This window comes from Pelmatolapia mariae, linkage group LG12 (assembly GCF_036321145.2).
Source record: "Pelmatolapia mariae isolate MD_Pm_ZW linkage group LG12, Pm_UMD_F_2, whole genome shotgun sequence".
Taxonomy (NCBI): domain Eukaryota; kingdom Metazoa; phylum Chordata; class Actinopteri; order Cichliformes; family Cichlidae; genus Pelmatolapia; species Pelmatolapia mariae.
This window is the reverse complement of record NC_086237.1, coordinates 19,998,823-20,287,180: the sequence shown is the minus strand read 5'-3', so window position 1 is coordinate 20,287,180 and position 288,358 is coordinate 19,998,823. Positions and strand designations below refer to the sequence as shown.

At 39.5% G+C, this 288,358-nt stretch overlaps 13 protein-coding genes and 2 long non-coding RNA genes across 18 annotated transcripts in view; 4 read left to right on the top strand and 11 right to left on the bottom strand.

Annotated features, from left to right (window-relative positions):
- Positions 1–58,252: 58,252 nt before the first annotated feature.
- On the bottom strand, positions 58,253–92,988 carry si:dkey-40c11.2 (drebrin-like protein A). Its single transcript, XM_063489839.1, has 16 exons — positions 92,601–92,988; positions 75,520–75,575; positions 75,239–75,351; positions 74,076–74,150; positions 68,205–68,348; positions 67,806–67,883; positions 67,515–67,666; positions 67,278–67,332; positions 65,799–65,873; positions 65,508–65,616; positions 64,824–65,327; positions 64,001–64,444; positions 63,779–63,877; positions 63,544–63,677; positions 62,886–62,937; positions 58,253–62,770 (listed from the first exon to the last, which is right to left on the bottom strand). The coding sequence occupies exons 1-16, from the start codon at positions 92,690–92,692 to the stop codon at positions 62,634–62,636; spliced, it is 2,319 nt and encodes a 772-aa protein (XP_063345909.1). The 5' UTR covers positions 92,693–92,988; the 3' UTR covers positions 58,253–62,633.
- On the top strand, positions 91,677–99,841 carry LOC134638897 (uncharacterized). The gene is made up of 3 exons (XR_010095295.1): positions 91,677–92,249; positions 98,696–98,761; positions 99,737–99,841. It is a non-coding gene; the product is annotated as an uncharacterized LOC134638897 (long non-coding RNA).
- Positions 99,842–99,882: 41 nt separating this feature from the next.
- rhobtb4 (Rho related BTB domain containing 4) lies at positions 99,883–142,438 on the bottom strand. 4 transcript variants are annotated; one of them, XM_063490778.1, is made up of 13 exons: positions 141,587–142,438; positions 138,894–139,062; positions 138,070–138,214; positions 117,611–117,812; positions 117,223–117,326; positions 113,432–113,617; positions 112,238–113,057; positions 111,840–112,059; positions 110,751–110,869; positions 106,526–106,676; positions 106,156–106,244; positions 105,900–106,005; positions 99,883–105,384 (listed from the first exon to the last, which is right to left on the bottom strand). In XM_063490778.1, the coding sequence occupies exons 4-13, from the start codon at positions 117,800–117,802 to the stop codon at positions 105,206–105,208; spliced, it is 2,166 nt and encodes a 721-aa protein (XP_063346848.1). In that variant the 5' UTR covers positions 117,803–117,812; positions 138,070–138,214; positions 138,894–139,062; positions 141,587–142,438; the 3' UTR covers positions 99,883–105,205. The 4 variants fall into 4 exon arrangements, with proteins under 4 accessions (XP_063346848.1, XP_063346846.1, XP_063346847.1 ...); XM_063490776.1 differs by having other exon boundaries at positions 138,920–139,062; XM_063490777.1 differs by lacking the exons at positions 138,894–139,062; positions 141,587–142,438 and adding an exon at positions 138,284–138,593.
- Positions 142,439–152,115: 9,677 nt separating this feature from the next.
- On the bottom strand, positions 152,116–159,721 carry wdr54 (WD repeat domain 54). The gene is made up of 10 exons (XM_063490472.1): positions 159,663–159,721; positions 159,062–159,345; positions 158,085–158,147; positions 156,092–156,158; positions 155,586–155,642; positions 155,366–155,493; positions 155,099–155,199; positions 154,145–154,307; positions 153,869–153,943; positions 152,116–153,694 (listed from the first exon to the last, which is right to left on the bottom strand). The coding sequence occupies exons 2-10, from the start codon at positions 159,284–159,286 to the stop codon at positions 153,563–153,565; spliced, it is 1,011 nt and encodes a 336-aa protein (XP_063346542.1). The 5' UTR covers positions 159,287–159,345; positions 159,663–159,721; the 3' UTR covers positions 152,116–153,562.
- A 1,070-nt stretch (positions 159,722–160,791) lies between these two features.
- Positions 160,792–162,713, top strand: LOC134639530 (uncharacterized protein C2orf81 homolog). Its single transcript, XM_063490779.1, has 3 exons — positions 160,792–161,038; positions 161,208–161,408; positions 162,609–162,713. The coding sequence occupies exons 1-3, from the start codon at positions 160,799–160,801 to the stop codon at positions 162,669–162,671; spliced, it is 504 nt and encodes a 167-aa protein (XP_063346849.1). The 5' UTR covers positions 160,792–160,798; the 3' UTR covers positions 162,672–162,713.
- A 1,729-nt stretch (positions 162,714–164,442) lies between these two features.
- On the top strand, positions 164,443–180,739 carry nol6 (nucleolar protein 6 (RNA-associated)). Its single transcript, XM_063489438.1, has 26 exons — positions 164,443–164,574; positions 164,789–165,004; positions 165,141–165,257; positions 165,346–165,525; positions 165,618–165,786; positions 165,935–166,069; positions 166,468–166,631; positions 167,343–167,463; positions 167,572–167,630; positions 167,743–167,844; positions 167,934–168,049; positions 168,238–168,415; positions 168,609–168,731; positions 170,099–170,247; positions 173,389–173,464; positions 174,045–174,185; positions 174,366–174,483; positions 174,694–174,848; positions 175,536–175,699; positions 175,813–175,965; positions 176,077–176,174; positions 176,331–176,455; positions 179,248–179,337; positions 179,429–179,629; positions 180,134–180,235; positions 180,427–180,739. The coding sequence occupies exons 1-26, from the start codon at positions 164,536–164,538 to the stop codon at positions 180,574–180,576; spliced, it is 3,441 nt and encodes a 1,146-aa protein (XP_063345508.1). The 5' UTR covers positions 164,443–164,535; the 3' UTR covers positions 180,577–180,739.
- Positions 170,291–173,501, bottom strand: LOC134638658 (E3 SUMO-protein ligase ZBED1-like). Its single transcript, XM_063489439.1, has 2 exons — positions 171,666–173,501; positions 170,291–171,561 (listed from the first exon to the last, which is right to left on the bottom strand). The coding sequence occupies exons 1-2, from the start codon at positions 173,160–173,162 to the stop codon at positions 171,010–171,012; spliced, it is 2,049 nt and encodes a 682-aa protein (XP_063345509.1). The 5' UTR covers positions 173,163–173,501; the 3' UTR covers positions 170,291–171,009.
- Positions 180,740–184,746: 4,007 nt separating the features above from the next.
- On the top strand, positions 184,747–189,968 carry LOC134638515 (aquaporin-3-like). The gene is made up of 6 exons (XM_063489198.1): positions 184,747–184,929; positions 187,919–188,045; positions 188,184–188,321; positions 188,578–188,693; positions 188,786–189,003; positions 189,096–189,968. Exons 1-6 carry the CDS (start codon positions 184,822–184,824, stop codon positions 189,304–189,306), a joined length of 918 nt encoding a protein of 305 aa, XP_063345268.1. The 5' UTR covers positions 184,747–184,821; the 3' UTR covers positions 189,307–189,968.
- Positions 189,969–208,061: 18,093 nt separating this feature from the next.
- On the bottom strand, positions 208,062–213,245 carry LOC134638246 (arrestin domain-containing protein 3-like). The gene is made up of 7 exons (XM_063488767.1): positions 212,990–213,245; positions 212,431–212,488; positions 212,199–212,346; positions 211,786–211,882; positions 211,448–211,704; positions 211,107–211,288; positions 208,062–208,188 (listed from the first exon to the last, which is right to left on the bottom strand). Exons 1-7 carry the CDS (start codon positions 213,243–213,245, stop codon positions 208,062–208,064), a joined length of 1,125 nt encoding a protein of 374 aa, XP_063344837.1.
- A 5,672-nt stretch (positions 213,246–218,917) lies between these two features.
- On the bottom strand, positions 218,918–220,740 carry LOC134638245 (arrestin domain-containing protein 3-like). Its single transcript, XM_063488766.1, has 6 exons — positions 220,485–220,740; positions 220,246–220,303; positions 220,018–220,165; positions 219,799–219,895; positions 219,464–219,720; positions 218,918–219,292 (listed from the first exon to the last, which is right to left on the bottom strand). Exons 1-6 carry the CDS (start codon positions 220,738–220,740, stop codon positions 218,918–218,920), a joined length of 1,191 nt encoding a protein of 396 aa, XP_063344836.1.
- Positions 220,741–225,836: 5,096 nt separating this feature from the next.
- Positions 225,837–231,391, bottom strand: LOC134638244 (arrestin domain-containing protein 3-like). Its single transcript, XM_063488765.2, has 7 exons — positions 231,388–231,391; positions 227,642–227,699; positions 227,408–227,555; positions 227,176–227,272; positions 226,839–227,095; positions 226,571–226,658; positions 225,837–225,886 (listed from the first exon to the last, which is right to left on the bottom strand). The coding sequence occupies exons 1-7, from the start codon at positions 231,389–231,391 to the stop codon at positions 225,837–225,839; spliced, it is 702 nt and encodes a 233-aa protein (XP_063344835.2).
- Positions 231,392–231,509: 118 nt separating this feature from the next.
- Positions 231,510–235,238, bottom strand: LOC134638243 (arrestin domain-containing protein 3-like). Its single transcript, XM_063488764.1, has 6 exons — positions 234,983–235,238; positions 232,732–232,789; positions 232,503–232,650; positions 232,260–232,356; positions 231,925–232,181; positions 231,510–231,752 (listed from the first exon to the last, which is right to left on the bottom strand). Exons 1-6 carry the CDS (start codon positions 235,236–235,238, stop codon positions 231,510–231,512), a joined length of 1,059 nt encoding a protein of 352 aa, XP_063344834.1.
- A 12,620-nt stretch (positions 235,239–247,858) lies between these two features.
- LOC134638242 (arrestin domain-containing protein 3-like) lies at positions 247,859–250,177 on the bottom strand. The gene is made up of 6 exons (XM_063488763.1): positions 249,934–250,177; positions 249,397–249,454; positions 249,126–249,273; positions 248,740–248,836; positions 248,402–248,658; positions 247,859–248,221 (listed from the first exon to the last, which is right to left on the bottom strand). The coding sequence occupies exons 1-6, from the start codon at positions 250,175–250,177 to the stop codon at positions 247,859–247,861; spliced, it is 1,167 nt and encodes a 388-aa protein (XP_063344833.1).
- A 12,767-nt stretch (positions 250,178–262,944) lies between these two features.
- Positions 262,945–266,061, bottom strand: LOC134638526 (aquaporin-3-like). Its single transcript, XM_063489230.1, has 6 exons — positions 265,954–266,061; positions 264,091–264,217; positions 263,789–263,926; positions 263,580–263,695; positions 263,256–263,473; positions 262,945–263,149 (listed from the first exon to the last, which is right to left on the bottom strand). The coding sequence occupies exons 1-6, from the start codon at positions 266,059–266,061 to the stop codon at positions 262,945–262,947; spliced, it is 912 nt and encodes a 303-aa protein (XP_063345300.1).
- Positions 266,062–287,937: 21,876 nt separating this feature from the next.
- The window catches only part of LOC134638543 (uncharacterized), a 549-nt gene continuing 128 nt past the window's right edge, over positions 287,938–288,358 (bottom strand). The window contains exons 1-3 of the long non-coding RNA XR_010095265.1: positions 288,336–288,358; positions 288,091–288,238; positions 287,938–287,980 (exon numbers count right to left, since the gene is read on the bottom strand). The exon at positions 288,336–288,358 is cut by the window's right edge and continues 128 nt beyond it. This is a non-coding gene — a long non-coding RNA (uncharacterized LOC134638543). The remainder of the gene's footprint in view (positions 287,981–288,090; positions 288,239–288,335) is intronic.

Here is a 288,358-nt window from a genome sequence, read left to right as displayed (position 1 = left end):
TTGGTTAAATCTCAGACCATGTTGCCTCAGTGTCAAGGCACAAGCTTTGTCAGCAACATCAGCTGTGTTCTATTTTATACAGAACCACCTCAGAACCATGTGTAACTGCACTGGTCCTGTATATAGATTTAACATACGTGTAGCATATCCAGTTTAAGTCTGCTGTGTCCTGACTTTGTGTAAAAAGGCTAGCTTCTTCCCTACGAAAATACATATAGATCTCATATAAAGATGTGACATAGATCAAAAAGTAATATAGCTCTAATTGCATTTTTAAATGTAAAAATGTAATAATAAAGCATTTAATGACACAATAATGTGGTATATCATAATCTAATGTATGTGCTCCTTCCTGTATTGAAAAAAGACTTGCCAGCCAACATAATAGAAATGGCATTTACATTTGCAGGCATGAATAAAACCTTGGACAGCCTTATTTCTTACACAGTAAGTTAGCTTTCTGTAGCTTATGTCTCCTTCAGATTTGTTCATAACAAGAAAAACCTGTTATGCACACAGACATTTTTACCTAAACTTCTGTATCTCTGATTTACAAACCTTTGTTTTATCTCCATCTATTTTCTCCTGCGTACCCAATATAGGGACAGGTCAGCTGTCTGTCATGTTTGTTTCATTTAATTAACCAGTAAAACAAGTAGAAATAATTCTATATGTAGGAAATTAGGCTATTAGACATATTAAGTATATTGAGAATTTTGCCTTGATAACACGAACAAAGCCTTAGGCATATTCACTGAGCTTTTTTTGTCATTCCAGTTGAATGCTTAATTACCTAAATAAACTCATTATGTATTTCACTGAACTATTTTGACCAAAGCTTGTAGGCCTCAGAGACGTGGATCAATGTTGAGTGCCAGAGAAAAGAAAGAAGTATGTGGAAATGGAAAAGAAAAAAGATGATGATGTAAAGACTTTTTTACAGGTTATATCTGCCGTTGCTGATCATGGCTGCAGTATGTGGTGTGCTTTGATGAATACAGGTAATTAGGTCTAAACTACACAGTGTGAAACAAAGAGCAACAGTATGAAATGACAGCAGTCTTCCTACAGTGTAGCCCATCGCCTGTAGGATGACTACATCAACTCAATCATTATGCCACAATATGCTGAAAGTGATGATTTTAGCCATAGTTTGAAACAGCTGATGTTGCCAAAAACTTTTTTGTAGGTTATTCTTCTCACCAATCCATCATCCAGCATTATGTCAGCAGATCACAAAAACACAGAAAAGCCTGCTGAACACTGATGGGAAAAAAGCGGGGAAAAAAACCTCTCAGTTTGGCTCGAAAACTAACAGTAACACTATGTAACACTAAAATGCAGCCCAAGTAAACTGTTTGGTTGGACATAATTGAATAAAGGGTGTATTAGTTATGGACTCTAAAATTCAGAAATAAATATAGTACAGTAAGGTTTTACGTTGATCAATGTTGTGTGGATATTTCATGATCTAAAAACATACCAAATGTTTGACATGAGCAGGAACTAAACCTCTGAACTAATTTCATGAATCACTAAAAAATGTCAGTTAACATGCCAAGATGTTAGTTTCTATTTTAAAACCTTAGCTTTGCACACTGTTAATTACTTTAGTGGGGGAAGGCGACCTATAGCAAAGCTACTTAGGGAAGAAAATCTAGTGTGGTTAGTACTTTACTAGGTAAAGTACTTGGTAAAGTACTTTACCAAGTAAATTGTTATTAAGCTGACAACATATTTTTCATGTTAAATGTCCATCAATTCATACCTGCTTTCAAGAATCAAAGAGTCCATGTTATCCTAAATAACATGGAAAAAAAACCTCTAAGACATTTCCAAATACTTGGATTTTAATAAAAAAAAATAAAAAATGACAACATGGCCCTTGTTTGTTTGTTTTTTCTATGTTTTTGGCTTGCATTCTGCATAATAGACAACAACACTGTTGGGTTTTGTTTGTGGCTGCATTACAAAAGAGTATAAATCATGAATGAGAGTTATTTTGCATTTTGTCATGTGGCTTTGGGCGGGATGAGTGTGATGGATAAGTCTACAGTGTAGCGGACAAAGGAGTGAAAAAAAATATGAGCAGAGTCAAAGGTCCTACTATTGTCCCACAACAAAAATAATAAATTTTAAGATAGTACTAGTAAGCAGACTACTGCTTAAAAGCTTCACAGTTAATATATGTGGTTTTGTTTGCTTTGTTATTATATACCTATGCTCATATTCATGTTTTTCAAGCTTCTCCTCCCATCTCTTATCTGGCTCTGCTCAAGTCCTGTTCTTAGGGACCATGGGGAAGGACAAGTCCTGGCTGTCCTGGCTCTTGACAGAGGAGATAAATCACTCAGCACACCGGAGGATAGCCTTCTAGTCGGCAAGCTGGGAACTTCATTATCCCGCCCCTGCCACACATTACCATGCAGATCGTCACTGATTGGACTGGCGCTGTGGCGTATGCAGCCTACTTCTGTCACTGCCAGAGGAGTCTCAGATGTGTCTGTGAGAGGAGAAGAGAGGAGAGGAGAGGAGAATAAAAAAAAATCACAAAAAGAGAAATATGGAAGTTAGGAGTAATATATTAAAATAGGGAGATTTTAAAATGAAGAGAAAATTTTCACTCTTAGCATCTCAGTACAAGGATATTTAGCATAAAAACACAGCAAGTTTCTGTCGATATCTGCAAGACTATGTCAGTTCAGTCAAATATTTTTTGGTTTAAATTCCATGTTGGTGTTTTCCTCACATAAAGGGAATCCCAACTTTGTTGTTCAGTTGATGCATTTTAATTATATTCATCTGACTTGACGTCTTGTATGCTTCAAACAGAGAAATCTTCTTTACACACAGTGCATGAGGACATTTCAATTAATTAATATAGATCAAAGTTGCAATTAAAATATAAGAGAGCTAAATATCAAATTAAAATAGCTTTTCTTGTAATTCTATGTAATGAAGTGACATTAAATATCAATATATAGTTGGTTTTATTAATAAGTGCTAATAGTGTGTGTGTGTGTGTGTGTGTGTGTGTGTGTGTGCGTGTGTGTGTGTGTGTGTGTTTGTGTGTGTGGCTGGAGGGGTCCTGAGGCATAGAATAATATGATGTATGTGTGGGATCAGTACTCTCCCATCTCAGTGTGAACACACACACACAAACACACACCACACTGTACTAGAGATTCCTGGCATAAAATCAGCCGTAGAGCAACACAATTTTTGAGTGTCAACTTTAATCCATTCAAATGAATTCCTGTGTATGCGTGTGTGGGGGCATGTGTGTGTGTGTGTGTGTTTGCAGAAGCGAAGACACTCGTAGTCCAGTATGCGGTTGTACATGTGTATGTGTGTGTGTGTGTGTGCATGTTTGCCTTGTGTGTTGCTATGCAGGCAACAGTGTGAAGAGTGGCAAAGTGAGTGTGACAGTGAGAAAAAGGAGGTATATGAAAGTGTAGACTTCTTCATGATGCGTTTTTTTAGTAGAGACAATATGAGAATTTTACTCTCATGTAACCTGCAGCAATCAAAGCAGCAAAAGTGGTCATTTCTGGCATTACACATAGAATGAATAAAGCAATACGTTCACTCACTTCAAAGGAAAAAAACACGCCGTTAAATCGGATGACTTTTCTTTGCTTATTTACATACAGGTGTTTATTTCTATTTTGAGAAGCAACACTAGACATAACTTGTGCACATTGTTAGTTCTTTTTCTTTTCCCACTCTGGATCCTCCTCATCCTCTGGGCATCAAGTTGGATCCATGCATTTGCAAGCGGTAACTTTATCACATTGATTGCCTTCAGTGAGAAAACAATGGAAAGGAAGAGAAGAGCAAAAACAATGTCACAGGCCAGTTGAACATTTTGTATAAGAAAACAAACTTATAGGGTGAAAAAATGTAGAGCTAGGATAGCTAAATGAAGAGCAGTTTAAGACATTCAAAGTCATTAATTGTGTGACAGCATTAAGTTACCACCGAAACACCTCCACCTCAACAAGATGGACTGTCAGGATGCAACGCTAAGGAATCGTGTTATCACTGGGAGTGGGAGGAGGAAGTAATACAGGGGGCAGGGGTTCCAGGTGTTTCTAAGAAGAATAAAAGCGACATCTGAATTAACAAACATTTCTTTCCACACATCTGAACTGTGGCGGGAGTGCAAATGAAACTGGGAGGTGAGTGTGACTTTTCCACCTCTCAGCCTCTAGTTCTCACCACTGTCAGCAGATGTCAGTTAACTTCTGCCAGCCCTGCTGTCATGCTCTCTTTCCGTGTCTCTCTACTTTCTCTCTGACACTGATTCATGAAAACATTTTAATCGGATATCAGCAGAAGAGGACTTTGAAAGAAAATGACAAGGACCCATCCTTTCCACCACCACCCCCCTCCCCCCCTTTTTTTCTTCTTCTCTTCCTCAACTTTTATATGCCCTCCTCATTTTCCCCCTTTCTAACCCTCCCCTTCCCACCCTAGCCCAGGTCTTATGTGTCAGAGGATCCCCAGGGTGTGTGTGGGCTAATTAGGGTGAAGCAGATCGGAGGGAAACACAGGTGTTAGCCAGACCGTACTCGCTGTACAGAGTAATGACTGTACAGAAGCCCCTCATCCCACCACCACCCCCTAGGGTAATTTGTCCCTACTCTGTATAACCATGCATCTCTCTGCTCCACTTCTGTTTGCTTTTCATTAATTCTTTTTATGTGGTTATTTGTTAGCATTATTTATGGCCCACACAAATATTAGCACCATTAGCTGGTGATACAACAATGACTTTGCCACCATGGTCCTTACCGAAGCCGCTAGGGCTAGAAGTATTGATGTGTCTTTATCAGGTCAAGGTGGTCCGTTAATGTGTGTGTGCATGCTTGCTTCAGTGCATGCGCCCATGTTAGTATAAGCTTTGCAGACTTACACCGCTCATGCAGTCTTACAGTACTTATTTTCTCAGTTTGCCATGGGTTTATTGATTCTCACAGATGCGTATGTATCACATTTCGAACTTGATATAGTCTTTTTCAGATTTATTAATGAGATTGGACATGACATACATGACTGTGCAAATCTAAAAAAAAAAAAATAAGAATGACTTTAGTCCGCTTCTTTCTTCTGATTATTAAATTATGACTAGGGAGATGGGTAAAGAATTTATGAGCACAAATTGACAAAGAGTTGGCGTAACAGACAGTAAAAGGAGAACGCAGAATGGATGAGTGAAGGAAAGAGTGTGAGATGCAAAAAGAAATTGTTGAGACAACTAAAAGAAAGACGGGAAAGGATGAAGAGTGGAAAAGAAAGAGCACACTACTGTTAAGTGCATAAGCGGCAATATGCGCCCAGTGAGGTGGAACTGGACCTGGTGAATATTGTCCTAGGTCAAGCTGAGTCAGAATCACTTGGATGACTGTTGCTCACTAGAGCAGAATGCAGACGAGGTGGAGAAAGCGGCTACAAACCTGAGTCAGCGCCAAAGCCTATATTACAGAATATATGCTCTTTGCTACCATCAGTAAATCTCCACCAAAAATAATTATGTTGGGATAATTACATTTTTTTCACCTTGAGACTCCAACAGTAAGTACTATGAAACATCTGACGTGCAAAAAGGTTTAAAAAAAATGTTCTGCTTTGCAACCCAGACCCTTACTATTTGCACTGATCTGCTCAAACTTATTTTGTTAAGTAGATTTAAATCAGTTTCATCCAATATTAAAGAAAAAATGTTAAAGGATTACAGTTTTGATGATTGAAAAGTAATTGGCCAGAATGACATAATTTTGTGTCAGAAAGTTAAATAAGTCATTAAATAAGCACATAGTCAAGTTGCATCCAAGCTTTAAAGACTACAAAAAAGAGATAGCTGACATCAATATATGAGAATCTTATTTTATTAGGTGATAGGCTAGACTGATAATTTTGTGCATATTTCCATAGCACAGCTATTCCTCTTCCAGTAGTCCATTGTAAATATAGGTAATGTAGTATTTTACAAATTTAAGCCATCAAGTTATTATATCAAGGTGACAGAGATGAGATCTGAGGACTGAATTTATATGAGATCATGTGCTCATCATCAGCCGAAGCATTTTAAATGGTTGCCACTGTTGATGTGTCTTATGTGAGAAAATATTCAGATACCACTTGCTTAGATCCTCGGAGACATGACAATTTGTACATTTTCACAGGATGTATCATTATCAGGGGTATTTCTATTCCATTTATAAGCCTAGTGTGCAAGTCCTCTGTCTCTCTAGTTATGTTACTAACCCAACACAGCAGTAAAATATAAAGTCTAAAGTGCATTAAAGGAATTAAACGTACATTTTTAAACTTAACTGAGATGGACCTGACATTTTTTGACCCGGTGAAGGTGAGTGATTGGGCACAGCAGAGGGTGTTGTTTCTTCCCTACCTTATATTTGGCATAACTGCATGCACTGAATGTAATGTTTAACTAAAGCTAAGTTGAGCTAAGTGATTATGTGTGATGTACCTCTGAAACCTTTACCTTTTACTCAACCAAAAAAACTGCAGTGTGCTCAAAGCTGATCAAGTCAAGAAGTATAACTGTAAGCAGTGCTGAAAACTAAACATGAAAATGTTCAAGCGCCTAAATGTGATTTATTTTTAAATGAGTGAGTAACAATCAAAATTTGTTAAAGGCAGCTGAATTGTAGACCTGGATTAATCACTTTATTAAGTGTAGTATATGTGATATTTTGAAACTCAATATAATGTGACCTGCACTTTGCATAACTTTCTCAAAAGTTTATTTTATACTTTGGTTTTTTCCCAGCTTACACCTGTTTAATTTGAGCTCAGCTTACAGCCTACTGTTGTTGTAGTAGCCCATACGATCCACCAGCAGTTACTATAGAAACCTTATAATTTTAACTTAATTCTCTCCCAGGAAGTAAAAAGCTTACAACGCCTCTCTCCCAGCCTACTTTATTTCCTCCTTCATATTTTCATTGTTGATTAAATAGAGCTGGTACTGTATACTGCAACTTTTTCTGTCTAGTTGCTGGTACACTTTTCTCAGCTCCAATCCATTACTTTGGGAGAAATAAAATACTTTTTAAGACACAAATAATCATTTTATCCTGTTAAATTAACACTATCTATTATAATGTTACAGATAAGTGGGGCTGATAACATTTGCTGCAACATTAATTTTTATCATTTTATGATTAGCCATATTTGTTAGCTGCTATCTAATGTTGGAAACTGCTAATAATTAAATGGTGCTAATGTTAGCGTGTGGCAACCTGGTTAACATTTATGATGACCGTTTAGTACTTATATATTGTTCGAACAGGAGCTTTACTGACTTCACAAAATTCTTCATGAAGACTCAGTCTTGAACATGGTTCATCAGGTTTGTTGTGCTGCTGCTGCTATGGCTCAGCAGACAAACTGTGTGCCTTTTGCAGCCCAGTTTTGTGTAGTTGCTTGTCAGCATTAGAAGGCACTACTGGTGTCAGTACTAGTATAAATGAGGACCTAATCTGACAGTTTTTAACCTATGGTACTGGAAAAAAAACAAAACAAAACAAAACAAAGGAAAAACGTAGATATCGATTTGTACAGTAAGTATCAGTTTTGGTGGCTTGCCTATCTAGCAGTTTCATGTAGTGGGTTCAAGGTAGCTTGGAGGTGGGTATGTGAACTATAGTACTGCAAAGTTGGCTTGGTGACATTGGAGGTTTAAAGGGGTGTTTATTGGTTTTTGCAAAAATAAAAAAAAAGAATAATACAAAAATGAGATAAAACTGACACAGATTAAAAGTAGAATAACATGCCTTTACTAGTTACTAACATTTTACTAAAGCTAATATGCATCATTAGCAAACTAAAACTCAGCACCAGATGCCAAACTTTGCGGTCCTCGTGACTAATTTTCCTTAGAGGTGGGAGAGTTTAGCTCTGGCCAGAGTAGAGGCGTGCTTGCAATGGCTGGTCACATTTTTTAAGGTAGTGGGGGTTTTTGGTGGCTGGTCTTCCCAATTTGTTATCGCAGCTAGTGCATAAGTTGTCATAGCATAGGATTATGGATGATGGGAGAATTATTTAGTTAGTAATTTCTTTGTTTTTTCACTCTCAACTTTAGCATTGCCTATAACTGGAAGAAAAGAATTCTAACTTTGAAATATATTGAAATAACAACAATAAAGAAACTGTACGGCTCCTTCACCTTGGCCACTGTAATTGGCTTAACTGATGTGTTTTATTAACTGTCAAAAGCACCAGCAGGGCTTACACTATACACCTGTCACATAGGGAGCCTAGGCAGAAAATGGATAATAGAGCACTCGCTGTCTGACATTTTGAAAAGGCTTTTGCTGCTGACACAGGTGAGTGTATAACAGGGAAGTTATATTACACAGACGATTGGATAGTGAACTAACTGATCACTCGTTCATTTGCACTCTTTCACCCTGGGGTCGGAAGTGTGACACGAGGCGTTTGTTCATTTTTCCACTGCTGATGTCAGTTGTTTTTTAATCAGCACCACCAGTCAGTAAGTAGTGCAGGTGTGGCACAAAGAAGCAGTAATGCTGAGGATGTGTGAAATTACACTCATTACGGAGTAAGATGAGCAGCACCAAAGAACATTGTAAAAGTTTGCATTAACAAGTAATTGTCAGATTTTTCACAAACTTAAATTGTTTGCAGGTTTTGAATTCAGCTCTTTCATCTGAGTTCACCTTCGAAGTTAGAGTCAGTACACAGTTCAGTCAGACTGAAAGGCTGTTTATTTGGCATTAGTAATTACTGCTGATTACCAAAGAATATTGATTCCCGGATTTGTTCAGAATAACAAAATGGCTATATGTCGAAAAAAGAAACTACAAGCGCAAGGTGGTCACGATCCATTAAGCATCCATAGCCATTCATTCAACAGACCCACAGTCATTTGGATGACCTCGTCATGAGATGAAAGAGGTCATCCAAACACTGTGTTAAGTTTCACTATATTCAAACAGCAACAACGATGATGAATTACATTGACGAGTAATATGAACAGATTCCTGTACTTAGCAGTTTGTTATTCAGGCTCCAGAAACATCTGCTTCTAGTATATGTTAATATGAGCTTTTAATCTTTAAAACTTAAGGAATGGAATGGAAATAAAGTTTGGTGCCTAATATTAGTAATCATTTCTTCTTCTTTTTTTTTTTTTTTGCCTGTCCCGTTTGGATCTTTAGCCATCAGAATTGTTGTCTGAAGGCCAAGAAAGATGCCAAGCAGATTTACTTTACCAAGTGGATCATCATGGCCTTGCCATATTGGTCCATTTGATTGACCTTTATTATAATTATGTATTGATTTTATTTGATTTTCGGTTGTTACAGACGGGACAGACATGACTGGGGGATAGGACAGGGAGAAAGAATGAAAGAAAGAGAGGGAGAGAAAGAAAAATAGAGGGGAGAAGAGATGGTGAGAAAGGGAGAAAGAAAAAACAGAAAAACAAACAAAACACCTTGATCACCTGTATGGAGATAAAAAAAAAAAACAGAGGAGAAAACAAACAAAAAAGAGCAACATAATAAATACAACACCATCACAATAAACTAGCTAACAGTAGATAACAGTAGATACTAAATATTAAATGTTATTGTGCAGCACGCAAGATGACAGTGCACAATGTGCTTTGAGGTAGCAGCCAAGAAAGGTGTAGTTTGTGTCTGTGAACACCCGTGTGTACACCTGTGTGCACATCTGTGTGGATCAGCACGCTTGTATTCAAAAGGTTTCTCCATGTAACAATCTGCTAGGGAGTGTGGGGAGCCAAAGCCTCGTCCCCCAGGGCATGAAGCGGGTATGGAGGAGATCCAGCCCCAGACATCCAGAGGGCCCAGAGTACAAGGACCCAAAGAGGACCACCAAAGGGGCAACCGTGCCACCCTCCTGGGAAGAGCTGAGGAGAACCCCAAACGAGAGGTCACCCAGCAGCCATGGAGCAGAGGCCAGAGGGGGTTGCAGTGACGTGCCCACGGACTCTACCGGCAGCCAGCTGTGCCAGAGAGGACCGAGCCTCAGGCCCAGAGGCCAGAGGCCTGAGGGCACCCCACCCCCCAGAAGGGGCCCAGTCGGGCCACAGGTGCCAGGCCCTGCCAATCGGTCACCAGGAGTGCCATGAGCGCCCAGCCCCAGACACCAAGAACCACCAACACACCAACATCTGAGGGCATCAGCCACCGGCAGGGAGTGTGGTGAGGGGAGATAGGCCTCCATACCTTGGAGAGCCTGAGATGTTCCCAGAGAGGTGGAGTCTAAGACCCAACATGACATACAGACACAGACGAACAGGCGCACGCAGACACAAACGTGCATTCCCACCCCCATATACACAAACAAATACTCGGCACTCACCCGATGTGGAGACAGACACAAATAGACACTGTACACACATTCACACTCCCCAAACATACTCTATATCCCAGGTCCAGGTACCCCTGCCCCCAGAGGGGCAAACCATACCCGGACCCAGGAGATGTAACCCTTCTCTCTGGGGTGGAGGCAAGCAGACCGCCTCCTTATCTGCAGTAGCAGGGAGGCCCTGCATCCCAGCCCCCAATCTGACGGCCAGCACCTCCTCCCAGCCCCCCAGCCCCGACGGTTAACAGAACGGGGGTGAGTGAAGACCCCAAACCTCCCTCCGCCTGCTCATATGTAGTGTTGCTGCGTGCTGTTCTAAAGTGCATTTATTAGTAATCATTTCTAAGAAATACTGTTTTAGGTACTCCTTAATTTTATCTGAAACTCCTTCCTAGTTTAGCAGATGTTAATAACTTAAAACACCTTAAAATAAGAGTCGTACTATTTTTTTAGTAAATTAAGTAGTATTCAAATTACAATTTTGAAAATAAGCTTCAGATAAACTACAAAAGGCTTAACACAAATTTACACCTGACTTAGTGTTAAGTTAAAGTTCAAGATGCTCCATTTATGCACCTTTACACTATCCAGGTTACTCTTAAAATTAGTATCTCCAAATTCTACCTTGAAAAAAAAGTATACTCACACACTGCACAATGCAACCAACATTAAAGTCCTTTAAGATAAATAAAAGTTTATGCTGCAACAGGTCAGTTTTGAATCAGTTATGTGATCTAAAACTTTGTGAGCCTTTGAGAAAGCAATCGAGAAAACAGCAAGGATCACTGAAACTAGGCTCTGTGGACTAAGAAAAAGTCCTGGACCTGATCTTTGTATCCAGGTCTGTCATGGTCCATATTGTTATATAAAAGACTTTTAACAAGCTTCACAAAATTAGTTTCAGCTTTGAAGTACATAGAATATTAGCAAACGTGAACACAGTAACTTACACAGCCATACTATTGAACACGTGCTAACACTGCTAATATGCTGAACGTGATTAGCCACTACATTTTTAACACACTAAATCTCATCGAAACAGTTCAGCACAAATTGGTATTTAAAGTATTTACCTCCTGTAAGCCTTCAAATGTCCGTTAAGAATTGGCAAACTCTGAATTCACCATGGTAATAAGCAATTATTCTCCAGTAACTTTGACAATGTTTACCCTGCATGTCTGTGGTGTCTCTCTCTCTCTCACTACATCTGGCGGCTGTGCTCTAGAGGTCAACTTCACATCCCACCCCCAGAAATATCTCTCTCTTTGTCTGAAAGCTTTCTGATGAACAATACAAAGAAAAACTAATAATTAAACATTTATTTAAAATGTACTTGTGTCACAATTCACTTATTTATGATGGTCTGCTAATGAAATTATAAATAGAATAAAAAAAAATACATGCACTGTGTCATGAGGCCTTGCCTTTTAAATGGATCTGACACACATTGCTTACGTTTGTCACTTATATGTCCATGCTCAATCAAAAAGGCTAAAGAGCAGAAATACATAGTTAAGACTATATTTAAAGTTTTGTGGAAAGTCTACACAATGTTTAAGTCATAGATTCTATGTTATATACATTTATCTTCTATTGATTGCATCGATTTCAGTACAATTACCAATGCCAAAGGAGCCCTAGTTTGAGTTTATGATAGTTTGCTCTCTCCCAGTGGTCTGACTAAAGGTGATAATTGAAGCTATAACAAGAACATGTAATTACATTCACCTATGACAAAACATCAGTGTTGTTCTTGAACAGCAGTGTAGTACAAAGCAAATGTTTGGACCAAATTGTCAGTTACTAATTTCACTAATTTAACTATTTTCTAAATCACGGGAAATGACATGAATAACATGACATTGAAAATAATGAAAATATAAGTATGGCCTATGACAGCTGCGACTGGTTCATGTTCATCTGCAGTTGCTCGCTTTATCTAAAGTCATTATTTTTCCCCTGTTCAACTTAACTAAGAAAGAGAAACAGTGGTCCTGCAGTTAGTGTTGGCTATTTATTTTATTTATTTTCAAATCTCAAGTCACACTTACCACAAGTTTCTGCAGAGATATATCATCATATCTGGTTTGGATCTTACTGGAGCTGTCATTTGTTTGTTAACAGGGCTAATTTGTCAGATAACCTGGCCTGTGCACTTACCACCCAAAGCAGATGGCTTGGTCAAACAGTTACACTGACGGAATAACTAAGGGCATTTGATGAACTCCTTCAAGACTGTTAGAGGTGACTACATCATTAAGGTGTTTGACAGAATACTTTGAAGAATAAAGTTTTTTTTTTATTGTACTTTGTGTTTACGTAATAATTCTATATGCAGAACTTCACTTAATTACTGTTAAACAATGAAAAAAGGTCTAATAAAAATCCCTTTAACAAGTGTGTGCCGCCAAACTTTTGGCTGGTACTGTATCTCTATTCCAAACACAGACCGGTGCCTATGTCCAAATATGGCAATTTCAGTAAGTGACACTTGTATCCTAATGACAGATAATGATAATGATATCTGCTCTGCTAGGCCATTACAATGGTGGTCAGTGTGAAGTAGCCTTTCTACACAGGCCCTTAGGCCACTCGACCACCCAGTGACCTTGCTTTATACCCCACAGAGAGCCCCAGTTATCCCCTTATCAGAAAGTAGTGACCTACACTCTTCCTTTTAGGAATTTGATGAGAGTAAAAGCTTTAGAAATTTCTATGACCTACTATCTTAACAGTGGGTTTTACTCTTTGACAAAGATGATGGTTTAACCTTTAGGTGTAATTTTAGAAAAGTAATGATGTTCCTGCAGGCTTTCTTCTCTGAAATAGAGAAGAATTCACTTTAAGTTTTTCCATTTCATAATCCACAGTTCAATGTAAAGAGGCCCCAGTTCAAAGCCTTTTAGGGCCTCATTCATTTTTATGAGTGTTTTTTTCTTGTCAGGTCCAATTCTTGTCTCTCCAGCTCCTCGAAAACTATCAAAAACTCTTTTATTTTCCTTTTTAAATAAGAATCAAAGACCCTCTAGGTGAGGCCTCAAAGACACCTTACAAAATATTCCTTTGGCGGGTTATGCCTAATGTTTACTTGGCATGGGCCTGTGCCCAGAGGCGGCTGCTCTTGTTCCTTCTCTGACACCAGTGTTGTCTTGTGCTACCAGTGGAACCCTTTACGCCCACAATTAATTTCCGCCAGAGCCAGAATATTTCTCTGCCGTCTGCGTGAGACTGGCAGTGACAGGTAGGTCCATGGTCTTGAGCTTGCTCTTCAAAAGACATCTATTCTAGACTCTCTTCTTGCCCACCTAACAGTTTTTTTCTTTTCTTTTATGGCCATTTGCCCACGTATGCTGATAGAAATTCTCTTTCAGTGGAATGTAAAAGAGTGTTTGCTTAACATTAAACCAGATTTGAATTTCAGTCTGATGTTTGATCCTGTCGAATGATTCAAATCTTTACAACCTTCACTGATAGGGTGAACATCTTTGTGGTGATCATACCAAAACTTTAATGTCACCAAATAAATTCAATAAAACTATTGTTCTAGAAAAATAAATACAAATAATCCCATGACATGTGATTTGAGTCACTCTAATACAGATAGCAACCTTGGGTGTGGCACACATAACAGTATAACATTTACACAATAAAGTTTAAAAAGTACTAGACCAGTTTTATATCTCATATTAGTCCTTCATTTCTAATAATATCCAAACCCACAGACATCCATTTTTTTTATTGTAGTGGTCCCATTTCATCTTAGTTTCCAGGTAAGCAGGTAAGAGTAATACAACATTGTAATACCACTGCTATAACAATAGCTGATCACATATTGGTAAGTTTGTTGATATTAATTTCACTAGAATGAGATTACACAAACCATACATCTCTAAATGGAAGATCAATAAAACTAATACAGTACCTCGTTAGTGAATGTTGTGTCTGCGTCAGTTACTCCATTAGTATTTTCATCAGCAGTGCCGGTGAAGACGAGAACAACCATGATGGGATGCCATTTGCAGCAGTATTGACCAGGAAAGCAGTGCTTTCTTACATGGAAGTGTGTCACATCATCACATCTACCAATCCCCTTTCCTAATAAGGACTGTGCCGAGGTGTATAGCATCGTGTTATCCTTTTATCTTTGATTTGCTAATGACCTTTAGATGCTAGCAATGTAAGGAATGTGAGAATGTTAACCGTTGCTCATTTGAATCTTCTGTGTGCTCTGGACAGCAGGCAATGTGTCATCGATTTCAAGCACCCTCTGAAGTGAGGAAGTTAGGTGTGAATTCAAAAATACCAAGAAATAACAAATGAGAGGCTAACATCACCTTATCTAATGTGTTGGGATCAATCTAAATACAGCGCTAACCTCAGCAAGGATCACACTAATTTTACAGTACAGATTCCTTTGTTATGGACAATGCATCAGTTGTTCCAGAATCGGGAAATGCATTCAAAGATTAGTGTGAACATGTGAAGCCCTGCTGATCATCTATAATCCCAGTATTTTAGGAGAAATTAGACTAGATCAAAATTAGACTCCAGATTAAACATTTTAATAGTTAAAAGAGTAGTAGGAAAACTCTGTATACATGATGTTTTTCTAAGCCCATAGATTCGTTAACAGTGCTGGGTAATGTAAAGCACACTGCTTGTTTAGGCCTACAGACAACTTGTCTGTAGCTACATACAAATCCAACAGACCAATATGTGAGACAGTCTGGCTGCCCCTAACTCAACAAACATTGTCACAGCAAACAAATCTGCTCCCAATTTTAATGTGATCAAATAAATTACAGAACCACTTTTTTTTCCCTTCACAGGCTATACACTTTAACTGAGACATCCAGCTGGCTGGTGCCAGAAAGGAAAGCATACAGCCAAGATATTTCTCCTTCAGGAAAAGCTCTGTGAAGTCATCCTTTCTATCTCTGTGACAGCAAGGGACTGAGAAGTTTTGCTGTCTCTAGAAGCTCCCCAAACAGCATTTTGATACAGTTAGAGCAAAGGCAACGTGATTATTTGTGCTGTTTCCTTCACAGTAAATGTGCTCTGCTGCAGGGAATGGGAGTAAAACCATGACATGCTTGTAAAATCCATGATGTGCTTGGGATTCTTTGCCCTTATCACCATGTGGGTCTTTTTTCCAGCTGGTTTTTGAGGCATAATGCCCACCCCTCTCGTCCTAATCATGCCCTCTGCATGAGACAGCCTGGCAGACCTCACATTCAGCAAAACCTGTTGATAAGTGGCTAGTATTGTGGCAGGGATGAAGCCAAGAGTTGAGTCTTGGGCAGATGCCAGGAATCAGCCATAGCTGGAGAAGAAAGCAAATAAAAACAAGTATGAGATTTAATTGTGTGTGTGTGCGTGTGTGTGTGTGTGTGTGTGTGTGTGTGTGTGAATTGATTTAGAATGTTTTGATCTTTGTTTGAATAAAAATTTATGTCACAATAATGGCAGTGTGAAATTCATACATCCAAAACACTACTCAACACTACTCATACTCAAATATTTTTTTTTCTCAAGGTTGGGTTGGTGGTTATCCAGTGTATGGTCCAGTCAGTGGTGATACACTCCCCTGTCCTCAGTATTGCCTCCCACCGTGCCCCTTAAAGAGCAAGGGTTCATGGGAATGACCAATGGGAAGCATTGCTCAGCTACTTCCCACAGCCAAGAGACAGCTGTAATCCTTTAACCCCTTCCCCCATATGAGTTTTCAAAAACACACACAAATACTTTCTTCATCACAATGGAATTTGTAGGTACTAACATTTGTGCACGTATACAGAGAACACATTCCACACTACACTTCCTCCCAGTTGTGCTGTGATACTGAATTGATGGTGTTTCTGCTGCAGTGTCCTAGATTGCCTATGAACATTCATCACTGGACCCTCCATTGCAAGCTGTGGCCACTGGCCTTCGCTCAAACCCCTTCCCATAGTGCCAGTTGGGCACTAATAAAACAAACACATTGCTGCATACACCGCGACCCTCTGAGTATGCATATTATAACTTGCTCTCTCCCTCTACCTCTTTGAATTATGTTCTTCCTCATTCACTCTCCCTCTATCCTTACTTCAGCCTGTATAGACCTCAATCCTATTTCTTCTAAGACTTCACCTCCCTCGCTGAGATGACCGGCCTCCTCCTCCTCTCTACACTTTTGTTTATTTGTTTCTTTGTGCTGCGTGATAAAAAGGATTTGTGCAACAAGAGTAGCTGAAAGGAGTTGAGGAGGCTGGAGAGAGGAAAAGAAAGAAAGGGACTGAGTAAGAAAAGGATGGCAGGAAAGTGACTATGAAAGGGTTGGAGGATATGAGCTGGAGCACTGAAGGGTAAAGAGAAGAAATGCTATTTCCCCCACATTTCAGAAATTCTTTATTTAAACATATTGTGAAATAATTTGCCAAATATACATCATGTTTCTCAAGGAAATGCTGTGCTTTATTACTGCACTTATCACTTATACTGCATATTAGGATATCTTATTTTCATCCACTTCTCCAATTCAGGGCTGCAGGGAGACAGGCAAGCACACCCTGGACAGGCTGCCAGTCTATTGCAGGGCTAACACAGAGAGGCAGACAATTGTTCACACTTGCATTCACACCTATGGCCAATTTAGAATTACCACTTAACCTAAACCCATGCATGTGTTTGGACAGTGGGCAGACTTGAAGTCTTCTATAATATACAGAGAAGTTTATGGTTAGACTCAGGTTAAGGATGTTAGTGCTATTCTGCATAAGTTAACTCATATTCCATGCAGAGTTAAGAGATTTATGTTTTATGTTGTGCTCTCACTCTCATATCTACAGCTATGTACAAATACGTACATAACAAGCATTGGAAGAACTTTTGATACTAACACCAAATTTTCCAAATTTTAGTTCCTAAATGATTAAACTACCTTTTTTTTTGGGGGGGGGGGGGGGGGTAGCTAAACTAAATAAATGTGGATGTAGAGGGTCAACAGGAGTATCAGCAGTTAGGCTAATTATGTATTAGCAGCAAATTAGTTTCACACAGGTAGTAATATAACCTGGTTAGACGAAGTCTGATCGGAATGAAAATGAAATTACCAACAAACATTTGTCAACTAGAGATGTTCCAACGTTTAATGAGCACATCATTTTAAAGAATGTAGTCTTCAGAGAAGCAAACTGAAAGCAGCTTTCTTCTGACAAAGTGGGTTTAAGATGGATTTCTTTTGTTCCAGTACCATCATCACTCAGGCTTCCCGTCTCTTTTTTACGCCAGCCACGTGCAACATTAAAACCACTGACAGATAAAGTAAATAGCTTTTTAATGCAATGTTCAACTGGGAAAAGCTCGGGTTTAAACATTTATATGGATGTAATATTGACAAGCCAAACTACATAAATATTGTTACATTCATCAGTCAGGCATTTCGAACTGCATCGTTCTGGTGAATTTTTATGTGTTAAACTTTTTGTTGTTTGTTGCCATTGCTTGTACTGGAGTGGAGATAAAGGCATTGAGAAGTGTCACATTACCTGTACTGTACTTTACCTGTGTGTCAGTAGTGTCTGTAGTGTATTAAGTGCATATTAGCAGAGGAATAAGGCATGATTATACAACTGTAAATTTGAAAAGTAATTATTGTAGACCACTGAAATTTTAAAAAAGTGATGAAGGATGTTATATCAATCAATCAATCAATCAATCAATCAATCAATCAATCAATCAATCAATACTTTATTTATATAGCACATTTAAAGACCAGAGGTACACCAAAGTGCTTCTCAATAGTAAAATATGAAATAACATTAATTACATATGGGTACGATAGTAGAGTACAAATACATTTCCAGACAAAACAAAACATAGCCCCTCAAAACATTGAATACAAAGTAGGGAGATGTGAGTCTTAGTAAAAAACAAAAGGAGAAGACTATGAACTAACCACGCATACTAATGTTAGCAAAACTAAACTACTAGAGCCAAAACTGAAAACAAGACAGCCGGTAACTTCTAACTTAATTCAGAATAACAAATCTGCAAAAGCAACTGAGGAATAACAGTGGATGTGGAAGTAGAGGTGAGTGAGAGAGAGAGACATCAGGCCAACCCCCATGCTCTATCTTCTCTGACTTTAAATGTGTGACCGTGAGTCTCCTGCAGCCAATCAGAGAAGTAGTAGCAAGTTAATGAGAGTGATAAACATCAGGATGATAGATGTCCTGGCACACTGAGGCAAATGTGAAAGGGTGCTGAAATTGTAGTGTGAACTGGTGTTTTCATTTCTTTCATCTATGTTTGCTGCTAAAAATATTTGTAACTCTGCCATATAAATAAATAAATAAATATAAATAAAATCTTTACCTCTGTTTTTATTCTGTCTGGTGTGTAGAGTGGAGTCATGTTAACAATCCATTAAAATTTGGCTTACGTCCACCGAGGAAATCGTGGTCAACTTAATGATTTATTGGTCGAAAATTGACAGAAAGTCTCTGACAAACTAGGACTCTTACAATTGCAGTGTGTACTTGCAACATGAAGAAAATACTGTATAAAGATTTAAAATATCATGTCACATTTGATCTCTGACCACTCTTTCAAGATTAATATATTGAACTGAAGGTCAAAATTGTAGTAATTCTATATAGAGCAATTAAACTATGTTTATCACTGCCGTTGTTTGTACTGACAGCATATAGATAGAAAAAGAAATAATAAGTGGAGACTCTAAATATCGCATTGCTTTGGACATTTGACATCTTCTTCAAGGTCAAGTGTTCAATAAATAAGTTTTATAAAATGTCTTCTATCTTTGAAACTATGCTTAAAATTCTACTTTTAACATTTAGGAAATGATCCTATATATGATGTCTTTGGAGTTTAAATATCACATTACAGTTTGCATCCAAATATCATGTCACGTTTGACCTTTGATCTCACTACAGAAAGTATTCTCAAGAGAAAGAGAATTAAGAGCTACATTGGTAGTTAGAAACATACTGTAGTTATAATATTATCTAACAAGCTTAACAAGCTTACAAATAACTAACTAACTAATAAACATTTAAACTAAATTTACTAAATAGTGAAATGGATGGTACACATGTACTATATCCACATAAATAACACAAAAAAATTACACTCAGAATTATGTCAAGTATGTTAAAAAGCACTGTGCACTCTCGGACACCTTCTTGTTATTTATATGAAATAAAACAAAAGATAACAACTATTTTTTCCTCACAGAAATGTCCAGGTTATGAATATGCCGAATTCTCTCCATGTGTCTGTTGTTTAGAAAGAAACAGAAAAATCCAGAGCGATTCATATGTTTTAATCTGCTTGATCAGTTTACCCACTGTGTGCAAACAGTCAAAGTTTCCAAACATATCTGATTGTGAGCCTGAATCAGGCAGCAGCCATATCTGCATGGCTTTAAGAGTTAAAAGCTAATATTAATTATGGCATCAGTATGAATTACACTTTACCTGCTACTCTTTTTGACACGGTAGAAAAGTACAAAAGAAGGAGTTAAAGTGAATTTCCGGGAGAAAACTCACTTATTTCCACTTAAACTATGGTGTTGGTAACGGCCTCCAGTTAGGATGGGAGAGAAAGAGTTTCTATACTAAGTGCATTTTTGCGTCTGCCTGGTTGAGCATGGAGGCGTTAATGTCTCACTAATCACATTAACACACCGCACTCACCCAGTCATGGGGATGGAACAACATGTATTCTCTTTGTGGCTTAGGAATCCATCCGCTTTTTGCTCAGACAGAAGCATTATAGCGCTAGCAGTTAAAAACAAAGGTTCCTTGATGGGATCAGGGGAGCTATTGAGAAGTACTGGTCTCACAGTTAGCTGAAAAGATTTACCATCTGTTTAGTGCTGGAGGAAATTGGACATACAATACAAGGAGATATAATATGAAAAGATCAAGAGACTGCGTTTGCTGACAGTCAAGGCCCGACTTAAAGTAAGATAGAATCAATTTTGAGAACTGAGAGGCTCAGTGTGTAGAGGAGCTTAGTGGTGGATGGCTCTTCAGAGCTGTGGCTGTTATAGCCAAAGGAGAAAGGAGTTGGTGCATTCAGAAGCAGTGGATTTTTTTTCCTGAGTTAAATAAGCAGGCAGAAAAGGGATGGAGAGGGAATGTACTGGTGTATCCATTCAGCATTCTGTCATAAGCTCCTGAAATATACAGCAGCAAAGCATGGAGGTACTTTATCCCCACAAAAAAAAAAAAAAAGAAAGAAAACATCCTGTTTTGGTTTAAATCACCTCTTCCCGGTGTTATCCGCAATGAGAAGGTGGATTAATCATCATTTAAATAATAAACATTCCCAAATCACCCTCCCGGAGGCTCTGGAATTACTGTACAGTAAAATCGCTCAAATATGCAAAGAGACTGAGTCTCAATAGCATTAGTGTTCACCGCCACCATCATTACCGCTTAACTGTCACTTCTGTCATTTCCACACAGTCCTGTTCCTCATGTTTAACTGCCCTTGCATTTTTTGCCGTCTTCTTTGCCATCTAAGAAGCAGGACCTGACGCTTCATCCTGCCCACCTCCTAATGTTATTTGGCAGAACAAAAGCTTCAGAGCTCATGGCAACGATCCCGCCGAAGGAAGTTCTGGAGCATATGAGTCGAGTTGTGCTGAAGGTAATATTGCGGCTCTCAACAGTGGCTGCCTGTGTGTCAGGCTATGGACGTAGAGAAGAGGATGTTTGTCATGTTTCCTTTGTTTGCGGTGCATTCTCTTCTCTATATGCACGCTCCTCTAGTGTCTGGCCTGTCTGTCCTGCTCCTTCTTGGCTTTTTTATTTCACTTTCTGTCTATGGATCCTCACCTCCCCCTCATATTCTCATTCTTTGTTTGACATCTCGTTTTGAGTTGTTTCTCTCTCTCTCCCTTTCCCTCCCTTTCTCTCTCTCTCTCTCTCTCTTTCGTTCTGTCTCTCTATTTCTTCTTGCATCTCTTTGATGCCCTCATAGTTGGTTGAATGACTGAAGCCATAAGACTGTTCCACCCACACATGTACACTGAGCAGAGCTGTCCTGTGCTGTGCTGTTGATTCTCCTGCTCAGCCCATGTTAAAGAGAAAGCAGAGTGTGACTCAGATGCTAAGGTGGGTGGTATGGGCCCAGGTGGGTGGTTAAATAGGCTAACTGTAGCTTCAGCTCACTCACTCTTACACGGGAGATATTCTGATAAGTAGCTAAAACAGGGAAAATTGGAGAGGCGAACAGCTTTGAAATGTGATTTACAGTTCAAAGATTGTCGCTGTTATATCTCTAGGTTGTTCTGGAGACAAACCAAAGCTCTTGATTTGATTTGCAGGGATGACTGTTACTTGCTATGATAGCTTTTCTCAGCCTCAGAGTCAAAATGACATTAGCAGATCAGCATTATCATAATCATCCAAACCATGCAGCTTTTGGAGTTATTTTCATATTTGCCGCATCACAAGAAAGTGTTTTGGAATCCATACGTATAAATGAAATGTTTGATTTTATTAGAGGTTTTGAATCAGTGTGAAAGCTATAAAGTGATTGAATAAAACATGTTGAGACTATCAAAAATGAAATCGGTGAGACACGATGGAGCGGCACCAGTAGATACCTTTTTCTGCGTGTGTTTGGCTCATGTCGAGATTAACATCTAGATTTTTTGTTTGTTTGTTTTTTTGTTTTTTAAAGACAAAGGTGATTTATGAGCTAAGGAAATTCAAGTTTATTAAACTAAATTCATGAATATGATAACCGTTTGCTGGAGGCCCACGAGTCAAATGCTGAGAGACAGCACAGCTCTTCCCCTTTAGTGGAGAGGGTTTAAATTTTGCCCTAAGTTATAGATTTGGATTTTTACTTCTACCATGGGTAATTCTCCCTGACAGCCTAAAGTGACTAAGTAACATTGCATGCACTGAGGGAAACGGCAGCTGGCTTATCTTTGAACGTGATTATCTTTATATAATTTTGGCTGTCTGTAAAGCAGTGTGTGAGTCACTGTCTAAGGGCTATGTTTCATCGCTTTTCTAAACTACACAAAACACAAAGAAAGCGGTTAGACTCTTTCACCGTGCACTGAAGATTTGCTGTACACTTTTCATACACACTCACGGGCCACTCCATTAGTTACACAACACTAGTACCCAGATGGATCCCGTTTTCCCTCCAGAACTACCTTAATTCTTCGTGGCATAGATTTAACAAGGTGTTGGAAACATTTCTCAGAGATTGCGGTCCATGTTGACATGATAGCATCACACAGTTGCTGCAGATTTGTGAATATCTCATTCCACCACATCCCAAATGTGCTCTATTGGATTGAGATCTGGTGACTGTGGAGGCCATTTGAAACTTACTGGCAAGAAACCAGTTTGAGATTATTTAAATACTTAGCTCAAGGCAGCCATTCTCCTCTAGCTTTTTCACCCAGAGAACTGTCACTCTCTCTTTTTGACCATCCTTTGCGAACCTTGGAGATGGTTGTGTAGAAAATACTAGTAGATCAGTGGTTTCTTAAAAACTCAGACCAGCTCATCTTTCTCATCTTTCTTCCCCGTTCTGATGCTCAGTTTGAACTACAGCAGGTTGTTTTGAACATGTCTACATGCCTAAATGCAGATATTTGACCAGATATTTGTGTTTTTCAGGAGGCAAAGCAATATATCTACTAGCTAGATAGTTGGCGGATCAGTCACTGGTTGCTCCAATCCACATGCCAGATACTGAATACTGGGATATTGGGGAAAATACTGAACCCTGGGTTGCTCTCCAATGGATTCATCGGAGTCTAAATGTTTGATAGAAAATATTTAGACATAGGAAAAAAAGTGCTTTGGTGAATGAGACATGCTGTTTAAGGTCCCATATAAGGTTTTTGCATTAATGAGCAGTTGAATAGGGTACCTAATAAATATGAAAGTGAGTTTAGTTTTAAATGGGAAGCAACTTTTTTACACTGCAACCAGGAAAAATGAAGGTATGTCAAAAATTGTTACGTTACCACAGCTCACGGGTTAAATAAAAGATGGTCGGGTATCCAAGTGAAAAATGACAATTCATTATTTGTCATAATAAAATATGTCATTTTCCTGAACCCTTGTCATCATCTCTTTTCTGTCTCCTTGTTCACAAACCCATTATTGTGAAAGCATTATTTTATCAAGTTCAAGCCATCATTAACTGTGAGGCTGTGATATATCACACTGTTTATGATTTCATGCTTTAGATTTGTCATTGTTAGTCCTTCGTTCCTCGCGAATACAAAGGAGACTCATAAAGAGAATAACGATCAGCAAAGAGAACTTTGTGAATGTAAATATTTTAATACTCACCCTCGGAAAGACTTTTTTCTCTCAGCCAATTTCCTTACTTGTTATGTTATCCAGCATGCATACATAAGAAACACATAAACAATGTAAAAATAACAAAATAACATTCTAAAAGAATAGATCTAGAGGGAGAGACTTAATGTGGAAATAAAATGAGACCGCATCGGGTAAACTCCACATCTGATGAAGTGTGGAGGCGGCGGATTCTCACACAGGTCAAGCACATGATATGCTAGACAGGCTGCACAGATAATTGTTTTGAAGACCACTTTCTTACAACTGCTTTTGAATGATGAGATAATAAAATAAAGGATAAAAGTGAAAGATTCCCGCTGTTCGACTAAGTGACAGCATTTTTATCAGCTTGTTTCGGCGACAATATGTTCCTCTTTTACAAAACAGCACCTAGTCTGACGAAGATATCACCAGCCCTGTCTATCTGACACCCGCAACCATCTGTTGGGAGCCTGTGGTGGAGCCTTGATGGCTGTGCATTTGAGTGGTAATTGAGCTTGAAATGTGCTTAATAACGATTGTCCTGCCTAATATGCCACATCAGGAGCTCAGAGCACCGTGACAACCCAGAGCAGCGGAGACAGGCAGGCAGGCAGATAGGAGAGATGGGCAGAAACCACAGTTCTTCTCCTCATTAGCCTCCAATAACTGGGAACAGCCCACATAAATGCATCATTGGAAATGAGCTAAAAGAAAGTTACTAGATTAATAGTTCCCCTGAAAGGCCATGATACATGCCAGTCCCGATGTGTTGCAGCGATTGTGAAATTTATTCAGATGCTCCTGTTTGATTCGACTGAATGCTTACAAAAAATTACACGCATATATTGATTTTCTGTCATATGTCTTACTAGTGACTCGAGCTAAAAATTAACATATAACTGCACATTTAAATCAAAATGCCTGGGCTCAAATCTTCTTTTTTTCCCCCATTTCTTTTCATTTCAGCCAAAAAACCAAGCTTTTAATTCAGCAAAACCAGCTGAAATATGCCCCGGCCGGATAATGATCTTCCTTTTGAATTTATTTGTCATTTTCAAATTGATCTTGGCTGCCCCGACAACGAACGCGTCCTCTGGGAACAGATTTCTTGAGTTATTAATGGGTGTAAAACGAGTTGTATGTAATAATACAGTGTATTCTGGGATGGGGACTCTGCTCACCATGACAGCTGTCCCCAGGAGACCATATGGCAGTAAGGTACTTGTCAACAGCAGGTTATAGACAAAAGGCAGGCATCTTCCCAGTCCGCAGGGGACAGTGTTCAGGATCAGAGGGCGTGATATCCTGTCCAGTGCCCCTGCTGAGGATCCAGAAAGCCCTAACTTCCTGCACCTGTCAGGCACCGCGGGGAGGTTGGTTTGACGGTCTCACACTAACACAAGTAAACGCCTTTCTCCTGAGGTGTTCCTGTACAGTAATCATCGTGGTTTCGGTTTCAGATCTATAATCAGTCGTTCAAACTGACAGAAGCACTGTGTTTATGCCTGTATGTTGTGCTGTGTTGAAGCTGAAGAGATTGGTGTGCTTTGGGTTTGGAAGTGTAATTGCCTCACAAAGTGAACTGAGTCATGAGGAAATGAGCATCCTCAGAGAAAAATCTGTCTTACAAAGTAACTCATATACACAACAACTAGATTCTGCTGGTGAGGCATTACTTATTCCCTCTCAACTTCCCCTGCTATTCATTTTCCAGTCTGTTCAACTTATAGTGTGTGGGTGCCGCTAACTCACCCAGCCCGCATGTGTAACCTGCTCAGCAGTAGCTAAATGTTACTCTGGGGATATAGCTTCATAAGAGCAATGCCATGCATCACAGAGACCACATTTAAATACCAAATATTGCCCATTCATTTTTCCCTCTCCAATCGTGGAGAAGTGCATGGCACTGTGTTTAGCACAGGCCAGGGGGATTTGAGCAGGCAAACAGATGGGAGCTGTGAAAAGGTATGGATAAGGTACAAATGCAGGAATGGGAATCCCCTTGAGAGCATCCTCCTCATTCTGGCACCCACTTTCATGGTGTGTTTAGTGCCCTACTCCATATGAATAATGAACAGACCCACAGACTGATTGTGTAAAGCTTTGAATACAAAGTGTGTTATGTGCTATTTGTTAGCATAGCGATAGCATTCTCTGTTGGCGTGTTTTACTAAAGAAAGCCGGCCTGTAATGCTGTTGTTTTAAATTAAATATTACTTAAACTGCATATATTTTTCTCACTCAAACTTATTTAGATTTCCTTGATGCAAAAAAAAAAATGAACCTAATTCAAAAACAAAAGAAAATATCCCCTCGTATCTCCTGAGAAATATACACTATGTGTATGTCTGTGCAGCAATCATGGCAATCAGCACTCTTATTTCAGGATTTGTCCAGACTGTACAGCACTGACAAAACACATGTAGGAGCAGAGCCGACAAATCTGGATACAAGATGGGCACTCTGACCTTCCCTTGGCACGCCGCCCACAGCCTGCAAACCCACTCAACATGACGGTTATCTGTGCGTCTCTGCTGAAATCATGGCAGGCATAATTGCGCCTCCTGTCCAAGTGCGAGAAAGATATTCTTAAGGACCTTTTCTCTGTTCATCTCTGTAAGACACGACAGAACAAGAGTACTCATCCTCATCTGTGGATCAGACCCCAAAGGTCCCTTGCTTTAGTCGGAAATGTAATGAGACATTGTTAACTCAATTTTCACAATTTTCAGAGGAAATGAAAAAAGGCTTTTCTGTGGGACTGCGGAACATCACTACCCTTTAATTCCCTTGTGTGGAGCTTGATGTGGGTGAACAAATGTGGCTTTGACACTTAAAATGTCACATTCATAACTAGATGTGGTAATGGCCTTGTAGCAAAGTAGCATTCTTCCTCTAATATTATAATGCGCACTATTATACATAACTGTGTTTATGTTTATACTTGAACCCTTGACCCCTACAGTGAGGGGATCCGGTGGCTCGTTTATGCTCAATACAATGTTGCGCTCAGTGATTTATGTTGTGGCATACATTTCTGTGCTGATGAGATTGATCGCTTTTGGAATGACATTACCTTGGCCATAGGATGAATTACGTGAAAAATTTATGTGACTCATACTATGGTCTTCCCTGTCACCAGCTCTCAACTCGATAGTGCACTTTTGGAAGATTTTGACAAATCATTTCTCGCTGCTACTCTCATCAAAGCACCACAGAGGGAATATCTTTCAGGTGAAAGCGTTTCAAGAGTTCTAGTGTAACCGGTGCACGTGTGTGTTTCTCTGTGTCGTGTGTTAGAGATGAAATGATGGAACAAGAAGCGATCTTGGCTCAACACTCTTTACTGGCACCTGTTTGGTATGCACAAGCCATAATAATTGTGAGCTTCACAGGTGTGGTCTACGGACCCTGCTGCATACCTGGAAAAGGCTCTGCCCTGTGAACACGTACGTGCTGCACACAGCCACTTGCATGTATTAATCAATATACACGGAGAAATGTGAAAATAAAATAATTAAAACTCGTTACAACAGCAGCTTGGAAAGTAAGTGTCAAGGTGCACTGAAGCTCTTCTGGCAGCACACGACGGCTCAATACAAATGTGTGTGTACTTGTTATTCAAATACTTGTTCTGTGTGTGTGTGTGCGTGTGTGTGTGTGTGTGTGTGTGTGTGTGTGTGTGTGTGTGTGTGTGTGCGTGTAGGTCAGTAAGACAGATAATTAACCCTACACCCTGGTTATCGCTGTCTTCTGGAAGGTAAAGGCATGCTTACCACAAACACTGGTCATTCTACACATGCCCTGAAATCTAAACAGCTTTCTGTGAACGCAGACAAATTCATTACCAATTAAAGAGAAATACAGTGTTAATGTGTGTCACGCTGTCCTCTGAAAAGATTGGGCACCCTTCAAAAGCACCCCCTCTAAAAAGGACAGTTCTTTGTACCGACACGTGTTGTCAAGGCTGAGGTCATGGTGAACTGTGTCACTGTAAGCCCAGGAAACAAATGAGGTAGGCCTATTATGCCAAATCCTGGTTACATGGATACGTTTAGGGAGACACTGGGGCTGTCTGCTTGAAATGAATTGTACACCCTGGATGGCTGGCAGAAAACGTGAGAGAGCAATGGTCTGAGTTGTACCCCTCTGTCATCCTTTTATCCCACTTCCAACTGAACGCACGTCCATCGGCTAACACAACTTCTCCATTTGGCGCTAATGAGTGTCTCACTCACTAGTGCACACAAGGGGTAAGTGTGACCCTTTGCAGCGGACAGCAACACCCACTAGCTATAATGTGGCCCTCTCATCCACTACAGCTTGCTTCTTTAAAACACACATACGGAGTAAAATAACTACCAAAGGAAGAAAGCATGGAGAAGACAGAAGAGAGGATTCGCTGCATGTACACAATGTAAACCTTTCATCTTTCTCTACAAGTGTGCTGTAGATTATACGAGGGGCACATCACATGCTGTATGCATGTGAATTGCTCGAGGAGGCAACTGCTGGTTTGAAGATGCTCGCCTGTCAATCTCTTTCACACATGAATCCTTCCAGTGTGATGTTAAGCTGCCGGCCTGGGGGCCACAAGAGAAACACACCATTGTTTTTCCTGTTATTACTTTCACTACTGCTTCTATGTTTAAAATCTCAAGATTTATACATGTGCATGTTGCTCCTTTATTTACAGAATGCATCAGCCCACGCAGACAAAGTGTGTGTATGCCCAATGGGACAACTGTAAGAGCGTGGCATGGGGTGCAAGGGAATGTGTTTTCTTCCTCCAAACCAGACTCGCTGCCACTGCTGAGAAGAGGGATTTAAAAATCACCGCGTCCTTGGTAACAACATACTTTCCGAAAAGGCCAATATCAGCTATTTGATCACTCCAATCAGTGAAATTATCAACACAATTACATCATCAGTGCAAAAACATCAATACGCAGTTCAGCATTTATTCCTGCTGAAATTGGAGATGTTGTGTTGGTAGATAATTAGCACTGATGAACATTACAAAGCCACATTTGCGTATGACACATGAACCAAGTGTTTGGTAGTTTTCAGCTATTAGCAGGCTTCAGTTAATAACAATAGCTTGATATTCTCACTAATAATATTGTGGCCATTTAAGTGAAATGCATAAAAATAGGAGACCTGTGTCACTACTAACAGAAATCCCTTTTGCATTTTTTCATTGCATTGTTACATTATCTCATTACTATGGCTGGTGCTCCCAAGAAAATGTTACAGTATGATTTATTTTTAATGTGTATTATCTAAGCCATCTCTTTGTCAAAACATTGTTTAATTATAATCAAATTTAAAAGGTAACAATTGAAATGGAAAGAAACACTTGGCAGGTGGACAGACAACTCAGTCCATAAAGTGTATTTCCAAGCCGAAGCTATAACACATCATTACAATCATCTACCCACCCCCCTGTCCTTCCTCATGACTAAATAACTAAATTGATACCACCAGAAAGCATGCACTTCACTGCTGACACTGTGAGGGGGATTTGGTCCTGCGGGGATATAAATACCTTTCCGAATCATGAAATGCCTACCACTGAGAGATGGAGGAGAGGCCAATCAGGTGAATAATGGCCATAGTTTTTACACTGTAGTTGCAAATACTGGTTGCCATCAGTAGTAATGTCCACCTTGAAAAACCCTAAGTGTGCTGTTTGATCAATGCTGCCTGATGGGAAGGGAAAATCAAGCCCATAAATGGGCCCTTGGATGCTAAAAGTGGAGTAAGACCTGAGGGACCGAGCATTGAAACGTATGGTGAGAGGTATATTGATGGCTGAGTTCTGAGAAATCGAAGTGTTTGACCCTATAAGGCCTTCCCATATTGTAATATCCATGCCTTGTAAAGCGTTGGATGTATGTTTTTTGTGCCGCAGAAATATATTCACAGGCAATGTGCGTATATGCAGTAAAGATAATCTGTCCGGTAGCAGTACGGTGCTGTGAGACAGTTATGACCTTCCGACGTGTCCCTGAGATCATGTTTCCGTGGTTGAAAAGTTCAACTCCTCAGATGGAAGAAAGACTCTAGCATTCTCTTAAAGCAAGCAACAAGAGCAGAAGAAAGGAAAAGAGAAGAATAAAACAAAAATGAAATAAGTAGCAGCAAACTTTCTCTTCTAAGCAAAGAAGGCATGTTTCTGTGTCACTGTTTTCCCTTTTCATGGCAAAGGGAGGAGAGCCAAGGTCGAGCGTGTCAGTGTGAGTCAAGCCTGAAAGTGTGAAGACTCCAATTAGACATAGCCTCGGGTCTGACTCCAAAAGACAAGGATAACACACACCCCTCCGTGAAAATGTGCCAAACAACGCATAGTGCAAACACAAACACACGCGCGCATACACACACACACACACACACACACACACACACACACACACACACACACACACACACACACACACTTGCACACACCACATGTCTTCATGTCCCTGTTTTACATGAAATGCATGTTGATACCACAGCTGTTTGCACCCCATCCATCATCTCTAGCAGGCAACAGGCAGAATTATTAACAAGCAAAATCTGTCATGCCCTATTAGCGCAATAAGGAACCTGCTAAGGCAAGTAAACAATTTATTAATGTATGGCTGAAGTATCTAATTATCGTGTGTTTGAAAAAGACCAAATACTTATGATTTCACAGTCTATTTTCACTTAATTGAACATGCTGTTTGTAGGAATATCAGAGCATTGATTATTTAATGAGTACAAGGAAGATTTACAAAGTTTACAGCAAATCTGCTTGTAAAGCTTTTTGTGGTGACATGACATCATTGATTTTTTTTTTTGGTATTTTTGAGCAGTACTTCTTCTTGGTGGTAAGCTTTAAAAGAAATAAAAAGGAGAGAATTAAATAAACTGTATAGAAGCTTGTATATTGTACAAAATTAATGTATTATTAAGTTATTGAGACAGCAATGTAAGGTAATGCATCATGGTCATGTGCTCTGTATACCTAACAAAAATGTATAGACCCATGTTAAACAAAATAACTAAAATAATAAATGAATAAAATTAACTAGATTTCAGCTGAAAGGGGGTATTCAGTCCTCAAGTACACACACACACACACACACACACACACACACACACACACACACACACACACACACACACACACACACACACACACACACACACACATATATATCCTAATTCTCTTTTGGCTTAGATTTTTTTTGGTAAGTTAGTTTAATGGCAGTTCAAATGTGGTTTTTCATTTGTAGGATTGTTTTTGTTACTGAAATGAACTGTAAAAGTAGATTTTAACTGGGCTGTAATGATTTTTTATTTTTTTTTTTTTTGCCTACGTCATTGAGCAAGATTATTGCAAATGTAGCTTTCTTTCCTCCTATTTTTATCCATACAACCTGGATGTGTGAATGGTAGAAAGTGCTGTGAACATATCATAGAAAGTAGCTTGTGCTAATAAAAGAGTCCTGTTACAAATACCTGCTATGATGCATGGTTTGGAGACAGTAGTCTTGACAAAAATAGAGGATGTTGAGGAGCTGGAGGTGGTAGAGTTGAAGATGCTCAGATTTTCATTGGGAGTGACCAGGAAGGACAGAATTAGAAATGAGTATATCAGAAGCACAGCTCAGCTTGAGCGGTTTGGAAACAAAGTTAGAGAGGCAAGGTAGAGACAGCTTGGACATGTGCAGTGAATATGCAGGATGAGATAAAGGCTGATGATCTGTTGTGGTAACCCGTAAAGGGAGCAACTGAAAAGTGAAGATTCTTGTTACAAACTAAATAAGTGTCTCAGTGGCTCTTGGTTTGGTGTAACGATGACAACAACAGTAATTCTCAGTAATGTGAATGGTTATAAAATCACTAAAAAAATCACTAGACCCGGTCTTGTTCTGAGTTTTCAAATCAGCTACGAATGATCCGTCTGTCTTGATGAGATAACCAGGATTATAAAAGGACTCATCATATTATTTGAGAACGCTGATTAACTTAATCATCAGGATGATGTAAAAATAGGATAGAATAGGAAAAAATAAACAAGCTGCTATAACTTTCTCATAAAATGACTACTTCTTAATTTAACTGAACAATGCAATTTATACTCCATAGAGAAAACTGACAATCGCTTTTATTGGTAAGTTATTGCATGACACATGTCTTACATATGTTGCATATTGCAAAAATGCGAAATGAACATATCTACAAAGTCTGCACTGTCACTATTGGACAAAAGCATTATAGAACATGTTAGTTCTACTTATGTTGAGGTTAGGTTAGGTTGAGGCTGTCGCATTTGAACCATAATGTATCTTTTGTGGAGTGAAAAACATATTGCAACATAACATAATTTACACGACATGATAACTGTTATTAGAAGAATCATTACATTTCATTTGTCTATACATTTAATCACCCCAACTAGTTATTTAGTCAATTCTGTATCATTTGCTTATGTTCATTGATGCCTTGCAGAAGCAATGCATGAAATACTCAGCAAATAAGTGCAACATGAGAGAGCTAATTACAAAACATGCTCACACGCAAATCAAAGCAGATGTCCGGTGTACAGTGGGAGGTAATGAGCCATGAATGAGAGGCAAGTGGAGGTGTCTGTCCCTATCTGTGCAGCCATGGGCTGTGGTTGGGACACATCTGGTACCTGACCCCCCCCCCCCCCCCCCCCCCCCCCTCCTCCTAACTGCACCTGTGTTGTAGATACTCAGGGACAGTTGTGACAGAACTACAATTATAATGTCAACCTTTCTACTAGTACCCATCTACCATTTGCCTGTTGTAATACAGAACAAAATTGAGTTGGTTGTATTAATATGCTGTCTTTTTATTTCAAGATAAAAAAGTTTAAAAGACTGCTGAAGCCTTTTGTTTGAGTTGGATGAAACAACTGTATTAAGCTAGAGTAAAGAGATGATTATTTCTCCTTAGTGAAATAAGTAGCATGACTTTGTTCAAAATTAACACACTGTAGTCGCTTTAAACAGGAATAAAAAGAAGTTTATAGTTTATGTGTTTATTCTTATGCTTTAATCACCTATACATTCCTAGCTCAGACTTAGAGTGCTGTTGGTCTTTATATCAAACGCAGGTAATAATCTGCTCCTTTAATGTAACTTGTAACCATACAAACCCTCCAGATGATATTACACACATCTTTTACTTTTTACTTTCAATGTTAAAATACTAAATACTAAAAATGACAAAAATTAAAATTAAATGATAAGACATTGTTTATTAAAGATTTTAACAATACAAACAATAAAATCATACTGTAAATAAATGAATACATGAAAAAAGAAAAAAGTACCCAAACTATAAGATATATGTGACAAATCTTTTAAGATTCTCTCAGGTAGTGAAAAAAGAAAAACCAAACCAAACAAAACATGCTTTTGTTGCTGATCAAATAGCGTTGGTAAGGTAGACAGTTTGGCAACTTGACTGTAGGCTTTTCTCAATATGGAGCTTTAAGAGGAACATACAACGTTTCAGTCAAAAATAACTGTGTTATCAGTTGGCTATTGTTGTTAAAAGCTTACTTGTTTCGTGCTCAAATGAAATTGTAGCTGTCTTCATTTTATGGTCCATCTGTCTGCTGTTAACAATGACTTGAGCTTAGACGCCAGCAGTTTGCTCTAATTCATAGCATATCCCAGCTGTCATGGGGTGAGAGGCGGGGTACACCCTCTCTGGCCAGTTCACCAGTCTATCGCAGGGATAACACAGACAACCATATGCACTTGTATTCACCTGGGCAATTTAGAACCATCAATGAATCTAACTGCATAACTTTGGACTGTGGGAGGAAGCATGAGTACCTGGAGAGAACCCACAAACACAATCATGAAAACTCCATGCTGAAAGGCCCCGGCCAGTTGGTGGATTCAAATTGATTGATTTTAAGTGTGCCTTATTTTCCAAAAAACACGGTAATAACGACGGCCCGCTTGCATGCGCTACCAAAAATTGTGCTTTGGTGTTTATCTGACGGATGAAAGCCAAACCAATTCCAGACCACTGAAGCACCAATTTTACAAACCAATTATGGTTCATCTGTTTCATTCAACGATCCGCTTTCGCCCTTCTCATTCTCCGTCGCCGCCATGCTTTTTCCGCCATGTGCGTATGAAAACAAAGGCACTGCACATGCGCATTTTACCCATATTCTATCGCGATATTTCATTTTCTTATTGTTGCCCAACATTATACCGGTATCACTGTGAACGGTATGATATGTCCCAGCCCTATTTGTATTTCTTTCTTTTTTTGTTACTATCCAAACTTCATTAGCATTCGGAGGTTGGAACTGACCTTTGCCCTGACTTAGAAAATGCTAAAATTTCTTTGGGACCAGTTGAAAGTCCTCCGCCATGGCCTCCTTTTCTTTTTGACAACCACCTTGTGTGCCGATACCTGTCTCCTCCTTCGCTGGCATCTGCTAATAGGCTCTTGAGTTGTGCCTACAACAGGTGCCAGTAAATTTTTAACCATGGCTAAGATAAGATGCTTTATTTCAGGAAGGTTTTGGATAGTTTGTCATAGATTTCATGTTTCTAACAGTGATATGTGAGACCTGAGTGCTTGGCCTTAACTAACACTTTGTTTCCTCTCTGGTTTTCCGTCTTTTTGCAAAACGCACCTTCACCATTTCATGTGAAGTGTTAGCAGTGGTAAAGGTAAATAATAAGTAAAATGCATGAAGTAAACAACACACCTGCAGCAAGAAATCTGTCACAGTCACTTCTGAATTATCACTGATCAGACTGCCAAGTTTATAAGAGCAGCACTGGTAGCAAACTTTGCACACACCTGTTTTCATAAATATGGTACAACACTAAGAGGAGAAATTGCTAATGAGTCTTCAGGTGATAATATAACATCCAAAACGATAGCGTAGAGTGTGAATTCATGAAAAATTAGCAAGTAGGGCTAACTTCCCCCCCCCCCCATCCCCCCACCCCAGTGTTGCCATGCTTACTCAAAGAGAAAATATCCCACGGTTTTCTACCTTACTGTGTAACATGCCCTGAGATTAATATTGCTGTGAATTGGTGTTTGGATTGAACTGAACTCATTTTAATTGAACTGAACTGCTTTTTAGTTACCAGTATAAGTAATTTGCTCTCTATCTGACAAAACATAGGGGGTATAGTGGGTTTTCTCAATTGTTGAATAATGTCATGAGACACACAGTCATATGTGGGCTTGCTAAGGCACAGGAAAGGTTTTGCATCAATGTTTGCAGGCTACAGTGATACAGAAAAATACACTTTTTTGCCCCCTTCCTGATTTATTATTTTCTGCATATTTGTCACACGCCTTTGCTGTAACTGGCAATGAGTCTTTCACACTGCTCTAGAGAAATTTTGGCCCACTCTTTTTTGCCACATTGCAGGGTTTTTGAGCATGAATGGCCTGTTTAAGTTCATGCCAAAGCATCTCAATCAGATTTAAGTCCAGATTTTGACTAGGGCCCTCCAAAGCCTTCTTTTTTGGAGCAATACAGAGATGTACTTTGAGGGTACATCTGAGAGTACACGGGTGTGTTTTGAAACATTGTCCATGTATGTGCTTGAGCTTTGGGGCACAAACTGATGGCTGGACACTGTCCCTATAGATTTTCTCATAGAGAGCAGAATTCATGTTTCCGGCAAGTCATCCAGGTCCTGATGGAGCAAAGCAGAATATGATACATCCCTAAAAGTCTTGAGGGTCATCAAGATGTTTTTGGATTACTTACAGGTATGTTTTGATATCCCTTTTTCCTTAATAAATGAAATCATCATTTAAAAATGTATACATTGTGTTTTGTATCTGCTTGGGTTATATCTGTCCCAATTAAAATTGGTTGATGAGCTGAAACATGTAATTATGCCAAATATCCCAAAAAATAAGGGATCAAGAAAGGGGGCAAATACTTCATAGCACTGCAGCTCAGAAAAACATGTGCTACTTCTACATCCAACATAACTCTTCAAAATGGGTTTAAAGGCTTTAGCTAACAGCGGTTACACTATAGCAGTTGAGGTGATGATGGTGGGTGGGGGGAGCACTGGAGCAAACCAAGGCAGGAAAATCTCAGGATAGAAGGGTGGACATCGATGACGGTCAGTTGTTTCCCCACTGGTCCACAGCTAGCTGACCCAAAACCAGAAACTCCCTGCTGTCTGCCTCCCAAGTCCTCCATTGCACTGACCTGATTTAGACTGATTCATCATCTTCCAAGTGATCAAATGTGACCCCTTAGCCACGTTTCTCTACTATAGAGTTATATATTTGGAAACTCTTTTTTATATTGATGTTTTTAATTGGTGACTTTATCTGTTTACACATCTATCAGACTACTGTATATTTGTTGCAATATTGCTTTTCCACTGAGAACTTTTATGACAGTGAGAAAGTAGTTTAATATTGAAAGACGTGGACAAAAAGGAGAACAGCGGTGTTTAGAAAACTCTCTGTAAGATTGGGTAGCGTTACTGTTTAACAAGGTTAATATTCTCAAAAGAGGGACTTTGTGTCTGGAATTGCTGTTATAGCTTGAATTCGTGCCATAACATGGACAGAATTTGCCTGGTAGTTTTACTTCAAGGTTTGATGAAAAAACTCAAAGTCCTAAATTAACTTATTATATTTTCTCTCTTCTTGCACAGGCTCTAGTTAAATAATGATATCTGAGTACAGTATTACATTATCCTTACACAAGTATTTGGAGTTCCCTCTTCCTCAGGTGCATATACGGTTCATCAGGTGCAAATGCCTGTCAAAAAAGATTTGTTGCTAATTGTACACTGATAAATGAGTATTGCAGGTGCAGAAGAAGCAACACTTAGCAGTAAAATTAAAATGTTTTACTGCTTATATATAAATTGTATATCTTTTTTCACTACTTAACATCACTGTCATTAGTATTATCATCATCAATGCCATCATTGTTCTCATTTTAAGCAGGAGCTGCCACAGCTGCATCGTCATTATCATCAGAGTCACTAATGGCATCATAGTTCTCGTGATCAGGTGAGTAAACAGCTCTGATTGCTTGGCATCGCCCAGTGTAAATTCTGTGTCTAGATCAGAAACATAGAAGACAACTCCATCCATCCAACCAGCCTGTAGAAAAGAAAAGGCAAAGAAAAGAGAGCAGAGAGAAGGACTCACTGGAGGCCTCAGAGCAGCCTATGTGCTCCCACATTATCCTCTCCTGTCCAAGCAGCAGCAGCTCACTGAGTTAGACTGAGTGGCCCTGCTCCAGCATGTTGAATAATGAATTAGAGGCTGATATCCTGTGACGGAGACTGGGAGAGAGCACTTCCTCTCTGGGCCAGAGTGGGGCTTGAATACCCGTGAATAATACATGGCCAAAAAGTGGGTCTGTTGAAATGACTCAATACTGGGAGTCAAGTGCAAGATTATCTTTCCACGGTTATGAAAATATTGCAGCCTTTGTAAAACAATACGAGAGGTGGGAAGATGATCGTATGAAGCAGGACAACTGTTACTTTCCATGTGAAAATTTTGATAACACGTTGTACTGAATAACTGAGTCGTATCAGAATTGAAAGGCTTGCACAAAGGCTTGCTATGTTCGGATACTATTTCAAAATACGAGTTAAAGAGACAATAATAAAAAGGCTATGTGTGTTGCATACCTACAAAAAAAGAAGAACTGTATCAATACTATTTTACTCTTGCTTTTTATTGGCTATTGCTCCCCCCCCCCCCCCTCCTCCCCAACTTTCCCCTCTTTTCTTTTTTTAATTAAACCTGAAGAAAGAAATTGTGGCACAATCTCATCCTTATACACTTGTTAATTTAGACATTTAGAAAAGGATTTTGGCTTCCCATAAGACTAACCAGGGCTCCCGTTTTTTCACTAGGCCAAGGCAGACCCTCCAAAAAAGCTGGAAACCTCAGGCTCTCTCAGCCCCAGTTCCCCCAGCTAACCACTAATCCATGTGTTTGATATATTAGACTCTCGGCTTGGCTTTGTTCTGCAGGGATGGGTTGTCCCTCCTCCTGCCAAGTCTCCCTCTTTCCCTCAACTATCTCTTTTGCTCGTGCTCCCTCTTGCTCCCACTACAGACCAGAGGATTAGACCAGAGTCCATGGGATTTATCTAATTGTGTTTAATTAGGGCTAGGTCAGGCCAGAGTCACAAAGCTCAGCCCTGTGGATTCATGGAAGAATGTATTGTGAAGTGACCCCTCCAGATCTGAGACGTGCAGGTGGGCTTTAGTGAAGTGAGACAAAAAAGAAAGTGTGTATAAATAAATAGATTGAGAGTGAGGACAAAGAGAGAGCGATAGAGGGCAGAGAGAGGTGGAAGAGAGGAATCATAAGGTGGCGACAGTGTCTGTGTTGGATTCCCCCAAGGAGAAATCAATTGCCACGTGCCTCGCTGTTCCCCAGACCTCTCCTACCCCATGCTTTTCTCTGTGACACCATGCTGTGGGAGCCGTAACTCACTGTGCCCTTGGTCTGGGCTAAAGCGGATTGTGGGTCAGGGAGTCTTCCCTTTGGCATGATGTACTGTATCCTAGCTAAAATAAATTCTCCATTGAAGAGCATTAACAGTCAGTGGTGTCTTGCTCTTGTCTGATGAGGACTACCAAGGGCTTGGAGGAAGAGAAAGACACAGGGGGGTGCAAAAGGAAAGAGCAGTTTTCTTTGATTTCACATCTACTAAGTACATCCAAGTCTGTTGAGACCATTTAACACTGACTATATCCGGCCTACTTGTGTTCAGTTTTTCACATTAGTTGTATCATTTTATGCATACTGTGTACAGTATATACTGTGTCTACTATGGAAATAGATGTCACCTTTTAATGGAGCCACTACATCACCTGATGTCAGACTAGTCCAAATTTTAGCCATAGTAAATGAACTGAAGTGCTTACAGACTATCATTTCTCATCATAGGTGAGGCATATAATTTAAGTGAATTTTTCCATTCAGTAGTTAAATGAAACAGAACTAGCAGAAGTTACAAATAAAAAAAAAATCAGCAATGCGCCAGAGTAAAATGTTTATTCTTGTAAAGGAGCTGTCATGTTAAATCTCCCAAGAATTTTCTCCTGTTACAGTCAAAATGAATCTGGTCACCTGGTAATGAGCACTTATTATGGCATCGTGTTTATGTTTGGTGAAACAAATTGTTATTCCTGTGGGGAGGGCTGGAAAAAAATACATATGTAATGTGTGCACCACAGTATTGTCATCAGGAGTTACTGTAAAAGCGGACAGCCTCTGAAATGTGAGCTGTTGGCACACACATGAACAAAAGTATGCAATAGTAAAGCCACAAAAAAGGAGTTATGGGGCCCATAAAGGCACGTTGATGGAGCAGCAGTTGCAAATGAAATGTAATGAAATGCTACTGCTTGGTGTTTTCTTAAAGCACTTCAAAACTTTGTGATATAAGGCACACTCCTCGACTGGAAGAGATATATAGTGCGGGTGGGGAGGGGGTCTCCTTGCACTGAGTATGTATACAGGACTAAGAGGGACTGAGTTTTCCAGTGTTTCAGTTCAGTTTCTTCCTTTAGTATTCTTTAGTGTCCTACACTATAAGTATTTACTTGTACAGTGAGAGAAGTTCAATAGGATAAGTCCATTTGGAATACAATAGCAACAATTGAATTAAAATGTTTCACTGGCTGCCACTTTCGATAACCATTTTCAGCTTCACCTCTTAGTGAATCCCACAGTGAGGGGAAGACAAATTAACATGGGTAAATGCCAAAATACACAACAGCATACTTAAACCCTCATAAAATAAATCTGCTGTAGTTATCTAGCTAGCACTGTCATCATCATCTGCATCAATGTATATGTCTCCTCCTGGCTATAAATATGGTTCCTCCCTTTCCCAAGATAGCAACCTTTCAGGATGCACAATGTTCAGTGGTTCACTCTCAAGTTTTTGACCCATTATAAGCGTCGGTTTAGGCTGTGATTTCCCTTCCTCTGATCTACATGTCCCTGCTTGTTCATTTTAGTGCTGCATCTTCAACACCAGTCAATACATAATACTCATGTCAGTGGTGATAATACTCATGATCCGACAACAATAAAGATGACACTACTCAAGGGGGAAGATCCAGTCCTCTTCCTTTCCAACTTTTCTTTAACCCTTTAGAGCCGAGCGTAGCGCCCCCGCTACAATTTGCGTATCTATTTTTAAATCCCTCTATCACTGCAACCACGTAAGCTAGCGCAATAATTTTTTTTGCATATGAAACTGGAGAAGTTGTACTTACATCTTATGCCATCAGCTTGTCCTAGGTCACGGTTTTCTTCCACATATAGCTTTGCAAAAACTGCATAAAAAGCGCTTGCAGCAACAAAAACATAATATTCCAGAAACACGCTTTGCCGATCCGATCAGCTGTTCATAACACTTCCTACGTTGGAATAGACGTCAGCGCGAACTTTCGCATGTCCGCCATTACCTGCCCGAAACCGGAAGTGACGTCATTTTCGCGGAAATGTAGTTTTTTTTACTGTCAGGGCCTCAGAGCCTATACTAGTGTTTTTAAAAGTTATCTTTGACTTTATGACTTTCTGTGTCGTTTCTGGGATGCTTAGAACTCAAATTGCACTGCTGGAAATAGTTTATTTTGATGCATATGCTGCTTTTTTGCAAATTTGCACTATAATATTTATTTTCGTTTTTCCTGCAGTATATAAAAATTGGTGTATTTCAAAAGTAAAACTATGAAGACACTTCAAATAAATTTCTTGTGGTGGAAAACTAGTTTGTGCAACTTTTTTGTATTTACAGTTTTGAGGGATAAGCCTCTTAAATTTCTCTAACTAGAAATATATGTTAAAAAAACAAAAACGATTTTCAATTTTTTTGTAGTTTATTGCACTTTTTTGCAATTTGTGTAATTACTATGCACTTAATGCAGACATATTATTAAAATTTGGGCTATAATGGTTGTATTGATGTATAGCAACTTGAAATACTCCCAAAAATGGCTCCACAGCATGTAAAAATATAATATAAGCTCTGACGGACTTGGTTCTATGGTAGGTCTTAAAGGGTTAAGCTATCAGTCACCCAAGTTTCAGTGTGAAAACTACTGCTATCTAAATAAAAGAGAAATGAAAAATATTAAGAGGATCAGATTTTACTGGAGACTCAAAAAAAATCCTAGAAATATTCCTAATGAATTCCAAACACACTCAACACGCCTGATCATCTACATCAGAATTTCCTATAAAAGCCAAAAGTTGTGGAGCTTCTTATTTCAACTTGTTGAAATACATCTATTCACTGGGGATGCTGTCTCACATCCCACAGTTAGAAACCCACGCTATCAAGGCTCTCTCAAGAAATATTAAGCACACATTTTGTTAGCTTTGCAGCTGATGGTGAAGCTGTTGTGATGGCTCAGAGGGGGGCAACCACACTCCTGTTTGAAATGCTCGGCCATAGCCAAGCTAGAACAAGACAGCACTTGCAGTCCAGGATGCTGTAAAACACATTAAAGAGTAGATTCTTTTTCACACATTTATTGACACAGCTGGACAAATAGCACCAAGTGGAAGGGGTATTTGTATTTTTTGATAGGGTAACTGGATAACCTGCAACTGAAAGGGAAAATATAAAACTCACAGTACTGCGCATATTAATTTAATTGAAAAATACGTCTATACGTCTATACAGCTATGGCTATATTTTAAGTTTTGAAGCTGTTTAGATTATTATTATCATTCTATAAATGTATACATATTAATAATATGCTTTGCATTTGCTTTGCACTCAATAATAAATAATCATCCATTTTCAGGTTTAGAGTTTTAAAGGCTGTTTGTGGATTTATTAGAAAAGTATACAAGTATAAGAGTAGCCATGAAATATAAACCAGTAATTCCATCATACATTTCATAACCAATGTGTTGATTCAGCAATATAGACAGATATCCAATGACAGCCATTGCTATCAACCCCAATTGACTCCAAAAGCTCCCACAATTACTCACTACCTCATAATCACAATGACCCCTAACAATATCCAAAGCACTCCACTGAGTCCAGAAATGGTTCGTTGTACAATTATTCAAATCACAGCTGAACAAGAGCAATGGTTGGAAGTGCTGGAATTGAGTAATTATAGAGGTAGCCAGCAGTGACTCCAAATGCCACAAGCTGAGCAATTAAGTAATGGCCTTGTATCCACAGTAACCTTTTAAAGGAAATAATATCCGTATTATGACCCCATCTGATCAGAAGCATACAGAGAAGAGAAGATTCCACCATTGTTGTGACCAGTAACACATCACAAGGTTATTTTTGTACCACTTAGGTCAATATTTATTTTTAATACAGTCAAGCTGTTAATTTGTGTTTAGAATAATGATGCATTGCGCTGTTTCCAGGGAGCCTGTATGTCTGATCAGTCAGTTTTAATATGGTTTTTGACTTGAGCCTCTAACCTTGCTTTATGGAAGTCCTTCATATAGAAAAGATGATTTAAATGCAGGCTACCTTTACAGCAATGTTGTTGATATCCAGGAAATAGCTATCACCACTGCTTTGAACAGCCCCCATATTCTGGGCTTCTCTGACACCTGCATGTATACTATCATAAAGAAGAAATGAAGGGAAGTCAGTCTGAGGTTTCATTGCATGGAACGAGAGATGGAGAAAATGAATAAAACTTTATTATTCATCATATGGTGGGCACGGCAAACTACTGAACACAATATATCCATTTGCATCACCCTAACAACTCAGTCCCTTGTCATCTGCAGCATTAAGAATTGAGCTCTATATATGAGCCTTGGTCAACACCTTTCAAGCCTTTGCTTCCACAGGACAATGACCTTCATTTGATCTGCTGTATAATGTTTAACTGTTTAATGTTCTATTTGCATATTAGTATTTGTACATATTTGGGGATTTCTTTGAACCTGAGTTTAAAGTTGGACACAAAATTGAAAGATGATTTAAATACCTCCTGATATTTAAATTTAAATAGATTTTACTCATTTATCTACTTTGATGATGTTCAAATTCAGTAAGGTGTGACAGTGAGAATAGCGTTCAAACCTTCATATAAATCCCAATAACACAAATAGCAGGATTAATAGAAAAAAAAAAGAATACTGGGTAGCCTTATAACAGTGCAGCAAGTGAAGAAGGGAGGAGGATGTTTTGTTTTCTTAGTGCAAGTTACTCAATGAAGTATAGTTGCAATGTCCTGACTGCATGAGGTAAAAGTGGGACACAGCCGGACTTAAATTAGAGAGAAGCACAGCAGTTGCATGTGTGCACATAACATTGAGGCTGGTTGCCTAGTCACAGCGGAACACTGTGCTGCATCCTGGTCCCAGAGAGTAAACTACAGATGCTGACTCAGCCAAATCCCTCAGCTGCAGGCTGGAATTGGCCCCCAGGAGCACGATGTCTGACCCATATAACTCAATACTAGGTACCACACAGTATCAGCATACATTAAGTTTCACAGAACTTTACTTTACCAGCACTTCTGGTAACATCATGTCCTAACATGATAGCTTTGATACACTTGTATTCTGCTGTAGTTAAATATTGCACAAACACATGCTTCTGAAGCAGCTAGTGAATAAATAGCCTGTCCTTACATGACCCGTGAACTCGCGAGGTCTCTTTGTTTATGCAGCTACTTTGTAATTTGTGAAATATACTGCAGCTTTCCTCATTTTAGTGAGCTCTTTTGTCCCTAAAGGAGATTTAAATTCCACATTGGCAATATACTGGTCAATTACACATACCCAGGAACACACACCCACACACACACACACACAAACACAAATGGTAGTCAAAAGTGCGATGGCCCGAGGCTTACTTGCCTGCAGCAACAGACCGCATGACCATCACTTCCCATTAACCTTCTCCAAAGAGAAGGGAGAGCACTGCAAAAAGACAAGACCTCAAGACTTTATATTTAGAGGTGTGCTGCTGAGACTGCTACATATCTGTTCTGTCTTTGTTCCACCTTGAGAGGAAGAGATTGCAGGCTAGCAGTAACCTGGCAACAGGTTAGGTTGTCTTCACTTATTGTGTGCTTTTTTAAACATATATATTTTTTTCTTTTATTTGACTGTATAACACAGTTGAGGTGAGCTCACTCACTGACAAAATTGCTGCCCAGATTTGCTTTGGTCACTGGAGGTTAAAGACCTTTTCAAAGGTTTAACCTTTACTACATCTGTGACGAAAGTGCATGCATCTCCAGCACTCACAAGACCTGTCCAACACCGATTTTTGGAAATCCTTTGGACCCAGTTTGTATTTTTAAAAAATCTGTGATTGTGCTTTAGTATGAGACATGAAATGTTGTCAGGTGGAGTCAAAAATTAAGCCAAAACAGTATACTTACAGATATTTTAGTAATTTTATTCAGTGCCACTTTACCACAAAGATCTGGTAACATGTTACTTTCATTCAGAATTCCTGTTGATCATCAGACCAGGCAAAGAAATATTTTTTAAAAATCCTAGTCTTTTTGTTAGTGCTTTTCTTTCTTCATTGTTTTCTACAACCAACTAATGCTCACTAAAGATCAGAAAAATGGGTTTTCACACATCAAATGTTTCATGTTGTTTTAAAAATTTGGCCTAGATGAGCACGTCACATGTTTTATTTAGTTGTTTTTTGTTTGTTTTTTTTTTTCAAATATGCTGGATGCTCATATTCCCTTTATCTGGTTGATGGAAATAAATATTATTTCAGCATCATTCAAACTTGTAAAAGAGCATGTTTTTGTCTTTTTTAAAGCAGCACAATGGTTCAATCAATCAAATCTTTATTGCAAACTAATGTTAATACAAATAAAAAAAACATAAACACAAAATCATTGAAAGCCATATTCACATGGAAACATATTAAGAAAATGTTGACCATTTCCCTTTTGAAAAGGAGTATGAAGAAGCAAGTACTTGTTAATTCATACCCCTGTATAGCTCAGTTTTTTATATCTGTTTTGATGATAGAATCTGAAATATATGTATCTGCTATAAGTATAGAGTCTAAGCCTGGGCTCCTTTTTCCAAATCTCACACATGAAACTGGACATTTTGTTTATTTTTCTGTTATTTATTAATTAACAGTTTTATAAAAAGGTGTATTTTTTCAGATTTGATTTTCCTGTAATTACGTACAGCGATCAATATTCCACAGATGTGTATTTAGATCTGAAGCTGTGTGAATTGATGGCACAAGCTTTTAAAATCTGCTTTTACAGTGAGGGCACTTAAGTGTTTCAGCTTGAGTTTTGCTTGCGCCTGTAATGTTCTGTAAGGCACTGCTTGGGTAATATTGTTCTGAAGGGCTTCTTCTATGCTTCCAATCAATAATTCAAGGTGTTGCTTGAGCAGTGAGCAAACAGTAGATGGATCCTGAGCTATTTAGATAACATGACCTCCATTACATGATCGCGAAGACATAAAGGTCATTGATTGGTGGGGAATCGTTAGTTACTGCCACAAGCTGGTTCTTCTGCAACCCCATATTAGGCAATGAAGGGATACTGAATAGAGATTAGCGTCTACAGTTTCAGTTAATCAATGCAGGCCACTGCCACCAAAGATCAGTTACCACAAATGAGAAAGACAAATAAAATTAGTTAATACAAAAACACTGACTGGACATCCTAAGTGCACGTGACACTTAGCAGACATCACAGAACAGATTTATGGTGGTTTAATGTAAAAGCCTGCGTGTGTGCACCTTTCCATGCCAGCTTTGATCAGAGCCCTGAAGGAAATAGTCATCTGGACACTGTAAGGGAAAGTTTGTGTTAATTGTTAAAACTAACACTGCGCAACCTGTACTGTGTTCTCCTGAGCTCTCTGTGGGCACAGCGGCAGCTGGCTCTATTTTGTTGTCAAATACAGGAAGGCAGGGAGGAGAAAAACACCATGAACTTGTATCAGTGGAGAGAGAGGACACTTGGTATTATTAATAGTAACAGACCCATGACAGTGAACAGAGAGTAGTCTGTGCGAGCTGCCTTTTATTTCAGCCACCCTCCCAAATACCCCACAACCTCCAACTTCTCTCCAACCCAGCATCTTATGAAATATGTACAAGGCAAACAGAGGTGGGGCTGATGCGCGGACCTTCCTCCTCTATGACTAACCACTACACGTCCAGTACCATTACTTATTTATAAGGCATGCCGTGTAAGTGCCACAGTGGCCTCGCTCGCTTCCCCCACGCCATAAGGGCACTTTCATAACACCCTGTTTACATTTCAACCACCAAGAGAGGAGTGATAACAAAAAAGGATCTCCAATTAGTTACAGTGTCCAGAGCATGGCGAGACGCTGGCAGCGGTGAATGCTCTGATAAATATTTGTAATATGTCATAGAGTCCTTTGGTTTGTACTGGGAATCATCCAAAGTTATTGAAGGAGATGAGTTGGAATACTTCTCTGTAAAATCCCAGCTTAATTTTAAATTATGGTAAGGAGAAGTGCAAAAACAGCAGGGATTAGATCTAAAAGCATGAATGTATATTGCAGCTACAATAAGGGAACAAACTATGTAAGCGCAATTATGTTATTTCTTTTTTTTGCCTTTTTTTCAGGCTACTTCTTCTTCAAAATAGAAACAGATTGAAATTTTTATGTTACAGACCAATACTATTACCAGGATTCAGTGCCATTACTACTATTCATGGCTTAAAATCATTTGGCAATGGCATTCATTTCAGTCTGTATAATGGTTTCAAAGAGATGCACTACACACTGAAAGGAATTACAGATATTCAATAGCGGGATTCTCCTGATACACATGGATTGAATCGTAATTAAAAATCAATTCTGACAACATTATTATAGAAAATTCAATCAACACAGCATTCTTTTTAGCACAGAAACCACAAATGTGGGAGAAACTTGGTTTCTGAAGTAAAAAACAACAACAAAAAAACATTCACACTCAGTTGCATAGAAGCAGGTGGGAGGATTCATTGTCAGCAAGTAAACAAAGCGGTGTGACATGCCAGTACCCCTCCCCTCTGTTTCTGAAACACAATAAAGAATCAGATCAAATGCGGATTAAGAATGAGATACTTGTGGCACTTCATACACGCCCTAAAACTGTATGGATTACAAGTTTTGCCAGCCTACGTGCTAGAGGGCACCATTTGGTATACCTATATTCTTTTAGACTGTATTAAGGGCAATATGTAATGTCTATTGCTTGGTGGCTCTTCCTCAGGATATCAGGTCATTATCATGGATTACCAATCCAACAAGTTGATAGTACTTATCAAACAGGTTAAAGCAACAACAGTGCAGAAAAAAAATATTTTCTATAGGCCTCAACTGTATATATGTTAAAATAAATAAGCGAGGTATTTATGAGATAATATCTGAGCAAAAACTGAACATGTTGTGCATTTGTATACTGTACACATCAGTATGCAGGGTGCTTCTGTGTGCATTGTGAAAGCTAAGAATTCTCTTCTCCCTTATGGCAATGTAGGTCATATTTTCCTCCAACTCGGCCTCTTGTGTGCCTCAGCATGAGGCTAGCCCTGCTCCATCTCTGGATGCCACCAAACACAGGGTTGGCATAAACTCACGGGACACACACACACACATATGCAAGGCCACACAAACACCCTCCCACACACACACACGCACATTCTGACAGATGTGATGCCAGGCAGAGCTCAGACATGTTACCATACTGCACCGCTGTCTGGGACTTCCATTGCCACTGTATCCCCAAACCACTATCCTGCGCCATGCCTCATACATTCAGCCTCAGGCCAGGCCGGCCCTGCCCAGCTGTGTGTGATTCAGCGCGGACCTGGCTAACACAAGTCCATCCTCTATCCACACCAAGCACTTTATCCTTCTCCACATCTACCACACCCTGATCTCATCACTTGTCTCTGGATGAATGGGGGCTTGGGATTGACGGCAGGCTAGCCGCCTCCGTCCTTGCCACCGCCATCTGCTTGGTGAGCCCAAGGAAAGTGAGAGGAACGCTTGCGTGTGTTTGCCAGCCAGCCAGCTAGCCTTGCCGAGGGCTGTTGTGTCCAAAAACGCTGCGCCGTGCCATAGAACCTTAACTCACTGTCACAAGGCCGTCCAATGTGATTGATCTGGTCCATTTAGTCAGAGCAGCCAAATCTGGGGGAGGCCTGGTGCTCCTGTAGCCTCTTCAGCCCCCTTCATCCCACAATAGCCCTGACATCCCAACTAGCACAACACAAACACTAGAGCCCTGCCAGCTGGCCCACAGGCTGGACATGCTCTGCCTGCTTATCAGTTAACACACCACAGGCCTAAAACCAGGCTTACATGGGCGTCTACAGCTCAATTCTTCTGGCTGTCCTATTGAGGGGTAATTGAACTGAAATGAATCATAGTAAATGTTCATACCCCGATATGTTTTCAATCCATGATAATGACATATTGTTGGAAATGGTATTTCATTTGATGTCGGAAGATCGGTGGCTCAGGAGGTTAAATGCAGTTTCATTTATTAGAAGCAGTGCAGCACACTAACAGATTAATGCTCAAAGAAAAGCTTTTATCAGCTCTATAAAAAAGACAGAAAAAAAACACTGATTCACAAGGCACATTGTCGTTTATATTTCGACAAATGCATCTCCCAGAACATCCTTGATATATTTATTAAAGGCGGATGAAATTGAGTTCAGAGTGAATTAAAGAGGTCAGGAGTACAGGCCTCTGTGTGTATGTGTGTGTGGAGGGGGGTTGTTTTTTTTTTGTTTTGTTTTTTTTTTTCATTTTACAAACCTAATATTATTTCCTGTCCTGCATATTTGCCTATCCTTATCCCTTTTATTAGATGGCTGGTACTCTGGCTTTATTCACTCCAGGGAAGACATTACATTGGTGTTTAGTTACTATGAAAATGAGCTCCCTAGACACATAGGTCATGGCCACAGCCCTTCATCTAGTTGCTATTTGTGCTGTGTGTGTGTATTACATCACTTTGAAATGGGGCTAGCACAGAGCTCTCAGTGCTCCTTTTTTAACAGACTGTGAGCGTTATTTTTTGGGATCTACCCGCAGTTACAGTTGTCCTCAAAGTTCCAGCCACATAATGTGGTGTTATTTCTTTTTAGACGTCTGACTGCTTCGGAGGAATCTCTTCTCAAACTGCTGAACAGTTCTCACTAAACAGAAAACGACTGTAGACTTACTGTGAACATCATGTGCGGTTTACTTGGTTTGTGACATTAAGCTGAAACAAACAAAACTTTAAGCTTAATTGTGAGCGCTGAAGTGAGGCAAAAACACAGAGCTTTTAGATTCCAGAGGACTCGGAGGAGAAATGGATTCTATGTACTGCAAGCGCACTAAGTGAGTTTAAGAAACTCTGGGAAGTTGTTAGGAATATTGCATGTCCTCTCACCTTAATATTTAACAAGCGGAGAGCTTTTTCTCTGAAACTTTTCAGGATCCTTTGGTTCGCTGTGTATTTTTCTCATCTCACCAGGATAACTGTTTCTGCCTCTCCCTCACTCTCTTATGTTATTTCTTTGCTATTTCTGTGTTGCATTTACAGCAGCAGAAGGTATTCTTTGCATCAGACCCGGGGTAAAAAGGGCAAAAGAGAAAGGTTTGTCCATGTGGCACTGCCTGGTCATGAAGATGTGATATATATATATATATATATATATATATATATATATATATATATATATATATATATATATATATATATATATATGTATGTATATATATATATATATATATATATATATATATATATATATGTATTTATATTTATTTTTTTTAACAGAGTGAATTAATTTGATCCTGGACAGTATTTTACGGTAATTCTCATTGTCTGTTATACTTTCACTGAATTTGAAGTCACACTGTGGTGAAACAACCTAAGCAAACTCCTTATCTGACTGAGGCATTTGGCACAGAAGTCTGTGAGCTGTCCAAGGACCACCATGGGAACTTTACTGATGGGGGGTGGGGTTGGCTGGAAAGATTGTGGGAGTGTAGTGACAGTTGGGGGACTTTTCTCGTGTGAAATGAGCCCAGCCATTTCATAGAAAAACACACCACTACAAACAAAGAGCATCCATGGCCTGATAATAAGGATCTGAAGTAGATCATTTAAAAGTAGTCTATATACACCCTCCTGCCCCCAACCCACCCCCTTTTTTGTGCATGCCTCCTTTCGTAATTGTAGCCAAGATAATTAAAGAATTCTTTCCTTAATTCCCCAGAATATAATCATGACAGTTTTACAAGCAGCAAGGTAATATGATCTCATATTTTTGTTTAGTGGTGCTAACCGTGTTGCAAAGTAGTTTTAACCGTGTCTCCAATGGTGACATCTCATCATGGCACAGTATGAAATGGTCCTGAAGTTGAATAAGACTCAAACAAAAGCGTGAGGGAATTAGTATTTGCGAGGCACATTTCCAGAAAGTGTTTATGTTCTTCTTACAGCCTTTCTCTGGCAGAAGCGATTACATGAACGTCTCCTACTTATTTGTTTTCATCTGAACATTTGGCTGAGGGGTTTATCCATCTTGACAAGCACATAATATGGCTTTTGGTGCTGTGAGGAAGAAGACGGCAGAGAACGGAGGAGAGAGAGGGGAGAAAATGTGGAAGTTAAAACAGAGGCTCTGTGATGGGGTTTTTATCACTTTCCTTGCTTTTCCCTTCCTCTCTTTAACAACATGCTTAACTCCCCAAAGATGTGTTGAAAGATCACAATAATCCCCTCGAAATGACATTAGTCCTCACTCTCCTCTTTGAGTAGGTGGAATGTATCTGAGCCAAATTACTGAAGACACTCTAGGGTGTTGGGAACGATGTGATAAACATATAAAGTTCCCAATGTAATTTGATTAAGTCTAAAAAGTATAAATATGGTATCTGCTCAACATTTCCATGCTAAGCCTATTAGAAGCTCTACAGTAAATAAAATTTAGTCCACATGATAGCTGACTTGACTTGAAGTAAAAACGTATCCTATCAAATAGTTAAGATTTCTTAAACTTTTCATTATCCGCTGCTGGTCGCTCTATTTTTATAGGAAAATCTCCAGAAAAAAAAAGTTGTCATTATTACACAGGGGGAAAACCTGCCAAAGGTAAATTCTTTGAAGAATGAAGAATTTATCAAAGTGCTGTTCCTGTGCTTTGTTGTATTCTATAGACACCCCCCCCCCCCCCCCCCCCCCCCCACACACACACACACACACCCACCTCCCCACTACCAACCACAGCAGATCACAAATCAAAATATTACCTGCTACGTAGAGGGCTGAAAAAAGGAAAACATGTGATTGTCTGGCTGGATTGTCCTCGCACACTATCTTAAGCCCTTTGACACGACTTGAAGCAAACTTCAAAATGGAACATTACAGAATATGGACCTCTCCCTGCACCAATGCTGCATTTTGAACATTGCAGAAAGAGCACCAAAGTGCTTATTTCTGCTCCATCAACTTGGGAGCCTGGAAGGCTGGATTGGAGTGCTCAGCTCCAAAAATTGCTGCCAAGATACGCCACTGACTTTTCAACCAGCTTTCACTTATAACAGCATAATACAGGACTGGAAAGGAGGGGCTATTTTATGACCAAAATATTGTGGTTCAAACTCTACCTTCCCCTTATATTATTTATTTACTTATTTCTCTCACTCTCTATCTATCTATCTATCTATAACTTTTTTTTTATGTCCTACTGGTGTGTGCATACAGCGTTTGCAGCCTGTGTGTAGCTGTCTGTTTGCTGATTCCCTGTGTGAAGTGTTGGATAATTAGCTGGCTTATCAGCCTGGGACATGGGCAGTCTCTTCACCAATGACAGGTCATGGAGCCCAGCACCTGAAGGAGGCTGGAGAAAAGGAGAAGGTGGGATGATAAGGCCGCAGGAGGAGAGACAAGGAGGGGAGAGAGACAGAGAAAGAGAGAGAGAGCGCAAGAGAGGGAAGGAGCAAAAGGGAGAGCGAGAACAGGGCAGAGGAAGGTGTGGGGGGTAGAGAAGCAGACAAAACCTGAAAGAGAGAAATGAGATGAGGAGCCAGACAGAGGAGTAGACAGAGAGATGGAGCAGTTAAAAAGGGGGAGACAGTTAGGCCCCGCAAGGACAGAGCAGCTGCTCCGGCCTATCAGCTCTTCCACGAGACCTCGGCGCTCATTAGCATAAATTCAAATGACAAATGTGGCCCGCTTTGGCAAAGACTAATTAATTCACGGAGGGGGGAAACTCACCAGAGTAAGAATTCAAATCATTCAATGCCACGGGCCTGTACAAGTGTTAAGAGGGAGTGTGTTGAGCTCCATTGTGTTTTGAAATTACTACAGTTCCTCGCATGTCCTGAAAAGGTTACAGATTTAATTTCAGTGTTTGGCCTGCGCCTGACGATTTTTATTTTTATTTTTTTTATTTATTTAGGTTGGGCACTAACATTTCGGAAAAGTTTAAGTTTGTTAAGGAGCAATGCTGCTTTTTGTAAATATTCCATATTTATATGGCATGTGTGGGTGGGTGTGATTTGGTTGATTAGACTGACTGGTCTTTTCACACACACACACACAGACACACAAACACTCAGTAGTTCCTGATTTATAGCAGGGAACAATGGACTGGAAAAGATTGCTTGTGCTGAAGTGAGGGCAGGCTGTGTGGCCTGGAAAAGATGGGGAAAGAATAAGTGCTCCCCCTTGTGTTCAGCACATATATTTCTACTTTTACTCCTACCTCACTCTGTGGGACAGTGCAACACTCCCAGTCCCATTAGTAAAAAATATAGAAAGAGTTTGCACTCAGTCATTATAGATACCGGCACAAAGTTTTGCTAACAAGCTTATCATTCTCAAGGCATGTGTGCAAATTGAATCAATCCAATATGCCGGCATGTGTTCTAAATAATGTGTTTCAATGACCGTGCAGATACAGGCCCCAGCTTCTGTTATCTTTCAATCTGCTTTGTTTTCCATTTTACAGAAGGCTTAACTGTCCTGAACATCTGGCTCTCATCAAGTCCAGGTGTTCCTGCAACCGTGTGAATGTGTGCAAGTGTGTGCGTGTGTGTTTACCTCTTCATATTTTACGTTTCAGTTTCTCTACCTGCTTACACCTCTGTCTTTTCCTTTCTTTTCCTTCATACTCTGAAAACACACCGAGCTCAGCCAGGTGCAACCATTTTTCTCACCAAATGCCTTGTTAAAGACCCCACAACGGTTGCCCAAGAGCGCTCTCTGCTAAACCAGACTCTTCCTGCACCATAATTACATCAAAACAGAACATGTTGTGCAGTGTGGGGACTATTTATACATCTACATTTAGAGCCAGTTTTCGCTCTTTCTGCTTCCAAGGAACATCCTTTCTGTGACTACAGTGACTACACACCGTGTGTGTGTGTGTGTGTGTGTGTGTGTATGTGTGTGTGTGTGTGAGAGAGAGAGAGAGAGAGAGAGAGAGAGAGAGAGAGAGAGAGAGAGACTGTGTGTGTGCTAGGGGGTGTAAATGGGTGGTGGTTGGCAGGGTTGATGTTATTCTCCAGGTGGCACACAGAGGCCCCAGTTGCTGCTGCCCATTACCAATTACTCCAAGATTCATACACCTGTAAAAAACATTACATCTTGACCAAAACACTGAAAGTATGCAGTACTCTTTTTGCTTGACAGTGGCAGACAGCTAGAACTATTTGAAGCCAATGCTATAACCAACTGTTCATTCAAAAGCAATCATTCAGGCAAAACCACAACTATTATGGGCCTACTATTCATATCTTTGTATGAGGCCATCACAATTTCCATGCTAGCTTCATATGTACTATGATTGCTCTCTGGTTTAAACTACAGAATGGTCTTTGTTGGAGAGATCTCCTAACCGTGCAATATTCCAGCCTCTAATGGGCAATTACACTGTAGGCCTGGTCATTTATTTATTTAATACTATCGTTGCCATGGCGATAATGTTTGCCCCATTCATGCGAGCGCACATTCATTGAGAATTTCCGTTCACTTCCAAAATCCCCAGAATCGCAGAGAAAAATTACTTTAGTTTTTGTCATAGGAAGACATCACCTACAAAACAAATTCAAATATCGTTTTTCGAGCATGTTTTCGTTCACCCAAAGAAGAAAAAGAAGCTTTTGATGAAAATGCATTGTAATGGATTATACTGTGCAATAATTGCTGTATTCCTTATAAAATCACATATAAAAAGTTCTGGCCCAGAACTTTTCCAGACATTGCCCAGCAGGGCTCTACATGAGAGCTTAAGCTTTGTTGTGTCAATGTCAGTTTCAATTCTATAGCAACACAGTTGACCAAAATGATTTACATGTTAGTTAACAAACAAGAAAAAAAACCCATAGATCAATAAAAATAAATACAGTAAAATAAAACACAAAAACATATAAACATTCTCTACATTTCTTGGCCACTGTACTCCCATGAGAAGAGAAAAGGTAGTTGTCCAGTGACAGCGACACAGCCTCTACACAAGCAGCACTCTTGCCTAAACCAATTTTAAGATTTTCAGTAGCGAGAATGTATATGCTCATTTTCGATGCAATACCCAAGTGAGGTCAACTGTGGATAAGGTCCACAGGTCATTTCGTGACATAATCCGGAGTTAAGTCAAACTAAAAATGAAAGTGTCAAAGCACATGTAAGGTAACTCAAAATAGCCTCAAAGTAGCCACAGAACTAAACAAAGAAAATAAAAATATTATAAGAAAGCAGTGTCTGTATGACAGAGCTGCAGTAAGGTGTATCGGCAGGTTGTGGAGCTTTACAAAGAAACGTAACTAGGAAAGTGGTTTTTTAAAAAGAATATAAAATATGGACATATTTAATAGCCACATATGTACATTTCACTGTCTGTGTGTTGCAGGAAGTTGTTAAATACATGTATTCGTCAGATTAATGTTTTGGGTTATATTGCATCCAAGAAGACCAAGGCTTACACGTTCAACCTGTCAGCTTTGAAGAGTCACGGCTGTTAACTTTGATAGGTTATCCACTGACCCGCTGAGCGGTCTCTCATATCACTGATAATTCTTCAATTCCCTTCAGCTACAGAGTGTGAGAGAGAGAGAGCTAATAAGCCCCACCAAAACTCACATCTATTAATATTAATCACACTTAAAAGTCTGAAATTCACCCATGATGACTAATTTTATGAGAGCAAATGTGTCACAGTCATTTTTGACTGGCAAGATATTGTTATTTGGTTATGCAACATATTAATTGGCATGGGTCACCAAACGTTATGCACACATTAATGTAAGCTTCATGTACTGTCACGATTCATTAAATCGAATTTCGATGACTGTTGTTTGATATTAACTGTCCGTCGCATTCTGATTCCACAGTGCGTGTGTGTGTGTGTGTCTAAGCTCGAGACTAACATATGACTAATGCACCTTGCCATACCTTGCTGACGCACATAGAGCAGAGAGGAAGGGAGTAGAGGAGTCACGGGAGGAAATGGTTTCATGGCTGAGCTGACTGTTTGTATTAGTGTATCTGAAACGGGGATCGTCTACTAGCAGTCTGACATGGTGTTGCTCTCGCCTATGGCATGCATCCATCCCTTCAGACTAACACACATGCACACACAACCCCGAGTAACACATAAAATCACACACAGGCACGTACGCGCACAGTGACATGCGGAAACGCACATCGTGCATTTAGCTTGCCTTCCTCCGACCTCCCCGCTGTGCCTGACACAGCACCCATGATCCTTTGCCTCGCGGGTTGTGAGCTGTCAGAGTGACAGGGCATGAGGAGTCTGACATGTGACGCCGTGAGACAGGATCAAATGTGTCATCATCTCCTCAAACAGAAAAAAAAAACAAAACAAAAAAAACAAAGAGATGAGAAACTCTTTTCTGCAACATAAGCTTATTTTTGTCAGTAATATCACAGCCAGGTCTGGGTTTTTTTTAATCTAGTTTAATTCTCTCATCTTTGGCGAAGATTTAAGTTCTTTTTCTTCTCTGGGGTCAGGCAGAGGGAGGGCACACTTTCCAGTAACAAAGAAATGTCAAACGAGCACTGTTTTGGACAAGGTACAGAGGTATGTAACAATAATTTAAGTTGCAGTATTAAAAAGAAATGAAATCAGTGAAAACACCACATATTTGATGAGAAAATTAGCTCAATAAATATGCGGAGTGAGCAGACTGAGTTGTTAATATTTGACAAGCACGCACACACACGCACACACACACACACGCACACACACATGGTTTCACTAGCTCAGTCCAGTCCGTCCTAGGCCGTCCAGGTCTCTGCTGTGTCGGTAGACCACACATCCACATCAGCCCTTTATTGTTCCTTCCACTGTGGTAATGGAAACCAAGTCAATGTGGCACGAAGCAGTAGGAAGTGGTGGCCAGAGGACGTGGGCCCCGGGCCTTGCATGGCCCCTTCATGGTTGGCATCTCTCTATATATACACACACACACACACACTCACCCACATATTTTCACATACACATTACTGCACACATTTTTCACACCACATTTCCAGCCTTCTCGGGATTTGACACACTCATATATGAGGGAGATAGTCAAGCCACACCATAGTGAAAACACACGCCGTACCCGCCTCTGCATCCTTTCAAATGGTAGGAAATCCTGGACATGCCGAGCACATTTAGAAAAATGCTTGTGGTTTGGGAGAAATTGGAATCACTTCATTCCCAAAGTAACGTGATGCTGGTTATATTAAAAAATGAAGGGGGTTCCATATGGAAGCCATCACGGACCTCGTGCATGCACATACAAATGAAAAGAACCCCATCCCAGCTGCTAATGAGGGTGACTGTGACGTTTTTATGTTGTTATCCTACTGTGTGGCTAAAGTAATGGCTATATGGATGGGATGTTTCATCCACACTTGCATGGGGGGTCTAGGCATTTTTGCTACAGCCTAAACACATTTTTTTAGTCATTTTAGCCTTGGAATAACAGTATCACCTCTACATTTGACAGGTAGGCTTTTTGTGGTTGGTTAGCAAGTTGGATTTATTTACTTTAAAAGACTTGCAGGAGGAGCCGAATTAATATAAAGTGGCTGGTGCTCTATTTACAGTGAAAGGAGCAAACAGCAGTGGTTCATCTGAGGAGTGCGTAATAGAATAGAATAGGAGACGGGCTTTCATTTCCATGTTGCAGAGGTCTAGTAAAATCAAAACAGCGTGATGAGAATACTGTTTGTTTGTTTTTTTATCTTGGCGATCCTTTAGTGTGGCCTTAATTGATCTGTCTGTGAACAAAGAGATGTTAGATGTTATGGCAATGATTGTGTGAGTTCTGGTTGGAGTTAGTATGCACGTGACAGACGCAGTGCATGTCTATTTGTGCATCTGTGCATGTACTTGCATGCTCCGGTGCTATCAGTCTTCGTCAGGACCCTGCCCGGGTGTGTGAAGGTTTGTCTCCCAGTGTTGTTGCAGCCTGTGTAATCATGGTATTAATTATTAGCTGTTTGCTCTCCATCATCTACCTCCCTTGGGGCGGGCACTGTGCCTGGGCTGCCAAGGGCTGGCACTGGATGTCTCTTCCACTATAAATCTGCACGGTTAACATCACAGTCAGTGGAACAGCAAAGTGTTATATACGTTGTATAGACATTATGCGGAGTGAAATAATTGGAACTGGATGGATTAATATTGCTTAAAAGTTAATCAAACATTATGTTTTTGTAGTCCTTTGTTACTGTTGCTTTTCTTGGTTGAATCATGCAGTTCAGCCAAGAAATAAACACTGCGTCCCTTTGGGACTAGCCTAAATGGTGTGAGAAAAGATGTCTCACATTATCCTGCCTGGTGTCCTTAGGCCAGGTTGTGAATTAGTCTCTATCTGATCTCATATGTGTCCTTTTCTCTCACTGCCACCGGCATAACTCCATCACTTGTTAAAACACACACACACACACGCGCGTATGTACATTTGTCTCTTTCAAAACCTACCATCGGCATTGCTCTTTCAGAGATACTTGTGAAATGAATTGTCTGAAAGAAAGTCACAGCATCTGGCAGCGATTGTGGTGCCAAAGGCAATGTGTCTGAAACCCAGAGTGGATATGTGTGTGCGCGTGTCAGCCACCAAAGGGACAGGGATTTTCACCCCTGTTAGTCTTTAGGGTAAGAGACAGCTCACCCCGTAATTGACCTCCAGGATCTTGCCCGCACTTTTATGTCTACCGATTACAATTTAGTCCCAAGTTTAAGGTCATAATTCTTATTGATAACAATTCTTTATTCTTCAACAAATTGCCCATACTACTCTGGATATGACTGTGTGCACAATCACAAATTATCCTTTAACCACTCATTCCATGGATTTAAAGCGATTTAGAAAATCTGAAGTTATCACTTATCTTTGCCAGTTTCACTTTGGTTGCCTTTCATGTGTAATGTTTCCCCTTTCCCTTTAAAAACAGTGATAGCCATAAAAACCACAAAAGATCATTTTAGCAAAACACATTTTATGTCAGTTTATTGAATGGAAACACAAGTGATCAGGAAGAATAAAAACCCAATAAATCTAGACCAGAGAAAGAAAGATTTCTTCTGGAACCAAAGCACAGTTATTAAAAAAATACTTATGGTTTTCAGAGAAACAACAGCTTCTCATTGTCCAGGGTAACAGCTTGAAGATGAGGTAAGAGATTTAGACGTGCCTGTTGCTAGATTCAAAGCATGTTTTTCCTCTTTTGAATCAGTAAAATAAAGCATTTGTAGATTCTGTTGCATTAATTAACAACTACCAATGTTCCCCTGTGGTTTCCATCCACTTTGAAGATTCCTTCACAATAGACTGAGAGATTTAACCATTTATAAACTGAAGAGGGGGAAAAAATCTCTGTGATTGGATCACAATGCCACATGTTGGCTGATTGCAAGCGCAGGAATTGTATCGTAAAAGCAAAAACCGCCTCTCGGGAATCACGTCAGGAAAAATCCTGATGTGGAAATGCTGCCAACTAGTTTTCACCAATGATTGTTAAAAAGAGATTTTTTTTTCTTTAAATCCATTTCTGCATTTTTTTTGCTTCAAGACTGAGAGATGTTCTAATCCTCTGTTCATTGTTAGGGTTGTGTGGGACTGGCCGAGGAAAATAGCTTTTTGATGGCAATGGAAGGGATACGGAGCTTTGCCAAAGAGGGCTTCAGAAGTTAATGGGCCGGTTTCTATGCTGACAGTAAAATCTTGGCTGGAGCCATCATTAGCTTCCGAGGCGTTATCTACTTCAGCGGTTTTGAAGATTATCTTTAAAGGGAAAACAGAAAATGACAATGTCAAGAACAAGAGACGAGTTTAAAAGCAAAGGTTTAATCAAGACTTAAGCCAGATGGAATTATCACCAAGCTAAAGCTGATTTATGTTGGATAACAGTTTAGAGAAATTCTTCCTAGATAACTGCTGTAGCCTTGAAATTGTCTCAAAAGCAAACTGCATCAGTTGGATTCACGTCTTCTTCTTTTTTTTGATACACCACCATGCTAGCTATCTATTGCCAGTGTGTAATGTTTGATCCACTCGTATAAAATGTTGCTTACACTGACTGTTTGCCCTAAAGAACAAGGAAACACAAAGAAAGTGAAACCCATTTTCTCAGTGAGGGCTCATGCATGCTTGCACCTACAAATACTGATCTTTATTTCAGCAAGGGACGAGGAAAACCAGGAGCTTCTTAAGTATTTTAAGAATAAAACTGCATGCCTGAGCTCCACTAAAACCTTTACCAAAGCAGAGGACAATAGGGACTGTTTGCTTTACAGCACTTTGGAGAAGGGAAGATCTGAACATGCAGTTTTCTTACCCAAAGACTGTTAAGGTAACTTGAAGCCTCGAGGAGAGAGGGGGTGACCCCATCCTTTACGCTTCCTACTGCAGAAAACTCAGCCAAAAAGAAAAAGAAAGTCACCCAGGTGTTTACAGTTAGGATGAAGAAGGAAGGACGGAGGGGTTTTTTTTGTCTCATGTTAGCTGACACCACTTTCAAACATAATTAATTACAAAAAGTTGAAGATAACAGTGGTGAGGGCTACGGGCTCGCCTCCGAAATCTGGACTAAGAGCAGTGAACGCGCACATTTTTTTGTAAACATATGCGTGTTAAGCGTGCGTACCCACGCTTATGTGGATCCATCGGTGTGCATGTGTGCTCGCTATCCTCCCCTTACAAGTATCTCAGGGGTCGCTAGAATCAGCTTCGGAACAGAAACACAACCAACAGGCCACGAGCCATCAGCAGCCAGGTCAGATTAGGTTTCTGTCGTTGGCAATGTGCTGATAACGCTACAGTGAGTGGCACTTCCCTACCGCCATTTCACCTCAGCCGTCCCACACTCGTCAGTCCTCGACCGGTCAGATAGGGTCTGTCAGTTAAATAACAGATAAAGGAAAAGGGAATGTAGGGGTGGTGGGGATTGGAGGGGGGGTGCTTTAGCACCTTACTCAAAGGGGTTTTGTTAGTGATGAGGGTCACAGAAGGAAGGAACAGCCTAAAGACAAAGGGGAAGGGAAAGTTTGACTGGCACATTAGCCGGTGTCTCCCTATCAATCTCCTTAATCTTAAGAGACAAGGGATATCTTGAGTTGTGGGGATGACCATGAGAACAGGGATCTGGCAACACGAGAGAATTGGGGGCGCAACTGTCTCAATTGATTTGCTCTTACATTCTCTGCGCACAGATGCCCTCTCGCTCTGAGTTTATCTCTCACTCTGTGCCTGTTTATCTCTCTCATGCATATGACTGTAAAATTATATACATTGGCATTACACTATGTATCCATTTTTACTCATTTTACTGCGGCTTTAAAACTTTTACTTTTTTTTCTGTCTCACGGTTTTGCTCATTTCAGGTTTTCATGGTTTTGTCCTTGTAAACCAATTAGTATTTCATAAGAGGCTCATCACCCTTTCACACATATCACTGATGATTAGCCTTCTGGGATAACTTCAGCAGAATAGTCTCCTGGATAGATTTAGTCAGTCTGTCAACAGGCATCAGTTCAAGCAGGATGAGACCCATGTCAAACATTACCTCTCTATTTCAGAACAGAGGCACATCTGCCAAACGCTGTTATTGAACTGGCACTACAAGACCGTAACCTAGCCCCCCATAAATATTAAAGGTGTATGGTTAAAAAATATTAATGTCAAATTCAATCAATCATTATTACCCTAGGGGAAAATCCTGTTTAAGGTGTAGAAGCATTAGCAATTTTTAGCTTTGGAAACATCAGGATATCCCACTTCTAAACTGTGTGTAACAATGAGCCCCCTCTCTGCCTGTCAAAATATTTTGCCTTTTGTCCTGAGGAATCTGTTCATTTCACTGAGCTCTCTTTCAAAAATGCTGTCACTGACAAATTGGAAAAGGCAATGTCTCCACCTATAGGTGCAAATATAGCACTGCTACAACCATTTTTTTGTTGTTGTTCTTTAATAATCAGGGCACAGTATGTGTGATAGAAATACTTGCATATTAAAATATCCCCAACACTAAATGCTTAAAGAAATAAAAACTTAAAAAAAAATGCAATTTTCATGAAGTTCTGCTGTTACAATTTGCTATTTAGATATTAATGTGTTCTTACATGAGAACGAATGTGATTTTTGCAAGACTAATGTTCCTGTCAAGTTGTTTTGGCTGCAAGTATACCGTATGATGGCCAGTAAACTGTGTGTTATTGTTGTGTTTATACAATGTCGAGTCATTTTTTAAAAATCCTTTTTTAAGAAAAGTCCTTGAATTCTGAAAAAGAATAACTACATTTTCCCGATACTTAAAAAAGCACATGGCAAAGGCTTTAACTGTAAAATATTATCAATGCTGCATTAATATTATTTAAAGAAAGAGACAGTTAACAATAAAGAGAGTAACCACTGTATTTTGATTGTTTGAAACAGTAAAAGTGAAGAAATAAGCAGGAGACAAACTTTTAAAGATAGTTTTGTTTGTAGATGCTATGTAAGTTTGGAGTAAATACAAAATAAAAGAGCATTAAACAAGCATACAACAACAAACATATAAACAAGGATAGAAAAAGGACTTTGACTTTTTTTTTTACATTATTATATACAGTGTAGAGTATAATGACATTAAAGAGGATTAAACCTGGAAGATGTTTCAGATCATCTTTGTGTTGGTATAACGCAATAATTTGTTAATATCTAGGCAAATAAAAGATAAGCTATAATCACAAAAAGCATGGGAGGAGATCACCATATGAACAAAATATAGCCCAATTTAAAATATAGTTATTATTTTTTTATCGTTTGCTATACCTCAGTTCTGGTTTGGGTAATTTAACTGTGCGCTGAGACTTTCAGAAACAAACGCCGTGCTACAAAATAACTCAGGGAATACAGGAGGATGATTATAAGACGATGTCTGATACATGTATACAAATGGCGAGCAGAGTGAAATGCTTGTTATATGCGTGGATCAAAAAGGAGACTATACACTATAAAAATCTGTTTGTGTTTCTTTGACAAAAAAAAAGTTTGTGATCATTTGTCATTGTGATCTGATCTCTCCCACCAACATTTCTACTGCATCTCAAAAGGAAATAAGTTATTTTGGTGTAAGAGAAGGTCTTCTCTATTTTATCCGAGAAAATGAGGCTGGGTAATTTCTGCACACTTGTGAGAATTTTTGTTTTCCTCAAAAACATCAAAATCGTGAGTTACACTTTTCTTTTTTGCTCCCTACAAAACAGGGATCCTCGTGTTTCTTTATTCTTCCAACAAAATAGAGAGTACAAAGTTTCAGTGGGAGGATTAAGTTAAAAAAACACGCATTAACGTGAGGGAAGATGGCGTCCCTGAGTGTGTATCTATGTGTCTGTATCTTTGTCCTAGCGTGTGTCTGCCTGACTATATGGTCTCCACATAATTGGCAGGAAATAAGCCCTGACGTCCGTCTTTGCTCCATCCCCTCCACCAGGCTTTGTCCACCGTCTCCACGTCCGTGATGATGTCACCTGGTTCAAAGGAGATCTCAGATTCGTCCTCTGTGAAGAACAACAAAATAACATGGTGAAGATCCGATAATCACAGTGTAATTATTGTGAATGGAGGCACTTTATGTTCCCATGCATGCCGATTATCCTCTGAAAGGCAGCTTACCTGCCTGGTAGTCGTAAAGAGCTCGGACGCATATCTGTTGCTCGGCTAAAACCTGAAGTGGAAAGGAAAACGGAGCAGAGAAAGACTATAATCAGAAAATATATTTCATGTTTAACTACAATTCAGAAGATTGAATAAAGCAAAAAAAAAAAGAAAATCATGAACTTTCATGAAAACTTTCTCATATGAACTTTCATTTTATATGTTTTTTTTTTCTTTTTTACTTGTTTTTAACAATTCAAATGAAAAGGTCAAAATCATCTGTGGGTCTGCGCTACTAGCAAGTATTGGATGATAAATAGCATACCTCAACTTCAAAAACTCTAAAAAAAAAAACACATCACTGAACAGCTTCCATGTTCTTTTACTATGATTTTCCCTTTCTTATTTTTATTATCGTTATTATTATTATTTCCCAAAAAATGCACAAACGTACTCCTGTTGAAGTAATGCCTGTTCTAAACTGTGCCACCCATATGACGTTCCATACAGTTTACACAACAGACTTGTTCTTTTGTGGCATTCAGTGACACAATTAAAACAGTCCTTATCACTTATCATACAATATAGTTTGAATTTTTAAAAAAAATTTAATTAAACAGGTTTTGTGGGCTTTGCATTAGCAATATTATTGTCTGCGTGTCTGTGGACAAAACACCTCTTTTCCATTTTCTGAGATCTCTTGCTTCTCATCTTCATTGATGTCGTCCTCCTCTGCAGTGCCGTGGAGACTGTAGCACGTAGTCACCTCTGAAGTGCTGAATTCAGTTTCAGATGGATTCACACATTGCACTGAGGAAGACCAGTGTGAAAATCACTCGTTATTTCAACTGGTGCGCTCATGTGATATCAAAAAACAAAAGCATTGTTTGAACCGTCACTGGTTGCCCGACCTATGCCATTATGCTCCACTGTGTCATCTCCCAGTCCGATCCCGTTGCTCGACAGTGTTACGGTCTCATGTTCGATTTCTTGACAAACTGGTTCGGCATCTAAAAGATTGGTTTGTTAATGTTAAAGTACCATTTTCAGAAAACTGCAGCATTGCATTTAGAAATAATGACACTGTAACAATCCACTTTAAAAAAAGGTTTCTGTAAGAAGCTGAGGGCTACCTGCAACTGCTGAGTCTTCCTGTTTCTCTGAAAGCTCAGCAGTGGGCTGACTGTCTTCTGACTGATTATTCTTCTCTCCATTTTCCTTTGTCTCCTCTTCATCCGTTTCTATCTCAGCTGGTTCCTCGATTGATGCTGGCTCAGTTTCCTCTTTTAATTCTTCCATCACCTCCTCCTCCTTGTCCTCCTTCTCATGGTCCTCCTGTTCTTCCTGTTCTTCCTCCTCTTTTTCTTTTTCTTCTCCTTCTTCTTCTTCTTCTTCCTCCTCTATTTCTATCAGGGCCGGTTCTGTGGTGACAGCAAAAGGCTCTGGTTTTGTTTCAGGATTATCTTCCTCCTGCTCCTCCATATCCTCTTCCTCATCCTCCTCCACCAGCACAGCCTGTACTTTGTAGCCAGTGTCTGAGACCAGCTCAGTGTGCACATGACTGGCTGTGTTGAGGTCTGTGGATTAGAAAATTATAAAGCTATAAATGCACACAAAAAAACAAAACAACATCAGTGTATTAATAAGCATGCATGTTTTTAAAGTGCACATTGAGGGTATGTGTAATCATCATTTCTGTTTCGCAAGCCATCGGTTAACAGTCCCTGGGCTGATTTACAGCAGTATGTGGAGTAGCTTTTGCAATAAGTACCAATGAAAGTTTCCTGTACGCCAAACGATTAATGACTTTGAAGGATACGTTTTAAACAGATAAATATGTTTCTTCTTAATTTTGCATCTTCCTAAATATTCTTCTTGCTTGTCAGTATTTTCCTCCAGAAAAGGTATGGTACAAATAAAGTGAAATATATCTGACTGCATTATGTTTCAACCTACCACTGTTTGGCTGTGGAGTCTCAGCAAGAGGAGCTCTTGGAGCCTCTGAAGGCAGAAGAGGCTTGGAGTGCAAAGCTGATTCGTCAGGCTGGGTGTCTGGCTGTGCCTCACAGGGGTTAACATTTGCTAAAGTGGGGGACAAATAAGTCAAGAGACTAGGTGATGCTGGAGGTGCAGAAGGTTCTGTTGGAGATGTAGTTTTGGGTTCATCTGCAGCCTGGTTATTAGTTTGTGGAATGCTAGGAAGAGGTGAAACTGGAGGGACAGGACGAAGAGGAGACAAGGGGGGTGACGTGGGCGCTCTGGGCTTCTGCGGAGCTGCAGCGAGGCAGAAATTAGGGCTTATGGGGGGGGAGACGGCACGGTAAATGGGGGAAGGAGGAGCCCGGTAAAAGGGGGAGACCAGGGGAGAACTGCGAGGGGAGGATGCGGCACTCTCTTCTGCTTTAGAGAAGATGAAGGCTGTGTCTGTCAGGCTCCGCTGGTATCGTCTGAACGGTCTGCCTGGGTAGAAAGAAAAAAAAAAACTGGTGTTAGAAGGTAAAATATGAAAAACACGTTTTATAACAAACAGAACTTGAAAGTGGATGCACTGAAATCTAGGGCTTATTCTTGTGTTTGTATAACCATGTCTGCTACTTCGGGCGAATACGTGATAGAATCGCTTTCTTTTGAAGCTCTTACCAGCGCGGGAGGATCCAGGGCTGGTGGGACTTTGTGACGATGATGATGACAGCTGCCGAAAGAACTCCCTGGGGTTCATGGAGCGTTGGGATACTAGCACTGCTGCCTCCTGCCATTCAAGTAAAATACAGTAAGCATTTTCAATATCTTAACCATTTCCTTTGACTTTTTCCAATCCAGTGGTGTAGTGCCCACATGTACACATGTGTGCACTTAGTTGGGTTAGTGCTACTTCAGCGCAACATTTAGTAGAGCTACGTGCATCTTTATATTAGTACAAGAATCACTTACTGCTGCTTTCTCTATAGATTCACTCCGTCTGAGACGAGCCCTCATGTCTTCCTCGTGCTCCCTCTGCTGCTGCTCCTGTCAGTGCAAAAACACATATGCAATCATGTTTACATCCTCGCTGTAAGGGCCAGCTTATGGGCTGCAGCATAAAATAGAGGCTGGAGGCGCTTGAGTTTGCAAAAGTGAGAATTTCATGTAAATAACTAAGTGACAGTGAGTATGAGCTCCAGCAGCAAAAGAGTGGAAGGTGTGCAAGCCTCTGCAGGCATGCCTTTTTATCCACACCTTCTCAGTTGCATACAACTGAAAGACAATCAAGCACTTCGACTTCAAGGCCAGTAGGGGTTGCAGAGAGGCAAAACATCAAATAAGCATTTCAAAGCTTTTATCTCTTTATGAAGGTACGACTAATAAAAAAAATATCAATAACAGGAAGGCGGAACACTGCTGTTGTGTCAGACAATGTGAAACTTAGATTGTGAGCTATCATTAATGCCCAGCCAGAAATCATCACTACTCTCTCCTCTTACTTTGTATTGTGCTTTATATTGTGAGATAATGACCATACAATAATAGAGAGTAAGTAAGTAGTAAGTAAACTTTATTTATTAAGCGCTTTTCACAGACAGACAGTCACAAAGCGCTGTACACAAATATTAAAATAAACAATAAAATCAATAGACATTATACACAATGTAAAAGATCAAATGTAAATAATGTAAACAATATAAAATATGTAGATCAACAAAAGGCTTGTTTAAACAGAAAAGTTTTTAACTGTTTTTTAAAAGAATCCACAGAGTCAAGCAAACGTAGTTGTAGTGGTAAACTGTTCCACAGCCTTGGTGCAACAGACTGAAAGGCTCTGTCCCCTTTTGTCTTCAGTCGTGTACGGGGAACAACTAAGAGACTCTGAGACAGCCCCAAAAATCAGATGACCCCCTATGAGTGACAGTGGAAAGGAAAAACTCCCTTTTAACAGGAAGAAACCTGCAGAACCAGCCTCAAAGTGGAGCAGCCATCTTCTCCGAATAGCTGGGCATGAGGGGAGCTAGATAGTTTAAAATAAACACTGTGGAAGAGAGCCAGAGATGATTAATAACTCATGATTAAATGCAGAGAAGTGTATAAACAGAGTGAGTGAAGAAGAAACAAATAGCCCGTCATGGGAAGCCCCCAGCAGCCGAGGCCTATTGCAGTGCAACTAAGGGAGGGTTCAGGGTCCAGTTCCTAATCCAGCCCTAATTATGTGCTTTGTCAAAAGGGAAACTTTTAAGCCTAATCTTAAAAATTTTGTAAGCAGCCTACACTCGCACATCCTCAAGTAAAGACCAAAGGGAGACTCTGTACTCTCTCTCAGTATTAGACAGGGCCATTTTCAGTTACAGTAGCATTGTTAAGATGCAATTTGAAAACTTCACATTCAGAGGAGCTTGTCTTGCTGTTCCAAGCAATTTCTAGCAAGACTTTTTCACGCACCCATTTTAATTTCTCCTGTCTGCGCAGCTCTTCTTCTTGCTCTGCCTGTTTCCTTCTGCAAGACATTAAAAAAACAAAAGGAAATCAGCACCATATTAATGTCATCAAGTAAAGATCGTCAAATACAATACAATTATCATCTAATCTACTTTACCACATTGTTTTGTTGTTTTTTTTAAATCTGTGCAAAACATGGACTAAAAGGCACTACTGACAGGAAAACTACATTATTTCAACCTCTGCTCCTCAATCATTTGTAGTTTCTCGTTCATTTTTCTGTCTCTCTCCTCTTCATCCCTTCGTTCTTTCAGAATCCTTTCCCTTTCGAGGCGCCGTCTCTCCTCAGCTCCTCTTCTCCTCTCCTCTTCTTTCCTTTGTTCTTCTTCACGCTGATATACACACCAAAAAAGTAAAGGTCACAGTACAAAAACTATTCTGTATTTTAACTTCAGTTTTAACTCAAGATGTAATTCCCTTTAAAAGATCCCCTGAAATACATTTAGCCACACAAAAAAGTATAAAGGGTACCTCTGCTCGTGCCCAGAAGGAGTCTCTATTTATCAGTCTCATCTCCATTGCAGCATTAGTTTTTCTGTAGTTGGTACCCTAATAAAAAAAATAAAAAATAAAAGGATTTGAGTAAATGCAATTCAATGAATTTTCCACTATATGTATATATATATATATATTTTTTTTTAATTTATTTATTTTTATTTTTTTCCATGGTTAAGTCCTACTCAATTGTTATATTAAAAAACACTGTATGTTTTAATCTTTTCATATTATTGATTACAAAACATAAAGAAGGCTAAAATAACTCCTAAAACACAGAAGTCATTGGGGTTTTGTATTCGAGGGTCATTATATATATATATTATAGACTTTGTCTCCCTCTGATGGATAGCAGAAGCATTACAGGAGACTTACCACTAATTCCTCCTTTTCTGCAGACTTAGAGCTCCTTCGCACAAAATGTGTGGGAGTATGAGCTGGGGCCTTGCTGAGCTCAGCTCTTATCTTTTCTTCTGTCACATCCTCCACTTTCTCTGCACTAATGAAAGCATGCGCTTCCTGAAACATGGAGGACAGGGAATGAAAAAGGCATGGTGAGATGGTATCGAGTAAGATAGATGAGAGTTTAATCCACTCCTCGGCATGCTGTCCTTTAGCCTCTCTTACTCTCCCTCTCTCTCTCTCTCACACACACACACAGAAAGAGAGAGAGGGAGAAAGAAATCCATACACAAGTGCATACAATTCCTCTGGTGGTTTCTCTTGGTCTCACTTGGAATTATGCAAACTTGGAGCCAAACAGTTGTGAAATTGCTTCTGTTGTAAGGATTGAGAGGGAACAAAAACAGCAAAGACTTCACTGTGAGGAAAACAAATTTACATGGGAGGGTTATGGGAGGACAGGAGAAATGGGAAGTAGGGAGTATAGCTAAGGTGATCAAAGTGTGTGACTGCATGTGTTACAAAAAGGCAGAAAAAAAGCAGGACCCTCAACTAACACTCACTGAGAGTATATCCTGAATGAATCAGTCTAAATTTTCTTTGGTAAGATTCAGCTGTTGTAAATCTTTTGAGATATTAATTTCCAAAGTAACACTAGTTCGTGATTTTGCAACAGTTGTATATTGACAGCAAAACTTACAAGACATCCACTGTATCACTCTGTGTTGTGCATTGTCTTTACAGTAAGTTCAAAACAGCAAAATGAATTAAAGCCTTTAGTTTCAAGAGTTTATTGGAGAATGGCCAAAAAAAAAAAAAAAAAAAAAAAAAAAAAACTTAAGTCTATATTTTACTTTGTTAAACATGGACTTAACTCATGTCTGTGTGTGCATACAAGCATTTGTATGTGGCCAGGACCTCGGTATAATTTCCATGGAGAGTAAATCTAGGCTTGTTGATGGAGGGCTGGGTCTGTCAGCCTCCAACAGGAAACCACAGATTTATCCAAGTGACAACACTGACACTGACACTGAGCAGAGAATTCAGTGCGCCCTGTAATACATGTCAGTACAGTCCATAATCCATATCACTCTGGCTGTCACTGCCAACTACACACAGAGTTGGCACAGAGACCAGAGAAGTAGTCCACAGTGCTGCCAGCCGCACTGGGAAAATCATGGAAACAAGTCAAGGTCTACGGGAACGCTTCTCAGTAGCACAGCCCAGTATTCTCTTATGAATGTGTAAGTGCAAAACATTACAGACATAAGTCTGCATTTAATCAAGTACAGGACGAAAGTGTTCATCAAAACAACTCACACTCGAATCAAATGCCCTTGTAGTACTGAATAATATAAAGCAGGATATGTATTACCAAGCTTGGAATTTTAAGTGTTAAAAGTGGGTTTTTCCTTCCCAGTGTCGCCAAGTGCTTGCTAATAGGATGCCCTGTGATTGTTTTGGTTGTCTCTCTATTATTGCAGGATCTTGAGGTGACATCTGGTGCTATTTAAATAAGATTGAATTCAATTAAACTGAAATATCAGAACAGTTTTAGGAAAAATAAAACTATCTGTATCTTATTAAAATGTATAGAAATCACCTCTAATTCTTTTCAGACCATTTCTATAACTCATATGTGAGCATGTTCATGTCATTTTACATCATTCGAATTTTATAATGGTCATATGTTAGGACAAAACCTTCCTTTTTAATCTTTGTAACTGTAAGCTCTTGAAACCCATAATGTGTTATGTTCCAATCTAACATCCATCCCACAGTGTTTCAACCACATGGCCACAAGCTTTAAATTTGTACCCAGATTCAGATAATAACATACTCTAGCAAAACAATATAAATGCAAAGCTTCTAAAACTCCAAAACGTTCTATATGAGCTCATAGTACTGCCTTAATAGTCAACCTCTCTATTCAGAATAACGTGTCTTGGCCTAGTTATTTCCATGGGAAAATTTCATAAAGTGGGATGTTGAAACAGTCTTTTTGGGGACTTGTGACACTGATGACCTTGGCATTGAAAACTTACTATAGGTATAATGATATAACCTGCCAGGGAGGGAAAGTAGCCCAAGGTGATGTGACAGGTTGAGAGACTTTTTAGCTGTAATTGGGCTCAAACTCCACACAAACTGTCTCTCTGCTCTGGAACCAGAGTGCTTCATAGTCTCTTTCCAACTAAGGAGTTGCTCAGAGTAATAGGCAGTAGGTGGATGTGGGGCTACTCAAGTTTCCCCAGTTAAAGTTTGTCCCACTTGACTGATGGGTTACTTATAATAGAAGTTAGTGTTGGCCAGCGCTGTTGGCTGAATTATTAGTTTTGCAAACATTTATTCTTCTTAAAAAAATGCAAGTTGTTCACGAAGAATAACACCAATAAAACTGTGAATTGACAAGATTGCTATAATATTTGGGTTGTCAGTTATTATGACAGACAACATGTGTGATTCGAAGTGCTTCAAGATACCTTGACCCAAACATCTCCAATTATTCCTTATTTACAAGCCTAATGTTTTTTTGAGACCTAATCTCCTGTTCCACCTTAAAAAATATTTGGCCTTAAATAACAAAGGCATAATGTGACCGAATAAATGTATCTACTTGTTAAGTATGACATCACTAGCCATCCCAAGATCCAAAGTCTAAAAATCGAACTCAGGACCACTGAGAGAAAGAAAAACAGGACAAACTCTTTCAGCTTCCCCAGCTGTTACAATAAGGTTTAACATTCAGATATCAAGAGGTTCACAAAGTTTAGCAGAGTTAGAAGTTGGCGGGAAGTTAGCAATCCAGTTTTCACCTAAAGATCAGATACCATGTTCTGACTGAAGTACTTCTAAAAAATTAAAACACAGTGCTCTGCTGTACCTTTGAAAGAAGACTAAATAGCAATGGTGGTTGGAGGGTCAGTGAAGTTGGGCTAGCTGACATATCATAAATTGCCTGGTAGCTAGCATACAGGAGGAAGAAGATCCTGAAAATGGACCGAAAGAAAGAGGGAAAAATGGGCCCATTCACAACACAAGGTTAGTCATAATACATTGGTGCCTGGTTTTGACTAATTCCTAAAATGTCAACACTGAACTCTTATTCAGCTAGAGAGATTCAAATATTTGATATTCGAGCCCATGGACTGTAGTGTACACCGCAAATTTTTAAAAACTTAAAGATATGTATAGCCGGCTGGCTGACCATGATCCCTAATGACTTTTGGGGGGCTTGTTTCTATTAAATATAACAAAAGCATTACAACGTGTTAAAAAGGTGACAGCGTCACAGTAGACCCACAGTAGAAAGGAGACCCAGAAACAGAACTGATACATTATCATTTAACCAGCAGATCTTATTGTATGTTTGATGAACCAAATGCACATTTTATAAATATCAGGATTGGAAAAGATGTGCCTTTGTGAGATGTCCCCACTCAGTTGAGTATGCATCAGAGCATCCAGGTTCTCTACTCTCTACAATGCTCCAATTTCGTGTCTTAATTTGAAATGTCTTAAGTCTAACTAACTTCTTTGTTTAGAATTTGACACTACTGTTTCTAATCTTATGCACATGGACTCACACACACACACACACACACACACACACACACACACACACACACACACACACACACACACACACACACACACACACACACACAAACACAATGCTCTTCTGTCAAAACTTAATTCAGTTATTTGTTTTTTGGTAGAAATTAACAATGGAAACACCTGCACCCTATTCATAATTTAGTTTTCATAACTTAATGCCACATTAACTTCAGTTTATAACACACCCAAATCAGACTCGCCTCGACAAAACCCCCTCACTGCCAGCTGGGACATGCAGCATAGCGAGCCAGAAAAAACAGAAACAAAGTGGAGGGAAAAGAGGAAAAAAAAGAAAGATAAGTAAAAAATGATGACAACAACTAAAGTGCCGAAGGTAATTACAACCGTACTTAGGGCAAAAACAGCCATGATTTTAAAAAAGAACAAGCTATTGCATCCCCAGATATTATCACCCATCCAATCTGTATATATTTATAGATCATTTCCATGGTTTTGTTTTCCATGTCACTGCAAGGTCAAGTACAGATCAGAAATAAGAGAGCTGTTTAGACTATAGCATCTGGTTAATGTAGGCATTTAGCAGGCGAGGGAGTGACTTTTTGTGTATCAATATTTCAGCTACTGATGTGTTAAAATAAAACAATTCTCAAAGACCAATATCAGGTATCCTTTGAGCCTCCAGTATATTGCATAATCATAATTACGCATCGAATCAGTTTTATTGGACATGGAACAGAACAGCGCCTGTGATAGATACTGGGGTCATTTGTGATCCTTAAAAGATTTGTCTCCACAAACATATGAGCTGTTAATAATATTAAATCATCGACTGTACTGTACATTGGCTATACAATTCTACAAATAAAGACAGCTTAAGTCTGAATATAAATACTTTGACAAATAATTTTTAAGGTTCACTACACACCAATTCCAATACAACACAAGCCGGAAACACACCAGTGTGTGTGACGTTTTTTCGTAAGCTGTCTTGATACTAGTGAGATTGTAGTAGGTATTTTTAATGTAGGCAATTCATCACCTGTACTGTAAATTATGCCATAAGTGAGCATTTTAGTATTTGTGGAAAAACTGATTAAAGATGTTTGCATGAACAAAAGACAGTTTTGCATAGTCATGTATGATCAACGCGTACTTCTGCAAATGACATCCATACGTCTATTGTATGAGGTCAAATTAGAATAAATTGTTTCTCTTCCTTTTTGCATTTTACATTAGCAGTAGTGACCACAGGGTACTTACACAGTCCTGCTTATTAATGAGCGTGTTTGTGTGTGTTGGCTAAGTTTAGAAGCCTCATTTGTCCCACAGCTCACATAAGGAGAAGTGATTTTCTTCATTCCCCTTAACTTCCACCATGAAATCATTTTTCTATGATTATGAAATCCCACAAGAAATTCTGATCAAAGAAGCCTCACACAAGACTCAGAGAGGGGATAGTGGGTTTTCAACTGGTTTCTTATAAAATCCCAGACCCCACATTCATTGTTTTAAAAAAAGAGACAAAAAAAACCCCCAACAAACATTCCACAGATGCTCTTACAGTCGACTGGGTAATGCCTTTATATGGAAAGTGGTAAACCTAGGGGTCGGTTCAATTCTTTCTACTCACTGACACACAAAATAAACACTGTTTGAGGGGCACAGACAGGGGAATCGTCAGCAATGATGGACAGTTTTTGTCATATGCTGTAAACACACCTGAATCCTAAAAATATGCACATGCAGCTGAATCATAGAAATATACAGTTCTCTTTTCTCTGGTCCATCTGCTTCCTGTCTATCTTACCACTACTTGACTTTGGCATGGAACTTGTGGGTTGTACCACCAACAACAGAATTTTAAACAAAACTTAGCAATCTCACCCTGAACCAACAAACCAGTAGGGCAGGAAGGGGTCTGAGGACAGGAAACTCTCAAAACAATACTAAGCAAACTACAAAGTGTAAATATAGAGTTTGAGGGTACACAGTCTAGAATTCAGGGACAAAGATTATAGGAAAGTATAAAACACATTTTTCACTATCATTTTGGAATTTCACAGGAAATTAAACAGAATCTAAATGAACAGAAAGAGTAACAGAAACTGCAAATGTTTTTTGCACGGCACTACCTCCGGGTCTAAACGGTCCTTGCACAGATGGAATTATTTCCTCTTAAATGAAGCCAAACAAAAATACAAATGACTGGATTTACTTTAGTAAACCCGAAGGCCATTGTCAAGTTCACATTCTTATGTACTGCACCTTAAAGAAGTTCTTGAGGGCTGGAATGTGGGTGGCACATTCTGTTCTCCTGTAGTCATCGACATTCTGGCCAACCTGCATACAAACAGGATGTAGACACTTAGACTGATATCACAGATCTCTCTTAGAAGACTAAAAAAAGACATGAGGGAAACAGGCTGGGAAACAACAGGATTCAAACGATGTCATGAATCTAGCATCTGAAGACTGATCATCTTGGGAAGTGTTTAGTGTCGTCATGCCAATATCTAATAAGTTCTCAAAGGGATTTAAAAAAACAACTTGTCAATAAGTGTGTGTCTGAAAGAACAGGATTTCTCCAAATTATTTGAATTGAATTATTCCATTGTGAGGAAAACTATCAAAAATTGTGTATATTTGTGTATTTAGTGACTATTTGTGTAGAACTAGAAATCTAAGCAAAGTCAGTCTAAATTTAAAACAACGGTCTCTAAAAAAACAAACAAATTTGAACCCAGGAACTCCAGGTAGCCTGAGCTGCATGTGTTTACAGTCAGAAAGAAATTGCACAAATTTGATCGGCATGGGAAGTTTGCAGATGAACATACAATCAAAGAGCAGGCCTTTTGGAATGAAGTGCTCCTGACAGCTGGAAAGACAAATCAAAGACAGTAACAGTGGACATGTTTGGAGCAGAACAAAGGCAGCGTTTCTTTAGGGAAGAGCTATATACCACCATACCACTTCAAGCACCAGATACAACGGTGGTGAAAATATTATGGTTTCGGGTTGCATCTTTGACACTTAGGTCCTCTGCTCGCCTTGTAATTCACTCATTTTTCCACTGCACTGAGACATTTTCAAAGCTTTTCTTCCAAATTTCATGTAAGCCTCTGAAAACAGAGTGCCTAATGTGAATAAGCCAGGAATATTTCGGGTTGCTCCAGAATACTTTATAAGTTAATAAGGGCGTACACTTCTGTATCTGACCACAACAACATGTGAAACCCCTTATCTCAGAGCTGCAAAATGACCCAGCTGCCTCCAAATTAATTTAAGTCTGTGAGTCCTTTTGTTTGAAGTGTACCTGCCGTTTTCATGGCAAAGAATGCATGTGTGTTTGAGTAATTCGAGCTGGTATTTGTGTTATGATAGGCGAATGCTTACACAAGTTAAGCCCCATGAGCCCGTCTGCTACTCACCCAGCTGATCAGCACGATCCGGGGGGCTCCTGTCTCTACACTTCCGACTTTGCACAGTCCATATTGAGGCTTTGAGATGTGAAACTTCGCTGCCAGCTCTGCCACACCACCCGCTGTTAGGAAAGAGACAGATGCAGGGTGAGGGAACAAAGGGATATTGATGTGCAAATACGCTGCACTTTCTTTTTATATATCAACTTCTTTCAAGCCCAAGCAGGGGAGCAAACAAGCTTTTTTGTGGTCTTATGAAGGTAAATGATAAAAATAAGAGTCCACTTTACCTCCTGAGTCAGCCAGTTTGAGGTTGTTTGTGACTCCATCATATGCAAATAATGCCCTGTGAACATACAAACACACACAGGTCAAGATGCAAACAATAGCATGATTTCTGTGTATGCAAGCCCAAAGCCAAATGTTTTCCTGCGCATACCAGTGCTTTGTCTGAAAAACAACAAGCTTCCTTGCTGTGCAGAAGCACTATTACACCGACAAAAATAAATTCTTTTCAACTGTGACACACGTGCTCGCTCACTTTGTTCTGTCTCCCTTCCTGCTCTTGTTCACCAAAGACCCTTACAGCACAGAGATAAAAACAGCACGGCACATTGTAACACAATAAGCTGCATTCACAGCATTTTCCTCATCGATGGACAACTCCTGATTGTGAAATAAACAGTGTGCACACCTATGGGGCTTTTATTTTTTGTTAAGTGTTTTGCAGGTGAAAACCTGCCCCACCGCACCCTTCAGTGAGAAGACTGTTGCTGTGGCAACTCGACAACTGATGATGTGTTTTCATGAGACCACTGAAAAACAACGGCTCAATTAAGAGCTTGGTGACTGATTTAAGATTAATACACACAATAAAAGTGCTTATATGTGGTTTGCTGCAAGAGGAAAATGTGTGACTTCATAAGAACCAAAACAAAGAAATAAACCTTAAGGCAAGTTCATTTTGTATGTACTGGATGTGAACCCCAAATGACACCATTATGCTATTTGAGAAGATGTGTTTCCTAAATAATCTTGATCCTTTTGCATGTTTGAAGCACATCTGTGTAAATGTGTACGTTAGAGTCAGTTGCTTAACAAGGCAGCCTGCAGAGAGAGAAACTGTCAAATCTTTAAAGGGCCGCATGTGCCCGTCTGTGTGCACAAGTATGTGTCTGACTGTGGGCCTGTGTAAAGGTTTCACTGTAGGACTCCTGGAGTCCAGAGAATAACATCTGGAGCTGGATTGCAAAAGGGCACAAGCAACGATTACAAAGGACCAAAGGTGAATGGCCTGTGTGTGTGTGTGTGTGTGTGTGTGTGTGTGTGTGTGTGTGTGTGTGTGTGTGTGTGTGTGTGTGTGTGTGTGTATGTGTGTGTGTGTGTGTGTGTGTGTGTGTGTGACAGGAGTCAGAAAAGCAGCATCAGTATCGGTTTAAAATGTTTCGGTTGACTGTACAAAAGAGTACAAAACAGCTGTTTGGTATATGGGTTGACAATGGTGCCAAATAACTCAGTTAGCATTTCTCATTCACTGTTATTTTTCCTGATACAACAAGTCTGCCTTTGTTCTTTCTCCCAGAAGAACAAAAAGCTTCAGTCAAAAGTCAGTCAGTATGTGTGTGCGCTGAGGACACAATAACCATACTGTGCAACCTACTGAGCAAGTTGCAAGCTGGCCGAGCATGTGAGGAGACATGTTCCTGCTGCGCTTTCATTTTTGGGTTTTTTTTTATTGTTTTTGTAATGTTGGCAAATGTTTGTTTAATATCTATGATATCACTCTGCAAGTATTTGAAATCAGATTGCATAAGAATATAATGCAACTTGTGGGAACATTCTCCCCCAGCTCCCCGGCACGAGCTCTGCATCACCTCGAGCACTTACTTACGTGTTTCGGGATTAGATTAGCCACAAAAACTGCAGCAACAACAATGCTGCTCTCTCTTATTAGTTTTAACAAGTCACCAAACCACATCCGTGGTCTTCTAACATTCCTAAAGGTTGCCATTCCCAAGCTGTCAAGGTCAAAAGTCAATGTGACTGTGAAGGAGTCTTAATTGCATGTGCAAATTTTCCACCCACAGGGAACAAGCTTGCTCACGAGGTACGCTGAGCTGAGGGACACTCTTTGTTCTACCACAGCTTTCACTAAGATGGACTTTGCAAAGATCCTATTTTTCAGCAGCTTTCTCCCCAAATATTTACCTAATCTCAATTTAGTGAAGCAGTATTACAAAATCAAACACAATAAGTTAAGACCATCTTTTGTATCTATCCATCTATTGATACTGTTTTTGAGAAAGGCACAAATTACAGTCAGAAACTGATCACATAGGGTCTTCTTTGAGCAAGGAGACAGCAAATGTTCTACTGCCTCAAAACAAATGGTTTAGCATCCAAGAAAAACCTCGGTGAGGCCTACATATAGCTGTCATGTCGAAACCTTACACATTAAACCACTAAATGATTGCATGGACATATCAGTAGTTTTATGTAGTGAGCATGCTTTTTTGGAGTCTTGCTTCACACCTGAACCAAGCTGTGCAATATTACATCATATGACATTAAGATTCCCTCTATATGCCCATTTTTGTCTGCATCACTTGATTGGGTATTTTAACGTAGTAATAGTTTCAAAAGTTTCAAAAGCGGTAAAGTTGTTCCCCTAATTAATAAAGCACACCCCTACCCCCTCACCAACTCGGCACGCACACACGCACACACACACACACACACTGACTGACTGACTGATGAGAAAAACAGACGCTCTTATGTCTGTACTCCAGCCCACTTCCAAACCAAGCCAGCTATGACCTCAGAGGAAGAGAAGAGAAGAGAAGAGAAGAGAAGAGAAGAGAAGAGAAGAGAAGAGAAGAGACACGTGAAAGGGAGGGAAATGGGCCATCATGAAGGGCAATGGGGCACAAAGTGGGAGAGAGTGAGAACAAGAAAAGAAAAGCCTAGAGCAATGATGTCATAATCTGAAACATCAACTCTTTAAAGTAATTAACAGTGGGAAATGAAATCTCAGCATCGTAGCCACAGCCAGTAACTCAACAAATAAACATCTGTTTTCAAAGTATTTAAAGAAATGACAGTCTGGAAACACAGGCACATGCACACAATGTACTGTAAGCCCGAGCCAGTAACAATAGAGAAGGTTTGTTTTGGCCTGCCAGCGCCCCTGTAATACCTCCAAACATGCTAAGCTCTACCATTTCAAGATAAACATCACAGAAGCAGATGATTGCGTATCCATGCTCTCCCCTCACCAGGCTAAACTCTGCAACAGCAGAGTTCTGTATTACACAGGAAACACTTGAACACAGCATACACGTTTCTCCTGTGCTGTAGATTCTGAAAAGATATTCTTTGATTGTTTTTGCTTCTAATTATTTTTTTTAATGTTTTAAGGGAATGCATATTATTGTGCTAGTCCTTTATTATAAAATTAAGAAGTACAAAAGTAAACCTATGAGAATATATTTATGGGCCCCAGAATCAACGATCATTTTTCATATACTTTATTAACTTTGCCATCCGTCCTCACTCTATATATTCAGTTGATGTGTAACAATCTTTACCACTTGAAATTCATTATTCTGACCTTCACCTCTAGCAACTCTGCATTATTCCTCCTATTTTAAATCTTGTAGTAAAACACACCTCGTTCACAAACTGAAGCAACATCTCAATAAGATATAAAAAAAAAACAGATGAAATGCTGGGAGGATTCACAAGGATTAAGCTCTCCATCAATCATTACTTTGTGCCCCTTTCTCTCCCCAATGTATGGCACACATACACCAGCAACTCCCAGGTAAAGCTTATCGACAAATTTATAACTACTTAAGTCAAGTCTTGTAATTGCCTGTCTACTGTACCTAGGATTTAAATGCCTCTTTATGGATAATGTCTTTTTATTTCACATGACATATACTTCTCCTTCTGCTCCTCTCAGCTTCACAATTCCTTACTTTTGGCTCAGAGATGACCTGGCCTTCCAGTTCTATTTTTAGCTTGTCTCCCAGTCTACCACTACGTCTGCACGAGAGTGGGGAGCTTGGAGACGTCCCCACAGCACACGGCGCTCATTTCCTCTCTCCAAACATGGGCATAATAAGTCTAGTCAGACGTGATACTCATATAGTGACCACACAGCGACCCCAGTGGTGCACACATTCTTCCGTCTGCACTGCAGAGACACATGGAGGTTTATGGGAAGGGTTTCAGGAAATCTGACTAAGAGAGAGGAAGTAACGGAATAAAGCCAAGTATTTGTCTGGCTTGTAAGAGGCCTACAGACTGGTATGGTGTGACCTAGGTGATGTATCCTGAGTGAAAAATGTTGCATGCTAACCCAAAGAGACACAGAGAGCACACATACTTTCAATTAAGTTGTACAAGTGTGTGCATATGTCAATGAAAACAGCTTCATCAGAAGCTCCACTACTTTACGCACAGTCTAGAGTACCTAGTTTCGCAGCAGTCCCTTATTAATAACATGCATAAAACAATGTTGCTGAGTCATGGTGTTTATATGAACTCTTCTAAGCACTTAAATCTCCAGATGACCCAGATTCATTCAGAGAAAAAGTATCAGAAAGAATGAAGGCGAACGAGATGAAAATTTAGTGCATTTTGAAAAAGAGGTAAGATAAAAATAAATGTTGCAAAGGAAATGAGATGGGGAAAGTCTTGGTCCTCATATTTATGGATTCAGGCAGCCTACAGAGAATTACTGTAATCCTTTCAAAGCAAGCAGCAATGTCCTTTAATTGGAGTTGTTTAACAGTAGAGGACTGAAACATGTCACTAAAGACTAACCCTCTAAAATACACCTGCTTTTTGTCTGTGTAATCTGATGTCTCCAATGCTATTTTGTCCTTCATACAGTTTAAATGAGCATTTCAGATAAAAGCGTGTAGTCTGGATGAGGTCTTTTATTTTGAATGTTGACCGGATTCTCTTTGCTGTTCCCGTGCCTAACGTCCTGCCCTCCTTACCTACTCTGTAAAAAAAAGTTACAATTAAACTGGAGTAATGATCATGATAACACAAATTTAATACAGATATTTGAATGTGCAGTACTTTGTAGAAGTCTTGAGTCACAGTTCTTTTTATAGTTTGCTAAAAAAAAAAAAAAAAAAAAAAGGAAATAGGAGCAATTTATTGACATGTTCAAACATACTTGGAAACATAGTTTATAAATCAAAAACATTTGTACAAGTCTAATGAGCTTTAAGTAGTCTTCAGGAATAGACCTCCAGGCTTCTCGAAGGACATTCAAAGCTCTTCTTTGGATGTTGGCTGCTTTGTGTACTGTTCTCTGTCAAACTGATCCCGCAATGGTTCAACAATGTTGTGGTCCGGGCTCTGGGGAGGCCAGTTCATGTCTAATATTGTTGTTGTGAGCTATTCTGGGTTTTTTTTTATGCTTTAGTATGCTTTAACTGCTTCGTTGTCATTCTGAAAAATGAAGCTGTTGCCAGCCTGATGTTTGCCAGCTGATATTTTATGGTGAATCCAAATCTGATGGTACTTTTCTACATTCATAATTTCATCTATTTTAACAAAATGCCCAACGCTACTGACTGAAATGAAGCCTGAAACTACGACAGAGCTTCCACTGTGTCACTGTGTGTGTTTTAAAGATGGCTGCAGACACTCACTGTTGAACCAGTTAAACAGTGACAGCTTTTAAACCAAAAACTTCAAATTTCATCACTCTATAAGATCTGCTGCTACTAATTTTCTATCTTTTCTTGTGTATGTTGGCACACCTCAACCAGCCTTTGACAAAGCACATTTCTGATGAGGCTTCAGTGAACAGTATATGGATCAACTGAAACACTGGATGTATTTCTCAGTTGCTGTATCAGGTATTTACAGATTTTTTTTTCATGTTTTTTAAGGATATGATTTTCAGATTTTCAGATACTGTTCATCTCCTTTTTTTGGTCCTTCATTTGTCAGTTTCCTAATCTTTTTTAATGAGACCATACACTTCATACCAGAATATGCCAGGTTTTCAGCTAATAGCTCTTTGGAAATCACCTTAGTGGTGCAAAATTATTATTTTATGTTTGTCAAACTGTGTTATCTTTGGCATTTTCATAGATTCAAGAGAAAAGACAAACCACTGCCTCTTTTTCCCCGTAGGTCAGTGATTTAACAAACAAAACACTCTTGTGAAAACTGTCAGGTACAATGCTTCGCTGAAAATGAGTGGAAAAGCAGCCAAACAAAATGTCCAAAGAAAAACTCTGAAAGACCTTCAGAAAACCTGGAGAACTATTGTTCAAGGCCACTTACAAGGAAGTCTGGTTCCTTGGAAGAGACATACAAAGAAATCAAGGGTGGCTCATGACTTTTGCACAGCCATCTATTGTTCATTGCAACATAATGTTGATACGTTGATGAAGCCAAGAGGCAAAAAAGCTGACAATAACCACAAAAAAAGGTTTTTGCAATGATGGGGGTGAAATCTTATTTCAACAAGCCAGGTACCCTCTAGCAGTTCTGTGGTTTATTAAGTAGGGTGTAATATCCTGCTGCTGTCATTTCTGATGAAGTTAATACTTAACTATACCTTTCCAAATGAGATCAGACTGAAGTACTGCCAAATACAAAGAGAAGTGTATAGCTATGTGTGAGAGTAACCGAAACCATACTGTCATCATAAAACATATGTTGTCAGACTTTAGACCAGCATATAATGTCTGGTCTATTACCAGTATACTACTGTGTCAGACGTAAAGCTGGCTCTGAAGAGGCCCAGCCTAAATTTCTGGCAGAAATTTAGGTTATGACGTGATGGTGATGTCTTGCCAAGACTTTTGACCTAATAATAAAACCATGCCCAAGTCCCAATCAGCAGCATGTTTTTATCCTAGTCAAGCAGACCAGATGCCATAGTGGATATACAGTCAGACAACACTTCACATACAGTAAAAAAAATACCTTTCTAGGATGTCCTGTGAAGCAAAAAGTCTTTAATGTTTTAGCATAAAACCCTTTTTCACTGGCATTTTCCAGTTAAACAATGAAAACTATACAAGCTACTGAAACAGTGCACAAAATTAATGATAATCAACTAATTAGTGATAAACTGCAAACAAAAAATGAATTCAGCTGCCTGCAATAATCCTACCATATTGACAGTAAATAGAAGCAAATGTTGCCTTTTACTCTACCAATTCCGTTTAATGTGAAGCTGTGAAATATACTGTATCATAAACCATCATTAATGCTGAATTTATGAAATTAAACAACTGTCCCACGGGAAGCATTCCTTCAAAGCATGAGGTCAAGAGCAAATATGAAAAATACATGGAAAATCTTGACCTCTGCAATGAGTACATCCAGTGGTTTTGTTGTGTCATGTGGTGCATTTTATTAGCATGGAATGGGTGACTGCAAATCAATGCAAAGTTTTCTTTCTCAGTGATTACGAATCTTTACCCTGTAATGATTGCTCTTCTGGGATAATCAGCGCCCCAAATTAAAATGAGACAAAGAGTCGCTAAATGTTTGATGATCATTAACTGCCAATGTTTTTTTTTTATTTTCTGCTTGTTGAAAATATTTTAAAGGTCTCACTGAAAGCTACCAATAAACCTGCACGACTCCAGAGCTAATTGCTGCAAAGACCACTGTTCACTTAGAGTGGCTGAAATACTCAAAAAACCTTATCAGTTTGGCTACGTAGAGGACAAGGTCACATTTTCATGCTTGCGTCTTCTTTTCTTAAATATTGTGATTTCTTCATGCAGGCACTGCTTAGGCAGCACAAAGAAGCCTGTAGTTTTTCCACCTTAAGCAAATATCACTTACATTGTTTTGCATTTCTGGTAGGGTAATGCTCATACTAAAGATGCCTCATGTTTCCTCCCCTTTCAAGGACAGCTGTGCAATTTTGAAGCGTAAACACTCGCCTGTATGACCCATAAGAGTTTCTCAGATCCACCCTGTGAGTAACGCTGACTGATCTGTATAATACTTGACAGGGTGGAGAACAAATCAGACTCCCCTGGAGACTATTACAGACCACTAAAGCTATTTGGCCTAGAGAATATGGTAAATCCCAAGAGAAATGACAGAGGCGACGGATGGCAAAATTATAAGAAAGGACTGCAAGTGTAGCTAAACATAATGTAAAATCTTTGGCGAACAAACAGATTGCATACAATATCAGGCAGAGGGGGTGAGGGAGAGACTGAATGGAATGCTGCAAGGAGGAGGGGAGGGGGTTTTAAAAAATCTGCTCTCAGCAAAACACGGAGCCAGAGAAGTTTAGAAAACGACAAACTAAACAAATAAGTAATTAAATCACTGCCAAGGACCAGTGAGAAAAAAAAGAAAAAGCAGCCCTCCCTGTCGCAAATGGAAAATATCGGGGGGACAGACAAAGAGACCAAGATAGACAAATATTATGCTGCCGTGTAGTAATTGTCAATCAAGGTCCTGAGACAGCAATCCTGCAACAAATGCAGACAAAACACAAGATTAACGCTAACACTACAAAATGACACAGGCGGCCAGCAGCGCTCACTATAAGATCAAGCGATCAACACCTGGTTTCACGTTACAGCCTTCAGTTAATCTACAGATAGCATTAGCCAGTTATGTTGCAAGCAGAGCCTGCACACATTGCAATTAACTGTAATGTGTAATACGACCCAAGCTTTAAAGAAAAGGTAGCTTAGTTATGCGGGCAACTGTTCCAGTAGAATATGAGAACAAAATTTACTACCATCACGCGATAGTGCACATCGCACTAGCAAAGAACGCAACCTGGAGCAGCTCATGTTTGAAAGAGATTCACAGAAACACAGTAGCTTTTCCCAAAGCCAAATAGCATGTATTGATTCAGCAGGGAGGAAACAGTCTAGAGTGGAAACAAACAAAAACTATTTTAAGTTATATTACCGTTTGAATAAAACTTAATATAACCCCCTCTATACTTTTATTTTTACTCAACAACACAGCAGTACTTAAGCTAAAAACAATAGAAGATGGATGCAAGAAGCTCAGTGTCGTGACGGTGGGAGCTTAAAGAGGGACGGGGCCACACGGTGGAGAGTTATATTCTGGTTGGAGAAGAGACACTCAGAGATGGGTTCACACTGGGGAAAACGATGAAAAGCACTAGGGGATACACAAAAGTGTAAATGGGTAGGTTAAGAAGGGCGCCTTCAACAATGGCGCACAATGGGAAGCAGTCAAAGTGTATTGGAGGTTTCCAAGGGGGCAGTTGGAGTATGTGGTTAATGGAGGGAAGAGTTTTGATGAAAGTAATACTGCGAATTGTTGCGAGTCTATATGGGGTAAATCGTTATGACTCTGGAAGGTATATAGTTTATTCGGAGAGGAGAAGAGAAGAGAGCAAAAAATCTTCTAAAATCACGGTCCACTGGGATCACTCTGGCATTTCCTGCCAAAACTGTCCAACAGCACCACACAGGCACACACGTACACAACACACACACACACACACGTAAGTATCCTCCCTTCTCTACATTACAGTTATTACAGGCTCATTGAAAACATGATGGCATCTCATCTTCAAGCATTTCCTTCAGTTAAACAAAGCAAACTCTCAAGTATTAAATACCCACTTGGAGCTCATTTAGCCCATCCTCTCTGTATCTTCTCTTAATGCTTTGATCTTATTCTCATTGCTCTTCACCCCTCCACCTGTCCTCTTATTTTTTCTCCACTCCATTGCCTCTTTAAGTTTTATAATTTGATGGCTCTGCTTTTCAAAAAACTCTCATCCGGACCACCCTTCAGGGCTGATCTTCCATCTGCTGCAACTCTTGCTCCTTCCTCTCACATACTGTCCTTTATTTTCTTTTAACTTTACCTCATTCATTTGCAGTCCCTTCCCATCCTGCTTAGTCCCTCTTCACTCACCTCCCTCAATTCATTCACTCTCAGCAAACAACCTAGCTTTCCCACCAGGGTCGTCAGGACAACAGAGCCCGCCGCCCCCCCAACTTTCCACAAGGACGCACAGCTCAATCTCGCCGCCAGCAAGTGAACAAACAGGGCAGGAGAAAGGAAAATAGAGTTCCCAGTCAAAGTCTTGCATTCTGTGTAGCTGCGAAATGCTAACATTTAACCCACACAATGCCATCACTATAAACGGGGAGCGCTTTTGTAACTGTGGTAAAGTAGGAGCAGTTGCTTGAACAAGTCGGCAAGCACAGCCCATGAAACCTGACAGTGTGACTGTAGGAATGAGAGCCCAGTGTGTCTTCATTAAACCTGTTTAATGTTGTTCTGTGTGTATATGCATTTGCATGTGTCAGAGAAGTAATCCTGAAGGAAAAAAGAAATGATGCTTTACTCCTTGATGTGGCATAAAAAAACTAGCTACTGTTGTAGTTACTACTAATGAATGAATAGTTACAGTTCTGTGCCTCTCAGTGTTGTGTGTAAAGTTAGAAAACAGTTCATAAAGAAGTTCAATTTAGAGATAATCATGAACTAATCACTACCTAATTACTCGATAATATAGTATCTCCTATGTGGTTATTTTAATCATCTACTATAAAGTCCTGAATCAAGGTACTAATGAACACCTTTTCCGGATTAGATCCCTACTGGTCTGCTTCTAACCGAATAAAGATTTGTGTGGTAACAACCTTCAACTAATAACCTGCACAATTAATCGCTATTATTTCCTTTCTCTTCCTTAATAAAGAATATTTGAATGCAAAATCATGTATTATAGCAGGCATAGTTTAATTTAAAAAATTACAAGGTATAATAAGTAATAATATGTAACTCATTAGAATCAATATGGACCTAGACTTTTATGGCTTTAGAAAGTCTAGGCCACACTGGGAAACTTCACAGTTCTCTTCAGACCTGGTGAGGTGGGTAATTTAAGCGCAGAGAGGATATTCCTTGTAAGAAGTTAAGACTCAGGGGTGGAATGGGTTAAGAAGAGGGCATCTGTATACTGTGTTAAGCCAAAAGTCAATAATGACTCATTTTTAGCTTGTACGAAGAACATGCATATACCTGTGCTTATTTGGTAGGTGGTGCTTAGAACAGAAAGGACAAAGAGGAACGCTGCCAGAGGAGGGCTGTCTATTTCGAATATCTGTTTGTGTGTGTGTGTGTGTGTGTGTGTGTGTGTGTGTGTGTGTGTGTGTGTGTGTGTGTGTGTGTGTGTGTGTGTGTGTGTGTACTTGGTAGTTACTTTCTGGGACAGCCACTCTGCAAGCCTGAATTGAAAATGGATGGATGGATGGATGGATGGATGGATGGATGGATGGATGGATGGATGGCATACTTAAAAGCAAGGCAGGATAACATCAAAAACAATCACAGATAATAAGAGCCTGTCAGCAACAAAACCATGTGGACGGTTGCCCTTCTACAATTGTTTTTGCAATAATTTAGACCCAAAATTGTGGGAAGAGAGGCACCAGGGTTATTTTTTTAAATAGTTCCATTTCCTTTAAGAGGAAAAATTACAATAGGCACTTTGTAACCATCTGACACTGCTTGTCGTGTTGTGCTTGGCACACTCAAGTCAATGAGCCACAGGAACATGACAAAATGTCTCTCTGTGCACTTTTTTTGCAAGATCCTAGACCAAAGCAATGAACTTTAAAACACATTCTTACTTTTTAAAGAAGAACAGTTCTTTTTAGATAATACTTCAGATCATACAAACAGGATAATTTTCTTTTTGCTTTTTATTTCTCCAGTAAGGCTCTGTAGGGGTGAATTTTTCTTTGCCTTCCTGCTTAGACCATCAGTAGTTGAGGAAAACCATGTGGAAGCCCATCAGTTCTTTCAGCACTTCTCAATATAAGCATTGCAACATTATAATAGTTAGGTTACTCACATATCTTTAATTCTACTATAGGACTGTGATTATACTTGTGAGTTGTGGTATATCACATCATTGCTTACATATGCCCCTAAAAGTCCATCGGTTGGCTTAGGACACACACGCCACACTCTGTATTCATTCTCGTCCCAATGTTTGAAGAAACACTAAAATACAGATGTCTTTAGACAGCTATCTGACACGCCCTTGAAAATAATACCCTGGCTATGTGCGAGGCCCATTAGCTGAACAGGCAGTCCTCCTTAATGTTGCTTCCATTTTTCATAACATGTGCATGAAAAAAATCATACTTCCCCAAAGTTTTCCAGCAGAGTCCTGAAGACTTATATAAAACAATAAGTCATTTGTTGCCCCCACTGCTGTAGGCACAGAAAAGGACAGAGCTCCACTGGAAACAATGGGTGAAATGATGTGAGACACTTGAATGAACAAAAGGAGAATTTGAAAGAAAGGTCAGTTGTAAAGTAGGACTGACAAAATACTTTGACAGCTTTGTTTACAATACCAAACTTTTGCTGCAATGGAAAAAAAATCTGTGGGATACAATGTCTTTTATTAAGGTGAGAGCTCTTTACATTGTTCACAACTGACACCTGAAACCAAAATGAATGGCACGACAGTACCTTGAAGTTGTGAAACATTAATTACCAACATTTTCCATTTTCTGTGGGGCAGCTACGAGTCGCACTTCCAAACAAACAACAGTTTGCACACTCAGAGACCCAAACATGTGAGGCCAAACAGGCAGAATACACACATCCAGTGTCACGGTGTGTAGTCATGTCTCACCATGGCTAAACCCTACCATTACCCTGCAGCTTTGTCTCAGACCTTAGATGAATCTAAACAACATTTAAGGGAGAAGAAAGCAGTTGTTTAGTGATAACTGCTCAAATCATCCCCTAAGTTCATCTAAACAGGGATACATACAACAGCCATTATAGCTATCATTGTCATCATCTTCAAACATGCCACCCACAAACTTGCTCACACAAGCAAGCGACACAAGCTGAGGGTACTGTTCTGCAGAAGCTTCAGCCTACACAGTGCAGTGGAATTGTTTGTTTTTCTAACAAGACAGGAAATTCTGTTGGAATAACGTTAAACAAAAACCTGATAAGTATGTGCCCCAACAGATCACCTGTGTGTATGATCTTTGTCCTAATGTCACACAAAAAGCACTTCATCGGCTCCAGTTGTGCTCTGATCAGCTTATGTTAGTGTTCAAGTGTCGCCCCCGTGGAACCAACTGGATTGGGCAAAGTTGTAGTCTTAGTGTTAAAGGAAAAATAAGTGACAGGATGCGGGTTTCTTTTGATAAGATTCATGCCTCTATGTCACAAATAAAGCTACTCCAAGGTACGGTACAGGTCACTGTGACAAAGATTATACTGGTCACGGTCCAGTGTACTCACCTCTGATGTCCTATTTACAGTACGCTGCTATTTATATTTTAGATCAATGTGTCTTGTGTCAGTGAGCCTGGAAGCAACTGTGCAACCTTTGAAGCCTCATCCTGAACAGTGAAAGGAAAGGGAACCAATCAGACTGCTTGGGTTCCTTCTGTGGGATTTTACAGTAAGGTGACCAGCAGGCATTGTTTCAACATAGAAGGGCGTGAGGTAACGTTGCACAATGGCATGTGTGTATGAAAAGCTTGAACTGCTGTGTTTTAGGGTGGTTTTGACAGGTGGGTCACTGTGGATAATTCAGGAACTGAACAAAAAGCAGAACGTGTACAAGGAAGTTTAAGCAGGGATTAGCGTCCTGATAACAGTGTTAACTGTACTTTATTACTATTTACAGGCAGAAGAACTGAAGTGTGCACGTTCACACACATGCAGCCCTGCAACACAGGTGTACTTCATCTAGAGAGTAACTTTAGACTCAGGGACTGTTTAGGTGTCAGTTAATCATGCATGAGCCTGTGGAACTTTTGAAGCAACACAAAAAGCCTATGTTGCAATAAAGGTAGTCCAAGTTATCATCAATAGGAGAATCCCTTCACAGGAGATTAGAGGCCTGGAGAGGAGGGATAATGTGTTGCTAAATGTAAATGGCTGATGCTGAGTTCCTACATTTCCCACTGACTTTTGAAATCTTATTAAAGAAATGGTAAATGGACTGCTACTTATACAGCACTTTTTTTTCTAATCCATTTGAACGCTCAAAGCGCTTTCTTGCTACAATGCTCATTCACTTATTCACACTTTTTCTATGCTTACGAGCTTTTAACCTGACATCCACATAATCATACTCCAGATGACACATCAGGGGCAACTCAGGGTTCAGCATCTTGCCTGAGGATAGCTTGACATGTAATCACAGGCTAGAGGAGCTAGGCATTATTAGAGTACTATCCTACTACTACATACTGCCCCAAAGTAGCAACACAAAGAAAATGATTAATGTAACAATAAGTAATATTCATTTAACAATTTACAAGCAGCAAAAACAGCACACCAATTACAATTTGGGAAGTTTCTCTGACGAAACTGGATGCCTTTAAATAATAAACGTCACTTGTGGCGAATTTCTATTTCAAAGCAACAATGCTGAAACCTAACACCTGTAATTCTGTGACCATTAACATTTGATGACAGATCGCCTGGCTGTTACACTTCTGCCAAAAAACAGATCACAAATGAAGGTATTACATCACTCAACAATAAGTCATTTCAAACCAAAGAGGGAATTTTTTTTAGCAACTTAGGAACAATTCCATACCACCTTAATGACAAATATCTCTTTAATGAATGTAAATATTGGATTATCTATAACTAGAAAAACAATCAAGAACCAGCCAAGATTGACTGCTGAATGCTCTAAGCACAATGACTCACTTACTATGTCACTCTCAATGCTATTTATGCAGCACATTTAATTACATGAAAATTCAATGTATTTTCCATAACAGATAAAAACATAAAAAACAACTACTACAGTAAACTCAGGTGTTTACTTTATGTGTCACTACCTAGCTGCAGTCATCCCCTGCAAGAGAATAAAGTGTGATCTGCAAGAATAATGTTGATAAAAATACAACAACGTGTTAATCTTGCCCAGGGCCACAGCTGTCTAGATATAGCCCACACTTTTTCTGATGAAAACACTCCACAACTTCATATGAATTCCTATCTTACATGATTTGCATGGCTGAAACAAAACCATAAACATTATTCTACCTCCTGCTTGCATTCTGAGGTGCTAGAACAACAACTTTGTGTTGTACAACATGAAAAGCAAAGGTTAGTTATGTAAATTATGACTTCTTACAATTCATAAGATTGCACTGTTGTATTGTAAAAATAGATCTGAGCTATTTTCTTTTATTTCTTCCTTTTAAAACGCATGCAAACACAGCTTCAAAGTAACACAATTGATAGTCTTGAGTGGTCCAGGAGACTAAGCACAGACCTCCAAGGCTGTCTGTTGAACAGAGAAGTCTGAATGATGGATGCATTGAAATTGCCCGTCTTTTCTTCAGAGTCTCGCCCACAAAGGGTCTGTTTCCCATTCAGGACACAAGGTCATTAGATAATACACACGAGGATCGCAAGGCCACACAGTGGGGCGGGATCATTCAGCACAACAAGCCTCCGCAAAAACTTCTTGACACCTTAACTCAAGTAGTCTCTGCAGGAAGTATATGCACATCCAGAAACAAATATACTGACATGAAAGCTCACATACACATTGAAATTTCACAGACGGTTACACACACACAAGGATGGACTCAATAGTTTGACAGTGGGAATCATGACATCATCATGTTCCCCTCCCACCTCGCTATTCAGTCACAGCAGAATTATTTATCCTTTGAAAGTGGGTTAAATGAATGCTTAGGAATGCCCTTTTTTTCTTTCTTTTTTCTATTTTTCCTCTGTTGTAATCACAGGCATATGCATCTGTACATGTTTGTAGAATTGTTTTAGGCACCTGGTTGGCAGAGACCCAATCAAGATTTTGTTATTCAGCAAAACTGTGGGGGAAATGCCCTCAAATGAGGAACTGCTGGTTCAGTGAAGTGTCAGCATGTAGCAGTTACCATGGGACAAAAAGTTATTCTGAACATGGAAACTTTGAGAAGTTTGCCAAAATTAAGAAAGAGTGGAAAATGAGCAAGTTATGCTCTGGATGGGGAAAAGTGTTTCCACTCCATTCGTGAAGCTGTCAGATTTCAGCTTGTCATGGTTAACTCAAAGCGCTCTGAAACTCATTTCCTGAGTGGCGTTGTTAGTTCCAAATTGAAGCCAGGAAGAATGTAGGAAGAAAGTGGGCGGGGGAGAGAGGTTTGAGGCAGAGTGAGATGAAGCAGGGATGGACCAAGTCTGTCCTCTACTTCCACTTGGGCACATGCTCGAGCTGGGGCCTTGGATTTTTTTTTCTTCATCAAAGTGAGTGGATGTAAAGCAAGAGATGGGTAAATTTGCATGTATTTAATTTTAACTTTACTGAGTATAGCCTGCAACAACATGCTCATATCAGAGGATTACAAAACGCACAAGCACACACACGATGTGCATGAAATTTAAAAAAAAAAAAAAAAAAAAAAAGAGGAAGGGGAGTACACAATAAGACTGACACTGTTTGTAAAAGAAGGGTAGATCACCATAGTGACAGATCAGCCAAACCCTATGGCAAAAACACGGAATGAGTCAAGTGTCAGATGCTCAGGTTACATGGGCATGATCTCAGTCCAGAATTCTTAGAACCTAATAAATGTATTTCTTTCTTTGTTCATTATTCTGTTAAATAATCTAAAAACTAGATCTGATATTAAAAACAACTGATTAAATGAAACTTTCCTAAACTGTGAATTTAGGTTGAATATTGGCTCTTCATGTAGCTACAACCCCAGCCAGTAAGACTTCTCCTAAAACTTTGTTAGTCATCTTCGCTATTGCTCTACATTAATAAGTCTCGTTGCTCATATGGAGTTACTCATGCATGCAGTGCTGCCTTTCAAATTAAGAGGCCTCTCCCTGAAAGACAGCCCATGTCAGGGATCAGCACATCTGCAGAAAGACGATCCGGTAAAGCCTCACAATTCCTGGGGGAGAATAGCAAAGTCATGGAGATCCAGGTGCTGCGCACCGAGCCACACCAGCGGCTGGCGTGCGTAATGAACGGCAATTAAAAGTGAGTGCATCCCTTTGGCAATAAACCACCCTGCGTGCACAGGACTTGCAAATACATAGCAGGCTGTGAGCTATCTCTGTGTTGGCCACCTCCATATCCGTCACTGGATTAGCTTAAATCTGGCCTCTTCTTACGCAAGAGGCTGTTTTCCATCTTACGCGCATGGAAAACAAGATGGAGAGCATGAAAGTTTGATTAAAGTTGCGAACTTTACTTGAATTCCTGACCGCGTTATAAAAAATATAAACGCTAACAGAACAACAAAGTCGGAGCTCGGTGTGCTCTTATGAAAAAGGATAAACTCAGGTGTGGCTGGCAGATGCAGATTTGTGTAAAAGCAATATGTGTTACCAGCTCGTGGAAGAACGGGGGTTGAGGATGTCCTCTTTGGCCGTGAGCAGCGACAGGCTGTAGGTATCAAGGTTGACCGTTCGCTTGCTCATTGTGGCAAAAGTTTCCAGACCACTCCCGCAGCTTCTCTGTTCACGGGTCCCGATGCGTCTCGGGGTGAGGATTAGAGTATTTTCTGGAGAACAGTCGCAGCAGAAAATTGGGGTTCGGCCGAGAGAAAACTGCAGCAAATGTGTCCAGGTTCATTCAATGTGGCCCTTTTAGGTCCAAAAGGAGCGATCCGTGCAGCCGCTGCGCACTCACAGCGTGGAGGAGACTGGGACTGCACACGGTCTTTGTGCAGCTGGTTAAGAATACGTTTTTATGGGGAGCGCCCCACCTCCTGTTAAGAGAGTGGAAAGCCTAATGACTTCACTAGCTGGTCACTTGGAAGAAAAAGTGTGCAGCAGAGGAACACGGCCACTGAGCTGCACTGTTCGCGAAACAAAGAGACGTTTTCATTTCCCAAGTTAATAACTGGGGAACTTGACGAAACTTATTACTTAACTGATGGACCACAGCTTTTCAATAAATATAATTATTTTGTTCTAATTGTCTTTTCCCCCTCACTATAATGTTTTTGATAGCAAAAATGGGAACAAAAGCGAAACACAATGGGAATTTCTGATGTTTAGAGGGGCTATGGGGGAGTGCAGCAGCCTTGGATCTGTCACTCTCTCTTTGTCTCTGATTCTTGTGAATCGGACACCTCTGGTCCTTGGCAAACTCTGCAGAAGCATTTTACAGTGAAAGCAATCTCTCAATAAGCCAAAGAAGGAGCAATTTCATGGGAGCCAAGTGTGAAGCAGGCTGTGCATTACACACGCACAAAAAAGCAGAGGAGACTGTTTCAGTATTTAGCTGCTGGGGGCCTGTTCAGCTGCTGCTCTAGCAGGGACGCACACACTCACATACACACATAAACTGTCCACAAGCTCGTAAATACACACACTGCCATGCATTCATGCACAGGCTCCCACATGCACACTTACACAAGCTGTGAACTCTAAGGCACTCCCTCTAGACATGCAAACACACAAATGGATGTGCACGCACACACACTCACACAGTGGTATTTGCCTTTGGGTCAGTGGCACAGGAGTTTAAGATCTTGGATTATGGGAATGTTCCTGAGCTCTTTAATTTACTTAGCAGCCATTCTTAGGTAATCCAGGACAGATGCAGAGGATAAAAGTCACAGGTTTTTATGTTCTGATGTGTCAGGCTCAGGTTAGGTATGACCACATAAATTTCAACTTTGTGTCATTTTTCCCCCCCTAACATTTAATATGCTTTGTAGTGTTATTCACTGCTAAGGTTAGACCTGGAATGGCTGAGTAATCCTTTTGAGAATATGAACTGAGAGAGTCACTGCTATCACTGATGAAAAAACTTCCTTGTAAGGCAAAATGTTTCCATTTTCATCTCCTCTTGGGGTATAAACTTTGCTTTACAGTCAGAGAAGCAGTTAATAGGTCTAAACTTTAAGCATATAGATGAGAGAGGACTGCACACGTGTTTGATAGAGAATAGCTTTGTGATGTTGCCATCATTTGAATAAACGGTGAAGTACTGATACACATTAGATATGATACTTTTTAACTGTGAAATGTCAGTCTGTCACTTTTTTTGAAATGATCTCCCTACAAACCCTGCGTCTGGTAAGCCCACAGCAAGCAGCACACTCAAACTCAGCTTTTTTGGCTAGAATTTGGATGACACAAGGACAGGGGCCGTGACATCCCCATTCCACTATTATTGTTACAACTTCCTGCTATTAGAGGCTCTCCTGCCCGTCCAGCCTTTCAACTCTTTAGTGTGGATGTGAACTGCAATGCTGTTATGCTCCAGTTCAGAAAACCTTGGCATTTCCTCTGCTTGGGTGCGGAGGCAGCTGTTGTTGGAGATGATTGTATGTCCAGTGGGGATTTGTATGTGTGTGTGTGTGTGTGTGTGTGTGTGTGTGTGTGTGTGTGTAACAGCTAATGGGGATTTTCTCTTCTTTTACTGAAACTTCTTATCCAGTTGTGACAGACCTTTTGTTCAGTTTCCTGCTTTCCTGACAAAGTTTAAACCCACTGGTCTCCTTAAACTAATAGTTTAAGTGTGAGTGACAAAGTGCTGAGTGGCCCAGTCACAAAAACATCCTCTATGAGTTTCTTACATTAGTCTTTAATTCAGAATCCACTCATGGATGTGTCTCTTTCTTTTGTGAAATCAGTGACTCTTCCACTAGCTTATAATTGCATAACACAGAAAGCAAAACAAATTTCTGCCACTAAAAAGCAGAGTTTATTACACGTAGTCATGGATAGCTTCAAATCTCTCCTGGAGTGTATCAAGGCTTGCGTGGCAGGTTTATGTGTCCTTCGACCCGATGGACGGTGTGAAAAGGTCAGAGATGCATTTGGAGTTAAAGGGTCACAGCTTGAGCTTTTTTCCACCCGTTTTTTCTACACTTCAGGAGTAACATGTTTCCCATTAGCGGTGACGGAAGACTTTTAGAGGTAAGGACCTGCATGCCCACTCATGTGTGATAGCGTGCTGCCAGTTTATGAGTGTCTGTACACTTGCAATGATTTTAAATCTTCTGTTCATGTCATAAATACAGCCTTGTGTTGTAAATTTACTTTTATACAATAAGAGCTGCAGGCACGTCTCCAACCTTTTAACTTCCCTTTGCACTATATTTCATACAAGTCAGACCTTGCTGAATATGATCCTATTTTCTATGCAAATCATTAAGTGTATTAAGCTTGTCCATGCAAAGTCGTTCAAGAAGTTCGTCTTCTTCTCTGACAAATGTTTCACATCTTCAAAGGTTGTCTGATAAGTGTTCGTCAGGTACTCGAATGTGCTTGAATTACTGCATTAATGGGTTATCATTTTACCTGTGTTTTCCTATTCTTATGCTTATTCCTGTTCTACTTATTATTTTTATTATTACAGCGGATCCACAGATTAGAAGCTCACCTCTTCTTGCAATAGCAATGATCATTTCAGTATTTCATTTCAGTTTTGCTCATTTTTGATACTGAGGTGAACATAGGTGAGGCTCACGAATTGCAGTGATGAGTGGAACTGAGTAAAAGTTACACAGGTCATACTAAGTGATATGTCAGTGAGGCACATGTATATATCTAAAAGCTGAACTCCAACATGGCGTAACATGAAAAGATAAGTGAGGTTGATTCAGGTGCCTGGCGAGTTTTATGAGCTAAGTAAATGACTGAGCCAGGTAGAAAAGATGGAGTGTTTTCAGCAAATGCACTTGTTGTTTGTCTGAGAAAAAGCGAGAATAGTAGAGCCAGAGCTCGGCACGTGTTCTGTGAATCTGGATGTCTTCTCTTTGGGCTTCAAGCTGAGGTCACTACTCAACTATGCGCCTTCACAACAACCTTGAGATATCTTTCCCCTGGGCTTCAGTGTGAACACAAATGTGTGCATGAATCTAAATGTCCATGCACATGTTTTGTTCAGTTCTAAATCACATTGTCACTTTTGCAAAGGCTTAAAACAAGCGATTTTCCATATTGACCTGCTATTTTCTCTTTACTTTGTCTCACTAGGAATAATTTCAGACTTCTTCATCGGTTCAACATTACCTTACTTAACTGAAATACAGCACTGTGCAAAAATCATGTACCACAGCTTATGTCTTTTAATTTTGCAATGCAGCAATTTAATAAAACGTGTCTATGCATACATGAAAATATGGTATATATGAAGAAAAACAGAACTGATACAATTCTAACAAGCTTGAAAGTCAATGTTTGATATGACCACTTTTATTCTTCAACACAACTTGAACTCTGAGTTCTCGTGTAGTTTCTTTGAGAAGTGTTTGGGAATAGTTCTCCAGGCTGATGTTAATGAAGAATGGCTTCCTCAAAAATCCCCAAGAATGGCTTCTTGACACACGTCCTTCCAGTGAGACCATTTCACTGACCATACTTCAGTGAACAGCAGATGATTGAACTGAAGGGTTAGATGCAAGATATCTACTGTGGAAACTGTTCATCTGCTGTACATATATATATTTATTAGGGCTGCTACTTCTTCTGTTGTCCTCATTTACCAAGATAGCCCAAATTTCTGGCTAACAGGTCTTTGTGAATCACCTTGGTAGTGCAAAAATGCAATTTTATTTCTGTGAGCCTGAGGTGTCTTTGTGTCAAGTTGCTACTAACAAAATGCCCAAAGATACAATTTCACAATGGTTCTTTGCTAAGTTGTCTGCTATCTGTGGACACAGAACTGGTTCATCCCTTGAGTCAGGTGTCTTTTATCTCTTTGGATGATGCATAGATCATCAAAACAAACATTTTGGGACCAAAATCTAAAGAATCAACAGTGGCTTATGACTTTTGGACAGTACTGTATGTCAAGCCTAAACAAATGACAGGGCTTTGCAGGACTATATAGAGACCATACATTCGTGTTTAAAATTGATTTCCATGACTGCTTGCCGAAATAAAATAGCTCGTAAGTTCATCGACAGTGTGAGAATGATATAGGTTTCCTGAAATTTGCTTTGAGAGGCCCCGATCTGAAGATGTGTTTAGGAATTTGGGAGGGGGTGGGAGTTTTGTCTAAGAAGCAGACCTTGGGGAGAACTAGACAAACATCATATAAATGAAACATACTCTGAGGAGGGCGAAATAAGGAATGTGCCATCACTCAATCATTGTAAGTAAATTAAGTACATTTGGTATTAAAGGTTTTCTGCATTAAAAAAAAAATAAAATCGTAATATAATGTAAGTGAGATAATAATGTAAATGTGTCATTGAATATTTAAAAGCTTAAAAGCCCCAACACCCACATTTGATTCACAATAGAACATAAAAACATATCAAATGTTTCCACTGACGCATTTTACTTTTTCGTGAAACATATTAGCAGCAACATGTCTCAAAGAAGTTGACAAGGGGTCAACAAAAGACTGAAAAAGTGAAGTCACTTGTCTGCAAACTTCAGACACAGTTTGCATATGCATATGATCAGTTTATAAAAGTGGAGATTTTAACCTTTGGTCCACTAGCAATTGAGGTGAAGACCCAAGTCAATCAGTTTGTGCTCTTCTCCGCTGCACAACAAGGCATTGTGCTTTAAATACATCTCATCTTATCTGCTGCAAGAGAAGCCAAGGAAATGAGAGCCAGATGTGGTGATGTCAGCACACGTCTGTGACTCTAAAGTAGTGCTCAGTGATGCTGTGGTGCAAAAGCAGGGGCAAAGTTTGTGGGAAATATGAACACAGTCCACAGCTGACACAGCATAAAGGTCTGTAATCAGTGTTCAGATTGATGCTGGTGACTGTGGAGGTTGAGGTTGCTGCTACAAAAAGCTCATAAGTTCCTTCGTTTTATAAGAAGATGAAAGGAGAACTGATACACGTCATTGGCTGTTAAAATTTGTTGGTAGACAGCTTGACTGGTGAGTTTTAAAAGGCTGTGATTGTGACTTACACGCACTCACGCAGGCACAGATCAGGATTGCAAATGGACGTGGAAATTTCACTCCCTGCAATCACCGCATCCTCTTGTCACGAAAGTTAAAGATCATCAACCAAATTGCTCAACACGTTTCTGTGGCAGCCTCGAGTTTCTGTGGTTTACTGTGATCCCTAACCAGACTTTATTAAAAGCCTCAGCTCGCATCATCTTGATCCTGATGATGCTTGTTCAGGGGTCCGCTTAATGACAACTGCTGATTCAGTCTTTCTTTCATAGAACGTTTTAAAGACACAAAAAGACTTAAGATAATAATTGGATGTTGGACAGAATTTCAGGTATTTATTGGACTAAATTTAACCGTTACATCATGAAGGCCTTGCTTCAGAAAGAGCTGGGATCAGCCGACACATGGAAGATTGTGCCGGAAACTCCAGACAGCAGCCACATCTTTGTTTCTTGATTCCAAAGTTTACGGTTCATTCGAGACACAAAGCAATTTTATTGCTTTTAGGTTGACTACTTTTTAACACATACCTGTTTCTTTTTGAGGTATTGTGTCTTCTTCTGTTAAACCTGTGCATTTATTTCTTTCCACTAGGTGGCACATGTGCACCAAACTGACGTTCAAACAAAGCCAAAGAGGCGTGAAGATAATATAGAAAAGGTGAGAGAACGGCTTAAGGTTTGTTTTGTTTTGCTTTTTCAAATTTAATAATGCAAAATTAGGAATTTACTCTAGTGGTCATTTATCTATATCATAGCGCATTGGTTTTTAAAATACAGACAGGAAAGGTCTGAACACTTGGAAACAGAATACTGGAACTCTGCTTCCTCAAAATAAAGCTGTCACTGTGTGAAGTCTTTACAATGATACACATCACATCACAGAAAAGTGGATAACCGTGTTACTCCAGCCCCAGCACTATTTATGCATTTAATAATACACTGGGCATCAGATTAGTTAATATTATGAGCACTATGACGTAATCTTCCTTGAAACCGATGATTGTAAAAATTTAAAAAAAATGGTAATCAAAAAATAATAAATTAAAAAAACTTTAATATAAAATGGTCATCAATTTATTTTTTTTGGAATGATATGTTTTTTGTATCACTCATTCTCATTTGAGGACAACTCTCACTGTTTAAATAAAGGTTTCAGTTATTGTGGTACCAGCCAGTTTATTGTTAAACTTGTTAGTTCGGAGCTGAACCTCCATTTGCGGCATAGATTCGAAAAGTGTTGGAAACACGCAAACGGTTTGTGTGCAGCTTGTCGCACTGTGTATCTGTTAGCTGAAGGTCCAGCTGCTGTCCTGAATGTCATAGCAGAAATTCTATTGTCCAGTTTTAGTGAGCATGCGCAAACTGTAGCAGCTCTTAGCTGAAAGGATTGGCACTGAGTGTGGGCTTCTGCTGCCATAGCCCATCTGATTCAGGGTTCATATGTTTTGTGTTCAGAGATGCTCTTCTGCGTAACTTGGTTATAATTAGTAGTAATTTCAAAAATTACACTTTCCTTCCTATCAGTTCAAAGCAGTCTGCCCATTGTCCTCTGACTTCTGACATAAAGAGTTATGGGTGACAAATTTGTTTTTACCCAGAGAACTGCCACTAACTGGATATTTTCTCTTTCCAGGACAATTCTCTGAAGATGTGGTTTTTTGGGAAAATCCCAATACACTATCTATCTCTCTGTCAGTCCTCTTTATATTGGAAATCCACCGAGGAGCTTTATCATGAGAACAAACAAACTAAAAAAAGAAAGACCCACAATGACGTCCATTCCAGGAAACAGCAAAAGATTAATAGTTTTAATAAAATTCATGTCAAACATTAAAATACTGAAATGGCAAAAAAGAAAAAAAAAACTTTTCTCTACATTTCTTTTTGAATTTATTTTTTATACAAATCACAGTGGTTCAAAAATATTACAAAATTTTCATTTCAAAACATTTTTTGCAAAAGCAGCAAAACATTCTGATTGTTGTAAAAAAATTTGAAAGCCCTTAATAGTTTGTGAGTGTGGTGTGCTCTTTCTCTTGCCTTTTATCGTAATAAACACAATAAAGTACGCAGTACATGTTATTAAGTTGTTTGAGACGATGGAAACAAAAGTGCATAACAATACTATACAGTATATATGATCCACTTAAAAAGTTACAGTATAGACCAGGGGGTTAATCACACCATGTCTCTCTATATGAACACCTCTCTTTTCTTATACATGAATCTAATGAAGAGATACAGTGTGATGAGTAGTTAGAAGATGACAGGTTATGTCCATCTGGGACGTGTATTAAATTTACAACACTTTATTGTACTTTGGAGAGTACCTACCTTCATTAAAGCATAATGCAGAATAATATAGAGCTAATATCTGCCTTCAATCCAATCAATCATTCACAGATGCAGTTCCCCAAATAAAAGGATACTGAAATAGTGGAAGCAATAGAGTGCACTACAGAATTTGTCTTAAAGACAAAGAAATTAAGTAGAGAAATGGAAAATTAAATGATATTTTGATTTGGATCAATAAAAACTGGTATATATATATATATATATACATATATATATATATGGACAGCATACTCATCAGACACATAATAATCGGCTACATAATACAATGTGCAGGCACCTGCAAAGGAAACGTTACTCTAAATTGCTGGTTTGCTGGGTTTCTTGGTTTATTTATGTCATCCGCTGTGTAGCTTTTGATGACGTCACATAGAGAACTTGAAAAGCTCTGTATGTAATCACTGGAAGAATTGACTCCAATAGACAGTAACTACTTTTTGCCTGAATAATAACATTAAAAAAACATAGGCCACTCCACATAAGCTCTAAGATGCTGTATATCAACCTACATTTATTTCTGCGTTCACATGTGTGTTACTTCTTGGCTTAACTGACTTTAATTTGTGCCCGGGAGGCTGTAAGTGCTGTGCCGTCAGCCTGAACAGAGCTAAAAGAGTGAAAATTCACTAAAGGCACAGGAGGAGAGAGACACCAGACACCAAAAACAACAACAACAGTAACAACAACAAAACCCCAATCCCCCCCCAAAAAAGTGTTCTCTCCATCACCAGGTGTCACATTAAAATAGGGAGATCAGGTCTGCAAGGAGGGAAGAACTGCTCCATCTCAAATAACAGAGGAAAATGTGACAGTAAATACACTGTGATCAAGATAGATATATAGATCAAGACAATACAAAGGAACTCTACCACCAGTGTGACAACACATAACTTTTGCCTGTAGGAGTCAGTGTTGGGCAAATGTTGAGCTAAATAAAATGAACAAAGCTTAGAGTTTTGGCTCTCCATCGCTCCCTCTCTGAAAATCAGAGTTTCTCAACTGCCTCTGGCCTGATACTCCCTTTCTCGATGTCCTGTCACCCCAAATTAGCTTTCAAATATAATTACTGTTATCAATATTAGTGTTTTTTTATGATTTCTATTTTATACATTTCCCACAACCCTGTCAACCTTCAGCGTTGTGATCCCCAAACAGAGTGACAACAACAAAAATTAAGAAACTGCTGTATATGTAACATATATCTAACTGCTGAAACATGCATCATGCCTTATACAATTCCTCTGTCATTACATGCAAACTAAATCCAAACATTATTCTTGGCTTTCAGCCGTTTAGTATCATATTCTTACACTTTGGATTATAAATCCTTGATTTCAACTGCTCTCTTTCTTTTTTTTAAGATTAAAGAAAAAAAATGACAGAAACAAGCTTCATTAAGTTTAGTAACTACAGTAACAGCACACATGGAGAGCTGTAACACTGCACCACAGGAACAGATCCTCTGCATTATTTTATCACGCTAGCCTGTGTAGTGTATCATTTAGAGCTGGATGCTACCTTCAGCTGTGCAGAGCTAATTTAGCCAAAAGGGCATGTGCATAAAGCCACATAGCGAGGAAAAGAGCCACTGTGGAGTTCAATGCGTACAAGACCTTAAAGAAGCTGAAGAAGTTGTGTCATCCATCTCTTCACTGAGATGTGGAGAATTTGAAAGACTTGAGTGGAAAAGTCATGCTACAATCTTCAGGTTTACAAACAATCTTACACAAGGATCAATCCATGCTAAGTGCAGAAAAAAGAGGTATAGTATAGACACACGAAAAAGTGCATTCCAACTCAAATGTCACTGTAATGACAAAGGTAGGCCAGAAATTAACTTCACTCCAAAAGTGGTTGCACCCTCCCAGCGCACAGGCCAGCCAGCGCTAATTAATAAAAAGCTTTGCTTTCTCAAAAACAGTGGTTTGGAAGTTATAATGCAATTGGTGTTGTTGCTACCACTCAGTCATCTGGTCAGTGGAAAAAAACTTAACCGTGACGTGAGTCCTGATTCAGAGAAAACACCTTACTCTAAGGCCAGCATATTTTACTATACTAAATAAAAAATTTAAAAGGCCATTTGTCTGCATGAAGTAAACAGAAGGCCAAAGGATTTTGCACAAGCAATCGTCTTAAAAATCCTTCAATAAGAATAATAGCTGAAGATGCATGAAGGATCACCACAGAAAATTTTACAGTTATGATCATGGCCATTGTCTACAGTGTCCTTCATGTCGCTGACTGCAGAACCAGTCTGCAGCTTTAAACTAAGAAGCTGCTAAAATCCCACTTTAGTTTCCAGTTTTGTCCATCTATAAGGCACCTGGACCAAGATAGGCTTAATGGGGACATACTAACCATTAACACCATTAAGACAAAAAGAGTCTATGAGAAACTTAAAAGAGACCTTGTAAGTTAATCAAAAACAGTCTTTCCTCTTCTTCAGGTCTCTTTTCTAAATTCTCAAAGCCATGCATTGGGATATTTTTAACTATCTATGAATTTATTCAGGATATGTGTAATCCTGACTGAAATATGCCCACTTTCACTCATTCTGGAGATGAAACAGCTCAATTTGCACTTGAGTCTCATGAGGCCCTACCCAACTTCTACTTCAGGAGCTGACAATGACTTTGCACGGTAGAACAGACCAGATGTCTCACACAATCTATCTATCTAGTGCCTGGGTAAAGCTGAGGGGCGCAAACCCACAAATAGAACAACGTGCTAATAGAAATTCATCAACACATCTTTTTTCTTTTTTTTTTCTCCACAATCAGTATGAAAGCCTGACAAAATTAGCACCCTCAAACAGGAAAATCAGATTTGCTCTCATACGCAGCAATATACTGAAACGCTTCTTGAAACAACAATCACGCCTCCGAATTCAATCTTGATTAACGAAGCAACGTAGATCACGTTGTTTTTGAATCAGAAAGCAGCAAAAAAAAAAAAAAGGTTTGTAACTGCTGTGGGCTAAATCAGACAGACGAAACCACACAATCTAAATATCAATGACCTATTATGACCTCTTACAGACTGTTAGTAAAGGAAGAAGAAACAATAAGGGTTAAAATGCTCCTATGTCAAAATTTAAAACCCCTCCTTAAATTTCTCCATTCTCTTTGCAGGTAAACACAAAAAAATACACAGATTCTTGAGTGTGTTCTTCCGAACACTGTCTTACTGTGTCTTCAGCACCATTTTCAAATTGAGCAACAGAAACGGAAGGCAATGTTCAGAAGTGACGGTTTTTCTCCTGACACCACAGATTAGAAACACCACCCATCCAAAGGATTCAAATATTTTTCTGCCTTCTTCTTCTCCTACAATCACTTTCACTTCTCTCTTACATCCCTTCTTCCTGAAAAAATAAAAATAAAAAAGAAAGAAAGGCAGGAAGGAGGCAGAAATAAATTGAAGAAGAAGAATCGCAGCTTTGGTATTAATAAATCAGGTGATATATAGTGTTTTGTTATAAATGCACTAATAACACTGCAGGTGCTGAAGTTTTTTTTTAACACTGCAAGGATTGAAGTTACACTGGCAATCTTATCAAATGAAAGTATAGTGCAGAAGACACAGGCCTAAAATCCATTAGTGTGAAAGATAGTGTCAGGGCCCTGAGCAGTGCTGCCCCTAGTGGTGTAGGGGTATAAAGGCAGGCTGGCTGAGGTGCTTCAGTGTAACATAGTGGTCGTGGACGTTACAAGCGCAGTTGTTTAATACTGAATCCATCATTCCTCCATGGCGGAGGTATCAAGTAAGGCTGGCCCTCTTTGCCCCTATCATTGCTGTGGTCATTTGAGGGTTTCGAGCTTTTTGTTTCGTTTTTGTTGTTTTTTTGTGGCTCGGTGTGCGCAGCAAAGGAAGTGCACGGGTGGGCGATAAACAGCAAGAACCACCACTTCGGGATCACCGAAGGCTATGATCAATCCTCTTGACAGGAGCATTTTAACGTACTAATTGTTTTAGAGTTCCCCCTTGCCAGCAAACCTCGGCTCTAGATTTACAATCACATCTCGTGTGGTTGTGACGGCAATCATCAGCTTCCTGGAAGTAGTATGCGCCATTTCACCTGATAAAAGTTTCCTAGAAGGCGCCAAACATTTAACAAAAAAAAAATGTTGGAATAATAATTACATTGTCAGTGTCAATTCCTAGGAATGCAGTGCTGGTTATTTTAAGGGGGTGGAAAATGGGCATAGGTCTGTGTGTGCGCGCTAACAGTCTGTATAGAAGTGAAGGCAGAGGTAAGCTCCCCCAAGAGAAGCCGCAGTGGTCAATGTGTAATAGTCATTAAGGTCAATGTGAAGGATGGAGACTGAGAGAAATAGAGAGCCCTTGCTCCCAGTCCAATCACTCACGCGGCTTAGACACTGTGAGTGCTGGTGGAGGGACCGAGCTCTTCTGGAGGGACAAAAGGGGCTGCACTGCAACCTCAGGCCATTATCAAACAGGGCGTTTGGGAAGCACTCAACTTGGAAGTATCACAATATACCGCACACATACAGTCACACCCCCATGCACATACCCATGAGTTGAATCCACACGTGTCACACAGGATAGCAAAATGCATTTGTGTGGTCACCCACACTTATAAAGAGGCACATACATTCCCCCAAACATGCTGACATCCAGGCATATTAGCTCTGAGGGTCATTTATCCACTAATAGAGGGGTTCGGGGTAATTCTCCTCTATATGTGTGGAGGTGGATGGGGAGGTGCAACTTTCCAGGTTGGGGCACTTTAAGAGACATGCGGAGAGGAGGATGGATGCCTCCAGAAACACCAGCCCCTTTTGGTGTGCTGCTTGCGCAAGATCTCTTCTTCACGTTCACGTTCCTTCTGGGAGCGCAGGTAGCGATCCTCTTCCTTCAGGAACCACACGGGTGGCCAGCGCTGCTTCTCAAAGTGCCTCTGGTTTTCTGCAGAGAGTAGAGCAAAAAAAGGCATGAAAAGAAAAGTCGCTGCAGAAAAAAAGCAACATGAAAACTCTCTGTGTCATTTCAAGATGTGCGCTGTCGGAATTAAAGAGTGGACGAGATCACCTTTTCTGAATAAAGGGACATTGTTTCATTTAATTGGTTTCATTTATTCAAAATGGAAATAACACAAAACTTTGGTTTTCTGCATTCAAATCATTTTAAGAAGAAATTATTTTAACTGTGATATAACTGACTGAAGATGTTTTCTTCGTCAAAAAAACAGTAGGTATGCTGCCTCAGCGCTTATCCAGACAAAAAAATATTTCAGCCCTCCCACTCCAACCAAATGTTTGTGATGATCATGTCACACTGTGCTGCAGTCCATTAGCAGTGTGTTTAACCCAGAAAATGTACATTCTTGTAGCACTGCAAGGCAAAATAAGGTCCCTACTTTTTTAACTGAGAGAAAAGCTACGTGTCTAAAAGGGATTTGAGCGAGGCAGTTTATTCTTTACCTGGAGACATGGCCTTCATATCTTTGGGAAACTTGCGGCAGATGCTGTTATAATTAGTACAGATGTGATGGAGACACCAAGCTGATAGCTGCTTTGCATTGTGGAACTGCAAAAAGAGAAGCAGAGGAGAAATGAGGAGTTACAGAGCTGAAAAAAATAGCATCACAATAAAAATATGGATTCCTCCTTTAGCGAAAATGAAAGTAATTCAGCATCATTAATGAATTATAAATAATTTGTTATTTAAAGGACAGACCTGTGCAAGTTCAAGGTAAGCCAACACCTGCCCATCGATGTCAATTCCTTTCACTGCCAGTTGGAGAAGCTCATCCACAGCGTGCTGCTCTGAAAATGCATAAAAATGGAAACAATCATGTCAGTATTTCCCATTTGCATGCAGCACTTGCACGTGGATATCTTTTCTCCCTTTCCTAAATTCTTAGTCTTTAAATCTGCACTAGATGCAAACAGAAGGCTATACGTAAAATGTTACAGAGTCACTGATAAAAGGAGCAAAGTGATAAAACACTATCAAACGCACGTTCTGCCACATGAAGTGAGAACAGGATATTTAAATAAGAGGACGTTCCTTCCTGTGCTCTCAATACGACAGAAAGGATTCCTACCGGTGAGGGCGACGAGACGTGGCAAACAGAGACGGTTGGCCAGAACGATTAGTTCCATGGGCTCCAGACCAGGACAAGGTGTCAGGAGGCCACAGTACAGGAACTCCAGCACCCCTCGCATACAGGCTGTACTGGTGTTAGGGATGGAGACCTGGAAATTTATCATATAAAGGGTAAACAGATCAAAAACAAGACATAAGATATAAAAAATGCATTGTAGACATTCATTTTCATTAGATATATGCTCACATGAGTGGTCCTTATGTCAAAAAACACTGCATATTTGTATGTGTCTTCTGTACTTACATTTTTGTGTTACGACAAAAAAACATGTTGGCAAATTCTGACATGTGGATTGTAATGTTTAGTAAAGGGTAAGGTTTCAGTAATACCAATGAAAGCATCGCTGTAGGTATCTGGAGGTAAAGGGCAGAGGACATACTGTTCGCATTCCCTTTGATCTTGGCTCAGATGAGGGCTCTATCTGGCTCGTGATGTAAGCAATAGGGCTAAAGCCAGATAAGCCCCACATACATACAACCGTGCTATGTGGTGCACAGGGACAACACAAACCTAGCCTCAATGTGCAGACTAAGACACTGACACAGATGAGATAGACTGTGGCAGCGTTCGTCAAAGAGATATACTATGTAGTTCATCTCATTAAGCCACACTCTGTTCTAATGATAAAATAATCTATGACATTTTATCTACTAACTGTTATCAACAAGTTAAGCTAATAATGAGAAAAAATAGCACTCCAGATTCTCACACTTAAAAAGTAGCCTAAAAAACAAGATACTTTAGGCTAATGTTTATAGTTGGGATATGGAGTCTTTTTCTTATACTAATTCTTAAGTAAAATGTTCAGCCATATTGACATTGACGCTTAGACCTGACCATGCTCCTTCTCCACCACTTTCGGGTGGTAAACGAACACATAAAAGCAAAACAGTCCTTTTTTAACGTCTTAATTACTGCAAGGCTATAACCAAATCCACAAACTAGATGACCGTCTGAGCCTGGGAAGGACAGGAGGAAGGATTATGAGAGTGATAACCTGACCTCTCCAGGAGCACTCTGCCTCAGTGTACCCACTGAGGCACTCACCACCCTTCACTCCTATAGCCAATTAGGAGAATGTCAGCTTAGTGTGACCTGTCGTTATGATAAAAAAGACACAACGTAGAGCTATGGGTGGCCTCACAGCTGGATCAGGAAGAATTAATAGATGGACAAAGTCACAGGTTCCGAAAATGTATGAATAAGATCTGTCGGCTCTACTCTTCTGTTTTCAGTTTGCCATCATAACTGTTCATTTTTAAGTTTAGTGAAATTTGCAATTACTTGCAAAGCTGCAATGACTAAAAATAAAAGTGCAAATGAGACATCCAGACAAAATTTCAACTCTATTCTTCCTGTTATATACAAAAAAGTAGTCAGGAAAAAACAGCGTGCAGCATAACCATCACCATAAATGTGACAGAAAAGGGTTAAAAGGGAGAAATTTTTTTCTCACGGTTAAAAAAAAAGGAGTCGATGCTGGCATTTTCTCTTTTTAAATGAGTATGACAGAGCTGCAGAGGCTCTCACACTTGATAGACTAGTCTTTTCTCAACATGTAATACTCCACCAGGATACACACTCCCAGGGTGAACACAAAACCACAGACACACACCTAGTAAGTAATCCATGGGTGTACCATGACACAATCAGCGGTCTATCCACAGACACAGCAAACCACAAGAGGTGTCTTTTGACTTGTGCCTTTTGAACAGTACACAATAGAGAAAATTACACCCAGATCACCTTTGAATTCACAAAGAAAAGAAAATCCTTAATGTATGAAATCATTGTACCAATGTTATACTAAAACCAATGCCACAAAAAGTGATGCAGATTTTAAGCACATTTTTTGTGAGACTCAACTTAATGCTGCTCTGCACAAGTCAAGAATAGCTGTGCAATCGCAGTGCAGCATGAACACCGAAATGTGTGAGCACAAAAATACAGAGAGGGAAGTGTGCCATGGGCATAAAAATAGAGAAACACATCTCTAATCACATGATGCTCTCCCACTTAGAGTTAGGGATTATTAATTTATATATATTTCACAAATATATAAAATACTTACTTCAAACTAATGTGATGGTAACATGATAAGGCTGTTTATTAGCAATGTATTGCCTGTATAAAATGTATCTAGTAGATGCTAATAAATGTACAATGTACAAAAGTAGCTTTTAGATAATGATAATGTATTATCACCAGATTAATCAGATTCTTTCTTGTCATATTCAGATTTTTAAATTAATTTTTATAAAAATATCACATCATGTTAATACGTATGTCAAATGTGCACAATGTTCAGGACGATGTGACTAAAGCTAGATCATCTGCTGTTTCAGGGTTGAGCAGTTGTATTGTGTCATGTTCTGAAAGTTCTGCTTCTATTTAAAGACCAGTGTTTGGGGTTTTTAATAGTGTGGTTTAGCATTCACTTCATATGCGCAGCTCACAGGAAGTAAGACACATCAGAGCATGGTAACTTATGGTCATGTAGCAAATTTGAAAGAAGCAACTTTAAAAGTCAGCAAGCAAAGCAGGAAGTGCAGCATCCTGGTGAGATAAACAGCAGCTTACAAATTAGGAGTAAAAAACCCATGTATTTAAGATAAAGCAAATCAGCAAGCAAATAAAATAAAATAAAACAAAACAAAACAAAACAGCTGTTCATAAACAAAATTGCTGACAGCATCATTGTCCGGTCAGTCTTTGAATCTTTGTGTCCGGACCACCTGTCCTCTACGTGCTGCCAGCCTCATGCCATTAACATGAACTGTTTAGTGTAACCATAGACACCAGCAGCCTACCACCAGCAGCAAACACTGCGTCCCCTCACTGATCCCGATGTCCTGTTTTCACTAGTGACAACAATAGCTGCAATGGTTGTTTTTGCACACAGACTCATGTGGTGTGTTCCAGAAAGAAATCCCATCCATCTGCATGTGCAAACAACAAAACAAGCAATGCTTTTCTTGACCACAGCTTTATTTTTACCAATTGCTTCAGTTCCAGAAAACTTCCAGAACTTCCAGGGGACTGGGTAACCTAAACCTGCTGACCTTGACAGTAACCATACCCATTGGGATCTGGTTCAGCAACACTGTCCAAGGAGTATCAACTCAATGGCAGCCTTTAACTTCCTCTCTGGTTATGTCAGACACATCCTGCACCCAGTAACCTCCTGAAGCTAAACCTCGGGTGATTGCATAAGAAGTCTGACTAAATTTTACTACCCAGAAAAATTTTATGAGAATTTCCCTGGGGCTCACCAGAAGATGAGAAGAGTTAGTGCAAAATCCTCATTCTGTTATGACAAATTTGAGCCTTCAACCTATTGACACAACACCGATACGCTGTGGTTTGCGTCAAACCACAAAAAACAGGAAGTCAGACTCAAAAAGTTCACGTCTGTGTCTTTGTATGACTGCATATTTGTTTTTATGTATACAGGCTATAGACATAAATAGCCCGCTCTAATATAATCAGTGTAAATCATTACATTTTAAGGCAAATAATAATGCTTGTATATGAGTTAGGATAAGCCAAGCAGTACTCATGTGCAGGAAATTTGTGTATACGGAGGTGCGGACGTGTGAATTATTATGTAGGTCAATTCTCATGAGCCGTACAGAGTTTCAACCACAACTACAAGTAAGTAAAAGGTTTGTAGGGCAATCTGATAGCATGGCTATAATAAAGCACTCAAACAGCAATGCAAATTTCTGCACTCTTTATGAAATAACCATTTCAAGATACACTGGTTTTCAAAAGTTTCTAAAAAATAAAACAAAAAGAAATATCTAATATAGCTCAAGTGTTCTTTGCATCTCTTTTCTAGAGAGCTTATCCAATTAAAGGTTGTTGGAGCCTATCATACCTGCTAGAAATGGGCTTTGGTACACACGTAAATACCCTGTTATTATAAACATAAATTATTTAATATTAGTCATGCTATTAGCCATAAACTGGCATTTATAACATTTCTAATCAATTTCATCAAAACATTTTGGAACATTGCAAAGTGGCCTTAAAAAAGTGTCTTGCTAGTTGTGAGTTACTACTGGGAATTTAACAGGATTTAGGACACGGACACTCGATCCCTTCTCAAATCTTAAAGGTAACTCCATCCTCGACTTTTTCCCACTTTGTCTGAGCTCACCTCCTCAATGTAACTTTCCATGAAAGAGCCACGGAACATGGCCGCCATCCAGTCGCAGCTGGAGATAAGCAGGGGCTTGTGGCCTGGGAGACAACCATCATCCAGTCGGAACACCACATCTAAAACCGGGGCGGAAAAGAGCGTTCATCTCGTGGTATGCCACAGAAGCCCAAGCTACAGAGGGGGAAAGACGGACAAGGCAGACGCCCAGACACACACAAACACACACGCAGACAGACAGGAGGCCAGACAGACACACACAAAGACACAGGTAGACAGACAGAGAGATAAATTGACAGGGGGACAGAACAGCTTTTGACATAGAGTAAGGGAAGGAGAGTAGATGCAAGGATCACAGAGAAAAATCCTGTGCAAACAAGAGCTTTGATAGAGGAAATGTTTAAGTGACATGAAAATACACTAGCTTCTCCACTGGGGTTCTTAACGTGCCACATGTTAAACTACATCTGTCTTTAATTGAACATTTAATAAGTCATGGGACCATTTCTGCAATTTTTAGATTATTGAAAACTTAGATCCACTAATGTTAATAACGAACACGACACAGACAGTATAGAAAGTAATGAAATTGAGCAAGGGTTTTTTTTTTTTTTGTCGGAAATGTCAGATGTTCACCATTAGCTGGAAACACTGTGGCAACATGCATACACAACAGCTCAGGAGGGAGGGATGACGACAACACAACACAAATACAGGATACACATAACACCGAACACAAAAGAATGTGAAGCAACAGTCAGTCATTAAAATGTTTTGACTGTGACTTTGAAAAACATATGAATGCATTTTGCATAGTAAGTACTACATGGAAAGGGAATGACCAAATGTAACACAGGGTGTACATTTTCGGAGAGTGAAAGAGTGCTGTTTCCTGTCTTCGTCACATGGTCTCCTCAACAACCTCTCGTAACCCTCATTCACTTCTCTTCCCCACACAGACACATGTATACCCAAACACAGACAGACAAAAAAACACATACTGATGCATATATGGAAAGCATATACAGTACAAAAAGACCAGTGTTACTGAAAGCATCAAGCCAGTGAGCGGATGGCATTGTGGTTTACCAGCAAATGTCCCCTTATTGAGACACTCCTTGATGCGGTTGGCTCTGCGGACGTGGAAGGCCTTGGTGATCTCCTGGTTCATGAAGCTTTCTCTGTTCAAAACATTGGCCACCATCATTCGCAGGTCAAACACCTCAAGTAGCTCCGCGATGGTGGCGACCTGCATCAGATCTCCTCGACCCTCATCCAAACTGCCGGTGTATAGGTACTGAAGCACGGCCTAGAACAAAAACCAAAGAGAGGTCAAATATACAGAGCTTTGGAAAGATGAAATCTTTGTTTGTTTGTTTGCTTCTTTTGACAATCTAAGGCTTTAAACTAAAATAATGGTGCAGAATATCTCACATATTCCGATCAATAAAATGATTTTCTCAGCAACGGTGTTTTAACTTCATCACCTTGAATGGCTCCTCCTGTATAAGTGCATCCATGGCTACCACAGTCATGAGTCGTGGGTGTCCAGTCACGGGATCATCTACGTGCTCCAAACAAACACTCAAGAACCCCCTTCCCCATCCTGAAAGTGCTCGCCCGGTCCCTAGTGCTCCCAGGGAGTACTGGGCTCGAGAAGGAAGTGCATTATCACTCTGGGAAGTCCTCAAAGAGCCCTGCTGGCGCAGCTGGGGTTGATTCAGGCCTCTCACTCCTCCGTCAACCCCATCTTTATCAATATCTAGGCTCTTAGTACGTCCAGCTTGCTCCTTGGCTCCTCTCCGGCTCTGCTCGTCTTCCTCCCCGCTCTCCGATTTTTCCTTGCTCTCCTGTTCCTCCCCCCATGGCCCGGTACACGATCCACCGAGATCAAGGGTGAAAAGGTCATAGAACTTGGAGCAGGATGTAGCCAGATAGACTTTGTGTGCAAAAACTCGAGTAGTGCCACCTTGCAGAAGGAAAAGAACATCCGCACACAGTGGCTGACAGAAAAGGGAGTCGGGGCCCTCGCCGTCTGTTAGAGGCGGGTCTGGGATGCCCACTATGGGGCGTGGTGGCCGAGGAGGCAGGAATGGCGCCTGGAGGAGGGGCCTCTGGACCTTCTTCAGGTGCGACTTCCAGAACTGCAGATGTCGACGGGAGATAAGGGCAGCACGGATTGCATTGTCAAAAACATCTTTGACACCGAACTGGGCAACGATGCTGGTCTCATAGTAGGGAATACCAAGTTCTTTTGCCACCTCGTGGCCTCTCTCTGGAGGAAGGATATCTGTAGGTTTGATGGGTCTGTGAGTGAGAAAGACATAACAATCATAATGATGACAGCAGTCAGATAAAGAACTGCAAGCAATATAATTAGGTGCACAAAACAATGCTATAAGAAAGCTGTATTCATCTCAGTGCTAGTTTTAAGAACAGCTAACATGATGTCACTGATAACATCAGTGCAAGCCAATCTTTTTCAAAAGAGCAGAAAATTGACTGTTTTAACCGTTTTAACTTTTCTTCACAACACAAAGCAAAAACGCATTAAAATTGCCTCATTTATGGTGATTTAGTTCCTGCTGCTGATTAACCAGGCATGCACATCTCACTGAAGCCACAGGGTCAAGGTTCCCTCTAAACCTGTCTGTTAATGCCTAATGAAAAATGCAACTCACTTGGCTAGCGGTCGGCGCGCACGGTTAACAGCATCCAGGTCGGCGTAGCGCAGATCCAGCTGGCAACCAACCAGGATGATGGGCGTCCGGGGACAGAAGTGCTTGATCTCCGGGAACCACATGGTGCGGACGTGGCGCAGGGAATTGGGATTAGCCAGAGAGAAGCAAAGCACCACTACATCAGACCTAAAAGGGTGGAGAGAGCAGGGGTGAAAAGAATATCAGTGATCTCTCAAAAGGCAGAAAGAGAGGAGGGCTGGTTTGTTATGTCATGAGCAGAAGATGCCAGTCATCAGAAGACATGTGGTCTTTGATGGCATCAAGGAGACAGAGATAAAAAAAAGGGAAATGAAAAGGATCGGTGCTGATTCAACGGACGTCTTGTCAAGTTTATGCTTAAAACATACATGTGTGGATGAAGCTTTTTTGAGCTGCTGCAAGGCACTGCAGGAGCATGGACGGTGCCAGTGAGAAAGCTGGGGTCAGAAGACGTGTGTGCGCGGGTGGGTCTGTGTGTCTGTGACTCTGGGCCTCTGGGCTGGTGATTTGTCTGGCCTGCCCCTCTCTCTCTCTCCCTCTCTCCCGCTCTCTCTTACGTAAATCTCCATAAGCCCTTCAAGGCTACATGGACCACAAAGAGAAAGCTAAGAATAGATCAAAATACACACACACACACAAACACACACACACATATACACACATGGAATTTAATTTTCTCATTTTCTGATGTGTTTGAGCAGGCAGACGGCAGCACTTACAGCTGTTCTCCAGAGTTGAAATTTCTGTGACATGTTGGTGCAGGCATTTCTCTTTCTAGGTAATGTTTGACTGAGCTTCGTGCCAGCGGGATGGATCATTTAGTGCCTGTGCAATGCTGACGAGGCAAAAATGCTCAATTGCTAAATGATCTGCTCCTCACAACAGCGCAACAACACAGGACTTCTGATCCCAGCAGCACAAGACTACTAAAGACTTATGTAATTTGTGCGCTAGATTAAGCATCGCTGATAACTTGAAGATAATTAAATATACATATGTTCCAGTTTTTGTCAGGCACACATTGTTCATCAGACAGTGGGAGAAAAGCCCATTAATGAGCCTGAGAGGATCATTAAATGCCACTTAAACTTGTCTATTTCCCTTGGCAAAATACCTTTGCTCCAGAAAATATGACCCACTTTAATGAGCACACAAAGGCAGCACTGTAAGAAATCAAAATATACTGACTACTTGACTAAAACGTGAAAATCTTTTAACAGGAAGCATCCTTGAAGAAGAGGGACAAACAGCTTAATTTGCAAGTAACACATAAAGGCAGCTAACCTGACATCCCCTCTTCTTTAAAGGAAATGAAACCGAACTACACTAAATCAACTGTGACATTTTCTGCAGTGCAGACACAGGTTCCATAGTCCTCTTTACTTTCACTACATAATCTCTGAAAAGCTTCTACTGGCAAGGATGTAATATACAATACTGAAGTATTACATCACTGCTCATGCTCTCTCTCTCTCATACACACACACAGGAACTCCCATTTGCACTTTGCACAAGGATCATTGCCACGGCTTAGGCTATTTCAGGTCATGTTATGTGTACATGCATCGGATCTCGTGGTTTGTTTGTATGTTTTTCCATTTAAGATCTAGGTCTTGCTGCGTGGTCAACGACCCACTCTAACTTTACTAAAGCAAGTGGCACCATATAAATGCAAACGGTAAAGTCTTTTTAATTCGTTCATAACAAGTTGTAGTGTCTTCGTTAATGCTGTTTCTGGACTGACAGGCAATCCTATTAACACTAAAAACATAATGTAGATTATGTAACTAAAATGCGAATGCTACTCATTGGGATTAGAATACAAAAATTGTCAGTACATAATGGCTTGTGTTAATATACATTCAAATATAAATGCATAAAAATGTGTTTTCTTTTTGGACACGTGATATATCCACAACACAGGTCATCCTTTGTCATAAAATGGCAGATAAATAAGTACAGATATATATGGAGTATATGTTTTCTCCTATCTGCATTTTGTGAAGACCTGCCCCAGTCTGCCTCTAAATGTACACACAAAGTGGATTTGTATCACACTGGCAAATCATGCTGGAAGTGCTTCAATCTCTAACTTTTTGTTTTTTAACATTTCTGAATCTCTGCTGAATGAAAAACTTTTTAACTTGACCTATTTTCACTCTGTGTTTATTTTCCCAAGCTGAGTGTTCCTCTTCTAACAAGCCATGTGACAATCTGGGTATCATTTGACAATGTGATGTTTTGAGTTTTGATATCAACAAAAGGCTGGGTTAGGAGGTAGCAAAGTGTCAAGGGCACAACGGAGCCTTATGATGTAAATTCAGTTAAGGGAATGAGAGAGGAGGGGGAGGTGAGGTGAATCAGAGGAGCCTGAGGACAGGATGGAGAATAAAGCGCGGCCCAGATGAATGGAATGGGAGAGAAGGAGGATGAGTGGGAGGGGAGCCAGTGACACCGGGCACGGAAAAAACAGCTGAGCTGGCGTTGTGTTTTTATCAGCTGACTGCAGGCTGACAAAGCATACAGGGCATGCAGACAGACACATGCACACACGCACGCACACACCAAAACATATACAAATAGAGGCATATCAATGTGCACATGTACAGATACTTTGGCCTAATTTGTATCATAGCAGCAAAACAAGAACAAAATTAACAAATGAACTACATGCTATTTGACAATAAACACACACGTAACCTCTCACTCAAACACACCTGACACAGGGACAAGGTGACCTGATACACAAAGTGCATACACCAGCCTAATCAGTGTGATCCCAGTGTTTTTTTTAATTAAATTACACTAAATTGCAAAACAGATCTAAAACAAATTCACATTTTCTGGCTTTTTCTTATTTAATGGTTCAGGTTTTAAAGCGTGAACCATCTGAATCTGGCCTGAGACATTCTAAAATAAGACAACTCGCCAAAGAATATCTTAAGGAAACTTTATTTTAACAAAACGAAGGCTAATGACCGCAATGACTCGGCACTTCTGCTTAACTTACCTTACGTATGACTGAGGGAGGGATCTGGGTTTGTTTGCTTTTCTTAAGGATCTTTTTTAAGGATCCACCCATTGTTGGTAAAACATGCAGCAGAGTACAATATAGAGTACAGTAGCCTTTTTAAGCATGGTTAAAATGTATCCTTTCTTTTTTTTATTGTTCAGTTTGATGTCGCTGTTTGATGTCGCTGGCCATCAAATGTGTGAATCGAATTTCTATCTGCTGAATTTTGCTTTGGCAATAAGTACTTTTGCATTTCATGCCAATGAAGCAGCTTTGATAGAGGCACGGGAAATAAGAGGATATAGCGATGATCCAATCACGTCTGAGGGAGGAGGGATGTGACAGCTTGAGAGCAGAGTTCAACTAAAAAAGCATGGCAGCTGGATTACACAAAAAGCAACTTTTGGGTGAGGGAAAGTTACACTGACATGTTTCTGTGGGTGTAATAGATTGGTTGCATTCTGCCGAAGAAGCCAACAATGAATTTGGTGATATGTTAGCCCACGTAAATTGTGTTAATGCCTTACAAACTACACAGCCAACACAAAGCAATTTCGTGGCAGCGCCAATTAAAATGTGAAACTAGAACACACTTTAAGATAGTTAACCTTGTGGTCAGCCAACAAATGGTGTTACTGGGTCAGTAACGAAGTTGGGGCAAGCGGATAGCTTCAAACTGTGTTTGTGTGTATGTGTGTGTGTGTGTGTGTTTTTTTTTTCACTGAGTGTATCTGCTCACCTGCCATAGGCAAAACGTCTGTCTTTGTGATGATCCCCGAATGTGTCCCATAACCTCAGGGACACACTGACTTCATCCACTACATCACGAGATCTCTCTAACACCTGCAACACAGACAAATATTTCTGTAATCAGGTCAAAAGCTCTTAACTTTATTCTGAGATGTTTCAAAGGATTGTTTAAGCACTCAGCTAATTTAAAACTAAGCACAACAATGTCAAGTGGCCTGCACAACATTTCAGTGTTGATAATGCATTACTTAATTTTTATACATATGTGTAACTACTATAGCCTGTGTTTCAGTCTCTGTACAATGCCCAGAACTGTACCCAAGTCTGTCTATGCAGCTCTTTCCGAACTGTGTTTGACTCTGTGTGCATGTACCCACCTCCTGGCATACACGGTACTGGTCGATGGCCCAGACGGTTGGCACGTGGGTGGCAAGCAGCTGATACTGTGTGAGGGTGGCATTGCAGGCCCGGGCACAGATTAGCCTGGTCTTGCCTACTGCATTATCCCCTACCACCACACATTTAATGGTTTCCACATTGGGCCGCTCATAGTCTGTGTCTATATCCATGGAGAGGGCCCTGGAAAACACGAGAGAAGAGAGAATCAAAATGAAAAGTGGTTAATTCAACAGTCATGAAAAACAAAAATAAAACAGCATTTGATAAAGAACCACAGGAAGAATGACACTGCATTTTGACACTGACAACAACAGGCATCAGGCACAGTAGCCGCTAACTGTCGCCCAACCCAGCCTAGGGGAGCTTTGTTAAGGATCTAAGCCCCCATAGCTGTGCTGCCCAGTGTATTCAGGCTTCTGCCAAACCCCTCAACAGAACACATGGTTCACAGGCTGAGCAAAAGAAGGACCACAGAGCTATTTCTGTAACAGCACAGAGAGAGAAACAGAGAGAAGGGGGAGGAGGTGGATGGACAGAGGAAGAAGAAAGAGACTTCCCTGGAGTTTACTGTTCTTTTCTCCCCCTTTCTGCTCCTCTTTTGAATCACTCAGAGCATTTTCATTTTAGAGAAAACATAATGCGAGATGATGAAATCTAAGTTGGCTGTGCAAAAAAAAGGGAAGTATAAACCCCCAAACCTTTCTAATGAGCATTTTTGGTCTTTCATGCATCATCATTCGTCTTCTCTTGGCGTCAAAGATATTCAGTATAAATTAGATAAAAGGGTTAAAGAAAAAGAAAAAAACAACAACAATGTGGCAGCCATGTATGACCACCTGTCACCTCTGTACTTAACCTTGGTGCAAAACGGAAGTACTGCACAGGTCAGCTGACTTCCTCTTTTAAAACCAAACATCACTCTGAAAAGCTTACCAAAATCCCCTTTCCATAAACTGCTTACAAACATTTCTGACATGTCAACACACATGTTAATACCCATTTTAAAACATTCCTGGAGAAATCTGTGCTGTTACAAAACTGACACCACTGCCACCCCACACCACAGACGCAGTTCAGTCTGTAGCCAGCTAATCGGTCCATTCGGGGTTGCGACTTATTCAAAACCCAAACCAAGGCCCCCGTAAATAGAGCATCTGAAACATTTATAAAGGCTCTGGTTTGTTATTCCAATGACGTGGATGCCAGTGCAACACTTCAGTCCAGCAGTGACAGACACCAGCAGCTAAAAATGGCATCTATTCATCAGACACATGAGCCACGTGTGCGCCCTGCTATTCAGCCATGAACTGCTCTCAGTGTAGCCATACACCTTCACTTCATCTATATCACCGTTGCTTTATTTCCCTCGAGACCTAAGACATCGATTTTCTTTGTCAACAACAACAAAAAAGGCTTGACGTTTTCCAATTTCCTGTTAGAAGGGGGTCCCGTTTACGTCAGCCAGGAAGTACAGAACAGAGATTCTTCTTTTGTTTACCTGAGCTGTCAAAGAAGCAGCTTCCTGAACGCTCCATGTGGATTTATGACTTTCAGAGTTAAAAATATCCTTTTCCCTTGCCACCTTAGCTGTCACACCTTCAGACGCACGTACAACAGGTAGAGGAGAGAGATAGAGGAAGCAATAAAAAGATAGCGCAACCTGGCTGTTACCTAACAGCTTTTTGGCTAATGGTGATGGCAGCAGGCTTCTTAGTGCTGTTTTTAGAAAACTAAACAAGGATAAAGGGCCAACTGTGAATCCTGACTTACTACAAGTGGTTGTCAGCGATATGTGCCAAAGGACATTTGAATTGAGTGTACCAAAAATGGCAGTGACAAACGGGGGATCCAGACGTGATGTACAGTACTGTTAAATCCTCTCTGTTTCCAGTGAAACAGTGGATAGCCAGAAAATAATGGCAAGATAGAAAAAGCCAGGGAGGGGATTATTAGTATTAGAGAGAACGAGAGGCACTGTCAACCCAGCATTAGAACCAGAAATTCATGCTACAGGGATCAAAAGGATGGGACCGGCAATAACCAAGGCTTTTCAGGAGAACAAATCACAAATTTTCCTGCTGATGCTTTGATATGTGTGAATATGTGTGATTCCGTAAAAAAGGAAAGAAAGTTAAATACAAGGGAGATATCAGAGTACGGTGTTAAATCCTTTACTACTGGCCTGCAGGACTATGTAAGTCAGTGTGTGTGTGTGCATGAGAGAGTGCGTGCATGTGCATGCAAGCACTGATATAACCAGAAGGCAGCGTTGGTGGTGGCGTGGACAGTTTCTCAGGGGGATCAACAGTACCTGACTCCCAGATATCATCCTCCATCTGAGGATCTTCACCGAGGCCCCAAGCGAGTTCGGTCATGTGTTGGTTAACAAGCGTAACACAACTGTCTACTCATACACCACTGCGCTTGGCAGATACACACCTGCTCACAGGTTTATATTTAAACCGCCTAAGCGTTCCTAGACTCCAACAATTATTTTTAATTGCATGACTGGAGGATGAACATAAGCCAGAGACTATGGAAGCAGGAGACTTGTGCAGCTCAGAGGAGCGGAAAGTGTAGCTGTAGAGCTCAGGTTTCATTTTTAGCCAGTGAACTATAGTGAACTGTACACAGATGTCTAGACTTCATCTGCTGGCCAGTGTGATTTTTCCATGTTAGCTAGCAAAGGTGTCTAAAAGGACAAAGACAGTTTGCAATGTAAAACAATGAGACAATGAGTCACTGTTTTATTTTTTCGCTATGTGTGCATGTTTTTCTGACACTTTTAAGGACATATTGATATTGCGTAGGCATCAGCACATTGATAGAAACACTGTGACAGGGACTCAAATGCCCACTCAACACACAAACATGACCCTTCTAGTTAATTCTGGAATGTCATGGATTTAGTCAGCGCGTGCACGCGTGCAAGCCTGCATGCATGCCCAAAGAGACAAGGAAACTCATGCATAATGTGTGTCTTTGTATAGCTTTTCTTTAAGGCCACACAGCCCTTAAAGGAGAAATGAAAGAAGATAAACACATCTTGTCATCTTCCTGTTTAGTTTATCTGTACACAAACTCACTGGCTCTTTTCCAAATCCTTCTATTTACCCTTCTGTCTGTGTGGGTTATTTGTTTTATTCCAGCTGTACCCTCTCTAGCATACTTTTGGACCAGCTGACAAACTCCCTCACTTTATTTCCACTCTGCATTTATTCCCTAAATATAATGCTCCAGTTCACAGTTCTTCCATCCTTCAGTTCACTCATTGTCTTCTAGTAACCTTTCTCCATCTCCCTTGTCTCCTCCCACTTTTTCTCCCAACGGCATACTTTCCTCCACCCTTTTTTTCAGCAGTGATCTATCATTCTATGACCTTTTTGGATGTAAGTCAAGGAGCAGTATTAATCAAATATACACCCCCCCTCCCCAGTTTCTCTGTTATGTAACACCTATAGTGATCCACTGGCAGCAACCAGTTATCCCAAAACCTTAACACCCCACCCCCCATCTGCCTCTTCTTCCTTGGGGCTAGAATTCACCCCGATGCCAGCGTTGAAGCCGGCTGCCACTTTGCTCTCTTCAACCACTCACGCAAAAAAAAAAGAAGTGAAAAAAGAGTGACCCCAAAAACCACCCATTCAATGCATGGGTCAACACTTGGGCACTCACACAGAGCTATGGGGCTTACACTATCACAGGCTTGGCTGCATACACAAAGCGCTTGTGTGTAATTGTCTGCAGAAACTATTCAAACATGTGCAACCATGTAAGCTTCCTTTTAATAACAGTTTTTTTTGTCAAAAGTTTGCTCTCTTGCAAGAAAAAACGCTTACTCATTCATTCTTGTGTATGCATTTTGGGTGTGTGCACTTGTGCATCTGTGTGTGTGAGTTAAAATTGTGTGTTTTGTGGGTGTTTGAGACACTGACAGCCACAGGCACAGCTGCCATAGACTGGTTACATAACCTGGTCTGTAGCCTCTGCTAGGCTCCCAGGATGGCTGACAGTAGACCTTAGACTCACTCACACACTAGCAGAGTCATGCATACACACATGCATGCCTGCACGTACTGTCTTACCCTTTGCAGATGGTACTGGTATTAATGCACGACCCACGGCAGGCGATGCTATGTATGCATCTAGCCTAATGATTTAAAGGCTGTTTGGGAGCCAGCCGCACGCCAGCTTAGTTGAAAAAGCCTCCCTCCTCTCTCTCTCTCTGCTGCAGTAAAGCTTTTTAAACACAGACAGGCCAACCCTTGTGTCTCTGAGTTCTCCTATTCATCCCTGCCAGTCTTCCTTCTACTCTTCTCCATCTATACTTCCCACCACTTCTTTCCTCTCTCATCTATCTTGCTGTCCTTCTTGCTCGTTTTCCTCCAATTTCTAGTTCACACCCTTGTACCTTTCAGTATCCACTCCATATACAGGACACTTTTACATACAGTCTCTCCAAGCATGTCTGTCATTCACGTCTCTCTCATCTCTCATGCTTCATCACCCATTCTCACAATTTTCTTTTTAAGACTATTCTGATTGAACAAACAGGTAAGCTGGCGATTTAATTGTCATTTTCAACTGATCTTCAAAGTGCCATCTGATGGCTTTGACTTTTAATTGTATAAAGAATCCAAACACCACATATAAAATACACTTGTTATTAGCATAAATCTATTACCTTATCATTGCATACAACTGCATACTGTTTATCTTTAGCCGGCTCATTTGAGACTGATATTTCAAATAAACTGAAACATGACACATTGTCTTTTTTGTACATGGTTTGTTTTTCTGGAAAAAAAACTTACAATGTGATTGTGATTTTTCTATGTACCTGAGACAAAGCAAGTACTGTAACTTTAATACAAAGGAGTTGGTGACCTAGATATTACTACAACTTTACTGATGTAGAGATGGATTAGGTTTGTCTGGGAGAAAATAGTCCAGGCCATTCCTGTGGGAATGCAACTGTGGTTTAAAAAATGATGTAAAGCAGGGGCTCTCAAACTTTTTTGTGGCTAGTGACCCAACCCCAGCTCTCATAAATCATATGCTTAGGACTCTTTGCCATCTCTGAATTCTAAAACTTTTCAACTAAATACTAATGGTGCATGTCATTTGACGTGTCACAATCATATTAAGAGTTTCTATTGACCCAAAGATAATTAGGGTGGGAAGAAAGTAGTCCAGCAGTACTAATCTTGTTTAAAAATGCAACATACTTTATATTTTCTGCACCAAAGCACTATGTTACATATAAAAGCAAACCATAAAGCATCTGCGCAATTCCAAGCACTATTTACCGCTGTATATCTCCCACTACAGCTTGTTACAGGGATCAGGACATTCAAGCCTGCCATATAATGCTGGCTCATTCTTCCATGTGGGTTTATCAGCGCTGCAGAATGTTATCTGAAAGCTGTTGACACAGTCGAATGTTTGGGCACAGTGCCTAATCAGGACAATAGGTTAAGCCATTTGAGTATACATAATGACAGCCTTGATCTTTGATTCATTACCTGCAGTACTGCCATAAGATTTAAGAACAAAACTCTTAATGGCCAACAAAAACACATCTCATCGTCAGTGTGTTAAGGGCGGATGACTGGTAGGACGCTGGTAGAGAGACGCACAGAACAGAAGATCCGATACAGTTGGTGTTTCCACAAATGGCTCAGCCACAGTCACACAGTGACCATTATTAGACATCACTTGAGGAGGAAAAAAAATGATGCTGGCCAAAAGACAAGGATTGCACAATATCGTGTGCATGCCAAAATGTTTATGCAACTAGATATGATTAATTGCTAATGACTGGAAATAAAAACGAAGTGAGATAAAAAAGAAACTCCCAGAATATTATTTATTTATTTCGAGGTAGGAGTGAGAAGGTTCTTCATCAGACACGTAGCTACCTGCGAAGCACTGTCCCTCAGATGACGTCATGGCCCACACGCTCTTTTATGTGTGTGTGTGTGTGTGTGTGTGTGTGTGTGTGTGTGTGTGTGTGTGTGTGTGTGTGTGGGTCTACGGTCCTACAAGGTCACATTTATCTTCTCAGGCTGCACGTTATCTTTTGTCCCTGCTTCGATCTGCACGCTGTCCCTGTAAATACTGCGGTATTGGATCACTACAGTCATCAATGAAAGAACCTCGTGTGCTCCATCTCCCCGCAGCCATTCATAACCACCTGGCTCATTCATAGTTTCTCATAGAGACCGATTCAACAAATCAGTCAGTCTTGTGTTTTGTCATCAGAGTCTATAAAGATAAAAGGCATGAGTCAATATTCACCGTGCTGCTGTCTCTCACATAACGATGTTATAAAAAAAAGGGCAGGTACAATCCTATATGCCAAATGATGCACTGATAAGTCTGGCGTAATGTGCCAAGCCCAACCGCTTCACTACAAAACAGAATCATAATGTCAAAGGAACAAAAAAGAGGAAAAAGAAAAAGTAACATAAGTCTGCAGGTGTTTTTTTAAATAACTCCGCCTTGTGATATTGTAACATCTCTGTCTGAAATATTAATATAACACGTTTGAAATAAAATAGGCTCCGTTATAATTACGATGATGTTACAGAGATGGAAGAGGTGATTGAAACATTATGAACAGAAAACAGCTGTTAATGAATCTCTGGAGTGTAAAAAGGAGGAGGAAAAAAAGATGTTGGGGGCTTTGTGCGGATTGCTTTGTGCACAGCCAGAATCGCAAGAAGAGCATGTGACCGAGTATTCCTGCAGGAGGGGTCCCTACCTTCCGACGGTTCCGGAATTGACCCACATGCCACTCTGCTGGTGGTTTAGCCGGTCACTGAAACCGGACAAAGACGCACGGAGAGGGAAGATGCGATCGCTGCGATCCCGTTGTTTGCCAAAGAGCACAAATAACTGCAGACAGGACCTCTGCCCTATCACATCCTCCTCTTTAGTCTACTTCCCGTCGCTGCCTCCTTAATCCAGCGCCTCACAGAACTCAACAAGAACCAGCTCGCTGCTGCAGACTTAATATAATGTTGTGTTATCTTCAAACTGACACTTTGGAGGATGGAATCAAATCATAACTGGCTGAAAGAGTCTTCTGGTCTGAGCCACCCCCTTTCTGTTGTTGTTTCCCCGGCTGATTTCATCAGAGGCACGCCTCCACGACTGCGCGTCACGACACAAGTCGTCCAACTTCTCCTGTGCTGCGTTCAAGTTCCGTAGGAAGTTAGACGTTTACACTCCATCGTTCTGAGGATTTAGACACACAGCTCGATATCCCGCAAACTGACATTTTTGGAAGAAGACTTGAGAATACAGAAGACGTCACTGATGACTAAAAGTGGAACTTTTGAGCTGTCTATTGATTAAAATATGAAATTCTGCAATAAGCGTTTTTTCTTTACTGCGCTGTGTGATTTCTGTGAATAAGAACAACTGTCAAACAGCTCCGGGATAAACATCACCATGCAACAGTGGCTGAGCAATTTAAAACGCAATTTAAACGCACTAACTTCATTACTGTAATACTTTAATAGCCTAAATCTCGAGGCTTAAGAGGAACACTTAAGGTCTCCTCAGCGATTAGAACACGCGGGCCAATCATGTCCTGTATATATGATCGTATCCCCGCCCAGAAACTATGCTCTTTTCATCCTATTAACTCAGAACGGCCCACAAAGCGTGCTGCCTTTGACAGATAGAGCGCTTGTATCCACTTTGCACTGCCTTTAATCACTACCTAATAATCAATCATAGGTAAGCACGGGGTATTTTTTGTTTTGTTTGTTTTTTTATGTTATCCACGCAACTGTCTGCATGTCAGTGTGATTTAACTACGTTTCCCCTTTAACCCTTGTAAATACGCTCTGTCCAGGTAAATAATGCAAGACTGTTGTTATTAATCATGGGCAATGGAGAGAAATTTTCTCCTAAGGTTACTCCGGGTTTTCAGGCATAGCAACTACCACGTAGCAACTGTAGCCTACTGCTACTAAAGCCAGTAAAAGAGGAGATCACAGACTGGACCAAGGAGAATACATAGCGTTTGCTATCATATTTTCCAAGATCTCAGTGTCTAAGAATTTACTGCTGGAATGCTGAGCTTTGCCAGAGATGTAAAATGCTGCCATGTCAGCAAAATACCTCCAGTTTTCTTCAAGCAAAAGTATGCTTAATTTAAACTTTAGCAGGTTTGCTTTCAAGGCAGGAGCTTTTACGAGTCCATCTGCCACTCACTATAGTCAGGGGAATAGCTCAAGATAAAAGGTGAATGTGGGATTTCTTTAACATTCAGCATCATTTTATCTTTCACTTATTTCACACACTTAGGATACTGATACAGTCACCAAATTGATCATGTGAACATCTTTGAAAGCCAGTCTGCCAACTTTGTCTGGAGGCTGTGCAAGACTGAAGACGGACATCTACTGGCAGAGTTTGGTACTGTAATCTCTAAAACAAAGGCGGCACAGGCTCTTATGGCTACATCAAGTCAGTGCTGTTACTCGGAGCCACCTCAAAAGCAGCAGCTTACATCTTTGAGACAGATTCTATATCTCAGGTTAGCCATGGGTGTCGCAACATACTGAGCTATATTAAGCATTTTAAAGAGAAGGTCAGTGTGTTATTTGACCTAAGTGCAGCAATCATACTTAAAATGTTTGTGTTCATGTAGATTCTTGCACATCACGCACACATGCAGACACAACGACACCAAACAGGAATCAAACAGGAATTCAGTGCACAAACAGTCAGACTGTACGTCTTATATCTATTTTTCCAATGCTGTCTTGAAGCCCTGAGAAAATACTGCCCCCTGACCTGGCTGGCATGGCCACAATGAAACAGCATGAAAGATGGGCTGGAATGCCATTGGAGAAAGCAGGGGTTCAACACCACTGGCACAGAGAGGGCTTAGAAAATGTGGAGAGCCCCCCCCCCCCCCCCCCCCCTGTTTTTTTGGGGGGGAGAGGTGTACTTGTGAGAGAACTCTTAAGCAGCACAATTCTGAGGTGATGTCTGGCCCCATTCAGCTACAGTAAAACGAAAAGGACTGTGTTTTGTTAAACAAGCTTTATGGGTCTTTTATTAACTGTGTGGGAAGTTTACTCCCGTAGCTTTTACACTTTGGTGAGATTAAAGTTGGGAGAATGGGTTGAGATCACTTTTTTGGCACGAATGCTTCGGCAAAGAGGCGTCTTGCTGCTTGGACAAATGCTCAGTTTTGTCTGCAGTATATTTAGTGCTCCTTTGGTTTAACCAAAGGAAGGAATGGCATGTTGAAATGCATTTATTTAGATATAATTCATTTTGTTTAAGCTTAGTAAAGTTCAAGACTAATATCTGTTTTATTTTAACTGCAAGTAAGGGGTAAGGTTTGCTCTTCAGATGTATTGCTAAGGGATAACAAACAATACATTTTCAAATCAATTCATTTCAGATGTTTACTCATTATAAAGAAATTCAAAACGAGCATTTTTTGGTAGTGTTTTCTTGCGTTTATCTTATCCCCTCCTATCCACTCCTCCGCTGACCCTATTCTCACCCTCGCCGCACACTCATATATCCAACAGGCCGGCTCACCCCCTGCCCCAACACTGTGCTGGAACTGTTCTAAAGCTGTCAAAACACCCAGCTTCTCACACTCCCTGTGTCCACACAGAGTTCGCTTTAAGTGCACACCCTCCCAAAACTCTAACAAACACACGCACTCTTAACAAAAAAACAGCCTATGCAACCTATTCACTGACACAAGTAGGTCAGAGCTCCAGTGGTTCTTGCAAATAGTCCACCATCACCCTGGAACTGATAACGATATCAAAGATTAAATTCTACCTTTCGGCCCTGACTCACACACACATATCAATGCACACACACCAGCAAACATTACACTCCATATGATGTGGATCTTCAGGATGAGAGCATTCGCTTGTGTGTCTAGCGGAATGATTTTGTCATACAATTTTGTTTTAGAGGTGAGCGACAAGAAAAAAAATGTGGCATTAGCTTCTCTGGGAAGAAAATTCAGATATGAAAGGTCAAAGGTGAATCTGGAGTAAGTGAACGTTAGTGAAATGAGCTTGTGGGAAACTGGCATTTCTACAGTACATGATTGATGGTGGGAAAATATTGAAAAAAAAAGCTCATAAATTCAAATATGTCAGTTTTTTTTATTCCCACTGTTAAGCTCTGTCTCTTTTTTTTCTCTCTCTCCCTCACACATACACACACATACACAGAGTGGCATGGAGAAGTGGCTGAGTGTTGCCAGAGCCGGCACCCTGGCATGAAATAGAGTGTGTTTTGTAACAGCCGGCCTATTTGGCGATGGGCGATGGCACAGTGTGAGTTTACGTGAAAAACATTTAACGCTAGATAAGGCCTGAGACAAAGTATAAAATGAGGCAGACAGGCAAGGGCGCAAAAGAGGAAGTGAGGGAGAGAGGCTGAGGGGATTGTTTACTTGCTAAGTTATCAGTAATATGCCTTATCATGAGCCAGCTGGAAAACTACATGTGTGGGACCAGTGGTCATTGCTTTATTACACGCTAATGAAGACAAGTCACTGCACTGCTTGTGACCGAACGAGTGAAACCTTTAAAGAAAGCGACAATTGATTGGTCAGAATATATTATGGACTATTAAAATTCTTAAATGGTGTTTTGTGTTAGGGAGACATACTTAGTTATCTTTTATGCCTTGTAAAACAAAAACTAAAAAATAACAGCTATATTTAAACGCACACACACACATACACACACACAAACACACCATTTTGCTTGATTCAGACACGTTAGCATTTTTGAGACCGTTTTTTTTCTTTTACATGCACACTAGACCACCCCCTCAGTCTCTGGAAGGAATAAATATAGACTAATGTGTTTGAGCTGCTAAATTGCTAAAGTTCAGGGTCTGCAGCAGACCCAATATAAGAGGTAAAACTTTCTGTTGACATACTTGTCTGCAGCTATTATTCCCCCAGTGTCATAACATGTGGGCCGGCAGCTTGTTGAGTCTGACTGCTTGGCTGCAGATAAATGTTCAATGACTTTAATACAGATATATTTCCAGGTCAAGTTTGTGCTGTTGATGCTGGTGGGCCACGATGGTCGAATATGTTGGGAATGTGAAGTGTCTTTAGGACAGGGCGAGAGGCTGGGAAAAGGAAAGAGGAGGAGGGCGGCACCACTGAGGGTTTATTGTGGGGAGAGAGGGGAAGGTCTCTTTGTTTAACTGCCTGCTGTCTGTCTGAGAATAAACAGACCTCTGATTATGATATTAATGCCAACTTAAATGTTTCACAGTGTGGTGCCTGGCTTTCGCAATGAAGTGCCTGGAGTGAAAAAGAACACGGTGCTGCATATTCCTCACTGTCCTCAACTAGCAGCCCTAGAGTGCCAAAACGACCCAGTTAGAGCAATGCGGCATCTAGCGCACCCAACCACAACCCCATAGCCCATCACAACCACCAGCAGATCATATTCAAGTCAAGTTACTCAAGTCTCCCTGTGGGTATAGTGTCTTTGGCACAGCCTCAAGTACCCAGTACTCAGTTCTAAGTAAAAACACTTAAGTGGCAAATTCCAGTGATTCCATCGGCTCTGTGTTTGCTGGATCGTTTTCTTGTTTTAAATTCCTTTCTTGTAAGCCTGTTTTATCCAAAATCACAGCCTGAGACAAAATAGCAGTGAGAGCCAAGGTGGATATGGGGTTTTGACATGCAGAAGAGTGAAAAAGTAAATTCTTGAGTGGCACAAACCTTCTGCGATAAAGACAGACTATGCATCTGCCTTTGAAGTTATGTACTTCCTGCATTCTGACTTTGGGGGATTGAGGTTGCACAGGCATGCCTTGCTGAGCTCCAGTGCATGCAGTAACAGATAAAGATTTACAAAAAAAAGTTGGCTTTTGCTTGATCAATTCAGGTTTACAGGAGTATGTGCACGGACAGACAAACAGCCTCCCTGATTCTCTAAAAAGGCAACCTTAAGATCATATATGAATGCAAAGAAATACACATGTACACTCTCTGCTGGACAGAGACACACAGGTCAACAGAGGTGCCTCTTAAGCTGTAGCTGTCAAGTGCCAGGGCTAATCTTATTAAGGCTCTCTTCAGCCGTTGGTCCGAACTCTTAAAGTGATAGTTCAGTTTGGTGGAAACTTAGCCCTATTTCTAACCTAAACATATCTTTACAACCTGGGTGTTTTTTCATTTTACCAAGGCGTCTCTCAGAAAACCTGAGCACAGGTTGATACATAAAGAGGCCTTTTTACTAATTTGTGATAAATGGAGCATATATTATGCTCCAGTAAAAAAAGAGATCACTTTAGTTACCATGACAGGTGATGGCTAAGCCGATTAGGACCCTAAGGATTCATAGGCTGTGCAGGTATCAGGGTATTACACTAGTGGAGATGGGTTAGGTACTTAGGTCAGGGGGGCAGCAGGAAATTATGTCAAGCTGGAGTGTGAGAATCAGGTTAAGGAACGACACAGAGACAGATATGGAAATGGGGATGGAGACTGGGAAGGAAGTAGGACCAGAGCTGGAGTAACTTCAGAAGCTGAGGGCAGAATTTAGGTTAGCACAGGAAACCAGTGTCAGGAGGTTTTAGCCTTGAAGGAGATTGACTGGTTTTCCTTTAAGCAAAGCAACATATTTAGCATGTCATATAATTAAAAAATACACTTAAGAATAGAGAACAGGCCCAGGTTTAGTACGCCATGGTTGATATGAATGATTTTTATTCTCCTTCCTGCCTTGAACAAGTTTAGTGTATAATCCACGAAAAATTTTCATTGTCAGCTTGAAATTGATATAATCCTTTTGATACACTCTCTTAGTATGTCCTTTCAGCAGGAATCAGTGATGATCTTATCGGGAATTACTTGGAAAGTGTTGTATATAGGATACTTTGTTACTTAATTTTAATAATATTGTGATGGCAGGGAAAGAGTAAGCGGATCGGTTGTTAGAATTACATTTTTATATCCTTTATAAAAGAGGAAACGCCATCCATTAAACAGGCATGGTGCTGCAGGCGTAGCACTTCTCAGTGATCTGTTGGCATATTTACTTAAAGAGATTCTTTTTTTTCTTTCTGAACAACTGCTGAACATTAGTGTGAAATTACAAGTCCAAGAGAAACCTTTCTTTATCCTTTATCAAATGGACTAAATATTTGTGTTTATTGCGTAGGTAACTGTGGTTCACCATGGTTGCCTTGTTGATAGTCACTGCAGTAACAACATTATTTGAGACATCTATTGGCAGGAATGAGAGAAAATGCCACCAAACACTGGAAATTAATGATGCATTGCAAAAGGGAATCTGCTGTGAAAGTATTTAGTGCTTTGTAATAGTTTTATGGGAAATATTTAGGCTCTCTCAGCCTTAACTCCCCCAGCCAAAATGCGTGTGAATGCAGATATGTATGTAGTGGTATGCACTACACCGGGCATTTAAGAGTGTTATTGACCAGCACTTTACAGCAGATCGAAGGATGGAGTCTCTTTCGCAATACATGCAATCTATAAGTGGGTCTTGACATTTTCCCTACTACCTGTGGTGAGGTTAGAAGTATTAGTGACCTCTCTGAACCACATATAAGACTAAACTTTGGACTGAGGTTAAGATCAGACAACTAACAAGAAAAGGGGAAGAAGAGGGAAACTGAGCCTTCCTGAAAACTGCATGACTAAAAAGAAAAAAAATTATATTTTTGTTTTTGTTTTTTATCTTGTACAAAAAGAAAAAAAGGTCAAATTCAAACTGCTAGGTTTAAGAATATTTTGAAAATGAACATTAAATTTAATGTTTCAAAGTTCTAAACTTGTGAGACAATAGGACAGAGAAGGGACAGAGGCAAAGGAAATGCTAAAGTTGTGAGGAGAGAGATGTATTTGGCCTCAGCACAGGTCAGTCAGTATTCTCAAAACAGCCTGATCAAACAGAGAACGAAGCCAAGACAAACACCTCTGGACTTCAGTCTGGCACAGAAAAGCAGAACTGTAGGCCCGCCGAGATCACACTCCACAAAGTCAGTACATCAACCCTGCTCACTCTGCAAAATACTGTGTATCAGAGATTCCTAATCTATTTGGCTTGCAAACACCACAGCTAAGGAAATTCTACCTGTGAAAGCCCATACCACATTATATTTCATTATTTTCTTTTAATAACCAAAAATATGGCAACTGCTATGTGTGGCATTTAATTTGTTAAATTGTAAAAACATATAACTTTGTGTGTTCTCTTTTGAAAACTGAAAGATCCTTGTCAAATATTGTAAATGAGCGTGTTAATGTAACATTTTGATGTTTGATATAATGCACATTTTCATCCTCGCTTCCATTTTTCTTGCAATATCCATATTGCTATCAGGCTAATGCAGTATCCATCTGCTTCTATTTAAAAGACAGTTGCTTGCATAAAGAAACAGATAAGAAGACAGACGGGAGGGGAAGAGCATAAGTGTAAACAGCAAAAAAAAAAAAGAAAAATCACAGGGAGACTCAGAAAGTCAGATAGCCACATTACAGAGCACCATGGCATAACAGGAAGGCCTTTTGTTGTGTTTACTTCAAATAACCTTCATATCATTTATCTAGTTGCGCTGCTCTGTAGAGTTCCTCGCATTGTATTAGAATTGAGAAAACAAAACAAAAACAAATGAGTTGTTAGGTAAAACCCTTGCATCTCACAGATAAAGCATTTACCTCGATAGCAATGCATTTTTAATTTTATTCAGTTCAGCCCTTTGAGTGGGTTTTATAATCCCGAGTGGTCAAAGCATTTTCTCAGGCAGTGCAGGAGACATGTAATCCGTCAGCTGGCCTGAAATCTCAAAAAAAAGAAAAAAAAATCATCAAACGAAGAGATATGATTTTCACCTAAAAGCACTAAATTGGAGTATCCTACACACACTGCTCGGCTGTATCGCAAAGGAGGTCATCATGCAATCTCCAAATGCAGGAATGTCATTAAACAAGACAGCAAATGTGCGCGCACAAACAAAGCTGATACACCGTGTACAGAGGCATCCCAAAATAGTGATGGAAAAATCTATACTAGCGGTTCCTTTTTATTTATTTCCACACCGCTGTGCCACGGCCTGATGATAGAACCAGCATGCAATTATCACCACGCACTGTGACCACATGTCATTAATTTGCTAAGCCGTAGCACGGCCACACAAGTTTTAATCATTTGATTAAGGGCGTGGGGTTAGGCTCTTTTGGATGCTGCACTATCAATGATACCAGCTAATCCTAGCCACTTGTGGGCACAGGTCATTTCAACCAAATAAATGTTAAGATGAAGCACAAAGAGATTCTCTGTGAGCGTATATGGACTCTATACTTGATTATTGTCCCAAAGATGAAACTAAAAGACAGCTGACCAGAAAACCATAATGGAGCTTAACAAGACTCAAGAAGTCAATATTTTTGTATAACCTGGCCTCTGATGTTGTTGAGTGCATTGCTATTAAGTATGATGGGCCATTAAACAGGAATGAAGATAATAAAATGATTAAATATTTATGCTAACTCTGGTGATGTATTCCAGTGGGACAGAGAGAGACAGAAACAAAGACCGAGAATATTTCATTGCCAGTCAGTGCAACAATTTCCAAACTGTCTGCTTTAAGAAGACCACAGGTGATAAACCACATTTTACTGTCTAACCCTTAAATTGTATTTTGTGATCCGCTGTGTTTGACCTCCACCTACGTGACTCAGTGTTTTATTGTTCTTTCCCCTCAATAGATTTAAATGAAGGAAAAGATCCCTGTATTGCAATAACTAAAAATAGAACATGGCTTAAAATGTCTAGCCACACCACATAATATGTGATGAGTCAATTTCCAATTTTCATGAGGAAACAAACCACAGACACTGCAGTCCTGCATACATCGAGTTTGCTACCATCAGTTATCATATCTGATTAATTTATTCTGGAGTGTGTGTGTGTCCTTGACTGTGTGAGAAAGCGAGACAGACAGAGAGCCGAGAGAGCATCAGTCAGACATGCTGCATCATTCTGAAACAGCAAAAAATTGGGCAGCCCTCGAATAAATGACACGTGGTGGGCGATCACGGGACAACAACGTGTACGTGTCAAAGCAGACGTGCAAGGAAACACCTTAAATAGAGCCAACCGCACAAGCACAGGCAAAATTACAGATTAAAAATCCTGTGGTTTCATGGGTGGTTCAGCCAAGACTGAAGCTGGTCTGACCTGGATTAGCTGGAACGGCACCCTTGGGTGTTCTGCTCTCTGAAAATCTGCCTTCGGCTATTACTAGACGAGACAGATACTGTATGTATGTGTCAGTCTGTTTATGTCTATACAATGTGGTTTGGAAATGTTGGTTTTTGGAGTTTAAAAGCTTCACTGTGTGAGTCATTGTTTCTATATTTGTGGGTCTTGTGTTTGACTGCGTTAAAAAGATTTTTTGGATACATCCCTGTGATGGGAAAGCTGCTAGAATGACTAAAGAAATAACAGAAAAATCATGTTTACACTGAAAGTGTCCTCTTTAAAACAAGCGGGGACAGAAAATGAGTGGAGGACAATGCTAAAATGAGCAAATATGTGTGCGAAACTTCAGAGAAACTCTCCTCTTCTTTATGTCACTTTCTGTAACCCAAGGAGAGCTTCTGGCAATGTAGGTGCTAATTGGGTTTTTTTTTTTTTTTCCCCATTCTTAGTTAATGAAAGCCAAATTGCTGTTATGAATGGATAGACAGGCAGGAAAGGAAAGATGTGAAAACAAACAGGAAGATAAGGAGACAGAGTTCCAGGCTTGCAGGCATCGAAAATAAAAGACGCTACAGATTACTGCTGTGTGAGCAACACGAGCTAGATTTATGGAGCTGCGCGGGCCCATTCGGGCCTGGGAGGTGCTTAGAGCGTCCTGTAGGCGATGCAAGGAGACAGCCACACCCACACAACTCCACACATATACATCAATAGCCAAAAGGCAACCTGTTATGATATGCAATGTCATTTTGTACTGCAGAACACGCGCACTCCAAAACATCATCGGCATTTGGTCAGTCATATGATGCTGGAGCCAGTTCACCAAAAGGGATCGGCTTTCTGCCACAAATGAGAGGAGCAGATGCTAAAGAAAGATTTCCAGGGGTCAAATTGCATACAGCCTTGCACACATGCAAAAATATGCATGCATAATCATGCACAGTTGCACAGGAAGATGTAGTTGTCACAGTGATAGAGCCGTACGACCAGGACACATAGAATCACAACACAAGCATGAACATAAATAGAGACGCAGTACAGCCAAGCCACCAAATGGTGCCACTTGGTCTCTGGAGAATATCTTGCCATCCTTTCCTGGATGCACATGCAGACACACACGCACCCAAGTTTCCACACAGCAAAATAGAAACAGGACAACAGGTTACAAAGAGCAAGAGATGTGATTAAATAGAGAAATGGAGAAACTATAGCATGGGTTGAGGAGTGTAAAAGCAGAACAATCTATATGTGTCTCTGCATGCCAGACTGTCAGAGCCAGTGTTAGCTCAAGGCCATTTCAAATATCAGTCCACTAGTCTTTTTTTTTTTTTTTTTGGGGGGGGGGGGGGGGGGGGTTCTTTTCAGCTATAATTTTAGGTGGCCCTAACCTACCTCAGCTCTCTGGTAATCTGTCATTTTGCAGCCACACAATGCAGTGGCAGCCAGCATTTCCTGCATGACGGGCACTGAATCCAAGGCACATCTGGAAAAGCCAAAATCTAAAAGTTAAAATACCACAAACGAAATGACTTTTGTAGCATAAAACCTTTGAAACCGAAAACCTTAATCGTATTCTTTCAGCAGTGATGTTGTGTAATATGCCTTCCTATCAGTGCAGTGATCTCAGATCTCTAGACACAACCCCTGTCAGCCCCTGGCCTCAATCCAGCCTGGTGCTATCTGAGGAACCACAAATGGACAAAGACACCCTCTCTGAATTCAGCCAGCTCTCTTATCTCCTCTCGTTTGATCGTGTGGTCCTGTCCCACCCCGGTCCGTCCTTGTTGATGATACAACACCTTCTTATCCAAGTCTCTCACTACTAAAACATATTCCCTCATGCACCGACTCTCTGGCCTTGCAAATGTGTGTTTTGCTTCCCGTATGCATCATATAATGTAGACATTCAGTTTTTTGTACAAAAAGAACTTTGTCCAGATGAGCAGTTTAAATCTGTAAAGTAATCACACCAAGCCACACTCGCAAGTACAAAGAAATCAGCGAGTGCTAGGGACACGGTGCAGCTGATTATCATAAGGCAAATGTTCAACATGTGGAAAGAGATCATTTCTAAAGAGATGTTTTGTTTGTTTTTTGAACAGATTGTCTTGAAGAAGAAGAGCCAGTTGTTAACTTATCTGTTTTTTCTTTATTTTTTCTTTTCATTTCTTCTAATGAAATCCTTCCTTTATCAGCTTCTTGGTTCAAACAGAAAACAGGACAGATCTGAGAAAAAGAAGGGTTCTGCCTTCTGATTTATCATGTTTACAATAATATGGAATAGGACTCTGTCAGAATTTCTTATTCTCACTCCCTCAGCCTGCTTTACTCTTTCCCCCACAGCCGAAACCCCTTCGTGTCCCTCTTCTTCGATCTCCTCTCCTTTTTCTTCCCTCTACAGCTCAATTTCTCCTATATTAATTTGATACAATCTGCTTCTCTTCTCTTCTCTTCTCTTCTCCCAGCAGACAAAGGCCTATGTTCTTTCTCCAAGCATTCTCACTCTGCATTCTGCTCTTGCATACACATTCTTTGCTCACTGACACCCCGTTTAAAACAACAACAACAACAACAACCAGAGAAGCAGCCAATAAGAAACAAACTGTACAATTGGCATCACCAGCACAATCCCTTCTCTTATTCTCTTTGCCCTCCCACCCTCCCTCTCCATCCCACCCTCCCTCTCCATCCCACCACCACCACCACCACCACCATGTTTTCTCTGTCCAAAACTTACTAAAGAGGACAAACATCATGTGGTGCTGGAAAAAGAAGACACTGTTGCAGGATGACTGTGAGTCTCTGTTATATTTTCTCCATTCTGTGTGTGTGAAGAGTTATGTTGAATTCCACCAGTGTGTGTATGAGCGTCACTTTATTACTAGTTACATCTAATACACCTACCACACACACACATGCACCTCACAGACACCAACTATTCAAATTGTTCTTGAGCCGAGGTGCAGGCTTAAAGCAGACTATTTGTGTGTTTTAGTTCTGTGTATGAGCATGTGCGCGCATGTGACTGTGCATGTGCGTCGTATTGCCCAGATCACACAAAGACACTTCTTCTTATACGATTCCCAGCTGTGTGGACTTGGCGCGCTAGTCGGCCATTCGACAGCCAAGAATGTTTGGTGTGCAACTCTACTGGAAAGCCCCAGTTACCCACACACACTTACTTAAACACACACTCACAAACACATATGCACCGCATCTACTGAGACATCCTACTCCTCTGAGCAGACGCAGGGAAGGGCCTCACCCCAAAAGGAAGAACGGTTCAAATTCCACAGCTGATAGAAAAAACACTGAACAGCGAGGGAAAAGTGGAGGAACTGATGTCAACTTTTGTCACACCATCCCTACACCCACCACATTTTCACCATGCTTCTATTGTGGCTGATGAAGGGGGGGTGTTTCGACTGTTGTCAGAGAAACCAGTTTTCTTTCCATGCTTTGGCCAGTAACTGTAGCGACCACTGTTTGGCTCTGTAGACACTAAGTGACTCCATTCTGCAGCTATTCCTTTAAGCTTGACTCATGTATCCAGACTTCTGCAGGTGGTGAGCACATCTAATTCTGTATTTAACCAAGCTAGGCAAACTAGCAGTTGCAGGGAACATCACCATATGGCAGAAGAAACTGGGATTTACAGTAGAGCACAGCTAAACAAGATAATCTGTGCAGTTTTTCCCCCTTTTTACCACAAAAAGAAAAGTGGGAAGAGTATGAGGTAGAACTTCCACTTGCCAAAACCAAAAACCCAAACTGCCCTTTAGGTAGGTCACAAAGTTTTATCAGTGCTGTGCAAATCAAAGTTTTTGTGTGTATGTGTGGGGGGGATTTTTTATATAGGAAGATCTACAAATAAAAAGATAAAGTAACATTTCAATTAGTTTTCAAGTGTTTGTTCAGTACACCCCCTCTAAGATAACTTATGTAACCTCCCAAAAAGCTTTCGGAGAAGTTCGAAACGAAGGCTATTCTAGTTCAGCCTGCGATATGTCGATAAGCGCAATACACTGAACGGCCCAAACTAACTGAACCGTTATGCAACCCTTTGCTGTCTGTCCGCATGTGGTCTTGCACTGTGAACTGCTCTGTAGCGAGCATACAGATTAAATGGCATGGCAATACACGTAGCATGTGCAACAATCCCCGTAATCTCCTACCTTTGAAACACATTCGCTTCTGCAATCAGTTCAGGGCTCTTTTATTTCCCCCCTTCGACGTCCACTTTAAGTTCACACCTCTCCGCCGCTCTACTCCATTCGCTTTATTCTGGGCAGCGCTCGTCTCTCGCTTCTCCCCATTAAACTGCAAGGCACAAACAATTGCGATCACTTAAGAGCATTCCTCGGGATGACAATCATAATCATAACTCACATGCTTTAACACTTGCTCCTCCGGTTCAGCACTTGAAATTCCTCAAATCATCGCTTTCGTTTCTTGTAAAGATCTGCCAGAGCTGACAGAAGAAAAATACTCCCGACTGTTGTAGCCGAGAGACGCCAGGAGAAATGCAATTACACGGAGACTGCTGCATATTGCAAAACCTGCAGACATGCTCTTGTTTGCAGACCCCTGCTATTGTGCTCTGGGATCTGTCTGGGTAGTTGTGAGCCTGTGGTCCTGATGCGAGTTTTTCCACGTCCCTTTGTTGTTTCTGTCACACCTACAAGGAGGGAACACACGGAGGAGGGGAACCTTGCCCCTACTTTCTTTTGTCTGACTGTTTTTACACAGCAGAATCATGGCTGAACTACTCTATTTCTTTCTTTTTTTTGTTTTGTTTCTAAAATATTACACTTTACGTCGCAGACGTACGAGCGTCTCTGGCATACATTTCATCCTCGTGGCATTAGCGCCGTTTCGTTTAATCTTTTCTGTGTTGATTTATATTTGTTCCATTTTTATTTATTTGTAATCCGCCTATAACTAAACAGCATATCCCCAAATAAAAGTGCATTTGCCCATTGTTCTATCGCACCCGTACTTTTATCTTTTAGTCTCCCGTCTCACCGAATCCCTTGCCAGAAGTTTGGTCCTTGCTGGGGAGTAGACTGTCGCCGCTGTCTCTCTCTCTCTCCTCTCCTCCCCTTTCCTTCCCGCGTTGTCTTTCCCAGGCGGTGGCAGAACCCAGTTGTGCTTCACTCCAAACCATCCTGCATGGACAGCACGCCAGCGCTTATCAACGAGCACAGTGATGACTGCATCACTGCTTGTCACAAGCGCCACACCCATCCATTCATAAAGCAAAGCGAGTGCCAGCCTCCAGACCAGACTGCTTGCTGGGTGAGGAGGTAGTAAAACAACCACAGTGCTCCTTAAGGGAAAAATAGCTATAATATTCGTTTAGAAAGTCATGCCTTATATCTCTGTGCCTGAGAATTATGAATTTGTAGCCATTTAAAGAAAATAGATCTCACCTTGTGAGTATGAAGTGATGAGTGTTTTACCATAGTAAACCGTGATGGTTGGGGAAAAAACGTCAGCACAGCCCAAGCATCGTGGTTCTTTGATTCTTGTATTCATAGTGAGTATAGGATGTGTGAGTTTACGTCTTTTGCTTAGTGCTGTTTATGTATTTTAGTATAATTAAAATTGTAACACCTGAATAAATAAATAAAAATCATTTTAAACACTGATAATCTGACACACATCCCCCCCCCCCCCCCCCCCCCCCCCCCACACGCTGCACGGAAGTGTATCATAATTACATCACTGCATTAGTGCAAGATGCGGAGTCACAAACTTAACAAGTGTGTATCCGGGATCAAAATGAAGGTCATGTTCAAAGTTGGGTGTTTTGTTTGATTCATGAACATAGAGCGAAGGGCACTAAACAGTTCAAGGTTGCTTTCAACTTTACACCGTATCACACAGTCTTTCAACATTTTAATGTATTTGTAACTCCTCATAGATTATCCTTGACAGCTTTATAAAAATATTTTCTATAATGGGTGTTGCAGTTGGATTTATCCCACGGCCTCTTGCCACTTATTGAAATATTTTGTCATTTTTCCCCCTAGATACTTATTCATGCATTGGTTTGTTAAGCTGTCCCTTACATTTCCGTAGTATGTGAAGACCTACGATCTACAGGATGGCCTGTAGCTTAAACTATATGTAGTTATTAACAAAGTCATCTGGTTGAATCACAAATTGTGATTACTTGCTTCATTAATTAAATATTTTTAATAGATAGATAGATAGATAGATAGATAGATAGATAGATAGATAGATAGATAGATAGATAGATAGATAGATAGTAACACAGCTGACTTCAGCATATGCACCTGAACAAGTCTGTGTGTGGAAGTTCATATAGTTCATAATATGGCTGAAACTGTTTACACCTTTGTTTTTATTCTTTCCACTACTCACCCAAGTTTAAAACTATTTGGGTGGATGTTATGGCGTAGCAAAACACTATTGTGAGGTCTTGTATAGTCACTCTTTGGAGAGGATGTTGGCTACAGAGCCATTGTTCCACAAATACAGGGTGAAGTTTTTTCTGAGTAGAAATAATTAATCACTAGTCAATCAGCTGCCCTTAGTGCACTCCATCTTTGTTATTCAGACACTTCAGTTGCCCATTTAGCACTTGGTTCTGTCAGATAGACATTTTATTTTAAGAATTAATTTTAGCATAAGGTTCAGTAGTTTGTTTGTTTTTTTACTAGTGTTTGGGATAGTGTTATTAGCATTATCACCACTGTATGGGGTATTTATAGGGACAATAGTTAAAAAGTTAAGGACAAGTATTACGATACAAAACCAAACCTGTTGTTAAGGCAGCAGACTCATAATCTCAATGAACGCCCAAGTCTCAGTAAACATATGCACCAAATATCTCTTCATTCTTCTTGTATTGACAAATCTAACCATTAGCACAAGCAAAAATTAAAGACTGTATATATATGTTCTACATTTTTTTTCCCAACATTAGTCAACTCATTTATTTTTTTCACACCTAGTTGTATTTTTTTATTTTAGCAACAAGGTGAGCCAACAGTCTTCTAGGAACAATTCACCTTCTCTAAACAACCATGAAGATGTGAGGCTAAATAAGCTAAGCAACACGTCATTTGGGTCAGTTTGTGTAACCTTCAGGATTTAAGATTCAGTATTTTCACTGCCACTGTGTTTAAACATAGTTGTGTGAAATGCTTAAAATTGGGAGCTTTTATTACAAACTGCATAAAAGGATAAAAGTCAAAAGGGTACACAGTTCCAATGATAATAATATGAATAGCTGCAAAAAGTTAAATAAAATGAAATAAAATGGTATCAGTCCTAGCTTACAACTTGTACTTGCACTTTCATCAAAACAAATAAAATACAATTTGAAAATATTACATGTGTTTAGAAAAAGACACCTTTGTGTGTAAGGTAATGCACAATAACACAACAGGAAAAAACGATCACTTCAATTTATTCTTCACCATGAACTTGTTTTTTTGAATTGTCAGTGAAGTATTTGACCACCATCTTTCATCAGCATTTCTGTAAATAGAGGTCTTTTCTCTGTATATTCTCTTTTTGGCAAAAGCATAAATGTCAGGAAATTGAGGGAGTGTGAGAGGCCCCTGTCTCTCACAGATTCCCTAAAACTCCTGCTCAGCCAGGCATCTGAGCTGCTATTGTCTTGTGAAGGGAAAGGAACTTGCCCAGGCTTGCTCCTACCTCAGCATGCATGCAAGTCCTAAGCAACCGTCCTCAAGCTATGGCCAGCAGATGCTCACATATGTGCAGGCGGGTGTTGTCACATCATGCTGTAGCCGTACTCTTAGTACACTTGGGAAGAACCACTACTGTGAATTATAACACAAACACAACACACGCACACACATACAACACACATCTGTAAACACACACGCTACAACTTCTCTGAACTATAATACGCATACACAAAGTCACTTATTTTCACTCTAGCCCCTGTACCTGACCATTTTCAAAGAAATGTTTGACCTATGAACCATTCAAGCATAAAAAGACATCTAACCCAAGGGATGAATCAGTGTTGTGTCTACTCATAACAGACAGCTTAGCAGGGAATCTATTTTAAATTGTATCTTTAGCTCTTTGTTACTAGCAGCCCTTCACAAAAACGCAGACTGTGTACCCATTTCAATAGTTTGCCAATGTTACACAGTTATCAAGGCATAAAATAATAATTTTACCAACAAGGTGATTCCCAAAGAGCTATTAGCCAAAAACTAGACACATTTTGGCTTGGCGGGAAATTTGCAGAAACTGGACTGGTGAAGAACAAAGGAAAGAGTGACAGGCTTGAGCGACTACAGGAAATAAACAATGTTGGAAAGTCATATCCTTAAGAAACAGGAAAAAAAAATCCAACCTGACACACTTCAGTTGATCCATCTAGTGTTCAGTGAAACCTCACCAGAAATAGTGTCAGTGGAAGGTTTTTGCTTCCAAGAAGGCATTCTTAAGAAAGGGGAAAGGGGGAATAGGCCCAGTTACACAAGAACTGGACTGAAAATCAGTGGCAACAGGTTTTATGGAGAGATGAATCCAAATTTGAAATATCTGGTTTAAAATCATTGTTAATATGTACAGAGGAGGTCAGGTGAGAGGTACAACGAGATAATGTTATTCACCTCATCTGTCAGTGGTCATAATGTTATGCCTGATTGGTGTACATTCTTAAGCAGTAAGGGTGTATTTAGTTTTTGGCTTACTTTTTATTAAATAAATAAGACACAGTGTAATTTGTCATGTGCAGTTGTGTTTACCCACCTTTAAAACCTGGTAAAGTCCAGATAGTTTTTTGTTAATGTCTTGATACAAAAACCCTTGCAATTGAAAGAGGGTGAACTTTCTTTTTCTACTAGACTGCAGATGGAAATAAAGATGGCTATAGATACAAATACATGCAACACTGAAGGTCATGAGACTGTAAGTGTATTGAATCTGTCAACTTCTCTGCTTTAATTGGGCAAAATTTCTCCTCTCTTCCTAATGGTGTAGACGGGTCTACCAAACCTTTATCTCAAAGTGTCTTGTACAGCACTTTTGAATTGCCAGAGGCCTCTGCAATAGCACTATTTATGCAGCTGCATGGGCACAATAGGGGCATAATAGAGGATCCACATGGTTCATCTCTCACTCTGTCTCTTTCCTAAAGGGGGGAAACTGCTGACCCCAAAGGTCTGAAAGTCCTATGTCAGCTATATACAACAAACAAAAACATTTTGCCTATGTGTTGCACCTCCAATACATAAAAATATGCCTAAACAATACAATACACAACTAGCTACACACTCACAAAAAAGTCCTGCTCAGATCATTTGCACTCAGCAGCTCTGTGCCTTCACTGTAGTATGTCAGGAACCACAATGGCCTTTGACACCAGACATCACACCGAAAGCTAACTTTAGGCTGACGGACCACAATGGGCTTCTCGTTGCCACAGAGCCTCTGCTTTTTTCTGCTTGATCTCGCGACAAAGCAGTGTTAGAGAAATACCAATTGAGCTTGAACAATTGCTCACAAAAGGGGCACTGACTTGGTGTTTCAAGCACTCTTGCTAAAGATATCACATTCTAGACCACGTGTTGTGATGGCAAATTACAACTGTTTGACTATGTGCTGCAATTATTGTTTTCTACTCGTAAAATATTTAAATCCAGGGGATTTCAGAAGAGACTTACTGCTTAAATTCTAGATGATTATAGGATTATTTTTTAATATCTTCTCAGTAGAACACTTCTCAAATGTTTTACATGGACAGCAGCGGTCTGCTTTAACATCAGTGGAGGGGATGCAGAGTTGCAGAGCAAGTTTGCAGCATAGTTTCGATATTTATATTTACAAAAAAATATATAATTCAATTTTTCAGCCACATGAAGTTTGGACATCTGTAGCAATTGACTCTGCAGAAAGTCGGCGAACTCTGCATTATGTACCTCAGCATCCAGTGACCTTGCTTTTGATTTTATGTGGCCTACCCCTTCATGGCTGAGTTACTTTTGTTCCCAATCGGTTCCACTTTGTTATAATATCACTAACCGTTGACCGTGGAATATTTGGCAGTGAGGAAAATTCACAACTGGACTTGTTGCGCATTTTTCAGGGATGAGGGTTTGTTTGTTTGTTTTCACCAAGTTGTTATATGGTGGGTAATCACAGTGTGTTTGTATATTACCAGTATGTGAACAGTCAGTTTAAGAGAAAATAAAGGTGACTTTGAAAACTGAATAAGTGTACCTCAAACAAATGCTCATTACCCCATCGAGTTTGTAAATATTTTGCTTTTCCTCTTTTTGATTTTGTGTTTTTGGACATGCGCATGGATGCTGTACCTGTATCATCTGTTTAGAAACCTCAAAAAAAGGGGCCAGGGGTCAATTTGCTAGTGAGGACAAAGATCAAAGAGGCAATGACAGAACTCCTGCTATGTGTTCTTCCCACGTTCTCTCCAAGCACCCCTCCACCTCCATCAAGGATGAAGGGTAGCATTTGGTCTGGGTCCGTACTCATCCAGGTTTGGACACCTGGCCTCTTTGGCCAGAACTCCAGGCTGTCCGTGTCCCTTCAGAGCATCACTTAGGTGCTATGAATAGATACAGGCGTATGCTCGCTGCTGTCAGCTGGGCATTGGCACGTGTGGCTCATGCAACGCAATGCTCCAGACTGGCGTCACTGCACCGACAGCACATTCAGGTCACCATGGAAACAGGGATGAGCACAGCTACCCCTGCCCTAACATTCATTGGCTGCATTTTACAGACAAACCGCAATCTCTTATTCTTTCTCCTTCTCTTCCTGTCTTTGTTTTCTCACCTCTTTCTTAAAAAAATAATAACTATATCCCTCTCCATCTATTTGTTTACTTATGACACTCAACAGGGAACTGGAGGTTTGAGATTCTACCAGAAGGCGTTATAGTCACCAAGTTTTAAAACCTTGGTGATTTTTATCCTTATTGCTCTAAATTAATAGTATGATTACAGGAAAGTATGGTGTCATGACAGTCCTCTCTCTTGTTTCCTCTTTAGCATGCGCTGTGAAGGTGACCACCTTAATGAAAGGGTGTGTGGGTCACTGCATTTTTCACTGAGGGACAACTGTTTTCTCAGGAGAAATGAGCAGATTGCAGTGTTTGTACTTCCACTTCATTTGCCACTTTGTGTTTAATCACATATCATTTACTGTGTACTGGCCAGAAGGAAAAAGGCCGGCTTGGTAGTAGGGACAGGTACTGGGTTATTACTGAAGACAGGAGTTACTGGGAAGTTATATCCTCTGCTGTAAGTGCTCTTTTTAAGTCTGCAGAGAATATCTATGAAACCAGTGACAGCTTTCAGACTTTTTGAAAGCTGCCACTGGGTCAATTCATATATAAACAATGACAGCTGTTTTTTTAATGATATTTCTTCTTCTTTTTCTTAGCCATTGCTGCAGGTAAAGCAGAGCACAAGAACTCAGCATTTCTCTCTAAACCAAAGATTTGTCTGTTTCTCAGACTCGCTCTCTCCTACATACTGTGAGCAGATTGATATATGATATTGTGGGACTTACTTAAGTGAGTAGTCTTTTACATTAGAGTCACAGAGGCTCAAGTTTCTAGTGAGTTAACCAAAAGCAAGGCTGATATTACGCTGACATAAAACCAGACAGTTAGAATTTAAATCAACCTGACACAAGCTGTTTAAGGTTTTGAAGATGTGGATATGCACTATGTTGTATCTAATGAGATTTTAATGTGTATACAGCTGTTGCTCCGCAGCATTTATGTTGACATACAGAACAGGAAGGGAATGTTTGATAAATATGGTCAGTACATCATATAGCCAACACACCCAAGACAAAAAGAAAGAAAATGGTCTAGATAGTCCAATAGTATGCAACAGTAAAGATGACCCCAATGGCAGCAAATTGCTGGAAACTTTACTATAACCCTGATGTAGAAAGTAGCTTACCATGGGGAAGAAGCTGATACAGTGTCTAAAGAATTTTTTAAAGTTGCAATATTGGTTTTGCTAAATGTTCTCACCCTAGATAGACTGAGCTTTGTTTAACTTGTCAGGAAAGAACTGCCCAAATATATTTGACACTTGCACACACAGAAAATTCACACAAGAGCGGAACAGAAGATCCTTGACCGGTTTGGGCTGTGAAACAGGAGAGCCTACGAGACTACACTATGTGAGGTAGCATTGGCACTTGCATACACAAGAGCAACATCTGAATTTTACCACTTAAATCTTTTTAGTTTACACAAGAATTAATGTGAATTAATTACACAGTATACATGGTTATAAATTCTAACAACTGCTGAGAGGAAGGGCCTGCTATAATGCTCCTTTTTGAACCCTTTGGTGAACTGATTTGATTTAGTTTAACGTTAGGTTTTCAGTTAGCATATTACATAACCACTGAATGGTGCCATTTTCACTTTTGGGCCTTAGCTTCCAAGTGTGCACACACCACCCAACAGTTTCGTGTCAGTACCACTTCAGATAACATGATACTGATCTATTTTCATTTCTTTATGTATAACCGTTACTTCCTTCACCCTAAACCTAACCTAAACCCAACTTGTGTTTTGTTTTGCAAAAAAATGTGACTGTGTAACCAAATTTGTGTCCCTGCAACACAAGCAATGCAAATAAAATATACACATGGCTATTATAGATCCAGAGATATAATGAACAAACATATGATGACAGCTGATGGAAATGTTGATGTGTTTTGAATTTAGTTTGTGCCCTGAAGATGTCCATTCATCTCTCTCATATTAACCCTATTAGCAGTCTCACTGACAGAACACAATGATAAGGGTTGCCAGGATATCGCTGTTATTATTGCTGCGACTCTATTTTGAGACTCAATAACTCTCTCACCCACACGCTGGTAATGAGAGGAGGGTGAGAGGTGTTTAGGGATTACAAATGACCAAATTTTGATCTATTTCATAAAGCAAAGGTCTAAAACACACCAGCTTTGAAGGTGTGGCATACCACAGTACCATCGTAGCTTAGTCTCACAATCAAATGATTTATCTTTATGATAAAATCTGTTTTGAACTGTGTGATTTAAAAGAGGTAAGAAAACGAAAAAAATATTCAGCTGTCACCAGCTGTCGCTATTCTTAGAACAAACTATTTGCCATAATGAAACCTTGTATTAAGCACATTTAAAGTATGCTCAAAGGTCGCCTGTCAAATTTGAGACAAGACTAACTTTATTTGAAACACTGGAAAATAAATCCATCATCATTTGAAAGGTGCCATCTGCACATATGGACACATGCACATAAACACACGCGCACTCACACACTAGCGTCAGCACATCAGCGTCAGACAAGCCAAACAATGCCCACTGCTAGGCAACCATGCCATCCCAGTGCAGATGGCAGGGTCTGATCATGTTTATTTTACTTTAATCTAATGCTTTTAAGTCCCATTGCCTACCCATGCAATCAAACTGACGTTACTGGGGATATGCAAGTGGTGTGTTTGTGTGTGCGCGTTTGAAAGAGAAAGTGTCTGTGTGTTGAGGTCAGGACCATCCTACTAATAGTGATTATATAATGAACTATACTTAAATGGTCAGCGTCTGCATGACTATGTGTTCAATTTCTATTTTTCAATAAGCTAAATAGTGAAATGAGGGAAGATCATTCAGGCAAGTTTGCAAGTTCTGGAAAGGCAGGGCCAGTACCGAGTTGCATCATAGAAAAGAATTAAAAGTTTATTTTAGCGTTTAATGATTAACCAAACAGTTAGAATGCGACACAGTCACTTGTGGGTGGCAAAAGAGTAGTAATTATCTTTACCACATTACTGAAAGATGTATAAGAAGTTTCTTTACAGAGCTAAGCTTGTTAAAATGTTCTATGACTTTTAATTTAAATGATAAAAGATAAGAACATAAGTAAATAATTTCACTTGGATTTTATCATATATGTGTTTAAGTTTAAAGAAACTGGATCAAAGAATATTATTAACATACCAAAACCTTTTGGAAGCCTAAAATCAAAAATAATGACAGAAAAAAAAAACTAAGTTTAACATACCCGTGTCTTTATTTTACGCATGAAACCTCAACTTCTCGTGATTTTTAGAGAACATTTGGGATATAGTGAGTCAGTTTTTACTGGATGTTTAGTCATTTTCCCCAAATTAGAGGCCCACACAGACAGGAAAGGTGGCTTGCCTTGGTTTGGACATGTGTGGGTGTAGCTTTCAGTCTCAGTCTGGTGATGCAAGGAAGCTGTGGCTACAGAGGTGAATGGGTTATCCCGGCTTTAACTATAATCTAGTTTGTAGCAATAGAACAGATCTATCCTACTGCAATTTATATCCACCCATTTGTGTCAGTGGTATATTTTTGTTTGCAGGCTGGATGGAGTCTCCAGTCTGTCTGCATTCCAATTATCATAATCATCTACTACAGTTTACACACCCTACTTTCTACTACCTTTCTACTACCAAGCCTGTTTCACCTGTTTTGAAGTACTTGAATTTTTTTCTGCAAACTGTTTAGGCAAATAATTTGAACACATCAAGCACGTAAAGTCCATTTGAAATAAATTACTTAATATATACAACTATAATTGCTCTAAATATGAAAAGATGACTGCAATAAAGCTTATTTCAGCAATTTACAGTTCAGAGTGTAAGTAATTTTTTTTTATCACTTTGCAGTTCTGGAGTCGTTTGACTGTTTTAGATGATGCTTAATACATTTATCAGTACATACACCTGCATGAATTATGTTTGTGAGTCTGAGTGTGGAGATGAATGGCTCATAGTCAAAAAGCTACAGAGTATTTACACCTGAATAGCATCTGCACTTTACGGCTCATTTTGACCAGAGTGGTGTTTTTAGTGACTGCAGACAGTTTGTTTAAGCAAAAAGAAAAAACTGATGTAGCAGTTAGCAACGTCTTGTACTGTTGCCTTGCATGGAAAAAGAAAGATGGAAACAAGACTTTAAATTAATATTAATGTTGTCCCATAACTGCTGGTAATAAGGAGCTGTTTGCTAACAGCTTTCCATATCAATTTGAAAGGTGATGATGTGTGCTCCTCCCAACTGTCTTCAATCCATTTTTGAATGTTTAAATGGAAAAATATCTCATACAGAATAAACAAGCATCATTTGGAATATTACTATCTTTCAGTGTCTGCTTTTGGTGCTTTTTCGCAGAGACTACTTTGACACCTAGCTATAAGTTGGGATATAAACTACATTATCAGTTTAACAATGGACTGTTCTTATTAGAGCCATATAGGTCCACCATACCACAATCACTATCCCAAAACACCATTTTGGATGAATTCTTTTGTGGATTTAGGCTTGTCTCAGTGTCACTGCCCACACTGGCTGAATGTTAAGATCAAAACTTTATAGGGGTCATCTGGTATGTGTCTCCTTGGTCTTCTTCTAGCTGAACATAGATCTTTATAACTATGGCTTTGAAAACTGATTCAATTTCCTGGATAAGAACCTAACCACCCTGAAGACATCTATGGAGATACAACATAAAAACTGTGCAAAAACTGGCATTTGTTAATCACTTACATATATATTTTGAACTAGTTCTTTGTCTTTGCTTGTCTGCCTTAAGGCCACACTCTTTCTGCACGTCCGTCAGTCAGCAATGGCAGTTTTTTTCAGCTCCGTCAGTTTGTGGTGTGCCCCTCCTTCCTATTTCAGTGTGTTTAAAATGGAAGATCTATTTATGCAGCCTGTCTTTAGGAGCTGGTTTTCTGATTGCTTCGTCAGAGAGCTGGTCTGTCTGTGGCAGCAAGCTGGAGGGGCTTTAGGCTCTTCATCCCCCCTGGTGAGCCTCTATCCCAGCAGGCTTAGGGACACAGTCCTAGGCAGCTGCCACAAGGTTGGATTGGTAAGGAATAAATAGCTTTTCTCCACAACAATAATGAAGAAGAAAAAGCAAACAGATTCAAAGATACTGATGTTGTTATACATGGTGTGGTATTTACCACACCTGCTAATTCATAACGCCTCAACCGGCCTTGATGGATGAACTTGTATTGTGGCATGGTTTTTATACCATCCGGGCTTGGTCGAAACCCATCAACAGTTTGGGCAGAGCACCAAACGAACTTGTTCTGTTGGTTATTCGTTTTTTCAGTTGTAGAAATAGAAATGTGACACTCAAACGTGCCTTAAATGCTGAGATAACTAGACAAAAGGCCGGTACTGTGATTGTTCCACGATTACTTTTCAAAGGGGAAAAGTCATACTCGTGTTGTCATCAGCGTTTCCTCTGTGACTTTATTGAAGTGACACATCAGGGCCTTTCATTGAAGGTCTGGTTGAATCTATTTTTGTCTTGTCACTCTCATTAATAAAAGATTTCAGACAGTCTACCAGGGAATATGAGGAGAACATTGCTTCAATACTGTTATTACTTGGCACACATGCACTAACATACATCCAAATTTATATCATAGAATAGTTCATGCTTAGGTCTTATCTCCCCGACATTGTGTGCTCAGCTGTGTGTTACACCTAAAAACCAACTATTGACAAGTATTGTGGCAGTACACAGCATGAGTGGCCCTGCGGCTGTGTACAGGGCTGGAGAACCGAGCAGCACTATTGGCTCAGTTAACGAGGAATATATCACTGCAGCTGTTTGTCTTCACGTGTTTCACGTCTTATTCTCATTTTCTACCTACAGGCCTTCAGTTCTTTTTGTTTTCTGTTAATTCGTTGCTTCTTTCATGTGTCACTTTTGACCAACCTTGGCATCTCTCTCTGTGTACTGTTCCAGTTAGTTATGTAATCTCAGTATCTATGTCATTTGGGACCTCATATTGACAGTTTAGTCCGTCACCATCCCTCTCCTGCCAGTTTAGTTATCCACTTCACTCCAGGCAGCTGGGGAGCATGACACAATATTACACAGCCAAAGTTATTGATCCCATAAAGACTGCGTGTTTATGACACTGTCGCACACGTATATGATTCACATTTCGATGCAACCAGATCACTGACATGGCTGTAAGTTGGCACCAACCAAATTTAAGTTACATAAGTTGCCGTGTGTGAGTTCAAAACAGTCCTGTCAGCTGATGTTACGTGACCGGTGTTGACTGCAAACCAGAAAAGACTAGAACCCTGGGATTTAATACATGCTTAGCTCTAGCCTGACAAATAGCACACGATTCCTCGCTGACCTGATTCTTCTTATCTTGTCATGATAAGGTGGAATTATGATACCTGTTTGCCCGACATGAACTTAATAAAAAAAAAACCCAAAGAGGCTCATATGACCTGTCATAAAATGAGTAGTATAGGACGAGACAATGGCAAGTTTAGTTTTCAGTTAAGGTCATTTCAATAAAAAAGAAAATCCTAGAAAATGTTATCTCTGTTGTACTTTGTAATGATTCTCTTGCATTATTTGCAAAGCAAATCTACAGCATTGGGTAAAATAAAGAAGCAGATTGTATGTGTTTTCATTAAAGTTCGTGCAAACAGTAAACTACACTGAGACATTCTTTTATCCAATATAAACGTGTGTTAACTCCTCTAACAAGGACAACTGGTTAGATTTAGCAAATTTTAACCAGGTAACTTGCAGCTTTCCAGGTTCCATGAAATTTGCCCTGGTGCTTTTTTCACAATATTGCCAACTGACAAACAAACAGCTAGACTGAAAACTACCACAGCTTCAGCTTCAGGTCCCGCACTGGTGGAGGAAAAATCATAATAATAAAAAAGGCAATAAATGCATTGTATATGTCATCTAAACTGATAGCAAAATAGACTGTAAAAAAAACTTTGACCAACTAACATTCTGAAATCTGACAGATGTTAGACTAGACATGGGAAATCTGACAGATGTTAGACTAGACATGGGAAATCTGACAGATGTTAGACTAGACATGGGATATGAATGAACCCATCTCAGCAATTAGCCACTTTAATAAAAAGGTTGACCCCCATCTGTAATATGTCCGTGTATACTTAGCAATATAAAATGCCCGTGTCCAGCAGTCTGCACACAGTATCCAAACATAATTTGGCCTTTTTGAAAAAATCTGACTGTCAATAACCCTGAAGAAACTAAAATAAAATAACCCAACTCCATACTGCTCTCTAGTTAATTACATGTCCTGCAGCCTCTTGCTAAAAATATTAGCCCACAACCCCATCTCCTGTTGCATTTTGGAATTACAAAATAAAAAGTCAAGCATGGCTTTCCTTATAAAGTGTTTACTGGTGTAGTTATTTTACACATTATGCCTGAAAAGAATAATGTTTTAAAGATACAGTCACATAAATTTCTTCTTCAAACACATTCACAATAGTTTCCTGTACAACTATTTTAAAACCATTGTACCAAACCTTTCTAAAAGTTCTAAAGATTTGTTAAATACTTAAAATATGAATTGTATTACTAATGATTTAAACAAAACACTGAATTGAAAAACAAAAACCCAAAGCTAATTATAAAACACTGGGAGGGGCGTTTACCACTGTTACAAATCCCTTTTTCTTTTCACAGTATTCAAGCAAATTATTTTCCTTCTCTTGCATAACAGGGGAACTCTTCAACAATTCAGCAGTTACTTTACTGCATTGTAAGTAATTAACTATTCATTATTTATTTATATTATGCAGAGAAAATAGGAAATAGGTTAAATGATGCACTGAAACATCTACAAATTTAAGTACAAATACAGTATGTAAGACAAACACAAAGTCCGTACAGTTCTAAAGAGCTTGAAAGTCAGTATTTGGATGCATGTCTTTGGATTGTGGAAGGAAGCCACAGCACCTGCAGAGAACCCACACTGACACAGAGAGAGCAAACTCCATACAAAAAGGCCCGAGGCAGATGGCGGAATTCAACCTTGCTGTGAGGCAACAGTGCTAACCACCACTCCACCATGCTACAGGGCTAAAAATACTATTTAAAACAGCTTGTTTGCTAAGTTGTCTGTTGACACAACACCAGTTAAGGGCTTTTTCATGCTTGAATGATTTACAGGTCAGTGTTAAGCAGCTTAACAAAAAAAAACCATTCGCCTGGAAATTGTCAGCAACAAGGACCACTGAAAATAAGTGAAAAAGTAGCCCAAAGAAAAAAAATGTAAAGAGCAATGCTGTGTGCACTACAGCACTCTGACACTATTACAGATGCTGATTTTTGAACTCCGTGCTGATAACAGGCAGGATGGTTCTTTTCCTCCTTAGCTGGGCAGAAGCAGTGGTTTGACTCAAAATAAGATTTATGCTTCACCTCAGTTAATCTTAAATTAGTTGAAACTCAGAGAAGGTCCCGGGTATTTCTGGAATTTATTTTAAATATGACTTTCGTCTTTACACAACTTTTGCAATCGTTTATTTGCCCTGTTACAACATTTCTGATATGTTCTGCTTACACCAGATTTAAAATCAGCATATATGCTGTTAAAAAATATATATCATTTTTTAAAGTTTCAACAGTTGATATTGTGTCTTTGTGCTATTTTTCAAATAACTACTACTTACTGAAATGATTAAAAAAAAATACATTTTACACAGTTTACCAGCTTTTTGTGGATACAGGCCTGCAGATGTACAAACAAATACCAAAATACCTCCAAAAAACTGTTCCATATACCAAACAAACCAATGAATACACTTAGCCACAATGAAGTTAGAGTCCTAGGACTGGATGTAGCGGATAATCTCACTCAGATCATAGCCCGTCACTGCAAAGGCATAGCCATCGCCATCACAGAACTTGGCGCCACAGATTTGTGTATCTGTCACACACTCGTTATGCAAATGCGCAACCTAAGATTAAATGAGAAAAACACACAGTCAGGTTCTGTTTGAGAGTAAGACATAAGTCATCTTGTGTCAGTCATCCAGGTGTGTAGGATGACTGGGGGAGACTGCAATGAACTGTCCCTCTTTTTTAAATGTATTCAGAAAATGTGCTTTGTAGTCTGTCTTGGGACCACTTACCTCCACACTGTTGGTCTCTGGGGTGATAGTCATGTGCCATACTCTGACAAGAGAGTCCTCAGCAGCAGATAAAAGCTAGCGTAGAGAAGGAGATGGTCATCTTTCAGGTGATTTGAGGTAAACTATTAATATTACTACTAAAAATATGTTTAAATGTAAATATACTTCAAATTTTCACTAATTATTGTCTAACTGACAAAGATGAATCTGTTACTTTCAGCTGTGAAAAAGCTAAATAAAAAAGGCATTATTATACATCTTTTTGATACAACTCACCAATCCAGAAAAAGGAGCAATGTCTACTGAGTATATCCAGCGAGCATGAGCGTTGATCTCAGCATGCAAAATTCCCGTAACTGCCTCGTAGAGTCGAATTTGGCCTGTGCCGTAACCTGCCACCGCTGTGCCCTTCCACAACTTGACAGATGAGCAGCTCATACTGAGAACATTGAGGACCAATGCCATCAGGGAACCAACAGAAACCATATTTTATATTAGATTAGAGAATGACAGGAAATAAAACACATAAATAAGTCAGTGTAAAAAATACCTTCGGTCAGAACAGACAGCATCTTTCAAGTCCTGAGTCAAGTCTTTGCTGGATTTTTCCCCCCTATTTCTTAATGATATGACTTTAAGATAGCATTAATCTGTTGTAAAATTTATTTTTATGCCGCTTCTTATTTTCTCTTCCACTTGTTCTGTATCCTCAAAGTTTTTAAGGATCCACTGCACACCATGCCAAGATATCCCAGGTTTTCTGGCAACAGCTCTTTGAGAAGCATCTTGTTAAAAAATATTATTTTATTTCTGTCAAATTGTGTTATCTTTAGCATTTTTCATTGAATCAACTAAAGAAATGAGAACACACTACATATTTTTGCAACAGGCTCCTAGTAACAAAGAGGCTAAAGATACCATTTAAAAATTTCTTCTAAGCTCAGTTGTCTATTATTAAACACAACAATGGTTAGGTAGAATTTCATGTTTGAATAATTAATGGGTCAGTGTTCAGTGGCTTAGCAAACAAAAAACATTCTTCTGAAAATGGTCAGGTACAAGGACTGAACTGAAAATGACTGAAAAAGCAGCTAGTGTCCAAACAAAAACTTTTAAATAACTTCAGAAAACCCAGAGAACTACTGTTCAAGACCAATGGGTCCTTGGAAGCAGTATGAAGAAAGGTGTGGCTCAAGACAACACTGTAGAAAATTACTTCAGTGAACTTACTCAAAACCAGGAATTTTGTTGAGCAGCTGAAACTCCTCCCCAGACTTCCACACACATAGGTTTCCCCCATCATCTGCAGTGACAAGATTAGCTATGCACTCCTAAAGAAACAGAGAAAAGGATATTGTAATTCATAGAACGAACATAGTTGTTATAATTATTACATAAGGTATTTATTCATTTAATCTATGATTCATGCAAGAGGCGTACAATGTCATGTACGAACAAAGACTGTGACAGATTGCAAAACACACATATGTGCCTTACCTGGCTGCCAGAGCACTCTGAGGCCATGTCAGTGATGGATTCTTTGTGCTCTTCCAGGACTTCAGACAAGGTAATATTACTTCCTTTACTGGGCACATCAAATACTAAAATTGCACCAGATGAAACTCCTATAGAATGAGAAAGAGACAAGTAGACTGTAGACCTGTGCTCTTTTGACTACACAAAAACTGAAAAGACAAAAATTCCACCCAGCACTTACCCACACATATATAATTCTCGTACACTGCTGCTATCCCTCGGGCAAACACTGCCTGTGCTGGGACAGAAATTAGGTCTGTGAATGCACCAAATCTAATAAAGAACTCAGGGTTAATAATTTTCTGTCTCACATGCAAATATGTGATGAGTATGGAATTTATGAAGCTGAATACAAATTTGCAGTGATCAGTCACAGATAACAGTATTTATCAGCAAGCATAAGAAAATCTGAAAACGTCTTTATTGCCATAGTGATGTCATAATACTGGTGTAAATCTTTAAAAAAAATCACTAAATAATGAAGACATCCCACGGATGTTGATGTTATGGGGATGGATCAATTGATCTAAATCCTCTTCAGGAACAATTAAGTGATTCACTGTAACTCATTATATCGCAACATACTGCACACTATGGTTTCACACTAATAAGTAAAACAAACGTTCTTCTATTAGTGAGTCCCTACATGTGTAGTAGAATAGTTACAACTAAATGTTGCATATTTACCTGTAGGTGTTTCTGGAGTATCCAGTGCATGCCAGTACACCATGATGGAGCCATCAGATTCATACATCTAAAGGAACACACTTATAAGTAAATAAGACTTCTAAGATAAGTAAAAAGCTACAAAACAGTATTTATTGCTTGCGGTACTCTATGACAGATTAAATTTAACTTAATGTAATACTACTGTTTCATAATGTGTGATTTTAGCCACTATAAGTATAAAATTAAAAGACATAACAGTGCCTCCTTTTCTGTTGGTGATCACCACAGCAGATCATCTGCCTCCATCTTACTTTCTCCCTACATGCAGAGGTCAATATGTCAATAGGGACATGCATATCCTTCTTCACCGGCAGCTCCATGTTTAACATCCTTTGTCCAGTATATCCACTATACCTCTCTGCACATGTCCAAACCATATCAGCCTTGTCTCTCTAACTTCATCCCCAAACTGCTTGACCTGAGCTGTCCCTCTGATGTACTCATTTCTAATACTGTTCCGTCTGATCATGCCCAGTTTGTCAGTGCCTCTGTCTTCAAATCATGCATCTTAGCAGGTCTCAGTACCATCTTGTAAAGTTTCCCTTTAACTCTTGCTATTCTGTTACAAATCACCTCTGACACACGCCTTCACCCACTCGTGCACCCTCATCTCCTCTGTCAACCTGTCCAGCTCAGCATTCAATCATATCATCCCGGAGATCCTGGTCCAGAAACTGTCTCACCTGGGACTCTCCACCCCCATCTGCCTCTGGATCAAGGACTTCCTGACAAATAGACCACAGTCTGTCAGACTCGGCCCACACCTGTCCAGCACCATCACACTCAGCACCGGGTCTCCACAAGGATGTGTTCTGAGTCCCCTCCTGTTTACACTCTACACATCCGACTGCTCCCCTACCCATCTCTCAAACACCATCATAAAGTTTGCGGATGACACCACCGTGGTTGGACTCATCTCAAGGGGGGATGAGTCGGACTACAGAGATGAGGTCAACAGACTGACTGAGTGGTGTTCAGTTAATAACCTCCAACTGAACACCACAAAAACTAAAGAACTCATCTTGGACTTCAGGAAGGGCAGAGCAGACCCGGCCCCACTGTACATTCACACAGCTCCGTGTGGAGAGGGTGCACTCCATGAGGTTTCTGGGCGTGCAGATCTCTGATGATCTCTCCTGGTCTGCAAATACCACGGCGGTGGTAAAAAAGGCCCAGCAGCGTCTCCACTTTCTGAGAGTGCTCAGGAGGAACAACCTGGAGGAGAGGCTGCTGGTGACATTCTACAGAGCCACCATAGAGAGCATCCTAACGTACAGCATAACAACATGGTATGCAGGGTGCTCAGCTGCAGACAGGAAAGCACTGCAGAGGGTCATCAACACAGCCCAGAAGATCACCGGCTGCTCTCTGCCCAGCCTGGAGGTCATTGCAAACTCTCGGTACCTCAGCAGAGCTGGCAATATCATCAAGGACCATTCTCACCCCAGCAACCAAGTGTTTGAACTATTACCATCAGGCCGACGGTACAGGTCACATAAAACCAGGACAAACAGATTCAGGGATAGCTTCTTTCCCAGAGCTATCACCATAGTAAATAATCACAAAAACAATTGAAACTGCTTAGCTACTCCATACTGTCACCGTCAATTATTATGCTGCTATTCTTACTGTCATTATATTAATGCTGCTATCCTGTATATATTGTACCTACTATTGTTTGTTTTATTGCACCTTTTATATTTTACATTTATATTTATTATTGTATTTTGCACCAAGGGAGTGGCACTCCAATTTCGTTGTACCCTGTACAATGACAATAAAGGCTATTCTATTCTATTCTATCACCACTGCAAACAAGAAAGGGCTCTGTGACGATCCCACCCACACCTTGAACCCATCTGTCAGTCCTGCTGCACACCTCACCACTGTGTTACTATCCTCATACATGTCCTGCTATTGACATCAAAACTGAGAAAATAACAACATCTACCTGGATGCCCTTTTGAGACGTCACCACAAGGAGATCACGAGAGGGGAGCACACAAAACGCAGCCTGTTACAAAAAAAACATGTATTATTTTTAAGCTTAATTGTTTTTTGAGTGTTATTTTTGTAGCTCTGCATTCCACATCACAGGACTATAAATGTACTGTATGAGTATGTGATTAATTGTAATATTTATATATGCATTACACATTGTAATGTATGTAATGTAATGTAACTGAAGAAAGTGTTAAGCCATTTTTACACATTGAGGGAAAAAGTAGCTGTCTAAAAAGAAGTTGTCTTAGGTATACAAGAGAATGCCTTTAATATGATACGCAAACAAGCAAGACACAGGCGCGCGCGCACACACACACACAAACAACATATATATATACATACATATATGTATACATACATATATATATATATATATATATATATATATATATATATATACATATATATATATATGTGTGTGTGTTTCTTTTCTAAGTGAAAAAAATTAAGGAAGGAGAAAAACATGAGCATAAAAAAGCAAGACAGTGGTGAGTGGAGCAGATATCCACAATCTGGGGAAGTGATCTGAATAGTATAGTCAGGAATAGTCAAAGTCAGGAAACCATCAGTTGACAGTTAACAGTCTTAACACTTCATAACCAGTCAACTTGGTCTTGGGCATTGTTACCAATTTAAGGATGCTTCCAACATTTCTAGAGTAATGCTTTAACATTCGTTTTGTAGGACTTTTAAGTTGGTTGTTTCAAATTATTTATAATATACTGGAAATAAATGAAGGGGGATTATTTTGCCTTGGACTCGCCAACGTATACCAAGTGCATTCATTTCGTGTACATTTAGAAAGAATACGACTGAAAATAATGAAGTCAATACTGACGTTTTACTGAAGTCAATCTTTTAGCTGTTCTCAGTGAGTATGATAAGGTAAAATGGGGAGCAGAAGAAGTTGCACCGTGACCTAACCTGCATGATAAGCGAAGTGCTTGTAGCAACATTTGGCTCCTTGGACTGCAGCTGACGGTGGGTGTAGTTTAGGCCGTCCCAGGACGCGCTGACCATGTTGACCATGTTAGCATGGACCACGGTGAAGTGGGTGAGGCGCCTCGGTGCGATGCGCAGCACGCTGAGGTTGTTGTACAACGCTGATGCGCTGTTTTTTATCTGGATACTCTTTTCCTTGTGATACATTGGGTCTTCTTTGTAGGGCACAATTGATCGAACAATGTGTAATCTAATCTGATGGCGGACTAAAAAAGAAAAGAAAGAAGACAGAAAATAAAGATACCATAATTAAATAACAAGTTATCTCTTCAAAAACATGCCCTAACCACTAGGCTGCCGTTAATTCATAGCAAATTAAACGCTAACCACTTAACATTAGCAGCAAGCTAAGTATCTTAGCGAGATAATAAATACAACCGGACAGCCTTATATATTGAACATATGTAAAACAAAGTTAAAAAAAATGTTTTCCCTCCCCCATAGCTGTTGCCTCAATCGATTATTCCAAATTAAGTTAATGTAAACGAAGGGCTTCTCTGGCTTTTGCTAGCAACAGGATTACCTATGCGTCCTCTGCAGCCATAGAGACGACGTAACTCTACGTACTACGTCAACTATGCGTGCTAGGTTGCTGGGCAACCGTGAATAGTACGAATCTGAGGATAAAGGTAAAATGTTCCAGTTTTGGAATGACAACATTGTTTATTAAAAAGAAACCTAACGCCGATTGTGTTGCGATATAACGATATATATAAATTTAGCGCTTTCAGTTGCAGTGTGATTAGCTACCTTAAAGTAAAGGTGTCGCTAATAAGGTGCCTATCTCCCCTGTTTGTGTGCTTCGTGTATGTCTGTAACGTGTATCCGGATAACGGAGCATTCGTTTTAATAACAGTGATTTTAGGGTTAATATTTGAAGCTGTGAAGAGTGTTTTAAAACACCTACTCTATGTGCAAACTACTCATAATTATTAAGATAATAACAGGAGTAAAAATAAAAAAGATAACTTTTCTGCACCCCGAATTTAACGAGCAATAGTAGCCAAGCCTGTGTAGAAATGACATTTGCAGCAGGACAAAACCATATTAAAATGTTTTTGTTTTGTTTTTTTAAATACACAGGTCATTGTTTGTATTCTTAACTCCAGTGTCGGGATCACGTAAAAATTGTTTCTGTTAACGTAGAATTGTGACTTTTGGGCCCGTCATTTTGCGATTTGGTCATCTAACGGGATTAAAGCCACAAACTTGCTGATTGATGCACTAACCGAGTTTTTGAATGCCCTGTTTGCAACTGCCAGCATACTGACCTTTACACGACCATAAAATAGATAAAAAATAAAATAAACTTTTTTATTGACCAAAGAAAATAAATAGCTTGAAAAATGATAGCTATCTGGCATGCCATTATCTAACATGCTTTGTACTGTATTGATAAAAACACAAAATAATGCCCATGCATTTACTCTGCTCCTCCTAAAACCCTAAAAGTGTGACTTTCCCTTATTGCAACCTTTAAATGTCTACAGTGTCACCAATTCATAAGGTCAAAAGGTTTCAGGACTGTTTCTTGATTTTTTTTTTAACCAAGATCTTCATCATTAAATAGAATTTGGGTTTGTGATAATGCCAGGTTTTTTTAGTTTTCCATGATCTGACTTTTTGCAGTTTATATTTCACACCAGCCTCTGAGCAAAAATGCCACGCTCTGCAACCAAGCTTCAAACTGACAAGCACAGACGTAGGTCATCTGTACAGGTGATCTCACCTGCAGCACAAGAGCAGAAAGGGGAAGATATAATCCCAGGTCGCTTGACCCGGACCCAGTGGACAGATATGTTGCTTCAGGAGGATGCAGATGAGGCAGTGGGGGAAATCTTAGATGAACTGCTGAGGAAGGTCATGAAAGGATGTCTTGATGTGTATACTGAGAGCCAGGTAAAACTGAGAAGCTTATCAGCTTTTTGTTGCTTTTTTCTTTTACAATCAGTTCAATATTACCGTTATACTACCTACAGTCATTAACCAAATACTTTCTCTTGCTTTTATCCATAAATAATATATATTGCATTTCACATCTGTGATATTGTCTGTCTTTGGCAATAAGCTACCAACTTTCTCCGCATCTTGGGCCAAGAGGTACCTCACACAGATTGTAGAACACCAAATCTTGTGCCTAGATGAGGGAGAAGGACCAGGCGAAAGATCAAAAACGGAAGATTCTGAGCCTGTGCCACCAATTTCCGATGCCTGGGCTCAAGGATGTGTGCCTGTTCTTATCCATCAACAACATCTTGCTGCACAGGAGGTACTCTTATCAGTCTCTTCTATTTGTCTTCTATTCAAATGCCACCATTAAGTTATTTGTATTCACATCTACACTATATCTATATCGCTATATTCCTTTGTAACAGAAGGCTGACATTGACCAGGTTCCAGCACAGAGAGAGGCACGAGTCAGCCAGCAATGAATGTTGAGGTCCAAATAAAAAGCTCCACAAAGCGAGTTAAAAAAGAAACAAGTCCAGATTAACCAGCCTTCCCAGTCTACCAGTTTAAAGCCGATAGAGAGCGATGCTATCATGGTCCTGGGTCGGAGACTCAGTGTTTTGATTTTTGTATTATAATTATTGATCTTTGATTTCATCATGGTTTATGACGACCAATGTTTTGGTTTATGTTTTGTATTTCTGGCTCTCCAGTTGTTCCTGGTTTGTGATTTCGAGTTCTTAGGTTTTGGTTCCTGTGCCCCTCATGTTTAGTGTAGGTTTAGTTCTGTCCTCATGTTTATTCTCTTGTTCCCCAGTCAGTCGTGTCTCATGTCACTCTTGTCCCTGTACTTCGTGTTCCCTCTGTTCAGTATCAAGTCCATGTCTCTGTGCCTGTCGTGTGCTTCCTGTTTTATTTTGATAGTCCCTGTTCTGCGTTCACTCTCTGTCCCAATGTTTTCTCTGTGCCTGTCCTGGTCCCACATCTCATGTCTAGTCTCCCTGTCTCTATGTTCCAGCTGTAAGGTGTCAGTTATGTCATAACGTTAAGCTTGTGTCTCTGAGTCTGTGACTGTACGTACGTGCCATATTTCGTGTTTTACTCTGATAGTCTCGTGTGCTATGTCAGTGTGTCTTGTTTTGATCCCCTTGCCTAGGCATGTTTAATTAGGTTCAGCTATGTCTCCCCCCGTTTGTTTCCTTGTTTCCCTGTGTGTTCTCCTTTGCTCCTTGTTGGATTGTCTGCGTTACTCCTGCGTTCTCTCATGTGTTTCATTGCCTCCGTCTCAGGTTTTCTAGTTATGTTTCAGGTTAGCTTTGCCAGTATAGGTTTTGTTTGTTCTTTTCTAGTTGTCCTTGCCGCTTATTTGTAACATCTGTTCAGCCCTAAATAAAGGCTTGTTTTCTGTTACCATCCACATTCATCTCCATTGTCTGCATTTGGGTCTACTACTCTATCTCCATGTGGTTTGCCTCAAACCATGACAGATGCGCCTGTGCTGCTGTTTTCTGTTGATCAGGTTGCAGGAGGTCCATCACCTCGGGTCACCCCACTGCTTCAGCCCAAGATCTGTGACAGCTGATTAGAAGACGTGGCAATGTCTGTGGTTGAGCCACACATTAACACAATAAATTTGAAAAAACTATGATAATTATACAAGTCTGTCTTTTTTTAAAACTCATTCCAGTTTCCCACCATGTGATTTCAGCTACTCTGCATTTGAAATACAGAAATTAAATACAGCATTTATAGTCTAAAAAAAATTGTTGCTATATCAAATAACACATGATAAAAGGTGAGTTGTCCCAAGGACTACATTGCACCTGAAAGTTTTATTCGTAAAACATTGTATGTATTGGAGACTTTTTATACTGTGTGCAAAAATAAACACTGAGACCTTATTATTTACGTCTCTCGTAAAATATACCTTACATACCACCTGATCTCTCTCAAATGTTAGACTCTTGTAATTTCTTTAAGTAGTCTTTAGCAATACTTCACCAGGCTTCTTGCAAGACATTCAAAGCTCTTCTTTAGATGTTGGCTGCCTTTTGTTCTCTCAAGATCCTAAACACATTCAATAATGTTATGGTCTGGGCTCTGGGGAGGCAGAAGTATGCTTTTACTGCATTGGCAGTGTGTGTAGGATCATTGCCAAGCTGAAAAATGAAGCTGATGCGAACCATCCACCTTCCAGATGGTACTGTATGGTGGATGGTAGTGGATAGTAGCGTGACTTCTTGAAAGCCATCCTTAATTGAAACCATTTCTGATGGGGCTGCAGTAAACAGTAGAAGGATCAGTTGAAGAGCTAGGGGGATTTTTCTGTTCCTGTATCAGTTCTTTGCTGGATTTTTTCTCATTTCCTAAAGGCAAGACTTTCTGACACTTTTCATATGCTGTAGATGGATTTTTAAGCCTCTTCTTCTTTTGTCCACCATTTGTCCTTTTTCCCTCAAATTTTTAAGCTTACATGCACACGATATTGAGATATTCCAAGTTTAATAACTCTTTGGGAATCCCTTCGCTAGGGCAAAAATACTATTTTATGCCATTCAAATTGTCTGATCTATAGCATTTTTCATTAATTCTGCTAAAGAAGTGAGAACAGCGTATGTGTTTTTGTGACAGAGCACTTGTAACAACATTAGTTCTTTCCTATGTTGTCTTTGTGTAGATAGGACGCTGGTTCTATGAGTTAGGTGCATTTTTATGCTTGAATGATAGGACATTGTTAAGCAGCTTACCAAACAAAGAAATGTTCCTATGAAAATGTTCAGGTACAAAGACTGGACTTAAAATGAGTGAAAAGCTGTTTATTATACTCTCGCATACATTTATAAAGGTTATAATGTTCCGTTTTTCACCATTTGGAAGATGTAATAGCGCCACAATCCTTTAGAGGCTGTAGTTTGTGGGGTTGTTGAATGTATTGTACATTATGCTGATAGGTGTTTGTATAATTGTGTTCTTCCCTGGAGGCAAAATAACAGAATTGTATCTACTATTTTTTTAGCAATTAATTGCTTATAAATACCGAATCTGCGTTGTCTGTACATTTGTATTGATTTGACAAATAAATATTAACAGAAATTTAAAGCAGATAAATATTACCATTTCAAAAGTGGGTATATTATTTATTTATTTATTTATTTTACCTGTATCGAAACTATTATAGGCATGTGTCTGCGCATGAGCGGCTCCGGAGCACCAATCAGAAGATTGGTTGTGCAACCTATCTTGGTAAAGGCGATTGGACCCGCCCAGAGAGAGCAGCGAGCCAATCATCGAGCTCTCTTACATTTCTAACCCAATCAGGGAAATATTTTGTTGGGTAGCACGTTTCACTAACCCTTGGCACATGTGAAAGCGGAATGAAGGGAAAGCGCTGTTGATGAAACGTTCCTAAATAACTGAAATATTATCTCGTCGAAAACAGTTTAGAAATGAAGAAGAAGCAGTCCGTTGCAGAGGAAACAGCAGCGGTAAGACTTGAAAATTTAGTATAGTTTGGCTTCCCGATCGCTCAGAAAAGAGCAGTTCTGCTCACTGATGCACGAGTGCTGCTCGCATGCCTATAGTTTGCTGTTTACGTCGCACTGGAATCACTTAGCGAACTTACCTGTTTCATACATTCTGTACTGGGGGAATATTGGTAACACGTATTACAGTGCAACATGTATAATTTGTTGTTTACAGATGATTCCCTCAGATTCCTCTCGAGAAGAGGAGGACGAGGAAAATGAGGCTCCCGTTAAAGCAAAAAGAAGCAAAGCTGATCACGCAGGGGAGGAGGTTGTCTATCACCCGGTGAAGCTATCTCGAAATGATCTGTACCGACCTCCTACAGCAGAGGAGCTCAACCAACTGAAAGAGGCAGAAAGCCTGTTTCACTGCAGTCTGCTCAAAATGCAGGTGAGACGCCAGATTTAGTGACATAACCATAAGAGATAATGATAAAAAAAAAAGGAGTGTGATCATATCTCTTAACCCTGTTGTCATATGTAACCACTGACCACACAAACTGATAGCGATCTGTCATCAATAATAGATGGAGGAGCTATTGAAAGAAGTTGCATTGAGTGAACGCAGGAAACGCCAAATAGATTCATTCATTCAGACAGTCACCAAGTTAATCCAGTCTGTGCCAGACTCACCAGAAGTTGAGGTATCTTGTGTTTCAGTTGTAACCAAAGCTTTGTGATTGGCAATAGATGGTCAACTCCACACAAATTCACACATGATTTTTGTCTCAGGTAAGTGACCTGTCCTGGCTGTCTGGTGCAGTGAAGGTCCCATTTCTCTTGGTGCCCAAAACAACAAAGGGGAAATTCCACATGGCGCCTCCTTCTTCCATTGATCTGATCGGGAGCTACCCCTTGGGTACCTGCACCAAACCAAATGTCATGGTGGACCTGGCTGTCACAATTCCAAATGTAAGTCATCCTAACTGCTTTTGTATTCTACAAAACATCAATGGTATGCTGTGTTTCCGTAGCCTTCAGTCTGCTATTCTGTCTGTTGTTAGGATGTCCTCCATCCAAAAGATGTTCTGAACCAGAGGTATCCGAGGAAAAGGGCTCTCTACCTGGCAGGCCTGGCCCAGCATCTCGCTTCCTCTTCTGACATCGGGACCATGCAGTATTCCTGTCTCCATGGGAATCGACTTCGACCTGTTCTGCTGCTGACCCCTCCAGGTATTCAAGTTTTAATTAATTTCATATTGTATACATTTTAAACATTATTCAATGACATTACGTTTACATTATATGGATTTTAACATCTATGCTAAAAGGCTTTTTTTTCTGGTTGTGACTTTGAGATAAAAAGTGTTCTGTATTCCAGGTAAAGACTATTCCAGCTTCACCCTCCGTGTTCATGCCTGTCCGGCTCCCGGGTTCTTCAAGCCCAGCCGTTTTCATCCCCAGAGGAATAACATCAGGACAGACTGGTACACTGGTTTGCAGACTTCCCAGTCTGGTAAGATTGTTATTGTTCATCCCAGTATTTAAATCCCCTCCAGTAAACTTTCTCAGGCAATGATTTTACAGTTGTATGTTAAATTTAGTTAAATACTAACCCTCCGACTACAGAAGTAGAGGTAGCCTGTCATGAACTAGAAAAACATTAAACCGGCTTAAAAAAGGACCTGGATATTTCTGATGGAATGAGAAGCAAAGCAGGAACATCAAAGGAGCATGCAAAGGAGATCTCAAAGTTGTTACCTTTTTTTGGGCCTTCCGATGCAGCTTGAGCCTTTGAACAAACTGTGTCTGGATTTTCAAGTTTTCATTGTATTGTATATTTATAGCCATGTTATTAGTCAGCAACTCCTTAATTTAAAAATCTTTTTTTTTTATAAACTTATTTTGTCACAGAGAGCTCTGAACCTCCGACTCCACATTACAACAGCTCTGTTCTGGGAGATTTATTGCTGAGGGCTCACCTCCAGTTCCTCTCTGCTGTCAGCTCTCAGTGCTCAGCTTTTACTGATGGGGTGGCTTTACTTAAAGTCTGGCTTCGTCAAAGAGAGCTTGATCAGGTAGGAAGCTCTCATTGGTTCTCACACTTGTTGCATAGTGTTCAGAGGAGTGTACTGCAAAGTTCAGCATAGCAATTTGCATTATATGGCTTGACAAAACCAAAAACCCCAGTCAGAGATAATGATTAAAGTTGGTTATAATCAACTTTATTCTTGACTGGATCATATTGAAGTGCTGCAACTTTTGATTTAGTTAAACATTAAAAGTTCTCTTAGCCTAATAAAGGAGACGTGGAAATCACTTTAGTTTATCTCCAGGTCAGTATATATTATTGATTAAATAATTATTCTTTGTGATAAATGGCCTACAACTACATCTGATGAATTTTCAGATCTGTATTCTAGTAGCTGAGGTTCCAGCAGCGTAAGATTTGGAAGCAGATTAGAGTTAAACATGAAAACATTTATACACATTCTGCATCATCGATTAATAATGCAACTAATAATCATCAATAAATATTGCACTAGTAATGCAACACGTACTATTGGAAGTGCTGTAACTTTCCAGATACTTTTAAACTGAAATTCTGATCCTTGCCTGTTCCACATCATGGTTTTAGCACAAGTCACCATTAAAATCTAGCCAGGTAGAGGGACAGCCATTTTCACAACACTGAAAACTCTGAATTAAAGCTAAAGCTAAAAAATTTCGTACTTTAGGGTGTATTTATTTTCTTATCTTATATCTTTATTGTTCTCAATGTCTTATAGGGCACTGGTTGTTTTAATGGCTTCCTAGCTTCAATGCTGTTGGCGTATCTACTGATCACTCATAGAATCAGTAACAGCATGACGGCATATCAGCTTCTTCGAAACACCTTGAACTTCTTGGGTAATTTTAGTTTTAATGGATGTTCTCCTGTGTCCTTTTTTAAAATTTTGGTAATTGAAAGGTAACTTGCTTATCTCTGTTTTGAATGCCTTGCACCTTCTTCCTCAGCATCTACAGATCTGACAGTGAATGGAATCAGCCTGGCCAAAGATCCTGACTCTACAGCTGTGAGTTATCCAAATCAAATTTAAAACACTAATTGTGTGCATGTACTTTATTCACACTTTCATTTACTCTGGAACTGTGATTCAACCAACCCCCTGTATCTTTTCTCTGTAGCCATCCATTTCAGATTTCCATGATGCTTTCCAGGTTGTGTTTGTTGATCCTTCGGGACACCTTAACATGTGTGCTGACATCACTGCTTGTACATACAAACAGGTAACTGAACAGTGGTGTGTTTAAACATTTTTTTCCACTTGTGATTTTTAAGCAACTGTTTCTGAACTTTCTTCACTTTGGTTCCTCAGCTGCAGCATGAGGCATCTTTGTCAATGCAGTTCTGGGACAACCCTACAGTGGATGGGTTCCAGTGCCTCCTCATGACACCCAAACCCATGATAAGGACAAGTGACCATGTGTTCCAGTATGTTTCTATAAACAAATGCATATATTTAACACATTTAGTTAACCTTGCATACTAGATAAACAGTTGGTTTCTGCACCTTCTTTTTAGGAAACATGGAGGACTTTTACTTTCAGAGTAGAGATCATTAGAGTCCTCCATGTGATTTGCTTCATCCTCTCAGCTCTTCTGTTTCATTTCCCCTTTAGGTTGTGTGAGCTGGTGAAGCTTCAGTCCAGCTGTAAGAAACTGAATCTTTTTAGTGAGCTGATGGACCACAGTGGGGATTACATCCACACTGCATTGCCTTTCATTCTGTCACTTCTCCAGCAAGGATTGTCCCAAAGGATTCACCTCCTTACCCACTCCCTTTCTCCTGACCCTAAGGTGAAAAAGACTTGCATTCAGGAATTATTGCTTTATTTCATATTATCTAAGTTACCAATGTGCAGAAAGAATTGGCTCTAATACTACTAATGTAACAGTGGATATGTTTCAAAGTTATGAAATATCCGTGTAAAAAGAAGTTAATCTCAAAATTGCTATCTGCAGAACTTACTTTATTTTGGTTTTATTTCAGTGGTCTGTGGAGAGCGAAGCCCCAAAGCACAAAGCTCAGCCTCCGCTATCTTTCGGTTTGCTCTTAAGGACAGAGCTGTCATCCTCTGTCCTAGAACGAGGCCCACCAGCAGACAGCCCCAAGGTAACCTCACCTGCCTTTATTTATTGCATGTATAGGGCTTATTTCTTGATTTAGCCATTGGAGTTGAAGACAAAAGGTCACTTCACTCATAATGCTACATGCATGACTCATTGTCATTGTCCATGTAAATCAAATTGTATTTTTTGAAATGTGCAAGTGTGTAATACAGTGGTCCCTCACTGTAATGCGATTCACCTTTTGCGGCCTCGCTGTTTTGCAGATTTTTTTGTGCAATTTTGCATGGTGTTTTTTTTTTTTTTTCTTTCTGGGTCCTGATTGGATGTTGACCATTGTCAATCAATCTCGTGCCGTGTCTCCTGTACAGTACAGAATGCGTTCAGCTTGTCAAATTTAAATAAATCTTCGATCGCTAGCAGTGTGACTCTGAGGTGCTGTACTGTATTCTCCCCAACAATCACAACAATGTCGATGAAATGGTTTGCACATTTTGCCTTTGGTTTCATTCTATAATACTGGACTCATTTTTCTACGAAGGTTTGAACTTTGAGAGTGTTTAAACAAGAGGGAAAATGTTCAAGCCTGTCTGAGAAAAGTGTATAAATGGTGTAGTGAGGGGTTTTACGGCCTTAAAACATCTATAATAATTGTAAAAAATAAAGTTGGCTACTTCGTGGATTTCACCTATCGTGGGTTATTTTTAGAATGTAACTCCCGCGATAAACAAGGGACCACTGTATATAGACTTCTTGCACTATAAGCCAGATTCACCTAATCATAAAGCGCTGTATACTGTGCATATACACACAGTTATGGATAAACATGGGGTTATTTGGGGAATGTTGCCCAATGGGGCTTCAACTTACAACCTAAAGAACCAGAGGATCCAACTACCGACTGGTTAATGGACGACTCACTTTAACTCCAGAGCCACAGCTCAGTTTGAGAATGGTTTTCTAGGTGTAAGAAGTGTATTTTTACTTCAAGTGTGTTTGTAAACATCTTGAAGAATATTATACTGCTGCGGACAAATGTAGCACTTATGGACGTGATTCTGTATTACTCATGGCTTCATAGTGTAGTGGTTCACACACTTGTTTGGCCAAGCGCAAGGTCACTGGAGATGGGAAGGGCATCCTTCGTAAAACTCTACGAACTCAAAACATGTAGAGTGACCCATTGTGTCAACCCCCCCTTGTGACAAGGAAGCAGCTTAAAATGGACACATGGGTGTAACTATGGCTGGATCTTGCACTTTGTAACCAGCTTTTCTTTTAACATAAAAAGAGATCATGTTGTTGTAAATTGGAAATTGTGCTTATATTTTCTGTTACTTGTTTTTTGTGGCTTTGTTTTTAATCGTGCTTGTGATTTAAGAAAAATTAAAAATCTAAATGTTCCTGTGCTAGGCGGCTGAATTTCGTCAGCTGTGGGGTCCTCGCTCTGAGTTGCGTCGCTTCCAGGATGGTGACATCACTGAGGCTGTGCTGTGGGACGGAGAAAGCATTTGCCAAAAGCGTCTGGTTCCCAAACAGATCATCACACACTTGCTGCAGCTGTATGTATTTTATCTCAGCAGAGCTTAGTTGAGAGACTAAAGAACTGACAATACTGTTAATACAGTGTAGTGTGGTGATCTTTTCCAACTATAACAATGATAGAAATATTCAGTAAGCTGTAATGCTTACAGAAACTACGGTGAAAGAAAGAAAGAGGCTTTGTTTTTTCGTTCTGTCCTTAATTGTAAAGTTAGTCTATTTGATATTAAAAAAAAAACAGGTATTCATTGCCATTCATAGAACATAATGCCTATGTTAAGGTGAATATGGCATATAAAAGACTTCAGCACGATTGTAGAGCACTCTCCTCTAGATACTTGTTCTGACATTTGAAGCTGAGTGTCAGGAATTTGTTATGACTACATATTTCCACAAATACTTCTTACATAATTTTAATACTGGTTCACTGCAAGCTGTTTCAGGGCTGAAGTGCCAGTATGAAGTTGAGCAAGGTGACAAAACAAACTGATTGGTTTTAATTTTGAGAACTACTTGGAAGATGTCGTTAAATATTTGCCTGCAGCGAAGTAATGGCAACTGTTACTTTGCTGCAGGCAAACTTTGTTAAAAACTCAAAGGCAATGACTTCCAAGTTTTAGTGTCTGAAACAAGTTTTGGCTTATAGCACTGTTGAACACGAGCACGTACAACACGCCAACATCTTCCTATTTTGACTTCTTGCTTCTTCTGTTACCTTTCAGTAACCTTATTCTGTTGTTGGTATAGGGCACCAGCATCTTCAACATCTAAGGTCATGCAGGTTATGCATTTCTGTTTACAAAGATCATCATGTCAACATGCTCTGGGCTCAGTCTTCTGCGCATTGTTGCAAACGTTTGTCCTGCTTCTGACAATAAAGACGGCAGCGATACCCCTGGTACACACAAATAGTGTCTCGCAAGAGTTGCCAGTTTGGGGAATCTCGGTCCATTTACCCTCCACCAGTCGAGAGGGTTAATGTCTAACGAGGGAGCAATGTCTCTTAAGTAGTAATCGACCTGAGCCTCAGAGTCGGTGGCATAGGAAGAACTGTAGTTGTCGCCAAGGAGCAGCACCATAGTGTTTTTGGTGTCACTTCTAATTTGCGAGGGCACAGCCGCCTGGCTAATATCCGGGGTGACCAAAGTCTCCTGCTGCTCATCCTTTGCACCTGCAGTAGCAGTTACTACTGCATCCAATTTTGAAACTAGTTCATGCAGCTTAACCTTTGCAGCCAGTCTCCCCGTTGGTGTAAGGAAGCTCAGGTGTTTGTGCCGGGGATCCAACATGGAGGCGATAAGAGCCGGTTTTGAAGCCAGGTCGTTAGAGTCAACCTGCAATAAGTAAAAATAAAATGGCATAAATATATGTAAAGGGAATGCAGATTATTTATTTTTTTTATCCTCGTTAATATGTTTCAGTCAAAACTGGTGCCTACCTCCATGTGATTTCTAAGTGACTGCTGAACTTTGAGCTTGAACTCTGAGACTTGTTCGACGTCATTCTCTTTTGGCACGAGATGAGTCTGAACCAGGCTGAAGGTGATCGGGTAGATATTCGAAATGGACACCTCCGTATCTGCAGATATGACTGTTGTAGCCCATTTAAGTGTCGCCAGCACAGGCGTGAAGTTCTCAATTATCTGCCAGCAGTCATCTTCAATCTCAAGGGTCTGAGCTTCCTGCCTGCTGGTGACGCTGCGGTCGGAGAGGACGGCTTTAATCGCCCACCGTTGTTCAAGCAAACGTTCAAACATGTCGCAGATGGTGTCCCATCTGTCTTTGCTCGACTGGATGAGCTTGCGTTGCGGCAGGCACATCTGAACTTGCTTCTGTTCCAAGGCCTCATTCGCGAGCAAGTTGCAATTGAAGTGCTTAACTAGTTTCCCGGCAGCAACAACAATGCGGAGTAAATCTTCACTAAGCCCATCGCTGACTGCTTGCTGAAGCGTTGTGGCAAAGCAAATCGTGTAGTCCCAGGTGGCACGGGTACATGCTTGGACTGATAAGCTGTTCTGCGTGTCGTTATGAACACATGAGGTCACTTTACCGGCGATGGCCCACGCCTGCACGGTGCTGAGCACGCTCTCTGTAACAGTGTCTGCAGTGGAGTGGCTGCCTGCTGAAACTTTGTGCGTCTGCAGCACAGCTGACCTCCCCTGCCAGTCGTCTGTTATAAATGAACACGACACGGTCATGTACCTCTGAAAGGTGAGACCTGTCCAGAAGTCTGCAGTGAGAGCCACTTTCTCCACTCTACCCAGCTGCACCATAAGCTCTTCAACCTTCTCATGAAAATGGCCTTCAATAATGCGTGTAACATCACCAACAGATGGCATTTTATAACTGTGCACAGTGTATGCAAGCAGCTCGCGAAAACCATCGCCACTAACCATGCTGATGGGGAGCATGTCCTTCTCTATCATTTTGGAGATGAGCTCAGTCACCTCCGCATGCGTTGCCAGCGACACACCGTCGTTGGGTGCTGCGTCCTGGTGCTTGTTTTTGATGTGGTACATCATGCTGGTGGTGCTGCTCCTGTATTTGAGCTTCGTGCCGCACATCGTGCAGTGAACCTCGTCGTCCACTTTGATGAAGATATCCCAAACGGAGCTCCGCTTCAGGCGTTTCCTCTCGCTGGAGTCCCGCTCAGCAGGGGTGATGTTTATGTTGGGTGACATGACTGCAACCTGCGTGATTTCCGAGTTGTTGGAAGCGTTATCCTCCTCGATGCACTGAACGGTGCAGATCACGGGTTTCTCGTCCTCGTCCATCGGCGTCGCGGATGAATGGTGCCTGCTCATGTGGTTCATCATGGAGGTCGTGGCTCCGCCGCAGTATTTCAGCGTCGCGTTGCATTTCATGCAGCGGACGAAGTTCCCCGTTTGTTCAAAGCAGTCCCACACGGAGCTGCGCCTCCTGCCTGTGCGCTTCATACTTAATTCAGGTCTTCCAAGCCTTAGCAGGCTAGCAAATGTTAGCACTGACTGCTATCGGGGGTGGGGTAAAAAATAAAACGGGGTTTGGGGGAATGTAAACAGGCTGTGACCTGTTTCACTTCGGCATGTGCCCTAGAAAAACCTGGCGGTGAAGCAATTATGTGTACAATTTCACTGAAGGTTAAAGTTTAAAAAAAAAGAGAACGTGCGTGTCATCCCGTAGGCACGCAGACATCCCCGAATCCTGTGTGCGGTATGTCGGGGCGATGGTGGATGACGTCATCAAAACGGGAAGTGAGGTAAACCGTTATTATTGAATTATTTTAGCCACGTATGATGGAAATTTCAAGACGAACTCTGACATACCGTTCATATTTTCCCCTAACAGTATGGTTTGGGTCAATACAGATCAATCTAGAAAGTATGCTTAGTTTGTTTGACAATAATAATAGTATTATGTCTTGTTATACCTAAAATATATATATATATATATATATATATATATATATAAAATAACAGCTATAATGGTCTAATTATGATTTACTTAAAATGGCAAGAACATTCTAAAACTGTTGGGATTTGTTATATAAATACATATAACCATTACAACCACATGCAAAAACACACCCCACTGGCATTTTGTTTTCCTGATAATTATTTGTCTGTCAAAGCTCAACTTTCTTTTATTATTTTACTTAAAAAAATTGTAACAAATTCTGTAATTGTAGCTAAATCTATATTAGCAGTTAAATAATTCTTTGTGTTAAAAATAAAGTCTAATGCTGAAAACCACCAGAAGAGGGCATCAGTGATGTTTTTCATCACTGCATCTGCCTCTGAATGTCTTTTTTCAATATTAATACACATTATGCTTTTCAGGTGTCTGGCACTGGAGAGGAGGAGAGCTTAGTGGTGATTCAGTCCTATGATGACCTGAGCAGAAAACTATGGAGGCTGGAAGGTCTGCCTCTCACCATCACTGCTGTTCAAGGAGCACACCCTGCACTCAGATACACACAGGTAAAACGCCTTGCTCTTACCAGAAAACTGCTGCCATGACGGCAGTAATAGGTATAAGTTGTTAAAAAATGCATAATTTTAAAATGGCACCTTGATCCCACTCCAAGCCTATGAGCTCTTGATCAAATATTGATGTCTTTTATATTAAACTGTGAATTTGTACTCAACTGTGCCTTGCAGGTCTTTCCCCCACGGCCACTGAAACTGGAGTATTCCTTTTTTGACAGAGAGAAAACTTCCAGATCACTGGTGCCTAAGGAAGGCAAACCATGTCCTGTCTATATCACTCCTATTACAGGTTAGTGGCTCATTCATTGGAACATTTTTAAAGGGTCTTTAAAAATACTGCACCTAGATGTGTAGTAATTTCCACTCTGGCTGCTGTTCATGGTGTATTATGCATACACTTTCACTCAAACGAAAACGTTTATCTTCATATTCTTGGGTACTACAGACATGTAGCAATGCAAAGTCATACACCAGTGTATTGGTTGTCTTATTCTTGCAGTAATCTGTCACATGGAAGGCAGTGGGAAATGGCCTCATGACCGCCTCGCGATCCAGCATATCCGAGCTGCCTTTCACATCCAACTCGGGGAGTTACTCAGAAAGCACCATAGCTATACTTGCAGGCCCTGTCCTACCCACCTGGATGTCTGGAAGGTATGTTTTTAATTATGTGTACCCTTTCTGACTTTTCTGTGAAATTTAACTTGATATATATAATTTATAACTTAGAGAAGGGTCACTGAGCCACTCTGTCTTTATTGCAACAGTTTATTCTTAGAGCAACGAGGGATCTAGGGGAAAAAAAACAGACCAACAAATATTAACTTTATTTTCTCTTATTTTAACACAAGACAGAGCACCTCTGTAAGTATGGTTAGGTGGGCTCCATGCATTTTAATCACATTATTTATATAATACTGTAGCTTCTGCAGCTGTTCCGTCACATTATTGTCTCCCCAAAAACACTTACATTGTGTTTTGTGTGCGTTTTTCTGTTTGCTGGTGTTTTCTTAAGTTTCTTAAGTACATTTGACAGTAGGTAACTTAGTAGTGTATACTCTGAAGTTGTTTGAATATTTTATTTTTTTGTAATGTTTGATTGCACGTAACAATATTCCTTTTATTTAAGCTGCCTTTTCAATTTGGTATAATTTATATTGCATCAAATCATAGCATGTTCTCTCAGTGCACTTCTGTAAGACACCCTGCTTTTAAAGAAATGGAGACAAGTTCATCAGTTTAATTAAAGAGCAAGCACTTGGTGGTAGTCAGGAGTAAAAAGTCCCATTCTACAGGTAGAAACCTTTGGCTAAAGCAGCACATGTTTCACTTTGCCCCTAGGATGGCCTGGTGTTCCGAATCCAGGTAGCATACCACCGTGAACCTCAGGTGCTCCGGGAGAGCTTGACTGCAGAGGGGCTGCTGGTAGTAAGAGACAACGATGAGGCCCAGGCTCTGGAGATGGCCACCATTCACAAGCCTCTGCTTACTAGCACATTACATGGGTAAAAGTTCGAAAGTGATACAAAGTAGTTCCTGTGTGACAAAGCAGACTTGTGTTTTTAGTTGTGTCTTTTCATTCTCTTCAGTCTGGTACATTTTGTCTTTTTATTTGAAGGCTCCAGCAGCAACACCCATGTTTTGGCGCAGCATGTCGCCTGGCCAAACGCTGGCTCAGTGCTCAGCTGTTCAGCGACGACATTACAGAGGACACGGCAGACCTGCTGGTGGCGTCGCTTTTCCTGCAGCCCGCTCCCTTTACTGCTCCCAGGTAGCCACCACTTTTGCTTTTTTTTTTTTTTTCCTTGCTTTTTTTGTGTAGGAAACACGTTTTCCTCTGTTTGTTATGGGTCATGTGAGTGAATTTCTCCATCTTCCTCAGTTCCCCACAGGTGGCCTTCCTTCGCTTCCTTCATCTGCTCTCCTCCTTTGACTGGAGGAACAATCCGCTGATTGTCAACCTCAACAACCAGCTCACGGGCAAGTGCTCTCTCACACACACCCCTTTTCCGTGTGTGTGACACAAACAAATCCCTCTTGACCTCTTTCTTTTTACTCACCCAACATACTTCTACATCCGTCCATATGCTTTATTGTTTCAACGCCAAATCTTGTTCGCCTCTCTGTCACGTGTAGCTGTGGACTACACAGAGATCAAGAATGGCTTCATGGCCACCCGGGAGTCCCTGCCTGTCATGTTTATAGCTACGCCTAAAGACAAAAAACTGTCTATGTGGACCAAACGCTCACCTAGCATTCAGGTCAGTGGACACACAAGTACACAAATAACAAAGCATTTAATAGATCAGCTCTCAGCGCTGAATTTTAAATGATTAAATATTACATTTGTTTAGTAAACATGTAAGAAAAGAACACTGAAGAATGTACTATAGCTTAAAATACATCAGAAGTGTTTTCCCCTCCTTTTGCTTTTACAGTGTTTAAAAAGTTTCTTGCAGATGCAGAGAATCATAAACAGCGGTGTAGAAAAGAGTTGCATGTTCTTGGCAAAGAACAGTCACATAGTTTTCCGATCCGGGATCCTTTTCTTAGTGCACACTGCTCTCCTGGATCACACTGAAAAGACAGGAATCATATTAAATTGAGAGAGTGATTCAGTACCTCTATAAAAGATGATAAATTGTTCTAAACAGACTGACTAGATCAGTTTTAGAAATTCCAGCTGGTATTAGTTTTTGCCTTGCATACCACAGGGAGATAGCCATGCTTTTTTCTTAGAACTGGAAACGGATGGTTCTGAAGTCTTTCCAAAACGTTGTGTAAATCACTGATCTGAAACCGCACATAAAAAATTTCAAAGGGTCAAATGATAAACATTGAAGTAAATAAATCTGAGAACGATGTTTACATCATTAATTATATCAGCTTAAAACCATCAGGTGTAGCTCACCAGCTGCTTTTCGTTGCCATCCTCTTTGGTAGTAAAATAAGTAAAATATTTAGTTTCATATTCCTCTGTTTGGACGTGACCGCAGCCGTAAAGTAGTCCTGTGGCACACAATATCGTACAGAAAAGACATGCACACGAGCCTCCCATAGTGTGCGGCTGACCCAGATAGGTTTCCTGTGCTTGGCTACCTTGCTCCTGTTAGAAACAACAATTTTAAGGACCTGCCTCTCCCAGCATCCTCCTTTATAGTTCTTGGAGAACAGGAAATTTGTGCTGTGACGTCCTGATAGAGACGTCACTGTGGACTTAATTGTGTGAATGCCTCATCCTGTTTCTCTTTATTATTCTTTCTTCTACCTTATTCTAGTTGCTCAGACCTTTGCTGGTTAACTACTCCCACAGTTTTAAGCCGATTTTCACCATTCAAACTTTAAACTGTTCTGCTCCTTCTGCTAATGCCTGCTATATCTTTTGGTGCTGATAACTTTTATACTTTTTGAGATATTAAGCTTTTTATGCCATTTTTTGACCAATTTTGCTGAATGGGACCATATTATCAGTGTGATCACCAGTTTAGCTTGCCGAACAGAGCCATGTTTTAGCTCAGTGAGATGACTGTGAAAGTTCTCAGTCATCCAGGTCATCGTAGTCAAAGGAGTTTGCAAAGAAAAGCGTCTGGACTTAAAGAAGTAGCAACTTAAGAAGCAACTTAAAGAAGTCCAGACGCTTTTCTTTGCAAACTCCTTTGACCTCAGTGAGATGAGCAGCCGTTCTCAGACTGGGAGGCCAGGGTTCAAATCCCGCTTATGGCAACATTTTTTTCAGTTAACTGTTAAACTTTTTTAACTCTTTTCAACAAAAATTTCAGCTTTTTCACCCCTTTTCAGCAGAATTTTCAGTTTTTCACCCCTTTTCAGCACAAATCCCACCTTTTTAGCTGTTTTAAGCAGAAACCTATTTTCTGCAGAAATTCTGCTAATTCACCTCTTTTCAGCAGTATTTTCTGCTTCTTTGCCTGTTTTCAGCGGAATTTTCAGTTTTTCACCTCTTTTCTCCAGAAAGTTCAGCTTATTCAACTATTTTCAGTGGAATTTACAGCTTTTACACCTCTTTTCTGTTACTTGAGAACCAGGTTGCTGAGTGAAATGAGTATCCGCCTTGAGACCAGGAGGCCTGGGTTCGAATCTAGCTCATGGCAACATTTTCTTTAAGCACACAGTTCAACTTTGTAACCTCTTTTCTGTACAAATTTCAGCTTCTTTACCCCTTTTCAGCAGAATTTTTGGCTTTTCACCTCTTTTCAGCAAAAAATTCTGCTTCTTCATAATTTTCTCATTATTCACCTCCTTTCAGCACATGGTTTTACTTCTTCTGCTGTTTTCAGCAGATTCCACTGAAAACGCGAAAATGCAACTTTTTCTAGTTACAAATGTTGACATTGATTCTAGTTTACCTCCTGTGGATCCTCAGGCTTCACATCCCTGAGAATGTAAAGCCTGAGGGGGTCATTGTTGAATTAGTACGCACATTTTTGTAGAGATGAGTTCGGTAATGAGTCTTTTTTTTTTTTTTTTAAATTTGTAGTTGTTGCAGTTCCTGTGAATAACCACCAGGGAGCAGACTATGAAAGTAATCCATTAACAGATTGAATATTAAGTTTATTTCTAATGACAGTGTTTTCCAATATAGACTTCCATGACCATGACTTCAAAAATGTCATAGAGGTTGAAACAATTCATATCTGGACTAGAAAGCACTATCAGGTTGAATGATGTTATATTTCTCTCAATTAACGTGGTTTGAAATTGGATTGCCCTATTGTTGCAATCAACTAACTTTGATTAAAAATGTGGTGGAAGTTCAAAGCAGATTTAAGGTGTGTATTTAAAGTTGTTGTTTGTTTGTTTTTGTTTTTATTTTCAACAATTTGGCAAAATTAGAAACCATACAGAAAATGGTGTTTTCACTGCAGATTTCCAGTTGTTATGCAGTTCCCATATGAAATTAGGTCCCCAGATAAAATTATGTTACAAGATATGGGTAACATATATTCCAGTGCTAACTATTAGTTTGAAAACCGAGACAGTGTTTTTGGTGCTAATAGTTCAAAATGTTCAAAGTCACTTTTGAATGTGTGTTCAGATGCTGCAGCGTGTGATAATGGTGGCTGCAGAGAGTCTTAAAGTGCTGGAACATCAGCTGATAGATGGCAGCCAGAAGCAGGATGTCAGGGTGGGTGAATACTGCCTTCATGATTTATCCACTATATAAATGCAGATTTTTGCTATTTCAGCGTTTTCATGCGTTCTTTGTATTTGTGTAGGTGATTTTGCGTCCTCCTCTGGACGCTTACGATGTTGTGATTCACCTGAACCCAAAGCAGGTCCCCCTGCTCGACCAGGCAGTAGATCCTCCGGCCATCACCTTCAGCAGGGGCGTGATGTCTGGCAGTGTGACTCAGCCTGGAGGGCCCCTTCCAGTCATCGACTACAACCCTGTGTCCCTCTACCTGGGAGAGCTAAGAGTGAGCAATGTCTTTCAACATTTCAAATGCTGAGTGTGTTTTTGACAGACTTTTCAAAAAAAAGGCGTGAAGCAGATATTATGCTTGAAAGCTGACGTGTGATACAACAGAGCCGCTTCCAGATAATAAAAAATTAAATCGTAGACAAGAGAAAATCCGAGATAAACTCAGCTGTTCTTATACTGTAAGGCAGTGAAATCCAAACTGCACAACATTCATACTAATTCCCGTTCTTCCTCTGTATCCCATCATTTACATGTCTATCACAGTCCTGTTTTGACAGAGTGAGTTATAACAAAAGCATCGAGTCAGTCAGTCCAAGCTGATTTGGACTTACTAGAGTAAGCTTGTCAAACTGAAGTGGGTTTTGGGTTTGTTTTTGGTTTGTTTGTTTGTTTTTAGGGGGGGATATACCCGATGATTTTCTAATAAGTTTTGCTTTGAGCTTCACAAATAAGTGTCAGTTGACATGCGTAACATAGTTTTATTTTTTTTAATTTCCAGGAGGCATTTGGAGACTTGGCCCTTTTCTTCTGTGATCCATGTGGTGGAACAGTAATCACAGTTTTATGGAAGCCAAAGGCATTCATCCCAACCCCCTTTAAGGTAATTGCAAAGTGACTTCCATTTAAAAACATGAAGGCAGGAAAAAAAAAAAGATTTTTTTGGGGGGGGGGTGTGGAAAACTTGCTTTTGTAATAGTCATTCTGTTCATTTTCACACCTTCACACTAATCACCTTTTCCTCATGTTTCCTTTTTCTTTGTTATTATGTTTTTGTTTTTCACAAAACCTCAGACGTCACAGGTGTCTGCTCGCAGCGTGGAGGTCACTGGAGATGAAGCTAAGACTGTTCCCAATGTTGAAGCAATACTGGAGGACTTCCGAATCATGGGGAAGGGCTTAGTCAAGTCAGTGGAGGCCAGGACTGAAAAATGGTCCTTTTAGACGCAGCACAAATAAACATACTCCCCCCAGTTCAATTCCATTACAAAATAATAAAACAGTGAAAACGTGAATGAATTTTGAGCTTCTTGTTAACCATATTCGTTAACAGTTCTGGCTATATTTCTCTCATCCATCTGTGTTTGTTTCATGTCCAATAAATGCATACATGCTGTTTGTATTTCAGTTTATTTGCCTCTTAATTTCATTTAATTGTCTTGATTTATATACATCTATAGGTGTATAACACTTGCACATCTGCAAAACAATGACATTTAGCTTTAAAGTCATTTATTAAAAAATAGTTATTCAGAAACATTTATGATAAAATATTTGAGTCATTTATCATAGTTTTTTATTAGATATAATTAGATTTATATGTACTCAAGTTTCTCATGAGAATTTCCTTCCTTCCACACAAAGGGACATTTTAATCATTTTAATGGAACTTTAAAACTTTTTCCTCTTATTTAATTGGCTAAGTGATGAACAGAGAATACAGTTATCTATGACTGAAAGCAAATGTAGCCATATGCAGCAATTATGTGTAAGTACTGTATGAGTAACCATTTTAGTAACCTAAAACTGTTGGTAGACATTCAAAACTCGGCAAACGGGATCTATTTCATCACTGCTGCTGATGCAAAGATACTGTTTGTGTTTTATTTTAGACAAAGAAAAAGGCTATGATTACCAAGAAGAGCAATGGAACTTGTGACTGTTTTGCTTTTAAGTTTTTCTATTTTTTTTTAAGTTGTCACCTTTGTTGCTCATTATAAGAAAAACTAAACATGGCTTGGAGTCACAACTTTTAACATTTGTACAAGCAAGACAGCAAAAAGGCAGCAGAAGCTAAATTCTTGTAGTATATCTTGGTCAAACTTGATTTCCCTACTAAAACAAAAGGACAACCATAAGCACAGAAGCTTAGTGTTTAACACAATTGCCCTGCGGCTAAAAAGGTTCAAAATTCCTTTTGGGTGCAGTTTGCATGTCTTCCCCATGCTTGTGCCAGTTTCCTCTGTCAGCTTGGTTCTCCTTGCTCATTTAATGCTGCCCATTTACATCCATGATTTTCTTGAGAGATGCTTAATCTTAAAGGTTGAACTGCTTCAGTGAGCATTAATAAACTAATTATCCACAAAGTTGGCTTTGATCTCATAACTTCAGTGGAGTTGTAAACATAAAAATTGCTTTCAGGTTTTGATCCACCATACAATTCCATCTAAAAGTCTGTTACTGGCAATGGCTTCTTTTTTTTTCTTTTTTTTGCATGGCAATGATCCCAAACACCACTGCCAGTGCAGTAAAAACAAACGCAGACAAAAGAACATGCAGTGGAACACCATCAGCCATTAACTGGCCTCCCCAGAGCTCAGATTACTGGATTATTAAAGCACTGTGGGATCATGACAGAGAACAGAGCATAAAGACAGTTAACATCTGAAGAAAAGGTTATCCTTCAAGAAGCCTGAAGAACTATTCCTGAAGACTACTTGAAGAAATGACAAGAAAGCTTGCCAAAGAAAGTCCAGATGTTGACGAATAAAGGTGGCCACACCAAATACTGGCTTTCAAACATATTAGAATTGTTGAAAATCTGTTCATACCTCATATGCTGTATTCCCATGCTTTTCAGTAAATCACTACACCTATTTCCCATTTTCCCAGAAAAGTATAAAGAAATGAGAGGTGGCTGAAGACGTTCTCACAGTACTGTATAAATGAAGATTTTATGAACAAAATCCATGTATTTAATTGCTTTATGTATTCTCAGATGGTAAGCCAGATTTCAGATCAATAGATTTCATTACTGAGCTAACAGATGAAAAAAATTCATACATCTGCCATTGGGTTTTGATCAAAGCAGGTGAATAATGTATAGTGATGCTGTCATTGTATTCTGAACACAGAAACCTGTATATTACTGCATTCTGGTTCTAAAACAACTACAGTATTGCCACTCCTACACGAGACACATCTGGCACACATGTCGAACATAGGGCCATAGATCAAAAACTTCAATAATATCAGCGTAGATGTTTTTTTAGTAAATAGTTAAAAAGTTTGAAATAGTGAAGCTGGGGTAGGCAATATATTTTTGCCACACCTGCACTCACTCTGGGCTCTTGTTTTCAGGCTTTAGAAAAGTGAAGACAGAAGACTTTGAAAATATTTTAAGTGTTTTGAAGTCAGATGAATTGAGTAGTATGAACAGCATGAAAAAATTCATACAATAGAGTCCAAAGGTACAAGGAGCTACCTTTTCAGCCGAAGTCTGTGACTTATTTTTTTGGTGGGCCTATAAACAGTAAGGGGGGAAGACTCAGGACAAAGGCTGTGTATTTCTTGGTAGCTTCTGTGCCTTTTCTCCTGCTCATCATACTACAGTTTTAATTGTAAGGACGTCAAAAAATGGACTTAAATTCTCGTGGGTATCCCCATTTTTTCACTTTCGCACTAACTGTCCAGTTTCTGAGCCAAACTCTTCCAGGAAAAGTTGGATAAAACCACATGGCTGAAAAATGCAGCTCCACTGTCTTTCGAAATTGTATTTGAGCTGAAAAACTGAATACATGCAAAAATGATGTTCTTTTAGCCTCCAAATAACATTTCATTGTTAGCAAAATTAACCGTTTTTGAGCAAACAATGTGGATGTGTGTAGAAAACGCAGGTGGAAAAGGGGGACATACAAGAACAAGAAGAAATAATACCAGTCAATATCAATGTAATGAGAAATTTCTCTGCTGAATCATCTATTCCCCCCCTGCCAATCTTCAATTTCCCTTCATATAAATTTACATCAAATTCTATCATTTTAGATTCCTGCTTTCCCCAAAGTTGGTATAGGAAGCATTCTCCTCAGTAATCTCCTCAGGGAACGCCTACCTATAGTCAAAAAAAAAAAGGTTCCTTGTAAAATGTTGCACAACATGACTTAACCATGTTCGAGTTGACATGTCTAGCTGGCAATGACTCAGATTACCTTTTACACAATAACATCCCATGAATATATAAATTATGGAGAAAAAGTTTTCTGTATGCCTGAAAGTGGAATTTTTTTCATAAGTTGACATTTTAAATAAGCAGTCTTATGTGTCTATAAACATGTGCACATTTGTTTAGCAGTCCTTGGGTAAAATCCAGTTGGTAAATTCCAGCTGATGGACTCCACTATCATGCAAAAACTGGCAATATCAACAACACACACGGACAAAAACAGGAGTATTTTAGAATGGGATCCAGATTCCTGTTGATACCAGCATAGCTGAGGCCTTGCAGAGCACATGTTCTCACATTTCTAACCAGACAAAGGAGACATAATGTATGGTGATGAAGTTTCAGAAGAGGAACATAAGAAAAGGTCAGACAAAATAAGGTGAAAGAAAGAGAAGAAGAGAAGACGTGTGTGATTAGCTGGGAATGATCCAGTACTGGTGGCAAACAGCATGAATTACACGTGTGTGTATTTGTGTGTGTGCGCCGATAACTCTGGAACTCTAGGGTTCAGAATATACTGCTTTGAAAATAATGGAGATTCATTTGTCAAGATGTGTATATATATATATATATATATATATATATATATATACACACACACATATATATATATAGCATTCTATATGCTATATGGCTCTTGTGGCAACCAGGTAAGTTTGGATTTGCTTCCACTTGTTGTTTCCCAATGAGTGGAAATAGGAAGTCTTTCCAACATTTGCTTTTTTTTAATCAAATGAAAAACACAGGATACCTGCGTATTAGTAAATATATAATTATATCTTATTTTTCATACAGTGAGTACTTCTAATCACAATTCTGAGGGACAGAGAACAAGCATCATCAGTAAACTTAAACATACATTTAAGTTTAAATATATAACTTCATTTTATTTGGTTAGACTATTTTTGTTGTAAAGGAGGGTAAAGTGTTGACAAGTATCATATTAAAGTATTTACCTTACAATGCAAAAATGTCCTGAGGAAGAAAAAAAGGTGTACAGAGTGTGTGTGTATGGGTGTTTGTGCGTGACAGGTGGTGGGGGAGTGAACAGGTCAGTAACAAAACCAAGCTAGCACAGAGGCGGGGTATAGAGGGGTGGGTCCAAGCTCAGAATGGCCATCCAAGGCCATTGGCTATAAAAGAGGAACTCAGTCCTCTCAGCTTCACAGGCACTCAGGAAATTCTACCAACTGTGTGTGTGTGTTTTTGTCATTTCTCACAGTCTCTTCAACCTGTGACAAGAAGACATGGGCTGGCAAAAGCATTATCTGGATAAACTGTCCCGCTTCTTCCAGATCCGCAACCTGCTGCTTCGTCAAGCCCTGGCAGAGTGTCTTGGCACTCTCATCCTTGTGGTAAGTGCATGCTTGTGTGTGGAAGCGTAAGAATGTGTGCACCTGTGTCTGTGCGTGTATGCGTGGAATTCATGTATAATCTCAACACAACATTAAAACAATATTCATCCTTTAAATAATGCTATCTGATTATGAATGGCCCCTGCTCATCTGTTATAGACATATATATATATGTGTGTGTGTGTTTGTGTGTAGGATCCCAGAGGCACAACCTCACCCTTTCTTCACATAAAAAGGAGTTATATATGTGCACATGAACATGGAAGTTAATACATGCAAAATAATGATGATAATTCAGTATGAGGCACAGCACATCTGTTATTGTTGTTCTTGTTTTCAGTATCAGTATTAAAGACAGAGGCCGACCAAAGACAAAATAGAATTTTATCTTGCATTGTCTCAAACATAAAGGTTAAAATAGGCATCAAAACAATAACTGTGAGGTGGACAACTTTTGCTTGCTAACTGAAATATACAGATATACTGTAGAAATATAGACTCCAGAGTATACCATTAAAAGTTGTTTATTTTGAAATGACGCCAAGGATAAAATGGATTTTACAGTTAATAATTTAAATTCTAGTAAAAGATAATGCCTAGCAGGCAGCGTATTCTTTTAATGACTAAACATGATTAATCTTGCAGCATAATGTGATCTGTAAACCTGATAATAACCTGATAATAAACTCACAGAAGCAGGCTACCCCTGATTAAAATATCCCTTGTATGTACATATATATGATCTACATTTCTTTTGAGCACTTTGGATTGATCTATGTTAAATCATTATGGGAGATTAGAAATATTTGACCTGTAATGGTGTAACTCTTGGTGTGACTACTGATAGGACACAAAGGTGTGGTGAAGTTATTCATCAGGACACGTTCAGTGGCAGAATAATAGGTGCCACATTTTTCTTACGCAATAATGTCTTGCATAAAAAGTCTGTCCTCTTTTTTCTTAATTTTTGTTTGTGATTTTCACTGTCTCCAGATGAACTCATGCTCACTGGGTGTGTGCAGCTGTGCGTGTTTTAATATTGTCTGAAATTCATGGTAGATTCGCTCACAACTTGACCATTACATATGGAAAAAATTATTTCAAGTCAAAGGCATTTAAAATATGTGATGAACTGACTGAGTAACTTTTCTGTCAGTATAGCATGCTTAAATGCCTCATCACTGAGTCTAAACTGGCTTTGACCTTGGAAGCCATTTAGTAGCAGCAGCATCAGATTGTGTCTTTGGTTGCCACTGCAATTGGTGTGCTAAACCCATGTGAAGGTGGAATCCATTTTCCACTTCAAAAGCAGTGTGCTTTCATCTGGAGAGTAGCTGTTGGAATTCCTCTAAGGCTCTTCATCCTGATTTTAAAAAGATCCCACAGAGACCGGTTTCAGGCCTCTCACTCCCAGACAAATCCTAAGTGTCTGTTTCAGTTGGCTGACTGCTCTGCAGTTCTTTTATAAGCTCCCTGGCTGTGCTAAAATTTGGCACTATAGATGTATGAAATGCTGAATCAGCAACTTGAATGTTTGTTGCTTGGTTGCAGTTAAACTACATTATAACAGAAACATATGAAGTAACTGTAATTTGTGAAAAGAGCACAGAATCACTGAATATGAGCACTTCTAGAAGTGCTTCTGCAAGCTGGAAGTAGCTCTCCTTGTGTCCAAATTTAGTATCAGATTTAAATGAGACCTTTCTGGTGGAATGCGATCTAAATCAGGAAATGGACACTCACAAGCTAATGGCTGATCATTTGTAATCCAGTGCCTATGACATTAAGAAGTATCAAAAAGACTTTGTTCACACTCCTAAAAATAAAACAGCTAAGCACAATTCTAGCATAAGACTCAGCTATATCCTATTTTTCCAGCAATGGCTGGTCTCATCGTAGGAGGAGAGTTTACACTGAGCACAGTGATAATGAGCACTCCTCAGGCGCCAGTCCCTCTAAAGGCGGTTCCCTCAGACTAACCTCAACATCTATGTCATCTGATCTCAGTGAAAAGAATCCTCTTCAGGGGGCTTAGAGCACAGAAGCCTAAGCATGGATGCTTACATACTACACTTACAAGCACATCCAAAGAACACTCATGGATATATGCACAAATATAATCACGAGGTACTCTGAACACACAGTTTGACAGATGCTGTTTGGTGCTGTTCCATCCATCCATCCATCTTCTTCCGCTTATCTGGGGCCAGGTCGCAAGGGGCAGCAGCCTAAGCGGAGGGGCAAGACCTCCCTCTCCCCAGCCAGCTCGTCCAGCTTATCCAGGGGAACATCAAGGCGTTCCCAGGCCAGCCGAGAGATATAATCTCTCCAGTGTGTCCTTGGTCTGCCCCAGGGCCTCCTCCCGGTGGGACATACCCGGAACACCTCACCCTGGTGCTGTTGATAAAGAAAAATGTTCCCAAACCATCTTTTTCCTCTTTCCAAGTGGATTAGGACTTGTTTTCCCCCCTTCTAGGATAAATCACTTGGGAATAATGACAGTTCCCCTCCAATCAAGGTCAACATACTGACCTTTCTGTACATGTGGTGTAGTCTACTCCTGCCTGCCCTTGTTAAAACAATAAATTTAATTCAGAACAGGTCTTATTCAGTGGGTTTTTGCTTTACAGGTCTCACAAATAATGATCACATTCTTTAATCTGACCTTGATTGACTAACAGGGCCTCTAATGTACAATACTTATATTGTGAGATGCTGAGTATGGTTGATGTGGTACACAAAACTTTGTAAAGTCTTGACATGCAGAATGCATTTCTCAGAGCAACTGGAAAGGTTTTCTTCCTTTCAAACAAAAGTCAATGCAACAAACAGACAGAAAACATTTAGTCAAATTTAAATAGACCCATTTAAACAAAAACACACATTGAATTTTTCATTATATTAACTGTTCTACAAGAGAAACAACCAAAAACTTGTGTATTCATTTATTGGGACCTTGTTGAACTTGATTTCTCTACTCTCTCTCCAGATGTTTGGCTGCGGTTCTGTGGCCCAGTTGGTGTTGAGTGGTGGTTCCCATGGTATGTTCCTTACTGTCAACTTTGCCTTCGGCTTTGCTGCTACGTTAGGCATCTTGGTCTGTGGCCAAATATCAGGTAAGCAAACTGATTTATTGATGTTTATGTTATGTAACATGTATTTATAGCTTTTTTTGTTTTACTTTAGGCAAGGCTGTGATTTTGTGTGATTATGGACTGCACACACTGACATAATGTCAACATTTGCATTTGCAGGCGGCCATCTCAACCCAGCAGTAACTTTTGCCTTGTGTCTGCTTGGAAGAGAGCGCTGGAGAAAGTTTCCCATGTACTTCCTCTTTCAGACAATTGGTGCTTTTTTTGGTGCTGCTATTATTTTTGGCATGTACTATGGTAAGTGAAGACTTCCAGTGATGAGTCAGAATTATGTTATTATATATATATATATATATATATATATATACATATATATATATATATATATATATATATATACATATATATATGTATATATATATATATATATATATACATATATATATACATATATATATATATATATATAAATATAAATTATCTTATCCTATTATCTAAGCAGCAACAACAGTAATAATTAAAAAAAAACATCTTATTATTTGAATCCCATTAGATGCCCTGTGGGACCATCCTGGAAGTTTTAATGTGACTGGACCTGACGCCACAGCTGGCATCTTTGCTACTTATCCTGGAAACCATCTCACCCTTGTCAATGGTTTCTTTGATCAGGTAGTCTTTTGAAATGCAAACTGGTTTTATACACAAATTTTAAGAACAGAATATAGATGGGATTCCCTCTTACATTTCCCTTTTCAACACAGATTATTGGCACAGCAGCACTGATAGTTTGCATTCTGGCCATTGTGGATCCTTACAACAACCCCATCCCTCAAGGGCTGGAGGCCTTCACTGTGGGATTTGTGGTTCTGGTCATTGGATTGTCTATGGGCTTTAATTCTGGCTATGCAGTCAATCCTGCCAGAGACCTCGGACCACGTCTTTTCACCGCTATAGCTGGTTGGGGGAGTGAGGTTTTCACGTAAGTGGACAGATTTTAACTACTTTTCCTTCACATTGCCTTTACAGTGATCTCTACTACCACTTACTAACTCTTATTCTGTCTCTGTCCAGGGTTAGACAAGGCTGGTTCCTGGTCCCTATTTTTGCTCCATTCCTTGGTACCCTCATTGGTGTAATGATATACCAGCTGATGGTTGGTTTCCACATGGAAGGGGAAGTACGTGACAGGAAAGAGAGCACAGAGCAGGAGACTGTCCGACTCACCAATGTGACTTCCAAAGACAACTCCAGAGAGGCTGTGAAAGAAAGAAATGAGTGTTAGACCGTTAGAGAAATGTCACTTAAAAAAAACATGCACTTGTAAATACATAGTATCCCACCCTCACTTACTTCCTGACACAACTATTGTTCTCAAACAATTGTGTCTGTTGGGACTTCTCCCCAGATAGATATCAGGTTACCTTCTGTACAGTCGCATGTTTATGTGTCATAGTTTAGAGAACTGACTGTGTGTGAATTGAAATACAAATTCAGAAGCAAAGAATTACATTAATTCTTTTATGACATGAACTTTCAGATTTTAGTATCTACAACACCAGACTTAACAGTATTGTATGCTTTACACCAATTTAGTTTTAGATAATCTTTTAATGGAGTTTTACATACTTTATATTCTGTATATACTTAGTTAGATTAAAATATTTAAAGAAAAATCCTGTTCTGTGTTTTCCTCAGCCCATTTCAATGGGATATTAAAACAATCAAACATAAGAATGTTCAAACATTTGTCTATCTTGTCTATATAATGAAAATATTACATTTTACTTAATGTAGGCGCCACTCAGTGACATTATCATACCTGTGCAAACTGTTGACTCTGTTATCTTCGGTAGAGAGATTGTGGCGAGGGTTATAGGGCTATAATCTTTCTACCCTTTACAAAGACAATCTTGAAACAGCTAAATCTGCTTTTCTTTTAATATACACACGTGTTTCATTTTTCACCAAATTTTCTAAATAAAGGTTATTTAAAGATATTAAATTCCATTTCCATGTTTCAAACTAGTGTGAAAAAAGTCTTATTTTATAGAAACATATTGCCTACGTTAATCAGTGTCTATTGATGGGTGGGGTTTTTTTTATATACTTTTGGTCCTTTACTAGGTGCCAGACTGGACAGTGACTCTTTAAATTTTGTATGTAGGTTGAGGGGAAATGCTTTTGAATGATTGCAGTAAAGTTCTCCTTTTTGTTGTTGCATAACATAACTGTGGTTCATGTTACTCTCCTGATATTCCTTTTTCCTGTTTGTCAGAAATGCTTCTCATTTCTGAAAGTGACTGTACTCTGATTACATGAGATAAAACGTACAAAACATTGTCATAAAAATAAGCTAAACTCTTCTATGACACATAAAGGTTCACTCACAGACAGGCTAGAGTGCGCCTATCCCCTTCTGACAAACTAAATATATATCTTACAATCATGAACGAGTGTGGGAGCAAGGTATAAAAGAGTAATTCACTACTTTGCCCTTCAAACTCACTGTTCTCACTATAGCTAGGGCTACCAAAAGTTGCCAACAACGCCACCTTTGGAATTTCACCCAAAGAAATAAGTACTAACACCAGTAAGGTACACAGGTTTGTTCGACTAACATGAGGCAGGAGATGTGATTTCACAATTCAAAGTTAAAATTCGTTACTCAAAGAAAACTTTTTTTTTTTAAGTCTACACATTCCACCATAACGGGAATGGGGGTTGGTGTTCAGGACTGAGGCCAACAAGTGAGGATGGTCAACTTCACGGGGAGACAATTTCAACAAATAAAAAAGATAAATAGATCACACCAGACACTTGTGAGCATGCACTCAATTGCAAAGAGAATCTGGCACCAACCACACACACAGCACATAATAACAGTCAGCTGGGAAACCCTCCACCACCTTCAGCTTTCAGCCTGGATGCAAAAGGGACAAAATCAGCAGGGTTATACACAAAAAAGGATAAATTATACATTAAACTTAATATTAACAAAATCCTTTCACAATTTACCTAACAACCATTCCTTAATAAAAACTACAAAAGTTAAACAATGCTTGAAAAAGTAAAAACAATTTAAAATGAACCCAACCTCAAACACACAACCCATATACATTAAAATATTTAAGGCCTGGATTGGGGAATCGAACTCAGTTGCTGCTTAAGCAGCAGAGCGGTGCGCAAAGCAACGCAGAATGCCAAAGAACCAAACAATACCAGTGGACAAAAAAACCCCACAAAAACTGAAGCAATACAGCCAGAAACAAACTAAAAAAAAACTGAAAAAACAAAACAACAACAGAGAAACAATACAGAAGCAAAACAGCAGGGCATCCTGCAGAACAGCAGCAGCTACAATATCCAGCCTGCTCCACCTGAGGAGGTGAGGAGGGCTTCCCGACCCAGTAGCAGCAGTGATTTCTCTTCTGTTGTACTATGCGCGCTTTGGGAGGAGTGGTAAACTTCCCACCCCAACAGAAAGAGGAGACGCCACAGCAAGAGGCCTCACGTCCAAATGCAGCCGACCAAACAGTGAACGACAAAAGACGCCAGGAAATTGGACCGTCAATGAGCACAGAGATGGAGGTGACATCCTTATATATGCAGAGTGGCCCTGCTGGCAATAGGTCAGCAGATTCAAAACAGGCACAGGTTACTTATTAAAAGCAGGCCATCATGAGCTGAAAAGATAAGGCTGTACCGTGTGAGAAGAAACCTCAACTTCTCCTGGTCATCCATGTCCTGGTCATCAGTCTTGACAGAGCCACAGCCTTTAGCTGGTCTGACCTTGACTTGGAAACCAACTGGAATGTCACTGTAGCAGCTTAGGCAGACACCTCTGATCCAGGGTCTAGGTAGACCTTCATGCTCCCACCTGATTGCTTGAGCCTGGACATCAGCAGTGTATAACACACTGTTTTATCTCATGACGCAGTGAACCATCAATAGCATGCTCAACAAATTGGTCTCCAATACCCTTGCATTTCACTAGGAGCCTGCTGCTTTACAGCTGCAATGAGACTCATTAAAGCCAGAGAGAATTTTTGAAATGTCTGTCCCTCTTCTTGGCACCGGAAAAAGAAAGCTTCCTGCAAAGCTACATATGAGCCTGAGCAGCCATATAACTCCTGAAGCACGGAAATGATTCTGACTGGGTCCTCCCTTTCTGCCTTAGGACAGACTGCCTTTCAATTTGGTCAAATACGAAAAAGGCCTGCTCTAACTCTGATAAATGGCGGGCCCTCATGCAAGCTTGGACCTCCTCGAGCCACTCCGTTAATCCTATACCTTTTCTTCCTCTGAATGAGGGATATTTCCAGGTACAGCATTTGGACCCAGTAAGGCTCAAAGCCTCCTCCTGCCTTAACTTCTCATTTTCTGCTCTCAACCATAAAACTAAATCCCTAAACTCCTGCAGCTTTACTTCTATAGCTACACCTTAATTAGAATGGAGCTCAACAACAAAAGAAACAGAATAGAGAACAGAACTTCTCAACACGCTAGCAAGAAACACAGTAGCATTGTTTGAGTCACCACTAGATGCAATGAAGACTGAAAAAACTGGCTTGCAAAAAAACACCAGAGGGTTTTTTTGTTATTGATTGATTTGAATGAATTGCAAAAAAAATGCTGCATTGCCGTTTAGAACTTTTGTGCTTTGGGAAGAGAACTTGTAGAAATGTAATTACATGGGGACTTTTAAAAGAAAATAAATTCTAAATCAGGTCAGAAGAATCAGGTCAAATGATTGTAAGAATTTAAAATTACCAGAATTATCTTTGTGTTTGTGCTTTTTCTGCCTTTAGGATTGTATTTTCTCTCTTCACACACTAAGGTTAATTATGGAGTTCCACAGGGTTCAGTACTAGGACCAGTTCTGTTTACATTATACATGCTTCCCTTAGGCAGTATTATTAGAAGGCATAGCATACATTTTTACTGCTATGCAGTTTACACCCAACTTTATCTTACGATAAAGCCAGATAACACACACCAATTAGTTAAACTGCAGGAATGTCTTAAAGACATAAAGACCTGGATGAACTCTGATTTTCTGCTTCTTAATTCAGATAAAACTGAGGTTATTGTACTTGGCCCTGAAAATCTTAGAAATATGGTATCTAACCAGATTCGTACTCTGGATGGCATTACCTTGACCTCCAGTAACACTGTGAGGAACCTTGGAGTCATTTTTGACCAAGACATGTCCTTCAATGCACATATTAATCAAATCAAATCACTTTTATTGTCACATCACATGTGCAGGTACACTGGTACAGTACATGTGAGTGAAATTCTTGTGTGCGAGCTTCACAAGCAACAGAGTTGTGCAAAATACAATAATGTAAAACAAGCAAAATATAAAAATGGCTAATCTAAAAAGTAATAAATATATGTACAATATGTAAAGGTATATACATTATTTAGTATACACATTCAGTATGTTTTTCTACGTGTGTGTTTGAGTGTGTATATAGTATGTATATACATGTTTTACAAATGAAATAAAGTGAACAATAAAATAAGATATATAAAATATACAGAGGTTGGTATGTGCAAAACAGTGGTATTTATATACAGTATGGAGTGCATAATGTTGAAGTTCCAGTAGTGAGGGTGAGGTGTCTATGAAGTGTTCAGCAGTCTGATGGCCTGATGGAAAAAGCTGTCTCTCAGTCTGCTGGTACGGGACCGGATGCTGCAGAACCTCCTTCCTGATGGAAGTAGTCTGAACAGTTTATGGCTGGGGTGACTGGAGTCCTTGATGATCCTCCCCGCTTTCCTCAGGCACCGCTTCCTGTAGATGTCTTGGAGGGAGGGAAGCTCACCTCCAATTATCCGTTCAGCACACCGCACTACTCTCTGGAGAGCTTTGCGGTTGTGAGCGGTGCTGTTGCCGTACCAGGTGGTGATGCATCCAGTGAGGATGCTCTCAATGGCACAGCGATAGAAGGTCCTGAGGATGCGGGGGCTCATGCCGAATCTTTTCAGTCTCCTGAGAAAGAAGAGGCGCTGCTGCGCCTTCTTCACTGTTTTGTTTATGTGTACTGACCACGTAAGATCCTCAGCCAGATGTACACCAAGGAAGCGGAAGCTGCTCACTCTCTCCACAGCGGCGCCGTTGATGGTGATGGGGGTGTGTACTCCTCTGCACCTCCGGAAGTCCACTATCAACTCCTTTGTCTTTGCGACGTTGAGGGTGAGATGGTTGTCTTGACACCAGTGGGTCAGGGCGCTGACCTCCTCCCTGTAGGCCGTCTCATCACCGTTGGTAATAAGACCCACCACTGTAGTGTCGTCCGCAAACTTCACAATGATGTTGGAGTTTCTAGTGGCCGTGCAGTCGTAGGTGTAGAGTGAGTACAGGAGAGGGCTCAGTACACACCCCTGTGGAGCACCAGTGTTCAGTGTGATGGGGGATGAGGTGGTGCTGCCCAGTCTGACCACTTGGCGTCTGTCAGACAGGAAGTTAAGGATCCAGCTGCCGAGGGAGCTGCTCAGTCCTAGATCCTGCAGTTTCCTGTCCAGCTTCGAGGGAACGATGGTGTTGAATGCTGAGCTGTAATCTACAAACAGCATTCTCACATACGTGTCTCTCTTCTCCAGGTGTGACAGGGCAGCATGGAGTGTCAGGGCTATGGCATCATCAGTGGACCTGTTGTGGCGGTATGCGAACTGTAGAGGGTCCAGTGAGTCGGGTAGTGCAGAGCAGATGAAGTCCCTGACCAGCTTCTCGAAGCATTTGCTCACGATGGGGGTCAGGGCTACGGGTCGCCAGTCGTTCAGTGAGGAGATGGTGGAGGATTTGGGTACAGGGACGATGGTGGCCATTTTGAAGCAGGCTGGGACTACAGACAGAGAGAGGGAAAGGTTGAAGATGTGTGTAAACACTCCAGCCAGCTGAGCCGCGCATGACTTGAGGACGCGGCCGGGAATCCCGTTCGGACCAGTAGCTTTGCGTGCGTTCACCCTCCTGAAGCACTTCCGCACATCCTCCTCAGACACAGTGTGCGCACTGACGTCATCCGCGGTGCGCACACTGTCCGGTCTCGTGGTGTTCGCTGTGTCGAATCTAGCGTAGAATACGTTTAGATCCTCACACAGAGAGGCCGTGGTCTGCGGTGTGCTGGTTTTCCCTCTAAAGTCTGTGATCGTGTTTAGTCCCTGCCACATACTCCGAGGGTTGTCAAAATGTTGCTCCACCTTGTCCCTGTACTCACGTTTGGCTGCTTTGATCGTCTTCCGGAGTTGGTAATGTGCGTGTTTGTAGTCCGATGTGTTCGCGGAGGCAAAAGCGGTGCTCCGTGCCGCCAGTGCTGTGCGAACATCTCTGTTAATCCAGGGTTTTTGATTTGGGAAGGATTTAACTGTTCTGGATGGGACGACATCTTCCACGCATTTTCTGATAAATCCGCAGACTGAGTCTGTGTACTCATCAATGTCTTTAGCAGCCACGTGAAACATTTCCCAGTCCGCGTGATCAAAACAGTCCCGCAGCGTAGACTCCGATTGGTCCGACCAACGGTGCACCGCCCTCAGGGTTGGAGCTTCCTGTTTCAGCTTCTGCCTGTAGGCGGGCAGGAGCAGGATGGAGCGGTGATCTGATTGGCCGAATGGGGCGCGGGGGAGGGCTTTGTATGCATCCCGGAAAGAGGTGTAGCAGTGGTCAAGAAGCCGGTCTCCACGAGTGCTGAAATGGATGTGTTGGTGGAGTTGTTGTGAGACTTCCTTCAGGTTACCCTTATTAAAGATGTTAAACAAATATGTTGGACTGCTTTCTTCTATTTATGCAATATCTCTAGAATTAGAAATATCCTGTCTCAGTGTGATGCTGAAAAACTGGTTTATCCATTTATTACTTCTAGGTTGGACTACTGTAATTCATTATTATCAGGATGTCCTAAAAACTCCCTGAAAAGCCTTCAGTTAATTCAAAATGCAGCAAGAGTACTGACAGGGACTAGAAAGAGAGAGAATATTTCTCCGATACTGGCTTCCCTCCACTGGCTCCCTGTTAAATCCAGTATTGAATTCAAAATCCTGCTCCCCACATACAGTGATATGCAAAAGTTTGGGCACCCCTGATGATTTTCATGTTTTTCCTTCATAAATCATTGGTTGTTTGGATCAGCAATTGCATTTAAATATATCATATAGCAGACAAACACAATGATATTTGAGAAGTGAAATGAAGTTTATAGGATTTACAGAAAGTGTGCAATAGTTACTTAAACTAAATTAGGCAGGTGCATAAATTTGGGCAGCCTTGTTGTTTTATTGATTTGAATACCTTTAGCACTAATTATTGAAATATAAAATTTGTTTGGTAAGCTCATTGACCCTTGACCTACATACACAGGTAAATCCAGTCATGAGAAAGGGTATTTAGGGTGGCCAATTGCAAGTTTTTCTCCTCTTTGCATCTTCTCTCGAGAGTGGCTACATGGGAGCCTCAAAACAACTCTCAAATGACCTGAAAACAAAGATTGTTCAACATCATGGTTTAGGGGAAGTATACAAAAAGCTATCTCGGAGATTTCAGTTGTCAGTTTCCACTCTGAGGAACATAGTGAGGAAATGGAAGACCACGGGGACAGTTCTAGTTAAGGCCGGAAGTGACAGGTCAAGGAAAATCTTAGATAAGCAGAGGCAAATGATGGTGAGAACAGTCATAGTCAACCGACAGACCAGCTCCAAAGACCTGCAACATCATCTTCCTGCAGATGGTGTCACTGTGCATCGTTAAACTATTCAGCGCACTTTGCACAAGGAGATGCTGTATGGGAGAGTAATGCAGAAGAAGCCTTTTCTGCGAACATGCCACAAACAGAGTCGCTTGAGGTATGATTAAGCACATCTGCACAAGCCAGCTTCATTTTGGAATAAGGTGCTGTGGACTGATGAAACTAAAATTGAGTTATTTGGACATAACAAGAGGTGGTATGCATGGTGGAAACAGAACACAGCATTCCAAGAGAAACACTTGCTGCCCACTGTAAAATGTGGTGTCGGTTCCATCATGCTGTGGGGCTGTGTGGCCAGTGCAGGGACTGGGAATCTTGTTAAAGTTGAGGGTCGCATGGATTCCAGTCAATATCAGCAGATTCTTGAGAACAATGTTCAAGAATCAGTGACAGAGTTGAAGTTGCGCCAGGGCTGGATATTTCAACAAGACAATGACCCTAAACACTGCTCAAAATCTACTAAGGCATTCATGCAGAGGAACAAGTACAATGTTTTGGAATGGCCATCTCAGTCCCCAGACCTGAATATTATTGAAAATCTATGGTGTGACTTAAAGCAGGCTATCCATGAAACCATCAGGCTGTCCATGAAACCATCAAACCTGTCAAATTGTTTCACTTCTCAAATATCATTGTGTTCATCTGCTATATGATATATTTAAATGAAATTGCTGATCCAAACAACCAATGATTTATGAAGGAAAATCATGAAAATTATCAAGGGTGCTCATACTTTTGCAATAACACTGTACAAGGTCTTAAATAATCATGCCCCATCTTATCTTAATGACCTTATAGTACCACATCACCCCATTAGAGCACTTCGCTCTTTACTTAGGGCTGGATCAGGTGACCCTGAATCCTCCTTTAGTTATGCTGCAATAGGTGTAGGCTGCTGAGGGATGCCCGTGATGCATTGAATTTTCTTTTTCAGTCACCTTTCTCACTCACTATGTCTTAGCAGACCTCTCTGCATTGAATCACACTTGTTATTAATCTCTGGCTCCCTTCCACAGCATGTCTTTATCCTGTTTTCCTTCTCTCACCCCAACCAGCCGTGGCAGATGGCCGCCCGTCCCTGAGCCTGGTTCTGCCGGAGGTTTCTTCCCGTTAAAAGGGAGTTTTTCCTTCCTGAAAACAGCCTATATTTTCAAATGGATAGGTTTATACCTTTTTTTATTTTCTGTCTTGATGACAAATGTTAACATCTGAATTTTATTGAGTCGGCCTGTTTTAGGTTTTTTTTCTGCATTAGCTGGCTTCACAGTTGGAAATAACTACTGTGACAACAGCCATTATCAGCTTTCTTATGTTGCTTTTTCCGTTTCAGACACTCTTTGTTCTCATAAGGTGCCTTTCATGCATCACATGACTCTTCTTCAACACAAACTAATCCCTATGAGTGCAATCTACACCAGAGACTTTGATAAAATGGTGATAAAAATGTACACTACAGGCCCCAATTTTTCCAGTTATTTATTACAGTTCAACTTGTTTAAGTCCAGTGAATAGCTTGAAATGGTACAAAGGGAAGTGGTGAACTGCCAGAGGTTAAAAAAAAGGTAACATTAGAAGTGAAAATTTCTGTACATGTCCAAACTATACAAAAGACCTTTTACAGGGAACACAAAATGGGTTAACAATTTAAAGCTGTTCTGCAGCAATGGTTGATCGAGCCTTGAAAGCTGGCGCTGCTAATTCCTACAGGTGTTCCAACTTTTCTGGATTACTTACAACCCCCTCTTGTCTGCACAAAAGCAGTGTTGGAACAGACTGTGGTACCATACCCCTGTGAGCATCAGGTGAACAGTATTGTATTGCAGAAAAGAGGCAAATAACTATGGAAGAGAGACACACCATCATAACACTTAAAAATGTAGGTCTTTCCTAAAGAGAAATTGCCAAATTCAAGGTGTCAGTACAATTTCCTTCACCATCAAAGGCACTCAGAAACTGGTCCAAACTCTGACAGGAAGCCACAACTGATAATAAAAAGCCACAACTGAATCAGAGGACAAGTTTCTGAGAGTTAACAGCTTGCGTGATAGGTGGCTCACAGTGCAACAGCTTCAAGCACAGTTTAATAGTGGTCATAGTAAGCAAGTCTCAGTTTCAACTGTGAAGAGAAGACTTTAAATTGCAGGTTTGACAGGACGAGTTGAAGCAAGAAAGCCATTGCTAAGACGTCAGAATAAGATAAGTCGTTGACTTGTACAGAGTCAGAGGCACCCTGAACCAAAACGGCTACTGCAGCATTCTGCATTGCCATGCGATACCCTCTGGTATGCGCCTACTTGGTCGGAGGTTCATCCTAAAGCAAGATAATGACCCAAATTCCAAGCTAAGCCAGAATTACCTCAGGAAAAGAGAACAAGATGGTAAGTTTGAAAAGATGGAGTGTCTAGCATAGTCTCCAGACTTAAACCCCATCGAGCTGGTTTAGGATGAAACGGACAGAAGAGTGAAAGCAAAGCAACCTACAAGTGCCACACTTTTATGGCAAACTTCTGCAACACATGTCGGAAGAACTTTCTGAAGAATATTTGATTTCTATTGTAGAACGAAAGCCACGGCTGTGTTCAGCTGTTATATCTGCCAAAGGTGGCTACTTTGATCTGTCAAAAGTTTAGAATACATTTTGGTCTAGAAATTGATTCAGCGATTTCTTTTTCTAACTCCAATTGCTTATTTGTAGTATGCTTTCATTAGAGACATTAAACTGCAGAATTTTCAATCAAAAAAAAATGGAAAAATTGGGGTGTTCTAAAACCTTTGACTGGTAGTGTATATACAACATAAACAAAGTAAAAGTAAAGTCTATAACTGTGGCAAAAAGATGAGATTAATCCAGCAGAAAATCATTAATCTAGTAATCTAGGAAACACTGGTAAAATAAACATTGCAATTTTATTATTATAACACTGAGCGCGCTCTCAATGCTGCCCTTTCTTCTTAAAATGATAGCTGGACATCATAGCTCTGAAACTTAAAAATGAAAACATTTAAACATTAAATGTTACCGTCCCTTAGATTTGAATAGGTGCTCGTGAGGTTTTCTAGTTGCCGCAATTCTTAGCAGTGTATTAAAATCAAGTATAAAAACTTTTATACATCTTCAGCGTCACCAAATGAATCCAAGCAAACGATCACGTTTATTTGTCCATGAAAAAAACCCCTGCTTTACTGGCCTGAAAAATGCTGCTTGTTCTAGCAGGTCCTCTACCTTACAAGAAATTTTGGAGTAATCATAGAGGTGAGACACATAAGCTTTTAGTATTACATCGAGCACCAGTGAAAGCTCGAGTTAAAGAAGGAACCCTTCTACCCAAAACAGAATGTTTTCATGGTAAAACAATATAATACTTTCAATATAACATTTCACATACCAAGTATATTCATTCATTATTACATGGTTGGTACCGAATGTACCTATTGAATCCCCATTATATCCTTTAGGCCACACTACTTGTCATGCCGGAGTTTTATCAAAGCATTTTCAGCTGGCTAGACTTACCAGCTAGACAACATTTTTTCACAGGAAAGATGAGATACAGATATCAGAGACACTGACAAATGCACAGATGTTTTAACCTAATATCATAATGTCTGTCAGTATGGATTAAAGCAAAGAAGAAGTAAACAAAGAAAGAACACTATATGAATTGCCTGGGTAAGTTCAAAGAACTTGCACTCTATGTTTGAGCAATAAAAATGTTTTCACACATGAACAGACACTTATGGTCTGTTTTGCTATGCATAGTATGGAACATGTTGGTACCATGTGCAGGCCATGTGTGATAAATGCTATATACCCTAAAGCTCCAGAGGTTATAGTACTTCAATACTTTGGCCAAGGCTAACCTGTGATTCAGTGATTTATTTCTCCACACGATCATCAACAACAGAACATTTAAAGGCTATGGAAAATGCAATAACTCAGGTACCTAAAATGCAGCACAAAGCACATTTAATACTCAGCAGTATTTCAGTGTGTAATCTTAAAATATTTGAAGCCTTGTGTTTTGCCTGTAAATCAAAATTAGTATCAAAGTGAACAATGTGTGTGTGTAGTTTGTTTATGTATTTGGAATTTCCAGTTTTAAATCTCCCCAAAAATGTTGGGATGATGTGTAAAATGCAAATAGAAATAAAATGCAATGATTCACAAATATCATACAACCATGAATTAGTCACAATAAAACACAGAAAGCAAATTTATGTTTAAAATGTTTACATTTATATTAAATGAGGCATTATACTATTCAATTAGAAAATATTAGCTCCTTTGTAACTTAATGGGAACAACCTGTCTCAGAAAAGTTGGGATGGGGGTAAAAAAAAAAGACTAGATAAGTAAATGGTACTAAATAGAAATATATGTGGAGAGAGATTTTGCAACTAACTAGGATAACTGGCAGCAGGTCAGTAGCAAGACTAGGTCATGAACATCTTAGGCGGAGGTTCACCAATGGCATCTAAAAAAATAATGTTCCACCATGGAAAAATTCTGACAAGTTTTAGTTCATTATCTACTGTAAATAATATCAAAAGTTACCAAGAATATGAGAAATCTAAATCAATACATGATCTTCTGTCCCTCAGATTGTATTGCATCAAAAACAGGCATGGTGTTGTCACGATAATCACTACATGGGTTTAGGATCAATTGCAGAAATCACACAGTTTGCCATCCACAAATTCACGTTAAAGGTCTGTCATTCAAAGAAGAAGCCACATGTATTATGGTTAGGGTTATATTTTCTAATCATAGACAGGTGTAAACTGAACTGGTGAACTGCTGTGGACAGTATTAAAATACTGTTCAACACAGCTGATTCAAATTGCTAAATTACCTCCTCGACATGTTTTGAAGTTCTCCAGAGGCCTGGTAATGAACTAAGTATTTGATTCAGGTGTGTTGACCAGCCCTGGAGTTCCCCACGCCTGGTCTAATGGCTCATTAGTATTTATATAATCTGCTTTTTTCAAATGTGCACTGGTGTCATGAATTGTTGCGTCATCTTTTTTTACTGTCTGATATGATATAATCAATATGGGATGTGTATTGTGTTAAATATTGCAACCGTTTTGATGGTGCTCTGTTTTTTCAACCAGCACGAACAAATACAATTACGTTACATTGCAGACGTTTTAAGTGCTCCATTGCATCAAAACAACCAAGTAAAAAAAGGAATTATATAATAAAAACCTCACACACCTCTTTTTCATGCACATGTCACCACCAGCCACCACCTATAAAGACATGACTGTGCGCACACAGTTTCACACACAGGCGGTGATACATTTTCCATTGTTTTCTCTCAGTACTCGGGCAGACTGGATTTAAAATGACATTGTGACAATCACTCAGTGTCAACACTTTCACTAAAAGATGTTTGAAGGTGTGCACATGAGCCATGCTGAATGAAGGGTGTATCTATAGGTCAGTGTAGCCAGACAATGTTATCACAATCATTTCTACACTATGTCTGTAAATGACCTCAAATAAATTCTGAATCTGAAATCATTACTTCATCCTCTCACATGCTTTTATTTCAAGTCCATATATTTTGTTTTTGAATTATTTTTAATGCAAGAAATTTGTGGTTTCATGCATACTGTTGCCAGTGATTGATTACCTACCGACAATCCCTTTTAGATAAATGCAATCATATTACAAAAACCTGGACAGATTTACCTGTGACCTGTTTCAGGGTGGGGCTCAGATACAAAAAGAATTTTTTGAGTCTTTCTGGTGTAGCAATACATAGAAGTCATGCCAGCATAAACAAATTCTAAGAGTTATAAAAGAGTTTTTCTTTGCTTATGATGAGATGATTTGTTACAATAAAGCAAAAAACAAAAACAAAGACCCAAAAAACGACAACAACAACTGAGAAGACGGTTTCTATGCCACTACAATATCAATATTTAAAAGGAGTTGGCTTCACCTTTGGCATAGATTAGTGGCACTGTGGCTGTTATCTTTCAAAGATAAAAAATATCTTGGGTTTGTTGAACTTGCTTCATAATACCTCCCTGTGTTGGGTTTAAGGCCAATCCAATACAAGCATGAAAAGCTGTAAGCTGTAGAAGCAAAATTGTTGACACATTTCACCAAAAGAGAAAAAAATATATATATAACCTCCAATTTTTAATCTGGCATGTGGATGTGGTTTGGAACAGGGGATGGCATGTTGAGATTGCTGTATTTTGTTCAGTAAACTTTGTGCCCTGTCATTAGGATAAACACAACCACGGCAGGAGAGCTGGAAGACTTACTTTCTCTGATGGAAGAAAAAGGATATATTTGTACATTTAAAGCACATAGAAAACTTGTGAGTGCATTTTTGCAAAACAGAAGTTTTATATATAGTTCAGGGTTTCTTTGTTCTCTTGTCAAATTCTTTTCCCCTGACACTGTCTGGTCTACACACGGATCTATCAAAAAGGAGGGATCAACAACAGCCAGGTCTCTTTGCACAAACACTTTTACATAGCCTTTGGTTTTGTCTTGTAGAACGACTCCTCCTACTGGGAAGTTTCTGTGCCACAAGAAAATACCATGTTTTCTGTAACTTTTATTGTCATTATAAACTTCAAGATTCAAGAAGTTTATTGTCATATACACTGCAAAACACAAATGGTTACACTGAGCAACAATATTTTTACTTTGCACCAAATGCACCATAAATTGGCTGCAATGTTTGCATGCAACAAGACAAACCCCCTCTATAGATGGTTTTCAGTAATTAGCCATAATTGTACAATATTTTATGTCAGCCATAACCATGCAGTATTTCTGAATCAGTTCCAAAAGTTTGTGATGCTGTTTAAAATGTAAATAAGAGCAGCAATTTAGAAATTGTGGAATACAACTAAAAAGGACAAAGTTAAATGGTAAATTACACTGGTGAAATACCTGTAAGTATTAGGTAAATGGATATCTATGTTAATGGAAGTAAGCAACACTAGCCACCACTGGGCAGGGACATCTAATCGTCGTAAAGCTTAGAACCTAGAAAAAACCACATATTACTTTCCCAAGTATTTATCCAATTGAAGGCTTAAGCCACTGTCATCTAACAAGCATTCCCTCAAGTATTTATGCAAGAAATCACGAGAATCTTTTTTCTATTCTGAAAGCATCAAAAAATGTTAACGATTAATGTTCTACGCTCTTGTTTTTTTTTTTCTCATAACAATAAACTCCATTGAACATATCTCTATATAGATTTTGTTATATACCTGTCTGCTCAAAAACTACATACACCCCATTCCAGTAGCTCATAGAACCACTTTTGGCAGCAACAATGTGAAGTATTTGTTTTCTGTATGACTTTGATTCTCTCACTCATTGTGAAGGAATTTTGGCCCATTCATTTTTGCAACATTGCTTCAGTTCAGTTCTGAGGTTTACTGGTATTCATTTGTGCAAAGTTCTCCTAAGGTCCTACCACAGCATTTCAGTTGGAATGAGGTCTGGACTTTGTCTTAGCCACCATCATTTTCTGTTTTTTTTTTTTTTTTTTAGACTTGCTGCTGTGCTTCTGATCATTATCCTGCTGCATGACCCAGTTTCAGCCAAGCTCACTCAACGACTGCAAGGTGTCCAGGTCTGACGGCTGTAAAACAAATACAAATCATCACCCAGCCATGCCTATCAGTTGACATGTTGTACTGATTTCATGTGTCCAAAGAAAATTGTTCCAGCAGTCTTGTGGTTTGATCAGCTGCAAAACTCTTTTTACAGAGAAGAAGCTTTAATTAAAAGCTTCTTCTCTGAAAATAATTAATATTCTGTAAATTATGTGATGTAACACTTTTTTTCTTTCAGTTTCTCCAAGCATTGCAAAATCTGACACTGGGATGAATTTGCTGAAACATCCTCTTTGGCATTGCGTTGACACAGCTGAATGCATCAGATTAGAAAACTTCCAAAATTCCTGCTTTTATAGAGTTGGACTTGATAATTAATTGTGCATTAAGTGCATTTCATTAGCAACACCTGGCTGCTACCTATCCTATCAAGTGTGTTCTTTCACAGGACTACACAGATTCCTGTTTCAGATTTCTTTTGGATGTGATTGTATTTAGTGTAACAATTTAAAGTTGCAAAAGTCTTGAGCCACCCCTTTTTTCTTATACCTTGTCTCCAATGAGACAGAGATTTTTGTAATTTTTTATATTGTTATGAGCAATATTTCTCCAGGCTTTCTGAAGGTCTTCAAAGTTTTTCCTCAGATATTGGCTGTCTTTTTGCTCATTTTTAATCCAGTCCTTGTATCTGACCATTTGTTTTTTTGTATCTTTAGACACTTTGTTACTACCAGCACATAATTTGTTCCCATCTCTGATTTGAATGTAGGAAAAAAAAAAAAAAAAAAAAAAGATATCACAGTTTGACAGGCATAAAATTGTTTTGTTTGTTTTTTTCACCAAAAAGTAAATTCCCAAGCTTCTTGGCATACCTCAGCATTGTGTGCTGAGAAACCTGAGAAATACATCTGGCCCTGCTGTGGATCCATTTGTTCGTCAATACTGTATCAGAAATTATCTCAGTGGTGACCCTTCCTTAAGAATGGAAACAGGGAAATCATGTACGGAGGAGGTAAAGAGAGAGGTACAATAGCAAGTGCCTACAGCCATCTGGAAAACATGGTGGAGGCTCTATAATGGTTTTGCGCTGCATTTCAGCCAATGATGTCTGGAATCATGAAAGCATTGATGGAATTATGAATCCAAAAAACTGCCATCAGATTTTGATTCACCATCCAACAACAGCTGTAAAGCATCTAATGAACAACAGCTTAATTTTTCAACATGATAATAACCCAAACACCAAAAGACTCCTCCCCAGAGCCTGGACCTGTGGGATCATCTTAAAGAAAGGAAAAAAGGTATCTAGCATCCAAAGAAGAGCCTTGAATGTCCTTCAAGAAGCCTGGAGAATTATTCCTGAAGACTACTTAAAGAAATGACAAGAAAGCAAATGGTTGTCTGTCTCTGTGTGTTAGCCCTGTGACAGACTGGCGACCTGTCTAGGGTGTACCCCTGCCTCGCACCCTATGACAGCTGGGATAGGCTCCCGCGACCCTGAAAAGGATAAGCGGAAGCGAATGGATGGAAACTCCTTAAAATAGTACAGACTCTTTGCCTTTTATACTTTATTTCCACGCATGTTTGCAAATTCTTTAATAAGTATAGCAGACATTTCCTGTTCTTTCTCACAGTGTACTACTACTACTACCAATACTTATAATAATAATAATAATAATAATAATAATAATAATAATAATAATAATAATAATAATAATGATCATTTCAAACTATTTTAAGTATATTTATATAAGTACAGTATAGTATAGTCTAAAAATGCTGAGTGTACCTTTAAATTATTAAGTATTTAAAAAGTAAAGAAGTACTTGTTTTATTCCAATAGTGAATCTATATAAATAATGCATGTTTTATGTGTTTTAGCCTCTTACCTATCAGTGTAAATACTGAAGAAAAGAGTCACACTCCCCAGGAACAGAGACAATAAACTTAACACCACCATAGCCATTTTCCAGGAAATCTCTATAAACATGTGCATGTGAATACAAACCAAAAAAAGTATCATTTGTTTTATGCAATTCATATTTACCCCTCTGCTAACTAGTAACTGCTGCAAATACATATCATCGATTTTTGTCGAAACACAGTTTGAAAAAAAAAAAAACTTCTCTACGTCCACTACAACCTTTGCTGTCTCTCTTATATTTGTCTCCATCTAGTGTTGGAAAAGTAAATATTGCTTTCTATAGTGTACAAACATCAACAATAAATCAAATATTTACATAAATAAAACTGGACATTCACTCTTTTATTATTATTATTATTTTATTATTTTTATTTGCAGATCTTACCACTGTCCACATGGAGAAAAATCATTGGAGCTGCAGGGGATCTGGTGCTAAAATAAGAAGGAGTCAAATCTATATAAAAAATAAAGAATCATTATTATTATGTGACGTAAGTGTATATTATACTTCATTTGGATTAAAAAATAACTGTTATAGCCAAGGGTTAAGTATGACATGGGTAGTTTGGGTACTGTAATAGTATGATATTTATTTGTGTACAAACTGTGATCAGCTGATGTATGCTCATACTCCAGTATTCAGTGCTCTTTGAGTATTTAGCATCTCAACAGTGAGATGAATAGACCTTTGAAAATAATTTCTCATCTTTCTCTGCTCTCTGTCTTAAATCTTTTTCCAGTTCTACACTGTAAATTTAAAACTTTTTTCTCTCCTTTGAAAATTTAACAACTGCACATTTGCTTGCAGACACATTTTGTGAGACAAGCTTCACAAAAACAGTTTGTGTATTTGATGGTATCTCTTGAGCTGTATTTCAAGTTACTACTGCCACTTGCTGTTGTTACTCCATTTATGCACACTCCTTTGTCTGCACTATGAATACACCCCACGGATGAGGGAAAAAAGGATGTGTCAAAGGTGTAAGCGGTTATGGGATGTCATGATTTTCTAATGACTGAGCAAATATCTCAATGCCATCACTAGAAGAACAACTTTAACTAAAGGTGCCAGAATACTACTTTAACCCCAATTGTATGCCTAAAGTATGTCTTGCATAAATTTATCTTATTGCAAGTCATTGTCTAAAACAGGCCCAAATAGGAGTGGTTCAATCAAAAACTTCTAAAATGGTTATGCGTTTACATACATATACACAACACTGGGTAAATTATGGCTGAGATATTCTTACCTGTTTCATCCTGTCTGTATACATCAGATATATGACTGGAAAGAATCTCTGGTTCCAACGATTCCCCCAGATGTAGGTGAGGATTGATATTTTTATGTTGGCTGGTTTTCCCATTGCATAGCGTCTGGCTGTCAAGTGTTCTCCACCTGCTGCCCTGCTTCTAAAGAACCAGGGGCAAACGGTTTTATCTTTCAGCTTTGTGGAAACATTCAACAATATTCTCTAGCTTTTAAATACATTTAAAATAATGTAATTAAGATGCTATTATGATATGTGGAAAATTTCTGTTTTTCCACCCTTAATATTATTACCTTCTTATGTCCTCTTGAAAGGAAGACCAAAGTGGATTCTTTTGTAGCAGTAAGGTGGAGCCCCTTCCCCACCACAGTGAGGTGGCCTTTTCTGGAGCATGCCCATACCTGTCTTCCTGGCTCTCTTCTATCACCATCCTTGCCACTTGCAGTTCTGAAGACACAGGGCTGCAGATGAACACCTTCATATTGCTCTCTTGGTGCAGTCAGACATTCTCCAGTGTGGTAGTTGCTGACAGCCTGGCTCTCTTGGTGCCAACGCCATTCCTGTAAAGGTGAGCGTGGGCTGCATTTGCCCAGTGACACTCTACCTCCTTCAGTTCCTTCTGTAACCTGCAGACATTTACCCAGCAGCTTGTTTTGAATCTTTAAGGCAGACAGCGCTGTGGATGACAACATACAAATAAAACATAAAAGAATAAATAATTAAAGTACCCATAAATTATATGTAATAAATGTGTGTTAAAAGATGCATCTGGCATGTCTGATATGCAAAAAGCTGTATATTTTATTATTTAAAACAAGGTAACATAACTGATTAGCAGTCAGTACCAAGCCCACAGGCTTGCCTGTAGAGAACCACAACCTTATCTAGGTAACCTACAACTGCTCTCTGCTGTACTCATTTTCTGTGTGTCAACCACATTAACATTACTACTTAAGTGGACAAACACATGCAAATCCAGGCAAACATAGCTCAACATGCAGTTTGTAACCACACAAGAGCACTTCATTCAACAGTAAAACAACTAAATAAACAAACACATGTTTATTTTTTTGTTGTTGTTATTGTTTCTTAAAGGTTGATAAATCCTGCAATGGAGCTTCATCTGTTTAGCTCTGCAATGCTCTGCTTTGCTTGAAACCACTGACTGAACCTATGCGTAATGCATTTGAAACCAAGACTAACTGACCAAGCAGTGAAGTTCACACTTTATTACGAATAAAAAAATGTAAATCTAGCTGTTTAAATAAAAACCTTTAGAGGTGTCAATCAGTTATAGTCTATAAATATGCCCTTCCTTTTAAACACTGCTGTTTTTTCATAGTTCTGATGTAATACAGGAATTATAACTGCACCTGCTTTGCTTTACAAATAGGGCAAAGATCTGGTGGTTTTTGAGAAAATGACACCTGCAGACCTGTTTCTCTGTTAAACCAACTCACACTTCATTAGGTACCATTAACAAAAGCAGTGATCCCAAAAATGCTGACATCTGCAAGGGAATGAAAACCGGCAACCTGCGGGTGCTGCTGTGAGCTATGATCTTTGTCTGAACCCACACATAACAGAACAAAGCCAGTCCCAGGGCGCATAGAAAGGAATGAAATGTATCCACATTACTTCAACAAAGTTACAGCTACAATAAAAAAGGTCTGGAAGGGCATGAATGCTGCGATCATATGATAGTTTGACAAAAACTAAGTTTCAAAGAAAACATTTTAATGTAAAAATCAATGGTTCAAACCCTGTCAGCGTTTTTTTTTTATCAATATATGTACGAGCTTTCAGTGAAAACAAGAAATTTTGGGCATGACCTTAAACTTCTCACCCACAGTTTTTGTTTGTATAGACAGATTAAATTTGTTATCTCTTTTATCAGCTTCATCACTTGCAAAGTGTCTTTCAGCTACTTAAGAAATGTTTACAACAGTTCGAACAGCTAAAATTAAAACTGTTTTTTAATAATAACAGCTATATTAATGAGGTAAACAGTGACACATGTTACCTTTGAAAATGATGAAGAGGAAAAAACAGACGTTCAGTAGCACTTTTCCCATTTTGGTGGCAGGCGAAAGCAGCCTATCCTATGGTCATGTGTTTGTGTTGTCTGAGCAACAGCAGCAGGTGGGAGGAGCTAAGCATTCACAATATCAATAGATGAGCAATAAATACAATAAATAGTGACCATGTGACACTTTTTAATCCCCTTAAGGAGGGATGAAATGTTTAAGTATCATTTAGATTTCTTTGTTTGCAATGAAATGCTTTACAACTGTCCAAAGGAGTTTAAACTATTCAAGATCACTCTTACAAGTGCTGTCCCTATTCTCCACCCATGACTGGCAGACCTTTTTACAAATGCTAACAGTACAGTCTCTCCTTCCACTAGAAAACCATTGCAACCGATACCACCTTTACTGGTAAACATGCAATGTTTGCCACTGTGGCACACATGAGATATTGCCTGCAACCAAGGTGCTACAACTCCATGGAATACTAATTAGGTTTAAAGGGGTGTAAATCTGTTTTAGCAAGACAACAAGTCTTAGAGGAATGGCACAGTTTGTGGGGCTGAATGGTTATGCGGTGTTTTTCTCTGTAAAGATTCACCACATAGGATGCTATCGGGATAAAATTCCGTACTCCCTGCACATAAAAACAGGAATTGAGATTTTTTGTCCTGTTTTCAGCAGATAAATGTCAGGCTTATGATTCAAAATTGTTTCCTGCTTAATGATCTTTAAGCTTGGGTATAAAACAGTAAAAAGAACAAAAAAGTTTGTTGCACATATGAACGAATGAATCAACATGAATTAATAAAGATCTAAATTAAATGTTAAAATATTAAGTTTTATCAAACTTTAATGAGCTTATATTTATTTTTATCCTCAATGGGGGACACAAACACAATACTAGCACAAAAAGTAGGCAATACATGTTTTGGCCTTTGAAAAAACATAAAAAAGCAACATCAGTAGAGGATGTCAATTTGACTGGAGTTGTTCACGATAACTCCTAAAAGCCCAGCTCTATGTCACATTTTCCAATACATGTTACCCACAAAGAGTCAGAAACATTATGGTACATCTTGAGACAGTCTGGGACCAGGAATATATTCATATGTAGGATTTACAAAATGCCTTGACACATGCTCAATCATCCGGGTTAGGAATCCCAAAAAGTAAATTCAGTTCATTTCAAGGTAACTTTCTCAGTACGAAAAAATGTCTGAACAATTATCCAAGTGTCTAAAGAAATTGCTTACAGTTTATTTTTGGCTTATTCGCTTAATAAATCCAGTTCAGCTTCTACAGTCATTCATTCATTCTGATGCTGGTAAATGGACAAATATAGTGGAGGTTCTTCTCCATGCAGAGCAGTAGGGCCTGGATGTTGCACAGATGGTGCTATGAAAGCTGGAACTGATAAAACCTGTGAAGCAGCACCTTGTGGCCACTGGTTATAATCACTTGTTATATTTGCATGCTGAGTGGGATCTGGGGTGGGGTATTGATAAACGCCTGACCCTGTGAGTATAGGATCCAATCCAGTGGTGAAAGTAGAGGATGTGAACTCGCTATAAGCTGGAGAGTCAACTGTCTCAGGCCCCACAGCCTCACGACTCTGAGCTGGAGCAAATTTAGGAGGAAGGATGACCAGTGGAAACACCACCTCTGGGTCAAGAGCAAAACTAACGTCCAGATACACCTGGGAAACAGTCAGAGATGGAGAAACTTGTAAAGCATTAAAATCTGCAATAAAGATGTTGTGTTAAGACACATATTTACTTTTTATTATTTATCCACAAATGATTGCAAAAAAGCAGGTTCATTTCTGAGGTAATACAAATCATGTATTGTTTCATACCTTTATGTAATATTCAACTGAGATGATTTCACAGTTATGGAGGGTGGGAATGGCATCACTGGGAACTTTCAGCTGGCAGGAGGCAGTTTGCTCTGAGTTTGGACGGATAGTCTCTCCGACCATTTTGAACAGCGTTTCCTTGCTGCTATTAGTGTTGTCCTGGCAACTGTACACCGTTACCTGCTGAAGTTTGAATTTGAGCCTTGTGTTCCTGGAAGAGGAGTTGCAGATTTTGGCGACAACAGACAAGGTTTCACCTGTCAAAAGCAAATATTAACAATAAGCTGCATTTTTTTTAGTCTATCAACATTTGCTAGAGCACGTTGCAGATACTTTACCTGGAGAACAAACTCCTCTGTTAATGGTAGCACAGATCTGGACCTGTCCCTTGGAGATACCATTCATCTTTTTACGCACTGAACTGGACTGTGGACACTATAACAAACCAAATAAACATTTTTCCAGATCAACTAAATGCCTCATGTGGAGAAAATGCAGAAGAAAATACCTCAATGTTGTTTTTAGGCTTCAGATCTAGTCCAGGTAATCATCATCAACTCTGAATTCTCTTGTATGTTACATTTACACTGTTGGTATGTTTGAACTGATGACCATCCCTGAGATATTTAAACAAAAAACTTTAAAGTGTAAAAGGTAACTCAGGTTTTTGAATCTGAAACATTTTTTATTGAATAGTTAGAACACATTTTCCAGAAATCTGATGTTTAACATATGTCACTCTAGTGTTTACCATCATTTGAGGAGTGTGTGGACAGGACTTTGACACAAAGTTGATCTCTTTTAGCACTTTCGAAGGCAGTCGCCAGCTCCTAGATACCTTGGCTTCAAAGGTGTAGACAATATTTCCATGTTTTCCCTTGAAGGACGAAGGCATCCTTCTGTATAACAGAACTAATCAGGAATGCATTCATTTGCAAAAGCAAGATATTTATTAATGTTGGATGCTTCAAATTCTCACTTACCCCTCTGGGATTTTGAGCCTGAACTTAAAGATGTGCACTCTTTTTGGAAGAACAGTCCCTGCAAGAGTCGTTTGATTAACATTTGATCTCAATCTCATATTCTCAAAGTTAACTGTTTTCTTTATCTCTGCTACACTATTTAACCCATTGATACTTCCTTTTGTCCGGCTTTTGTTTTGTTTGGCATTACAGATAAAAGTGTTAATATTTTTTAACTATAGCTGCCAATAACAGATGATAAAAGACAAGTTAACCAACTTGAATTAGTTCTCAATCTTTTTTGTGGTTTGACCTGGAATCCTATCATGCACACCTCGATAACATGTCTTTATTTATTCATTTATTTATTTAGATTTTTGTTCTAATTATTTTGGGACATATCTTTCCTCAGACTCTTCACTTCATAAAAAGAAAAAAAACTTTTATTTTTTTTTAAAGTAAGGAATATAACTGTAGCAATTTTGCTTTTTAATACAACACATTGCCAAATTTCCTGATAAATGTCATAGCTACAAACACCTTTAAGTACAACAAACTCTGTTTGACTTTGACATCCTACCTTCATCGTTTTCTGCAACCAAGTATTCCTTCACTTTGAAATATCTCCTGTGCGCACTTTGCAGTCTCTCGACAGGTACACCTACTTCTGTCCATTCTACGTTAGCGTCCCCTTTGGCTTTTACATAAACGCTCTTGACTTTGGCTTCTTTTGTCAGTCTGAAACTGACTGTACCCACTATAATATCGCCTTCGGAATAACTGCTGTTGTCACTGATTGTTTCAAAAGTCACATTTAAGTTCTTTATCGGAGACATTTCAGAGCCGAGTGAAATGCAGAGCGTTTTTCTAGGAACTGATAAACTGAAGCAAGCGATATGACAGGAAGCTCCGCCTAAAGAGTGAGATCGTAATTTATGATTCTACCCAATATCACAACATCTAAATATCATATAAAGAGAAACCTCATATATTTACGCAGTTTAGGGTGATGTGAGAAAAACTACCAGGTCACAAACGATGTTCACAAGAAGAAGATCACATTCACAGCAAATTGGCAGGTTTTTAAAGTATATTCCAGTAAAACCCCGAAACCTATTAAAATATGCTTATGATGTACTGGTGATTGTAAATTGGGCGCTCATATATGTGGTATCTCCCGCTAGTCCATCTGTAATGGACTAGCGATCAATCAAAAACTGTATAGAGTATCGCAAATTTCACCCCGTGACAACAGCGATAGGCTCCAACCCCGGGCTAAGAAAATTGAAGGATGCTCTTATAAACTTTTGCATCACCAAAATCACTCGTCAGAGTCAGACTGGGCAAAAGCATTTGCCGTGTGTCCCTGTGTGTATGCGAGCATTGGGTATGGGTATGATTATTCGGGGATATTCCGTCCCATTCAGCAGAGAGAGTTTGTTTTGTTTCGTCAGCAATGATTCAGATTCGTCCCATCTGGGTGTTGAAACGAAACTATCCTGTCCTTTGTGCCGAATTGCGCTGAATTCTGTGACGTGGACTGATTTAGGCTCGACCCTAATTATGCGGAAAAAGACTTGTTTCTAAGTCTGCATGCAGTTTGGTGGGTCTGAACGGTAACAAAAAAAAAAAAAAAAAAAAAAAAAATCAGTCGAAACAATTTAACAATTTGTCCCCTTGCAGTGTAGATTTTAGTGTAAATTATTTTGTGGACACGCTGGTTTATAATTATCCGATAGGCCCTTCAGTGATTACCCTGCCTGTTGTGATTGCTTAGTTTATTGTACACATTACAATGATCTCAATAACGTCGTTGTGTCATGGTCCTGAGTTTAGTGTGTGTGTGTGTGTGTGTGTGTGTGTGTGTGTGTGTGTGTGTGTGTGTGTGTGTGTGTTTATTATTATTAATTTATATTATTTAATTCGTGGTTTTAGTGCTCCCTACTGATCTGCTACTGTGTGTTATAGCCCTAGTTTCTAGTCTTTAGGTTTCTGTTACTGTGCCCCATGTTCACATGTTCGTACATCTCCTATGACCCCCTGTCAGTCATGTGTCCTGGTCTCAGTGTCAAGTCGGTGTCTTAGTCTGTCTCATATTTCCCGTTTTATTTTGATGGCCTCTCGTCTAGTGTTTAGTCTAATCAGTTTTGCTTCCTCCCTGTCTCAAAAATATTATGGCAACACTGAGAAGGCAAATCATTAAGATGTGTTGTGAGATACAGGTGATGGTGTTTCTGTCTTAGTTCTCTAAGCAGAACTTCAAAAAGCTCAATTCTTCTGGCCAGTTCTTGTCTGAGGTTCAGACTAGGAAGAACGTAACTATAATATTGAACCTGAAATATGATCCCCCCACCCACTAGGGAACCACTCTCAGCTGTGGGTTCACCTTCTTCTGCTGAACTCATAGAGCAGCAAACAACCAGTCCAGAGAAATACCGTAGCATCACTTTCATCGCTCACTCCTCAACTCCTGTGAACCATAACGAGTGTAGCCTCTCTAAGCATCAGTAACTAAGAAAACATGTAGGTAAAACAGTAGGTATCCTACTTAATGCTGACTTTGTTATTATTAGTATTATTATTATCATTATTATTATTATTATTATTATTATTATTATTAGTAGTAGTAGTAGTAGTATTGTGCTTGGGTTTTTAGACTCTACCAGTTACACAGTTGTCTCTTCCTCTGGGCTGTTTAAAGGGGCAGTTTATACAAATGGCCTTTTAAACAGCCCAGTTTATCCAAAGCTGTGTATATACCAGATGCTGTCAGGCTTCAAATGTATGTATTCGTCCTCTCCACAGTCCAATCCATTGTAAGCCATTGATCTACTGCTTAAGTTCACATCTACAGTAAGAAAATGGAGACAAGCATCGAAATTGATAAATTTTGCAAGCACAAAATGGTTAGTAAAAGAACGTCAAGGAATACTAAATTATGTGATAGCTTAAAATATCAATTTCCATACACAGCGCTTACCGCTTGTAAATGGTGATGATCATCACAATACTGTTGATGTTCTGGTTTCTTTTATCAGAAACACGATTCAGTGAAACACAGCTGAATTAAATTCTCCTAGTCATCCATATAATAAATATGTGAGTCACATACAAAACTCATTTCTGCATGCATATACAGACTAAGAAACACATCATTTTAAGCAGCCCACATTTAAAACTATATATTATCCTTCTCTAAGCTCTGATTATTGTACATATATTTCCTCATTTACATACAAGTTACTCACTTTCAAAAAGCTCTGAGGCTAAATAAAAAAAATACTGAGCATCCTCTACAAACATCCAGTACAAACATTTGCTTTTTCTCACCCATTTGTCTCCATCTAGTGGTGGATTTCCAACAGATAAAATTGTAAGTAGATTACTAATTAATTTGTGTGTGAGAGCTGGAATCTAGGAGTTAGCGCTAACCATAGGCAGGTGCAAGCAGTTAGGATTTCTTAATTTGAGGTGTCAGTATTTCATGGAAATCCTTTGTTGAGATTGGTGGTGTGACTGGACTAGAGTGGTCCATTGCTGAAGAGGTAGGGCAAAGATAGCAGTGTTAGGTCTGAGTCAATGTGGTGCTTAGCACTGAGCGTTGTGTTTAATCTTTAGGACAGTTTTGGTAAAGTTTGGTAAAGCAGGAGGAATACCCCCTATGAGCTTTGTGATTGTTTTTATAAAAATATTCCAGTTTTCTGATTTTGAGACCAGACTGCTGCTTCAGACTGCCTGGCTGTTTTTAGTATTTATACTAGTTAGTATCGCTCAATAGGTGGGAACCAACTGTCAGTCTGTAGTGTGACCTAACCTTGTTTTTTGTTTCCCCACAGGAGATGAAATGCTGCGGTAAGTTATTGTGGTTTCCTAACTGCTCCTTGCATGCATCACATGTAGGACAAGTTGACGTGTGGGCAAACAGTGGTTTTTTGATGTTTTTTCTTAAATACTTCCCACAGTAGGGCATAACGTATGTTATAAAAGTAGTATGTAGCATTATTCTTGGCATTATTACCTAGTGTAACTCTCGTTGGAAGTGGAGAAAAGAAAAAAAAACAAACAAAAACAATGTCTTAACAAATCAGTGATGGGTAACACTCTTCCTAAATGTGTTAAAAGTGAGGCAAACAATGGAAAGTAGCAAACCTTGCCCCCCTAAATCTCTGACCACACTTACCACTTTTGTATGATGAAATGTACAAACACACAGAGGTGTGAAAACACATTGGTGTGTCTCCCAAAGAGGCAGCGGTGGAAAACTATGAGCTCAGAGCAAAAACGGAAGGACAAAAATAAATGCAAGCACTCACAATGACCAACCTGCTCTAACATGTAGATGAGTCAAAAAGTTCTTTACAGTGTTTTTATTCTGAGTCTAAACTCTTGTGCAGTTCTCTGTTACCTATTGTAGCTACTTTTGTGCTGGCGAGATGTTTTTTTCCATGCTCGCTCGCTCTCTCCCTCCCCACGCCCCTGCTTGGTTAAGTTGTGCATATAATGACAGAGTGTTACTGACATGTTGTGTGCTGTAAAAATGGTCATCACCACTGTTCAAAGCTCTTAAAAGCAATATATCTCACCTTTCTGCTACAATCTTATTAAGTCCAGCGTTTATCTATGGCAACTTGCTATACTATTGCTCAGGGCAAACCAATCTCTTCTCTCATCACACACAGCCAAAATGTGTTTGTCCCCCTGGAGTCATCAAAAAATCCAATTAACCGTTTGCATTTTCATAATGTTTTAATATTCCAATTTGTTCCAATTCATCTTAGGAAATAACTGTTTTACCACAGAAGGCAACCTCTGATTTTCTACAATATATTAGAGGCTTTACTCTTGATTTTTTCAGCTTTGACTACTAAGTAATCATTATATTATAACCAAAAACCTTCTATAAAGCTTCTTTGTTTCATGTACATTGCGATAACACATTACATTGCAGCTGCTGTGCAGGTTGAGGAATGACCCTCTATCCCTTTGATAGCACTGTGACACATACATCCAAGTTTAGACATTCACCTGGTGGCAGTTTATTCCTTTAACCATCCATCAAGTTATTTTATTGGATGTTATCAAGATGCTGTCATGGTATGATCACAGTGCTCAGAAACATCTAATTTTAATAATGAAAGCTCTCAGTTATAAGATTTTATCAGCAATCTTCCAAAACAAAAGCTTCCCATCGACTGCTACATCCCTTCGGCTTTTTTAGCCAGTCTCCTCTGAGCTACATAAACTTCAGCCTAACTTAAATTTAACCCAACCACCTTAAAAAAAAAAAAAAAAAGAGCTCTGTCCTTGGGTTTGGAGGATGTTCTGAGGAAGGCCATCCTCAGGGCTGGCTCCCTCCCAGTGTTTAAGTAACATTTGCATTTTTCTGTTTACAATGAAATGCCTTACAACTGTCCGGAGTGCTATAAAATCTTACATATACTTTCCCTATTTTCCATTCATAAGTGCAAGCCTTTTGACATGAATAAACATCTGTAACACCATGTAGCACAGTAATCAGATGTGAAAAGTGCATCTGAGTCGGTCTCAGCTGACAGTGAAGGCATTGCAGTATAAAACAGTAAGTGGTTTAACAGAGACCATGTTGGTCATCACGAAAACCATAAGCTAGGAGTAATGCTAAGTGTTTTGCCTCAAGAATTTGATATCCCACCATACATAGAACAACACAGACAATTCAATATTTTTCAAAGTAAAGTGCAACATACTCCTAAGGATAACACTGCTAAACAGACCTTTCACCTTACCTTAAATCTCTAAGCATAAAAACAAACTATATGTGACAATGTTATTTATATATATTTAAAACAACAGGCAATGCATTTACATTCCAGTTTTCAAAAACAATTTCAAAACACTGAAAAAAACAAGCAAAATTATAATAACAAATATAAAAATGTGATCTATAACTAAAAAAATGTCTGTTGTTAAACAAATTGTTATGTGGAGTATAGAGAGTAGAAGACTGACTAAAGGAAAATCACTTACTTCTCTTATTGTTTGTTCTGTCACTTCTTGTGTCTCTGGTACCCCACTGATATCAAGAGGTGAAAACTGTTCAGTCACATGATTTAACCCCCAGTCCTATTTTTTCAGGCCCTTTAAAAGTCACAGTTTTGGGGTACAGCTCTGATTACTTGGTGTAGTATCTGGCCAGCTATGTCTAAATAAGGTATAGGACATAGAAACTTTCTGCAACTGAACACATTCATGATTGGTCCAATTAGTCTTATTTTCCCTCCAAAACATTAAATATTAAAAACACAGTTTTTGTATAAAACATTTAATTCCTTTGTGGGACAGCAGCTGGAAGGCCTCATTCTGTCCTGCCAGTTGATCATCAACAAGAAGAGGGCACCTTTATGATTCTGCCTTATGAACCCTGTTTAAGCCATACCTAACTGTGACTTTTGAGGTGTCACCTGCTATTAATATTTGGCCCATTCACTTACACTCACAGTTTTTCATTTTGATGCTGGTAAATGGACGTTTATAATGGAGGTTGTTCCCCCTGTAGAAAAGTAGTCAGAGTAGGACCTGGATGTTGCATTGAAGGTGCTTTAAAAACTGGAGCTGAAATCCCCTGTGCAGTAGCACCGTGTGACCACTGGTTAGAACTGCCACTTGTTATATTATCATGCTGAGTGGCATCTGGGGTGGGGTAGTGACCTGACACTGTGGGCTCAGAGCCAAATCCAGTGTGGAAGGCAGGGGAAGCGAAGTTGCTATAACGTGTGACCACAGTTGTCCCAGGTGGGTTAGGCCCCACAGCCTCACCAGGCTGAATGGCTGCATATCTGGAAGGAACGATGACCAGTGGAAACACCACCTCTGGGTCAAAGGCAAAGCTAATGTCCAGATACACCTGGGAAACAGTCAGAAATTGAGAAACTTGTAAAGAATTATTATTATCTGTTATAATTAATACATAGTTCAGACACACATTTCCCGTGTAGCTTATTTATTCACTCATGTTTAGAAACAAAGCAGTTTTATTTCTGAGGGGATGTGATGTCACCAAGAAAGTGTTTCATACCTTTATGTAATATTCAACTGAGATGATTTCACAGTTATGGATAGTGGAGATGGTATCATCAGGAATCTTCAACTGGCAGGAGACAGTTCGCTCTGAGTTTGGACTGATAGTTTCCCCGACCTCTTTGAACAGATTCATCACCCACTTCTTAGTAGACTCATTGCAGCGAAATACTGTTTTTTGTTCAAGTTTGAATTTGGGCCTCGTGTTCTTGGAAGAGGAGTTGCAGATTTCGGCAACAACAGATATAGTTTCACCTGTAAAAATCAAATCAGAACATTAAACTGCATTTTTAAATCTATCAACATTCGCTGTACAGCGTGAAGTTACTGTACCTGGAGTGCAAACATTCCTGTCAGTGGTAGCAGACATTTGGACCCATCCCTGGGAGAGCCCACCTATGTTTTTACTCACTGTACCAGATTGTGGATGCTATGACAGACCACATAGACAAACATGTTTACAATTTAATGCATGTGATTTTTTAATTTGAGTTTTTTCACAAAGCACTTTCCAAATATCACATTTATAGCACATATCAGTGCAGTGTTTACCATCACTTCCCAAAACTGTTGAAACGTCTTGGATATGAAGTTGATCTTCTTTTTAACTTTAGAAGGCCACCACCAGCTCCTGGACATCTTTGCTTCAAACATGTACACAATTTTTCCATACACCCCCTTGAAGGATGAAGGCATGCTCCTGTAAACAAAACCAGTGGGAAATGCATGCATTTGCCAAAGGATCGTATGACAGTATTAATAATTCAAATTCCCACTTACCCCTCTGGGATTTTGAGCCCGAACCTAAACGTGTGGACTCCTTTGGGAAGTACAGTGCCTGCAAGAAACGGTTAAACACTTGTCAGCAAATGTCAACTTTGTCACAGAGCTACAGTGATATACTTACAATTTACTGCTGATCATTGAAGCCAGGTTATATTCCTTAAATGTAGTGTTTTCTTTATGTCTGCTACACAATTTAACCCTTGCATTCTTCCAAGTGTGTTAAAGCCTCTTACCTTTACCATTTTTTGCAATTAAGTACTCCTTCACTTTAAAATATCTCCTTTTTGCAGTGTGGGTAATCTGGAAATATCCTGTTCCTTCTGTCCATTCTGCCTTGACGTCTCCTTTGGCTTTTACAGAAAGGCTCTTAACTTTAACCTCTTTTGTCAGCCTGAAACTAACTGTGCCCACTATAGTATCTCCTTCAGAATAACTACCGTCTTCGTTGATAGTTTCAAAGGTCACGTTTAAGTCCTTCATCGAGGACATCTCGCTGAGTTGAAGACGATGCCTTTAGCACCGATAGACCGATTTAAGGTGCATGACGGGAGGCTCCGCCTAAAGAGTGACATCGTGACTTCTGATTTCAGATAATAACAAAAGTTAAGAGATGAGATGCTCCACGCATTGATTTAAGTATGATATACAGCATAATGAAACATTTGACAACTTATTGCAATTTACGTAGTTTAGCAAATAGACTAGCCTACTGAATTGTGCTGAACATGAACTCGTTAAATCGAAGTCACGGTCGTACTGAAAGATTCATACATCTCGCTAAGAAGACTGTGTTTGTATATGATCGTTGACAAAAAATAAATAAATAACCATAACACGACTCAACAATCTGTTAATACTCCCTCCTCTAGTTTAGTGTACATGTAAATATGTCTTCAATAAAAATAAATAAAGTGCTCGTTACATAAGAGCTTATTTACGTGTCGTTATAGCTGCTCATTCAAGAATTGTAAACAAGGATTTAAGTGCAATTTCAACACCATAATGCACATCTAAAGTAAAACTTCACTGCAGAGTTTGGTCATCCACATTTGCAAGTCAAAAAATACGTAAATGAGGGAAAAGTAGGTTATACACTTGTGTGATTTGTGTGAGCAGCGTTACCATGTGTGCGTGCGGTTTTGTCGCTGTTCTGAACCCAGATGAACAACTTAAGTGAACACCGCTGCCTTTCCGAGAAACAGCTGTCTGTGTAATGTGAAAAAGAGGGAGAGGTGTATAAAAATTTTTGTTTTTTTTAACACACCTTTTTTAATCGGTAGGAGTGCAGCTAAATAAAGGAAAGGCAACCAAGGAGTACAGAGACCAGAGTAGCGATAGGAAAATGTATTTGCAATCAGATTAATAACAGAATAAATACATAAACCTCCTCAAAAACATTGACACCTAAATGGAGAGAGAAAGAAGCCATAATCGTCTCTCAGGGGAAGTACTTTATTTTTGAAACCGTCTCAGCAATACAGCATGAGTATTCTCAGCTTGTCCTATCTTCACCTGCCTCTCTGGTCTCCCTTGCCAACTTGTTCCTTGCTCTGCTCAGCCATCTCTTTCTGTGCTGCGTGTTCTTCTTCACTGGTGTTTACTGGGGTACTGTGTGTGTATTTATATTGTATTGTTGCCTCCTAATGATTCCTTAATCAGTCACCGACCTTTCACTGTGTCAGTTCTTCGAAGAAGTCCAGTGAGTAAAGCTGCTAACAGAAAGGAATGGTAGCCAAAGAGTACAAAAACACAGTGTAGCAGTTAAAAACATTTGATTTATTTATAATTTCAGAAAAAGCCGAAGGCAGTTAAAAACAGCAAAAAATAAAATCAAGCTAGCAGTCCATTGTTGTACATTAAGTGCACAGGTGCAAGGGTCTTAAGACAAATGCTTTGGAACCAACCATCACAGCAACCAGTCTTTTAACTGTTGTGTCTCACTGGGAAATGCCTTCCCCATGCCCATAGAGCTGGGCAATATGACCCAAAATTCATATCTCGATATTTTTTAGCTGGATGGCGATATACGATATATATCTCGATTTTTTTTTTTAAGCCATAAGGTAAGAACAAAAAGAGAAAGCTGTGTCCCAGATGTCACACAGGCACTTTTATTAACATACAGCGTAGATGTACATGAAGAAATTACTCAAAAATAAATTATCAGCATTTATTAAATAATAATGCTCCATAAATAAAATAAAACAATGTTGTTTTTGTGCATAACAAAAAGCTCACAATTGTGCAGTCAAAATGTAAACTAAAAAACGATGAGCATAATAACAAAGAGACAGATTTCACAGCTGCTCTGTTCCCAAGTTCTACTGCGTGACTGACAGCCTTGAGTTTGAAATCCTCTTTGTAACCATGTCTCTTAACAGGTGCCATTTATGGTTCTTATACACACACAATACGGTAATATTACGTTGAAGCACAGTATGTATCACTCCGCGAGGCTCCACTACGGTAGCCGTAATGTTCCGACAATCCATCAAGCGGTGCGGCTCCGTAGCTTACCAAAGTCGTACTAAAACACTTTTTGACAGATTGCTGAGCGCCGTGTACCACATAAAAACGGTTCGCGGTCAGTAAGCACAACCAGAATTCATACATAAGGTGCACTGTCGATTTTTGAGAAAATGAAAGGATTTGGGCTGCATGTCGTTAGCGCGGTTAGCTCGCTAACACGTTGACGCCGCTCAGCCCCACGCACGGGGTGATCCGCGGTAACTCGTTAACGGAGATTTGCCGTGTTCATCTTGTCGTTGCCTGCAGGTGAAGCTATGGGTGAGGGGGAGTTGTGTTCAGTGAAGGAGAGGCGAGGCCGAGTAACGCAGCATAGAGACAAAAATGGACGAAAGAGAGGCAAACTTGCGGCTCCACAAGTATAATTATAACGTAACATATACTATATCGATATAAACGATATTGTCACATCTTATATCTCCTATGAAAATATATCGATTTTTTAAAAAACTCGATATATCGCCCAGCTCTACCCATCCCCATGCCACACCAGTTCCCTCAGCATCCATCTGTTCTTTCCATTTTGCTGCTTCCCTTTGCTCTGCTGCTGGTACCTCATCTTTTATACAGAGTAAGCAGGTGTTGATAATTGCTTTGTTTAGGAAACTGTAGTAGGAAGTCACAACTTTTCAAAATAAAAGTATGCAAAATATATGACAATTTGCAACTATAAATGGACATGTCTATAATTAAACATGTCAGATTACTCTTTTAATTTACCCTGCATACAATCAATAAATTTCATTGTCCTGGGTCATTTTGACCCAGCATTCTTAGTTTTCTTGTGTTTTTGTATTTTGTTCATTATTTATTCCATGTTTCCTCGGTTGTTCAGTTTAGTTTATTAGATTTCCCCCCGTGTCTTTACCCCCTGTGTCCTCGTCCTGTATCTGTGAGTTCCTATGCCTAGTTTCTTTTCCTTGTGTTTTATTCCATGGTTTCCCCAGCTCGTTATGTCTGCGTCCTCCCCCGTGTTCTCTCTCTCCTTCATGCCCGCATCTCTGTGTACTTCCTGTTTTACTTTGATAGTCTCCCGTCAGTGTACATCACGTTGTGTTTGCCCCTGCCCTGTCTTGTTACAATTATTTGTATCAGCTGTGTTCCCTGTGTGCTCCCACTCCCTCTTATCCTTCTGTGTATTTATGTCAGCGTCTTAGCTGTGTGATTCTCTTTGTGTTTTCCCATATGATTTATTTTTAGTTTTCCCAGTTTAGTTTTGTACCGTTTTTTCTTGTTTCCAGCAATAAAGCTTTGCTTTTGAGTTCACGTTTGAATTTATTTATTTAAAAGGGACAGTGCAGTTTAACATAGTTCAGGTGCAAGACATGAGACTGATGTACGTACCGCACATAGGTTTATAGCTACTGCTAATTTTCAACAATTGTCCCTTGTTGGGCTTACAATCTAAATAAATACATATTACAATAAAACATACATTTTCATAAAACCAAATTACATCATAAATACAATTACAATTAATAGACAATAATGTAAAATAAAATTAAAATCATCAGATAAAATGACTACAACTTTGGTTTCCCTTTAACCACACTTTAACCTTCAGTGTAAAGGATCTAATGTCTGTAATCAGTTTGATATCGGTTGGAAGTGTGTTCCACAGATGGCAAGCCTTTATAGAAAAAGCTGACTGACCGAATGTAGATCTGCGGTATAATATCTTACAGTTACCGTTCACCTTACTCCTAGTAACACGATTACTGTCTTGTCTCTGAATGTATCTATTGAGACACTCTGGGGCCATCCTATTTATACATTTAAAAACTAATTTAAGATAACACCAATGATTAAAACTCTTAAAACTAAGTAAGTTATATTTCTGTAAAATGTGACAATGATGCCACCGAACCGATTTTTTATCCATTATTTTTAAGGTTTGATTATATAAAGATACCACAGGCTGAATTGTAGATGGTGCTGCTTGAGTCCAAACTGTCATACAGTATGAAAAATGCGAAAATATCATAGAATGCATAAATAACTGAGCTGCTGAGGTGGGTATATAGTGCCGAATTAACTTAAAACAATTCAGATTAGCCTTGACCGTCTTAGAAATCTTCTTTACGTGCTTGTCAAATTTAAGATGTGAATCTAAGATTATTCCTAAAAACTTAAAATCTTTGACCTCCTTTATTTCTTTGTTCCCTAGGTTGATTTTAAAATCATCAGATGAATTTCGTTTCCTAATCGAAAAACACATAGAAACAGTTTTTTTTTAAATTCAGTACAAGATGATTTTGTTCCAGCCATTTTTGGACACCATTTAGATGTATCGTTAAGGTGTCTGCTGCTTCACCAGGTGACTTAGCTGGTACGTGTATCACTGCATCATCTGCATAAAGTTGACAGTTGGCTTTTGGGCAGCTGGTAGGTAAATCATTTTTAAACAAACTAAATAGCAATGGGCCAAGAACAGATCCTTGGGGAATACCGATTCTGTTTTCCAACATGGATGACTTTTCTTTATCAACCCTCACACACTGTTCTCTTTTGTAGAGATAGGACTCAAACCAGTCAACTGCTTGCTTTGAAAAGTCAAATTTTATCAACTTAGAAAGAAGTATGTCATGGTTGACAGTGTCAAAAGCCTTTTTTAGGTCAAGGAACACTGCACCCACAACACTACCATTATCCAGATTACACTTAATATTTTCAACAAAATAGCAATTTGCCATTTCTGTGGAAAATTTTGGTCTAAAACCAAACTGCATTGGATGAAGCAGTAGATTAGTCTCTAAATAATCAATTAACTGTGCTGCCACAACCTTCTCAAGCACCTTCGAAAGAACAGGGAGTATGGAAATTGGACGATAATTACATATCAAATCACGCTCGCCTCCTTTAAAGACTGGAGTAACTACAGCCCTTTTCCAGTCAGTTGGGAATGTCCTATTTCTTATTGATAAGTTTATAAGATGCAAAACTCACCGTCTCGGTGAGTTTTGCGTTTGGGTCCAATTCCTGCCTGCATACAGCTAGTTCATGACAATAAAAGAAAACCGGAGTAGAGGAGGAGTATGACCTGATAACAGAGCCCGTTCTCACTCCCGAGGCGTAACATCCCGACGTTTTGTCACGTCCTGCGGCGTTCCTGAGGAACGCGAAAGGTGACCTTCCACGTTGTTATGGTACGCGGCGGTTTCCAGCCCTGTACTGCAGCCCTAAACTTAACCTTATCACTAAGCCTAACCATAACCTTATGCCTAACCTTAACCATAACCTTATGCCTAACCATAACCTTATTCCTAACCTTAACCATAACCGTATCCCTACGCCTAAACCTAACCTTATGGCTAAACCTAACCATAACCTTATTCCTAACCTTAACCAGCACTTTAATGAGGTGAAATAGTGTTTTCTAAAGCGATTTTAAGGGAAAAAGCGAAGATGTGTAGATTGAGTCCAAACGGTTCTCATGTGTCCGCAGTTTTCCGATGTCGTGACGTAGGAACGCCTTGGGTGCCCGAAAACGTAATATGTTGACGATTTGTCACCTAGTGTAAAATGTTACGATTTGGGAGTGAGAACGGGATAACACTGCTAAACAAGAGTAGGACTTTGATGTTGCAGTGAACGTGATGTGAGTGCTGGAGTTGAAAACCCCTGCAGCACCTTATGAACACTGGTTATAATCACTATTATCATGCTGAGTGAGATCTGGGGTGGGAGCACCTGACTCTGTGGGTTCAGGATCTAATCCAGTGTGGAAGGCAGGGGAAGCGAAGCTAGTATAACTTCCGGCCTTGATTTTCCCTTGATTTTCCCATAGCCTCACCAGGCTGAATGGCTGCAAATCTGGAAGGAACGATGACCAGTGAAAGCACCACTTCTGGGTCAACGGCAAAGCTAATGTCCAGATACACCTGGGAAACAGTCAGAGATTGAGAAACTTGAGAAACTTGTAAAGAATTATTATTATCTGTTCTAATTAATACATAGTTCAGACACACATTTCACATGTAGCTTATTTATTTACACATGTTTACAAAAAATGCAATTTTATTTCTGAGGGGATGTGATGTCACCAAGAAATTGTTTCATACCTTTACGTAATATTCAACTGAGATGATTTCACAGTTATGGATAGTGGAGATGGCATCATCAGGAATCTTCAACTGGCAGGAGACAGTTTGCTCTGAGTATTGCCTGATAGTGGCCCCGACCTCTTTGAACAGAATTATCGGTGAGTTCTTAGTGTGGTACTTGCTGCGGTACACTGTATTTTGTTCAAGCTTGAATTTGGGCCTCATGTTCTTTGAAGAGGAGTTGCAGATTTTGGCAACAATAGATAAAGTTTCACCTGTCAAAATCAAGTCAGAACATTGAACTGCATGTTTAAATCTATCAATATTTGCTGTGCAACTTGAACCTTTATTTTACCTGGAGTGCAAACATTCCTCTCAATGGTAGCAGACATTTGGACCCGTCCCCGGGAGAGCCCACCTATGTTTTTACTCACTGTACCAGATTGTGGATGCTATGAAAAACCACATCGACAGAGAAGATTTTTATGATTTATTGCCTGTGATTTTTAATGTGATTTCTTTTATACCAAACACTTTTCAATTAGCACACATGTCACATTTATAGCACATATCAGTGCAGTGCTTACCATCCCTTCCCAAAACTGCTGAAATGTCTTGGAAATGAAGTTGATCTCTCTTTTAACTTTAGAAGACCACCACAAGATCCTGGATATCTTTGCTTCAAACATGTACACAATTTTTCCATTTTCCCCCTTGAAGGATGAAGGCATGCTCCTGGAAAACAAAACCAGTGTCGAAAGTGTACATTTGCCAAAAAAAAAAGAGATAAAAATGTTAATGAGTATTAAATTCCCACTTACCCCTCTGGGAGTTTGAGCCTGAATTTAAAAGTGTGGACCCCTTTGGGAAGTGAAGTCCCTGCAAGAAAAAGCTAAACAATTTACAAATGTCAGCTTCTTAAAAGACATACAGGTATACGGTTTACTGCTGATCATTAATATTTACATACATATTCTTTAAATGTAGTGTTTAGTTAATATCTGCAACACTATTTGAGTAACTACAAAACACAAGTTAACCCTTACATACAGTTCATATTTCATGCTTTCACAGTATTTAAGAGTCAAAACTGTCCCTGGTCAAGAATGACCTCTTAAGTGTTTCCAACAAACTACACTACAGATAAATTTACAATCTATAAATAGCTTGTCTGACATTAATAAATGGATGATTAATCCTTAGTTAATGTTTCAGAGAGCAGGAAGAGTGTATTTTTTTAAATGTTTTATAACACTCATTTTTAGAGGAAAAACATTTGCTGTCACAGAATAGCATGTCATGTGTTATGTAAGACATGAAATTATAACAGTCATAATTAATTAAATATAAGTGAAAATTGCAAGACAGTACTAGAACTTTTGGAATTTATTATAACCATTTACAAACATTGCAACCATTAAAAACTGTCCTCACATTTTATCATTAATTAAAAAATAATCACAACAAACATGCAGGTACAAAACGTGCTTCTTGGAAACTAGTTCGTGCATTTAAAGCAGTGTTAAGAATACTTGCATATTTGTGGTACTTGCATGTTTCCTCAGCTCCCTAAAATGGCATCCCCGTTGCCATAATCTTGTGACCCTACAAACTCTCCTTTCATCTGTCTTAACATCAAAAAGCTCAGAATCAATCAATTTTATTGTGTTCATTTTTAGATTTTCTTTCAGTGTTGATACTTGTGCTTGCAAGTGCAAGGCATGAGTACTAACAGATAGGCACATACCTGCATTTATGTAGTGCTTGTCTACTTTTATTGACTGCTAAAAGAGGTTTTGAGTACAAGTCAAATTGTAATCATGGAGTGACTTCTCTTTTTACACCTTTATACTTTTTGCTGTTGTGATTGATGGATTTTATGATATTCAATTGTCCTTTTTTACTACACTGTACTATTTTTGTTTAAATTCAAAATGGATCAGATCTAAAAAGGATGCAAGGTTTAATCAGTTTTCATTAGTTTTTATTACTTGAACTGGGATCATATCTCACTTTATTTATTATAATTAATATTATTTTAATATTTAAACATTTTTGTTGTTCTCATTGTTTCAGTGCAAATCTTTCTTTCCATAGACACTTAACTTCATGGGCAACTCTATTCGACACATGGCCAACTGCTTTTATTATAAAATTCTACAAAAAACAACAACCTCTCCAGGTTTTAAATGAGTAAAACCTCTTACCTTTAAATGTTACGCCAATTAAGTAATTCTTCACTTTGAAATATCTCTTTTTTGAAGTGAACGTCATCAGATAATCTCCTATGTCGTCTATCCATTTTGTCTTTGCGTCTCCTTTGGCTTTTACAGTGAGGCTATTAACACTGACATTTGTTGTCAGTCTGAAACTAACTGTGCCCACTATAGTATCTCCTTCAGAATAACTACGATCTTCATTAGTCGTTTCAAAAGTCAAATGAAAGTCCTTTATCAAAGACATTTCAGAGATGAGTGAAAAGCGATGTGTTTCTCATCACAGATAAACTGATTTAAGGGGCTTGACAGGAGGCTCCGCCTAAAAATTAACATCATGACATCGTATTTGACTACATTTATTGCAAAATGAATTTAAGTAGCAACCTCATTTTGACCAAAATGTGTCACCCATTAGTTGCAGAAACATCGGGCCTGCTATGTGTTTGGGTGAAGAAGAAAAAAAATCTGGGTGAGACAAAGATCAGAGGTTTAGAGCACCTGTCACTGGTAACGCACAGGTGGCTTGTTTCAGTCCCTGTTTAGATAAAGGTATCTATCTCTAAGACACTGTATTTGTACAGTATATAATCACTGACAAATGAATAATCATAACATAACTCAATAGCTTTATCATTTTTACATGTAAATATAATGTCTCCAAAGAAAGAAAAGAAATCTATTAAAGTGCTTATTCTATAACAGTTTATGTACATGTTTTTGGCTGCTTAATACAATGTGCAAAAGGTTATAAATGAAATTTCAGCACCATAATGAACACCTAAAACAAAAGTTCACTGCAGGGGCTGACTGTTCTGATTGTGAATCAGAATCTGCGCAGACTGAGCAGGTTATACATTTGTGTGTGTATTTTATTTAATTACATTTTTTCCCACAGCATAACCGTGTAAACGTGTGGTTTGGTTGCTGCTGTAAACTCAACTGAACAGCTTAGCTCAGGTGTGGGCAACTCCAGGCCTCAAGGGCCGGTGTCCTGCAGGTTTTAGATGTCTCTTTGGTCCAACACAGCTGATTTAAATGGCTAAATTACCTCCTCAAGTCTCGAAGTTCTCCAGAAGCCTGGTAATGAACTAATCATGTGATTCAGGTGTGCTTACACAGGGTGAAATCTAAAACCTGCAGGACATCGGCCCTTGAGGCCTGGAGTTGCCCACCCCTGGCTTAGATGAACACCTTTCTGAGAGACAGCTGTATGTGTAATGATAAAAAAAGAGGGGAGGCCTAAACACGCCTAAATGCCTAAACATAAACACTAACTTCATAAGAAACTACACAGCTCAAATGTATGAAGCCATGCTATAGCCCAGGTGACTGCCGATGACTGCTTGGATCAACAAAAGAGAAACAAAGACTGGATCAGAGAATGAAGCTTAAACCAAAGGACTGAATCTCTGAAGCAAAAGAATCTCTGTAAGAAAATAATTTCATTATTTCTCTCATTTTTGTTCTGTCTGTTCCTGTTTGCGTGTTGCTGAAACTCTACTGACATCAAGAGGTGAAAACTTTGCTCAGTAACATGATTTAATTCACAGCTCAGTTTCTTTCAGAAGCCTTAAGCCACTACTTGGGTGATAATCTCTGACCAATTTTTGTAGGGTTCTGACCAGACCCATCTATAAAAATGAGGGCGATACTAAAACTTTCTTTTGAATAAACACATTTGGTTCACGATTGGTCAGATTCATCTTAATGTACCACCAAAACGTTTATAAAATATCATCATTTCTGTACACAGCTTTGTGTAACAATTGCTGAAACGCTGCTAGTAGACATCTAGGAAAGAGTGGGCACCCTCATGATTATACACTGGCTCAGCACTCAGCAAGCAAAGAAATTTAAACTGGCTCCTGTTTTCCGAATGGGAATGTCATTACCTTGTTTGACAGCTGCTTTTCCTTGCTCTGCTTAGCCCTCTCTCTTTCTGTGCCCGTGTTCTTCTTCATTGGTGTTTACTTGGGTACTGTGTGTGTGTATTTACATTGTAGTGCTGCTTCCTAATGATTCTTTAATCAGTCACCGACCTTTCACTGTGTCAGTTCTCCTTATAAGTCCAATTCTGGAGAAAAATTTGGTTGCTTTCAAGAACCTAAATAACAGTCTCCTTCCCCCTATTGAGTCATCACACATGAGCAAATAGACCACCCCTAATATTTGCATACATTTGCTTGGCTATCCTTTTGCTTCAGGGTATTGCCTGCAAAATCAAATCAAAATGGATTCTACTGCTTGTCTTTCTTAACACTGAGTACAATAGCCCATTAGCCCACACAGGATGCATCCTCATCCAATTCAAAGTCTCCTGATGACGGCGTGCTTCACTCCATTAGTACCCATGCCTCATATTTCTCCCACCTTCCTTTGTACCATACATAAAGAAGAGTGAAAAGCAGAAGAAAGATGGAGGTCCTCGAACAAAATTCATTTTTAGACCACTAGTTATAATTGCCACTTGCTATATTATGTGCTGAGTGGGATCTGGGGAGGGGTAGTGACAGGCACCCGGCTCTTTGGGTCTAGGATCTAATTCAGCGTCCAAGACAGGAGAAGAGACATCACTGCAGCTTGTGGTCTCGGTTGTCCCAGGTGGGTTAGGCCCCACAGCCTCACCAGGCTGAATGGCTGCAAATCTGGAAGGAACGATGATCAGTGGAAACACCACCTCTGGGTCAAAGGCAAAGCTAATGTCCAAAGAAACCTGGGAAACAGTCAGAAATTGAGAACAAGTGTAAAGAATGATTAATTCCTGTTCTAATCAATACGTAGTTAAGTTATAAATTTCTCATGTAGCTCATTTATCCACAAATGCTTACATATAACACAATTTTATTTCTGAGGGGATGTGATGCCACCAAGAAATTGTTTCATACCTTAACATAATATTCAACAGAGATGATTTCACAGTTAAGGATAGTGGAGATGGTATCATCAGGAATCTTCAACTGGCAGGACACAGTTTGCTCTGAGTTTGGACTGATAGTGCGCCCGGCCTCTTTGAATAGATTTTTAAGTAACTTCTCAGTATTGTACTTGCTGCGGTACACTGTTTTTTGTTCAAGTTTGATTTTGGGTCTCGTGTTCTTGGAAGAGGAGTTGCAGATTTTGGCAACAATAGATAAAGTTTCACCTGTCAAAATCAAATAATAACATTAAACGGGATTTTTAAATCTATCAGCATTTGCTGTGCAACGTGAAGTTACTTTACCTGGAGTGCAAACATTCCTGTCAATGGTAGCAGACATTTGGACCCGTCCCTGGGAGAGCCCACCTATGTTTTTACTCACTGTACCAGATTGTGGATGCTATGACAGATCACATAGAGAAACATGTTTACAATTTAATGCATGTGATTTTTAATGTGGGCTTTTATATTGAACACTTTTCACTTAGCAGTCACAAAGCACTTTCCAAATATCACATTTATAGCATGTATCAGTGCAGTGCTTACCATCCCTTCCCAAAACTGTTGAAACGTCTTGGAAATGAAGTTGATCTTTTTTTTAACTTTAGAAGGCCACCACCAGCTCCTGGATATTTTTGCTTCACACATGTACACAATTTTTCCATCTACCCCCTTGAAGGATGAAGGCATGCTCCTGGAAAACAGAAGAGTGGGGAATTCATGCATTTGCAAAAGCAAATGATTAAATGTTAATGAGTATTAAATTCCCACTTACCCCTCTGGGATTTTGAGTCCGAACCTAAAAGTGTGAACTCCTTTCGGAAGTGAAGTGCCTGCAAGAATAAGCTAAACACTTTTACAAATGTCAACTTCTTCACAGAACTTTACATTTACATACGTATTCTTTAAATGTAGTGTCTTCTTTATATCTGCTACACTATTTCAGTCTTTCATTCTTCCAACTTTTCTTTTTGTGTGACTGCTTTTTAGTGCTATGCCAGTAACTGCAAAAAACAAATTCACTCTTACATACGGTATATATTTCATCCTTTCACAGTATTTAAGAGTCAAAACTGACCCGGGTTAAGAATTCCCTCGTAAGTTTTTCCAATTAATTTTGAACTGCGGATCAATTTAAAATTTATAAATAGCCTTTCTGACATTATAAATGGATGATTATTTCTTAAAGTTTCAGAGAGGAGGGACAGTGCTTTTTTTAGGCTTCACAACACTCACACATTTGCTGTCACAGAATATCATGTCATATGTTACATAAGACATGAAGTTATAACAGCTATAATGATTCAAATAAGTCAATTTTAATGTGTTCATTTTTAGATTTTCTTTCAGTGTTGGTACTTGTGCTTGCGGGTGCAAAGCATGACTACTAACAGATAGGCATATACCTGCATTTATGAAGTGCTTTTCTACATTTATTGACTGGTCAAAGAGTTTTTAAGTACAATTCAAATTTTAGTCATGCATTTATATGGCACTTTATTCTTTACATTTCATCTTCCTCACATCCACGGCCAATTTAGAATAACCAGTTGTCCTAACACATATGTCATTCGGAGCAAGACAAAATCGAATCCACTCAAAGGACTCTGGATGAGTCAAATATGCACGTTCTGCACTATTTCATAATATTCTTACTATTTCAGTGTTTGGAGATTCCCCTATGACCCTTGAAAGAGCAGCATGTCTGTCTCTGTGGGAACCTGGTAAAGTGTGGTGGGAACACAGATACTTCTCTTGAAACTGTCAAGGATTCGCTTTGAAGTCCATTACGGGGCGATCGTGGCTCAAGAGTTGGCAATTCGTCTGGTAATCGGAAGGTTGCTGGTTCGAGCCCCGGCTCCGACAGTCTCAGTCGTTGTGTCCTTGGGCAAGACACTTCACCCTTTGCCTACTGGTGGTGGTCAGAGGGCCCGGTGGCGCCAGGGCAGCTGTGGCTACAATGTAGCTTGCAGTGTGTCAATGGGTGGATGACTGAATGTAGTGTAAAGCGCTTTGGGGTCCTTAGGGACTAAGTAAAGCGCTATACAAATACAGGACATTTACCATTACCACAGTCCCTTCAGAAAATATATACGGACATGATACATATAGTTTGAGACTTTGAGATTTCCTGTTGGTTCTAAAATCCATCTAAATAGATACGGTTCAAATTTGAACTTGATGTTTTTAACTTTATAATACTCCCCGTGACTAAGGGTGTAATTCCCCTATAATTAAATGGAACTTCATCATAATTTATTGGAAATTACAAGGTCATTTTATTTGCATACAAATACTTAATGTAGGTACACTAGAATAAGCGGTAAGAAGTTTGGTTTTTACAGGACACAAAGAAATAAATTTGTTGTAAGTAAATGTAAGTAATTTTAGATACCGCATAATTTGCTGGTAATTTAGCAGAAAAACAAACAATATTTCTCCATCTTAGATTCTAAGTACGGTGTTCTTTTTGGGGCATGGGCTGGATTATGGATTGGCTTAATCTTGCCTAACCTCTGGATATTTTACAGGAGACACACATTATGCATAACTACTACATAACTCGTTTTAAGGAATGTGTAATTGTCTGAATAAAAATTGCCAATCTTATATTTTAAGGGTGTGGGCCATATTATGGGGTGATCTTATCTTCCCTTTTTAAATTTTTATACATTTTGCTGTTGTGATTGATGGATTTTCTAATATTCAATTGTCCTTTTTTACTACACTGTACTATTTTTGTTTAAAGTCAAAATGGGTCAAATCTAAAAAGGATACAAGGTTTAATCAATTAGAATTATTTTTTATTACTTGAACTGGGATCATATCTCACTTTATTTATTATAATTAATATTATTTTAATATTTAAACATTTTGTTGTTCTCATTGTTTCAGTGCAAATCTTTCTTTCCATAGATGCTTATCTTCATGGGCAGTTCTATTCGACACATGGCCAACTGCTTTTATTATAAAATTCTACAAAAAACAACAATCTCTCCAGGTTTTAAACGAGTAAAACCTCTTACCTTTACCATTGTCTTCCAGTAAGGGTTCCTTTACTTTGAAATATCTCTTTTTTGAAGTGAACGTCATCTGGAACTTTCCTACTCCTTCTGTCCATTTTGTCTTTGCATCTCCTTTGGCTTTTACAGTGAGGCTTTTAACGCTGACATTTGTTGTCAGTCTGAAACTAACTGTGCCCACTATAGTATCTCCTTCAGAATAACTACCGTCTTCATTAGTCGTTTCAAAAGTCAAATGAAAGTCCTTTATCAAAGACATTTCAGAGATGAGTGAAAAGCGATGTGTTTCTCATCACAGATAAACTGATTTAAGGGGCTTGACAGGAGGCTCCACCTAAAAATTAACATCATGACATCTGATTTGACTACATTTATTACAAAATGAATTTAAGTAGCAACCTCATTTTGACCAAAATGTGTCACCCATTAGTTGCAGAAACAAAAGTCCTTTATCAAAGACATTTCAGAGATGAGTGAAAGGTAATGTGTTTCTCATCACTGATTAACTCATTTAAGGGGCTTGACAGGAGGCTTTTAGATCATGACCTCTAATTTTACCCAATAACAAAAGTTCTGAGACATTTATTACAACATTAATACTAACTGCAACCTCATTTTGCCAAAAATGTGTCACCCATGAGCTGCTTAAATGTCTGGCCTGCTATGTTTGGGTGAAGAAGAAAAAAATCTGGGTGAGACAAAGATGAGAGGTTTAGAGCACCTGTCAATGGTAACGCACAGGTTGCTTGTAGTCCCTGTTTAGATAAAGGTATCTCCAAGATGCTGTATTTGTACAGTATGTAATCAGTGACAAATACATAAACATAACATGACTCAATAACCTTGTAATTTTCCCATCTTCTACTCTACATGTAAATATAGTGTCTCCAGAGAAGGAAAAGATATAAAATAAAAGTCCTTATTACATAACAGCTTATTAACAAAAACTTCATAAGAAACTACAAACTACTCTCAAATCTAGGATAAGGCCATGCTGTAGCCCAGGTGACTGCCGATGACTGCTTGGATCAACAAAAGACTTTAAAAAAGAAACAAAGACTGGATCAGAAAATGAAGCTTAAACCAAAGGACTGAAACACTGAAGCAACAGAATTTATTTATTAAAATAATTTAATAATTTCTCATTGTTTGTTCTGTCGGTTTGTGTGTTTCATTTCATTTATTTATTTATTTATAAAGCACATTTAATAACAACAGGGAGTTGACCAAAGTGCTGTACAAAATAACAATTAAACAATGACATTAACAACAACAACAGGTAAGAAAATTAAAAGAAAATTAGGACAAAAGAATTGGTAACTCTCATATAGTTTCGAAAGCCAGAGTAAAAAAATGTGTTATAAGATGCAATTTAAAAAGAGCAACAGTCGGGGCCTTTCTAATGTGGAGAGGTAGATCATTCCACATTTTTGGTGCCACAACCGCAAATGCCCGATCTCCTCTATGAACCATCCTAGACTTATGTAAGGTAAGGAGTAGATGATCACTTGATCGCAGGGCTCTAGAGGGCTCTGTGTTGCTGGAATTCCACTGACATCAAGAGGTGAAAACTGTGCTCATCAACATGATTTAATTCACAGCTCAGTTTGTTAAGGAGGAAGAGGTTCAGAGGAAGTTGGAGCTTGTTATCATCATGGGTTCATCCGGTCAGAATGACAATGAACAATCATCAATTACTTCCAGGTTTGTCATTTTATTTGAATAATCAGTATTAAATGACACACATGGACTGCCAACTCTGAAACGAAACAAAGTGTGATTTAAGTCATTCATTAACTTAAAATAATATGTGAACTCAGGAGACCCAAAAAACTTCACCTCAGCTGCCGCCCCATGTGGAAGTGAAGAAAGACTGAATTGTAGGTGAGTGCAGTCCTTATATAACGTGTGACAGGTGAGTGCAATTAAGGGCAAGCACCACACCCAATCAAAGGTGAGGAAAGTAAACAGGGTGAATCTGGCGAAGTGAGTGAGTGTGCTGAAAGGTGAGTCTTTACAACCACTTTCAGAAACCTTAAGCCAGTACTTGGGTGATAATCTCTGACCACTTTATGTAGGGTTCTGACCAGACTCATCTATAAAAATGAGGCAGATACTAAAACTTTCTTTTGATTAAACACGTTTGGTCCATAATTGGTCAGATTAATCTTATTGTACCACCAAAACGTTTTTGTATGCAGCTTTGAGTTCCTTTGTGTAACAACAGCTGAAACACTGCTAGTAGACATCTAGCAAGGAGTGCCAGATGTACCACCTAATGGTTCTATTTCATCACTGGCTCAGCACCTAGCAAAGGCATACACAAACAATCAACCTTCTTGTCACGTAACTCAGCTAAGAAATGTAAACTGGCTCCTGTTTTCCGAATGGGAATGTCATTACCATCATTACCTTGTTTGACAGCTGCTTTTCCTTGCTCTACAGGGTGGGCCATTTTTATGGATACACCATAATAACATGGGAATGGTTGGTGATATTAAAGTCCTGTTTGTGGCACATTAGTAATTGTGAGGGGGCAAACTCCTCAAGATGGGTGGTGACCATGGTGGCCATTTAGAAGTCGGCCATCTTGGATACAACTTTTGTTTTTTCAATAGGAAGAGGGCCATGTGACACATCAGACTTATTGGTAATGTCACAAGAAAAACAATGGTGTGCTTGGTTTCAGTGTAACTTTATTCTTTCATGAGTTATTTACACGTTTCTGACCACTTATAAAATGTGTTCAATGTGCTGCCCATTGTGCCCACCCTGTACTTAGCCCTCTCTCTTTCAGTGCCCGTGTTCTTCTTCACTGGTGTTTACTTGGGTACTATGTGTGTGTATTTATATTGTATTGCTGCTTCCTAATGATTCTTTAATCAGTCACCGACCTTTTACTGTGTCAGTTCTCCTTATAAGTCCAGTTCTGGAGAAAAATTTGGTTGCTTTCAAGAACCTAAATAACAGTCTCCTTCCCCCTACTGAGTCATTTACTTGGCTATCCTTTTGCTTCAGGGTATTGCCTGCAAAATCAAATCAAAATGGATTCTACTGCTTGTCTTTCTTAACACTGAGTACAATAGCCCATTAGCCCACACAGGATGCATCCTCATCCAATTCAAAGTCTCCTGATGACGGCGTGCTTCACTCCATTAGTACCCATGCCTCTTATTTCTCTCACCTTCCTTTGTACCATACATAAAGAAAGAAGAGTGAAAAGCAGAAGAAAAAGGGGGAGGTCCTTTTCCATCAGGGAGAGAGTTCCTGGTCACTTTAGAAAAAGCCCAAGGCATTTAAAAAGCAGAAAAACTGCAGATAGGAAGCAACAACATTTCAAAATAAAAGTATGCCAAAAATAAGAAAAGAAAATCATCTATAAAACCAAACTAAGAAAACACTAGGAATAAAACAGGTCCTGTCAGGCCAGCTCCACCTAAAAAGGGCAGAAGATGATGGAACTTTCTGTAATTAAACATGTGAAAATACTTTTTTAATTTACCCCTGAAACACTCAATAAAAGAAGAGTCACTTTGTGTAACAATAGCTGAAAGGCTACCAATTGACCTCAAACCAGATGGGGGCATGTCCAACAACAAACAATTGGTGACCAGATTTCTAGTCTCCTTCACTAACCTGTTAAACTGTGACTTTTGAGGTTTCACTTGCTGTTTATATTTAGCTTAATTGTTTACCAGATCCACTTCAGCTTCTGTAGTGATTCATTTTAATGATGGTAAATGGAGGCTTATAATGGAGGCCCCCTGCGGAAATTGTGGCAGAGCATCAGGTCCTGGATATTACACTGAAGGTGGTGTGAAAACTGGAGCTCAGAACCCTTGTGGAGCAGCTTGTGGCCACTGGTCACCACTTAGTGTGCTTGCATGCCGAGCACGATCTGAAGTGGGGTACTGACAAATCCTGGGTACAGGATCAAATCCAATAGGTAAGGACAAGGGAAGTGATGTCACTCAGCTGCCATTCAGCCTGGTGAGGCTGCCATTCAGCAATAATAATAATTAAATTAATACAATAATTTAATTCATGTTGTTGTGCCCTTTTGTAGTTATTTTTGCATACCATTTTTAATAATAAATAAGTTAAAACATTTTCTGTGTCTATCATTTATTTGCAAATATTTGTACCCTCTGTACAAGAGCGTAGCAAGCTCTAATACTGACCAGTAAGAAACCACCACACTCACACTGCAATGGGGTACACAAGATTTATTTTTTCCCCTCCAAGTCAGACTAGTGGCTGAAGACAACTCTGGCCTGGAATCCAAGGCCCAAAGCCGCCACTGTCAGGATTGTTAGCCTGGTTACAAACAAGAAAAGGTGGTCACTCGGAAGAACAAGCAGCCAAAAACGTATCAATCTTGCATCTTCCTGAGAAAGACTTTCCACCCACCTTATCAGGCCTGGTGTTGTTAGAGGGTGGGTCTCTACACCAGCTCCTGGGGTTTCCGCTCTCAAGCTCAAACTTCTCCAAATCTTGACCAATTTCCTTTCCTTGAGCACAGAGGGTCTCCAATCCAGTATTTTTATCCCAGCAGATCTACATGAATCCTAATTCAAACAAGTCCTCCCTCCAGCATCATTAGATTATTTTCAAACTGCTTCCAAACTACAGACTGGGAGGTGCTATGCAGCTCACATGGGGAGGATATCGACACACTAACCACCTGCTTAACAGACTATATCAACTTCTGCTTGGATAACACTCTACCAACCAGGAAAGTTACTCCAAGGGTGTTACTCCAACAACAAGCCATGGCTGACTTCAGATCTGAGGACCCTGCTGAAGCAGAAAAGGAGGGCTTTCAGATCTGGAAACAGAGAGGAAATGAGGAGAGTCCAGAAGGAGCTAAGGAGAGAGATAAGGAGGGGAAAGGACAGCTACAGACTGAACACCATCATTGGATGGAGCACTGTGAGCGGAGGGGGTCCAGAGTCTGGAGACCAGGTTTTGGCTAACAGATTGAACCAGTTTTTTAACAGGTTTGATTCAGTAGCCCTTCCCTCCCCCATCCAGCAGAACTCTTCACACCTCTCTGGAACCACCCATAGCACCGGGGACATCAAATGCACCTCACCTGCCTCCCTTTTCCTTTTCCTTCAACGACTCTACTGCCCCCCATGGGGGCCCCACAAGGAACAGTACACGCCCCTTTCCTCTTCACCCTGTACACTGCAGACTTCAGTTATAACACCGACACTTGCCATCTCCAGAAGTTCTCAGAAGACACCGCCATTGTGGGTCGGGTGTTGGAGGGAAATGATCTGGAATACAGGGGGGTCATCAATGACTTCGTCAGCTGGTGCAAACAGAACCATCTTCGCATCAATGCCAGCAAGACGAAGGAGCTGGTGATTGACTTCAGCAAGAAGCCACCCCCTATTACACCAGTGAAAATCCAGGGTTTGGACATTGAAACGGTGGAGGAGTACAAATACCTGGGTGTTCACCTCAATAACAAACTGGACTGGTCCACAAACACAAATGCACTTTACAAAAAGGGTCTAAGTTGTCTCCACCTGCTACACGGCTGAGATCCTTCAGCTGAGATCCTTCAGGGACATTTTATGACACTGTCGTTGCGTCTGCTATTTTCTATGCTGTGGTCTGCTGGAGTGGTGGAATGGCAGAGGGACAGGGGGAAACTCAACAAACTGGTCAGGAGGGCCAGCTCTGTCCTGGACTGTCCGCTGTCCACTGTCGAGCAGGTTGGGGAGGAGAGGATGTTGTCTAAGCTAACATCCATCCTGGACAACACCTCCCACCCCCTGCATGAGACTGTACGAGCACTGAGCAGCTCGTTCAGCAGTAGACTTTTACACTCACAGTGTAGGAAGGAGCGCTACCGCAGGTCATTCTTACCAGCAGCTGTCAGACTCTATAATGCAGCTTAACATTCTGTTTGGTCATCTTACTCACCAGCTTGTTTATTTACTGTACATTTTATACATAGCTCTGTAGATTTTATACATAACCCTGTACATTTTATATATATCTCCGTACAATTTTTTTTTTAAATTTCTATACATATTCTGTACATTGTTACCTGTATATACCTGTACCTCAAATCCTTCCCAATCAGTACTCCCTGTACTCAACTCCAAATAGCTGGCAGCTGGACTAGAGTAGACTCTCCACTCCTCACAAAAGACACAAAAACACCAAAGCATGCAATTAGTAAAAAGAAAAAAAAAAAAAAAAAAAAGGAATAATAATCCCAACCCAAATGTTCAGTGGAGGATTCTCTGCATTCTTTTCCATCATGCTACACTCTGCAACACACACCCCAACTTTTTCTATAGCCCGTCCTCGGGTACTCTGTTCAATATATCGAGATTGGGGTTTCCCAAAATTCTCATGGGCAGATCTCCTAAGACCCTCCTGAGCAGTAGGGACCGATTAGTGAGAGGGGGGATAGTGAACTAGCCCTGGCTTCTGCTGTGCCGTGCTCCGTAAAAGCAACCACTGATCCGAGACTGTTGCTATATAATTTGTGGCTGTAGTCTCTGGTTCCGGGATGCCACCTCTTGTTGCATAGTTATCTGATGGTAGAAAAGTGCATAAGCGCAGATGATTGCGATGAACCACTCTGACAGGACCATCCTTACCTTCCAAATTCTGTAAACTGGATTTGTAGGGCTTGGCTGACTGACTATGATTTGGATCTCTTCCTGCCGATGTGCTGCCAGTTTACCTTGTCTCTTCTTGTTCTATGGACTAAAACACTCTCCTGGGAGCAATGGAGCTGCTCTAGCTTGAACATCATACCTGTCCTTCATCCTGCTTGCAGCCTTCTGACTGTTCTTCTCCACCATGCTACACTCTGCAACATATTTACAAACAAAGGTAGTTTCATTTATGAGGTAATGTAACATCACTTTCATTCCTTGGTGTAATACTGAACTGAGATTGTGTTACAGTTATGGATAGTGGGAATGGCATCGTTAGGAATCTTTAACTGGCAGGAGGCTATTTGCTCTGAGTTTGGATGGATGGTCTCCCAGATCATTTTGAACTGAGTACTCTCACTGGTTTTACTGTGGCTTTTGGTACCATACATTATTTTTTGCTGAAGTCCCAATTTGAGCCTCATGTCCTTGAAAAAGGAGTTGCAGATTTTGGCAAAAACAGATTTCACCTGTCGAAAAAAACTATAGCAGTAAACTAAATTAATAAATGTAACAACATTTGGTAGCTCAAGCATGATACTTTACCTGGAGAACAAACTCCTCTGTTAATGGAAGCAGACATTTGAATGTTTTCCTTGGAGGGGCCACTCTTCTATTACTTTACTAGATTAACATAATACCTCATGGGGAATGCAGAAGAAAGGTGTACCAGCTAACTGGTTTTTATATTGTACTATTTTTATATGGTATATTTTTTAATTTTATCAGAAATACATTTCATTTTAAAAGTTATAGCACACTTTCCTAATATCCAGTTTATTGTATATGTCACTGCAGTGTTTACCATCATTTGAGCAGTTTGTAGGAAGGACTTTTTTTTTTGTAGTATTTTAAAAGGCCATCGCCTGTCCTTGAGATCTTTGCTTCAACCCTGTAGACAACTTTTCCATGTTTCCCCTGGAAGGATGAAAGCATGTTCCTGTAAAACAGAACCAGAGGAGAATCTAGATATTTACAAAAAATATGACACGACATTAATGCTGGTATCTAGAAATTCCCACTTGCTCCTCTTGGATTTTAAGCCTGAACCTAAAAGTTTGGACCCCTTTGGGAAGTGAAGTAGCTGCAAAAGAATTTGTTTTATCTTTCCCTGTAGAGACCTTAAAAAAGCACCTTGCCCAAACTGGACTGATATATTTATAATTTACTGCTGATTATTTAATTCAGTTTGTGTTCTCAAATGTACGTTTGCTATTTAACCCCTTCAGTCTCCCTTTTATCCATCTTTTCTTTTGTATGAATCATTTCAGAGCTATTGCAATAGTTCAAATATCTTCTTACTATAATGTACGTGCCAGTAACTGCAACGTTAGTCAACATTCAAAACACACTTCTTAGTTCTGCACAGATTTCCCAATGTCAGTAAGTACTTTTCCCCTAATATTTCTTTAAATATTGTTGTCTTTTTACATTGCAAGTGTTTTAACTATAAAACTGGTCTACTTTCATTCAAATTTTTTGAAATTACTGTCATGGTACTGGGTCTTGTGACCCAGTATGTGGGTTTTTAATGTATCATTTTGTATTCATTGGTGTTCTAGTTTCAGTTTGGCTCATCTAGTTAATTTCCAGGTTGCTATTTCGTCCTTTGTTTCTTAAATTCCTTTTGTCATCTCCCCCTGTACTCAGCCTCCCTGGTTCATGCGCCTACCTGTCATGTGTCATGTCTGTCTCTCTTGTTGTCAAGTTCGTTTCATGTCTATGTCGCCGTGTTTCCTGTTTTATTTTGAAAGAGTCTGGTGTTCTTTGTTCACTGCATTTAGTTTTACTCTCCCTTGTGTTGTCATTATGTTTCATTCTAGTCAGCTGTGTCCTCATGTGTCTCCAATTCCCCAGATCACCTCATGTGTGTATTTAGTCCTCAGTCTTGCTGTGTTCAGTGTCGCGTTGTCTGTGTTATTTCCCCTACTCCTTGTCACGGTTTCCCAGTCAAGTCCTAGTAAGTCATAGTATAAAATCACAGTAAGAGTCATAGTTTCCCAGTCTATGTTCAGGTTTTCCCTCAGTTACTTTGTTGTTTTTTTCCGTGAGTTTTCAGCCCTAAATAAAGGCTCGCCTTTTGTTAAGTCCAGTTTTGTCTCCTCGCCTCTGTCTGCTCTTGGGTCAGAAATGGTCCGCCCTGAGTCTGGTTAGCAATCCAATATGGTGGCACTGAACATAAACTGCAGTAAAACTGTAAACTTTTAATCTACACTGCTACTATTGTGTATTTTTAACATACCAAATAAGCCATACAAATGTGGTTTTTTTAACTAAAATAATAAGTATTGTGCTTGTGATACTAGCATGGCTTTACCTTGCCAAGAACCCAAACAGATCTTGTTTTTCCTTGTTTTTTCTGAAAAACGCTAACTCGAGAGGTTCTGCCATCTGAGTTCAGAGGCCTCTGGACACATTTTTACTTGTCATTACTACTGTTATATTAGTCTGACAACCTTGTTTAACCAATGCAGCTTTCATAGTTGTGACATAATACAAGAACTGCAGCTGCTTTGTGGTTTATTGACACCTGCAGACCTATTTTCTCTGAAAACAAGGCAAAAGTCACAACCACTTAATCACATCATGGTTAAGTGAACTGTGCTACATATAAGAAAGACTTTGAAATGACACACATTTGCACCGTTGTCTGACATTCGTGTATGAAAACAGCTCATATAACTCTAGTGTTTAAAAAACTTACCAAGTGTTAATGCCTTAGCCTTTTTGTGATGACAGTATGTACCATGAAGTACATAAAAGCATCTTTTTTGAGTGCTTTATTTGAGGATTCACTTTTGGAAATAGTATGCAATACAAACAAAATGTTTTGTATATACAAGTGGTGAAACGTGACTTGTCTTATTTTCATCACATTATAATTCAGCTCTAGTAAATTTCAGTGAGAATTATACTTTATGCTTCTGTAAATTTAAATGAAAGGTTTGCTATTTTATAAAAATGGAAAACATTTTGAATGAATTTTTGTTTTTCTTAAACTGTCCAATGCTTTATACGAGCAGATAAAAAATAATAATGTGTCACTTTTCATGTACTCCACTCTACTTCACATGATACTGCTTCTCATGATACTGCCAAAGGGAAGTATGTATAAAATAAACAGAATTGGTCCGAGCACAAACTCCTGTGGAACTACACAATTATGTCTTCAACAGTTTGCTGTTAAGAAATAGAGTACAATTTAACAGCATTTCAGCAGTGTTTAATGTTCATTTTCATGATTCTGATGGACTGAGCATTATTTCTGTTTTTTGTTTGTTTAAAAATGCAGGTTGTCTCTTGGGACCTAGTACAGAATATGCTTTCACTGCCCAAAATATGTCAGTAATGGTCTGACTTCACATAATGATCTTAACCAAGAGGAAGAGAGAGCAACACATCACCAAAAAGCAGCTGCAGCAGGTAGTGTGGTTGTACTTTTATTCATTTATTTATTTTCGAAATAACAGATGGTATAGGTATATGTATTTGGCTGGTTCTGAAATCATACCACCATGTCTTTGTATGTCTGACCGCACAAAGAAACATAAAGGTCATGACCATAGGTGAGAGTGGAGGACAGTAAATCTAGAGCCTCGCTTTTACACTCAGCTTTCTCTTCTCTTTGATCTCCCCCCCCCCCCCCTTCAGCTAAGGATCATGGCCTCAGACTTGGAAGTGCTAATTCTCACACTGGAGTGGCTGCCAACCACTGTGTCAGCTGGAGGCCACCACCTGATAAACAGAACCACATCATCTGTGAACTACAGAGATGAGATTCTGAGACCACCCAAGTGGCTGTCAAGAGGCCTTTTGCCACTTCCCGACTATATCTAGTCTAGGCTTAATTATTCTTTCAAAATTTATAATCACCTCCTGCTGTTCTGATACTACTTCAATTCTATCTGTATAGAATTGGACATTTTTTAGATAAATTCTAAATTAAAAGTACTCCTTCATTTTACTGATTAGGAACATTTCAATTCTTAACAAGGTTTAACAAGACAGTTTTAGTTACTAAAAGACCCCAAATTCTCCTCTGACAGCTGATTATAAATGTATAATATATAGATTTCCTACAAGAAAATTAGTGGATAATAGAGAACAAGAGAGAGAAAGAGAGCATAAGAAAGAGCAAGATGAGAGAGTCAGCAATAAGACATGCTTAGCACACAAGAGGTATACAGAAAGTCAGTTTAATGTACTTTGCTCATTTAAAACAACAGGAGACAATCAAAAGTACTTTCTAGAAAAATAAATTTACATTTCAGGTTTACAGAAAACGAGTTTCAAAATAAAAAATAGATAAATAACATGATTAAAAAATAAGCAAAGATTACAATGATGATTAAAAATATGATTCAAAAAGTAAAAAAAAGAAAGAAAGAAAAGAAAAGTATAAAACCCTTGGGATAAATTTGTGAAAGAAGAAAAAATTATAATGAATGAAATAAAAATACATGCTTTATCAGAGGTGATTGACCACTGCAACTTAGCTATACAGTGTTCCCTTGTTTATCGCGGGAGTTACATTCTAAAAATAACTAAATAATAAGTGAAATCCGCGAAGTAGACAACTTTATTTTTACAATTATTTTAGATGTTTTAAGGCTGTAAAACCCCTCACTACACACTGTTTTCAGGTCTAGAACATGGGAATAGAGCAGCTGCAAGAGAATTCAACATTAATGAATCAATGTTACAGAAGTAGAGGAAGCAAGAAGAATGATTTGAGTAAAATTAGACTTATCTGACTGTTTTGTTTCACTTAACCCTTTAAGACCTACCATAGAACCAAGTCCGCCAGAGCTTATATTATATTTTTACATGCTGTAGTGCCATTTTTGGGAGCATTTCAAGTTGCTATACATCAATACAACCATTATAGCCCAAATTTTAATAATATGTATGCATTAAGTGCATAGTAATTACATAAATTGCAAAAAAGTGCAATAAACTACAAAAAAAATTAAAATTGTTTTTGTTTTTTTAACATATATTTCTAGTTAGAGAAATTTAAGAGGCTTATCCCTCAAAACTGTAAATACAAAATAGTTGCACAAAATAGTTTCCCACCACAGGAAATTTATTTTGAGTGTCTTCATAGTTTTATTTTTGAAATACACCAATTTTTATATACTGCAGGAAAAACTAAAATAAATATTGTAATGCAAATTTGCAAAAAAACAGCATATGCATCAAAATAAATTATTTCCAGCAGTGCAATTTGAGTTCTAAGCATCCCAGAAACTATTCAGAAAGTCATAAAGTCAAACATAACTTTTAAAAACACCAGTATAGGCTTATAAGGCTCTGAAGGTAAAAAAAAAAAACCCTACATTTCCGCGAAAATGACGTCACTCCCGGTTTCGGGGAGGTAATGGCGGACATGCGATAGTTCGCGCTGATGTCTATTCCAGTGTAGGAAGTGTTACGAACAGCTGATCGGATTGGCAAAGGGTGTTTTCTGGAATATTATGTTTTTGTTGCTGCAAGTGGTTTTTATGCAATTTTTGCAAAGCTATATGTGGAAGGAAACCGTGACCTAGGACAAGCTGATGGCATAAGATGTAAGTACAACTCCTCCGGTTTCATATGCAAAAAAAATTATTGCGCTAGCTTACGCGGTTGCAGTTATACCGGGATTTAAAAATAGTTACGCAAAACGGAGCGTGCCCGCTCCGACCGGCTTTAATGGGTTAATGCGCCTTATAATCCAAAAATTATGGTAACTTCTACCTTCTAACCGATTCTAACCGGTGGTTAGCATCTTCCTCTGCTTCATCAACACTGTTGTGTATGTTGGGGAGAAAACTCACAAACATACAGTACAACACTTCAGAGTCACACTGCTGAAGATTTATGTAAATTTGACAAGCTGAACACATTCTGTACTGTACAGGAGACACGGCACAAGATTGGGCGCAGAACACGATGCACATTCATAGTTCCTGATCACTTTTTGCAGGGGCCTGTCTGATAAAATATTCCACAGGAAAACACCATCACTTTTGTACACACATTTGAATTGCTTTGTGCTCTCGTTTCAACACCCAGCGAAGCCACACACATGCTTTTGTGTCTCACTTCTGATTTTCAGAACTTTCACTACTCTGTTTAACAGGTACCTGGCATTTATTGTTAATCTTTAGCCTATTCACTTAATCCAGTTCAGCTTCTACAATCACTCATTCTAATGCTGGTAAATGGAAGTAAATAATGGAGATGGTTCTCCCTGCAGAATAGCTGGTTGCTGCACTGAATCCACTGTGAAAGCTGGAGCTGAGGACCCCAGTGAAGTAGCATCTTGAGGCAACTGGTTATAATTGCCCCCTTTTATGTCATCATCCTGAGGGGGATCGGGGGTGGGGTATTGGCAAGCACCTGAGCCTGTAGGTACAACATGTACCTTGTAACTGGTCGCCTTGGCTGCCCCACCCTCCCCCACAGATTGTCCTAAAGTCTCATCGGGCCATATGGGAGCAAGTCTGGAAGGAAGGATGACCAGTGGAAACGTCACTTCTGGGTCAAAGGCAAAACTAATGTCCAGATACACCTGGGAAACAGTCAGAAATGGAAAACAAAATGATTAAATAAAGATTATTATCTGTTATATAGTTGTAAAGATACTGAGTCAAGACACATATTTCCTGTTGCTTATTTACCCATGATAGTTTACAAATGAAGGAGTTTCATTGATAAGATACCGTGACATCACTATGAAATTGTTTCATACCTTGACATAATATTCAACTGAGATAATATCACAGTTATGGAGAGTGGGGGCAATGTCACCAGGAATCTTAATTTTGCAGGACACAGTTTGCTCTGAGTTTGGACTGATAGTGTCCCCAACCATTTTGCACAGAGTCTTGGAGGTGGGATTAGTATGTTTCTTGCAGCTGTACACTATTTTCTGTTGAAGTTTGAATTTGGGTCTCATTTCCTTGGAAGAGGAGTTGCATATTTTGGCAACAACAGATAAAGTTTCTCCTGTCAAAAACAAATCATAGCAATAAATTGCGTTTTTAAAATCTATCAACATTTGTTTTTTTCATGTTGCAGATATTTTACCTGGAGAACAAACACCTCTGTTAATAGTGGCAGACATCTGGACCTGTCCCTTGGAGCGACCACCCATGTTTTTACTCACTGAACCAGATTGCGGCTGCTGTAATAGAACATACAGATAAACGTTTTCCCAGGGCAACTTAATTCCTGAAATGACCAAAATGCAGAAAAATCTACTTCCTTTTTTTTGTAAACTTAAGACCAGATCCTGGTAAACATCATAAACACAGAACTCCCTGTGTTACAACTGGCGACTCCTAATGAAACATATGAAACTGTAACAGGACATTTATGTTTTTAAATCATATAAGATTTTGTCTTAAATATTTTTCATTTAGCATTTACAGCACACATTCTAAATATTTATAGCATATCACAGCAGTGTTTACCATCATTTGGACAGTGTGTGGACTGGACCTGGACATAAACTTGATCTCTTTTTGTGCATCAGAGGACCAATGCCAGCTCCTAGATATCTTTGCTTCCAACATGTAGGAAATTCTTCCATTTTTCCCCTGGAAGGATGAAGGCATGTCACTGTAGCAAAAAAATAAATAAAAACAGTGTAAAATTGTATTAAAATAATGTCATAACTATGCAAAAGGAAACTATGGAGTTATGACACAGTATTAATGTTTGAGGCTAGACATCTCCACTTACCAGTCTGGAAGTTTAAATGCGAAGAATAAACTGTTGACCCCTTGGGGAAGTACAGTGCCTGCAAGACAAGTTTGCTTAACTTTTCCTACACAGAGCAAGATTGATATATTTACGATTTACGATTTACTACTTTTCATTTAATTCAGACCATTAAAATGTGCTGTTTACTTCATCGCTTACTTCTTCCTATTGTCCGGCACTTTTGTGGTCATGATCACATCATGACTTATTTCATTGCTTTAATAGATATAGATAATTGTTTTTGTTTTATTTTTTATCTGTCAATAACTACAAAAGACAATTAACTTAAATTAAAAAAATGTGCACACCTTTTCAAAAACTATCAACTTCATAAACTACTCTTTTATTAAAAGTAAGATTTCTTTAAAAAAAAAAATCTTATAATTCCCACATTGCGTTTATCATTGTTACCATTACACGTTATCCCCTGCTTCACTCTAAAGCTTCAAAATTCCCATCCGAAACATTTAATTTCAAAACAACTCTGTCCGAGTTTAAAATGCGTAAACCACTTACCTTTAGGACTTTTTTCAACTACATAGCTCTTCACTTTGAAATATCTCCTCTGCGAAAAGTATTTTGTGTCGCCGTCTGACCACTGTGCGAAAGCGTCTCCTTTGATTTTCAGAGAAACGCTCTTGACTTTGACGTCTTTTGTCAGTCTAAAAATCACTGCGCCTACAATAACATCTCCTGGAGAGACAGTATCATCTTCGTTGGTCGCTATGTAAATCACATTTAAGTCCTTTATCGGAGACATTTTAGACCTGAGTGAAATGCGATGTGTTTCCCGTCACTGATAAACGGATCTGAATGGTGTGACAGGAGGCTCCTCCCTGTGAGTGACACCGTAATTTCGGACTGTAGCCGACACTAAAAGGTTTGGGACATTTATTACACACACACACACACACACACACACACACACACACACACACACACACACATATATATATATATATATATATATATATATATATATATATGATGATCGGCATAATGAATAACCACAGTTAAGGTGACTGAATGCTGATTAATATCAACTCAGTACACTCACAATCCTGTAATTCATATAATTCTAATTTAAATTGTTTATCGGAAACATTTAAAGACTGAACCAGTTAGTGGGATTTCTGCCAAAATTATAATATAATTATATAATATTTATACAATAAAATTATATTATAATTTTATATAATTAATACTGTTGCAGTAAAAGCAGGTGGAAAATAATCAAAGAGTACGTTTAATAGTCAGTAAAACTTTATAATTTTATCATCTTTCCATAGGCAAATTGCATCTGGTCGGGTTGTTTCTGTTGTTGGGCTGCTTATTCAACAAAGTTGATGAGAACATTATAGACTAGCTGACAAGAGTTTACAGCAGGCTCTGTTGCTTATAAGTCAGAAAATATGCAAATGAGGGAAAATGTTGCACGTTTGTTACGCCCATAAAATCAGCATGTTATGTATTTGTGTGTGGTTTCATTTATTTATCTATTTTCTTTCTTCTTCTTCTTCTTCTTCTTTAATTTTTATAATAGTAAGATGAGGCATGCTTGTGTATGGGTTGGTTGTTGAAGTCATACCTCTTTTTGTAACTCTGACCTAGTGTGTGGTCGGAAACTCCTGCCTCTTTTGTACCTCTGTGTGGTGGGAAACTTGTAGACTGCTCATGAGATTTTAGAAACAGTTCTTGTTTTGTTTCCTATGTCAGTTTTTTCTTTTTCTTGTTTTCAAGTGGCTGAACAAAGGTTTTCATGAAGTGTAGTACCACCAAAACCAGTTCACAAGTCAGTGATCTCCTATCAATCACACCCCCATTAAGTTAAAGTAAAAAACATTTATTATTATTTTTAAAAAATTAACTGCGCTGTCAAAAACTGTACTTCCACCAAATTCAGTTCTCATACCCACAGTTTCCTGATCACAAAACAGCTCTTTGAAATAAAAGTTTTGCTGTCAACTTGCAGGCTGAAGCCTAGATAAGTTTCTGGGCTCTAAGTATAGGTTCTGGAGTCAGTTGGTGTGTGGATGTGTGGTTTTTAACTGTGGTTTACTTGTAATCACCCTGCCTATTGTAAGCATTTTGTTTGTTTTGTTTTTTGGAAACACTACAATGTTGTCAATGCCATTGTTCTTTTAATTCAATATTTGAATTAAAACTGCTTTATTTTTCTGAAATCAAAGAGGATACCAATCCTCACTTTTTTCAAATTGTTGTTGTTATTTTATCAAATCAATTCATCTAATGCTACACTGTAGTATAAGACGCAAATTAGCACAAAGTTAGTTCAACTTCAGGGTCCTCAGTCTGTACAGTTAGGAAGCATAAACGATTGCAAATTTTTTTTTTGTTTTAAAAAAAAGATGCCGGAGAGGCAACAATAAGAAAACCCACGAAAAGGTAATGACGCAGACCATTGTTCTATCTCCTTTTCACTCCTGATGGATAATTCTCTTGTTTGGATTTTTGCCACTTTGCTTGTTGATGCCTGCAGGTAGTACAGCTCCTCCAGGATCATATATGTGCTAGGTCATTGTATGAGGAGATCTGCACAGTTCCACCAACGTAGCCCTCATATCTGCACCTTTGGGTGAGGAGAAATAGAAGGACCACTGCTTCATGCCTTCTACAACATAGTGATTACAACATTAGTGACTATGAAGGAGAAGACAAAGGAAAAGAGCACAGTTGGCAGCATTTGTGGGTTACCTGTGTAGGTTGTGGTTGTTGACACCTTCTGCAGACTTTGGTCTGGTGTTAGAGTGTTAAAGTTAATGTTCATGACTGAAAATGTGATCTAATTTTAAACACTAAGGAAACATGAACTATACTTTTATATGCCAGGCAAGTAAAATGAAGTTTGCCACTGATGTTTTATGTAGCATACAAGAGCTTAATGATGTAAAAATTTAAAAATATCTTGCCTGCTTCATTTTTATTCATCATGAGAACGAGTGCCCTCTAGGTGTTCGTAAACTCAAGCATAGGTTAGCTAACAAGGCATGTGCAGTTGAATGCAGGCAAAAATTATTGTAATATTAACCTATGTCAATGTAGGAAAAGTAGAAAAAGACTATGAAAATGAAAATAGAGTTCCTTATGGATGACCCAGCTGAGAAGAGTGGAGACCTGGTGGGAGTGCATACATGAGTGGCCAGGGATTGGAATTGATAAGAATTTAGAGATTCTGATTCCATTATTGATATCACTTGTCGATTCAGGTCCTTATAGATTCTCTTATCAATTGTCATTAGGTTCTCATTGGCACTGTTTTGAGAGTCACCAACATTGCTAAGCAGCAATAAAGACATTACATTTATGCAAATTAATTTCATGCTGTGGGTCAAATGTTTGTGTATGTTTGTTGAGCTATTTCCCCTCTTTGTTGTGATCAGTGTTGCAGTCATTACTCAAAAAAGTCATTATTATACATATTGCACATTACCTTTCTTAAAAGTAATGCAGTGAATGACTTAATTACTCTGTGGAAAAAGTAAAAAGTAATTTGCTATACTAGTGATTACATTATTTCCATGTTACTCTGTCAAGCAAAGATGAAAACAAGCACAAAAAGTGATTGCGACAGTGATTCCACTTTAGAAACATAAACGGGTAGTAAGCTTCAATTCAAGATTCAAGATTCTTTATTTGTCACATGCAAAGTTATACGAGTACAACATGCAGTGAAATGTATCCTGACATCCTCCTCGACTGTGCAAAAAGAGAGATTATACATTATATACATTAAGTGAATATATATATAGTATGTGGACATTATGTGCAGTAAGTAGCATTATATGGAAAGAAACTCCTCTCTGTTCCTGCCCGAATGGTCCGGAACCTTCTGCCTGATTGCAGAAGTTGAAACAGTTTGTTGCCAGGATGGGACGGGTCTTTCAATATCTGAGCTGCTCTAGACCAACATCTCCTGGTGTAGATGTCCTGAGGGAGGGGAGAGCAGTCCTGCAGCAGCGTTCTACCATACGGATCACTCACTAAAGAGTTTTTTGATCCATAAAGAACAGCTGTTCACATACCAGGATGAGATGCTCTGTGTGAGTACGCTCTCCACAGCCCCTGCATAGAAAGTCCAGAGGATCACTTGAGAGACCCTGAACTTCCTCAGTTGTCAGAGGTGGCACAGACACTGCCTAACCTGAATGGAGGCAGGCCATGCCAGATCTGAGGAGATGTGGACACCGAGATACTTGAAGGACCGAACCCTCTCCACTGGAGCTCCATTGATGACAATAGTCTTGTAGTCTCTGTGCTGACTCCTTCTGAAGTCCACCACCAGCTCCTTGGTCTTGCCGACATTCAGCTGGAGGTGGTTATCCTGGCACCGCGATGGCAGATTCCTCACATCCTCCATGTAGGCTATCTCATCGTTGTTGGAGATGGCGCCCAACACCACTGTGTCATCAGCAAACTTCACAATGGTATTGGAGCCATGGATGGCCACACAGTCCGAAGTATAGTGGGAGTAGAGGAGTGGCGAGAGTACAGACCACTGTGCCGCTCCCATGTTGATGGTGATGCTGTCATAGATGCACCTACCCACCCTCAACACCTGAGTTCTGCCAGTGAGGAAGTCCAACACCCATGCACACAGATGGCTGTTGAGTCCTAGATCCCTCAGCTTTGTGAACAGTCTACCAGGCACTATTGTGTTGAACACTGAACTGCAATTAACAAACAGCAGTCTCACATAGTTACCCTGTTTCCTGTCCACGTGGCTGAGAGTGGTGTGCAGGACATGGGCGATGGCGTCCCCTGTGGATGTGTTGGGTCAGTAGGTGAACTGGAGTGGATCTGTGGTGTTTGGGATGGAGGAGGAGATGATGTGCTTCAACAGCCTCTCGAACACCTTCATTATCACCGATAGTAGGCACTTTGTAGGCACTCATATCGGCAGTGCCGGTCCCGGCGTTCACTGCAGCGCAGATTGATCTGTCCACCCATGGTTTCTGATTTGGGAACGTCACAACTCTTGCAGTGGGGATGATCTCCTCCACTAGCATGCTAACGAAGCTTACTGCTACTTCCATAAACTCGTTGATGTCAGCTGTGCATGCTCTGAACATGTCCCAGTCTACGTCGTTGAGCGCGTCCTTTAGCATAGCTTCTGATTGGACAGACCAGTGTTTCACCTCCCTCGTGGTTACTTCATCCCTACGTATGTTTTGTTTATACTGAGGAATGAGGAAGATGACGTTGTGGTCAGACTTTCCAAACAGCATTGTAGCCCTGCTTGTGTGGCGTGTAGCAATGGTCCAAGATTCTATCCCCCCTCGTCGGACATGTGACATGTTGGTAAAAGTTCGGCATGACTTGTCCGAGGTCTGCTTTGTTGAAGTTTCCTGCTACAATGAGGGCTGCTCACGGGTCATTGTTTTGAAACGAACTCAGCACAGCATGCAGTTCGTACAAAGCCATACCTGTGTCGGCTTGGGGTGGGATGTAGACAACCGTGGCAATTACCAAGGTGAACTCACAGGTCAGGTAAAAAAGGTGACACTTAATGCTCAGGTATTCCAGATGGGGCGAGCAGCCACTGGAGAGAGTAGAAATGCTCCTGGCGTCACACCACTTTCTGTTTACCATGAGACACACTCCTCCACCTTTTGGTCTTTGTTTGACTTGTTCTCGTTCACAGAGAATGAATCCAACGGACTTACGGCACTGTGGGGGTCAGCCATGTCTCAGTGACGCACAGAATGTTGCAGTCCCTCATGTGTCATTGGAAGGTGACTCTTGCCCTTAGGTCATTGAGCTTGTTCTCCAGCGATTGTACGTTAGCCAGTAGGATACTGGGCAGTGATGTGCGATGCACCTGCTGTCTCAGTCTGTTCCGAACGCCAGTGTCGGGTTTAAAAGTGTCCAAGATTACATGTGCAACCTTGTTAGAAGTGATCTGCTGTAGTAGACTATAAAAGTAGAAGATTTTAAGATGTAAACAAAGCAATAAATAAGTAAACAACTAAAAAGGTGCCTAGTCTAAGCGGAGCGGTCAGAAAGGTGTCTGGAGGTGGCCGCTCCATCTTGTCATTTGTAAGGGAGGCTGCAGCCTGCAGCTTACTACCTATTGAATCTAAGGTTCTGGCTGCTAGGCTCGGCGTTCACTCAGGTTTCACTCTGGGTTCTTGGCTAGCTTAGTGTTAGCATGCTGTCTTTGCAGATGCTTGCAAGGAATCAAAGTTGTTTTAGCAGCATAATGTCATTGTTTCAGTTTTCCACTTTTCTATTTATCTTGTCCTTTTGTGTCATGCAAATTAATGTCCATATCCACACTCTAGATTGTGCTATTTTCCTCCTCAAACTGAAAGCAGCAGATTATAGCTGAAGTGCAAGAACCATTAAATGGTATCGATAGCCAGGCAGACTAACAATTCGAAGGAACTGGACCACTGGGAACTTTTTTTCTACTAGAACCGGTTCTCAATTCCCAGCTAAATGAGTGGCCCTTATAGATATCTTGGTGGCTCTCATAATCACTTTGGACTTTTAACTGAGTATCTATCTGGGTAATGCCTGCATGTGGAGTTACAAGAAGAGGACCCATGAATTCTGCAGATTAAGGGAATTCACCATTGCTTGGGATCAAAAACAAAGTTTATGCAGACAAAACAACTCAGAGAAAATAAAAATTTGCCTACCGGATGTACTACCTGATGTCTTCCAAGTAATTTTTATTTTTACAGTTGACCTCTTTCTGTGTTTGTGGCTTCATACAGTTTCCAACCACTCTGTGCAAAGGTTACTCTCTGTTTAGTGTTGCTATTGCAACACTAAACAGAGAGTAACCTTTGCAACCTAACCCACCAGTAACTTTTGTTTTACGTTACAGTGAAGGTTTTATTTTTATTTTATTGTTGCACATTAAAAATAGATTAAAAAGAATGCATACCAATAAACATGTCAAAGTTAGTCAAATAATGTGCAAAGCCTAAAAGCACGAAATTCAAATTGATTTAATTCACATGGTGCAACTTTGAGTGCTCCAAAATATTTCTGTGTAAAGGCTTTTTAAAATTATGTCTATCAGTCACACACATAGTGTCAGGTTTCGGGGAGTTGAGTGTGAGAACCCAAACACAGACATGTAGTTAAACTGAAAGTGAGCCCTTATTTTGCTGGAGACTAGGAGGTGGAAATAAACAAAACAGAAATACAAAAGGAAAATTAGAAACACAAACTGACTGGAACCCAAAATGAGAATAACACTAAGACCAGGAAACACAAAGGAAGAACAGACAATCAAGACCCAGACTCAAGACACCAACCTGATGCAGGAAGAGAAAAACAAACACATGACAGACAGGGCCAAGAGGCAGACAGAGAGAGAGAAACACAAGATGGGCTGGGGAGAGTGAAGGTAAACAAGAATGGAGACATAATATGGCAGACTTATCATGGGAGATGTCACAGTCTGACGCTGCAGACTGTGTGGAGTTAGAGGTGTGGAGCGTAAAAACAGACACATGGAACAAAATTTCATTTTAACAGAAAGTGAGCCATTTAATAAGGCTGGTGAAAAAATACAAAACAAAGGGCAAAGGCAGTCCAAGGCAAAGCAATCACCTAAACTGGGTAAACTAAAACTAGAAATGAAAACCTGTACCTGAGAGCCACGAATACCTGGAACATGATACAAGGCAAACAGGCAACCCAACATGAATAATGGGAAACATGAAACATGAAACATGGAAACACAGCTGGAACAAATAGACAAAACGACATAGGGGAAGCAAAACTGAACATGAGAGAAGAGACTGTCAAAATAAAACTGGAAACACCAAGACTCCAACTAAAATACGCTGTTAGACACATAGCCGGGAGGGAGGAAAGCACATGAGAACAGGATTGACTAGGAAAACAAAGGAAGGAGACAAAACGAGGGAAAGATGGAAATAGTCACAGGAGACAGAGGAAAAGGGGGAGAGAGAAACAGAGAGGGACACGTAAGAAGAGTGACGTTACGGGCTGGGGATACATAGATGAATACATATGACAAACAGGACGAACATGGAGTTAAAAACAAGCAGGGAAGCAGAAAGGCATGACTGGGGTCTGAGAACGAGGAAGCAAGAGATGTAAACACAGATGACACGACAGACATATTCTGGCAGCACAGAGGAGACACCAAGATACAAGGGGACTCTAACAGACAAGAAACTAAACAGTGGATACAAGGAACTCAGAACATAGAATAAACTCAAGACTAACTAATGAACCTTAAATAATAATACATAACAATCACCAAAACAGAAGAAAACTCAGAATGCTGGGTCAAATTTCCCAAAACCATGACAGAAGATACTAAAGGAAGAAGTACAGAGACAAGACTAAGGGAACAAGAACCTGTTTTTTTTGTTTGTTTTTTACTGGAAATCTCAAATAACATAGTAGGGAATTAACAGGAAATAAAAAATGTAATAACACAAAGAAAGCAAAGATAATGAATAGAATCTACAAACAAGTCAATTGCTCAAAGTCAAAACAACTCATTAATAAGATTACAAATGTCCAAAAACACAAAACACTGGGTCAAAGTTAAACCACACGCTTATCACTTTATGTCAGACATTTTAAACGTGCTTTCTAAACACACTGAAAATTAATAAGGCATTTTTTATGTTTCCACATATTTGACTAACTAAAAGACAGAAAACTGAATCCATTTTCCCAGTGATAGCTTTAAATATAAATGTGTGAGTCACATTTCACAGGACCAGATACATAAAGCTTAGTAAAAGCCTCCAAACCTTCAGCCAATTAGTACATGCATGGAATGCATCATTTATTTCACACCACATATATATTGAATCCCATGAGATTTCTCTCAAAAACACTCAGACACTTTAAATTAAAACATTTCTGAACCTTCTCTACAGACACAAAAAAACCCCTTTGCTTTGTTTTCTATACACCTGTTGCCATCTACTGGTGGAAAAGTAAATGTATTTATACTCAAAGAGGTAAAAACTTTACACTAATTGTACATTCAATCACTTACATAGACAAACATCGACGTACATTAACTGGTACGTATATTAAATAAAGGACTCTATCACTCCCTTTTGCTAACAGCTTTGTGATATACCCTGGGGCAATTTTTTTAGAACCTTAACACAATATTGTACCAAAGCAAACACTCTGTGTGTGAGTGAGTGTGTGTGTGAGTGAGTGTGTGTGTGTGTGTGTGTGTGTGTGTGTGTGTGTGTGTGTGTGTGTGTGTGTGTGTGTGTGTGTGTGTGTAGGAGGAGCACACACACACACACACACTCAGACACACACTCAGACACAGAATAAGAAATGTCAGTAACACCATTTCAGCTTTTGATCAGCACCATGGACAGCAACTGCAGTCAGTTTTCAAGGGAGCGGACACATTTATTTTAACTTAAGCTATAATCCCATATTAGCTGAGAACTGTTTGAGTCTGTATGTCTATAAGCATGGAAAAAATGAGAGAACCCCAATAACCACAGGTCCTCACAAACTGAATAGACAGGGCCACTGTACAAAACAAGAACATTCATTTATAGAATTAATTATTTATCAGTCATTTCCAGTGGTCCAGCTTTTTCATACACTCATATTACATATGATTACGCATTTTAAACATAACTGATAATAAGGTTTAAGTCTTTTTAAAAGCACAAACTACTCACCATCAGAACTTCATCTTTCAGGCCTTTAGCTAATATCAAAAGTCCCGATGGTATTCTCTGCTCTCCTTCCCCATTTGCAGTGCTGTAATTTTACTTTGCACAACATCATTTAAATGCCCCTATTGAAATACTCGATAAGACACTTGTTGAAAAATATATTGTTCTGTAGTTGACATCAACGAGTTTTCATGGATTTTCCATCTTCCCAGCATGTCTTCCCATCAAAACTTTTTAGTAAAGGCAGTGGAGTCTGAAATAACTGAGAAATATTTACAGCTAAAACTCAGTTCATTAAAAAATGTATACTGCATTAATAAAGCTGAGCTGTGAATCACTAGGTAGAATTGTGACTCATATATACTTATATAAGATTATTAAATAATAATCAACATAGCATATGTAAGCTGCACAGTTGGGAGGGCGTGTTTGACAACTGGGCTATTCCTACTTTCTATCCTGTGGTGCACCACCCCGAGTACATTGTTGAAGCTTGCACTAATGATGGATTAAGCACACCGGATCAAGCTTTTAGGAATCTGTGTAAAGGAATGGGCTCAGCCCACCCAAAAAAAATGCAGAAAGTAAATGGTTTTTTTTGTTTCTGTTCCACCAGTTAACAAGCAGAAGACGCACATGCTTTGTTATCTAACCGATGCTGCATGTAGCGACAGACTCTCAGGAGTGTGCTCTCTCATAATAAAAACAAAAGAAACTTTCATTCCTAATGCAGTCGGGGCATGTTTAAAGTTTCATATTTATATCACCATGTCCCCTCAGGTTCCAGGTATTAAACACCAATTATACAGAAGTGGAAAAAAAATATAGCAGCATGGTCTATACAGCAAAACTAATCTGTATCTGTGCATGCCTATGAATTATGAACCAAATGAATTCCCATGCAGTTGCATAACAAATACAGTTTATGCATATAAAGGCTTTACTGAATCCACCTGGATGCAAACTATAACTAGCGAGCCACTTTATGATGGAAAGCATGTGTGCACAGCCACAATGTTGGTAAGTGCTGTTTGTATATCCTGCTGCACCTAAACTTAAACATTTTAAAAAGCGCTGTATGTAATAGAATAGATAAGACCTATTGCACTTGTATTAGATGTTACTCATTCTAATACACTGTTTTTCAGTTTTACTACAGTACCTTTGCTGAAATTTTAAGCATTTATTTCATATTCTTCAATTATTAGTTTAGCATCCTGTCTGGAATCAGTTTGGGATCTACCTCATCCTAGGTACTAATATCATTCAAGTTGGTAAATACTTGAATATGTTGGCCAACTAACTGTAACCTTTCCATGTTCCCATTTAGTGCTAAACAGGGAGTGAAGTGTATTTAAACCAGTTTCTCCAATTGCTTCATATAATGGGAATTGACACTGAAAGGGAAGTGCAGATAGACACACTTCCATTTGTTTATTGTAATGTAATCCATTGTTAATATAAATATTTTTATCTTAAAGATGTCGTGCTAACCTCCAAGTGTCCTCAGGTTGTTAAATCATGAATATTAACAAGCATCAACCAATATAATCATTAAATAAACTACAGGTATTGTAAGAAGTGGGGGGTCTGTGGGCTTGCTGATAATTCCTTTAAAACAATCATTACATTTATAAATACATTATAAGGGCAACATTTCTGTGGTAACACAAAGGTTTTAATATTCACGCAGTGCACTTCAGATATTAACATCTGTCATTAAAGAGAAAAAAAATGACATGGTACGAACAGCTTTGTTGGACAGAAAAACTGTATTCGTGTTTAAGAGGGACTTTCCAGGGTAATCTCGTCCAAACATGCAGGGTGACCTGCTAAGGCCTGTTGAAAGTAAATGGACGAACCCACTGGATCAAACTGACAGCCAGAATACTTTCTCTGCAAGAACAGATTTGCCCTCATTTTCTCTCCATTTCACTTGGATAAAGACTGGGTATCCACATATCTTGTTGATAAATGGCAAGTAAATGCAAAATCTTAAAAGGCAAAGAATAAGAAAAACAAAGATGGCAAATGCTATTACAAGCATTTGATTTATTTTCTGACTTGTTTTGTACAAATGTTGTAATTAAAATAAGACTGAAAAGAAATCTTCGAGACTCTCTTGCGCTCACTTGTCACTATGCGAGCTTTCCACCCACATTTTTGACTAAAAATAGATCTGCAGTGCAAACGTATCTAGGAACACACGTGTGAATAACAAGTATGACATCACTGGGTCCAGGCAGCCCCCAGTCCTTCTACAAAATAGGACGGATATCGCAACAGCAGCAGTGAAGATGATGTCATAGTTTAACGATGAGCACGTGCACACACACACACAGCTAGAGGCAAAGAGGTGGAGCCGTTGCCGAGACGGTGAGCTCGGGTGAGTGGAAACAAAACGGCCAAAACAGCAGCTCTTGTTCGAGTAATCACCCTTAAAATCTTTACTGGCAAAAAGCTTGCGGAAGTTTTTCATCAAACCACCGGTTCAACAAGCTCCAACATGAAGAAAAACGAACGTTGTAAAAGCTCACATCCACCGTTTTTTGTTTTACACCGCGAAAATATGCAGTAAAGCTACAGCAGGTACATTAAACATATGCAGATAAACTTCATCTGATGCAATGTTCAAATTAAGCAGCTTGGTGTCGGCAGACGTCCTAATTTCGGTGACGCCTTTAACAAGTAGGGGCGAGTCCAAAGGGATCCAAAGGGTGTATTACTAGATCATATTACATTTCAAAGCTTTAGTAACATTATTTTCCAGATTTTGATTCAAAACTGTCACCCTGTAATCGCAGTTGTACCAGTTTTCTTATGTCTGTTGTCATCAATGGATGCTTAATGATGATTCTTTTTTTAAAAAAAATAACAAGAATAAATTTTATGTATATCTGAAGTTGAAACATTTTGTGTCGTGTAAAGACGAATGTGTAGCTCAGAGTAAAGTCATTGCCAGAAATAAGAAGCATTTGTGACAAACATGAGAAAGCAGTGTCAAGCTGCACGAACCAACAGTAAACAGCACTAAAAACAAAACAAAACAGAACTTTATTTTATAAATGCAAAAGTATTTCCCCTTATCCTACTTACAAAATATTCACTCTCCAATCTGGTACACCTCAGTGAATACACCCACATATAAGATATTAAAGACCATACGGAATATGTTTCTGCACATAGAATATAAATGTTGTTTCAAGCATGAAATTAAAAGTACTTGATAGTGTTGAATGACTTTCAAATCATTTTTCAGGGAAGAAAGTTCAGTTTTAAAATCATAGCAGCTCTAGGTGGTTTCAGAGAAAAGGTGGCGGTGGAAGATTATAATCTCACCACAATCTGTCAACACCTGAGAACACAGCTAACACAGTCTGCATAAATATGTTGCTGCCTGTTATGAACTTTAAAAGAAATGTATTTTATTCTTTTCAAGCAGATTAACATTGAAATAGGCTAAAAAAAAAAAAAAAAGCACAGAAAAGCACAGAAACTAATAGACAAAGGTCTGTCTGAATATATATATATATATATACATACACTAACTATCTTAAAAAGTTTAAAAAAAAAACATTAAACATAAAGTAGTGTAAAAACTGAAGTTGTATGGACAACGAAATACAAAATCATCTCATAAAAGAATTAATGTAATTCTGTGTTTCTGAATTTGCTTTTCTACTCACACAGTCATTTTTCAAAACTATGATACAGTAACATGACCTGATAACTATCTGGGGAAAAATCCAAACAGACAGAGATAGTTTGAGAAAAATGGCAGGAAATAAACATGCTGGTGTTATACTGTGCATTCCCAAATGCAGTGACTAGCTGTATTTCTGCAAGACCCTCAGTAAATTTCTTTGGTAGCCTCTTTAGAGTTGTTTGAGGAAGCAACATTGGCGAGTTGGAGGTTCTCCTGGACTGTCCCCTGTTTCTTGTCACGTGCTTCTCCCTCCGTGTGGAAACCAACCATCAACTGGTAAATCACTACACCAAGAATGGAACCAAGGAATGGGGCAAAAATAGGGACCAGGAACCAGCAGTCTCTAGCCCTGCGGGGAGACAGAATCACACTTATAGCCAGATAAAAAGGGTTAACAAACAGAGAGCAGTGGAAGGGCAATGTGAAGGAAAAATGCATAAAATCTGTCCACTTACGTGAAAACGGCACCCCCCCACCCAGACATAGAGGTGAAAAGACGTGGTCCAAAGTCTCTGGCAGGATTGACTGCATAGCCAGAATTAAAGCCCATAGACAATCCAATGACCAGAACCACAAATCCCACGGTGAAGGCCTCCAGCCCTTGAGGGATGGGGTTGTTGTAAGGATCCACAATGGCCAGAACACAAACTATCAGTGCTGTTGTGCCAATAATCTGTGTTGAGGAGGGGTACAAGTAAGAAGAAATCATGGGATATATCATTTATTATTTCAGAATTAAAATTATGTGTATGATACATGTTTGAGTTTCAAAAGAGCACCTGATCAAAGAAGCCATTGACAAGTGTGAGATGCCTCGCAGGGTAAGTTGCAAATATGCCAGCCGTGTTGTTAATGCTAGTAAAATTAAAACTTCCAGGACGGAGCAACAGAGCATCTAGAGGGATACAAACGATGAAATGTACCATGGATTTTTTTTTTCTTTAAAAAACAAGATAATTCTGACTCACTACTGGAAGTCTTCACTTACCATAGTACATGCCAAAAATAATAGCAGCACCAAAAAAAGCACCAATTGTCTGAAAGAGGAAGTACATGGGAAACTTTCTCCAGCGCTCTCTTCCAAGCAGACACAAGGCAAAAGTTACTGCTGGGTTGAGATGGCCGCCTGCAAATGCAGATGTTGACATTATGTCAGTGTGTGCAGTCCATAATCACACAAAATTACAGCCTTGCCTAAAGTAAAGTCACACGCACACACGCACACACAAACACACACATGCACACCCATAGCTGATGATATCATACACTTCCATAAATCTGATTGATTACCTGACACTTGGCCACAGACCAAGATGCCTAACATGGCAGCAAAGCCGAAGGCAAAGTTGACAGTAAGGAACAAGCCATGGGAACCACCGCTCAACACCCGCTGGGCCACAGCGCCACAGCCAAACATCTGAAGAAAGAGTAGAAAAGCAAGTTCAGCTGGGTCCTAGCAACTTACACAACAAAGTACACAACGTTTTGGTTGTTTCTGTTGTTGAAACAGTTGATATATTGATATATTGACAGTTATATAATCATAGCTTTGACAAGATCCTAGGAACCAAAGGCTTGCAGCCCCAAACCATGACAGAGCCTGGACAGTATTTTACAGATGGCTGTAGACATTCACATTGGTGCCTACCTACGCTTCCACCCTTACACTTAGACCCTTTCTCATGTGCCGGCTACGGATTTTTAGGCCTGTCACTTATTTTGCCCTCTATTTGACATACACTGCCCACATGCTCAGATATGACAAGATTTCAGCTCTTAGGGAATCATTTTATCTGTGCAAAAATATTATTTATGCCTGTAAAATTGTGTTCGCAAATGTATTTCTGTGGTATGATTCATTTTCATGATTGATTGACTTTTGCACAATATCATTTTCAGCCACACAATAATGTTATTACTGACGTGTATCACCTGATGAATAACTGCACCACACCTTCTCCTGTGCCATCAGTAGTCACACCATGTACTTCTCAAACCCAGGTGAGATTTGGACTTCCGTATTACTCCTGTTTCTCTCTCTCTATCTCAACAACATTGACACAAATCAATGTGTGACGCCCTAATTGGCTTTTACTTTGAAATGACATAAAAAGAAATATTTTATTTCATAAATACCCAATCAGTAATACAAACACCATTCACTAAAGTTTGCATTATGTAATTTATTGCAAATTGCGCAGAATTTAACACTGAAATATGCCACGTCTAATGCCTGATATCTGAGGAGAATTTTTATAAACCTACAACTTCTCCGACTCAAGCAGCCGATGCCACTTTAAGTACTTGTCCAGGTGCATTATATGTGAATTGCCTTGAGCTTGTGTCCACATGTTTTTATGCCGTGTCAGCTGACAGAAGCAAATAAAATGTTGGGACTTTCACTCCGGGCCTGATGTGGCTATGCGAATTACTGTTAAGAATTCACATAGCCACATCAGGCTGCATCAGGCTGTTCATCTGGTCCTCATCCTGAATGAATAGAGAGAAGAGACCCACCTATTCCTGGTCGTAAAAACATTTATTTTGTTTTCTCATTTATTAATGTTGATGTGTTGTTTACAATTTGACTTTGTTTATTGTATTTTAATAAAAAGAAACTTAAATGAACTCAATGTGGAGCCAAAAAGAGCAGACAGCCAGCCAGTTTCCTTTTTACACTGAGTTGATGAGATTGCAGTGTTTCATGGTTTTAGTCATATTTCTAATCAGAGATCGGATTATCATGGATAAACTAAGAAATCCCACAGCATCGTCATGCAGGGATAAAACTGTAGCTCGAACTTGGCACAGTAATTTATAAGAATATGGTAAGGATCTGACCATTAAAGACCATTTGCATTCTCCTGTCCAGCTAATCAGAAATCCAGTTGATACACACAGATGTCAGCCTTTAAAAAAACAAACAAAAAAAAGCAGTCCCTCTCTGGATAAATACCGTGTCTCACCTGCCTCTCTTAACCACGTCCTATCAGAGTTCCTTCTTACATCAAAATATCTCAATTCTCTGTTAGTTACCTTTGAAACATGAGTAAAAACTGTGCTTCCACGTATTAATTTATTAATTACTTAGTGAATTGTTAGTGCATGTTTACTCTCTCACGCAGAACTACATAAACACACACACACACTTACTACAAGGATGAGCGTGCCAAGACACTCTGCTAAGGCTTGACGAAGCAGCAGGTTGCGGATCTGGAAGAAGCGGGACAGTTTATCCAGATACTCCTTTTGTCTGCCCATGTCTTCTTGTCACAGGTTGATGACTGTGAGAAATGACACAGAAATGCACACACAGCTTGTAGGGTCTCCTTAGTGCCTGTGAAGCTGAGGAGAGCTCTTAATATATACATAGAACTGGGCTGGGACAGAGCCAATCCTGAACTTGCACCCACCCTCTGTACCACACCCCACTGTGTGTCGTGATTCACAGTCCTTCACCTTTTTTTCTTACAGAGCCACTCTCTTTCTCTTCAACTTTCATGCATATACACCAATGGACATAAACACTGTTCTTTGCTATAATTTGCCTCTTTTGTAGATGGTGCCAAATTAGAGCAGGACCCTTTATATCATGAGGTAATGACTTTCTTTCCTACTTTACAAATGATATCCAAGAAAGTTGATTCCGTTCATCTGCACGTGGCGTTTTCCCTGGGAGAAACATTTCCTCATTCTCTCAAATGACTTCTTCAATTTCAGTGGAGTGCAGGTTTCTCCTGAAGTCAGTTAAGACTGACCTCATGGCCAGTTGTTAGTCAATAGTGCTAGTTTCGGTCCTTGTGCAATTGTGCTGTTTACAAGGCTGGGGAAACATGCAGTCAGCTGAGACTGAAGAATTCAGTTCAATGAATGATGAAACGTTTCTCCCACGGAGAACGCCACGTGCAGATGAACGGAATCAACTTTCTGGGATTTTTCTTACCCGGTGATTAAGCACGCGTCAAGACATTTCGAATAATATTTCATCCTCAACATATTTCCCACAATAAAAAATTGTTTAGCAAAACATAACTTAGTTGTATCTTCTAACTTTAACATAGTTTAGCTGCCAGCTCAACAGCTAAGAACTTACTAATGATGCTTCCTCTCTGACCCTCCAAAAGTGTCATAGGTTTTTCAGCTGATTAAAAACAATTGTTGATCAGTTTCCCTGTGCAAACACTCATCAGTCACTTTACTAGGGATGCTTGTGCAACTGTTCTTTAATGCAAATAATCACATGATCGCAACTCAGTGTATTTAGACATGTAGACATGTTGAAGATGATCTGCTGAAGTTCAAACAGAGCATCAAAATAAGGAAGAAACATGATTTAAGTGACTTTTAATCTGTTATGGTAATTCATGGCATGTTGGCTGGTCTTTGGATTTCCAACACAACGATCACCAGGGTTTACACAGAGTGGTCTGGAAAAGGAAAGATGGCCAGCAAGTGTCAGTTCACTGGGTGAAAATGTCCCATTAATCCCAGAGGTTAGAGGAGACTATGCAATCTGTTTTGAACTAATAGGAAAGAAAAATAACTCAAATTTTCACCCATCACAACCAACATATGCAAAAGAGCATCTGTGAATGCACAAGAAACTTTAAAGTAGATGAGCTACAGCTGCAGAGGACCACACCTGCCAGCTAAAAACAGGAAACTAAAGCTATAATTCAAATGAGCTCATTAAAACTGGGCAAGAGAGGATTAGATAGTCTTACAAGAAAATTCAGATCTATCTCACTTGTCTCAATATTTGCAAGCAACATAGATCCTAAGACAAGTTGCCTCTCCATCTATTTTCTATGTATTCATCTTAACGAACCAATCTCCATTTTTTTTTTAAACAAACATAGCCTAAACTGTATAGACTTCAAATACTGGATCTTAAAATATCCATTTAGATAAATGGTCATGTTTTCATATTTTGGGATTTGTAAGAGCATGCACACATATCTGTAATTCACACCTATTTACAACCAGTACTGGATCATTCTCTTTCTGTCTGTCACCTTATTTTGTCTGGCATATTCTTTTGTTCATTCATCATACCTCATTTGTCTGGCTTAAGTGGAGGTGTGAGATTATTTCCACTTAAGACCACAACTATGCCGGTATTAGCATGAATCCGTGTATAGTACTTAACTTGAATTCAACTGAGGACTGCTAGGTAAATATGCATAGGTGTATGGGTACTTACTGCACAGAAAAGTTACACATTTAAAATCTCACAATCATGTCAACATCCTAAAAATGTTTTAAAAAGCACTTTTTGGCATGCAGAGTCTGAGTCATTCCAGTTAGGCATCAAATCATAGATGCTGCACAATAAATATTGCATAACATTTAACAATGAACTGTCATGCCACAACCTTTGTGGTGCAATCAAGAGCAGCTTTTAGAAGAGGTTTTACAGGTTTGTTGGGTCTTCCACGAAAGTGTAACGGCATTTTGGTTTAGTGGAAATAACGCGCAATTGGATCTAAATTTATATGAAGGTAATAACAGTTTAGTGACAAAATGTAATTAGTTACTAGTGCAAATAAGATTTCTGGTTCCTCTGAAATTGACACAAATGGTGCGATCAAGTGCTAGTGCACAGATTTCGATAAAAGGATGGGCACCGCTGTCTACTATACCCATTTTCTAGTGTCTAGTGGATGGTTGGTTAGTCAGTGGCCACTGACAGTCACAAGCAGGCACAGGCTATTGTTCAACACTTTTAAAAAAGCTCCTTTTCTGTAAATTTAGAAAAAGGCACAAGATAAACTATTCGCAGAAAGAATTACACGTACAGATTATATCTTGTATAAAGTTAGATGTAGGCTTTAAAAGACATAACTTACCGTTGGTTAGTTTGCTTAGCTTTTTTTACTTTTAAATCTTTTCACTGCAATTTTCCAGCTCAAACCCTATTTACAAGGCCATTTTGGAGACGTATGGTTTTAAACAACTTTTCTTGGAAGAGCTTAGTTCAGAAACAGGACAGTAAAACATGAGCTAACTTGCTGAAAATGAGAAGTTTTGCAGTGAAATCAGTAGTAGGTGTATTAGTAGAAAAGGCACAAAAAGAACTTCCAAATTTTGAAATTCTACACCTTTCGCTGAATAGAACAGATTAATGTTAAAAAGAAATAATGTGTACGTAAGAATTATGTGTACTTACATTAATTATGGTTGTTCAAGCTGCCAGATTTAGTTTTTTTCAAGAAGCATGATGATTGATGTTGATGTTCTTGGTTTATTTACAGAGTCCAGCTATATGGTTATGTGTAGCTAATTGTTTTTTACAATGCTAATTGCATTTGACTACCATGTGTTTGACAATTATGTTATGCTAAAATGAAGTGTGTTTACTTACTCAACCCAAAGCTGTAGTGGTTTGATAAATAAATCATAATTTTTAACTTTAATCTCAATATATGCGCTTTACATGAGCCAGCAGTCTAGAATGTATCTCTTGCAAAATGTCAGAACAAAATGCCCTTTAAAATGTTGATGGGACTTGAATACAAACAGTGGGATCAAACATCTTGTAACATCTCATATGTACGTTTTGGCAAGAGGGAAATGCAAAAAAAATATTACAGCATGTATGCCTTGAGCAAAAATAAAGTCTGGCTAACCCACTATTTAAAGTGTTAATCTGTACCATACAATTATGCATATAATAAAAGAAACACACAGAGAAAGCGAAAGAGACATGAGCAAAGTAGACAAACACAGGTAAGTGTTCCTACATGTCATAACATGCAAGAATTGAAAAAGCTTTTCCTGGAAACAACACTGTCTTCCAGCTGCAGTTCTTGGAATAACTCTTAAAGAATAGCTTAAATGGGTTGCAGGGTAGCCCAAAGACTACATTAGTCTAAATCACATAGCTGTTTAAAGTTCAGAGTTCAGTATTCCAACACCAATCCTTGGGAATTTGATTGGCATCTCAGGGTTTTGAGAAGACATGTTCTCAGGTCATTAATCCTAGTATAGGAGTATCATTTGCAGCCTTGAGGACAAATGTTCAACCTCTGAAAAAGTGTTTCTCAGAAGAGCCATCGTTGCTTTTGATGATATAGAACATTAACAGTAACGAGGGACCCAAAGTTGAAAAGTCAGACTTGTTCTTACCTTTACAATATTATAATGTATAAATGAGACACCACAGTGACAAACAAAGTATCATAAAATTACCCCAAAACCACAACAGGGTGGGGATCGATTCAACCATGGCCAGTAACAAAAAAGCAACGTTTTACTCTCTACTGTCCACAGACATTTACAGGTGTTGCTATGTAAAAGAAAAACAAAACAAGTGCACTTAAAAGGCTCAAAAAAGGGAGTATCCTGCGAACACATGTTTGAACTTGACAATTGCTCAGTCTGAGAGTCTCCTTCTAGGAATTCTCTTCTTATACGTTTCTAAGAACCAAGTCTCTTTCTTTGACAGGGTGTTGGCTCCAGCTCCGTGACAGTTTTCGGAATGGGTTGGTTAAATCAAAAGCATACATAAATACAAACAGCACAGCAGCTGATGGTGCAAAGTAATCCAAATGTTGCAACTGTCCAGCCTTGAATGCTAATGTCTTCATGGCTGTGATTAGCATCTTTGGTTTTGATAACACACATTCCTACTGTTTCCTCAACAGATGCTTGACTAAAGATTGTCTGTGGCCAAATGAGATTCAACAGAACACTTGCAATGCTCATAGAGCAAATGTTAGTTTAGTCTTTTAATAATGTAGATCTCCTGAGAAATAAAAACTCCTGTTTATGAAGCAGGAATTGAGACAAACCACCACCCTGCCATATACCTTTTCCTCCACAGAAAATGATACCTGTCAATGGTGATTAAAAATCTACAAAAACCATAAAAAATATAAAAGTAAAATGCAACGCTGTTGGGAAAAGACCAAAAAATAAATGGTGCAGAAAATCAGTAATCTGATATAGCGCACAGACCCATAAAATAAACATCTATATTCCAGTAGATTTAATCAGTGGTGGCCACATGTTAAAGCTCTGAATTCTTTGAACCGAATCAATTTAAACATTAAAGCGTATTGTCCCACAGGAGACAAGGGAATAACTTTAGTTCAGTAAATCAAAGTTTAAAAAATTTGATTGATTGAACAGGTATTCTTGGCGTGCACTCTGTGTTCTAGTATCTATCCATTCTCTTCCTCATGCAGAGCCTATTTCAACTACCACAGGGTGATAGGCGGGGTACACCCTGGACAGGTTCCAGAAAAAAAACATAGACCCTTCTCCTCCTCAGAGGATGACAATAAAATAATGTAAGTAAAGGGTTCTCTTCAGCTTTCTTCTAGGTGGGTGCTGCAACTGCCCCTGGATCTGCTTTATGTCCTGGGGGGCAGGGCTATGGCTCCCCACACCTACTATTAGACAGGCACATGGAGAAACCTTATCAATACAAGTGTGCTTACACACAGGTGTGCACATGGGTGTTCACACCTGATTACCTGTTTGCACACAGGTGTGTACAAACAGGTACTCACAGACACACGCTATCTTGGTTGGCTGCTTCTTCTAAACATGCATTATCAGTCTTGTATGTTACTCAGTAACATTCAATATTTATAATTTACTGTTACTTGTGCTTATGTTGGCTGTTGCTGTGGTTTGCCTCTTTTGTTGTTTTCTTTTTTCTTGTTTTTTTTTTCAGCAGGTGATTAAACAGATTTTCAGTGTCCTTTCTCTCTGTCTCCCTTCTCCTCTAGTTTTCTTTCTCTCTCCTTCCGTTAACTCAGTTCCCAATTTCTCTTTTTCTCATCTTTCTCTTTCCTGTCCCCCAGCCCAGTCCATTCTGACTGTAAAAATGTCAAAGTTAAATAAATAAATAAATAAATAATAAAGATCGATTAAACTATGACAACAAAATCCACCAATATGCCGAAAGCTGTAATGATCCACTTGGGAAAATAAATCTGCTGGGCATTCGTCTTTGCCTTCAGACAATAATTCTGATTGCTACAGTGCTGGACAGGACAGGCAAAAAAATAAAGAAAAGAAAGAATTTAAACTTGATTAGACCTCTAGTCTGTGTGTGTGGGTCAGTAACAAGAAAAATAATACAGTTTGTCATATACATGCAATGTGAATACAAATACTGTTATAAAATTATACATTTAATATGAAATTTATATGAAATTAAATTTATGTCAACTGTTGCTTAAATGCAATATTCACCACAATGATATAACTAAATCAGAACTTCCTGCTTAAGCTGAACAAAATAAACCAACTCCAATTAATAAAGTGTCACTTATATTTATTTTTTTATTAATAAGGAACTCCATTAGCTTCCACAACAGTGGTTGCTAATCTTCCTGGGACCCAAGCCATCAAATATAATCCAATAAAACATTATGGTAGCTAAACATCAGTGCCAGAGACGCCAACAGGATCAACAAACTAATTCACAAGGCTTTAACCATTATTGGCCGGAGTCAGAGAGGAATAGGAAGTCGCTGCAAAAACTGCTCTCAATCATGGAAAATCCATCCCACCCGCTCTACTTCACGCTGCTGATAATTCTCCCTCAGGCTTATTTAACCCTGCTGTAATAAGGAATCCTTCAGGAAGTCATTCCTGCTGTTTTCTGTGAAACTGTACAATGATTCTTCTGTCTGTATACCATACCTTATTGCAGCTGTTTTAGATTTATCTGCACATATTATCTATTTGTGCAATTTGCACTTCTCTCTGGCACAATCTCAGCACCTTACTATACATCACTTAAATGGTATTACCAAGCTGGTGCTATTCAGTTTAAGTTTGTTCTACACTCCGTGAGCCTGTGGCACTTTCACTTTCACTTTAGCTATGTTGTTTATTTGCTATGGACTGCACTATTTTTATTCTTTATTCTGCTGCTATAACATTATCATTGTCCTGGTAACATTCAATCTGATATGTTCTGTATTTATTCAACCAGAAATGAAAAGTCTCTTAAAACATGCAGCACATGTTCCCGCATGCCATAATGTCCAAGAATGTGTGTTTTTCTCAGAAAAAGAAATGCCTTCTAGCTGCAGGTCTTTGAATACCTGTAATGTAAACTTCAGTTCAAGAGGGCAGGGTAAGCTCAAAGGTACATTACAAAAAACAGCACAGCTGTCTCCCTTGGAGAGCAATTCAATATTCCAAAAACTGACATGTGGTATGTGACTGGCATTGCAGGGTTTGAAAAGACATGTTCCCCTGCTACATGTTTTTTTCCTTCTTATCCTGGGATAAAGTATTTGCAGCCAGGAGAACATATAATTCTGGATAACAGTTTCCCAAAAGAGCCATTGTATGGTTGTTGATAGTATATAAAAGTGCAAACTTAAAGCTCATTAACATTAACAATGGGCCAAAATTGGAGAGTTAGATGTGTTATTACCATTACGATATTATATAGTATGAATGTAATGCCATAAAATGACAAAAGAAATTGCAAAATAATACCACACAACTATGAAAGGATGGGGGTCACATCAACTATAGCATCAATCAATAGCCAGTAACATTAACGAAGCTGTGAAGAGGGAAAAAGGTTTCACACTAATGTAGAAGTAGATTCACTAATTGTGGTATGTAAAATAAAGACATTTATTTCTCAAAGGGGAGTACCTTGTTTCTACATGCCGTAGATTGACAGCAGCTCCTTCTGAGAGTGTCTTTCAAAGAACTGTTGTTGATGTTTTTTATAGCTTTAGGGAACACCCAAAAGGTGTACTTTAATGGATCAGGTTAGGTTCAAAGCATAAAGTTCAAATGACACAGTAACTGACAGTTCAAAGTCATGCAGATGTTCCAAGACTGTCTGTCTTTCAAAGATTCAAAGACATCTTCAGGTCTGTGACTGGCATCTCTGATAGTTTCTTACTGTTACCTTCTCAATAGATCACTGGATGAAGACTTTGTCTACGGCCTGGAAAATGTACACTCTCAAAAATAAATTCAAAGCTTGCAATTGCTCAACAAATGTATTGATGTAAATATCACAAGAAATGTTAAGATTGCATCTATTAACCAGTAGTTCAGGTCAACAAAAAATTTATTACAGATTACTATTTGAGCTTCAACCAGTACTAATCAGTTAAAATACAGGGCCTAGACTTCAGTGTGGGAATCCACTGGCAACCACTGGCCAGTATATGGTTGCAGTAAAAAATGTATAGCCTGCTCAAACCTCTATAGAGAGCTAAATATGATTTTAGTTTTATTATCCGCCATAGTCGGAATTAGTGTGTAGTTTTTTGTTCATTTTGCACTTTTGAGCTTACATATATCTTGTGATTTCCTTTCTCTTTGGTTGGGCCAACATGTTTTATATATCAAAAACAAGAGGGCGGCCAAAAATCTGACAACAAATCAGGCAAGACAAACCTATTGGGGAGTAAGTAAAAAAAAATGACCGTGGTCTCTGTTAAGTGATTTAACAGAGACCACGCAGGTTGTCACAAAATGCATAAGCCACAAGCCCTGGCAAGTGTTTCACCTCTAGAACCTTTCATCTCCAGCATACATAGAACCACTTATGCAACAATTAAATATTCTTTAAGATAAAATGCAGCACTCTCCTAAGGATAACACTGCAAGAAGGCTTTCTCATCCTAAATATGTGAACAATAATTACATACGCCAAGTCAATTTTATTTTTATACTACATTTAAAAAGGCAGTTGGCAGTTTTACATTAAATGTATCCAAAGAAAAAGTAAAACACAGACAAGCATAAAAAAATGAAAACCAAGCAAAAAGCACAACAATGATAAACAGCATGAAAATTGTGGGATAAAATTAAAAAAGGAAGAAATGAAAAACAAAAAACAGACACGGATAAAATCTAACAATAGAAAAACTTAAAATAAACCAGTTACAATACAGTGTTATATATACTTTGATATGAAGTTATCTTTATTGCTACCAGTTGTTTCAACTACACTACCAATTACGAGACAAATGTCTGCATATACTGGGAAATTACTGACATAAACAACTGTCTGATGATGCTGTTATAAAACCCACTGACAACAGTCAAGAAACAAAGATCAGACATGGGTACAATGTAGCAAAGACAAAAAAAATAACTGTAAAAGTAAAATTCACAGCAGATTTACGCACTAATTAGTTACTTGCAGACACATGCTCCTGAAAAAAGAAATGAAAAAAGCACACACACCACTAGCTCTAATTAATAATGCCACCCTTAGCACACTGCACTTTTTATTCCCTTTACACACTAACTGTCATGAGTTATGTATTGCTTTTTTCATACAACTTAAGAATCCAGGAGCTGCATTTTGAATCATTTACAGCTGAGAAAGATGATATACTATACCTCCCAAATCTAGGCAAAAACAACAACCACAGAGGAATCTTTGGATCAACAAAAAATAATATAATAAGAGACTCAAAGACCTCTTTTGAGATCAGAGATTGCAGTATGAATGAAAGAACTGTCTGCCCCTGTTACATTTGGTCATGCTGGACCTCTGCTGCCATCAACAGGTGAAATTTAGGCTCAATGACATGATTTAATTCCACTTTCTTTTCTTTCAGATACTTTAAAAGTTACAGTTTGAGGAATAGCCTCTGACCAATTTGGTTTTCACCTTAACAGTTATTTTTAAGGTGTCACTTACTGCTCACATTTAGTTTATAAATTTGCTCAGTAACCAGTTCAGGGGAAAGAGATGGATTTGAGAGAGATGGTTGTCCCTGTTGAAACTGAGGCGTAGCAGGAGGGTATGCAGGTACTGAAGGTGATGCAGCAGCACCTTGTGGCCACTGGTTAAAATTGCCACATGTTATGTTTGCATGCTGAGTGGGATCTAGTGAGGGATAAGCACCTGATCCAGTGGGGAAGGCAAGGGAAGTGTAGTTGCTGTAACTTGGAGCCCAGGCTCTCCCAGGTGGGTAAGGGCGCACAGGCTCCCCAGGCTGAATGGCTGCAAATCTGTAAGGAATGATGACCAGTGGAAACACCACCTCTGGGTCAAAGGCAAAACTAATGTCCAGATATACCTGGGAAAAAGTCAGAGATTTAGATTCAAATCAGACTAAAGTAACAATCAAATTAAAAGTGCAATTTATAAAACTAAAATTTTTCTTTTTTAATTTGACATATAATTATTATTTGTTATGCTTTTTTATGCAGTGTCTTATATTCATAGTAGTTATTAATTATTTAAGAGGTTAAGACACACATTTTCTTTATCTGTTATTTACCTACAAACATTTACAACCAAAGTTCACCATGAAATCCCTATGACACAGTTTCATACCTTTATCTGATGTTCAACTGAGATGATATCACAGTTACGGAGGGTGGCGATGGCATCACTGGGAATCTTCAACTGGCAGGAGGCAGTTTGCTCTGAGTTTGGACGCAAAGTGTCCCCGACCTCTTTGAACAGAGTCTCATTACAGGTTTTAGTCTTGCCATCGCATCTGTACACTATTTTCTGCTGAAGTTTGAATATGGGTTTTATGTTCTTGGAGGAAGAGTTACAGATTTTGGCAACAACAGACAAAGTTTCACCTGTCAAAAGCAAATATTAACAATAAGCTTCATTTTTAAATCTATTCACATTTGATTTTGTAAGTTGCAGATATTTTACCTGGAGAACAAACTCCTCTGCTAATGGTAGCAGACATTTGAACCTGTCCCTTAGAGAAAACACCGATGTCTTTACTCACTGAACTAGATTGTGGACGCTGATAAAAAGCCAGACAGACATTTTTTTCAGATCAACTCAACTGTAATCCAGATGTCAAATTTATAACACATCATTGTAGTGTTTACCATTACTTGAGGAGTGTGTAGAAATGCCTTAGAAACAAACTTGATCTCTTTTTGTACTGCAGAAGGCAAACGCCAGCTCCTAGATATCTTTGCTTCAACCACATAGACAATTTTTCCATGTTTCCCCCGGAAGGACGAAGGCATGTTCCTAAAAAAACAGAATCTAGTCATTTGTAAAAGCAACTACAGCACGGTTTTAATGCTTGAAGCCAGAAATTCCCACATACCCCTCTGGGATTTTAAGGTTGAATTTAAAAGTGTGGGCCCCTTGGGGAAGTGAAGTGCCTGCAAGAGAAATATGATTAAACTTTCCTACAGAGACTTTTATAATGGTAGCACCTTCAAAATAGTAAAACAGAGTAAATGCATTCTCAACGCTGCCATCATGATGTTTAGGATCAGATATAGAATTTGTGAGTTTTGCAACTAAGACAAATTAACGTATTTACTCATTTGTAAATATGTGACCTGCAATTCCTTTAGATGATCTCCTAACAGTGCGCCAATTTATATACAAAGATGCAGTCTGTTCATTTCAATAATTACCTGCCAAACAACACAAATTAACAGCTAAGAAATAGACACACCTGTTAATGAAGTTTGCTGGAGCAAGTCCGTTTAAGTGAATGTTTTGCACATGCTTCTCTCTGGAAAGCATGTGGGAAACAAACAGTGGCAGTTAAAATATATGAAGAGGCTGAAGAAAAATCAATATGATTTAAGGAAGTTGGAAAGAAACCGGCTGGACTTGTTCATGAATACATTTCACTATCATGCAAGAAGATTCTTCACTTTGAATCAATATGATTTGTCTAGATGAGGGCCGATTCATTACACACTATCTCACCCTGTAAACCTATAAATCTATGCATAACAGCTGGCCTGTATGATGTGCAGCAGAAACTCAAGCATTCATTATTTATAGTCACACCCTAAGCTCCCCGTGTTAAGTAACTAACACTCTCTGCATCGCCCTTGTTTTTTTTCTTTCTGCAGGATGTGTGAAGCTGTAGGAACTTATTATAGTCGATATTACTCAGACATTGTAAATTATTAGATTCAGACGTTAATCTGACACATTATCACGGTCACACTAAGAGCTGTATTTTGGCAAACAGTTCAATAGTTCCATCCAACAGTTCATCCATCGGTCCGGTAGAAAGAGGTTTAAGAAAGAAAGAAAATACTTGAAAATTGATGTGTTTGCTCACTGCTGGGAAAAAAAAGGCATGCATGGGCACTTTAATGATTTGTGGATCTCTGCAACTGGAAAACAAAACACAGTTCCCTTCGGTTGTTGCTGAGAAGCAGAAAAAGATCTCAGGGCTGATAGGTGAGAACTCAGTGAAGACGTCTTGATGCATTCTCAATCATCCAGGAAAGTAAATCTCCAAATGGCTGCAATCACAGCCATTCCCCAACTCTCTGTGAATGGTACTCATGGCCATTGATCAGTGTTCTTTGATCAGTGGGTTTTGGTCAGTGATTGTTGATCAATAGTCATGGGAATTTGCATAATTATGATTAAGGAACTGACCTCACAGCCCATTGTTCCTTCAGTGGGCTGGTTTCAGTCATTATGCAAATGTACTGTTTATAATATTTGGGGAAACCTGCAGTCAGCTGAGACTGAAGAAGTCACTTGGATGAGTGACGAAACGTTTCTCCCACAAAACGCTACGTCCAGATGAACAGATTCAACTTTTGAAAACTCAGTGAAGAGTTACAGGATAAAGTCAAAGTTTCCATGCTGCGCTCATGACATTAAACCCACACACCTGTAATTTTTCTAATAAGATAACATCCCCTGAAAACCCCCACAAGTCTGCAGCACCACAAATCCCTTTCATGTAGTTCTTTGTCTCTCAGATCTGTAGTATTCGACATTGACATGTATGTCAAACTGCAAAGGTTAATGTGAATTAAATACCAGAAGTGTTTTAAATTTATGTCTGGACATTAAAATATGTTATATCAACTATAATATGTTCCTATAGCCTCACACAGACTGAGGAAAGGAGGAAAAAAAAGAGTGATGTGCGCACACGGCACAGTTACTTCATCAACACACGGCAATCTTTGGGGTCTGATGGTAAACAATGTTTGGTTTTGGGGTTTTTTTCTTGTCTTTATCTTCTTCTCCACTCTGACTAAGTCAACAGTTGCACAAACTTCAGGTTTACGTGGGGAAATAAATCAGCCCTCTTCTGGATGGGTTCTGCCTCCACCTGAGCACAAATGCATCAGAATTCAAACTTCATTTTAGAATAAGTAAATAAGTGAAGAATTGTGAAAGAATTTGTGTGTGTGTACCTTTCTATACCCACAAATAAGAAAACAAAACACCACAGACTGTCACGGTTAATATAGAGGTCCTTCTCAAAAAATTAGCATATTGTGATAAAGTTCATTATTTCCTGTAATGTACTGATAAACATTAGACTTTCATATATTTTCGATTCATTACACACAACTGAAGTAGTTGATTGCGGTTTTGAGTAATGAACCAGGCTGCGAGTTTTTAAAAGCCTCAGGAATCTTTTGCAGGTGTTTAGAGTTAATTCGTTGATTCAGATGATTAGGATAATAGCTCGTTTAGAGAACCTTTTCATGATATGCTAATTTTTTGAGACAGGAATTTTGGGTTTTCATGAGTTATGTATGCCAAAATCATCAATATTAAAACAATGAAAGGCTTGAACTACTTCAGTTGTGTGTAATGTAATGTAATGTAATGCCATATTATATTTACATTACCACAGTGAGATGATTTTAGTCTCATGAACAACATTAGCTGATTGTTATTTACTAACTAATCTTAAATGACTGTTCAGTACAGAAATGAAGCCCAACTATCATGTTTTACAGTCCTGTGGTCTCAGCCTCAGATACTCAACTAATCAAAGTGATGTCATGACAAAAATGAAGGACCAACAAAACATTTTTCTCCTTCATTTTTGTCACACACTGCTGTATGACACGTTTCTCGCGGTTAGTATCATGGTTGCTAGGCAACCTGAACAGCGCGACGAAGGCTAGACCGTCCCATTTCACAAGCCTCTCACTTCCGCACTTCCCGTACTTATAGTACGCACCGTCCGTAGTACGCGTAGTGTGCGTACTTCAAGCGTGCATACCCTGGATTGGGACACAGCCATCGATCCGCACTGCAGTGAACGCCAGGACCGCCACCTACAACGCGGGTCTCGCCGCTGGCGATATGAGCGCCTACAAAGCGGCCTCGTATGGCGCGCGGTGAGAGATGCCAAACGCCGGTACCGGGAGCGTGTGGAGTCCCGCTTCCACCAGGGCGACACACGGAGTATGTGGCATGGACTACAAAGCCAGGGACACTGCGCCGATCAACGCCGACTCTACATTCACCAACGAGCTGAATCAGTTCTACGCCCGTTTCGAGGTTAGCCAGGCGGCTAATGCTATCTACCGCCTGACTACCGAGGACAGTGACGTCATCAGCGAGAGACCGGTGACCAGCATCGCGGAGCATGACGTCCGAGCGGCACTGAGGAGAGTGAACACAAGGAAAGCGGCGGGGCCAGACGGCATCACCGGCCGTCTGCTGCGCTGCTGCGCTGACCAGCTAGCAGGTGTGTTCACTTACATCTTCAACGAGTCCCTGGAGAAGTCTGTGGTCCCCACTTGTTTCAAAAGATCCACCATCATCCCTGTGCCCAAGAACAGCAAACCCTCATCCCTGAACGATTACAGGCCAGTTGCACTGACCTCGGTAGTAATGAAGGTGTTTGAGAGGCTGCTGAAGAACATCATCTCCTCCTCCATCCCAGACACCACAGATCTGCTCCAGTTCGCCTACCGACCCAACAGATCCACTGAGGACGCCATCGCCCACGTCGTGCACACCACCCTCAGCCACTTGGACAAGAAACAGGGTAACTATGTGAGAATGCTGTTTGTTGATTACAGTTCAGCGTTTGACACAATAGTGCCCAGCAGACTGTCCACAAAGCTGAGGGATCTGGGACTCAACGGCCGTCTGTGTGCATGGGTGTTGGACTTCCTCACTGGCAGAACTCAGGTGGTGAGGGTGTGTAGATGCGTCTCTAACAGCATCACCATCAACACAGGAGCACCACAGGGATGTGTCCTCTCGCCACTGCTCTACTCCCTCTACACTTCAGACTGTGTGGCCACCCACGGCTCCAATACCATTGTGAAGTTTGCTGACAACACAGTGGTGTTGGGTGCCATCTCCAACAACGATGAGGCGGCCTACATGGACGAAGTGAAGAATCTGGCATCATGGTGCCAGGACAACCACCTCCAGCTGAACGTCGGCAAGACCAAGGAGCTGGTGGTGGACTTCAGAAGGAGTCAGCACAGAGACTACAAGCCCATTATCATCAATGGAGCTCCAGTGGAGAGGGTGCAGTCCATCAAGTATCATGGTGTCCACATCTCCTCAGACCTGACATGGTCTGCCCACATTCAGGTCCAGACCAAAAAGGCTAGGCAGCGCCTGTACCACCTACGACAACTGAGGAAGTTCAGGGTCTCCCAAAGATCCTCAGGGTTTTCTATACAGGCGCTGTGGAGAGCATCCTCACACAGAACATCTCATCGTGGGTTTGGGAACAGCTGTGTTAAGGACCAAAAAGCTCTCCAGAGAGTGATCCGTACAGCATAACGCTGCTGCAGGATTGCTCTCCCCCCGCTTCAGGACACCTACACCAGGAGATGCCGGACTAGAGCAGCGCAGATACTGAAGGACCCGTCCCATCCTGGCAACAAACTGTTCCAACTTCTGCAATCCGGTAGAAGGTTCCGCATCATCCGGGCAAGGACAGAGAGACTCAAGAGGAGCTTCTATCCCCAAGCCATCCGGGCCCTAAACACACACACACCCGCCCTCTCACATCATCTATAATTGACTGAGACAGGACTCTCTTCCAGACACTCTAAACCCAGGCACAATGTACATTTCAAATTCCTTTAATTTTAAATATGTTTATATTGTCTATTCTGTAAAATAGTCAGATTGTCTATTCTTATTTAATTCACTTAATGTACAGAATTCACCTGCTTGCTGCTACTACTGCACATTCACCTAATGTATATACCATATATATAATGTTCTTCCTCTACTCTAAAAATTAGTTTTTTAGCATTAGCTGGCGAGTCTTTCGCTACAGACACAAGCCTGTTTGTTTTATTAATTGTTGGCAGCCGAACTCATCCGTTTTAGGTGTTGTTTGTTCTGAGCTGCTGCGTTGCTGACAACGGAAGAAACGAACCCGACCAGTACAAGTTTGCAGGAGTGGTTCTTTTGCTTTGGTTGAAAGTCATCTGAACCTTCCTTTTCTAAAACCACACTATGTTTCTTCCCCTCTGTTCTGTCTAAAACTGGGATGTTTTTACGAGCGGCTTTGAGAAGTTCCAGCTCCATATCGCGACAACGGCGTTCGTTCTCGGTGGCCTGACGTCGTTGCTTTAACAAATGCTGTGTTTCAATTTTTTTTCTCAAGTTCAGCCAAAGCACGTTTTTCTTTGACTGTCTCGTTATTATATTGGCTAAGTTCAATGCATTTTTCACGCCTTTTTTGCGCCTCTTCCATATGCTTTGCCAATAATAACACGTCAGCCTTCCTGCCAGCCTCTCCCCACTCCCGACTTTCCCTTTGTTCGTCCTGCATCTCTTTCTTTAGCCTGATTGCGTCCTGCCAGCTGTTGTGGAGTGACTTAAACCTGGCTTTTCTTTCAGCCTCCTTTCTTTGTCCGTGTTCAAGGTGTTCCACTAACGGCTTTTTCTCCTGTTGCTCCTTTAACTTGATTTCTTCTTTAAGGTTATTTTTCCTTCTAATTTGCTCTCTTTGCTCATGAAGAACCTCATATGCTTTAAGCGTTCTTAGAGTATCGTTGTGCTGATTATTTTGAATTAATATGTCAGATATATTCATTCCCTCGCTAATTTTTAGTTCTTTTTCTTTTTGAGCTCTCAATTTTTTAAGCTCTGCCAGTACCTTGTTTGGCATTTGAACTGAGGACGTTTGGAGGGCCTTGTTGAAGTTTGGACCATCGCGATCATTAGCTCTAGCATAAATGTGAGACATATTTAATAAAGGTTGACTTTCACTGGTATTTTAGACTTTCAGCGGTATTTTAGACGGAACAACTTTGGAGTTCACTTGTGTAGAGAGTATAGCGTCGCTAAGGTTCTATTTAAGCCTTCACGCCCTCAGTTTGGAAGCTCCTTTGAAGTTCCTTTATTGTGACGTTGCAAAGGCCTTTGATTTGAGCGTAAGCCCAAAGGATAGGGATCTATCGGACCCATCAAATTACCGGCCAGTAAGCCTTTTAGGCGTCGATTGCAAAATTTTGACAAAGGTTTTGGCCTTCTGCTTGGATCAGATATTACCAGATATCATCAATGGTGATCAGGTTGGTTTTTATTAAGAATAGGTCTTCAGGTGATAACATTAGAAGACTTCTTCATCTCATGCACAAAAGCAAATCTAGTTTAGCTCCGGTTGCGGCCTTCTCCCTGGATGCTGAGAAGGCTTTTGATTGGGTAGAATGGGGCTTCCTTATGACAACCCTTGCAAGATTCGGGTTTGGGCCTGGATTTTGTAACTGGGTCAAAACTGTATATGCAAGTCCAAGGGCAGCAGTTTTGACAAATGGATTGGTGTCAGAGTTTTTCCATCTCACTCACGGGACCCGGCAGGGGTGTTCTTTGTCCCCGCTGCTTTTCACAATATTTCTAGAACCACTGGCCTTAACTATTCAAGCTAACAGGGATATCAGAGGTGTTCATGCAGGGGGTATGGAGCACAAGTTATTTCTATATGCTGATGACATCTTAGCAGTATTAACGGATCCCATGCAGTCTCTACCAGCGCTACTCACATGTGTTGAGTCATTTTCAAGGTTGTCAGGTTATAAGATAAACTGGTACAAATCGGAAGGCATGCCACTATCAGCATCATGTCATTCTAGATGCATTACTCCATTCAATTTTAAGTATTTACCTTCAGGTATGAAGTATTTAGGAATATTATTAAACCCCAAACTGGAGGATATTATGCTTTCAAATATGGAACCTCTCCTAAAGATAAAAACAAATCTGGATAAATGGGGTAAATTGAATCTTACACTATGGGGTAAAATTAATGTGATTAAAATGATGGTGGCTCCACAGTTCAATTATGTTTCCATGATGTTACCTGTAAGAATTTCTTTACACATATTTAGTCAATTTGAGAAGCTAATTAAGGATTTTTTGTGGAATAACAAGAAGCCAAGAGTGAATATAAAGAAAATGTGGGCCACTAAAGACATTGGGGGAATGGCCCTCCCAAATGTGAAGTTGTATAATTTAGCTTTTGAAATGTCAAGACTGGCCAAGCACTGGACAGGTTCGGACTCTGAGCTGAGCTGGATGAAGATCGAACAGGAACTAGTGAGCCCTTTTACACCCTTGGATGTTCTCTCACAGGGCTCAGCAATTAATGGACAAGACTTTCATAATAACCCAGTGCTCGGGTATTCTAAAGCTGTCTGGGTAGAGGTGCACAAGATGTGTGGAGCCTCTCATTTAAGACAACCTTATACCTCGTTATGGAACAACACTGCTGTACAGATTGGGAGAAAAATGGTGTTCTGGAAGGAATGGGTTGTCAAAGGCATACACAGGATAAGTGATCTTTACTCAGGGGGAGTGTTTATGTCATTCACTGAAATAACCCAAAAATATGGTTTGATAGGAGAAAATAATTTTTGGAAATATTTACAAATAAGGGATTGTATTACCAAAGGAAAATTTACTCAAAGCACAAATATGGTGGTGGAGTTTTTAGAATTGTCCAGTACAGCACATAGAGCAGCTGTTTTCTACAAACTGTTTAACAATCTAAAAAAAAAATATGTGAAAACTTGAGGATTATATGGCAGAGAGATTTGAGTTGTGCAATTTCTAAAGAAGATTGGTGTAGAATTTTGTCATTCTCTGATAAATATATAAGAGAGGCCAGGGGTAAATTTACTCAGTACAAATTAATACACAGATGGTACTTCACTCCGTCCAAACTTTATAGAATGGGAATCAGTCCCAGTAATATATGCTGGAAATGTAGTTCAGATCCAGGGACATTTATGCATGCTATTTGGGAATGTGGGACAGTTTTTTCCTTCTGGCAAAAAGTATTGGACAAAATAGGAAGGTGGATTGGTTTAATAATACCCTTGTCACCAAGACTGTGCTTATTAGGGGATCAGTCGGTGTTGCCTGGGGTTTCAAAATATGACTTTGTGGTTATATAGGTGGGGGTGATTGCAGCGGCCCGAGTTATTCTCAGTGTATGGAAGGAACCATCTCCTCCAGAATATAATAGGTGGAAAGAAAATATGCTGAAAATGGTGTCGTATGAAAAATTCTTGGCTAGGATTAATGATGATAGGGAGGGTTTTGACAAATCATGGGGACGTGTTTTTGGCTGAGATGGTTGAAATTTATTTGGTCAGGACAATTATCTTTAGTTAAATTTTATGCTTGCTGTGTTGTATGTTTGTGTAGGCACTCAGTAACGGAATAACTTAAGAATTTGATTTTATTGTCCTTTTTGTGTGTGTGTACTGATAGTAAGTATTGAAAATAGATCCAAAATGCAAAGTTGAATTAACCATGGGATTGGAAGCTGTCTTTTTTTTTTCTGTTGTTGTTTGGTTTGTTGTTTTGTTTTTGTTTGTATGTGGTTAAAGGTTAAAAACAAATAAAGACTTTAATTACAAAAATAAATAAATAAAACCACGATGCAAATGCTTGAGTATTTATTTTTTTTAGAGTGGATTAAAAAAACTTTATTGAAAACTACATTTGAACATTTTACACTCCCATGAACCCTTTTTGAGAAACGAACAAGCTAGCAGTCTTTTGCATCAAATACACATTTTCTGGCAGAAAAAACTATTATTTGGCATTACTGTGTCTGAAGGATTCTTAGAACAGCGTGTTACATCTGGTTTCTGAACAAGGTAAGCTTACATTTAAAATACGGAGGTTTTAGTTACTGAGTTAATACATGATATAGCTAACTGTCTGGATCAAAAGCTTTTTCTTTTTTTTCAATGTTAAACATTTTCAAATATGTCCAAGAAAAAAGTTTCTAAAGCACTTTAAAAAAAATGTAGCACACTGGACTAAAGTGCTGTACAGTACATGTTAATGGGTTAAACACTCAGACTCAATTTAATAAACTCACAAATTCAATAGCTCCATCTTAAAAACAATAATTCCACAAAATATGAAAGTGTAGATTGGTGGAGAACTTGGGGAAGGGGTTGCTCCTGGCTGTATATATAGGTCAGAAATCATGTTTTGCTCCATCATAATCATAGTGTGTTTTTTTATTTAGATGCATTGAAAGCCATCTGTAGACAAGGTTTCCATTTTTGCAATTCTTTGCAATTCAAAAGAGGCCATTGTCCAAAATGGCAAAATAGCCACTCCAGCTGCATCAGTCTGGAAAGAGCTGAGTCAGCAGCTAGAAGACAAGATGTCAGCAAAGGTACACTTTTGTGAAGCTAAATAGACACAACATCTGGTCAGCTTTGGAAATCAGTGATCAGGAAAGTAATAGTGAAGGAGAGTTAGATTCACATTGCATTTCTCCTGGACAAGAAAACTGTCAAGCTTTTGAACTAGAAGTCCCTTTTGAGGACTGGGTTAAATTTATTCCTGAAAATGTTGAATACAATGACAAGTTTTCTACTACCCAAAAAAGGGAATACACAATTTTGAAACCTGGCACTTGGACTCATATCATCAACGATCTTATATGGAAGAAGATCAAAAATACATGTACACTTGTGTTCCGAAGAGCAAAGGTCCATCTAACTGTCAACAATAATTATCTGGACATCAGAGGCGACTGTAAGGAGTGTCATGGCCAGTTAGAAATGTCATGTGACAGACAGCCGGCAATTAATAGTCCAATGGTGCTCCAGTGTTTCATGAGAAATACAGATCTCTCCCTGCACACTGGCCACTCCAAGCGGTTCATGTCTGGAAACCTGTGTGAACAGATCACTAAAGAGCTGTGTGAGGGCAGAATGGAACCGGCTGTATGGAGGTCAGCGAAGGAAGCAGATCTGATGGATGTTGGAGATCCTGAGCCAAGCCACCTTCCAAATTTGGCCACTCTGCGAAAAGCCAAACAAGAGAGAAAAGACTTGGAATTAGGAGATAAGGACCCCATTGCATCTCTGCAATTGTTAAAATATAGTGTTCCTTACAGTGGTAGCATCCGAGATATTGGACTGGACAGGTTTTTCTGTCACTACTGGAGTCAAACACAGATGCATGTTTATAAGACATTGTCAAAAAAATCTCCCCCAACTGTGTGTTTTGATGCAACCGGTTCAGTTGTGAAAAAACTGCTGAGACCAAATGGCAAATCTGGCCATATCTTCCTTTATCAAGGTATTCTGAAAGAAAACAATTGCCCCAGTGTCCCAGTGGTGCAAATGCTGTCAGAGAAACATGATGTTAATGCCATCGCAAACTGGTTGACAGAATGGATTCGTGCAGGTGCACCTGTGCCAAAGGAAGCTGTGAGTGACTTTTCTCTGGCAATTCTGGGAGCTCTGGTCAAGGCTTTCACTCCTCATCCTGATCTGAAGTCCTACCTTAATGAATGCTTTCATGTCCTTCTTGGAACCCAGTCTGCCAAACTCCCCCCTTGTTTTATCAGGGTTGATGTTGCGCACTGCATCAAGATGATATGCCAGTGGGACTGCCTGAAGAAGAAAGCACATCGTGTTAAAGATTTCTTTGTCAGGTCATTAGCAAAACTTCTTCAGTCTCAATGTTTGGACCATGCAAAACAGATCCTACATGCTATCACTGTTGTGGCCCTCAGTGAGGCAGAAGGTGATGACAGTTCTGGAGACCCTCTTCCTTCAGAAATGTGCAAGAAATACCTGAAAGCCCAAATTGCTCAAGACTCCATCATCATTCCAGATGAACAGACGGAGGAAAGTGAGAGAGTGGATTCAGTTGATGAGATCCAGACTGACCTACGACAGTGGGTAACAGAAATATGTGAGGAGAGCAGGTCACTTGCTGCAGCAAACGGGGATAGAGATAATATTCACTTTCTCCCTGAGATTATTCCTCATATAATAAGACTGGCAAGTTACTTGCCACTCTGGACAGGAATAATGGTCCCTCTCTTCCAAAGCACCAGCATCACAGCAAGTTCAGCCACTGTTGAAGCTGAGTTCAAAAACATAAAACATGGCCTTTTCAAACATGAAAACTTGCCTGTTCAAGTCGATCGCTTCATTGCTCGTCATCTTTCCTTCATCGAGGGAAATATGTGGATTTGTTCTGCAAAAGAAAAGGTCAAAGATGACATGGGATCACTGAAAGTCACAGATGCCAATTCTGGATCCATGACGACTCACAGTGCAGAAGACAAAATAAAAATGGATGCTCACCCGTTTGTGGGATCTGATGCTGCCACAAACATTCTTCCGGCTGATGGGGATGCAGTTGAGAACTGGAGGGGCCTAGCTGTTCCACCCAAAAAAAGGAAGAGGACTTCCTACCTCTCTTCATGTACCGAATGGCTCCATGCGGATGAAACTTTTGGGGCCAAAAAAGTGAAAGTGGGATTATTAAAAAATGGAAACCTCCATCAGCCTATTAGATTAGGGGAATCGACAATCTCTGTGCTCAATACCTGTGCATTTGATGCATTTTTTC

Excerpts from the sequence above, each read along its gene's own strand:
- si:dkey-40c11.2 (XM_063489839.1), bottom strand. The coding sequence starts at position 92,692 with ATGAGCAAGCGAACGGTCAACCTTGATACCTACAGCCTGTCGCTGCTC. Across the intron at positions 67,667-67,805 it reads CCTTCTGGGCACGAGCAGAG|CGTGAAGAAGAACAAAGGAA; the intron begins GTACCCTTTATA and ends TGTGTATATCAG. Across the intron at positions 62,771-62,885 it reads TCTTTACGACTACCAGGCAG|AGGACGAATCTGAGATCTCC; the intron begins GTAAGCTGCCTT and ends TGTTCTTCACAG.
- rhobtb4 (XM_063490775.1), bottom strand. The coding sequence starts at position 124,427 with ATGTGGGTCAATTCCGGAACCGTCGGAAG. Across the intron at positions 106,677-110,750 it reads TGGAAAGTTACATTGAGGAG|GTCTCCATCCCTAACACCAG; the intron begins GTGAGCTCAGAC and ends ATAAATTTCCAG. Across the intron at positions 106,245-106,525 it reads ACGTCTCGTCGCCCTCACCG|AGCAGCACGCTGTGGATGAG; the intron begins GTAGGAATCCTT and ends ATGCATTTTCAG.
- wdr54 (XM_063490472.1), bottom strand. The coding sequence starts at position 159,286 with ATGTATCACAAGGAAAAGAGTATCCAGATAAAAAACAGCGCATCAGCG. Across the intron at positions 158,148-159,061 it reads GCACTTCGCTTATCATGCAG|GCTGCGTTTTGTGTGCTCCC; the intron begins GTTAGGTCACGG and ends TTTTTGTAACAG. Across the intron at positions 156,159-158,084 it reads CGTCTCAAAAGGGCATCCAG|ATGTATGAATCTGATGGCTC; the intron begins GTAGATGTTGTT and ends GTGTTCCTTTAG.
- LOC134639530 (XM_063490779.1), top strand. The coding sequence starts at position 160,799 with ATGCCACGCTCTGCAACCAAGCTTCAAACTGACAAGCACAGACGTAGG. Across the intron at positions 161,039-161,207 it reads ATGTGTATACTGAGAGCCAG|CTACCAACTTTCTCCGCATC; the intron begins GTAAAACTGAGA and ends TTTGGCAATAAG. Across the intron at positions 161,409-162,608 it reads AACATCTTGCTGCACAGGAG|GTTGCAGGAGGTCCATCACC; the intron begins GTACTCTTATCA and ends TCTGTTGATCAG.
- nol6 (XM_063489438.1), top strand. The coding sequence starts at position 164,536 with ATGAAGAAGAAGCAGTCCGTTGCAGAGGAAACAGCAGCG. Across the intron at positions 166,070-166,467 it reads TTTGCAGACTTCCCAGTCTG|AGAGCTCTGAACCTCCGACT; the intron begins GTAAGATTGTTA and ends ATTTTGTCACAG. Across the intron at positions 174,849-175,535 it reads CCCACCTGGATGTCTGGAAG|GATGGCCTGGTGTTCCGAAT; the intron begins GTATGTTTTTAA and ends CTTTGCCCCTAG.
- LOC134638658 (XM_063489439.1), bottom strand. The coding sequence starts at position 173,162 with ATGAAGCGCACAGGCAGGAGGCGCAGCTCCGTGTGGGACTGCTTTGAA. Across the intron at positions 171,562-171,665 it reads CACTTAGAAATCACATGGAG|GTTGACTCTAACGACCTGGC; the intron begins GTAGGCACCAGT and ends TACTTATTGCAG.
- LOC134638515 (XM_063489198.1), top strand. The coding sequence starts at position 184,822 with ATGGGCTGGCAAAAGCATTATCTGGATAAACTGTCCCGCTTCTTCCAG. Across the intron at positions 184,930-187,918 it reads TTGGCACTCTCATCCTTGTG|ATGTTTGGCTGCGGTTCTGT; the intron begins GTAAGTGCATGC and ends CTCTCTCTCCAG. Across the intron at positions 188,694-188,785 it reads TCAATGGTTTCTTTGATCAG|ATTATTGGCACAGCAGCACT; the intron begins GTAGTCTTTTGA and ends TTTTCAACACAG.
- LOC134638246 (XM_063488767.1), bottom strand. The coding sequence starts at position 213,245 with ATGTCTCCGATAAAGAACTTAAATGTGACTTTTGAAACAATCAGTGAC. Across the intron at positions 211,883-212,198 it reads CACACACTCCTCAAATGATG|TGTCCACAGTCCAGTTCAGT; the intron begins GTAAACACTAGA and ends GGTTTGTTATAG. Across the intron at positions 211,289-211,447 it reads CAGTTGAATATTACATAAAG|GTGTATCTGGACGTTAGTTT; the intron begins GTATGAAACAAT and ends ACTGTTTCCCAG.
- LOC134638245 (XM_063488766.1), bottom strand. The coding sequence starts at position 220,740 with ATGTCCTCGATGAAGGACTTAAACGTGACCTTTGAAACTATCAACGAA. Across the intron at positions 220,166-220,245 it reads GGGCTCAAAATCCCAGAGGG|GAGCATGCCTTCATCCTTCA; the intron begins GTAAGTGGGAAT and ends TTTTGTTTACAG. Across the intron at positions 219,721-219,798 it reads CAGGAATGTTTGCACTCCAG|GTGAAACTATATCTGTTGTT; the intron begins GTACAGTAACTT and ends TGATTTTTACAG.
- LOC134638244 (XM_063488765.2), bottom strand. Across the intron at positions 226,659-226,838 it reads CAGTTGAATATTACGTAAAG|GTGTATCTGGACATTAGCTT; the intron begins GTATGAAACAAT and ends ACTGTTTCCCAG. Across the intron at positions 225,887-226,570 it reads ATTTGCAGCCATTCAGCCTG|GAACGCCGCAGGACGTGACA; the intron begins GTGAGGCTATGG and ends CGCGTTCCTCAG.
- LOC134638243 (XM_063488764.1), bottom strand. The coding sequence starts at position 235,238 with ATGTCTTTGATAAAGGACTTTCATTTGACTTTTGAAACGACTAATGAA. Across the intron at positions 232,182-232,259 it reads CAGGAATGTTTGCACTCCAG|GTGAAACTTTATCTATTGTT; the intron begins GTAAAGTAACTT and ends TGATTTTGACAG. Across the intron at positions 231,753-231,924 it reads CTGTTGAATATTATGTTAAG|GTTTCTTTGGACATTAGCTT; the intron begins GTATGAAACAAT and ends ACTGTTTCCCAG.
- LOC134638242 (XM_063488763.1), bottom strand. The coding sequence starts at position 250,177 with ATGTCTCCGATAAAGGACTTAAATGTGATTTACATAGCGACCAACGAA. Across the intron at positions 249,274-249,396 it reads GCATTTAAACTTCCAGACTG|TGACATGCCTTCATCCTTCC; the intron begins GTAAGTGGAGAT and ends TTTTTGCTACAG. Across the intron at positions 248,659-248,739 it reads CAGAGGTGTTTGTTCTCCAG|GAGAAACTTTATCTGTTGTT; the intron begins GTAAAATATCTG and ends TGTTTTTGACAG.
- LOC134638526 (XM_063489230.1), bottom strand. The coding sequence starts at position 266,061 with ATGGGCAGACAAAAGGAGTATCTGGATAAACTGTCCCGCTTCTTCCAG. Across the intron at positions 263,927-264,090 it reads GGTCTGTGGCCAAGTGTCAG|GCGGCCATCTCAACCCAGCA; the intron begins GTAATCAATCAG and ends CTGCATTTGCAG. Across the intron at positions 263,150-263,255 it reads TGGGGGGGTGCCGTTTTCAC|GGCTAGAGACTGCTGGTTCC; the intron begins GTAAGTGGACAG and ends GTCTCCCCGCAG.